The sequence below is a fragment of the Hemitrygon akajei genome, chromosome 9 (assembly GCF_048418815.1).
Source record: "Hemitrygon akajei chromosome 9, sHemAka1.3, whole genome shotgun sequence".
Taxonomy (NCBI): domain Eukaryota; kingdom Metazoa; phylum Chordata; class Chondrichthyes; order Myliobatiformes; family Dasyatidae; genus Hemitrygon; species Hemitrygon akajei.
In genome coordinates this window covers 62,170,258-62,458,615 of record NC_133132.1, presented here as the reverse complement: position 1 = coordinate 62,458,615, position 288,358 = coordinate 62,170,258, and the positions used below count along the sequence as shown (strand labels likewise).

Below are 288,358 nucleotides of genomic sequence, written 5' to 3'. Positions count from 1 at the left end.
GAAACTGCTGATCTCCTGGGATTTTCACGCACAAGTCTCTAGAGTTTACAGAGAATGGTGCAATGAACAAAATACCATCCATTTCTGTGGGCAAAAATACCCTGTTAATGAGAGAGGTCAGAGGAGAATGGCCAGACTGGTTCAAGCTGACAGGAAGGCGACAGTAACTCAAATAACCTCATGTTACCACAGTAGTGTGCAGAAGAGCATCTCTGAATGCACAGCACGTTAAACCTTGAAGTGGATGAGCTACAGCAACAGAAGACCATGAACAGTTAATTTGGTATCTAATAAAGTGACTACTGAGTGTACCTCTTCCCTCTATTTTTCTTATGTCCGTGTGCCTGTTGAAGAGTCTCTATTGCATCAGCCTCTATCCCTACCTCCGGCAGTGTATTCCAGGCCCCTACCACTCTCTGTGTACAAAACCTACCTCTGACATCTCCCCTAAACTATCCTCCACTCACCTTAAACAACCTCCTCTGTATTGGCCGTTGCCACTTTGGGAATAAAGCACTGGCTGTCCACTCTATTGGTGCCTCTCATGCTCGTTTGCTCCAAAGAGAAAAGCCCCAGCTTGCTCAGACTGCCCTCATAAGACATGCTCTCTAATCCAGGTAGCATCATGGTAAATCTCCTTCGCACGCTCTCTAAAGCATGACTTGACATGGATATTGATCACAGTTTAAAACTAGGTTCAATGTTAACTTTGTGATTCATGTTCAAGGACCCAAATCCCTCTGAACATTCTGATCTCCAATTATTTACAAGAATGCTCTCTCTTTCTGTTTTTATATTCAAAAATGACCTCACATTTTTTCCATCCTGCATTCCACCTGCCGATCCTTGCCCATTCAGTTAACCTGTCCATATCCCCCTGCGGGCTCCTCCCAGTCAACAGTGGTACTGGGCAGTGGCCAGCTTCGAACCCATAGAAGTTCAGAAGTTGACAGCCAATGCATTCACCATCTTCACTGCCCTGGGCTGCAGGACATCGGGCCCTGTGTGTGTGGACAGGCTCTTCGGCCAGCCGTCATATCTATTTAAACTGCACGTTTACTTGCATGCAATCCCTATCCCTCCATTCTTTTCCTTGGTAAACGCCTCTTAAACATTGCTATTATATTGGCTTTCAGCCTATTAAGAGTTCCACGATGCTAATCTCACTGAGCTCCCTCATTCACACCCGATGGCTTATGATATAATTGAATATCATCATCCTTCATAATTTCCAGGCTTTCTGTGACGCCCTCCAGACAGACACAAACAATTTATTTAATTCCTTTTATTCCCATTGTAACTTCTGTAAACACTATTAATCTAACTTATCTTTTCCTTTTTCAATTTAGTTTTATGTTTCTCATTAGACGTACCCGATTTACTCTAATCTTCATGGAAGCATTTTTCCTTTATTCTAACATCCTCTTTATCCCCACTTGTTAGACAATGCTGGACCATTTTCCTGTTATTTCTGCTCTTCCCAGATATCACTTGTAAAATACATTTCTGAAATCTAAGTGTTAGCCATTGTTTGGCTGAAGATGAGTGCTTAACACAGGGGTTCCCAATCCAGGGTCCATGGACCCCCTTGGTTAATAGTAGAGTTTCATGGCATAAAAAAGGTTGGGAACCCCTGGCCTAATGGATGTAGACAAAATTGAGTAGCACAGTGAGAGTAGGAGGGAAATCTAAAGGTATGGGGGTAAGAGGTTTAAAAGAGAACTAAGGAAGATATTCTTTTCTCTCAGAAGGGTGGTTGGATTTGGAGACACTGCCTGAGGGGATGGTGGAGGCAGAGACATTTGAGAAGTATAGAAGCGAGTACTTGAAATGTGAAGGTATAGAAGGCAACAGTGCCCCATAGGTTGAAGGGTCATAGGCTCAAGATTCAGGAGAGTAGATTTAGGATGGAGATGAGGAGGAACTGCTTTTCCCAGAGAGTGCTGAATCTCTGCAATTCTCTCCCCAATCAAGCAGTGGAGGTTACCTCAGTAAATATATTTAAGACAAGGTTGGATAGATTTTTGCATAGTAGGGGAATTAAAGGTAATGGGGAACCAGCAGTAGGTGAAGATGAGTCCATGGTCAGATCAGCCATGATATTATTGAATGGCAGAGCAGACTCGACGAGCCAGATGTCCTATTTCTGCTCCTCTTCCTTATGTTCTTATTTCTCCCATCTTGTCCCTTTTCACTGACCTGCTTCAGCTAAGGGGTCTAACTGTAACCAGGAGTCCCTTGGTAACTTTATCCCCTCCCTGATGCACCACGGTCCGAAGCTCGGACTCCAGCTCATCAATTCTGAGATGAAGTTCCTTGATTTAGTCACCGTGGATCACAACAGTTATCAGTTTCTCTTCATAGAATCATAGAATGATTAAACTACAAAAGGAGACTGTTGGAGCTGACTGTCTACTAGAGCAACTTGCATCAATTATCATATTAGCCAAAGGAGAGGTTCTGTACACCGAGTTTTATTTCTCTGGAGCATTGAAGGCTAAGGGGTTAGGTGTGCCTGATGGATAGTATGGTCATGAAGGGCCAAAGGGCCTGTTTCTCTGACTCTAGAGCTCTATTGATGCGGGTTTAGTGTCAAATATGGATCAGATTGGATGAGAATGACAATTCCCTCCCCTAATATTAGTGTTAAGCCCAATCCCAGGAGTTCCAGTAGCACCCAGAGTAGATTTGTTTTAATAATCAGATGCAGACTTGTATTTCTGGATTGTTAGTCCTGTACTGGGAGTTCCTTATCCCACCAACCAGCAGTGTCTCGTTCATCCACCCTGCTCTGCCTGCCTCAATTCTTCATGGATATTTAATGCTCCTTCTTTACTCAGTCCTTACCTGACTGATGTCATCGTCTTTCAGCACTGCACTCAGAGGGCACTCGCACTCTGGGCTGAACAATGTGAAATACACCAACAGAGGGACACGCCACTGACGATGACACGCCCACAGAGTGAAACTCCCACACCAACAGCAAGACACACTTACAGAGAGCCAGACACACCCACTGAGTGTAACCGACCCAGACAGCGAGACACACCTACAGACAGCCAGACACTCCCACTGAGTGTAACTGATTCACAGACAGCGAGACACACTCGCAAACAGCAAGACACACCTACAGACAGCCAGACACTCCCACTGAGTGTAACTGATTCACAGACAGCGAGACACACTCACAAACAGCAAGACACACCTACAGACAGCCAGACACTCCCACTGAGTGTAACTGACCCAGACAGCGAGACACACTCACAGACAGCAAGACACACTCACAAACAGCGAGACACACCTACAGACAGCCAGACACTCCCACTGAGTGTAACTGACTCACAGACAGCGAGACACACTCACAGACAGCGAGACACACCTACAAACAGCCAGACACTCCCACTGAGTGTAACTCACCCACAGCGAGACACAGCTACAGACAGCGAGACACACTCACAAACAGCGAGACACACCTACAGACAGCCAGACACTCCCACTGAGTGTAACTCACCCACAGCGAGACACAGCTACAGACAGCGAGACACCCACAGAGTTACACGCACCGATGGGGAAAGACACTCACAGTAACATCCACTCAACCCAGCGAAACTCGCGCACGGAGTGCGGCACCCACCCACAGACTGCGAGAGAGACAGACCCACTAACTGTCGAATTGAAATTATACAACACACTGTCTCTCACACGCACACACATAAAATAATCACATACATTAATACGAGCCGCTAAACAGTTTAAAAAATGCAAGGCACAGGCAGATACGTCGCGGTTATGTTGTGCCTGGTTGGTTTGTGGGGTGTCTGGTTTGTCTTGGGTTTATTTGGTCTGTATTGGACAGGGTTCTGTGTTATTTTGCCTCGGTTGTTTTTTATTTTGTTGGGGTACGGTGAGGTTTAGCTGGTTTACACCTCATCCATTTAGCTTCTCTTGTCAGTGTTGGCCCTGTCATGGGCTGCGAGGGGGTTATTTACCTCATGTTGGGTGTCTCAGCTTGGTTTGCCGGATGGTGTGAGTGTACTGGATGTTGTCGCGACCCTCCACTTCCAGTCCGCCCACACAACCCCACCCCCGGATATGTTTAAAGGGTCCTTACCCATTCCGGGGATGAAGGTGTTGAGAAAGAGACAGAAGACCGCCAGCGGGAAGGGCATGTAGGGGATGGCCGCCCTCAGCCTGCCCTTCTTCTCCCTCACTCGGACCACGGTGCCCAGGTTGTGGGACAGGCGGTTTCGTGACCCACCCCAGGTCTTCGGCTGCATCACGTCCTTGCCCCCGATCGCCTCCTGGGGCCCCTGGTCCTGGGCGGATTCCACTGCCACCCTGGGCTGATCCCGGTCCGATCCCGGATCCGATGGTCGTGCATCGACCCCACTGAGATCCTGGGCGGATCCCGGGCTGCTCCCGGTTTGATCCCGATTTGATCCTGGTTGATCCAGTTTGATTCCGGATGCGTTTTTCATGGGTGGAACCCGATGTGATCCCTACTGACCCAGTGTGTTCCCAGATCCGCTGTTCCTGGATTGATCTGTGATCCTGACTAATGGGATGCTCCTGGACCAGTTGTAGACCCCGATGGGATTCCGGACTTATTTTAAGCGGAACTCGGACTCTGCTCCTGGTGTTCGTGCACTGATACCGGGTCCGCAGCTCCGTCAACTGCCGGGAAAATTCCAGCACTCGTGCACTGATCTGGAACTTTCAACATCCAAGATGCCCCTGGATGAATCCCGATTAATTGACCCCGGTCTGCTCCCGGATCCGCGGATGCAGTACCGAACGGCTGTTATCCCGGATTCCCGCCCTTGCCGTTTTCCTCGCTGAGTCGGGCGCTCTGAGCCGAGCATCTGGCTGAAAGAGCGCGGGAGTGAGCGCTGGCGTACTCTTAAAGGGACAGTACCTACCGTCCAGACCTCACCCTAAAGGGACAGTACCTACCGTCCAGACCTCACCCTAAAGGGACAGTACCTACCGTCCAGACCTCACCCTAAAGGGACAGGAGCACCCAGACCTCACTCTTAAAGGGACAGTACCTACCGTCCAGACCTCACCCTAAAGGGACAGTACCTACCGTCCAGCCCTCACCCTAAAGGGACAGGAGCACCCAGACCTCACTCTTAAAGGGACAGTACCTACCGTCCAGACCTCACCCTAAAGGGACAGTACCTACCGTCCAGCCCTCACCCTAAAGGGACAGGAGCACCCAGACCTCACCCTAAAGGGACAGTACCTACCGTCCAGACCTCACCCTAAAGGGACAGTACCTGCCGTCCAGACCTCACTCTTAAAGGGACAGTACCTACCGCCCAGACCTCACCCTAAAGGGACAGTACCTACCGTCCAGCCCTCACCCTAAAGGGACAGGAGCACCCAGACCTCACCCTAAAGGGACAGTACCTACCGTCCAGACCTCACCCTAAAGGGACAGTACCTGCCGTCCAGACCTCACTCTTAAAGGGACAGTACCTACCGTCCAGACCTCACCCTAAAGGGACAGTACCTGCCGTCCAGACCTCACCCTAAAGGGACAGTACCTGCCGTCCAGACCTCACTCTTAAAGGGACAGTACCTACCGCCCAGACCTCACCCTAAAGGGACAGTACCTACCGTCCAGCCCTCACCCTAAAGGGACAGGAGCACCCAGACCTCACCCTAAAGGGACAGTACCTACCGTCCAGACCTCACCCTAAAGGGACAGTACCTACCGTCCAGACCTCACCCTAAAGGGACAGTACCTGCCGTCCAGACCTCACTCTTAAAGGGACAGTACCTACCGTCCAGACCTCACCCTAAAGGGACAGTACCTACCGTCCAGCCCTCACCCTAAAGGGACAGGAGCACCCAGACCTCACCCTAAAGGGACAGTACCTACCGTCCAGACCTCACCCTAAAGGGACAGGAGCACCCAGACCTCACCCTAAAGGGACAGTACCTGCCGTCCAGACCTCACTCTTAAAGGGACAGTACCTACCGTCCAGACCTCACCCTAAAGGGACAGGAGCACCCAGACCTCATCCTAAAGCGACAGGAGCACCCAGACCTCACCCTAAAGGGACAGTACCTACCGTCCAGACCTCACCCTAAAGGGACAGTACCTACCGTCCAGACCTCACCCTAAAGGGACAGGAGCACCCAGACCTCACCCTAAAGGGACAGTACCTGCCGTCCAGACCTCACCCTAAAGGGACAGTACCTACCGTCCAGACCTCACCCTAAAGGGACAGGAGCACCCAGACCTCACTCTTAAAGGGACAGAACCTACCGTCCAGACCTCACCCTAAAGGGACAGTACCTGCCGTCCAGACCTCACCCTAAAGGGACAGTACCTACCGTCCAGACCTCACCCTTAAAGGGACAGTACCTACCATCCAGACCTCACCCTAAAGGGACAGTACCTACCGTCCAGACCTCACCCTAAAGGGACAGGAGCACCCAGACCTCACCCTAAAGGGACAGTACCTGCCGTCCAGACCTCACCCTAAAGGGACAGTACCTACCGTCCAGACCTCACCCTAAAGGGACAGGAGCACCCAGACCTCACCCTAAAGGGACAGGAGCACCCAGACCTCACTCTTAAAGGGACAGTACCTACCGTCCAGACCTCACCCTAAAGGGACAGTACCTGCCGTCCAGACCTCACCCTAAAGGGACAGTACCTACCGTCCAGACCTCACCCTAAAGGGACAGGAGCACCCAGACCTCACCCTAAAGGGACAGTACCTACCGTCCAGACCTCACCCTAAAGGGACAGGAGCACCCAGACCTCATCCTAAAGCGACAGGAGCACCCAGACCTCACCCTAAAGGGACAGTACCTACCGTCCAGACCTCACTCTTAAAGGGACAGTACCTACCGTCCAGACCTCACCCTTAAAGGGACAGGAGCACCCAGACCTCACTCTTAAAGGGACAGTACCTACCGTCCAGACCTCACCCTAAAGGGACAGTACCTACCGTCCAGCCCTCACCCTAAAGGGACAGGAGCACCCAGACCTCACCCTAAAGGGACAGTACCTGCCGTCCAGACCTCACCCTAAAGGGACAGGAGCACCCAGACCTCACCCTAAAGGGACAGTACCTGCCGTCCAGACCTCACCCTAAAGGGACAGGAGCACCCAGACCTCACCCTAAAGGGACAGTACCTACCGTCCAGACCTCACCCTAAAGGGACAGTACCTGCCGTCCAGACCTCACTCTTAAAGGGACAGTACCTACCGCCCAGACCTCACCCTAAAGGGACAGTACCTACCGTCCAGACCTCACCCTAAAGGGACAGTACCTACCGTCCAGACCTCACTCTTAAAGGGACAGTACCTACCGCCCAGACCTCACCCTAAAGGGACAGGAGCACCCAGACCTCACTCTTAAAGGGACAGTACCTACCGTCCAGACCTCACCCTAAAGGGACAGTACCTGCCGTCCAGCCCTCACCCTAAAGGGACAGGAGCACCCAGACCTCACTCTTAAAGGGACAGTACCTACCGTCCAGACCTCACCCTAAAGGGACAGTACCTACCGTCCAGACCTCACCCTAAAGGGACAGTAGCACCCAGACCTCACCCTAAAGGGACAGTACCTACCGTCCAGACCTCACCCTAAAGGGACAGGAGCACCCAGACCTCACCCTAAAGGGACAGTACCTACCGTCCAGCCCTCACCCTAAAGGGACAGGAGCACCCAGACCTCACTCTTAAAGGGACAGTACCTACCGTCCAGTCCTCACCCTAAAGGGACAGTACCTACCGTCCAGACCTCACCCTAAAGGGACAGTAGCACCCAGACCTCACCCTAAAGGGACAGTACCTACCGTCCAGACCTCACCCTAAAGGGACAGGAGCACCCAGACCTCACCCTAAAGGGACAGTACCTACCGTCCAGACCTCACCCTAAAGGGACAGTAGCACCCAGACCTCACCCTAAAGGGACAGTACCTACCGTCCAGACCTCACCCTTAAAGGGACAGTACCTGCCGTCCAGACCTCACCCTAAAGGGACAGTACCTACCGTCCAGACCTCACCTTAAAGGGACAGGAGCACCCAGACCTCACTCTTAAAGGGACAGTACCTACCGTCCAGACCTCACCCTAAAGGGACAGGAGCACCCAGACCTCACTCTTAAAGGGACAGTACCTACCGTCCAGACCTCACCCTAAAGGGACAGGAGCACCCAGACCTCACCCTAAAGGGACAGTACCTACCGTCCAGACCTCATCCTAAAGGGACAGGAGCACCCAGACCTCACCCTAAAGGGACAGGAGCACCCAGACCTCACCCTTAAAGGGACACTACCTGCCGTCCAGACCTCACCCTTAAAGGGACAGGAGCACCCAGACCTCACTCTTAAAGGGACAGTACCTGCCGTCCAGACCTCACCCTTAAAGGGACAGTACCTACCGTCCAGACCTCACCCTAAAGGGACAGTACCTACCGTCCAGACCTCACCCTAAAGGGACAGTACCTACCGTCCAGACCTCACCCTAAAGGGACAGGAGCACCCAGACCTCACTCTTAAAGGGACAGTACCTACCGTCCAGACCTCACCCTTAAAGGGACAGGAGCACCCAGACCTCACCCTAAAGGGACAGTACCTGCCGTCCAGACCTCACCCTAAAGGGACAGGAGCACCCAGACCTCACCCTTAAAGGGACAGTACCTACCGTCCAGACCTCACCGTAAAGGGACAGTACCTACCGTCCAGACCTCACCCTTAAAGGGACAGTACCTACCGTCCAGACCTCACCCTAAAGGGACAGTACCTACCGTCCAGACCTCACCCTTAAAGGGACAGGAGCACCCAGACCTCACCCTTAAAGAGACAGTAGCACCCAGACCTCACCCTAAAGGGACAGTACCTACCGTCCAGACCTCACCCTAAAGGGACAGTACCTACCGCCCAGACCTCACCCTTAAAGGGACAGTACCTACCGCCCAGACCTCACCCTTAAAGGGACAGGAGCACCCAGACCTCACCCTTAAAGGGACAGGAGCACCCAGACCTCACTCTTAAAGAGACAGTAGCACCCAGACCTCACCCTTAAAGGGACAGCACCTACCGCCTGGACCTCACCCTTAAAGGGATAGTACCACCCTGACCTCACCCTTAAAGGGACAGTACCTACCACCCAGACCTCACCCTTAAAAGGACAGGTCCACCCAGCCCTCACCCTTAAAGAGACAGTACCATCCAGACATCACCTTTAAAGGGACAGTAGCATCCAGACCTGTTTTTAAAGGGGTAGGTGGCATCCAAGCCTCACCTTAAAGGGGCGAGTAGCACACCCTTAAAAGAACCTGCTGCATCCGAACACTTCCTTAAAGAGGCAAGCAACATTCTAAATATGCCCTTAAAGAGAGGCATTGCCCAATTGTACCTTTAACAAGCAGGCATCATGGAAATTTGCCCTTACAGAACAAGGAAGTATTTAACTAAGTCAATAAATTGATTTATTATTGTCACGTGTATACGCCGGTATGTCTACCATGCCTCTGCTCTCTCCCACACACCACTCCTGGGCTGCTGGAACAGGTGACCCTGCGGCATCAGGGCCTGGTCTGTGCATCAACTGAAGCCATGTACCTCTCCCACCAATGAACTTGTAGTGCTCTACATTACCAATGTACAATAGGGATTTACGATCACACAAAAAACATCCTAAACAATTATTTGCACCAACTTTTGGATCAGCGTCACCTCTGACATTGTAACACGGCTTGTAACAAGTCCACCTCCACTGCTATCGAGTGACTCGCAGTGACAGGAGGGTAATCTTTCTCTATTAGTTTTGACCCGAAGTACTTTGCCTAAAAAGACGATGGAAGCAGATTCAATCTCCCCATGGTGGCAGGTGAAATTGAATTACGTGTATTGAACAAATCCACAGTGAATCTGGTATTTGCAATAGTGACCTTGATCTTCCCGATTGTCAGTGAAGTCCATCTGGTTTACTGTTCTGCTCTGTAAAAGAAATCTTGGCTATTGATCGTGTGGATAGCCGGAGGCTTTTTCCCAAGGCTGAAATGGCTAACCCAAGAGGGCATCATTTTAAGGTGCTTGGAAATAGGTACCGAGGGGATGTCAGGGGTAAGTTTTTCACACTGAGCACAGTGAGTACGTGGAATGCACTGCTGGTGACGGTGGTGGAAGCAGATACAGTAGGGTCTTTAAGAGCCTCTGAGATAGGTACATGGAGATTAGAAAAATAGTGGGCTATGCGGTAGGGTAATTCTAGGTAGTGTTGAGAGTAGGTTACGTGGTCGGCACAACATTGTGGGCCGAAGGGCCTGTAATGTGCTGTAGATTTCTATGTACTGAGATACAATGAAAGATGTGGTGTTGCATCATCGATACAGATAGCTGGGACATTGAGCATTGGTTTCCATTAGTACTATCTCACACCAGAGCATTGAGGTAGTACAAGGGAAACCAAGAACAGAATGCAAATGGAAGTTTTATAGTTACAAAGAAGGTGCAGCACAGACAGAAAGGTGCAGGGCCAAGAGTCTGTACTTATTGTACTAGGGGATTCATCAATATTTTTATAACTGTGGCACAGAAGCTGTCTTGGAGCCTAGTGAGACATGGTTTCTAACTTTCATACCTTCAACCCAACCAGTCCATTCTGACCATGGTCTCAACCCAACTTCCTCCGAGACTTACCCCTCCATGCACCTATCCAAGTGCTACCCAATTGATACTGTTGTAGCTGACTCAACCACTTCCTCCAGCAGCTTGTTTCATATACTCACTACCCTCTGTGTGGCTCAGCAGATCCTTTTAAATCTTTCCCCTCTCACCTTAAATCTACTTTCCCTCACTTTGATCTCCCCTTTCCCGGGGAATAGACTGTTACCACCTGCTTCATCTATGGCTGTCCTAACTTTAAACACTTATAGAAGGTCTCCTCTCATTCTTCTACATGCCACAGAATGAAAACCCACTCTGACCAACCTCTCATCATCACTCAAACCCTCTAGTCCAGAATTAGGCCATTTGGCCCATCAAGTCTGCTCTGCCATTCAATCATGGCTGATCCATTTTTTCCCATACTCAGCCCCACTCCCCAGCCTTCTCCCTGTAACCTTTGATGCCATGTCCAGTCAAGAACCTATCAAGATTTGCCTTAAATATACCCAATGACCTGGCCTCCACAACTGCCTGTGGTAGTAAATTCTACACGTTCACCACCCTCTGGCTAAGGAACTTTCTCTGCGTCTCTGTTTTAAATGGATGCCCCTCTCTCCTGAGGCCGTGCCCTCTTGTCCTAGACTCCCTTACCTTGGAAAACATCCTTTCTACATCTACTCTGTCTAGGCCTTTCTACATTCAAAATGTTTCTACGAGATCCCCCTCATCCTTCAAAGTTCCAGCGAGTACAGACCCAGAGCCATCAAACATTCCTCCATATGATAACCCTTCCATTCCCCGAATCATCCTTGTGAACCTCCTCTGAACCCTCTCCAATGCCAGCACATCTTTTCTCAGGTGAGGAGCCCAAAATTGCTCACAATACTCGCCATTGCCTTATAAAGCCTCAGCATCACATCCTTGCTCTTGTACTCTAGACCTCTTGAAATGAATGTTAACATTATGTTTGCCTTCCTCACCACCGACTCTACCTTCAAGTCAACCTTTCGAGTGTTCTGCATAATGACTCCCAAGTCCCTTTGCATCTCAGATTCCTGTATTTTCTCCCCATTTAGAAAACAGTCTGCTCATTTATTTCTACTGCCAAAGTGCGTGACCATGCATTTTCCAACATTGTATTTCATTTGCCACTGACTTGCCCATTCTCCTAATCTGTCTAAATCCTTCTGCAACCTACCTATTTCCTCAACACTACCTGCCCCTCCACCAATCTTCATATCATATTCTGCTGTGCAGAGGGACTTGGGAGTGCTTGTGCATGAATCACAAAAAGTTGGTTTACAACAGGTGATCAAGAAGGCAAATGGGATGTTGGCCTTCATTGCTAGAGGGATTGAATTTAAGAGCAGGGAGGTTATGTTGCAACTGTACAGGGTACTGTTAAGGCCACATCTGGAGTACTGCGTGCATATCTGGTCTCCTTACTCAAGGAAGGATATACTGGCTTTGGAGACGGTGCAGAGGAGGTTCACCAGGTTGATTCCAGAGGTGAGGTGGTTAGACTATGAGGAAGGATAGAGTCGCCTTGGACTGTACTTGCTGGAAGTCAGAAGAATGAGGAGATTTTATAGAAACATAAAAAAATTATGAAAGGGATAGATAAGATAGAGGCAGGGAAGTGGTTTCCACTGATGGTGAGACCTGAACGAGGGCACATTGCCTCAAGATTTGGGGGAGTAGATTTAGGACGGAGTTGAAGAGGAACTGCTTTTCCCACAGAGTGGCGAATCTCTGGAATTCTCTACCCAACGAAGCAGTGGAGGCTACCTCAGTAAATATATTTAAGACAAGGTTGGATAGATTTTTGTTTAGTTGGGGAATTAAGGGTTATGGGGAAAAGGTGGAGTATTGAGTGGTGGAGCAGGTTCGACAGGCCAAATGGCCCACTCCTTCTCCTATTTCTTATGTTCTATCTGCAAACTTGGCAACAAAGCCATCTATTCCATCATCTAAATCATTGATATACAGCATGAAATAGACCAGGCAACATCCTCCTAAATTATGTCTATGCTCTTAGTAGTTTAACCACATCTTTCCTACAACAGGGTGACCAAAAGCTAAAGCTCTTGACCCTCTTGACCTCAGCACAGTTGTTAACATGAATGAGTGAACCACCCCATCTCATTCTGAATGCACCTTTAAAGAGACATATGATGTGGAAATACATTCTCGTAGAACCAGGCAGCTTGCAAATAACTTCTTCAAGAGACAGACAACATATCAATTGCCCATAAAGCAGGGGTTCCCAAACTGGGGTCCACGGACCACTCAGTTAATGTTATGGCTACATGGCATAAAAAAGGTTGGGAAGCCCTGGTCTAAAGGATTGAGAATATGATAAGCTCATTCTTAAAGGAGAAGGGCTGAAGAAATGGCTTCTGCCATTCCAGTGTAAGAAGGTGATATATAAATTGAAAGGAGCACACAGCAAGGAAAGCTGCCATCAGATATACATTGGGCCAGATCACCCTTAAGAGTCTACTGACGACAGAGAATTGTAGAAAGGTTAAAGCACAAAGGAAGGCCATTCAGCCTACCAGGTCAATGCTGGCTCTCTAGCTGTGTAATTCTTCAAGGTCTAACCCTGTCTACATCCACAATCTTACAAATCTTCTCTCAGAAATTCACTCTCAAACCAGCCTCCACCACATCTGCAGAGAGGGTGTTCCAGATTCCAGCCACACCCTGTGTAAAAAAAAGTTTTGCTACAAATTCCTTTTAATTCTCTACCTTTTATTTTTGTTTGGACTTCCACACAATGCCACTCAGCCTATGCTAGTTCTCAGCCCAGTCTCACTTCCCTGTAATCTATTCCCTCTCCTGATTCTCTGACCCTTCACCAATACTTTAGAGAGGATTTACAGTTATCCTGACAATCCCCTTTGGGATGTGGGAAGAAACTGGAGCACACGTAGGAAACCCACATGGTCACAGGGAGAGTGTACAAACTGCACACAGACTGCACCTGAGGTCAGGGTGAAACTGGGTCAAGGTAACTGTGAAACAGCAGAACTACTTGCTGTTTCTCCATTTTACATCTGTCATGTTGAATTTGGTTCACGGGTCCGGCAAGTGAGATGGGAAATGCACTGACTTGAATAGGTATATTAATCATTTAACTACAAACAATAAAAATTTGTCCAAACATTCATATTCCCCAAGTTACAGACAATACAAAGCCGAAAGTTCAACAGATGTACTTAGTTAAAAGTGTGTGCAGAGCATATCTCCCCAACGGTCATGTACATTATTTCCTAAAACAAAGGAAGAAGTGAGCAGGCCCCTTCCACGTGCTATTTTATACACCAGGATATTTGAAAATGGACACCAGGCAGCTACCCAATGGGAAAAGCAGCTGCAGTTTCTAAATTAACCAGTCACAAAGGAAGTGACCTTCGACAGTCAGAAGAAGGCACAGGACAACATCTGTGCCCTCCTCCAATGGGAACAGTCTCCCTCTATCCACCCTCTCTTCACTTCTCATTAGTTTTCTGCACACCCCGTGCTGTACTGTTCTACCAGATTTCTCCTGAAAAAGAACATTCCCAGCCTCCCCATCTCAGGAACTCACCTCTGGACCCTGTTGAATGCTGCTGCATCCTTCCTACAGCAACCTCCCTTCCATGAACTCTGTCCACTGCCTTGGGAAAACAGCAAACATAATCAGCTCCCCACCCTGGCCATTCTCTCTCCTCTCCCCTCCCATTGGGCAGAAGATGTAATAGCTTGAGAACACGTACCACCGAACTCAAGGTCAACTTGTTCATGAGTCCTACAGCTTGTCATGGATCATTGAACTTCTAGGGTTCTTGAACAGCCGTAGTTACTAATCAATATCTTAACTAGAGTTTTCAGTTGTCAAATTAGTTGTGGCTGGTACATGTTTCCCAGTCTATGACTATTTAAAGAGCACCCTCGTTCAGTGCCTGAGTGGGGTCATCGTATTGGAGGGGATGAATTACCTTGTGGTGTCACTCAGTCACTCCTCTGGGGCTCTGATTCCAATGTTTAACCTTTTGTTTCTCTCTCCCTGGGTATCCTGCTGTTCCTCCGCATCTGGGTCCAGTCCTTCGTGAGTGCACCGTGACACAACGTTTATCCCACTGTGATAAGATTCCAGACTGGACCTTTTGATAAAGATGAACCCTTTCCTCATCATGGCCCACGTACATCTTTGTCGACTCCGGACTCTCTCAGTAACTGCTTTCTTTGTATCACTTTGGAATTTCTGTCCGGATGGCACACAAACAAAAGCTTTCTGCTGTACCTCAGTACCTGTGACAATAATAAACCGATTATCAATGTCCAAACCCAACCCCCTCACCGCATGGTACAAGTATTATGGAGACACAGGACAAGAGACCACAGATGATACTGCCTGGCCCTGAAGAATCTCTCTGGCATCTTTTTTATGTTGTTGTTACAAACAAGCATATTTATCTGTATATTTATTTATTTACTTACTTGTTTAGTGATACAGCATGCTAACAGGCCCTTCTGGCCCAATTACACCCATGTGACCAATGGACTACTAACCCGCCTGTACATCTTTGGACTGGAGCATCGGAGGAAGCCCATGCTGTCACGAGGGGAATGTGCAAACTCCTTACTGATGGCGGTGGGAATTGGATCCCAGTTGCTGACACTGCAGTAACATCGTGCTAACCACTGTGCTAGCGTGCAGCCCCTAAACTGGGTCCAGCACCTGATTCTCCAGAATTTCCGCACTCTCCAACGGGATCCCACCACAGATCCCAGCACATCTTTCCCTCTACCCCCCCCCCCCCCCCCCCCACTTTCTGTTTTCCACAGGGATCGCTCCTTTCATTCGTCCCTCCACACTGGCAAATCCAAGTGGCCACCCATTTTAAATCCACTTCCCAATCCCAATATGTCAATCCATGGCCTCCTCTACTGCCCAGGTTGGAGGAGCAACACCTTATACTTCGTCTGGGTAGCCTCCAACCTGATGGCATGTACGATGATTTCTCGAACTTATGGTAGCGCCCCCTCCTCCTCTCCTTCACCATTCCCTATCCCTTTTACACTCTATCACCTTATCTCCTTGCCCATCACCTCCCTCTAATGCTCCTCCCTCCTTTTCTCTCTTCCATGACCTTCTGTCCTCTCCTATCAGTTTCTCCCTTCTTCAGCCCCGTATCTCTTTCACCAATCAGCTTCCCAGCTCTTTACTTCATCCCTCCCCCTCCTGGTTTCACCAAACACCTTGTGTTTCTCTCTCCCCTCCCCCCCCCACCTCATCTGCCAAAAATGTCAGTAGTACTTTTTCCATAGATGCTGCCTGGACTGCTGAGTTCCTCGAGCATTTTGTGTGTGTTGCTTGAACTTCCAGCACCTGCAGATGATCTCTTGTTTGTCGTTAGCTTTCTTGATCTAATTTCTTTTGTATAATACTTCTGCCAAAAGTTCAATGCAACAGCAACAAACAAGAGAACCAATCAGCTTGAAGTTAGTGATTAGGAAGTCCTTTCACACAGCAAATGGCCCTTTGGCTCATTGAGTCCATGCTGATCATCAAACACCATTTATATCAATCCTACAGTAATCCCACTTCATCCCCCACCCCCACCAGTATGTCTCCCTGCCCCAGACTCCACCACTCCCCTGCACACTGAGATAAAATTTACAGCAGCCAGTTAAGCTATCCACCCTCACCTCTTTGGAAAGTGGGAGGAAACCAGAGCACGCGGAGGAGACCCAAGCGGTCAGAAGAAGAAGAGCTGGTCCAAACTCCACACAGATCGCACCTGAGGTCAGGATTAAACCTGTGACCCTGCAGTTCTGAGAGAGCAGCAGCTTCACCAACCACTGTGCCGAGAGAAAGCATTATTTTACTGCAAAAACATGAGATATTGCAGTTGTTGTCACCTGAAGCAACACACAATCTGTTGGAGGAACTCAGCGAGTCAAGCAGCATCTGTGGGGGAGGGGGGAGGAATTGTCGATGTTTTGGACCCTGATGCAGGGTTTCAACCTGAAATATCAATAATTCCTTTCCTCTCACAAGTGCCATTGGACCCAGTGAGTTCCTTCAGCAGATTGGTTGTTACTGTTGCACTATACATACTTTGAGACTCTGGACCACACCTACTGAAAAGATGGAGGCAGAAAGCTCGGCCTTTAAGAAGTACTGGCGTTCTTCCTTATAGTATGTTCAAGGGGAAAACGAACAGAATGCAGAATATAATGTTACAGGTGCAGTTACAGAGAAAGTGCAGTGCAGGTAGACCATAAGTGCAAGGACCATACCACAAGGTAGATTGTACAGGAGATCCATTCAAGGGTCTTTAAAACAACAAGATGGAAGCTCTCCTTGTGCCTGGTTGTGCCTGAAGAGAGAATGTCTGGGGTGAGATGGGTCTTTGATTATGTTGGTTCCTTTTCCAGACAGTGAGAAGTTGTAGACAAGAGTCCATGGAGGGGAGGCTTTTCTCTGTGCATGCTGAGCTGTGTCCATAACTCTCTGCAGTTTCCTGCAGTCTTGGGCAGAGCAGTTGCCTTACCAATCTGTGAAGCATCTGGACATAAGGATCAATCACCCAAATGCTGGCCTTCCCACCAACACTCAGATCCAAAGAAAGCCCTGTGACTCCTGATAAATGAGGGTCTTTGATGTGACTGTACACCATAAGAAGTCCTCTGTAACTTCTGCAAGTTATATCCATGTAAAGCTGTGATTGCCTGCTATTGTATCATCTTGACTCTGCCTCATTGTGCTATGATTTTGAAATAAGTTAACAAATTGCATTGAAGATACATTATATTGTGGGATGTAATTACTGTTGAACAGTTTAGTTATAAATTTGGCACCTGTAAGACCTTGATGTACAGAGAGTCCTTTTCCATTGTTGCCAATGACGTGAGCCACTTATGTAGTAATCAAACTAACATCATTTGGAGAGTCACCATGGGATGACACATTGTGCTCAACAGACCCATTAAATGCTCTTATTACATTTGTTAGGTGAGCTTCCGATTTACCTATTAGTTTTCCATTTATTAAGTTTCATCCATCTGAGGCACAGAATCACTGAGTTTTTTTTACAGTGCAGAAGCATCCCTTTCAGCCTGTTGAGTGGACCCTGTCTCCCTGTAAAATATCCCCATTCCCCATGGCGACACAAGAGAATGCAGATGCTGAAACCTAGAGCAACAGGTAATCTGCTGGAGGAACTCAGAGGGTCGAGCAACATCCGTGTGCAGCATATGACAATATGCAGATGCTGTATAAAGCAATGGATTATTTAATTTAGATCGTTTCAAACAGACAAGCCGAATCTTAAGTTGCTCGGTTCAAGAAAGCTTGCAGATCAGAAGGGAATATACTTTGGCATATTAATGACTGATATGTTTATAGTTGGAAGGCTTTTATGTACTTAGAAGTTAGCTTTACAGAATTAATTGTCCACTGTGAACTTTAAACCAAGATCTACGGAATGTCTCTAAAAAAAAAAGCTTTTAGACCATTTGTGTTGAAAGGATATCTGAGGAAATATATGTGTGAAGTCACCTACATGGCAAAAAAAAGGGTATAAATGCAGAGTGCATTTCAGGCTTATTAAGATCAGGGTAAGGAACATAAAAAGAAACGTGGAAGAAACACAGGGTGAACTGGAATCCATTCCTCCAGCTCTGGTTTTTGTGTTAGACAACTTGTTCATTGGCAACTTGGTATGTCTTTCTAGTTTATATGAATTTTACCTGTGTTTTGGAAATCTTTTGTTTTTAATGTTTTATGTTTAAGAAATGCTTTGTGTTTTAGAAATGGTTTATGTTTTGGAAATGGCTTGTAATTTGGAAATGTTTAAGATAGAGGTTTAAATGTGTTTTAAGAGTATTGTTTGGATTTGAATGTGTATCACTGAAAATAAATTGACTGTGTTTTAGACTACTTTGCTGTTTACCACTACTGCAATTTACCTATCTCCACAAAAGGTCTCCTTAGGATGCAATCCCACTGGCACAAACGCTGATACCACAACTATTGTTAGCAGGATTCGGATGGTAAAGAGGGGACATACAGGAACAGTCAGCTGGTTGAGTAGTGTTGCAACAACAATCTTACATTCGAATTGATTATGAACTTCAGGAAGGTAAAGTTGAGGGAATACACAACAGTTGTCATTGAGGCATCAGCAGTGGAAAGGGTGAGCACTTTCAAGTTCCCGGGTGTCAAAGTCTCTGAAGATCTATCTGGGCCCAACATTACAAAGAAGGCATGACAGCAGCTTTATTAGGAGCTTGAGGAGAGTTGGTATGTCACCAAAGACACTTGCAAATTTCTACAGATGTACCATAAAGAGCATCACTGTCTGGTGTGAAGGGGCCACTGCACAGATTCGGAAAAAGTTGCAGAAAGTTGTAAACTCAGCCAGTTCCATCATGGGCACTTACCTCCCCAGCATTGAGGACACCTTCAAAAGGCGATGTCTCAAAAGGTTGGTATCCATCATTAAGGACCCCCATCATCCAGGAAATGCTCTCTTCTCATTGCTGCCATCAAGGAGGAAGTACAGGAGCCAAAGAAACACACTCAGGATCAGCTTCTTGCCCTCTGCTATCAGATTTCTGAATGGACAATGACCCCATGAATACTAACTCACTATTTTTCTTTTTTCCCCCCACTCTTTTGTTGCATTACTTATTTAATTACATAGAGCATATATAAATACATTAGCTGGAAGTATCTTCTCCTTGGTAGGTAGAGGGGACCCACCATTCAAATAGTGGGTATTGGTAGCTAAACTCACCATAGAGAATAAGCAGGCAAGGAAACGAGTTTTTGAAGATTGGGTAGTTATTATTAATATAATCTCCCTTCAGTGAGAGTATCCATGGCTATTTATATCTGACAGGGTTTAAGGTTTTTGTTTTTGAGTTTAGAACTTCATGCTCAGCAAACCTGATACCATCACAGAACTAGGAGTCACAGGTTCAGAGTAATGAAGAGGTCATTTAGGACTGAGAAGAGTAGAAATATCTTCACTCAGAGATGGGGAATATTTTGGGATTCTTTGCCTTGGAGACAGTGTATGTAAGAAAGAGGTAATTGATTTGAGAATATTAAGGGATTCAAGGGACACGAGGATAATGCAGGGAAATAGTTGTAAGGCAGAGCCAGCATGAACTTGGTAAATCGAAGAGCAGGTGTGAAAGGCTGAATGGTTCACTCCTGTTTCTGTTTCTTATGTTCTCAGAGACACAGCAGGGAGCATGCCCTTTGGCCCACTGAGTCTGTACTGACCATCAATCACACAGTTACACCGATCCCATTTTATTCTCCCTGCATTCCCAAGCCAACCCCCTCACCCCTGGAATCTGCCTCTCGTCCACCCACCAGGGGACTTACAGCTTCCAATTAACCTAGCAGCCCTCATACCTTTGGGATGTGGCTGGAAAGCAGAGAATCCAGGGAAAATCCACAGAGAAAACATGCAAACTCTACACAAGGCCTGTACTGAACCCAGGCCTCTGGTGTTGTGAGACAGTCAATCTATCATCTGCACCACTGTGGCTCTCACAGTGCATAGGATGAGGGCAGGTTGCCTGATTCAATCCTGCATTGCTCAGGAACACTCAGCCTCACCTTGAGTGGTTGGGCCACTGTAGACTGACAGGGGACACGTTATGAGAGCAGGAGGGGTGTTGGGCAAAGACAGTTGCCTGCAACTCCTGAATATAATGAACACCTTATTATGAGGTGTTGCAAGGATTGCTAATAATTACAATTCCTTGTTCTTTGCAGCCAACAACTTTCCAAATGCCTGTATAAAAAAGCACATTTAGCTGGTAATTCTTCAGAATTGAACAGAGTAGCTGAGAATCTCATGACTGCAATGAGAATGTTCCCCGTGGACAGCTTCTCTCATAGCGTCTGCCGTCCTCTGACTGACAGCTGGGTGGATCACAGCCCACCAGTTCCTCCCATAAATAACACACCACAGCTCTAAGTTAAGTGCCTGGGCAATAGCATCTGGTGACATGCTGTGAAATCGCGTTGAATGGGCAATGTACCCATGTACACTACCTCAATTTTTTTCCTTTTTTTTGCTCTCTTTTTGCACTACTTAATTAATTTGATTTTTAAAACGTATTTCTTATTGTAATTTATAGTGTTTTTAAATATTATGCATTGCAACGTACAGCTGCTGCATAACAACACATTTCACAATATGTGCCAATGATATTAAACCTGATTCTGATTCTGTCCCACAAGTCTGCCCACGTACTGGTTGCCAAGCTTTAGATCCAGCTGGACAAACAGCTCACAGAGAAACGCTGTGCAGACTGGCCTCTGATCAAGGGGATTTACATACTTTATGCAATAATGGATATCTGGGAGTGATTACAAGCTGGGATTTATATATAACGTAACTGATATCACTTCATTAAGCTTTATAGGAACTGGTATGATAACTTATGTGTTCAGGCAGATGATGTGGGCAAACAGAAGCTGTTGCGTCAAACCAAGGTGGTAGTACAAAGAGTCTATTCTGCCTGGAGGGTAGACACTGGGGTGCTCGGCAGGGATTTGTTTTGGGACCCCTGCTCTTTGTCGTTTTTATAAGTGACTTGGATGAGGAAGTGGATGGGTGGGTTAGTAAGTTTGCAGATGGCACGAAGGATGGTAGTGTTGTGGCTAGAGTAGAAGGTTGTTTGTTGTAAATTATAACAGGACATTGATGGGATGCAGAACTGGGCTGAGAAGTGGCAGACGAAGTTCTGCCTATGTAGAAAAGTGTGAGGTGAAAGAACAGATGGATCTTGGAGTTCATGTCCATAGTTCCCTCAAGGACATTCACTGGAATGCTGTCTGGATTAAAGAGCATGTTTTATGAAGATAGGTTAAGCGAGATACGGCTTTTCTGTTTGAGGTGAAAGAGGATGAGCGGTAACTTGATAGAGTAGATAACCAGAGATTTTTTCCCAGGTTGGAAATGGCTAATACAAGGGGGCATACTTGTAAGGTGATTGGAGGAAAGTATGGGAGGGTTTGTCAGAGGTAAACTCTTTGCACGGAGAATGGTGGATGTGTGGAATACGCTGCCAAGGGCGGTGGTAAATGCAGATAAATTAGAGACATTTAAGAAACTCTTGGATAGGCACATGGATAATAGAAAACTGGAGGATTGTCTTAGAGGGAAGTGTTAGGTTGATTTTAGAGTAGATTAAAGGGTCAGCATAACATTGTGGGCTGAAGGGCCTGTACTGTTCTGTAATGTTCTAGATTAATTCTATGTTAATATCAATGTTGTAAGGAGAAGAAGGATGAAAGTTTGAAGAATAGAAGAGGAAGTACTAAGATTATATCATTGTTGGAAGTGTATTCATCTCTAGTACCGGATGAACTTGATCCCAGCCTGTCAAAGGAGACATGAGAGGGAACAGAGGCTGGCACAGCTCTGGAGGTCCAGGTTTGATCCTGACCCGAGGTGCTGTCAGTGTGGAGTATGCACGTTCTCCTTGTGATCACGTGGGTTTTTCCCAAGTACTTCAGCTTCCTCCACATCTTAACAGATGTGTGGGTGGTAAGCCAATTGGTCGAAGTAAGTCGACCAATTGTTAAACCTACAATGTTGGTGAAGGAAACTAAAATAAGCATGCTGTACAGTAAATGGATGTTCGATGGTCATAGTGAGCCGTAGGGCCTGTTTCTGTGCCATGAGAATCCACTCCTTAGTGCCATAGACCTGTTCGTCTGTCTCAGGGACAAGGGATAAAATGAGTAATTACAGGCCAATTAGATGAACTTAAGTAAGGACCTGGACCTGTTGCAATTTGCCTACCGCCACAACAGGTCTACAGCAGATGCAATCTCACTGGCTTTCCACTCACCTTGGACCAGCTGGACAATAGCAATACCTACATCAGGCTGCAGTTTATCAACGACAGCTTGGCTTTCAAAACCATCATCCCCTCAGTTCTAATCAATAAGCTTCAAAACCTGAGCCTCTGTACCTCTCCCTACAACTGGATCCTTGGCTTCCTCATCAGGAGACCACAGTCGGTGCGGATCGCTAATAACATTTCCTCACTGCAGACGATCAATACATCGCAAGGGTGCGTGCTTAGCCCTCTGCTCTACTCTCTCCACACTCATAACTGTGTGGTTAGGCACAACTTAAATGGCATCTATAAATTTGTCGATGACACCACTGTTTGCAGAATCTCAAATGGCAACATGGAGGCGTATAGAAGTGAGATAGATGGGCTGGTTGAGTGGCTTCATAAAAACAACCTCACATTCAACATCAGCAAGACTACCAATTGACTGTGGACTTCAGGAAGGGGAAGTCAGAAGGACACACACCAGTCCTCATTGAGTGGTCAGTGGTGGAAAGTCTGAGCAGCTTCACGTTCTTGAGCGTCAACATCTATCCCGGGCCCATATTGATACAATCACAAAGAAGGCAAGCCAGCAACTCTATGTCACTAGGAGTTTGAGGAGATTTGGTATGTCACCAAAGGCTACAGGTATACCGTGCAGAGCATTCTGACCAGCAGCATCACTGCCTGGTGTGGAGGCTCCTATGCACAGGATCACAAGAGGCTGTGGAGGCTTGTGGACTCAGCCAGCTCCATCCCAAGCACAACCCTCCCCGTCACTGAAGACATCTTCAAAAGGCAGTCCCTGAAGAAGGCGGCTTCGATCATTCAGGACCATCATCGTCTGGGACATGCTCTCTTCTCATTAATACCATCAGGGAGGAGGTTCAGTACAGGAGCCTGAATGCCCACACTCAGTGTTTCAGGGACAGCTTCTTCCCCTCTGCCATCAGAGTTACCTAAGAGCACTGCCTGGTTATTTTTCTTTTGCACTATTTATTTATTGTTACCAATAGTAATTTTTATGTAAATTACTTTATAGTAACTTTTTATGTCTTGCACCACAGTGCTGCCACAAACCAACAAATTTCACAATGTACGTCAGTGATAATAAACCTGACTCTGTTTCTGATTCTGATCTGGGCAATGGGCAAATTGTTGGAATCAATTCTGAGGAATAGTATAAACCTTTATGTAGAAAGGTTACAGATTAAACAGGGAGACACAACATGGAGTTCAGGGTAGGAGGTGACTGATTAACTCAACTGAGGTGACAAAGAGGGTCAATGAGGACAGTGAGTTTTATGTAAAATACTGGGAGTTAGACAAGATCCCAGGTAGTAGTCTCATTAAAAAAGGAAGAGAGAGAATGATAAATTAGATCCAAGATGAGCTCAGTGGCAGTTCGCAAAGGTTCAGTAGTTGATGGTGATTTTGTGACATGCAGGCTGTTACCAATAAGGCTCCACAGGGATCAGCACTCTTCCCTTTGCTTCTGTGTCAGCTGCAATAATGAGTTTGACAAAAATGGAAGTTTGATAAAAGGCTTACAGGTGATATATGGATTTCAAGCACAGAGACATTGAGGAAAACTTTTGAATAAAAAAGAGATAGGTAGGGAAATGCTAAGCAGAATTTTAATCCAGAGAAGCGAGTGGTAATGAGTTAACAAGGATGGTGCTGGGGCAGGAAAAGTCACATTGAGGTAAGATTGGATAAACTGGGGTTGCTTTCTTTGCAACAGAGGAGGTTGAGGAGAAACTTAATCAAGATGTATAAAATTATGTGGAGCCTACATAGAGTTGATTAGAAGGACCTATTTGTCATAGCCAAGGGGTAGGTCACAAAAGAGGCATGGCATGGATTTAAAGTAATTGGTAGGAGGGTCATTAGTAGAAGGGTTAGAGTCATTGAGATGAAAAGCATGGAAAAAGACTTTTCAGCCCAACTTATGCATGCCAACCAAGATGCTGACCTAAATTCGTCCATTTGCCTGAATTCAGCTCATATTCCCTAATGAGGAGTTTATAATCTTTTTTATGCAATGTTCCCCTACCGTTAACCGAGGTATCCATGGACCCCAGATTGGGAACCCCTGCTCTAAACAGTTTCTACTTATATTCCTATCCAAATGTCTTTTACACATTGTATTGTTCCCACCTCTATCAGTTCCTGTGGTATCTTGTTCCACACACCCAACACTATCTGTGTGAAAATGTTGCCATTCAGATCCTCTTTAAATTCTTCGAGTTCAAGATCAAGTTTATTGTCATTCAACCGTTCTGACTGAAGTTAGAAATAGAGTTAGATGCTTGTCAGCTTGCAGGCCATTTCTTCCTACAAGGTGAAACCTAACATCAAGAATGGCCGTGATGCTTCACTCCCAGTTGAGCTCAATGCCTTTCGTGCTCGCTTTGAAAGGGAGAATAAAACTACACTTTTGTGAATCTCTGCAGCATCTGATAACCCTGTGATCTCTGTCTCAGAGGCCAATGTCAGAACATTTCTCAAGAGGATGAACCCTCTCAAAGCATCAGGCCCTGATGGTGTACTTGGTGGGGCTCTGAAAACTCATTCCAAACAACTGGCAGGTGTGTTCAAGGAGATCTTCAATCTCTCACTGCTATAGTCAACAATAGTTGTGCTGCCTCACAAAATATCGCCCTGTGGTACTCACATCTACTGTGATGAAGTGTTCTGATTCTTGGTTGTGGCCAGAATCAACTTCTGCCTAGGCAAGGACCTGGACCCACTGCAATTTGCCTATCGCCACAGTAGGTCTACAGTGGATGCAAACTCACTGGCTCTCCATCGGCCTTAGATCACCTGGACAATGGCAATTCCTACCTCAGACTGCTGTTTATTGATTATGACTCAGTGTTCAATACCATGCATACTTAAGCCCATTGCACTACTCTCTCTACACCCACAATTGTGTGGCTCGGCGCAGCTCAAATGCCATCTATAAATTTGCTGATGACTAATGATTGTTAGCAGAATTTCAAATGGTGACAAGGAGGTGTTCAGGAGCGAGATAGATCAACTGGTTGAGTGGTATTGCTGCAACAACCTTGTACTCAAAATCAGTAAGATCAAGAATTGATTGTGGACTTCAGGAAGGGGAAGTGGAGGGAACACACACCAGTCCTCATTGAGGGATCAGCAGTGGAAATGGTGAGCAGTTTCAAGTTCCTGGGTGTCAATGTCTCTGAAGATCTCTCCTGGGTCCAACATACTAATGCAATCACAAAGAAGGTGTGTCAGCAGCTAAATTTCATTAGGAGTTTGAGGAGTTAGTATGTTGCCAAAGACACTCACACATTTCTACAGATGTGCCATGGAGAGCATTCCAACTGGTTGCATCACCGTCTGGTATGGAGGGCCAGTGCACAGGATCAGAAAAAGTTTCAAACTCAGCCGGCTCCATCATGGGCACGAGACTCCCCAGCATCAAGGACACCTTCAAAAGGCCAATTAAGGTCCCCCCAAACTCAGGACACGGCCTCTTCTCATTGCTACCATCAAGGGTGAGGTACAAGGAGCCTGAAGCTGTACATTCAACATTTAGGAACAGTTTCTTCACCTACCACCGTCACATTTCTGAAAGCACAATGAACCCATGAACACTACCTCAGTAATTTTTGCTCTCTTATTGCATTACTTATTTAATGAATATATATATGTAAAATTGTAAATGTATAGCTTTTTAATGTATTGAAATGTACTGCTGCTGCAAAACAACATACTTCACACACATGGCAGTGATATTAAACCTGGTTCTGATTCTGTATACAGGTACTGTACACCACCAAAGGAAACAACATTCCTCTCGACCAAGGTGCATAACACAGTACATATAACTCACACACAACACATAAAGTAATATTACCACAAATAATGAAATATACTTTGGAGGATTGACGTCTAACATAAGGTGCATTTATGACACAAATTTAAAACGAGATTCATACGTGATTAGACCTGGGTGGTGGCAGGAGTTCAGTAGTGTCATGGCCTAGGGGATGAAGATATTTCCTATCCTGACAGTCCTTATCTTAATGCCATGGTTTACCGTACCCTATAGTAGGGGTCAAAGAGGCCGTGGGACAGATGGGAGGGTCCATTGACAACGCTGAGGACCCTGGGTATGCAGCGCTCCAGATAAATATCTCAGATAGGTGAAAGAGAGACCCTAATGATCCTCTCAACAGTTTTCACAATCTTTTGTAGGGTCTTGTGGTCAGATATCTTCCCCTCTTACCCTAAACCCATGTCGTTGAGTTTTAGACTCCTCTACCCTAAGAATAAGACTGTAACCATCTCTCTTACTCTTATCAGCCCTCATGATTTTATAACCCTCTATAAAGTCAACCCTCAGCCTCCTATCTCCAGGGAAAACTATCCAATCTCTCCTTATAAATCAAGCCCTCCAGTCTCAGTGACATCTTTGTAAATCGTTTCTCAATGTCTAAACAAATAAAAGCAAGCCTGCTACACACCTTCACTCCCAACTTCTCTACTTGAAGCCACTTTTCTACACTCTGCTATCCTGCAATGTTTCCATCTTAATGACATCCTGCCTAAAGCAGGAACTGTGCACAATGCTCCAAGTGTGGTCTCACCAACACCTTGCACAGAGGGGAGGGGAGGGGAGACTCGTTTTCACCCAGAGGATAGCAGGGGTCAGGAACTCACTGGCTGAAAGGGTGGTCTAGGCAGAAACTCCAGGTGCAGACTTGAGCTATGACCTGCAGACTCGCAGTCCTTCTGCTGGAAGCTGGGGTTAGGTTGGACTCAGTGGGCCGCATGGCCACCTCCTTTGTGAATTTTCTACATCCTATGAGTGGGTCAGACCCTCTCAGTCTATGAGCTATTCTGTTCAGGTTTGCTTGAAGGTAGACTTCAGCACCACAGAGCCCAGACTATAAATGTAGGGGAGTGTGCATCAAGCCATCTGTCTCTCTCAAAATCAGTGTTAAATGCCATGCTGTGTGACAGGAATGATTAGATTCACGCTGTTCACACATGCTCTCCAAACCAGACAGAACGCATTGTAGCCAAATCCAAAATAAGCCCCGCCAGAAAGAAAAGGAAAGGCCAAGTGTTGACTGTAGTTCTGTGGGGCAAAGTTTCAAAGTCAAGTTTACTGTCATGTGCACACATACAGAAAGCTGAAATGAAACAATTGTAGCAGCATCACAGGCACATTGCATCTGATACACAACATAAATTATATAAAATTATGCAAAAAAAGGAACATAATCAGAACAAAAAAACCTGAAGCACATTGCAGTGCAATGTGGTCATAGTGTTGCTATTCTGAGGGAATGATTAGGATTATGCAGGTTAGTTAAAGACCACAACAAGGATGTGAGCTTATGGCCCAAGTGCCAAGAGAGAGACACTGAAAGTGATCAGCAGTTCACTGACTTTTAATAGGAACTGTGCAGAAATAAAGGGAAAATAACAAACACTAGGCCAATGGGGCCTTTAACTAGAACTGTCCAACTAAAGCTAGTGCTGATACAGAGGCTTGACACTATTTAGCTTAATACTAAATAAATACTACTCCTTAGCAGGGTCAGTCTAAATGACAGCCTTCTTTCCCAAAACCATGACGATGGCAGGCAGGGAGCGGTGATATTGATCTGCTTTTGGTGAGTCTCGACAAGACTGAAACAAGAAGGGGGGAGTTAAGTACCACCACAATGAAGGACTAATTGGCTGGAATGTGCATACATGAGCGTCCCACATAGAGGGCACGGACCCCGTGACGGTCACAGTGAAAGACTAATTAGCGGGAATGTGCATACATGAGCGTCCCACATAGAGGGCGCGGACCCCGTGACAGAGGTCACAGTGAAAGACTAATTAGCGGGAATGTGCATACATGAGCGTCCCACATAGAGGGCGCGGACCCCGTGACAGAGGTCACAGTGAAAGACTAATTGGCTGGAATGTGCATACATGAGCGTCCCACATAGAGGGCGCGGACCCCGTGACAGAGGTCACAGTGAAAGACTAATTGGCTGGAATGTGCATACATGAGCGTCCCACATAGAGGGCGCGGACCCCGTGACAGAGGTCACAGTGAAAGACTAATTGGCTGGAATGTGCATACATGAGCGTCCCACATAGAGGGCGCGGACCCCGTGACAGAGGTCACAGTGAAAGACTAATTGGCTGGAATGTGCATACATGAGCGTCCCACATAGAGGGCGCGGACCCCGTGACAGAGGTCACAGTGAAAGACTAATTGGCTGGAATGTGCATACATGAGCGTCCCACATAGAGGGCGCGGACCCCGTGACAGAGGTCACAGTGAAAGACTAATTGGCTGGAATGTGCATACATGAGCGTCCCACATAGAGGGCGCGGACCCCGTGACAGAGGTCACAGTGAAAGACTAATTGGCTGGAATGTGCATACATGAGCGTCCCACATAGAGGGCGCGGAACCCGTGACAGAGGTCACAGTGAAAGACTAATTAGCGGGAACTTGCATGTTTTCAAGCATGATTGCTGAAGCCATTCAGCAGCCTGCGAGAGCGCTCAGATCCTGCAGCAGAGTCCATTGATGTGATCCCCTCCCCCCAGTAGTAGCTACTAAGGCACTCTAGACCCAAGCCTGCTGGAAGTTCTGGATGAGAGACTTGTCCGGGATGTTATGGGCTGAAACCCGAGAATGTTCCTCATGGCCATAGCCATCCGAATCCATGAGGTACTGGACCCTGCCCTGCACACAGGAAGGTCCAGGGACTCATAGACCATAGAACAGTACAGACCAAAGCAGGCTGGGAGGGGAGCGGGTGACTGGAGGAAGTCACCAGCTTGGGCTGAGAAACATGGAATCTTCTTGATGGTGGTAGACCCAATCTATATGAGACCTTGTTGATCGCCTTCTCCAGTACCAATGGTCCCACGGAGCGTGGGGCCAACGTGCAGCTCTTGACTTTCAAGAGAAGATCCCCAGATGCCACCCAAGCTTTCTCCCTTGGCGTAAGCAGAGCCGATCAGCTTGCCTGGCACGTTGCTTCTCAGTGCACAGCAGAGAAGCCCTGGCCCCACGTCTCCACATGAGCTTGAGGCACTGTTCAGCATCAGGAACTCCCACATCAATCCCTTGGTCAGGGAAGAGCCTTAGCTGGAATACCTTTTGGCTTTCTGAGGGGGGACATGTCAGCGGAGGCTGAATGAAGGTTATTGTGGACAATCTCCTTCCAAACCAGTTGGGAGCTCCAGGATGTGGGGTTGGAAGAGACAAGGCAGCACAGAGCTGTCTCCAGTTCCTAATTCACTCTCTCAGTCTGGCTGTTAGATTGGGGATGGAAACCAAATGACAGGCTGGCTGTGGCTCCCACAGGAGAACAGAAGGCCTTCCAAAAATGGGACATGGTGTAGTGCTCAATCAGACACTATGTCTGAGGGGAGGTGTGCAGCCTGACCACACATTAAACCGGGTGAAGGAGAGAGCCAACATGCTTGATGGGAGTTGAGTCACTTGGTGTCCTGATTGTAGGAGAGATTCTGTGACCTGTCATACGAAAAAGGGGTGCTCTGCTCCCTCCAGCCAGTGTCACCATGTTTCCAGGGCCTCTTTGACAGCCAGAAGTTCTTGGTTCCTGACATCATAGTGACACTCGGCAGGAGTAAAGTGACAGGCAAGAAAGGTGCAGGGGTGCAGCCGATTATCCAGAGAAAGAGTGCTGGGAGAGTACAGCTCCAATCTGATGCATCCATGGATGGATGTTTCAGCACTGGGGCAGTGGTGAAGCGCCATGTTCTGAGAATGCTTGGTCTGGTTCACTTGTACAAAGGAATCCTTGCTCTTGGTGAGTGCATGTATGGGGACCGCGATGGAACTGAGGTTTCTGATGAAGCAGCAATAAAAGTTAGCAAACCCCCCCCGAAGCTCCATACCTGTTTGACCATAGGAGGTTAGGGCCACTCTTTAACTGCCTGAACTTTACAGGGGTCTTTTTGAACACTGGAAGGGGTGAGAACACAGCCCAAAAACAACACCTGCTCTTTGCGGAACTCCCACTTCTCTGGCTTGTCGTAAGGGTTATTCTTGAGGAGCCGTCTGAGAACCCTCTGGACATGCTGGATGTGTTCCTGATTAACCCTCTGGACATGCTGGATGTGTTCCTGATGAACCCTCTGGACATGCTGGATGTGTTCCTGATGAATCTCCAGACAGGCTGGATGTGTTCCTGATGAATCTCCAGACAGGCTGGATGTGTTCCTGATGAACCCTCTGGACATGCTGTATGTGTTCCTGATGAATCTCCAGACAGGCTGGATGTGTTCCTGATGAACCCTCTGGACATGCTGGATGTGTTCCTGATGAATCTCCAGACAGGCTGGATGTGTTCCTGATGAACCCTCTGGACATGCTGTATGTGTTCCTGATGAATCTCCAGACAGGCTGGATGTGTTCCTGATGAACCCTCTGGACATGCTAGATGTGTTCCTGATGAACCCTCTGGACATGCTGGATGTGTTCCTGATGAACCCTCTGGACATGCTGGATGTGTTCCTGATGAACCCTCTGGACATGCTGGATGTGTTCCTGATGAACCCTCTGGACATGCTAGATGTGTTCCTGATGAACCCTCTGGACATGCTGGATGTGTTCCTGATGAACCCTCTGGACATGCTGGATGTGTTCCTGATGAATCTCCAGACAGGCTGGATGTGTTCCTGATGAACCCTCTGGACATGCTGGATGTGTTCCTGATGAATCTCCAGACAGGCTGGATGTGTTCCTGATGAACCCTCTGGACATGCTGTATGTGTTCCTGATGAATCTCCAGACAGGCTGGATGTGTTCCTGATGAACCGTCTGGACATGCTGGATGTGTTCCTGATGAACCCTCTGGACATGCTGGATGTGTTCCTGATGAACCCTCTGGACATGCTGGATGTGTTCCTGATGAACCCTCTGGACATGCTGGATGTGTTCCTGATGAACCCTCTGGACATGCTGGATGTGTTCCTGATGAATCTCCAGACAGGCTGGATGTGTTCCTGATGAACCCTCTGGACATGCTGGTTGTGTTCCTGATGAATCTCCAGACAGGCTGGATGTGTTCCTGATGAACCCTCTGGACATGCTAGATGTGTTCCTGATGAACCCTCTGGACATGCTGGATGTGTTCCTGATGAACCCTCTGGACATGCTGGATGTGTTCCTGATGAACCCTCTGGACATGCTGGATGTGTTCCTGATGAACCCTCTGGACATGCTAGATGTGTTCCTGATGAACCCTCTAGACATGCTGGATGTGTTCCTGATGAACCCTCTGGACATGCTGGATGTGTTCCTGATGAATCTCCAGACAGGCTGGATGTGTTCCTGATGAACCCTCTGGACATGCTGGATGTGTTCCTGATGAACCCTCTGGACATGCTGGATGTGTTCCTGATGAATCTCCAGACATGCTGGACATGTTCCTGATGAATCTCCGGACAGGTTGGATGTATTCCTGATGAGAGCAGAAGTAGATCAGAATATACAAAAACAAACTGATTGAACTTCCCTACTGTGGGGTAAGACTGTGGCCATCCAGCCCCTTGTGATATCATGCACACCTCAAGTCTTCACTCCAGAAAAAACAATCTGAAATGTACCCAATCGCTCTTTATAATCTAAATCCTTCTGTCCTGGTAACATCACTGTGAATCTTTTCTGCAGCTGAGTCACTCTCTTCCTGCAGTATGGTGACTAGATTTACATGCAACACTGCAAGCACCATCTCACTGTGACATGACACCACAACTCCTCTGCTTAATGTACGTGTTCCCCTCAGTCCTTCTGTTCAACAATACTGAGGTTCAGAGAGGGAATAGCAAGTTGGAATAGGGATATGGTCTCAGCGTAAGAAGCTGAGGAGGTAAAGGTTCCTCATTCACTGGGCCTAGTTCATTGAGTATGGAGACTGAAAGAACATAGGGACTGAGAGGGAGTCTCCATTCCCCATTCTGGCTCCCCTCTTACTCCTTTTCTCCTCACCTGCCTATCACTTTCCTCTGTGACCCTCCTCCTTTCCTTTCTCCCATGCTCTGCTCTTCTTTATCAGCTTTCTTTTTTTCCAGCCCTGTAGCTTTTCCACCTATTATGTCCCAGCTTCTCACTTCATCCCCTCCCTCCCCTACTCACCTTCCTTCCCCTTCACCTATCACCTTCCAGCTCGTACTCCTTCCCCCTCCCCCACCTTTTTATTCTAGCTTCTTCCTTTCCAGTCCTGATGTTCCGGCCTGAAGCATCAACACTCTATTCCTCTCCATAAATGCTGCCTGATCTGGTGAGTTCCTGCAGTATTTTGTGTGTGTTACTGAGAGGGAGCATGGACGAGCCTGGGACAGCCTTGAATATACTAATAGAGGAGACAAGTGGCTTTCTGCTCCTATTTCTTAACTTGCTGGTGTCACCTGAGGGTAATCCACAACCCAACAGCATTTACACTCACAGCACCTCATATTCCACCCCAGTGGAAAACTACCCACCCCAGGGTAGTCTACACCCCAGTGGCAAGAATGTTGAACAGAGAACAGTGTGGCACAGACGTGCCCCTTGGCCCAAGATGTTGTGCCAAATTCCCCAGTTGCAGGTAGCCTGCTCCCCTGCTGTGTTTTGTGTGTTATGTTCCTGCAGGCTTTGTACTTACACTTGGTTGTTGTTTCAATAGCCTGAGATTTATTCATAAAGTAGAGGAAGAAACTTGCCATGAGCAGGAATATTATGGAAATAAATTAGATCTTGTTGCATAATTCCCAAGTGGAATGCAACCCGCATTAGTGCCTACAATATAATTTCCTGGTTGAGCCAGAGTAATGTTGGAAATAAAAGTTAATTATTTTCATAAGTAACTGTCCCTCAGATGAAACAGTAAATGATGCATCATTTAACGTTTCAATGATGCAGTATGCTTTGATGTTTTTATATTCTGTGTTTCTCACTTTTTTTTTGCCATTTAAGCGATTTGTTCTTTTTTCGAGTGTTGGGTATTTGATGTTTTCTTTGAATGGGTTCCATGGTGTTCCTTTGTTTTGTGGCTGTCTGTGGGAGGATGAATCTCAGGGTTGTTTACTGCATACGTACTTTGATGTGAAAGGTACTCCGAACCTTTGAATTGATTCCTTCTGTAATTCATTCCTGAGATATTGGTTGAACCATTCATACTGGGCAGCTGTCTAGCTCTGCTTACCCTGGAGGGGTCTCTGTGAGCTTCTAATCGTGACTCATAGCATGTAGACCAGTATAGCACAGGAAAGGGCCCTTCAGCCCACCAACTCCATGCAAGCCATCAGGCACACATATAGTCATACAATTATACAGCACCTTTACTATTTCCTCTGGCAGGCCGTCCAATCTCCCCACCATCCTCTGTGTGCAAAACCTGCCCATCAGGGTTCCCTTTCAATCTTTCTGCTCTCAATTTAACCAATGTCCTCCTCCCCTGGTTTTATTTTATTTTCCATTACATGGCTCTTCACTGCAAGGAAAGAAGTTAGAATATTGCAGCACCACGGGAAGGTCATGGGCAGGTGAGGAGAAGGGAAGAGGTCAGAGTGGATCCTGACTGAGGGATGGGATGCAGTCATGTTGGATCTTTATGCAGTGCAGCCCCATTCATTAGAACAGTTGGAAACAGAGTGGAAAGAATCAGTGGTTTTGTTTCTTTAATAAATATTAATATTTTAATTTATTTATATGTAATACATTTAATATAATGTCTCAAATGTAAATAATTATTTACTTTAGTTATTTCAATCTATTTCGACTGGTTTTAGAAGTCCTATCAGAGTCACTTGCAGAGTGTGGATTAATCTATTGAGGGTACATGGGTCCCTCTGCTTTCCTGATTCTCACTCAGAGGCGAGTTTATTGTCACGTGCACAAGTAAAAGGAAAAACATGCAACAGAATCACAATTATGTAGCATTGTATTGCATGAGAAATTAAACATAAATTATACACAACCTTACCAGAAAGAACTCAATTAGAACAACAAAACAAAGTCCAAAATGTAATGCATAAGGGAGTTGGAGGGACTCAGTATCTGAGGAGGGAAATGGACAGTCCCGTTTTGGGTTGAGGTCCTCGTGTGGGGAAGGGGTGGAGTAAGAGGTGGCAGGTGATAAATCGATCTGGGTGGGGGCGGGATGGGTGATAGGCCGGTGAAGTGGGAGAGAGTTGGAATGATGTAACAAGCTGGGAGGTGATAGGTTGAAGTGTCAAAGGACTGAAGAAGATAGAGTCTGATAGGAGAAGACAGTGGACCATGGAATAAAGGTGCAAAACATTAAAGGGGTCATACAGTTGCTATACTGAAGTAGTGATTAGGGTCATGCAGGTCTGTTTAAGATTTGAATGATTGAAGGAAAACAACTGTTCTTGATCCTGGTGATGTGGGTCTTATGTTAATATACCTCCTGCCCGATGGTAGCTGTGAAAAGACGGCATGGCCTGGACGCTGGGGATCTTTGATGGTAGATAAAGCCTTCTTGAGATCCGTAGATACTACCAATGGTGGGAGGGATGAATCTGCGGTTTATGGAGGGAATTCACTATTCCCTGCACCCTCTTACGTTGCTGTGCTTTTGAATTGTTGTACCAAATCATGACACTATCAAGTCAGGATTCTATACCTCTGTACAAGCTTGTTGGAGTATTAGGTGACAAGCTGAACTTCCTTAATCTCCTAAGAAAGTAAATATGTAGGTGTGCTGTCTTTGTGATTACATCCATGTGCCGGACCCAGGACAGACCATCCAGCTTCAGTTCGTCAGCTCAACTGGGCCCACAGATCTGTGGATGGAGAGGTGTAGGTAATCAATGAGCCACAGGCTGGGTTGAGTCCAAAGCCAAGAGTTTTGTAGATATAGGACCCTGCACATCCATGCATCCCATCACAGACCCAGGCTGGAACAGGGTGTGAATGTGATCATTAAAAAATTCAAACAATTCTGGAATTTTGTGGAAAAATTTCAGCGAATGTAAATCCATTCAGCTCATTGAAAGGCCTGTTTCCATGCTGTATGACTCGATGACATAATGCTTGGTCTGTTTACTGAAACTACCTCCCCAAATTTGCTGCAATTCCTTCATCCAACAAACATCGATCCAAGCCATGGTAACAGATGGAGGAGGAACTCAGCAGGTCAAGCAGCATCTTTGGAGGTAAAGGGACAGTTGATGATCTCATCACTTTCATCATTTGCTTCTTTTGCTCCCACTTCCTGTGAAACCCCAGTCCCCACTGCCTGGTTCTGACCTCTGCCTTCTTGCAATATTTAAGGTGCAGCCTAACCAGAATTTCATAAATCTGCAGCACAACTTCCAGACTCTGGAAATCAATACCTCCACTAATAAAAGCAAGACTGCCATATGACTTCTTATCAACCCATGCAGCCAATTAGAGACCTTGCTGTACAGGCCGAAAGCAACAGTTGTTCCTCATTGCCCACAAGCTCTCTCAATTTAAGACCACCCCAAACCTTTGACCCTGCCATCTTCTGAGGCATGCAAGGGCCTGCGAACTGGCCCTTCTTCATCTTGGGAAGGAATTCCAGGACACTGGAGGAATGATGATGCACAGGCCGAGTGCTGAGCCTGAGGGAGTCATAGGGAGCAAGTTGCAGATGTAGTTTTTAATGAACAACTTCGCATCTCCATCTTTTATTTATAAAGATCCTTAATGGATTCCTGAGCAGAATGAGGTTAATGAGGATTTGTATCATCTTGTTGAAAGGGGTTTGATTCATGAGCTGTCAGAGGCTGTGAATTAGCCACATCACCATGGCAACTGTGAGAGCTTCACTTATGCTACCTCCGTCTCTAATTTGATCTTCCCACAGCTATACCAACTGCAGGTTTCTGTTCTACATGAATCAGTGTTGCCATTGGGTGGGGAGTTAGTGGCCTCAAGAGCTGCAAGAGAGAAAGCGAACTGAAGGTGGGTGGGGGGAGAGAGAGGCATGCACGCAGAGGGAGAGTATGTGGAAGAGACAGGGATAGTACAGACAGTGAGATAGAGACAGGGGGAGTGACTACCAGAGAGAGGGCAGGAGAGGAAAAGGGAGAATTGAGGATGGGAAGGAAAGAATAAAGAACATAGAAAGAAAGCAAGAAGATGGTAAAAAAGGAAAAGAGAGAGAAATGGAGAGAGAGGAGCAAGAACAAGAGAAGGGATCTAACAGTGAGAGAGAGGAGAGAGAAAAGGCAGGAGGGAGGGAGAGAGGGGAGAATTAGAGAATGAACTGAGAGACGAGAGAGAAAGCAAGGAGGTGGTAGACGGTGAGAGAAAGGAAGATTGAAAGTGAAAGAAAGGCAAAAGATAGAATGAGAGGGGGAGAGAGTGTGTGTGAGAGAGGGTATAAAAACAGGAGAGGAGAAAGAGAAAGAAAGGGTGGAAACCAGTTTGCAATAGTGAAGTGTTTAAAGTACTGATTGATCTGTCTAAAGGTCGGGACTGCTGGCCTGGAGATTTGAGTTTGAATCCCACGATGGCCTCTGGAGATTTGAAATTCAGTTAATTAAAGATAAATATCAATTTCTGCTTTTCATTTCAGTAATGTCGACCATAAGCTACCAGATTGTCATAGAGACACATTTGCCTCTCAATAGTGATGTGGGGTTGGGTATCTGCCATCGCCACCATCTTGACCAGGTGACTCCTGACCTAGCAATCTGGTTAAAGCTTGATCAGTCACTGGAATGTCTTAGCTGATCCCTGAGGGGGTAGCAGGCATGGATGAAAAGTGAGAGCCATATCTGTGAATGATTTAAGTGAATATAAAATGAGAGGGAAAGAGAAAGAGAGTAACAAGGAATAAATGGCCAGAGAAAGGGAGAGGAGTACAATCAGAGGGAGAGTGGGAGAAGAGTTCCAACACCTGACTGTTTGGACATTCCTCATACCAACATCACCTTCTCTCCCGCAAATGAAAACACCAGGGGCACATATGGCTTGGGCAACTGTTCATTTGCTGGATATGTCTAGGCCTCCTCCAACTTCCCTTAGGACCATTATCCTCCTTTGGCAAATCATCCTTTCATTTCTGTGATGAAGAATTTGGGTCAATTTTCTTGAATGGAAGAATGGGGTGAGCTTATTGAAGGTGACCTGAAGTACAAAGGGATGGGAAGCTTACTGATAGCCTTGGGTTCTTCAGCAGAGAATGGAGAGGCTCAGGGGTACAGGAACATAGCTCTATGAAAGGTGCAACAACAGGTAGATAGGGTGGTAAAGAAGGTGCTTGGTATGCTGGCCATCATCAGTCAGGGCATCAGGTACATGAGTTGGGACATCATGGTACAGTTGTACAAGACGTCAGTGAAGCCACACTTGGTGTATTGTGTGCACTTCTGGTCACCCAAGTATGAAAAGGATGTCACTTAGCTGGAAGAAGTTCACAAAGAGATTATGGGACTGGAAGGCTTAGATATATAATGAGAGACTGGATGAGCTGGGGCTTTTTTCCTTAGAACATAGGAGGCTGAGGGGTGACCTTGTAGATGTTTACCAAACAATGAGGGGCATAGATGAGGTGAATGGTCACATATTTCCCCAGGGGTACTGAAGTCTAAAACTAGGGGGCATGGGTTTAAATTGAGAGGGGAAAGATTTAAAAGGGACCCAAGGGGCAAATTCTTCATACAGAAGGTGGCATGAATATGGAATGAGCTGCCAGGAGATATGGTTGAAGGGCACCATTATAATGTTTAAAAGACATTTGGACAGGTACATGGATAGGAAAAGTTTAGATATGGGCCAAATGCAGACAAGTGGGACTAGCTCAGGTTGGAAACTTGGTCAACATAGATAAGTTGGGCCAAAAGGCCTTTTTCTGTACTGTATAACTTTCTGTCTCTGTAGTCAAACTCAACAATACAATTACCAAAGACATTTTTAAATGGGTGTTCAAGTAATCAATTAATAATTATTATCATTATAGTTCAAACAAAATTTGTGTCAATCTGCTGCCTTCTGTCCATATAGCAGGTTGCAATACCTACAGATATCTTGTAACAAGTGGCCAAAGGCAGGTACAATGACAATATTTAACAGAAATTTGAACAGGTACATAGATAGGAAAGGTTTGGAGGGAAATAGGCTAAGTACAGGTAAATGGAACTAGTCCGGGTAGACCTCTTGGTCGGCCTGGACAAGTGGGCTGAAGGCCCTGTTTATGTGTTGTATAACTCTAAAGCCACTTACAGTCTGAGTACTAAGATCCCAGCCATTGAAATCCAGAAAAAGATAACAGGGGTGGATTCATGGTTGCAGAGAGAGGCAGTCAACTTTTGCTGAAGATTCTCCTCAACCATGACTTTGGCCTTGATCCCATCCTGCCAGGCCAACCTCACAGCCTCTCCTGAACAGCAACCTGCTGAAAAGTTCACTTCCCAACTCAACAACAAGAAGGCCTGGGAGCAGACGGTTTCCTTACTGAAGGCTGAGAACTTGGAGTCACAGGAACACAATCTCAGCATGGCCATGTCAGGGAACGTCAGAGACGCAGAGACCATTGTCAAGCAAGAAGTCAAATCCGACTGCAGTAGCTATAGCGACAAAACCAGAAAATGCTACAAGTACTCAGGAGATCAGGTTGCATCAGTGAGAAGAGAAGCAGAGTTCACGTCTCAGGTCAATATCTTTGGTCTATTTTTACTGTGCCCATAGTCTGCTTTTTATCAATTATGTTATTGTTTGCACTGTTGTAACTATATGTTGTAACTATGTGGTTTTGTGCAGGTCTTGTAGCTTTAGTTTTTGGTCTTGTTTGGTGGATTTGGAGCTCCTTTCCGGGGAATGTGCTAAGACTGTAGCGCGATATTAATTCGCAGCAGCCTCTCCGGACTCTGGATTGGGGATTGCCAAACGTTATGTGGATTTTCTAGTGTAGTCTGTTTTGTCATACCGTTTTATGATATCATTCTGGAGGAACGTTGTCTCATTTTTTAACTGCATTGCATTTGTGGTTTCTAAATGACAATAAACTGAATCTGAATAACCTTCCTCAAAATTCTTCATCTCCAACCTTGTAATCTGAAGCAACAATCAAAACACTGGAGGAACTCGGCAGGTCAGGCACCATCAATGGAAGGAAATGGACGATAGACGTTTTGGGTCAACACTCCCTGGCTGGACTACTGAATCCAGTCCAGATGAAGGATCTTGAGCCGGAGCATTGACTGTCCTTTCCACCCAATACATATAGCCTGACCTGTTGAGTTTTGTGTGTTGTTCTAGATCAGTGCCCTGACTTATGAAGGCCAGCGTGCAGAACTTCTTCTACAACCCTCTCTCCACCCGTGATGCCTCTTTCATGCCACTGTGTTTATTTTTCATGGGATCTTGCAGTGCAGGATTGGTCTGATGCTCCACCCTCCATCAAAAGAGCTCACTGTGTCTCCTTGGGGTGTGCTGAAATGGGAGATGAAAAGCACCATGGCATTGCAGAGCCTTCCTCTCCTGCCCTGGTGGCAGGGTTGCTAAGCAGCAGAGATGGTTGCCATGGAAACTAGGCTCTGCTCCGATGGTTCAGGCCACCTTGCGTGGATGGTGGCTGGAGAGCTGCTGTGTGGCCCTAAGCTAAGTCGGATTGCCTCGAGACAAGAGATCTCCCACCCAGCTCCACAGTGACCTGCTCCCTCATTTCCCCTGGTGAAGCCCAACGATAATTGACTGAGGCAAACTATCCCACTATATAGCTAAGTGGCAAGCAGGAATTAATGTTGGAGTCTACATAGAGTCAAATACCACAGAAACAAGCTTCAATCCACCGAGTCTGCAGCGACCATCAACCATCCATTTGCACCTATAAAGGTAGATTTAAAATAAAAACTGATAGAAATGCTCAGCAGGTTGGCAGCATCTGTGGAGAGAGAAATTGTCTGAGAAGTTTTGTGGACAAAGTTTGAAATGTTAACTTTCTGACTTGCTGACCAGCATTTTCTGATTTCACCCATGTACAGTAATCCCATTTTATTCTCCCCACATTCCTATCAATTCCCCTCAGACTCTACCCCTCACCCGCACATTGCACCTGCTAATTAACCTGCCACTCTTGGGTGTATTCTTGGGATGTGAGAGGAAACCTGAGCACTCGGGCAGAACCAATGTGGTCAGACTGAGGATAAGCTCCACACTGACAGCACTGGAGGTCAGGACTGAACCCAGGGCTTGGCCACTGAGCCACCCATTGCTTCAGAGACATGGTTATGAATCCCACCAGGGGAGTTATTGTCGGAGTTTACATTCACAGATAAATCAATCTCCATCAGCACTGGTGCACCACAAGGCTGTGTGCTTAGCCCCTGCTCTACTCAGTTCAGTGATGGGCTTAATGATGCACTGAGAGATGATTTAGTTTGTGGAATCTTGCAAGAAAGCATTAAAAAATGGCTCCTAACTGAAGCACAACTCACATTTAAAAGAGCCATTGAAATCGCTGTATGAATGTAAACAACAGTCAGAGATGCAAGTGAGCTGCAGTCAGGAGTAAAAGTGAGTGTGAACAAAATTGCAAAATATCTAAACAGAAACCTGTCTGGTCAAACAAAATGTGTTACTCTTGTTCCAGGTGCTCACATACATCAGGCCAATGCAGGTTTAAAGGTGAAACTTTCAGAAAGTGTAACAAAGTAGGACATGTACAAAGAGCACGTTGGGCAGACAAAAACAAATGGACTGCACAGGGAAGAGAAAAAGATAAAAAGTCAAGTTGCAGTTTCTAAAAGAGCTCTAATCTGCATGCTGTTGAAGAGAAATCTGACACAGGACTGGGTAACCTTGAGATTTACAATATGAAAACTAACAATAGACAAGCAATATGGCTTACACTAGAAATGAACAGCAAATTAAATGGAATTGGACACTGGTTCAGCTGTTTCAGTCATTACACAAAATGAGTTTGAACGACATTTCAAGGATAGGGAATTGAAGCCTGCAGATATCCAACTAAGAAGGTATACTGGAGAAAAGATAACTCCTGTGAGAATGACGTTTGTTGCAGTGAAATACAACAACCAGCAAGCCCCATTGGGCTTGTATGTGGTAAAAATGGGGACCAGTGTGGTGGGGCCATGATTGGTTGAGACAACTACAACTTGATTGGAGATCCATCACCAATTGCATGCTGCATTCCCTGTAAAAGCATTATCTGAAAGAAAATTAAGAAAGGTACTGGATGATGCCAGAGCAGTATTTAAGGATGGCATCAAACATATCAGTGAGCTAGATTGCATGGAGGCTGGAGGAATTTTTTCCAAGGTTGAGTGGAGCCCATGGGCAATGCCAGTGGTCCAAGCAGCCAAGAAGGATGGGTCTGTCAGGATCTTGGTGATTTTAAGATCACCATTGACCCGGTGCTGAAAATAGATCAATACCCTCTGCCCAGATTAGATGGAAATGGAAGAAGAGTCCAAAGTATTTCTTACCAGAAACACTCACAAAGGGTGCACCAGTATTTCGGCAGAAAGCTATGGACCAGGTGCTGCAAGGCTGCCCAGGCCCTCAGTGTTACCTGGATAACATCTTTGCTACCAGTGAGAATGACAAGGAACATCTCCAAGATCTCAAGACAGTGTTAATTAGAAGGCTATGGGGCTCAGAGCATGACACAGCAGCTGTGAATTCTTTAAACCAAGCATCGCTTTCTGCGGTCACACCATCGATGCACAAGATTTACACAAGTGTGATGAGAAAATTCAAGCAGTGGTAGATGCCCCTAGGCCAAAGGGTGTGTCACAGTTGTGGTCCTTTTTATGATTTGTTAATTAATATAATCGGTTCCTGCCAAACCTGGCTACTGTGTTCCACCCCTTGAGCTCATTATTACAGATTGACAAGAAATGACAATGTGAGGTAATAAAGGAAATGATGTCAGACACATTATGAGCCACATCGTCCAATGAAACATGCCTGTGAACCCTCACATTATGGTTCAGATGTAGTCAAGTCCCGTGTTATGAGTGATGGAAGTGAACGCCCCATAGCCTTTGCATCATGTACCCTTACTGCTGCAGAGAAAAATTACACGCAAATTGACCGAGAGGCCTTGCGTCTGGTTTGGGGTGTAAAACGTTTCAACAAATACGTATGGGAGAGAGTTTTACTCTCATTACTAATCATCAACCACTAGTGTCCACTTTCAGTTGTTACGTTCCCCAGTAACCGGGTGACTTACCAGCAAAGATAGATGGGTCCGCTGAAGCCTGGTGCTACTATTTTCAAACGTTTTTTATTTATAAAGGGGCACAAACGTATGGTTAATACAAAATATTCAGATCATATACATCGTCAAAACTCAATCTAAAGCACAGGTGTAGTAATAATCAATCAGAAATAAGCTCTATCGTTGTCTAGGGGTAATGTATATATTGTTCGCTGTATATCTGAAAGTCTCTTGCGGCCACTGCAGTTCCACCAGCTGCCGTCGTTGTGGTGTCGCGTTGGTGCACTTTTGTTAGAAAGAGAGAGAGAGATGGGATGAAAGAGTTACCCGACAGGTTTTCCAACCTGTAGGAGTTCGTCGGAAGTCTCGTTGAGGAATGGACTCTCATCTGTGGCCTCCCCTGTAGCTAGGCCATTCTTCCGTGGTGAGGTCGCCAATCCCAGGCAAGGAAAAGATGCACACGAACCCCACCACTGGCTGTCGCTATCAAAACGCTGTCGCAGGATTTCTAGCGTGTCTTCTGGTGCGTCTGAGGCCCCGCCTCGGCAGCCCACCTTTTATCTGGACTGGCAGGGTTGTAGATGTCAATCAGGGTGGGGGTGGGGCGATCTTTCCCCCATCACCCATCTCACATTGCCCTGAGGTTTTGCACGTAGTCCCGTTCCTTATTCCACAAAGGTGTCTCCCAGGACAATGGCTATGTCCAAGGCTTTTGTCTGACTGAGCGGCCAGCCCGCATTCCACACCATAAGGCTCTCTCTATCTTGCGATTCTCACAAAGGAGGGGGCAGGGGTCATGACTCAGTCCACAGAAGGATGCTCCACTAACAGCAGCCCACGAATCCAGAGATGGGCTCTGTTTCTTGCCAGATACAAGAACAAAGTCAAATTCAAGAGGACATTTAATCATGGAAACGCTAATTGATTGTCCCATTTACCCTTGGAAATGGAAATGCCTGAAAAATTTACAAAAGAGGACACTCCTCTTGAAGTATTCTCCATAATGCAAATCGAAAGTCTCCCTATTACACAGATATGATCCAAAGGGAAAACAGGGAAGACCCCACTGTGTCTAAGGTCTACATGGCCACCCAAACTGGCTGGAATGTGGAGCAAAAAATTCCAATTCCCCCACTTTTACCTGTACTGGGATGAACTTGATGGGGATTGCCTTATGAGGGGATCGATAGTTGTTATACCATCCAAGCTGAGAGCTAAAGTGTCGGAGCAGCTGCATTGCATTGGGTCAAGGCTTTGTCTAGTGGCCTGGGATAGATCAGCAGATGGAGCAGCTTGCATGCACTGTTCGAGATTGCAACACATCCAGAAGATGCCAAGAGCAGAGCCTCTCCATCCCTGGGAACGGCCTGCATTGCCCTGGCAGAGGATTCATGTGGATTTTGCCGGACTGTTCATGGACACAGATTTCTTGGTAGCAGTGGATGCTGCTAGAAACTGGCCAGAAGTGTTCCAAGGGCCTCCACTACAGCCTCACACACTGTTGATGAGCTGAGAAGCCTCTTCTCAAGGACTGGTGTTCCAGAACACTTAGTCAGTGACAATGGATCATAGTTTGCTGCAGAACTGTTTCAGACATTCCTGAAAATGAATGGAATAAGACATATCACATCTGCACCATATCACCCAGCTACAAGTGGCTTGTCCAGAGTCTAAAGAATGCATTGCGAGCAATGTCAGTAGAACACACCACACTCTCACTGAATCAGAAGTTCGCCAATTTCCTCCTTGCATATCGCAATACAGCACACTCCACAGCCAACAGCTCACCAGCTATGCTGTTCCTGGGTCGTTCCCTGCATTCACGCTTGGATCTCCTCAAACCCAGTCTCAGAAGGAGAATGTAGGACGAACGGCTGAAGCAAATTGAGGGCTCCTCAAACAAGGAGGCTCGAAGTTTCATTACTGGACAAGCAGTCCTGGCGAGGCACTATAGAGGTGATCAAAAGTGGGTACTCGGAAAGATTAAGGACAGAACTGGACCACTCTCCCACACAATGGAGATTGTGTCCTATATCATCTGGAGATCACACACTGATAAGTTGAGGAGAGCAGAGTCAATTGTTAGAGAAGAAAGGTGTCCAAAGCTGTCAATTCCACTTCCTGCAGTTCCAGAGTCAACTCGTACAACCACCCCAGAGGAGGCCCCAGAACCTGAGATTATTTCACAGCCACAAGTCTCCTCAGCCAAGCAGAGTGAACCCCACCCCTTTGTCAGGAAAGACATTATCCCACAGAGTAAGAAATCCTCCACAGCTATTAAATCTTTAGGTCTGAATGGAACAATTTAAAATCCTGTGGATGTCTATATAGTAGTTGTTGTGTGTGTGTGGTCAGGGAGGGGCAGCAGCTCTGATGATGGGGCTTGTTATGTCCATTCCTGGACAGCTCACTCAGCTTTGGTCCCTACCAGACACACAGCTCTCACCTGTGGCTCTGACTAGCTGACAATGGACACATCCTGGTACAGGCGGGCTAAACCAGCTGAGGGTAGCTGGCGGCCTCTTACCTCGGTGAGATAGGAACATGCCTGTCCTAGCATGCAAACTCAGCTCGGGCAGATGAGATCTGCATGAAGTCCAATGGCTAGGATGGCAGTAGTGCAATGCTTCATGGAGAGGGAAGGGCATGACAAGGCACAGAAGACGTCATGGTCATCCACTGCAACCAAGGAAGACCTCAGTTTGTGATGCTTGTTTGGACCACTGGACCCAGACTTCTGAGGTCGAGAGAGTGGAACTGCCCCAATGCAATGACTTTTCCACTTTAAAATCTCTCCCACACAGGTTTCTTGTCATCAACTTAAATGGACAACCACCATTTAAATTAAGATGCATTCTATATTGAGTTGGAGTTTATAGCTAAGCAGGGTGTTGTGTATTTAATAATTCAGTAATATTGTAAATATATTGTTTGATTACGTGTTCTTGTTCATTTAAATAACTCATTATGGGATATATGTAAAAGTAGAGTTCATGAACAGCATATGTCATTATGCAACAACATACACAAAATGCTGGTGGAACACAGCAGGCCAGGCAGCATCTATAGGGAGAAGTGCTGTCGATGTTTCGGGCCGAGACCCTTCATCAGGACTAACCGAAAGGAGAGATAGTAAGAGATTTGAAAGTAGTGGGGGGAGGGGGAAATGTGAAATGATAGGAGAAGACCGGAGGGGGGTGGGATGAAGCTAAGAGCTGGAAAGGTGATTGGTGAAAGTGATACAGAGCTGGAGAAGGGAAAGGATCATGGGACGGGAGGCCTCAGGAGAAAGAAAGTGGGGGGAGCACCAGAGGGAGATGGAGAACAGGCAAACAACTAAATATGTCAGGGATGGGGTAATAAGGGGAGGAGGGGCATTAATGGAAGTTAGAGAAGTCAATGTTCATGCCATCAGGTTGGAGGCTACCCAGCCGGTATATAAGGTGTTGTTCCTCCAACCTGAGTTTGGATTCATTTTGACAATAGAGGAGGCCATGGATAGACATATCAGAATGGGAATGGGATGTGGAATTAAAATGTGTGGCCACTGGGAGATCCTGCTTTTTCTGGCGGACTGAGCGTAGGTGTTCAGCGAAACAGTCTCCCAGTCTGCGTCGGGTCTCACCAATATATAAAAGGCTACACCGGGAGCACCGGACGCAGTATACCACACCAGCCGACTCACAGGTGAAGTGTTGCCTCACCTGGAAGAACTGTCTGGGGCCCTGAATGGTGGTGAGGGAGGAAGTGTAAGGGCAGGTGTAGCACTTGTTCCGTTTACAAGGATAAGTGCCAGGAGGGAGATCGGTGGGAAGGGATGGGGGGGACGAGTGGACAAGGGAGTCGCATAGGGAGCGATCCCTGCGAAAAGCAGAAGGGGGGGGAGGGAAAAATGTGTTTGATAGTGGGATCCCGTTGGAGGTGGTGGAAGTTACGGAGAATTATACGTTGGACCTGGAGGCTGGTGGGGTGGTAGGTAAGGACAAGGGGAACCCTATCCCGAGTGGGGTGGTGGGTGGATGGGGTGAGGGCAGATGTGCGGAAAATGGGAGAGATGCGTTTGAGAGCAGAGTTGATGGTGGATGAAGGGAAGCCCCTTTGTTTAACAAAGGAAGACATCTCCTTTGTCCTGGAATGAAAAGCCTCATCCTGAGAGCAGATGCGGCGGAGACGGAGGAATTGTGAGAAGGAGATAGCTTTTTACAAGAGACAGGGTGGGAAGAGGAATAGTCCAGGTAGCTGTGAGAGTAACACAGATATCAGTAGATAGGCCATCTCCAGAGATGGAGACAGAAAGATCAAGAAAGGGGAGGAAGTTTTTGGAAATGGACTGGGTAAATTTGAGGGCAGGGTGAAAGTTGGAGGCAAAATTAATGAAGTTGACGAGCTCAGCATGCGTGCAGGAGGCAGCGCCAATGCAGTCGTCGATGTAGCGAAGGAAAAGAAGGGGATGGATACCGGTATAGACTTGGAACATGGACTGTTCCACAAAGCCAACAAAAAGGCAGGCATAACTGGGAGCCCACATAATATGTCATTATGCCATCACATCATAGGTACGCGCCTCAGTAAAGTAAAAATGAAGTAGACACATTCTCCTAGGCTCCTGTGTTTTTTTTCCCAATTAGTTTTTAGAGGTTAAAAAACATAACAAGTGCTGTGAGTGATGTAGGTCAGCGTACTAAAAGCCTTTTTCACCATGCTATCTACCAGTGTTACCACTTTCAGGGAACCATGTACTTGTACTTCCCGGTCTCTCTGTCCTTCAACGCTCTCCAGAGCCCTGTCATTGTCTAACTTACCAAATCTACCACATTGCATTTCTCTGACTTGGTGTTCATTTGCCATTCCTTGGCCCACTTTCCCAGTTGAAGTAACTCCAGTTCATAGTTTGTTATTTAAGTTTAAATTGTCATTCGACCATACATGAATATCCATGAATGTAGCCAAACAAATTAACATTACTTCAGCGCCAAGGTGCAAAGCAAAGTACCAACAATCATAAACAGCACAAGACACATATAGCGTATATAAAATAGTAAGGACATAGCAGTAAAATACCATAACACAGAAAAAATTGTCCAACACCCTGAGCTGCAGTCGGACACAATATGGCTTGTCTTCTGCCGAATGAACACTGGTGGGTGGCAGCATTGACTGCAGCTTGGCTGCCTTGCCACATTGCCTCTGGTACACCACTGGAGCACGCTGACTCCAACGCCTCTCCTGGGTGGCTATGAACAGGCAACACTGTGGCTCGATGCCGAGTCCTTGCTATGACCAAGGCCAGGCAGCTCCCTCGCCGTCCACCAACTAATCAGTGAATCAGACTTGCAACGTTCCACGTTAATAATGTCCTACAGAGTCTTGTGATCACAAGAAAAGACTATCGCTTGCTGTTAGACTACACACCTCCTTCGAGGCCTCTCTGATACAGTTGTAGCTGGTGTTAAGTTTGGATGACAGCAAAGTTTTACCACATTATAATATTTATTATATTGTTAAAGGCAATATACAAAGACAAGTTGTTATTAAAAGTGCCATGGAGGAAGGGCAACACAGTAGCATGGTGGTTAGCACAATGCTTTACAGTACAGGCGACCCAGGTTCAATTCCTTCTGCTGTCTATGAGGAGTTTATACGTTCCCCCTATGACCCTCTGGGTGCTCTGGTTTCCATCCACAGTCCAAAAACATACTGGTGGGTGGGTTAATTGGTCATTGTAAATTTTCCTGTGATTAGGTTAGGATTGAAAATTGAGAGATTGTTGGGTGGCGTGACTTGAAGGGCTGGAAAGGCCTATTTTGCATCGTACCTCGATAAATAAATAAACAAAGTGACACCTATAATAGTGATTATTTTTGCTCCATAATTGTAGCTGCCCTCATCCACATCCCCTCCATTTCCAGGATATCCACACTCACCCAATCATCCCACCACTTTGCATGGATAGAGTTCCTCTTGTCCTCACCTACCACCCTGTGAGCCTCTGCATCCAGCACATCGTTCCCTGAACTTTCCAGTATCTTCAACGGGCCCTGACCACCAAACACATCTTTACCTCCACCAACTCTCCACTTTCTGCAGGGAATGCCTTGTCCATTCATTTCCCCCTCCCTCCTGGCACTTAACCTTGCAAGCAGAGGAAGGACTTCTCCTGCCCATTCACTCCCCCTTCACCTCTATTCAGGGTCCTAAACAGTCCTTCCATGTGAAGCAACAGTTCACCGATGTCACTGTGCCCGGTGCTCCCGATGCAGCCTCCTCTACATTGGTGAGACTTGATGTAATTTGGAGGATCGCTTTGTCGAACGCCTTTGGTCCATTCAAAAAAAGTAGGATTTCCCCAGGCCAAACATTTGAATTCCAATTCCCATTTTCATTTCAACATGTCAGTCCGTGGCCTCCTCTTCTGCCTTGATGAGGCCACTTTTAGGTTGGAGGAGCAACACCTCATAATCCATCTGGGTAGTCTCCTACCTGATGGCATGAATAATGATTACTTCAACTTTTGGTAACTTTTTTCCACCTCCCCGTTTTCTCTTCTTCATTTCCACACTCTGCCCCCTTTTACCTCTTCTCCTTACCCGCCTATCATCTTCCCTGGTACCCCACATCCTTCACATTTTCCTATGGTCCACTCTCCTCTCCTATCAGGTTCCTTCCTCTACAGCCCTTTTCCTTTCCTACCCACCTGGCTCCACCTTTCACCTTCCAGCTATCCTTCTTCCCCTCTCCCCACCTTATTATTCTGGAATCTTTCCCTTCTTTTTCTGTCCTGATGTACGATCTCTGCTTGAAACTTCGACTATTTATTCGCTCCGATAGATGCAGCCTGATCTGCTGAGTTCCTCCATCATTTTGTGTTTGTTGCTCTAGATTTCCAACATCTGCACAATCTCTTGTGATATTTTTGCTGCTGTTTTGTTGACATGCAGCACACCCTTTAAGTCCAATTCAGCTTATTAGAAACAAATGAAAACTGGCCGACATCCACATTTGCTGGCTGCGCATTCACTTGCAGCAGTGACGAACACTGGAACCTCAAGATTATATACATTTCATCGATTTGGCGGTGTCTGAGAGCAGAAGTTAGTATAGTTGCTATTACCAAGGAGAAGGTGCTTGGGAAGCTGAAAGGTCTGAAGTTAGAATAGAATAGAATAGTACAGCACATTACAGGCCCTTCAGCCCACAATGTTGTGCTGACCCTCAAACCCTGCCTCACATATAACCCCCCACCTTAAATTCCTCCATATACCTGTCTAGTAGTCTCTTAAACTTCACTAGTGTGTCTGCCTCCACCACTGACTCAGGCAGTGCATTCCATGCACCAACCACTCTCTGAGTGAAAAACCTTCCTCTAATATCCCCCTTGAACTTCCCTCCACTTAACTTAAAGCCATGTCCTCTTGTACTGAGCAGTGGTGCCCTGGGGAAGAGGCGCTGGCTGTCCACTCTGTCTATTCCTCTTAGATAAGTCAACTGGTCCAGATGGACTACACCCCAGGGTTCTGAAAGAGGTAGCTGAAGAGACTGTGGAGGTAATAGTAGTCATTTTTCAAGAATAATTAGTTGCTGGAAAAGTTCCGGAGGACTGGAAAATTGCAAATGTCTCTCCATACTTTGAGACAGTACGGAAGCAAACAACAGGAAATTATAGGTCAGTTAGCCTGACTTTAGTGGTTGGGAAGATACTGGAGTCCATTATTGGGATACTTGAGGCACTTGATAAAATATGTTAAAGTCAGTCCAACCACAAACAAGAGCAAATCTGCAGATGCTGGAAATCCAAGCAACACACACAAAATGCTGGAGGAACTCAACAGGTCAGGCAGCATCTATGGAAAAAAGTATAGTTGACGTTTTGGGCTGAGACCCTTTGGCAGGACTGAAGATAAAAAGATGAGGAGTCAGAGTTGAAAATGGGGGAGAGGAGGAAGAACCACAAGGTGATAGATGAAATTCGGGTGGGGGGTGAGGGGTGAAGTAAGGAACTGAGAAGTTGATTGGTGAAAGAGATACAGGGCTGGAGAAAGGGGGAATCTGACAGGAGAGAACAGAAGGCCAAGGAAGAAAGGAAAGAGGGAGGAGCACCAGAGGGAGGTGATGGGCAGGTAAGGAGATAAGGTTAGAGAGGGATGGTGGGGGAGCATTACCAAAAGTTCGAGAAATCAATGTTCATGCCATCAAGTTGGAGGTTATCCAGATGGAATATAAGGTGTTGCTCCTCCAACCTGAGTGTGGCCTCATCGTGACAGTAGAGGAGGCCATGGACTGACATGTTGGAATAGGAATGGGAAGTGGAATTTAAATAGGTGGCCACTGGGAGGTCCCGCTTTTTTTGGCAGGCAGAGTGTAGATGCTTGGTGATGTGGTCTTCCAATCTATGTCGGGTTTCGCCGATGTACAGGAGGCCACTCTGGGACCACCGGACCCAACAGACTTGCTGTTGAAGTGTTGCTTCACATTGAAGGATGTTTGGGGCCCTGAATGGTAGTGAGGGAGGAGGTGTAGGAGCAGGTGTAGCACTTGCAAGGGTAAGTGCCAGGAGGGAGATCGGGGGAGGGACAAATGGACAGGGAGGTCACGGGAAGCAGAAAGTGGGAAGGGGAAGGAAAACGTGCTTGGCAGTGGGATCCCAATGGAGGTGGCGGAAGTCACGGAGAATTATGTGCTGAACGTGCAGGCTGGTGGGTGGTAGGTGAGGACAAGAGGAACCCTATCCCTGGTGGGGTGGCAGGTGGATGGGGTCAAGGCATCTTCTAACTCTGACTCCTCATCTTTTTTTCTCCAGTCCTGAGGAAGGCTCTCTGCTTGAAACATCAGCTGTATGCCCAGGAATAAAAGGGTTAGCATACGTTAAGTGACGTGCTTGATGAGCCTGTACTTAGAAGGATGAGAGGGGGAAGGAGATTTCATTGAAACCTATTGAATATTGAAAGACCTAGACAGAGTGAATGTGGAGAGGATGTTTGCTACAGTGAGGGAGTCTAGGACAAGAGAGTGCAGCCTCAGAATAGGATGCCCCTATAGAAGAGAGCTGGGAAGGAATTTCTTTAGCCAGAGGGTGGTGAATCTGTGAAATTCCATGGCACAGAGGGCTGTGGAGGCCAAGTCTTTGGGAATATTTAAAGTGGAAGTTGATGGGTTCTTGATTAGTAAGGACATCAAAGGTTATAGGGAGAAGGCAAGAGATTGGGGTTGAGAGGGATAATAAATCAGCCATGATAGAAAGGTGGAGCAGATTTGATGGGCCAAATAGCCTGTGCTTTACTGAATAGGATTATGGTCTTAAATATGGCACTTTAACACATGAGACATTGGATTCACATAGGAGTGAAACAGCCCACTGCATTTCTGCTGACCATCAATCATCTATTAAACTGATCCCTATTTTATTCTCTCCAAGTTCGTCTCAGCTCCTCCCAACTCTATCATCTAAACACCAAGGGCAATTTATAGTGAGTAATTAGCCTACTGATCTGCCTGTCCTTGGGATATTGGAACATTCATAGGGAGAACGTGCAAACTCCACACAGACAACACCCGAGGTCAGGAATGAACCCATGTCTGTGGAGCTGTGAGACAGTGGCCCCACCAGCTGTGCCACTGAACCATCTGGTATTAGATATGATTCAAACTGCTGGGTTCCTGAAAGCATCTTAAAGGAGGGCACAGGTAGGGGAGGGAAAATTTAACAAGGGAATTTCAGAGCTTCGATTGCAGGCAGTATAAGGCACAGCTGTCAACAATGGAGTGATTTAATTCATAACACAACTGGCAAGTGAGCTCATGCTGAGCAGAATGTCCATCTATGCTGATACCATTTGCCTGTGTTTGACCAATATCCCTCTAAACCAGGGGTTCGCAACCTTTTTAATGCCATGAACCCCTATTACTAACCAGGGTGTCCTTCAACGCTAGGTTAGGAACCCCAGCTCTAAACTATTCCTACCATATACCTTAGCAAATATCCTTTAAGCATTATGATTCTACCACTTCCTCTGACAGCTCATTCCACGTACCCACCCTCCTCTGTATGAAGAAATTATCCCTCTAAATCTTTCCCCTTCCATCTTCAACCTATGCTCTCTAGCTCTCGATTCCCTTCCTGTGTGCATCGCCCGGTTGCTGCCCTTCTTGGTTTGATACACCTCTATAAGATCATTCCTCATTCTCCTATTCTCCAGTGAATAAAGGTCTACCCTGCCCATCCTCTCCCTCCTGTCCTGGCAACGTCCTCATAAATCATTTTTGCACTCTTTTTGGCTTAATAATCTCAGTTCCATAACAGGGCAAGGAGCAGCATAGGGGATTACAGGCTTGAGGGGATCCAGAGTTAGGAAGGGAAGAGACCACAGGACCTTTTGACAATAACGACAAGACTTTTAAAATTGAAGCATTGCTTATTTGGGAGCTGGTATGCGACAAGAGCTGAGGAGTGAAGGGGAACAGGGCCTGGTCTGAGCGAGGACACTGATAGCTCCTTTACAGAGGGTGGAGTGAGGGAGACTGGACATGAGTGTATCCTGGTAGCCATGTCCACTTTACTGAAGACCTTGGAGATACTGTGGAACGGGTTCATGGGGATGATGCCTGGACTAGATGGTGTGAGAAATAAGGAGTTAAATAAACCTGTATTTTTTTCTCTGGAGCAGCAGCGGAGGCTGAGAGGAGACGTGATAGAAATTCGTAAAGTGATGAGTGGGATGAATGAACAGCTAGTATTTTTTTCCACAGCATGGACATGTCTAATGCTAGAGGGCGTGCATTTAAAGTTTAAAGCGAAAGGGGTAAGTTTTTCTTGTCATAGAGGGACGTGAATCTAGAGAATTCTCAAAATGATTTAAAGAGGAGTTAGATAAATAGAATTGAGGTTTCTGGTTCAGTAGAGGAAAGGGGAGGTTTAGAAAGATATGAACAAAATTACTCTTTGATTCTTTGGTATAGCAGCAAATATATTTCTCTCTGTATTTGAGGGTCAGAGAGCCACGACTAAAGATAACAACTTACTGGGCAAGTTTCAGCTGACTGGAATTCCACCTCATATTGAGGTGACTTGATACTGATGTATTGTATAACTCTTCTATAACATATAATATTTGGTATATTAAAGCAGTTGACGTCTGAGGCAGATCATCCATGATGATATTGAATGGTGAGGCAGGTTTGTAGGGAAAGTGGCCTGGTCCTGCTCTCCTGTACTGTGGACATCATTCAGACTTGTTCCATTATTGCCTGGTATTGAGGCTCCACTGCACAGGATTGCAAGAGGCTGCAGAGGGTTGTAGCCAGGTCCGCTACCGCCTAACCCTCCAAACTATTGAGGACATCTTCAAGAGCTTCAAGAAGTGGCACTAAGGACTCTCATGTTCCAGGACATACCCTTTTCTCATTACCACAATCAGGGAGAGGGTACAGGACCCTGAAGACACATACAGGAAAAAAAAGCTTCTTCAAAGTTTAAAGTAAATTTATAATCAAAGTACATACTGTATATGTCATGGGTACAGCTGGAGGCATTGGTCTTGGAGAGGATGCTGACATTGTTTTGCCTATCCTTCCAGAGAATTTCAGAGGATTTCATAGTGATGGTACTGATGCGACCTCTCCATGGCCTTGAGGTCATCCAGGTGTCTAAGCATACAACTCTGTGATTCATTTTCTTTTGGGCATGCTCAATAATTAATAGCCATATGAGAATCAATGAAAGACCACATCAACAGGTGTTCAACCAATGTGCAAAAGATGTATGCTGATGCGTCACTACCTTTGATTCGGCCAACAACAGTGGTGTCATCAGCAAACAAATATGGGTTTGGAGCTGTGCTTAGCCTTGCAATCAGAAGTATAATAAGTATAAAGGGAGTAGAGCAGGGGCTAAGCACACAGCCTTGTGGTACACCTGTGCTGATGGGGATTGTGGAAGAGATGTTGTTGCCAATCTGATGTGGATGGTGTCTGCAAGTGAGGAAATTGAGGATCCTATTGCACAAGGAGGTATTGAGGCCAGGGTCTTGAAGCTTATTGATTAGTTCTGAGGGGATGATAGTATTGAATGCCGATCTGTAGTCAATGAAGAGCATACTGATGTATGCATCTTCACTGAGGTTTGAGTGAAGAGCCAATGAGATGCTGTGGATCTGTTGCTCTGGTAGGCAGAATGGAATGGATCCAAGTTGCTTCTCAGGCAGGAGTTGTTGTGTATCATCAACAACTTCTCAAAACACTTCGTCACTGTGGATGTAAGTGCTAGGGACAATAGTGATTGAGGCAGGTATGGAAATACAATTGCAACACTGAAGACTTTATGAATCTGTAAAGTTTGTAAAATGTATTGTGAGGAAATGGAACCTATGAAATCCCGAGGTGCATTCTAGTTTGGATGGGAGGCTTACAAGTCTGGGTGTGTTTCATGATAGGAAGCTGTGTGTTTTTTATATGACAGGAGATGTGTTTTATGGTGGGGGAGGGAATGTTTTGACAATAGAGGTAAACAGATTCTAAAGAATAAATGTCAGAACAAGATAATGGAGGACTGTTATGGAATGGAGCAACATAATTACTGTTCACTGTAAAAGTATAAAAGTGCTTTGTTTTCGGCATAAGATCGAAGCTCTTTTCAGACACTGATCTGGAGACAGAACTTCCCTTGCAAGTAAAATAATAAATGTGTCCTTACATGATCCACTCTGAATTTTTCGTAGTTTGTTTCTGTATATTAGAAGATCTAGAAGAACAGTACACGACACAGGCTGCAACTTTCTGCTCAGGCATCAGTGTATGTGAGGCATGTGGCTGCCTCAAACTGTTAAAGCAAGAGGTTAAAGATCTCAGTGAACTCTCCAGCACAGCACAGGTCTTTAGTACTTGACAAGGTACCCCGTGAGCTGGTTGCTCTTCATGGGGTCACCCTCCTGAAGGTCACTTGCATGTCAGCAGCAGAGACTGAAATCACAGGATCGTGGTGAGTTTGTGATGGTTCCTCCATGTCTTGACTGTCAAAGTGAGCAATGTAGGCATTGAGCTTATCTGGAAGTGAAGCCCTGTTAACTCCTTGATTTTGGTCACTTTTTAGGAGGTGATAGTATTCACAACCTGCCACATCTGTGGAGATCCTTTGTTGATTCAAGTTTGGCCCTGAATTTTCACTCCGCCTGTGAGTAGGCTTTCCAGAGATCGTATGTGGATCTCTTGTAATTTTCTTGGTCACTGGACTTGTATGCCTTTGATCTGGCCCTTGATATGTTGCAGATCTCATGGATCATTCAGGGCTTCTGGTTGGGGACGACTGAATTATTTTGTGGGGACAATTGTTTTAATAAAGCCCATGGTAACTATGGTGTATTCATTCAGATTCGTAGATGAACCCTTGAACGCGACCGAGTTCTCAGACTCGAAGCAATCCCGTAGCCACTCCCCTGCCTCCTGCAATGACCTCTTTGCTGTCGTTATCTCTGGAGCTTTGCTCTTTACCCTCTGGCTGTATGCAGGTAGGAGAAGGACAGCCAAGTGATCAGATATCTTGAAATGCAGTCTGGGCATGCAACAGTAGGCGTTCTTCATCTTAGTATAACAGTAGTCTAGTGTGTTGGGACCTCTGGGCCTCTGGGGCTAGGGGATATATGCTGATGATAATTGGGCTGGGTTTTCTTCAAACAAACCTGATTGAAGTCCTCAACTATGATTTAAGATGTGTTGGGATGAACTGTTTTTTGTTTGGAGACAGCATCATCTTCTCCTCTGCCACCAGATTTCTGAATGGTCTACGAACCCATGAATACTACTGCACTATCCCTTTTTTTTGTATTATTTATTAATTTATGTGATTTGTAGTAATTTTGTGACTTTGGTCTGTACTTCTGCTGCAGAATAAGTTTCACATCATTATTTATTTACTGTTTATTTATTTATTGTGATAGAGTGTGGAATGGGTCCTTCCAGTCCTCTGAGCCAAACCCCAATCCAAACCTTGTCTAATCAAGGAACTATTTACAATGACCAATTAACCTACTGGTACGTCTTTGGACTGTGGGAGGAAATCAGAGGACCCAGAGGAAACCCACACATTCCACTGGGAGGACTTACAGACTCCTTACTGATGACATCAGAATTAAACTCAGAACTCCAAAGTGCCAAGCTGTAATATGTTGTGCTAATCGCTACACTACTGCGGCATGATCTAAGTCAGTTTGATAAACCTGATATGGATTCTGATTTTCTTGCATTCTCAAAGTGTGCAAGTGTTCTTACATGCTTAGACACCTGGATGACCTCAAGGCCATGGAGAGGTCGCACCAGTACCATCACTATGAAATCTTCTGAAATTCTCTGGAAGGATAGGCAAAACAATGTCAGCATCCTCTCCAAGACCAATGCCTCCAGCTGTACCCATCTGCAGCTTTGGGCAGGCCACTTCACTTGCATGCTTGACTCCAGATTGCCGACACTCCTTTCCAAGCTGTGTTGTGGTAAGATATTACCAGATGGCCGCAGGAAAGGATTCATAGATGTGCTCAAAGTGTCGCTGAAGAAACACAACACTTCCACTGTCTCCTGGGCATCCAGGACCCATATCCAAAGAGGAGGAGGGGCGTGGGATGGAGTTGAGAACCTCAAGGCCATGGTGGAGTGGGAAAACTCATAAGCCCCTTGGAAGCAAAGGCAGGAGATAACACAGACCACCACTGACTATGTCTGTGGATGAACATACAATCTGCTGGAGGAAAACATTCATAGGAGGAAAGGAATTGTTGACATTTTGGTTCAAAACCCCGCAGCAGCCCTGCTTGACCTGCTGAGGTCCTCCAGCAGATCGTGTGTTGTGGTTTGCTGCAGGTTCCAGCATCTGCATTCTCTGGTGCCTCCATCTGTGGATGATTCTCTAGTTCCCACATCAGTCACATTGGTCAGCTCAGAGCCCACAGAACAGGGATGAGAGTATGATGGCCATGATGGTGAGAGTCTGCCCAGGAGGAAGACAAGGTGACTGCTGGGAGGACCAATGATGGTTGGGCACACATGATGGGAGTGTCCAAAATCTGAGATGAAAAGGGACAAAGTTGAAAACCTCAACAGGTCTGGGGAGAGAGAACCCATCAACACTTCATGTCTGGGACTCTTTACTTTCATGCATCTCTGGAACCATCAATCCACCTGCACCTGTCTTGACTCTTAGCTTTACTCTTGACTTATTTATTTCTAACTGCCAATGGGTCATTGATAACCTTTTATCACTGAGGCACCTGATGAAGGCATTGGATCTGAAAGGTTTATCTCTCCACAGATGCTGTCTGACCTTTCTCGCATTTTCTGTTTTTAATTTAGGATACACTCAGTGAATGGCAAAGCCCTGAAAAGTACAAGGAGACAGAGGGACCTCGCTGTACACATCCAACGATCTCAGTAGGCAGTAGTACAGACAGTGGTTTGTTATGTTCTTGTGCATGGGTTTCCTCTCCCAGTCCAAAGATGTACTGGTTAGTAGTTAATTGGTCATTGTAAATTGTTCTATGATTAGGCTCCGGGCGAAATTGGTGGGTTGCTGGATAGCGCAGCTTGGTGGTGTTCTGTGCTATATATCTGAATATATAAGGCAAACAAGATGTGGAATATAAGAGCAAACACAAGGAAATCTGCAGATGCTGGAAATTCAAACAACACACACAAAATGCTGGTGGAACCCTTCGTCCTGACGAAGGGTCTCGGCCCGAAACGTCGACAGCTCTTCTCCTTATAGATGCTGCCTGGCCTGCTGTGTTCCACCAGCATTTTGTGTGTGTTGTTGCGGAATATAAGAGTAGGGAGGCTGTGGTACAACTTTATAAGTTAGATGAAAATCTGTGTGCACATCTGGTCACTACTCTATTGAAAGGATGTATTTGCAGGGACGGAGTGTGTATTTCAGTCAGTCACCCACAGCGCTCGCGCGCCAGCACCGGTCTGAGCGCGGGCGGGGGCGGTTGGGTGGGTGTGGGGGGGGGGGAAATCCGGGCTACCTGTCAATCACCGCCGGTGCGCGTGCTCGCTTTCTGGCGGCGTCGCCTCCTCCGCTTGGAGTTGCCTGCACGGAGACATGGCCGAGGACAAGCTCTTCAGGGCTGAGTATGCAAAGAGCGGACGCGCCTCCTGTAAAAAATGCGGGGAGAGTATTGCAAAGGACTCTCTGCGGCTCGCAATTATGGTGCAGGTAAGGCGCATTAAAATGAATGGAGCGGCGAGAAACTTGGTTTCGCTTTTCTCTGCTGCAAGCGCGCAGGCCTCGTGGTGCTGATTTGGGCCGACTGGATATATTCTACGGTGCATGCTTTTTTTTCTAGGGCGAGATAGGAAAATTTTGTATTGATGCACGGTCCATGTTTTTTTTCATTCACTTCTGTGAGTTCAAGTTTTTCTTTTCACCCCACCAATCGGTTATGTTTTGGTTCGCTGTATTGTGATGATGTAAAACAGGCCTATTAGCAGCCTGTAAATAGTTCCATCCTAAAGCCGGCAGTAGCGACTTTGGTAGAAAATTTTCAGTACAATGCCCATGAACTGCTGTTACAAAACTCCTTTTCCATTGTGAAGGAACCCACCTCCTGTGCTCTTTTCCCCCAGTTCTAACTTTGGTGACGATGATCATAATTTAAACATCTATAATCTCCACAGTGTAGGCGTTTGAAAATCATCGCTGGATGAAGTAGAGTGGCTGCGGGGAAAGATCCAAATATTCAGTACAGATTCTCTTGTTTAAACTTACATTGATTGCATTTTAAAATGATAATGCTGATTTATCCTCAGCGGAAATACTGAATTTGTTTATTTTTATTTAACCACGCGATCTGCAGAGGTACATAATGAGCTAAATCGTGGGGAGGAGGGCATTATGCAAATATTTACTGAAGAGTAACGGCATGGTAGTGTTGCGGATTTTAAAAACACCCACTTTTCCCACTCTCTCCCCTCTCTAACCCCCTCCCCCGGCAGACGAGTGTTGCTGGGAGTGGTGTCAGTACCAGGGAGGCAGCTCCCAGTGATGCAGCGGGTAGAGCCACTGCCTCTCAGGACCAGTCCTGACCACCGGCACCGGCACCGCCACAGAGCTGAACAGTACAGAAACAAACCACCACATCCGTGCCGCCGTTTCTGTCCATCTACACTATTCCCATTTGCCTGCAATTGGACTGTATCTTTCCACGCCTCCTTTTTCTCCCATATTTGCCCGGGTGCTCTACTTTCCCCTCACATCCCAAAGGCGTGCATGTCAGTGAGTAAATTAGCTGCTGTAGTTTGCCTCTGTTGTGTGGGTGAAGGGTGGAATCTGGTGGTTGGAGAATAAATAGATTAATTAATGTAAAGGTGAGTGTAAATGGGTGGGTAATGGCTAGCACAGACACAGTGGGCTGAAGGACCTATCTGTTTCACCTGTCATTGATTTAATGGACACTAAGTTGGCACTGAGTGCTTCTTACTCTGGTGTTTGACCCTAAACCCCAAGGCACACTGCCAACCACTGTGGGGGGGGGGGGTTGTGAGACCATGAAACCTGCAATGACAAGAAGCTATTCAGCCCAGCAGGCTGGTGGCTGTTTACAAGCCCCACCAGAATGTGTTGGAATGGCTCGGAATGTCAGGCAGCATCTGTGAAGAGAGGGGCAACTGACGGTTCAGGTCAATGACGCTTTGTCAGAACTGAGGAAGAGAGGAAAAACAAATCAGTTTTCTGTTGTGTGATGGTAGGGGAGGGATAAACAGGACAAAGGGGATGTCTGTGATCGGATGAGATGGGTTAACATGGCAATTAGAACACTGAACAGCACAAGATAACAGCCATTCAGTCTGCAAATGTCTATTTCGAATTCAATGCCAAATTAATTTAATCCCTTCTGCCTGCACACAATCCATATCCTTCCATTCAATGCATATTCATGTCTCTCTTGTATCTGCTTGCACCACTAACTCTGTTCCAAGCACCTAGCACTCTCCGTGTGTGAATGCATGCCCTCCAGTACTTGATATTATATCCCTGTGGAAAATGATTCCAACTATTTACCTTATCTAGGCAGCTCATAATTTTATAAACTTTTGTCACGTTTCTCTACTGCTCCAGAGAAAATAGCTTAACTTTGATCAACTTCTAGCTGATACCCTCAAACAGGCAACATCCTGGTGAATCTCTTCTGTCCCCACGTCCTTCCTGTAATGAAACAGCTAAAGTGTATGCAAAACTTCATACAGTCTAACCAAATTTTTCTGCAGCTGCACCATGACTTCCTGATACCTTTAGTCCCTTAGCGATGAAGGCAAGCATGCTGTACACGAATTGCAGGCAAGTCTGCTCTGTCTGTGTTAATGTGCTGCTATTAGTGCTGTGGGACATGCCTCATAGGCCACGTGGTTCCAATGTACGACCGGTCTATCTTCCCCTCTTTCTCCACTGGGATGAATTAATTTAACCTTTAGGGAATCCTGCACAAGACTCTCAAGTCCCTTTGCACCTCGGTTTTTGTAGTTTCTCTCCATTTAGAAAATAGCGAACCCTTTCATTTTTTTCTACCGAAGTGCATAACCGTACACTTTCCAACACTGTATTCCATCTGCCATTTCTTTGCTGATTCTCCTAATCTGTCCTTTTGTAGCCCCTCTACTTCCTGAAGACTACCTGCCTCTCTATCTATCTTTGTTTCAACTGCAAACTTTGCAACAAAGCCATCAATTCTATCATCCCAAATTATTGACATGTATAAAGAATTAGTCCCAACACAGACCCCTGTGGAACACCACTAGTCACCAGTAGCCAACCAGAAAAGGCTCCCTTTACTCACACTGTTTGCCTTCTGCCAGTCAGCCACTGCTTTATCCATGCTAGAATCTCCTGTAATACCATGGGCTCATAGCTTGATAAGCAGCCTCGTGTGGCACCTTGTCAAAGGCCTTCTGAAAATCCAAGTACACATCATCAACTGATTTCTTCTCTGTCTGCCCTGCTTGTTATTTTTTCAAGAATTCCAACAGATTTGTCTGGCAAGATTTTCCCTTGAGAAAACCATGGTGACTACGGCCTATTGTATCATGTGCCTCCAAGTACCCTGAAACCTCAACCTTAATAATCAACTCCAAAATCTTGCCAGCCACTGAGTTTAGACTAACTGGCCTATTGTTTCTTCTGCCTCTCTCCCTTCTTGAAGAGTGGAGTGACATTTGCAATTTTCCAGTCCTCTGGAACCATTCCAGAATCTAATGATTCTTCAAAGATCATTACTAATGCCTCCACAGTCTCTTCAGCCACCTCTTTCACAACTCTGGGGTGTATACCAACTGGTCCAGATAACTCATCTACCTTCAGACCTTTCAGTTTGCTAAGAACCTTCTCTCTAGTCAGGGTAACTTAACAGACTTTATGACCCCGATGCCTGAACTTCCACCATGCTGCTAGTGTTTTCCACAGTGAAGACTGATGCAAAATACATATTCCTTGTTCCCCCATTACTACCTCTCCAGCATCGTTTTCAACGGTGTGATATCCATTCTAGCCTCTCTTATACACTTTATGTATCTGAAGAAACATTTGGTATCCTTTTTAATATTGGCTAGCTTATTTTCCTACTCCATCTTTACCTTAATTATTACTTTAGTTGCCTTCCGTTGGTTTCTAAAAACCTCCCAATCCTCTAACTTCCCACTGAATTTTGCTGTATTATACGCCCTCCCTTTGGCTTTTATGTTGGCTGCGACTTGTTAGGTATGGTTGCGTCAACTTGCCTTTAAAATACTTCCTCTTTGGGATTTGTATATCCTGTACTTTACTAATTGTTTCTAGAAATTCCAGGCATTGCTGCTCTGCCGTCATCCCTGCCAGTGTTCTTTTCCAATCAGATCTGGCAAACTCCTCTCTCATGGCTCTGTTATTCCCTTTACTCCAGTGTAATACTCCCTTAGAACCTCTGTCAGATTTGTTAAGGGCAGCTTTATAGTTGTCATTTAGCACGGAAACAGGCTCTTCATCCCGTCAGTACTGTTCCCATGTAATGGTGTAGGTCCATAGCCTTCTATGATTTGATTTCTCTGGATGCTGTGCTATAATGAATCTAGCCACAAGGTTATCATTAGTAATCTTCTCTATTTCCCATATTTCTGTCTTTGCCCTATTCCCTCTCCGGTCAGGGCTGGGGTAGGGTTCCCCTGTCCTGACTTTCTTCCTCACCAGTCCTCATATCCAGTGTAACATGCTCTGCAGCTTCTGGCATCTACAACAGGATCCCATCACCAGTCACCCCTTCCCTTTACCACTTAATACTGGCTCTCTCCCCTCTTTTTCTCTCCATAGATGCTGCCTGACCTGCTGAGTTCCTCCACCATTTTGTTGTGTTGCTCCAGATTCCAGCATTTGCAGCCTCTTCTGTCTTTCGTTAATAATTCAATTCAATTAATTTTAATTTAATTGTCATTCAACCATACATGAATGCAGCCAAACGAGACATTACTCCAGGGTCAAGGTGTAAAACACAGCACCAACAGTCACACACAACACAAAGCACACATCACACGTATAAAACAGAAAGATACAGCCACTCAATAAAAGGGACCAAACTCTACCATTCGATGCCGCTGAAATCTACAGATGATCACAGTGGAGCTTGTTTTCTGCTGAGTGAACATTGGGGTTGGGGGGACTCCAGCCTGGACTCTGTGCCTCACCGGCTCCAAAGCCTCTCCCTGGCAGCTGTGAGCTGGCAATACTGCGGCTTGACGCCAAGTCCTTGCGCATACAGGATTTCCGTAAAATACAATCACACAAAATATATATGAATGTAGTCCAGACCCCGGAGCCCATTGTTCTGCCCAGTGAATACTGCATGCTGCACCACTCTGCCCACGGTGGAGCACACCTGTTGTAAACCCCGTAGAAGCTGCTGCGGCTGAATGCGTTGCCATCATTCTGGAAAACTGGTGCCTGTTTCAATACCTGTACTTGCTGGAAATGCAGTCCCTGTAGATGAAACATGGCGGGTGGGAGGTGGTTTGTATCTTCAAACCCCCACAGGGGCCACAGCTCCAGCAACCGAGGCTGGACGTGTGTCGTACTCCTACTGAGATGGGATGGCCTCACAGAGATGTTGAGGATCGCATGGCATGATTTTTCTTATTTCTTTGTGAGGTTGAAGGCCACTCAGTACATTGTCAATGCTAGACCGCAGAGTAATCTCAGTCCCCTTTGAATTTCCTTGCCCATTCTCCTCACAGTTCCATCAATTCTACCACTCATGGAGAAGTTTTTCCCACACAGCATGGTGGGCATGTGGACAGGCTGCCAGAGAAAGGGGTAGAGGAGACTACAATTACATTAAAAGTAGTTCAAACAGACTCATGGAGAGGAAAGGTTTAGAGAATGTGGGCCAAACACAGGCAAATGGGTCTATCTTAATTGGGCACCTTGGTTAGCATAGTTGAGTTGGGCTGAAGTGTCTGTTTCCATATTGCATAAGTCTGACCTACGTACTGGGGGCAGTTTAATAGTAACCAAAAAATCTGAGTGGTACGCCTTTGGGATGAGGGTGGAAGCAAGAGCACCCAGTGAAAACCCACGTGGCCATGGAGGAGAATGTGTCAACTCCAGACAGACAGCACCTGAGGTCAGAATCAAACTCTGGTCTCTGGCACCATGAAGCAGCAGCTTTATCAGCCACACCCCTGAGTTACTGATCTTCTGAGGAAAAACAGGGGAGCTCCTCCCTCAGTGACCCAGCCCCTCCTCCAACTTGACATCCTCCTGCCCGTGATCTTGCTGGGCCACCCGTCTGACTTTACAGTGGAGCCTCACCTTGGCTAAGGTGCTGTGGGTTGTCCGAGATTATTAAAGGTGTTCTTTACTTCCGTCAGCCCTCCTCTCTGCTTCCCCACCCTGTGACTGGTCAGGCTTCCTGGCCAGTTGGTTGCCCCTTGGTGCTGGATGGTGCACCCCTAGCTGGTGGGAGGTTGTCACTGTTGCTTCTTGGTACTGGCAACCCTGTACCCACTGATTACTATGATCTCACTCCCTGTTGTGTGCTTGCTCCCCCCTCCAGTCGCCCATGTTCGATGGAAAAGTCCCACACTGGCATCACTACGCCTGCTTCTGGAAGCGAGCCCGGGTGGTGTCACCTACTGACGTGGACGGACTGTCAGACCTGCGGTGGGATGATCAGGAGAAGATCAAAAAGGCCATTGAAACGGGAGGTGGAGGAGGAGGTAAGTATGTGTTTGTCTGAGCCCCTCCTGGTACAGAACTCAGCCCTCTCGTATATCTCAGATATCATTGCTGTTTGTCATCTGTAATTTGAAGGCGAATGTACGTGGGATGGACATTAAGTTGGCAGGTGACACTAAAAAAGGTGGTGTCGTTGACAGTGAAGATGGTTATCAGGATTTACAGAGGGAATTTGCTCAGTGGGCTGAGGAATGACAAAGAGAATTTAATTTGGATAAGTTCAAGGTGTTGGAGTTTGGGAAGACAAATGAGAGTAGGACTTTCCCAGTGAGCGGTGGGTCCCTGGGGAGGGACGTGGGAGTATGTGCATGGTTCCCTGAAAGTGGCATTGCAGGAAGACAAGGTGGTGAAAAAGGACTTTGGGATGCTGGCCTCCATCAGTCAGAGCTTTGAATATAGAAATTGGGATAATATGTTGCCGTTGTATAAGATGTTGGTGAGGCCGCATTTGGAATGGTGTTCAGTTTTGGTCACCCTCCTATTAAACTGGAAGGAATGCAGAAGAGGTTTGAAAATGCTGCTGGGACTTGAGGGACTGAGTAGTGTCAAAATGGCGCTGGTGAACCATGGCAGTGTGTTGCAGGCAGCTTACAGAACTTCTGAGCTACTTTCACTGCAATCTGCAGTCTGTAACTTTCCTTTAAGTAATATATGTTTGTACGGTCTTAGTGTACTAGTGATGTCACAATCTTATAAAGGATTCGGTGGAATAAACTCTCAAATGCAGGTATAGCACCTTTAAGCAGATGAAGGTACATTGCCACAACTGAAAGGCTAAAACACTGGGGTAATAAACTTTCCTTACCCAGCAACTTGCTTGCAAATGTACAGTCACCGGAGAATAAGATTGAGGAACTAAGGGCAGGCTACTATATCGGAGGGAAATGAGGAATTGCTGTGTTATCTGTTTCACAGAGATACGGTTCATACTGGATGTACTGGATATGTTGTTAAGGCTTGAGGGCTTCTTGATAATGGGATAGACCAAACTGTTGATTTTGAGAAGGCAAAAAGTGGAGGTCTGTGTTTAGTGGTGCTTGAACGCAGTGGTCTTGTCACACTCTTGTTACCCTGACCAAAGAGTGATGTTAAGCATGCACTTCAAATACTGAATATCATCAGGAAACGAGAAACAGTCTACCTCGATGCCTTTCAAATCATTGTCGGGGACTTCAGTCAGGTTTGCTTGAAAACATTTCTGCCTGATTATCAACATATCACTTCCAGCACTAGAGGTCCCAACATACTTGACCACTGCTATACTATGATTGGGAATGCTTACCATTCCATGCCGAGACCGAATTTCAGGAAATCTGATCACTTGGCTGTCCTCCTCGTAGCTGCATACTGCCAGAGGAAAGAGTAAGGCTCCAGAGATGGGGGCAACAAAGAGGTGGTCGTGGGAGCCAGAGACGCTTGGCTACGGATTGCTTTGATCGATGGATTGGGCAGTGTTCAAGGACCCATCAGAGGAGCTGAACGAATACATCAAAACAGCCATAGATGAATTGAGTCCCCACAAAATCATTTGAGTCTTTCTCAACCGGAATCGCTGGATGAACTATTAGATGTGCAATCTGCAGAGGGCCAGATCAGTGACATTCAGGTCTGGTGACCAAGTAATACAGGGTTCCAGGTACGAGCTCTGGAAAGCCATCTCACATGTGAAGTGGCAATTCTGGACCAAACCTTAATCACTGAGGGATGCTCAACAGCTGTGGCAGGGCTTGAATGCTATCAGCTTCTACAAATTGAAACCAAGCGACGTGGGTGATTACAGGAGTTTATTCACTCCCAGATGAGCTTATTTCCTTTCATATTTGCTTTGACATTCAAAACACAGAGGCACCTTCATGAACTCCCACAGCTCCCAGTGATCCTGAGATTTCAGTCTCTGGGGCTAACATGAGAGTATCCTTCAGGAGGGTGAACCCACAGAAAGCATCTGGCCTGGTTGGGGTACCTGATCGACGTATCCTGATCAACTGGTTGGAGTGTTCACTGATATCTTTAAATTCTTGATTTTGCAGTCTGAGTTGCCCACCTGCTTCAAGCATGTTTCATTTGTATCGGTGGCAGAGAGGAACGTGGTAACCTGCCTCAATGATAGAACCTACACCCGTTGTGACAAAATGCTTTGAGAGGCTGGTGGTGAATTATATCAGCTCCAGCCTGATAAGCGACTTGGATCTGCTCTAGCTTGCCTATTGTCACAACAGGTTAATAGCAGATGTCGTTTCATTGTCTCTTCACTCAACCCTGGAACATCTGAGCAGTGAAGGTGCATACATCAGGATACTCTCTGACTGCAGCTCGGCATTCAGTGCTATCATCCCCTCAAAACTAATCAGTAAGCTTCAAGACCTGGGCCTCAATACCTCCTTGTGCAATTGGATCCTCGATGTCCTCACTTGCAGACTACAATCTCCAGCAGCACAGGTGCACCACAGGGCTGTGTGCTTAGCCCCCTGCTCTACTCACTTTATACTTATGATTGTGAGGTTAACGCAGCTCCAATGCCATATTTAATTTTGCTGACGACACCACTGTTGTTGGCCTTATGAAAACTGGTGATGAATCAGCATATAGGTGGGAGATTGAAAATCTGGCTGAGTGGTTCCACAGCAACAACTTCTCACTCAGTGTCAGCAAACAAATGAGTTTATTATTGACCAGGAGGTGGTAACCAGAGGACCATAAGCCTGTCCTCATCAGGGGATCAGATGGAGAGGGTCAGCAACTTCAAATTCCTCTATTAACATGTCAGAGGATCTGTCCTGGTCCAGCGTGCAGGTGCCATTATGAAGAAAGCACGGCAGGACCTCTACTTTCTTAGAAGTTTATGAAGATTTGGCATATCATTTAAAACTTTAACAAAGGTCTATAGATGTGTGGTGGAGCATATATTGACTGGTTGCGTCGCAGCCTGGTATAGAAACACCAATGCCTTTGAAAGGAAAAGCCTACAGGAAGTAGTGGATACAGCCCAGTCCATCACCCTTCCCACCACTGAGGACGTTATATGGAGTGCTGTCAAAGGAAAGCAGCATTTATCATCAAGGACCCCTACCGTCAGGAGATGCTCTCTCGCTGCTGCCAGCAGGAAGAAGGTCCAGGACCCTCAGCACTCACCACCAGGTCAGGAACAGGTACTACCCCTCAACCATCAGGCTTTTGAACCAGAGTGGATAACTTCACTTGCCCCATCCACTGAACTCTTCCCACAACCTGTGGACTCACTTTCAAAGACTCATAATCTCTTGTGCTTGATATTTATTGCTTATTTCTTTATTGTTATTTTTCTTTTTGTATTTGCACAGTTTGTTGTCTTCTGCATATTAGTAGTTTTTCCTCCTGTAGGGTGTGGTCCTTCATTGATTCTGTTGTGTTTCGTGTATTTACTGTGAATTCCCAGAAGAAACTGAAGCTGAGGATTGCATATAGTGACATATATATACTTTGATAATAAATTTGCTTTGAATTATAGGGAGAGGTTTAGCAGGTTCGGACATTTTTTCCTTGAGCTTAGGAGAATGAAGGGTGTATTGAAATCAGTGGGGGTGTAGATAGGACTGAAATTGAGATCTAGAGAGCATGGGCTTCAAGTGGGAGGAGAAAGATTTAGTAGGAACTTGTGGGACAACTATTTTTACACAGAAGGTGATCCATGGAACAAGCTGCCGGAGTAAGTGTTTGAGGCAGATATGATTAATAATTTTTAAAAGGCAATATGACTGACCTACTTTACATGGGAATATTGGTTGGCGTAGACCAGCTGAAGGACCTGTTTCAATGCTGTGAGGCTTTCAACTTTATTAGGCAGACATACAGAAGGTATAAATATGATGTTTGCAGCAGCAGCCCAGTATATTATAAGAGGGAAGGTGAACATAAGTTAACAAATATTAACAATTTATACATAACTGTGCAGAAATAAACATTAAGAACACTAACATAAGATTGAGAAAGAGGAAACTATAGTTTGCTGTTTTTCAGATGGGTTTAAGAATCTGACAGTAGGAAGGAGGAGGTGTTGTTGAATCTTCCAGTGTGAGTCTTCAGGCTTCTGTACCTCTTGCCTAATGACAGCATCGAGGAGTGGGCATGGCCTTGATGATGAGGTTCCTGGTGATGATCGTTATCTTCCTGGGACATCAACTCCTGTAGATGTCCTTGATGGTGAGAGAGCTGTACCTCTGATGGAATAGGCTGAGTCCCCCACTTTGTGTAGCCTCCTGTTTCTTTGTGCATTGGAGATCCCATATGAGGCTATGGTGCAACCATTCAGAATGTTTTCCACTGTACATCTGTAGAAGTTTGTCAGCGTCCTCAATGAAACTCCTTAAAACATCTCAGAAACTGTAAGTGCTGAGAACCTTCTTCATGGCTGCGTCTCTGCTGGACCCACAATCAATCCTCCCAAGAATTTTACAGCTAGGAACTTGAGGCTGCTCACCCTATCCCCCACCAACCCTTTGAGGACTGGTGTGTGTTCCTTAAAACCATAAGATATAGAAGTAGAAATAGGCCATTTGCCCCATGGAGTCTGCTGTGCCATTTCATCGTGGCTGATCAAATTTTCCTTTCAGCCCCAATCTCCTGCCTTCTCCCTGTATCCCTTCCTGCCCTGACCAATCAGGAATCTATCAAACTCTGCCTTAAATGTACATAAAGACTTGGCCTCCGCAGCTGCCTGTATCAAAAAATTCCACAGATTCATGGCTCGCTGGCTAAAGAAATTCATCCTCATCTCCGTTCTAAAAGGACGCCCCTCTATTCTGAGGTTGTGCCCTCTGGTCTTGGACTCTTCCATGAAAGGAAACATCACCTCCACATCCACCCTATCAAGGCCTTTCACCATTCAATAGGTTGGTTTCATTGAGGTCACCCCTCATTCTTCTGAATTTCAATGCATACAGGTCCAGAGCCATCAGACCCTCTTCATATTCATTCCTGGAATTATTTTTGTGAACCTCCTTTGAACGCTGTCCAGTTTCAGCACATCCTTTCTAAGATAAAGGGCCCAGAACTGCTCACAATACTCCAAATGAGGCCTTGCCAGTGCTTTGTAAAGTCTCTACATTACATCCTTGCTGTTCTCCTGACATCCCTTCGAAAGTCCATGATCATTTCTTTAACTTTTGCTGACGTTGAGTGTGCATTGTTGTTATGACATGACTCAACCAGCTGACCTATCTCCTGCACGCTTGCTTCCTCATCACCATTGGTGTTTCTGTTTGTGTCTCGCCCTTCTGTGTCTGAGCATGTCTCTCCCTCAATTCAGTAGTAGAATCAAAATTGTTACTTCAGTAATGTACAGCACAGGAACGGGCCCTTTAGTCCATGATGTTGTACTGAAATAATTAAACTGGTGACTCCTATTGTCACACTCTTAATTGCCCCATTAACAAACCAACTTCACAACAACCCCATCTTAGCACCCCATCAGAATCAAGTTTAATATCACTGGCATATATCATGAAATTTGTTGTTTTTCCAGCAGCAGTACATTGCAATACTTAGAAATAAATACAAATTACAATAAGGAATATATGTTTTAAAATCAAATTAAATAAGTAGTGCACAAAGAGTGAAAAAAGAAAACCAATTGTGAGGTTCATTGTCCATTCAGAAACCTGATGGCAGCAGGGAAGAAATGTTGAGTGTGTCTTAAGGCTCCTGTACTTCCTCCTTGATGGTAGCAATGAGAAGAGGGCACATCTTGAGTGATGGATGCTGCCTTTTTGAGGCATTGTCTTTGAAGGTGTCCTTGATGCTGGGGAGGCTAGAGCCCATGTTGAAGCTGGCAGAAAGTTATAAACTTAGTAGCTTTTTCCAATCCTGTGCATACCAAGACGTTAATGCAACTTGTTAGACTGTTTTCCACAGTACATCTGTAGAAATTTGCAAGTATCTTTCGTGACATATCAAGTCTCCCCAAGCTCCTAATGAAATAAAGCTGCTGTTTTGCCTTCTTTGTAATTGCATCAAAATGTTGGGCCCAGGAGATCTCTTCAGAGAAGTTGACACCCAGGAACTTGAAACTGCTCACCCTTTCCAGTGCTGATCCCTCATTGAGGACTGGTGTGTGTTCCCTCGAAGTCCACAGTCAATTCATTGGACGTACTTACAGTGAGTGCAAGGTTGTCACTGTGACACCACTCAACCAACTGATCTATCTTGCCTCATCACCATGTGAAATTCTGCCAACAGTAGTGTCATCAGCAAATGTATAGATGGCGTTTGAGCTATGTCTAGCCACACAGTCATGGGTGTAGGGAGAGTAGAGCAGTGCAGTGCATCCACAAGGTGCACCAGTGTTGATGTTCCCTTTATCCAATCCAATGCTACACCACCACTTGTACAATTTAAAACCTCGCTTCTTTTTCCTTTCTTTCCTAATCTGATAGTCTTAGACCTGAAGTGTTCCTCTTTTGTTTCAGCCCTGACTTGTGTCAGACAGGTTTCCTTTCCCCCACAGCTGGTGGTTATTCAGCCTGTTATGACTATGCCAGCTCACATTATAATCTCGTCTCACTGCTTGCCTCCCTGTGCCGTCCTTTCTCCCGCACGCTCTCAATTGAAAGTAGGAGGTATGATTTGTAACTTTGCAAATGACAGGGAACTTTGTGGAGTTGTAGGAAGTGAGGAAGGTTATTGAGGTTACACCATAAGACATGGGAGGTATTTCGGCCCTTCGAGTCTTCTCTGCCATTCCATCACGGCTGATTTATTATCTCTCTCAATCCTGTTCTTCTTCTCCCCGTATCTTTTGATGCCCTGATTAATCAAGAACCTGTCAACCTCCACCTTAAATATACCCAATGACTTGGCCTGCACAGTTGTCTGTGGCAATGATTTCCACAGATTTATTGTCCTCTGTCTAAAGAAAACTTTTTCCTCATTTCTGTTCTAAATGGATATCCCTCAATTCTTAGTTGAGGCTGTGCCCACTGGTCCTAGACTCCCCCACGATAGAAAACATCCTCTCCACATCCACTCTGCCTAGGCCTTTCAGTATTTGATGGGTTTCAGTGAGATACTCCCGCCTCCCCCCTCCCATTCTTCTAAACTCAGTACAGGCCCAGAGCCATCAACGCTCCTTAACCCTTTCATTGCCAGAATAATTCTTATGAACCTCCTCTGGACCGTTTCCAATGCTAGCACATCTTTTCTTCGATAAAGGGCCAAACTGCTCACAGTATTCCAAGTGTGGTCTGACTAGTGCTTTATAAAGCCTCCACATTGCATCCTTGTTCTAGTCCTCTCAAAATGGGTGCTAACATTGCATTTGCCTTTCTTGCTAGTGACTCAGTCTGCAATTTAACCTTTAGGGAATCCTGCACAAAAACTCCAGATCCCTTTGTACCTCTGGTTTTTGAATTTTACCCCCCCCCCCCCCCTTAGAAAATAGCCTGTGCCTTTATTCTTTCTACCAAAGTGCTTGACTGGGCATTTCCCTACACTGTGTTCCATCTGTCATTTCTATGCCCTTTCCTGGATATTGGTCAACTTATGTTGGGTGGAATAATGGCAGGTGGAATTGAATCCTGGCAAGTGTGAGGTGTTGCATTTTGGAAGATCAATTAAGAGCTGGATTTGCATTTATCATTGTAAGTGTGGATCCCTGGGGATTGCTGAGCAATGTGACCATTGCTGTTATGTAATTTATTTATTGTACCATTTAAGTTGTGTATGATTGGTATTAATTTAATTTTATGTAAAGTTGTCCTTGTTCTTGTCTTGCAATGTACTGTGCTGCTGCTGTGTGAAGTTGTTTCATGGCATTCCTGTGTATGTTTGCCCATGACAATAAACTTGAACCTTGCAGTAGAATGCCGTAGATCCCAGGAAGTGGCCATGCATGTTGTTAGAGTGGGTGAAGCAGGTTTATTGGATATTTGCCTTCAACAGCTGGGGAATGGAATATGGAAGCTGGGATGTCATGTTGCAACATAATTTGGTGTTGGATAGGCCACAGTTGGAATCACCACACAGTAAGGAGGATGTTATTGCACTGGAGAGGGTGAAGAGGAGATTCACCAGGTTGTTGTCTGGATTGTAGTTTAGTAATGAGAAACGGGAGAGGCTGGGTTTATTTCCTTTGGAATCGAGGGGCCTGAGAGCTCGCCTGATGGAGCTGTACAGAATTATAAATAGCGTATGTATGGTATTTTTCCTCATTGGGTGTGTCATAGGAATGGGGAGGGTGCAGTCTATTCGCACAGGCCAGTTGGTGCTGAGGTAAAGCAGTAATAATCATATTGAAGATGTGAAGCTGTAATGATTGATTCTGGACCAAAGATCTGCAGGAGGGAATCGCTGTGTCAGGCAGCAACTGTCAGAGGCTATTTCCCAGGGCTGAAATGGTTGCCACAAGAGGACGCAGGTTTAACGTGCTGGGGAGTAGGTACAGAGGAGATGTCTGGGGTAAGTTTTTTACTCAGAGTGGTGAGTGCGTGGAATGGGCTGCTGGCAATGGTGGTGGAGGCGGATACCATAAAGTCTCTTAAGAAACTTTTGGATAGGTACATGGAGCTTAGAAAAATAGAGGGCTATGGGTAAGCCTAGTAATTTCTAAGGTAGGGACATGTTGCCGAAGGGCCTGTATTGTGCTGTAGATTTTCTGTGTTTCCATGTAAATGGAAAGCAATAGTCATATTGAATGTGGGAGTAGATATGGGTCTCAGCCCGAAACATTGACCATTTATTCCCCTCCATAGATGCTGCCTGACATTCTGCAGAATCTCTTGCGTTCATGGCTAGCTCCTTTCTTTTTCTCTTACATTCTTGAGTCTTGACTCCCTGTCTTGTGGGCAAGAGCAGAATCACAAACAAGAAAAAATCTGCAGATGCTGGAAATCCAAACAACAAACAAAATGCTGGAGGAACTCAGCGGGCCAGGCAGCATCTATGGGGGGAAAAAGTACGGTTGATGTTTCAGGCCGAAACCATTTGGCAGGACTGAATTAGGCCAATTTGGCCTATCAAGTTTACTGTGCCATTTAAATATGTCTGCTTTTTTTTCTTTCATTCCTCATTCTTTCAACTTCTCCCTATAAACTAACTCTCCCGTACCAGTCAAGAACCAGTTAATCTTTGACATCTGATTCCAGTCACAGTCATGCAGCTCAGAAACGGACCAAGTTTCCTGTCTAAGCTCGTCCATTTGCCCACACTTCACCATATTCCTTTCCTATCGTGTACCTGTCCAAGTACAATGAACTTGCCTCAACCACTTCCTCTGGCAGCTTATTCCACACATCTTTATGATAAAGACTGTCTTTCAAGTTTCTTTGCATCTCTCCCTCACCTTAAACCCGTGCCCTCTTGTTCTTGATTCCCATAAATCGCCTCTGCACCCTTTCCAGCTGAATGGTATCTCTGCTATGGCAGGGTGACCCAAGCTGAACACAGTTGACCTTGCCAACGTTGTGTACAATTGTGTCATTGTTGTAGCAACATGCTATGTAAAATATGAAGCCTCCTTTTCCTTCCTCCCCAAGTTTTAGCTGGTGCCTTTATTTCTAGATCTGCTCTGTCAAGGCTGCCTCCTTGCATCTGCATCGTCAGACCGTCCACACCACCTGTTCAGTTCCCCTCTCTGCTCTTTTGAGCAGACAACTTTTTCTCCCTTCCCCTGCCACTAAACACAGGCCGCCTTCTTGAACACTCTTCTCTTGGCATCAATGCAGGAAAGGGCGGTGAGCAAGGAGAGGGCAAAGGGGAGAAGACACTTAGTGACTTCGCAGTGGAGTATGCCAAATCCAACCGGAGCACTTGCAAAGGCTGCAGCAAGAAAATAGAGAAGGTGAGTGGAGAACTGGACCTCGCACTGGGGGGAGAGGAAGGGGTCTGGTCTGAGAGGATGAGGGGGATTGAAGGACAGTTGAGGGACGTAGTCTGCGGGTGGTGGGCGAGTGACCTGACATGCTGGAAGAGATCGAGTCTGATCATGGGACTGTTGGGAGGATCCAAGATTGGGGCTGAGGGAAGGGCTTTATCTGGTTGTTGGTGCGTTCGGTTCTGGTCTCCCTGCTTTAGGAAAGAATGCAGGGATGATTAACAGGATGTTGCTGGGACTACTGAGTTATTGAGAGAGGTTGGACAGACCTGGACTTCATTCCTGGGAGTGCAAGAGACAAGGATGACCTTATAAACATGTGTAAAATCAGGAGGGGCACATACGGTGAATGCACACAGGGTATGGAAGTGAAACACTTAGAGGGAATAAGTTTAAGGTGTGAGGGGTAACGTTTAAATGAGACTTGAGGGGCAACTTCTTCACAGAGAGGCTGGTCAGTATATGTAAAGAACTGCCAGAGGAAGTGGTCATGGCAGATTAATTAACTGTTTAAAAGACTCTTGGATAGGTCCAAGGATAGGGAAGCTTAGTGGAAAATGCGACAGATGAACCAGCTTGGTGAACATCTCAGATGACTTGGACAAGCTGGGTTAGACGAACCAGCTTGGTGAACACCTCAGATGGCGTGGGCAAGCTGGGCTGAATAAACTCTATGCTGTATGGTTCTAAAGTGGTGGAAAGATTTTGGGGTTGGCACCATTCAGGTTACCCACCTGGGGATCATTGCTATGTAAAGGGGAAATCCTGGACATTAGGGTAGGAAGATTACAGCTAGGGGTAGTCTTTCAGGCCTGTTCTACCATTCCATTGAATGTTATTGATCCACTCATGGCCCCAATGCCACATTCCCACTCCCAACTATAACCCTTCCCTTGTCTGATCTTAGAGCCTCCACCTGTACTTGCTGATTCTGTCTCCAGAGCTAGAGAATTCAAATTCATCTGTCTGAAATGGGTGACGCTTTGTTCTGGTATTGCTCTGTTTCTCAATAGCCCCTCTCACTGGGCAAACATCCTCTTAGTATATCCCCTGTCGACCTTCCATTGAACATTACTAATTCAGTATGATCACCTCTGTTTTTCTTAACTCCAATGAGTACAAGTCCATCCTGCTCAAGTACTGAATCTCAGGAACCAGCTGGTTCCCTGAAGCTTCTCTGAACTTCTTCCAATCCAAGGATTTTGCTCCATAAGGAAACCACAACTGTCCCCCGGTTGTGGTCTCACCACCAGTCTTCTATTGTTCCATTAAAGCATCTCTTCTCTTGAATGCCACTGCTTATAATAAAGGTCTGTTTCTGTTGGTCATCCGATTTGTTGAGAATTAGTGTATTTAATAGTACAGCACAGGAGCAGGTCCTTCGAACGACCATGTCTGTGCTGAACAAGATGGAAATTAGTTCCTTGGCCCAACTTATCCACACCAACCAGGGTGTCTCCAAATTCCATTTGCCGATACTTTGTACATCTAAACCTTTCCTAACCATGCACCTGTCTGAAGGTCATAGAACATTACAACATAGATACCATTTGGCCCATCCAGTCTGTGCCAAACTACTATTCTGCATAGTCCCGTTGACCTGCACCCATTGAGTCATATAAGAAGGTCTTTTAAATGTTGGAATTGTACACTTCCTCTGGCAACTTGTTCCATTTACTAACCACCTCACACCACCCTACCATCTCTGGGGGAAAGCCGGCCTTTTGGGTCCCCTTTAAATCTGTCTCCTTCACCTTAAACCTATTCCCTCTAGTTTTAGACTCACCTACCCTGGGATAAAGAATGTGGCCACCATTATTTTCTGAACATCTGTGCGGTCACCCTTCAGCCTTCTATGCCCTGGGAAAACCAGTTCCAGCCTACCCAGTCTCTCCCTTCAGCTCAAGCTCTCCAGTCCCGATAACATCCTCATGATTCTTTTCTGCACCCTTCCTGGCTTAACATCCTTGTAGCTGGGTATTCAGAAATTCATACAACCTTTCAAATGTGACCACCCATCTTGAATATGCCTCTCACAATGTCATGGGATGTGGCCTCTGTTGATCAGAGTCAACCATGGATGCTGTGCCCTAACTGTATACTGTCAGTCAATACAGAAGCCAGGGCAGTACGATATGGAGGATAGGCTGTTGCCCATGCAGCAGGCTCCCCCTCTCCACGCAGCTGATGAATCCAAAGCAACGGCAGAGATCGATACAGTTTTGCACCAGCAGCATTGCAGGAGTTGCCAGTCAGCGTTGAACTCAATGTAGGACTGCCTTGGGGAATCCCGCTCCGGATTTTTCCCGGGGTTTAATCCCGAAGCCTCACCCTGAGTGGGTATAGACCTCCCCCGGAGTGGGCATAGCTACAAGGCAGTGGACGTTTGAGATCAGAGTTTTCCTTCTCCTGTATGAACTGCCATTTGCCCAAAGTGATGGGTATAAGGTGCCAGTAACCCTTCTTTGCCCCTTCTCCTGTCAGTAGAAACAGTTCTGCTGGGTTTATTAGCTAAGCCACATGTATAGGCCAGAAGCTATTTGAGATGCTATTTAGTAGGCAGAGAGAGCTTGTCCCTACTTCTCCCCCCCTCCCCCCCAGCTATTCAACTTTAAGGTTATGCTGATATTATATGCCTCTATAATGTCACCTCTCAGCCTCCTTCAATCTGGAGAAAACAGTCCTCAAACAAACTTCTTAGCTGCTCCATCTTCTCACAGTGACCATTAGGTATGAGATTTCAGGCTTCTGTACCTCCTGCTTAATGGTCACTGTGAGAAGATGTCATGCCCCAGATGGTGTGGATCTTGATGGTAGATCTTGCCTTCTTGAAGTAGAACCTCCTGTAGATATTAACACTGATGGGGAGGGATATTCCCATGATGCATTGGGTTGAGGCCACTGTTCTCTGCTGCTGCTTCATTTGGGTTATCTCACATTTTCCCCCATTATAATCAATTTGTCAATCTCTTGCCTGTTCGCTGACCTACCCAGGTCCTCTGCAGCTGATTTGTGCCCCTGTTTCAACTTGCCAATCCACTTTGTATTATCAGTGATTATAGAAGATAATGACCCAGCACTTGTTACTGAGCAACGCATCCTGAGGAATCGGGTGTGGAGAGAGCCTGGCAGCTTGTGGGTTTAGAGGCCTGTTTGGTGGTATGGCGATTGTGGAATTGGGGCCTGATGACAGCTTTGAGAATTGGCCCTAGGTTGGAAGGCAAAGCAAGTGGGTTTGGGCCCAGACAGCAGCTGGGTGACATCTGGGCCCCTGCTGGAAGGGTCCTTTCTTCCAATCCATACTATAGGGGTAGTTCTCTTACTTCAAGGATGTGAAACCTCATGAGCAGGAAGAGGTCAGCCTTGCTCTGTGTCTTGCACCTCTGGTTATCTCTGCCCCTGTAATGTGTCAAGAGGAATATCTGACCCTTGCTCCTGAGGGACTCTGCTGCAGTACACTCCGTAGCAGCACTGGACCGTTGGTCTCCCAGGCTGTGCCTCAGCCTGACCAAGGATGGGAGGGGGGCATGCATGTCCTTGGATTCATTCCTGATGTCTGACCATTGCAGGTGAGGCTTATCACCCATTCCTCACTGCTCTGGAGAAGGTGGGGGTGAACCCCCTTGAACTGCTGGTGAAGGTGCTCCCACAGTGCTGTTGGAGAAGAAGTTCCAGAGTTTAGATCCAGTGATGGCAATATATTTCCAAGTCAGGGTGGTGTAGGACTAGGAGGGGAACCTGGAGGTGGTGGTGTTCCCCTGAGCCTACTGCCTCTTTCGGGTGAGGGTGTGGAGTGGTCAGTTTGGGAAATGCTGTCAGACTCTGTGGGTGGTGCATGCTGGGGTAAGGTTAGAGTGAGCCCTTTCTCATTGACATTTCCCATCCCTACACCCTACAGGACACCGTGCGCGTCTCCAAGAAGATGATCGACCCTGAAAAACCTCAGCTGGGCATGATTGACCGCTGGTACCATCCCGATTGTTTTGTGGGGAGCAGGGCTGAGCTGGGCTTCTTGCCCAGGTATAGTGCTGCCCAGCTGAAAGGCTTCAACACCCTGACTGGTGACGACAAGGCTGAGCTGAAGAAGAAGCTTCCGGCAACCAAGACAGAAGGGTATTTACCAGTTCCTCAGCCCTCCTAACTTGGTGACAATATACTTTGCTCAGGCATTTTATCACTTCAACCCCTGGTTGAAGATCCCAGTTGTAAATCCCTCTCAAGTATACATTATTCTGCACGTTCATTTGTTAGGTACCGTGAACAATCATGGTCTTTCCATGACAGTGATTATTCTTGGCAAATTTTTCTACAGAAGTGGTTTGCCATTGCCACCTTCTGGGCAGAGTGTTTTTCCAAGTTGGGTGACCCCGGCTGTTATCAGTACTCTTCAGAGATTCCCTGCTCCCATGTGACTCTGATTGGGGGAGGGGTTGCTAATCAGGGGCTGCACCTTACCCAGGGGTGTCTTGCAGGCTAGCAGAGGAAATGAGTGTCTTATACCTCCTTTGCTAGAGACGTACCTCCACCCCGCCACCCCATTCGACATGTAAACCTTCCAGATAAGTAACAGGTGTGGTTGATGATGCATCAATCAAGCAGTTACCTTGTCCTGGATGATGTTGGGTTTGAGTGTAGTTACAACAGACAGGTGGAGAGTTCTCTATCACACCCTGGCTCCTATCTTGTAGATGATAGAAAAGCTTTGATGGCCAGGAGGCCATCACTGCAGGATGTTCAGCCTCCGACCAGCTGTTACCACTGTATTTCTGTAGCTGGTCCGGTTGATGGCAGCCTCCTGGAGGCTGGTGGTAGGGAAATTAGCGATGGTAGTGCTGTGTGTCAAGGGTGTGATGTTGAACTCTCTTTGAGATACTTATTGCCCTGTTGCTTTTGTAACACTAATACCCTGTGCCACTTAACAGGCCACACCTGAATACCGTTCTGGTCTTGCTATGCAGTGGTTGGTTTGGACTGCACTGTTTGCCGAGGGGTTGTGAGTGGAATTGACATGTAGCCATCTCCGTTTCTGAACTGATGAAGCAGGGTCACTGATAAAGCAGCAGAGGATGGTTGTAGAGATTTGTACTTTTACACTGGTTATCCGCATTTAGTCTGAACCCACCAAGGTGGGGCAAAGTATTCGGGATTTAGCACTGCAACCCCCAGCAAGTCGACAGGTGAAGAAAGTGTGATAACTGAAGCAGTAGTGCAGATGGCACTCATGTTACTGATTTGCCTCCTGCGTTGCTCTCTAGGAAGCGAAAAGGGGACGAGGTGGATGGGGAAGTGACGAGCAAGAAGAAGAAGAAGAAGGAGGAGGAGAAGAAAGTGGTGAAACAGGAGAAGGAGCTGAAGGTTTGTCGGAGGGAAGCTGTGACCTGTCTGCACCTCCCACGTCCCTCACTCCGTTTACCCCCCTCCTCACTCAGACAAATCTTCAGTCCACCTCCTGCCCCATTTCATCCCCTCCCCTCACAATATTTCACCTTTGCCCTCTCCAGGAGCAGAGTCAATTGATTTGGGGCATTAAGGACGCCCTGAAGAAATACTGTTCCACGAATGACCTGCGTGAGCTGCTCATCGCCAACGGGCAGGAGATTCCATCTGGAGAGTCGGCGGTGAGTCCATTCCTTCCCCATTACTCTCTCCTGCCTCCTTACTCCCCCACTTCCCCAATGCCTTGTCTCCTCCCTCCCCGCTCCGCCCCCCCGCTCCCCTGCCCTTCCTCTCTCCTCCCCACCTGCCTGTCCTCCTGTGCAGGTTTGATCCTTTGGGACAGTACGTGTGCAGGGATCGTCTCCAGGATGGGGCCAAGACAAGATGCATGTAGTTTATTGAATGATGAGAAGTGGCCTGTGAGGGGAGGTGTTGAGCAACTGGCTCCCTGCTCAGAGCCTTTCCCACTGTGATTGGCTGCTGCGGTGCCCCTGGGTTTGGCCTGCCGCTCCGGGTCACTTGCCCGGATCTGAGGTTGTTCCTGGTGAACTGTGGGCAGTAACACCCAGGCAGATTGAGTGATGCTGTCAGTGGGGAAACCTCCTGTCAAAGACCCCATGGGACAGTAGGGACAGTGGTGTGTGTCATGTGGGAGAGGTCAGGGTGTCAATCCGTGGATGGGGGGACAGGAGAGCCCTGGTCTCTAGGAGGGTCCGGCCCTGGCCGAGTTTGCTTGGCTTGTTGTTTCTGTGTCTAGCTGTATTTGCATGACGATGTGCCTGAATTTCTGGTGGGATAAAGTGTATGCATCTGTGCCTTTTGGGGTGGGGTGGAGCGGAGAATGCACACATCCATGTCTCATGACTGGTTTGGTGCTCACCTTTGGGCAGGCTGGGATTGGGAGGGGCAGGTAGCTGTGCCTGCTTCTCCCTGGTTGGTTGGGGGTGGAATGGCATGTGTGCATGTGGTGGTCTCCCAGGGAGGGTTGTTGCTGGTTGGGCTGAGCTGCTGACTTGTTCCATTGTCCTAGTGTAGATCCTGGACCGGGTGTCGGATGGGATGGCCTTTGGAGCGCTGCAGCCCTGCACCGAGTGCCAGGGCCAGTTGGTGCTGAAGGATTCGGCCTACGTCTGCACTGGCAACATCACTGCCTGGACCAAGTGCAGCTTCAGCACCCAAGTGCCCCTCTGCAAAGACTGGGTCATTCCCAAGGTAGGCGCTAATATCGGGACTTGCCTTTCTCTGCCTGTGACCTGTCAGTTCTTGGACTTTTGGCTTTGAGCCCTGTGTCAGGGCACTGACTACACACAGCTCTGTAGTGCCGGGGGGGGGTGGGGGGCAGGTGGTGGGGGCTATGTTGCAAGACACCCTATGTCCTTGGATTCTAGGCCAAACATTTGCCCATTTACATCAAAGGTCATGAGGACAAAGGGCTAGTAGAGTTAAATGGGCCAAACAGCTGCATGTACAGACAGATTTTCTCCAGAGTTAGGTCCAGCTCGTCCCTCTGCATTGTCAAGAAGCATCAAGTGCTGTTATGTTTTTGTGATCCCCATGTGTGTATCTGCGAAGAGTGTCAGTCTGCTGTTGTCTGTAAGCAGGAAGAAGCCACTTGTTATTTGTCACAGGTAATGAAGTTTTGTTTTTGTATACCGTACGCCCGATACAGGAGCAGAATTAGACCATTCTCCCCGTTGAGTCTTCTCCCCCATTTAGACATGCCTGATCTTTTCTCCCCCCAACTCTATTATCCCACCTTCTCCCTGTCACCCTTAAATACACCCAGTGACTCGGCCTCCACAGACCTCTGTGGCATTGAATTCCACAGATTTGTTACCCCTTTGCTGAATAAGTTCTTCTTCTCATTTTTAAAAAGCCATCCCTTTATCCTGAGACTGTGCATTTGGAATCTAGACTTCTCTGCTAGTGGAAGCATCCTCCCCACGTCCACTCTCTCTGGGCCTTTCCGTTTCCACATGGTGAGATCCACCATCGACCTTCTGATGTCCAAGCACAAATCCAGAGAGAGAAAACTCTCCTCTTGCCTCAAGCCTTCTGTTCCTGGGATCATTCTCGTAAACAATTTCTGGGCCCTCTCCGGGGCCAGCACATCCATCCTCCAGTACAGGGCACTAAATAGCTCAGCACATTGTGACAGCATTGCTCTCAATGTGAAGCCTGATCATTCCCAACATAAATGTATTGCGGTATTACTTCCAAGAGAAAGAGAAATCTCGGTGCAGAATTTAGTGAAATAATTAAAGTTTAACCAATGCGTTTTGTGGATTGAACTCTGGTTCAGTTATGATGCATTTCTGGTACCTGGTGCTCCCCTTTTAGGCGAGTTTTGAATCGAGGTAGCCTGCAGATAAAGAACACTGAGCTGAATTGAGTATATCTGGACTCTTGATTTTGAGTTTCATATTCTATGTTTTTCGTTCTTTTTTTCTGTTGTTGCTGTTTACGCAATTTGCTTTTTTTTTGCCTGTGGGGAGGAGGGGGTTGATGTTTTTCTTTGAACAGGATCCATGGATTCCTTTGTTTCGTGTCAGTGGGGAGGGTGAATCTCAGGGTTGTATACTGCATACATATTTTGATGATAAATGTACCTTGAATCTTCTGAACTTTGAAAATGTGGTGCAGGTAGACAAATAAAGTACATGGCCCACAACAAGGTAGCTTGAAGGATCAGGAAATTTCTGCCACGTGTTACTCCAGTAAGCTGGTGGCTTATCTGGTCGTCTCCTCTGTTTTAATTTCCTCTGCTTTCCCCATCATCCTCGATATTCCCCCGTTGTTTAAATGTCTGCCTCTACCTTGAATATATTCAATGACTTCTTCTCCTCCACAAGGATTCCGGTGGTTCACTGCCTTCTCTGAGAGAAGAAATTCCTATGTACCTTTGTTTTAAACAGACAACTTATTCTGAAACCATGATCCCCAGTCCTAGACACCCCATGACGAGGGAAGCTCCCTCTCAGCATCTATCCTGTCAATTTCCCTCAGCAGTTGGAGTAAGATCACCAATTCAGTTCTGAAACATCCCATAAAGCCACATGATGCACAAATACAAAATAGGAAGAGTCGATCTTTGGGCCTCTTAAGCCTGTCCCACTATTTAACATGTTCGTGACTTGCCTATGCCAATTCCCATATCTCTTCGTGGCAGTTTTCTGAGTTTGACAATCAAACTCACGGGTGCATAAAAAGAGCTACCTTTTATCAGGACTGCAATTGAGATTTTAAAGGCAAGGTTATGTGGTAGTTTTTCTGAGTTGAGTGACCAATTAGCAAGAGGCAGTGCGTAAAAGCTGCTAACTAAAATCAGGACTGCGTTTAAGATTTATAAAGCAGAGCTTAGTGGTAGTTTTCTCTGAGTTGGACATTCGAAGTTGGGGCTACGTAGGAAGGGCTACTTTTTGTTCAGGACGGAGATTGCGATTTCGTGGCTGTTTCTGAGGTAAGGAATTAATCAGCAAGAGAGATTAATTTAAAAAGGGGGAATACAAATAATGCAGGTGCAAGCGGAGTGGCCAATCTTTTAAGTGTGTCAGTCTTAAGAGTGGCTTTGGCACATCAGGCTTGGGTAAGATCAGGCTAGGATAAGGCAAAATATCTTGTAAGTTACTCTCTTTCTGATCTTATTTGTTTTTTCCTCATCTGCGAGAACATATTAGCTTAGTGAGAATGGCTCCAGAGCAATGTTTTGTACTCTGTGTGGGATGTGGGAAGTCTGAGAGACTTCATTTCCCAGATAAACACATCTGCACCAGGTGCACCAAATTGAAACTTCTGAAAGAAGACTGGAGCTGCAGCTCGATGACCTTCAACTCGTACGGGAGCATGAGGAGGTGATACTGGCAGGTAATCGCCCCTAGATTGCAGGAAACAGGTAACTGAGTGACAGTCAGGAGAAGGAGGGGAAATGCACAGCCAGTGTAGAGTACACCTGTGGTCATTCCCCTCAATAATAAGTGTAAAATTTTAGATACTATTCAGGGGGATGGACTACCGGGGGGAGTCATAGTGACTGGGTCTCCAGCACTGAGTCTGGTGCTGTGGCTCAGAAGAGGACTGCAGTGGTGATAGGAGATTCCATAGTCAGACGAGACTCTGTGGACGCGATAGAGACACCCGGATAGTATATTGCCTCCCAGGTGCCAGGATCAGAGATGTTTCAGTTCGAGTCCATGGTATTGTCAAGGGTGAAGGTGAGCAGCCAGTAGTCTTGGTACCTATTGGCACCAGTGACATAGATGGGTGACGAGGTCCTGAAGAGAGATTTCGGAGAGCTCAGTAGAAAGTAGAGAGACGGGACCTCCAGGGAGTAATCTCTGGATTGCTGCCTGTGCCATGTGCCAATGAGGGTAAGAATAGGATGATTTTGTAGGTGAATGTGTGGCTGAGGAACTGGAGCAGAAGGTAGGGGTTCAAATATATGGATCATTTGGGGTCTCTTCTGGGAAAGGTATGACTTGTACAAAGGGGATGGGTTACACCTGAACCCAAGGGGGTCCAATGTCCTTATGGGCAGGTTGGTTAGAGTTGTTTGGATGGGTTTAAACTAATTTGGCAGGGGGTTGGGAACCGGAGTGATATTGCTGAAGGTGAGTTAGTTGTTTTACAAACAGAGGCCATGTGTAGTGAGACTCCTGGCAAGGAGAGGTTGATGATAGGGCAAAATTGCAGTCAACAGGATGAGTTGCAATGTAAAAGGTGGACAAAATCGGAAAAGGCAAATACAGGACTGAAGGTGTTGTATCTGAATGCACACAGTATATAGAATAAGGAAGGTGAACTTGTAGCATAGTTACAGATCGGCATGTATGATGTAGGTATCACTGAGTCATGGCTGAAAGATTATAGCTAGGAGCTTAATGTCCAAAGATACACATTGTATCAGAAGGATAGGCAGGAAGGCAGATGGGGTGCAGTTGGTCTGTTGGGAAAAAAAATCAAATCATTAGAAAGAGGTGACAGGGTCAGAAGGTGTTGAATCAGAACCTCAAAAGTAGCAAGGATGTGGTCTACAAATTACAACAGGAAATGTTACAATAGTCATGGGGAATTTCAATATGCAGGTAGATTGGGTAAATCAGGTTGGTGCCTGATATTTAAAACCAACAGAGGCAATTAAAGAAGTAATTAAGAAGGTAAAGATGGAATACAAAAGTAAGCTAGCCAATAATATCAAAGAGGATACCAGCAGTTTTTTCAGATACATAAAAGTATAAACGAGGAGAGAGTAGGTATTGGACCACTGGAAGATGATGCTGAAGAGGTAGTAATGGGGGCCAAGGAAATGGCGGACAAACTGAAAAGTATTATACATCAGTCTTCACTGTGGAAGTCACTAGCAATATGGTGGAAGTTTCAGGAGTCAAGAAGTGTGTGATGTTACCATTATTAGGAAGAAGGTCCTTAGGAAACTGAAAGGTCTGAAGATAGATAATCTCCTGGACCAGATGGTGTACACCCCAGGGTTCTGAAAGAAGTGGTTGAAGGGATTGTGGAGACATTTGTAATGATCTTTATAGAATCGCTAGGTTCTGGAATAGTTCCAGAAAACTTAAAAATTGCAAATGTCAATCCACCCTTCAAGTAGGGAGAGAGGCAGATGAAAGGAAATTGTAGGCCATTTAGTCTGACCTCACTGGTTGGGGAGATGTTGATGTTGGACTCAATTGTTATGGTTGTGGTTTCAGGGTACTTGGAGGTACATGATAAAATAGGCTGTAGTCAGCATGGTTTCCTCAAGGGAAAATCTTGCCTGACATATCTGTTGGAATTCTTTGAAGAAATAACAAGCAGGATAGACAATGGAGAACTGGTAAATGTTGTATGCTTGGATTTTCAGAAGGCTTTTGACAAGGTGCCACACATGAGGCTGCTTGGCAAGGTATGAGCAAATAGTATTACAGGAAAGATTCTAGCATGGATAAAGCAGTGGCTGATTGGCAGGAAGCAGAGTGGGAATAAAGGGAGCCTTTTCTTGTTGGCTGCTGGTGACTAGTGCTGTTCCAGAGGGGTCTGTGTTGGGACTGATTATTTTTACATTATTTGTCAATGATTTGGATGAGGAATTCACTGTTTTGCAAAGTTTTCGGACATTATAAAGATAGGTGGATGAGCAGGTAGTTTTGAGGAAGTAGAGAGGCTGCAGAAGGACTCTGCGTAAGGAGAATGAGCAAATGGCAGGTGGAATGCAGTGTCTGGAAGGGAATGGTCCTTCACTTTAGTAGAAGAAATTAAAATGGTAGACTATTTTCTAAATGGAGAGAAGCAAAAATCTGAGGTGCAAAGGGTCTTGGGAGATCTTGTTGAGATGTCCTGAAGGTTAATTTGCAGGTTGAATCAGTGGGGAGGAAGGCAAATTAAATGTTAGCATTCATTTCAAGAGGACTAGAATATCAAAGCAAAGATGTAATGTTGAGACTTTATAAAGCATTGGTGCGGCCTCACTTGCAGAATTGTGAGCAGTCGTGGGCCCTTGTCATAGAAAGGATGTGCTGAAACTAGCAAGTTCAAGCTAGGTTCACAAAAATGATTCCAGGTTTGAATGGCTTGTCATATGAAAAGTGTTTGATGGCTGCGGTCCTATATACACTAGAATTCAGAACAGTGAGGGGTGACCTCGCTGAAATCTGTTGAACAGTGAAAGGCCTTGATAGAGCAGATGTGGAGAGGATGTTTCCTGTTGTGGGAGAGTCTCAGCCTCAGAATGAAGGGGCGTACTTTTAGAATGGAGATGAGGAATTTCTTCATTTGGAGAATGGTGAATCTGTGGAATTCGTTGCCACAGGTGGATGTGGAGGCCAAGTCTTTATATTTCAGGCATAGGTTAATAGATTCTTGATTCGTCAGGGCATGAAGGGATATGGGGCAGGAGGTTAGGGTCAAGAAGAAAATTGGATCCGCCATGATGAAATGACGTGGCAGACTCAATGGGCCAGGTAGCCTAATTCTGCTCCTATATCTTATGGTCTTCTATCTCCAAATCTTTAAAAACCATTTTTTTGAACAAAGTTTTGTAATATACTTCCATTGATTTGACTTCCACAAATCTCTGGGGTAGTAAATTTCAGGGATTTACCATCTTTGAGAGAAGAACGAGCCTGCTCTCCATGGACTCTGCCATGCTTCTCATTGCCTCAGTGAAGCAGCCAACATAATTAAAGACACCACCCACCCTAGACACATTATCTCTTTCCTCCCCTGCTCCATTGGGCAGAAGATACAAAAGCCTGAAAGTACAAACCACCAGGCCCAAGGGCAGCTTCTAACCCCCTGTTGTAAGACTATTGAATGTTTCCCTAGTATGCTAAAATGGACTCTTAATCTCCGAATCTACCTTGTCATGGTCTTGCACATCAGTGTACTTCCTTTGTAAGTGTAACTCTTTATTCTGCATTCTCTTATTATTTTAACATTGGGCTATCTTAGTAAAATAATCTAATGAAATGATCTGTATAGGTGAGATGCAAAACAGATTTTTCACCCCATTACATTTGAAGTGATAAACCATTTCACTGATTTTCATGTACTGCCGTTTTAAATGTCTAACTCCTTGTAACTAAGTTCCCTCATGACTCTCACTGGTGTAAACATCTTGGCATTCACCTTGTCAAACTCTGTTAGCATCTGATGTGTTTCCGTAACATTCATTCTTCCAAAATCCAAAGAGTAAACACCCAGAGTGCTCAAACCTGATAGATAAGACTGTCCTCTTATCCCAGGAATTAGCCTGATGAATCTCCTATCAACAACTTCCATTGTTACTGTAAAGGAGACCAAAGCACTGTACAGGAACTACAGGCTGGTTAGCCTGACGCAAATTGTGAGGAAGTTACTGGCGGGAGTTCTGTATGGGATCTACCGGCATTTAGATGGACAATCTGATTTGGAGGAGTCAGCATGGCTTTGTGCATGGCAAGGTAGATGAGCATGCAGTGACTGTTTGACAAGGTCCTGCATAGTAGCATGGTCTGGAAGGGTTGTTCCTTTGGAATCTGGGGAGAACTGTTCGGTGGATTCAAAGTTGGCTCAGAAGTGGGAAGCAGGCGGTGGTGGTTGATGGTTGTTTCTTAGAACGTAGGTTGGTAACAATCGGTGTTCCTCAGAGGGTGGTGTTGGGACCCTTATTATTTGTATAAATGATTTTGATGCGAAAGAACAAGCTTGAATAGTAAGTTTGTAGATGACACCAAATTAGGCGGTGAAGTTGATAGTGAAGATTATTGTAGTTTACAAGGAAATCTTGATGAGCGTTTAGGGAAGTATGTCAAGGACTGGCAAATAGCTTTCAAGACAGGTGCGTGTGAGGTGATAACATTTTGGAAAATCAAACCAGCTTAGGAATTGTACTACAAGTGAAAGGTAGGGCACCAGAGAGTGTAATGGAACTCTATGGATTACTACTCCATAGTTCATGGAAAGTGGTGTCACAGGATGGTGAAAAAGGCATTTAGCACACCGGCCTTCATCATTCAGGATACTGTGTAGGATTAGGGACACAGTTACATTTGAACAAGTTACTGATGAGACCACACTTGGACTTCTGTGCACAGTTTTGGTTACTACTATAGCGAAGATGAGATACAGAATAGATTTACAAGGATGTTGCCAGGAACCGAGAGCCTCAGTTACAGGGAGAGGTTGGCCAGGCTCCGTCTTTATTCCCTGGAATGTAGGAGAATGAGGGATGACCGTATAGAAATGTTTAAAATTATGAGAGAGAGAGAGAGATGAAGTGAATGGTAGCAATCTTTTACTCAGGGTAGTTGTAACTCTGTGCTCTATCATTTGAGGTAGGTGATCATGGTCTTCCATCTGTCTTTAATCAGCACCTGTGCAAGACCCCATTCATGCTGTTGCTCCTGCCTTTCTCTCCATCCATGACCATGATCATTCTTGGCAATTTTTTCTACAGAAATAGTAAGTCATTGCTGCCTTCTGGGCAGTGTCTTTACAAGACAGGGACCCCAGCCATTATTTCTTCTCCTCAGAGACTGTCTGCCTAGTGTCACTGGTCACTTAACCAGGACTTGTGACATTCACTAGCTGCCCAGACGACCTGCTCCCATAGCTTCATGTGACCCTGATTGGGGGAGGGGGGCTAAGCAGGTGCTACACCTTGCCCAAGGGTGACCTACAGGCTGGAGGAGGGAAGTGGGTGCCTTGCACCTCCTTTGGTAGAGACATATCTCCACTCCGCTGCCCCTTTACCCAGGGTAGGAGAGTTCAAAACTGGGGTGTAGGTTTAGGGAGAGGGGAATGATTTAAAAGAGATGAAGGGCAACATTTTTATGCAGGGAGTGGTGAGTTTATGGAACGAGCTGCCAGAAGAAGCAGTCGAAGCAGGTACAATAGTGTCACTTAAGAAGCACTTGGACAGGAACATGGAAGGCCGAGGGACGTGGGCTGAATGCAAGAAATTGGGTCTGGCTAAGTGTGCAGCGTGGTTAGCGTGAACTTTTCAGCTGAAAGGCCTGTAACTGCTGTATTGCTCTATAACTCTGAGCCTATATGGTCTCACTGACACCTTATACATGTAACAAGACTTGCCTATGTCTTTGCATCCATCCTACTGGGCTTTTCCTGCCCCGTTGGAGGGGTTGTTCCTGCTCTGATCCCTGCCCGCTTTTCTGTGTGATTCCCAGGAGTTCCACAGCATTGCCTACCTGAAGAAATTCAAGTTCAAGAGACAGAACCGGGTCTTTGCGCCGGCCCCTCCAGCTGCTGAATCCAGCCCCACTGACGCCCCTTCTGCCGTGACAGGTAAGCAACACGCCTGACTAGGGCAGGTGAGACCTGTCTGGGAAGGTGAGGAGGGTCCTGCGTCATTGATCAGGCTGATTCCTTGGGGTTACAGCACAGTGTTGAAGGTGGGGTGGGGTCTCTCCAACAGCCATGGTTAATCTGCTTCATTGTGAAGGGAGGTGGGGTCTCACCAGTAGTGTTGAAGGTGGGGTGGGGTCTCTCCAGTAGTGTAAAAGGTGGGGTGGGGTCTCTCCAGTAGTGTAGAAGGTGGGGTGGGGTCTCTCCAGTAGTGTAGAAGGTGGGGTGGGGTCTCTCCAACAGCTATGGTTAATTTTCATCACCTTGAAGTCAGTTGCTGGTTTTGAGTTCTGCTGGGAATCGAACTGTGGAACTCCTGTGGGAAGTCAGAGGACTTTGTGTGTTGCACGAAAGAGTGGGGTCACACTCTTCTTCTTCCCCAGGCCCACCACTGACGAACCTGAAGGTGATCCTCCTGGGGAAATTCTCGAAAGGCAAGGACGAACTGAAGAGCCTGGTGGAGGAGTTGGGGGGCAAGACTACCAACTCGGCGAGCAAGGCCCAGCTGTGTGTCAGCTCTCAAAGTACGGTGACGATCTCAGGGTTGTCAGTGCTGCTGTGTCCCTGTCTCTGTCCTGGGTGGTGTATTGGAGGTTTATATCCTGTGACTGGGTGGTATATTGGGGCGTAAACCCTGGGACTGTATGACTGGGTGGTGTATTGGGGGCTTAAACCCTGGGATAGGTGACTGGATGGTATATTGGGGGCTTAAACCCTGGGATAGGTGACTGGGTGGTGTATTGGGGGCTTAAACCCTGGGATAGGTGACTGGGTGGTGTATTGGGGGCTTAAACCCTGGGATAGGTGACTGTGTGGTGTATTGGGGGCTTAAACCCTGGGATAGGTGACTGGGTGGTGTATTGGGGGCTTAAACCCTGGGACTGTGTGACTGGGTGGTGTATTGCGGGCTTATACCCTGGATTGTGTGACAGGACAGTGTATTGAGGGTTTCAGCTTCTAACTCTGGGAGTGTGTAGTGGATAATGTACTGGGTGTTTTACTACGTGTGGGTCCTTGGGAGTGTGTGATTGGACTGTGTTAATGGGGCTTCACCCTGCGTCTAACCCTGGGAGTGTATGATGGAACAGATGGTAGTTTCACTCTGTCCATCTCCAGCGTAGTGTGCTGACGCGGTGCTTTGGGGGCCTCACTCTGTGAGGACTATAAACACCAAAGGGTACAATGACTGGGTCTGTAGTTAGTGTTCTGAGACATTGGGTTTGAACTGCATATTTGCCAGCTTCCTCCTAGCCATGGAGAGGGAACTGAGGGCTGGCCAAACTAAAAGATGGAGTAAGTTTGAGAGAAATGGTGACCTCTGGTTTGTGATTAAAGTTGCAGCCAGAGGGAAGAGCTAAAGGGGTTTGTGTTCCTGTATGATGTAGCTCAGCCCCCAAGGATCTCATCTCTGTTCTGGTTTACTTGGGAAGGGAGAGGCTATGTTAGGTGAGGCAGCCTGTCTTTCACTTCCTCCCTCAGTTGATGCCTGACCTGTACTCTTCTTGCAGAGGAGGTGGACAAGATGACCAAGAAGATGGAGGAGGTGAAGGAAGCTAACGTCCGGGTGGTGTCCGAGGACTTCCTTATCGACCTGAAGTCGGGGAAGAGCCTCCAGGATTTGTTCTCAGTCCATGGAATTTCTTCCTGGGGGGCTGAGGTTAACTCCGAGGTTCCCGAGCCTCCTGTCGCTGGGAAATCTACTGGGAACAAGACTGTGAAAAACACCAGTGGCAAAGTCAAGCAAGAGGAAGGTGAGAGGGTCAGAGACCTGTGCGTGGCATTCCCTAGGCACTGCACCAGGAGGTTAGGCTCTGAGTGGGGGTGCTCAAAGATGTTGTGAGTCAACAATCCTGTTCTTTTGCTGTATATTGCGTGAACTAAAATAGGTGGGAAAGTGGGTAGCGAAAAAGGTTATCAGAATTATAGGAGGATCTTAATCAGCTGAGTTAGTAGGCTGAGGAATGGAAAATGGAGTTTAATCTAGATAAGTGATAGGTGTTGCATTTTGGAAAGTGAAACCAGGCCAGGATGTTCACTGTAAACAGTAAGTCCCTAGGAAGTGTTTAATGGAAGGACCTAGAAGTTCTGCTACACCGTTCCTTGAAAGTGGTGTCACAGCTCGATAAAAGTGGTGAAGATGTGCCACGCAGGTCATCATCAGGGCGTTGAGGATACAGTGTGATTGTTACAGATACTTGTGACATTGCATTGAAGCATTACATAGAAATTTACAGCGCATTACTGGCCCACAGTTTTGTGCCGGCCATGTAATCAATTCTAGAGACTGTCTACAATTTCCCTAGTACATAGCCCTCCATTTTGAATTCAGTTTTGGTGATGCTTCTTTATGAAAGATGTTACTAAACAAGAAAGTATCGTGTTCAGCTTTGGTCACACTGCTATAGGAAAGATGTTAGTAACCTGGAAAGGGTGCAGAGGAAAGTTGACAAGATTATTGCCAGGATTCAAGGGACTGAGTTATGGAGAGAGGTTGAGTAGAGTGTAGGATAATGAGGGGTGATTAAAGAGGTTTATTACATCAGAAAGGGCATATATGAGTGAATGCACACAGTCTTTTCCCCAGAGTTGGGGAATCAAGACTAGTGGGCATAGGTTTAAGGTAGTTAAGTGTAGCCCTGTGCTGTTTCACATAGTCTAGTGTAATTTTGTGTTGTTTCATGTAGCACCAGGGTCCTGGAGGCAAGTTGTTTCATTTTTACTGTGTACTGTACCAGCAGTTTATGGTCAAAATGACAGTAAACTTGACTTGATAGGGGTTAGATTTCATTGGACCCCATGGATATTTTCACTCAGAGTGGTCAGTATGTGGAATGAACTGCTGGGGAAAGAGGTTGAGTCAGGTATATTAATGACATTTAAAAGTTATTTGGGCATTTACACAGATCAGAAAGGTTTAGAGGAATATGGGCAAATGGGGCTACTTTAGATGGTAATCCTGGTTGGCATGGAGCAGACCAGTTGGGCCAAATGGCTTGTGTGACTCTATGACAGCATTCTGCTGGGAACATGTACACCTCCACTGACACTCAGACCGAATCTGATTCCTTTCACAGGCTCTGGCAAGTCAGAGAAGAAGATGAAGCTGACGGTGAAAGGAGGCGGGGCAGTGGATCCTGACTCGGGTAGGTGAGGGCTCTGTGCTTGGGGAGAGTGGGGTGGGGCTGACGGGGGTGTTGTGTGAACACACAGCCATCAGAGTCACCCATCAACTGGAGACCTGGGCAGTTACAGCACAGGAGGAGACCAAATGCAGGCAAATACGACCAGCATAGTTGGGCAAGTTGGCTGTCGTGGACGAATTGGGTTGAAGAGCCTGTGTTCCATGCTGAGTAGCTTTGGATTATCATTTTAAAGATGTCCCAGTGGACTGCATGCATCAAGTTGAGCCACTGTCTCTTATCTCCAGAAACCCGGGTTCAGTCCTAACCTCTGGTGCCTTCTGTTTGGAGACAAATCTTCTCCCAATGGTTCCAGTTTCCTCCCACATCCCAAAGATGTGAATGCCAGTTGACTAATTGTCCCTGTTGTGTGGGTGAAAGGTAGAATCTGGGGGGGGGGGGGGGGGGGTATTTCTGAGATTAGTGTAAATTGGTGGTTGATGGTCTAGAGGGGCCGAAGAGTCTTCCTCTGTGCTCTTTAACTCTGTCCTTGCCAGTTCCCTGTTCACAACCCGTGGTAGCTTTGAGCAGAAGGAGAGAGCTTTCTTTCAGTCTCCAGCACCATGTGAAGCAAGAAATCTCAGAGCAAGTGAAATGGCTCCTCGGCTCCTCTCAGTCGTGTCTGTGGCTGAGACCATATGAAGCCAGGGATTACCTGGACTCTGAAAGTGGAGACTCGCTCCCACTTGCCTTTTGGATCAGGTTGCCACAAAAACGTGTGCTTGCTCTGTCTATACTGCCTCTGGGATGTTGCAAGGGAGAGGGGTTTGGTGGGGAGAAAGTGGCTCCAGCTGCAGAGTTGTACTGTATCTGTGCCGGGTTCTGTGGTCCCCAGGGCCTGTGTCTGGCCTGCGGATGAGGTGGGGGCGGGGACACGGGCGGGCAGTGACTCTGCTCTCACTCTGGCAGGGCTGGAGGACTCGGCGCACGTCTTTGAGCAGAGCGGCCGGATCCTCAGCGCCACGCTAGGCCTGGTCGACATCACCCGGGGCACCAACTCCTACTACAAGCTGCAGCTGCTGGAGGATGACAACAGGAAGAGGTGGGTTGGAGGTGCCGGGGAATCCCCTCGGGCTGAGGAGCGGTGTGGAGAGAGGGCTGGCTCATCTCACTTGGGGGGGGGGGGGGGTTGTAGCAGTGTCTGATCAGGAGGGGGACAAAAGAAAGTAATACCTGTCACCTCCCCTTCCCTGAGGGTCTCTTCACCATCTCTGATTCTCTGCCAGGGCATTTTTCACTTCTATCCCAACCCCCGGCCCCTCTATTGAGCAGATTGGGAAGATCCCATGGCCTCACTTCTGGACCCAGAAGTTGTCAAAGTCAGGTTCTTTGTGGTATGTGCAAGTACATGTATACAATGGTGCAGTGGACAACTTACTTGTGACATTGTCATAGGCAGGTAGCATCGGATCTATACTGTGCACAGTTTTCACAGACCACAATGAAAACAAGAACAAAACTATTGTAGCTGTTAGCTGTACTGATTAGAGTTAAGGTTGGTTCAATAGCTGTTCTTGAACCTGGTGATGTGGTGCTTGAAGCATCTGTACTTGCTGCCTGATGGTAGCTCGAGAGGCTGGCATAGTGTTTGTTTCCCCTTCAAAGGGACCAATCAGCTTTTGGAACAGAGACCCTTGGCCTCTGAGTGGCCGTGCTGCTTGTGTGCAGGCTGGGTTTCGCTCAAGGGTGTGGGTCTTCACCCAGCCGGATAGCTGATTGAGGGAGCAAGGCTAGATGATGAGTCTCTGAAAAGAAGTTCCGTGTAGCAGTTGCCATCCTCTGGTTAGACGGCACTTGGAGTTCTGTGTTCAGTTCTGGTTGCCACACTTTGGGAAGTGTGTGGTCACAGTAAATAGGGTGCAGAGGAGATTCATTGGAACATTGTCTAGAATGGAGGGGCTGTCGTTATAAGGGGAGATTGGATAGGCTGGGCTTATTGTCACTGGAGAGCGGGACATTGAGGAGTGACCTGATAAGCGATGTATATGAAGACAGGAGGATGGTCATGGACATTTTCCCCAGGATAGGGGAGTCTAAAACTCATGGGAATGGATTTAGAGTGGGGCGAGGGAGACTTAAAAGGGGCCTAAGGGACAATTTTTCATGAATGGTTATGAATTGCCAGAGGAAAGGTGGGTCCAGTTACAACATCTGAGAGTATTTTTGGACAGGTACATGGATAGGAAAGGTTTAGAGCCAGATGATGAGTTCAGACTGATGATTTGGCTGGCATGGACATGTTTGTCCAGAAGTCCTGTTTCTCTGCAGTTTGACTATGGCTCTATAAAATAATGGAGAGTGTGGAGTCTTCTTCCCAGGGCAGGGGAGTCTATAACTAGAGGGCACAGGTTTAAAGTGAGATGTGAGACATTTTATGGAGATCTGAGAGGCAAATTTCTCTATACAGAGGGTGATGGATATTTGGAACATCTGCCTGAAAAGGCAATAGAAGCAGACATAATGATTACATTTAAAAGGTGTTTTGGCAGGTACTTCAATAGGAAAGCTGTGCAGGGTTATGGGCCTCAGTGGACACCATGATTGTAACGGACACAGTGGGCTGTAGGACCTGTTTCTCTTTTGTACATTTCTTTGATTCTAAAAGTTCACAGGATTTTCCTTCCATTGGTTTTTTCTGGGTTTCCAGCAGATCTCATTGACTGGGAGGGCCCTGCAGACTGCCTGGGTAGGGGTGGAGGGGATTCAGGTATGGAGTGCTGTTCCTGGAAGTTTCTCTTGATACCCACAGATACTGGGTCTTCAGGTCCTGGGGCCGAGTGGGGACCCCCATCGGTGGCAACAAGCTGGAGAAGATGTCCTCCAAGGAGCATGCGATCGATCACTTCCTGGGTCTATACGAGGAGAAGACGGGCAATGCCTGGCACTCCAAGAACTTCACCAAATATCCCAACAAGTTCTACCCCTTAGAAATCGACTATGGCCAGGTGGGTGGATGGCGTCTCTTGAACCTACCCCACACCAACCCGGCTCTGATCACTGTGTTTACTGCTATGTGCACAAGTATGTGTAGCAGAGGTGTATTGAAAAACTTCCTTCAGCCATGCCGCAGGCACGTAGCATTATATTAGCAGCATTCACAAGAAAAACATTAATTAAAAATAGATCATATACTTTATTTACAAGGACAAAACAACAATTACGACAAAAGTCCACCTTGCTGCAAAGTGGTCAGTGTGTTGGGATTAGGGTGTTGTTGGTTGGTTCAAGAGCTGAATGGCTGAAGGGAAGTAGTTATTCCTAAACCTGGTGGTGTGGGACTTCAGGCTTCTGTGCCTCCTGTCCAATGGTATTTATAAGAAGGTGGCTTGACCCAGATAGAGGAGATCCTTCTTGATGCAGAACTTCATGTAAATAAGACAAATATGAAGGGGAGGTGTGTGTCCATAATGCAGAGTCCACTGCTCAAGGCAATTCTAAAGCAGCAGATTCTGTTGTGTTAGAATTGCCATATCTGACCATGGCAGGTTTCTAGCAATGGTACATCCGTTTAACCCTCCAAGTGCCATCTCAAAGCTTGGTAGATAAACCACACTGCTGTGTTGTGGGTTATTACTGTCTCATGTAGCATGATACAGTGAAAACCTTTTGTTTGCAAGGCATCCAGACAGATTGTTCTATACAGACATCGAGGTTATAAAAAGACAGAAGAATGCAGAATAGTCACACTTACAGAGAAGGTGCAGTACAATAAGATACGAGACAGCGAATGGGTAGATTGCGATTATCACAACTTCATCTTCAGTTTACAAGAGATCCATTCAAGAGTCTGATAATAAAGGGATAGTGGCTAGCCTTGAGCCTGGTGATTCCTGTTCATAAGCTCTTGTATTCTTCTGCACGACGGGTGGAGGGAGAAGAGAGCATGTTTGAGGTGGGAGGGTTCATTAATTATGTCTACTGCTTTGCTGAGGCTGTTGGTGTTTCTGGGAGGCTAGCTCCGTATTAATGACTTGACAGTTAATTCAGGCTTTGCACCCCCTTGTATTCCATATCTTCACTAATCCCACCTATTAGCTGCTCCACAGCCTTCTATTGCGTTGTCATTCAACTGATCACCCAGTTGCTTCTTAAATGTGAGAGTCCCTGCCCCCCCTCCAAAATCAAGCAGTGTATTCCAGATTATCTACCCCCACCTGCAAGGCAGTGTATTCCAGATTACCCAACTCCACCCTATAAGGCAGTTCATTCCAGATTTTCCCTCACTGGCTTCCTTGGATCCCCTTTAAACTTACCCCAATCTGAAATCCATGCTGCTTGTAATTTTGTATATTTCTGTCAGGTGTTCCTCTGATCCAATGAAAACAACCCAGACTCTCCTGATAATTAAAGTGCTCCATCTTCTCTGCACCCTAACAGCCTCCCTATCGTGCGGTGACCAGAACCCCAGCTGTAGCCTAACCATAACCTCCCTGTTCTTACGTTCTATGCCCCAGTTAGGGAAGCCCTGTATCCCTTTACCCTCTTCCCCATTTCCAAAATCAGTGTGCCATTTTCAGGGATCTGTGGATTTGTCTAGTAAGATCCCTCTGTTCCTCAGTGCTTCCTTGGGCCCAACTATCCGTTAATAGATTTTTAGAGAAATTGGTAAGGAAAATTTAGAGATGATGGAAGCAGATACGATAGTGATGTTCACATGAAGATGTCAAATGAATATGGGCATCAAGGGATCTGGATGAAGAGTCATACGTCATGGAATCAGGCTCTTCAGTGCAACTTGTCCATGCTGACTGACAAGTATAAGGTGTTGCAGTATTTGAGAGTTCAAACATAAGGCAAATATGCAATAAGTGGCAGCACTCTTGGGCACATTGCTGTAGAGAAGGACCTTTGGGTGCAAGTCCATAACTCCCGTAGAGTAGGTAGGGTGTTAAGGAAGGTGTATGGTGTAGTTGCCTTCGTTGGTTGAGTCATTGAGTATGAAAGCTGGGGTGTTGGATTGCATCTATATCAGAGTTCAGGCAACAGTTGGTGTTTAGTTTGCATTTGTGGCAGGATGTGAGGGTGCAGAAAAGCCTCACCAGTGTTCTCTCTGGATTGGAGTTTATTAGCTATAAGAAAAAGTTGGACACTGGATTGTTTACACTGAAACAATGGGCCACTAGGTGGAAGTGTATAGGGTAGATAGACTTTCTCAGGGCAGAAGTGTCAAACACTAAAGGGTATAGATTTAAAATGAGGGGAAAGTTTAAAGAAGTGTGGGGTAAGTGTTTCCAGAGATTGGGTGCTTGGAATATGTTGCCGGGGAAAGTAGTGGAAACAACTTTTCAGAAGCATTTAGATGGATATTTGAAGAGGCAGGGAATGGAGGGATGTACAGAGCAACTGCAGGCCGATTAGCTTGGTTATATTGGTGTCAGGGTGGCACAGACTTTCCCCGAGGGAGCTGAAGGAGCTGCTTGTTTGTGCACTGTTCAACAGAATTAATGCACTTTGGAAGGAAGAATGGAGGATCAGATTATTACTTAAATAGTTAAAAAAAATGGCAGCATGCTGTTGTGCAGAAGGACTTGGGAGTGCCTGTGTATGAATCGCAGAAGGTTGGTTTGCAGGTGCAGCAGGCTATCAAGAAAGCAAATGGGATGTTGGCCATCATTGCTAGAGGGATTGAATTTAAGAGCAGGGAGGTCATGCTGCAACTGTACAGGGAACGGGTGAGGCTGCATATGGTGTACTGCATGCAGTTCTGTCTCCTTACTTGAGGAAGGATATACTGGTTTTGGAGGTGGCGCAGAGGAGGTTCACCAGGTTGATTCCAGATTTGAGGGGGTTAGACTATGAGGAGAGATTGAGTCGCCAGGGACTGTACTCACTGGAATTCAGAAGGATCAGAGGAGATCTTATAGAAATAAAATTATGAAGTTGTTTCCACTGGTAGATGAGACTAGAACTAGGAGACGTAGCCTCAAGATTCGGGGGAATAAATTTAGGACAGATGAGGGGGAACTATTTTTCTCAAAGAGTGGTGAACTTGTTAAATTCTCTGCTTAATGAAGCAGTGGAGGCTACCTCAGTAAACACACTTAAGACGAGGTTGGATAGATTTGTGCATAGTAGGGGAATTAAGAGTTATAGGGAAAAGGTAAGTAGGTGGAGGTGAGTCCATGGTCAGATCAGCCATGATATTATTGAATGGTGGAGCAGGCTCAATGGGCCAGATTGCCTACTCCTGCTCCTATTACTTGGGTTCTTGTGTTTTGCTGAGGTCGAAGGTCGATGGCAGTGCAGACTCAAGAACCTTGCTGTATTCCTCTCTCCCGAAGGACGAGGAAGCTGTGAAGAAGCTGACTGCCAGCTCTGGTACAAAATCAAAGCTGGATAAGGCCGTACAGGAGCTCATCAGAACCATCTTCGATGTGGAAAGTATGAAGAAGGCCCTGGTGGAGTTTGAGGTATGGGCGAGGTGGAGATGGGAGAGGAGGGGCAAGCTGATATTTCAAGTTATTTGACAAGCAGTTTGAAATCGGTTCTGATGCAGGCTTTCAACCTGAAACGTCGACAATTCCTTTCCCTCTACAGATGCTGCTTGACTTGCTGAGTTCCTTCAGCAGATTGTTTCTTTTTTCCTTGAAAGACAGTATTTTGCACACATGATCACATTTCCGCTGATAGCGATGGTAATTGCGGAGCCATTGTTTAAAAGGAAATTTGAGATTTTACAATGTTCAGTCCTGATAGATAGTCATAACCAGAAATGTTGACTGCCCATTTCCTGTCCATAGCTGCTGCTAGAACCTGCTGTGTTCCTCCAGCATTTTGCTTGTGTTGCTGTTCAGCCCCTCTATATGATCTTGCCCTTTAAAGGAGCAATCTGATTGGCTCTGCAACAGAACGCTTCCTGGCTCTTTCCCATTTGATGGGTTGGAAGACAGACTGAGATAAAATATTTTGTTTAAAAAAACTTTCCTTGTATTCCTTTTGCTGAGGTTTTTTGGGCACACTTAATAACAACTTGTAATGCCAGGAATACTGTACCAGTTGAGAATTCCATATGTAAGCAGATTGCAGGCACAATGCATATACAGGAACAGGCCAGCAGGTGGCACAGTAGCTCCCTCTTGGTCAGTATGTGGATCACTGTCACTACATAAAACTTTGCAGTCCAGTTGTTGGGCCTTCCCAGTTCAGTTGGAGACTAATTGTTCCACGCAGATCTACCAGCATTTATTGCCTATCCCTGGTTTCCCTGAAATTGGGTGCCTCCTGAGCAATTTCAGGGCTCATTTAAATGTTGACAGGTGGGGTGGATTTGGAATCATTTATTGGCCAGGCAAGACTAGGTAAGGACAGCGGATCTCGCTCCCTGAGGAAATTTAATTAACCAGGTGGATGCTTACTTTTTCCAAGCATGGTCACTAAATCTGGTTGATATCCAGTGGATTCTCGTCATTTGGACACATCAGGACCTGTACATTTGAATCTGTTGCCCCAGTTAGCTGAAGTTTCATGGAAATAGTTAAAAAGGCTTTTTTTAAAAAAAAGACAAACTACCATTTAATGGAATAACAGATCATATAAATAAAATACAAAACAGATTTGAAACACTATGAGTAGTACCAGAGTACTATAAAACTCTATTAGTTTTTAATAGTTATTCAAAATTCTCTGTACACTGCCTCCAAATCTTCATTTTCATTGTAACATTTCAAGATGATTGATCATATTGTCAAATTCTTCATAGGTCCTAACTTGTTGAAGTAGTGAAATAGTTCAATTTTCATTCCCAGCTGTTTCTGGCATCTCCAAGCCTGAGTGCTTGAAGCTGCAGTGATGAAAGCGGTTCTGTTTTGTCTTAACTGCTTATGTCTCACCAACTATCAGAGACAAAATCACTGGTCTTTGAACGCTGATGCACACAACTGATGCTATTTTAAAAACTCTTCACTGTAAGCACAGCGTAGTGTCTAATGGTCATATAAATGCACGTGACTGACGCTAAGAGTCTCCTGTTCCAATTATGTGGCATTATGTTCCAAAAACGAAGGGAATTCAAGCTATTTTCTTGATGAACTTTTATTCTTTAAGAGTTTCAAATAAGTGGCTGCTTTGATTAACCGTTGGCCAAAAGTTCAAAGTAAAATTTATTATCAGAGTACGTACATATCACTACATACAACCCTGAGATTCTTCTTCTGCAGGCATACTTAGCAAATTTGTAGAACAGTTACTGTAAACATCAAGAACTGTTAACTATAAATGGACTGTGCAAATGCAGATATAAATAGATAGTAATAAGTAAAAAGCATGAAATAACAATATAACAGAGTCCTTAAATGAGTGTAGTTATCCCCTTTATTCAAGAGCCTGATGGTTGCGGGGTAGTAACTGTTCTTGAATCTGGTAGTGCGAGTCCTGAGGCCCTTGTACCTTCTATCTGATGGCAGCAATGAGGAAATAGCATGGCCTGGTTTGTGAAGACCTTTGATGGATGCTGCTTTTCCATGGCGACATTTCATGTAGATGTGCTCAATGGTTGGGAGAGTTTTACCGGTGATATACTAGGCTGAATACACTGACTGACTTTTACAGGATTTTCCACTCAAAGGCATTGGTGTTCCCATACCAGGCCATAATGCAGTCAGTCAGTACACTTTCCACCACGTACCCACAGAAATTTGTCACCAAATTTACTGATTAATTTTGAGGAGGATGATGGTGTTACATGTCGAGCTGTAATCAATAAAGAACATCCGGATGTCTGCCTCTTTGTCAATTAACCAGAATCCACTGTATTTCCAAATTCCAGATAATCAACTGAATTTGCTGTGATGCGGTTTAAATTCTGTTTTGAAGTGGAGCACAGGTGCACTGCACCATCAGTGTCCTGTTTCTTGTTGGACTGAGCCGCTCTGGTTCTGAATCTCTCCAGGCTGACTTGTGTATTTAAGTAGTGGCCTACAGCCATTCTGTGTGAGCATAGTGGGGTTATTGATCATGGAATGAGGGAATGTTGGTGACCACATGAAGCTAACCATGGGCCAGTTGCATCCCTAATTCTTTTCTCCCGAGCAGATCGACCTTCAGAAGATGCCCTTGGGTAAACTGAGCAAGAGGCAGATCCAGAGTGCTTACTCCATCCTCAACGAGGTTCAGCAGGTAATGTTACAAATCCAGAGTGCCTGCTCCATCCTAAACGAGGTTCAGCAGGTAATGTTACAGACATCCCCCTGTACCCACGTGCGTCACTGGGACAGCAGTGGAAAGCTGAGGGCTTGGTCCCAGACCAGCAAAAGGGAATTCCAGTACAATTTCTCTGCTGCACCACCCTGGACATTGTCTGTAGAGCCACTGCCTTTTGCTGTTCAGAGTGGCTCTTCACTCACTAATCTGGCCCTTTATACTCATTGTTCGGTGCTCTTCATGGCTTGCTCCTTGCTTGGGCTGTGAATCTCATTTCTCACGGCCAGTCAGTCCATTGAGGGCTTGCCAGACTTGCTCTGTTCCCTCATTTATTTCTGCCCGTAGCCTGTCTTCTCCTATGTTCCCTTCAGCTTCCCCTGATTGCATTTGTGATGCACAAGTACATCTATGTACATGTACAATGAATAACTTGTAGCAGCAAAACAGATAAATTATATTCACATAGAAAATGTGAATACTGTTTAACTTTTTTCACAATTTTTACAAGAAGGAGCACAATTAAAACAAAATCTAAGTCAGTGGTGGTGCAAAGAGGTCATATTTTGCTCTTCTGGATTAGTGAGTAGGATTGTGCTAGTTGATTCAAGAACCAAATAGCTGAGGGGAAGTGGGCTGTTCTTGAAACTGGTGAAAAGGGTCTTCAGGCTTCTGTACCTCCTGCCAAAAGGTAACTTTGAGAAGATACCCTGGTGCAGATGGTGGGCCTACTACAACTAGGAAATTTACAGAAGACATTTAACCTACCAATCGGCAGGTCTTTGTGATGTGCAGAAAATCGGTGCATCCATGGAGAACGTGCAAATTCCATGCAGACAGTGGCCGAGGTCAGAGTTGAACCTGGGTCTCTGGTACTGAGGCAGTTGTTCTGTTTGCTGCATCACCGTGCCATGCAGTGATTGGTGCCCATCAGTGGGCATGGTTCTTGGCATCTCGCGGGGAGGTATTCAACCATTGGCCATGTGAGAAACCAGGGCTTCCCAACACTGTCGAGGGTATGCCATCACCTCAAGGGATTGGTGGGGAAGGATTGCCAAGCATCGGGTTAAATTGAAAGGAAGTTTAGTTCTGAATGGATGTGGTAAAGGAGGGGGTGGTGAATTTGTATTGATGGAACAGGCTAACAGACTTTCCTCTTGTGTTGAGGTGGTTGCCAGTGGTGGGTCGGAGTCTCAGATACTGGACCTGTCCAATCGCTTCTACACACTCATACCACATGACTTTGGGATGAAGAAACCTCCGCTCTTGAACAATGAAGAATATATTCAGGTAACCTTGGTGACAGGAAAGTTGTGTTTGTGGTAGCAGGCATGACAGTAACAGGCCTTTTGGCCCAACTTACTCATGCTGATGTGGTCTAAGCTAATCCTGTTTGGCCCATATAGCTCTAAACCTTTCCTATCTATGTGCCTGTCCAAGTGTCTTTGAAATGCTGTAATTCTGCCTGTTTCTACCTCCATATACTGACAACCCTCGAGATGAAATAATTGTTCCTTTAGGTTCCAATTAAATCTCCCCCACGCCACGTTAAATCGATGCCTTCTATTGTATGATTTCCCCAACCCTGGAGAAGAAAGACTAATTAATTCTGCCAACATGATCTTTTTTACAGCTCGGTAAGGTTATCAATGTGTTTAAAATCAGGAGGGCACAATTGGGTCATTCCCTTACACTCCAAGGAAGAAAGTTCCAGTCTGTCAAACCTCTCCCTGTAACCCAACCTCTCAAGTCCTGGCAACATCCTTGTAAAGCTTTTCTGCACTCTATCCTGCTTGATGGCATTTTTCTCTGGTGTAAATATCGTCAAACAGGCAGCATGCTTAGGGCAGTGAGGTAAGGAATGCCAGAGGCACTGGGAGGCCCCAACTTTGGAATCCACTGCCTGCAGAGTTGCCCAAAGTAGAGGTGAAAGAATTGCCAGGGATCTGAGGGGGCATTGCAAAGGCCTGTGGGTATATGGGTTAAGCTGACAGGAAGTGGTTGGGCAGGAGACGTATTGGGCAAAAGGACTTGCTTGGTGAGCACCATAGTAACCATGGACAAGTTGGTCAGAAGGGCCTGCCTTTGTGCTGTGTTACTCTATAATTAAGCTGGAAAATATTGTCTAACTGCATTAGCAATGGTGCGGGGTTGAGGGGTTTGTTCTGCCTGTTTTCCTCTGTTTCCCTTTTCCTCCTTGCTCTTTAGCTTTCTTACTCCTCTATATCACACTCTGCTCCCTACTCTGACTGCCTCCTTGCACGTACCTCTGTCCCCTCTGCAGACCAAGGTCCAGATGCTAGACAGCCTGTTGGACATCGAGGTTGCATACAGTCTCCTCAAGGATGGCATGGAAGATGATGCCAAAGATCCCATTGACATCAATTATGAGAAGCTGCATACAGATATTAAGGTAATATGTGGAACTATTCTTTATTTAAACCTACTCCATGCAGCAATCTGTGGCTAAACTTACGGAATATCTTTAAACCTGTGCCATGACTACTGCCTGTTGAACCGCAGATTACGGCAGTTGTTTCCGCTTGTGGGAAGATCTAAAACCGCCATTTATATGTCCAGCCATGTCTGAGTTCCCAAAATTCATCATTTCATCCCAAGTCAGTAGTAAGGAAGGCAAATGTAGTGATAATATTCATTTTGAGAGGACTAGACCGTAAAAGCAAGGATGTGGAACAAAGGGGTTGGTTGGACCACATTTGGAATATTGTGAGCAATTCTGGGTTGTGAAGGTATGTTGGCCTTGGAGAGTGTTCAGAGCTCAAAGTAAATTTATTATCCAAGTACATATGTGTCGCCATATACAACCCTGAGATTCATTTTCTTGCTGGCATAAATCCATAAGCAAATAATAACCATAAAAGGTCAATGAAAGGCACATGAACTGGGTGTTCAACCAGTGTTCAAACTGTGCAAATACAAAATAGAAAGAAATAATAATAATAAATAAATAAGCAATAAATATCAGGAACATGAGATGAAGTGTCCTCAAAAGTGAGTCCATTGGTTGTGGGAACATTTCAATGAGGGAACAAGTGAAGTTATCCCCTTTGGTTCAAGAACGTGATGGTTGAGGGGTAATAAATGTTCTTGAACGTGGTGGTGTGACTCCTGGGGCTCCTGTACCACCTTCCTGATGGCAGCAGTGAGAAGAGAGCGTGGCCTGGGTGGTGGGGTCCCTGATGGTGGATGCTGCTTTCCTGCAACAATGCTCCTCTCAATAATGGGGAGGGCTTTACTCATGATGGACTGGACTGTATCCACTACTTTCTGTCGGATTTACTCTTCAAGGGCATTGATGTTTCCATGGCAGGCCATGATACAACCAGTCAATATGCAGGGGAAGTTCACAAGAAAAATCCCAGGAATGGAAGGCTTGATGTATGATGAGTAGTTGCTGTCTCTGGACCAGAACTTGATGGTGTTCAGAGGATGGTGGGGTGCGGAGGGGAATTTCATTGAAACCTAATGGATACTGAAAGACCTGGATAGAGTGAACTGGGGGGATACATAGAATCTAGGATCCCCTTAAAGCTGAGATGAAAGAATTTCTTCAGCAAGAGGGTGGCGACTGGAATTGGCTTTTCACTGGTAATGGGATTAAGGATTATGAGAAGAGGGGTTGGAAGAGTGAAATTTGGTGGGGGGTGAGAAATTAGCCGTGATTAAATGACAGCAGACTTAATGGGCCGAATGGCCTAATTCTGCTCAAAATCATTTGGTTGGTGTGAAATGGAGCACTGGATCTAGTTTGCCCACTTTTTATTGCCTCTTCCTTGCAATGGAAGGGTTATTGATGGGGAAAGGCTGAGAAGCTGGACCGTTATTGGAGTTCAGAAGATGCAACAGATTAAATGTTAAACAAATGTTTTCCCCAAGTGAGGGTATTTAGAACTGTGGAGGGCAGCAATTTCCAAATAAGGGCTGGTCCACTTAAGGAATACCTTATGAAGATCGTAAACTTTTGGACACCTACCACAAAAGGTTTAGGAGCTTGAGATATTGAGTGCATCGAAGGTCAAGGTGGTTATTAAAAGAGACTGGGATTAGGCAGGAATGTGAGAATTGAGGCCCCACCATTATATTGAATGACAGTGCATGTATGAGGGGCTGAATGGTCTTCCTGTGACTCAGACATCCATTGATCAAAGTAATGTCTGTTGTTGCTTTTCTCCCTCACTCACCCAGAGTTACAAGAGTTGACATGCATGTCACTGCCTCTCATTTCTGCTGCTTAACTTAATTTCCTCAACTCTCCCCATCAGGTTCTGGACAAACAGACAGATGAAGCCAAGATAATTATAGATTATGTTAAAAACACACATGCTGCCACGCACAACCAGTATGACCTTGATGTATTGGAGGTGAGTATGTCAGATACTAAACTGAGGCACCTGGAAGCTGAAACTGGTGATAGAAATGTCTTTATTCAACTCAGCAGATCTCCTGGAGAGTATTCAGTTCTCCAAACACATTGTATTTGTATTAAAAAAAGTACAAAACAACAGTCAACAATTAACTCTGGTTTCAGTGGCTATAATCATTTACCTTAACATTTTGAATATGGACAGATAACTTACAGAGTTACATATTTATAATGGTAGCACACCCCAACTGGCAGAACCTCTGAGTATTTTCTGATCGCTTCCTAGCTTTGATAAGCGGCTAGTCTGAAAGCTTCTGAGCACAAACTGCAGATGCCCAAAATATACCTCTGTTGTTAAAGTGTTGAGGGATGTCTCCCTGAGTATACAGCTGGCCAGAGCTTTTAAGTGACAAGACAGACTTGTCCTAAACCATGCATGAAGTGGCAGTGATATGTCTTTAACAATGTGTTAATACGGGAGATGGTTACTTAATGTCTTCCTGATCTCTTCCTGAAGTTTTCAGTGACATCAATTAACCAGAAAATTTATCTGTTGTTTTCCCGTGTAGTACAGAATCAGAATGCCCCACAACCAGTGATTTTAAAGACCTTAAATTGAAGTTAAATTTTAGATTTTATTTCCAGAAGACTGGTTCTCATTATAATACGAAATTATAGACACTGAATAAAACCAAAGTAATCCCTAACAGTGTTGCTGGGCTGTAGGGATCACCATGGTAACAGGATTAACCTGATGAGGTAGGGGATGAGATGGTCTGGATCCCCAGCACTGCTGACAAGAAGGGAAGAGGCTGAGAACCACGTCTTGGGCAGGGGGATGTTGGCTTGGTCTGTGCAGAGGGGGGGAGCGGTGTCAGATCTCCATGATCATTGGTATTACACCAGGGAGTCCAGTCTGGGGGGGAGTTGTCTTCAAGCAGTTCTGCAGAGAAGTTGGGATCTCCGGAGCTTTTGGTGTTGGGCTGGTTTGTCTGGTTGGATGGAGGAGGGGAGGGGAGGGGAGTTGTTTTCAGAGGGTCTGTAAGGGGCTGATGATTTATGGGTGTGTGAGGGGGCTGGTAGTGGGGAAGGATGGTTCCACTGGCTTTTGCCCATCCTGCTGCTACTCTGTGAGCTGTCCCAGGGTCCAGCGGTGAGCTGGGGTTTGGGGGTCTAGCCTGGTGTATGGAGAAGGTGGGACAGTGTGTATGACCAGTGAGTACACTGGTTGTGCTCTCTGACCACCCCACCCAGTGGATGGACAGGACTGACCAGGGGAGGGAATGGTTCAATGGATGTGGGACAGTAGCACCTCTGGGTCCCACAGCTCTGCCCTGGTTCTGTTCTTCCTGACGGGTCGAGTTTCCCACAACACTGCTCCAGCTCCGTTGCATTCCCCTCAGCAATCCTTCACCCTTGTCTCGTTCCCACAGATATTTAAGATCAAGCGCGAAGGGGAGGAGCAGCGTTTCCAGCCTTTCAGTGACCTCCACAACAGGCAACTTCTCTGGCATGGCTCCCGCACCACCAACTTTGCTGGCATCTTGTCGCAGGGTCTGCGCATCGCCCCACCTGAGGCTCCCGTGGTGAGTGGAACAGGAACATCAGAAATGGGCGTCCAGTAGTGCGGATAGTAATCCCACGGTTCTTCCACTCAGTGTCAGTTTCATGCCTTATTGCATATCCCTCGATTCTTGCAAAGACCAGAACTCAGTAACTGAGTCAGTTATACATCACGGAACCAGACCTTTCGGCTCAACTCATCCATTATGACAGAGCTGTCTACCTGAACTAGGTACATCTATTGACTGGCCTTCGAGAACAAATTTACTACCCTCTGGCTGAAGAAATTCCTCATTGTCCTGGTTTTAGTGGGGTGTCCCTTTATTCTGAGGCTCTTGGAGGAATGTTGGCTGGCAGCACAATGGGATCCATCTTCTCTGGACTGCTGGATGGACAGAAACTGACTTATAATGCCTTGTCCCTCAGCACCACACTTGGCTTCTTTGAGTTCCTGGAGTGGGACTTGAACCTATGACCTTCTGTCTGGGGAGTGCTGCCTACAGGGTCACAGCTGTGGCCCATGCTGACAGCTGTGTCAACATCACAGCACTTGCATTTAGGAGGCACTTTAATTTTCCTCTGCATAGAGGGCGTTTATCCTCTCTCAGCCTGTCAGTGGGTACCGAGGTCTAATGTTTCAAATCCAGGCCAAGTGTGACTGGGAGTGGCTGGTCTTGTAATCTGAGTATTGGGCCAGTAATACAAGACACTGGTTTGAATCCTACCACTGTTGTGGTAAATTTAAATTAACTCCCATAAACTAATCTGGGATTTAAAACAGAAAACAGTTCACAAAATAACCGATTTTCCTGAAGTAAGCTCAAGGGAAGAAATCTACTGTCTTTGATTTGGCTTCTATGTAACTCCAGACATTTCCCCCCCACACCATCCCCAGTACCCCTCCTCATTTCTCCACCAGAAACATTGACTTCCACCTTCTTCTGCAGCTGCTGCCTGACCCACTGAATTTCTACAGTGCCGCTTGTGGTTCCTGGGGCACTTCGTCTGGTACTAACGTGCTGGAAACTAACCTTGTGTCCTTGTGCTTTGTTTTTCCAACAGACGGGCTACATGTTTGGGAAGGGGGTCTACTTTGCAGACATGGTGTCTAAAAGTGCCAACTACTGCCACACATCTCAGGCTGATCCAGTGGGCCTTGTATTGCTGGCTGAAGTAGCCCTGGGGAACATGTGAGTACAAAACTGTTGCAGAAATGTGCGCAGCTATGAGAAAAATTGATCTGTGGTTTGTATGAATGATCTACTTTAGCAACAGGACCATCCACAATACTCCTTCACCTTTTTCTATTATTCACTGAGTAGTAGATGTCTGTCTACGACTAAAAATTTCCAAATAGTTTCTCCACGGTTTATGTAAAGAGCTGTTTTCTGCTATTAACAGTGACTGGGTTAACTGTAGCTTTAAGATTATTATCTTTATCAACCCCTCCGACCAAAGGGGAACATAACCACCCCTCTCAGTCCTATAACACTCAGGGCTGTTATTGCTCTCTGGCGATCTTTCCTTTAGTGTTGTTCAGGACTTTAAAACGCCTCTATGTTCAAGAAAGGCTTAGCTTTGATCCCACACTGGGCCTGCACGGTGGCTCAGTGGTTAGCACTGCTGTACAGCTCCGGAGACCCAGGTTCGGTTCTCTCTGTGGAGTTTGCACGTTCCGGATGTTTGGTTTCCTCTGGCCCAAAGGCCTCCTTCCTTGTTACCAGCAGTGATGGAGTTTGTTGGAAACAGAATCTAAATCAGTCAGTATGTAAATCAAGTAAAAACTTTAGAATCCTTCTACCAATTTGCTGTATTGTGTCAGTGTGTGTGGTCTGTTGGTTGGTGATGTCTTCAATGGTTCAGTTGCCACCTGGTCCTCAAGCTTTCTCTGCACTCAAACGCTGCTTAGTTCAGCCAGTTCAAATTCTGGGTTTGGAAGAGTGGAGATTTGGGGTCACTAGTTGGGAGGACTATTGTCAATCAACGTAGGATGGAAGTTCAACAGGCCCGAGGTCATGTGCTGAAGAGCTTGGAATTAATCAGATAGAGGGCATTTGAGGGAAGAGATGGTTTGGGAATGTGAATGATTTCAGAGTACTGTGGGACTGGATTGTGTCCTTGCCATGGAGTTCAGTACATGGCCCCACAATATGTCCTCCTTGGAGCGAGTCAACTCTAATGGGGTACTTATGGACTTTGCTCTGGGGCCTGACTTCTGAGGTGACATTAAGAAATGTTACCGGTTTGTAGATCAGTGCTACTTCCAAAGCAAGTCAGACAATTTTTATTTCTTCCCAGGTATGAATTAAAACGGGCCAATCATATTACGAAGTTACCGAAAGGCAAACACAGTGTGAAAGGTAAGGACACTGATACAGTGTTAACGGTAAAGGTGGTTACTACAGTCTTGGGTTCTTATCCCCCTCCCCCAACCCCTGTTGACAACCATCTTCCCCAGTGATACCCTGTGACAGATGCCAGATTGTTCCGTTGTCAGTTTCAGATTTAGTGAGATGATCCCATTTATTCTCCCGGCAATCCTCCAGGTGTGAAGCATAAGAAAGTCAGCCCCACCACTCAATGTCTTGAGGATTTATCTGCCCCCAGGCCTCATCTCCTCTCACCAGTTGCATCCTGTGTCCAAATCAGGGCTTGGTATGGCAGTTTCTCTCTGAAACTGCAGAGTTGCAGACACAGCTAAGCAATTGACCTCCCCTCCGTGGACTCTGTCTACACTTCCCACTGTTTCAATAAAGCAGCCAACATAATCAAAAGCCCCTCTCCCACTCCAGACATTCTCTCTGCTTCCCCCCCACCCCAAAATCAGGCAGAAAATACAAAAGGATGAAAGTGCGTTTCATCCGACTCAAGGTCAGCTTCTATCCCACTGAAATAAGACCATTAAACAGACAAACCTCTTGGACAATAAGATGAACTATTGGCATCACAATCTATGTCATCAAGGTCTCACACCTTATTGTCTGCGTTAACTGTGCTTGCTCTGTAAGTGTAGCACTATGTTGTGTTATTGATTTTTCCTTAAAGGGCCCTTGATACACTGATGTGGTGGAATGATCTGTCTTCTCATTGTACCTTGTTACTCCTCCACAGTCATCATTCCCCAGTCTTTCACAAATCTATCAACCTCCTCTTTAAATCATTCTAATGATCCAGCTTCCATTTTCCACGGGTGGAGGATTCCGGAGATTAGTCACTCCAGTGAAAGTGTTCCTGAGCACCTCAAATGAGAGTTGCTCCTTGGGTCCCCAGTTTACCGCCCCCTGTCCAGGGTGTGGTGTAAAGAGGTTCTGGCCTGGAAGGAAGGGCCGTTTGGCGCTCTGCCTTTCCTTAATCTGCTCTGCAAGGACCAACCATCAGTCCCTGTCCATTCCCCATTCCTGTGCTGCGCTGTGAGGTTGGACAGCATTGATGGGAAAACTGGGTGCAGCTGCATCTCCTAATGCTGATTCTCATGGAGGGGAGGGAAGGCTGATGATGACGGTATCTTTTCTCTCCCCAGGTGTGGGTAAGACTGCTCCAGACCCTAACGCCACCATCAATTTGGGTGGAGTGGAGGTGCCGCTGGGCAAAGGAGTGCAGGCGTCCATCACCGACTCCAGCTTGCTGTACAACGAGTATCCTTCCCAGGCAGGTCTGGGGTTGGGGGCGGTGCTGATGGTTGGAAGCTGCAGTCACACTCTGAAGATGCTGAAATCGGAGCAGCAAATAAGATGCTGGAGAAGCTCAGTGGCTCAGACAGCATCTGTGGAGGACCGTCGAAGTTTTGGAGTGAGACCCTTCATCTGGGCTGAAAGATGTATTCATCTGCAGCCCTTTGTCACTTCCGTCTATCACTCCTCCCCACCTCCTTTGCTCTTCCCTCTCTCCCTTTCTCTCGTTTGCTTATCATCTCCCTTATCTTTGTTGCTGCTCCCTCTCCCTTTCTCCATCTGTCTATCATCTCCTATCTCTTGCTCTTCCCTCACTCCCTCCATTCTGCCTATCAACAACCACCCCATCTCTGTTGCCCTTCCCACTCTCCCCCACTTCTATCTGCTTGTCACCAGGATATACCTATCATTTTGCCTTCTCTTTTCCCACCCCTCCCTATCATCTCTTTGTACTGGCCATCTCATCTCCAAATAAGTGGTCTCGACTGGAAACACCAACTATCGATTCCTCTATGGATGCTGCTGGACCCGCCAGGTTTAGTGTATTGCTCCGTAGACATCTTGTTTACTGCTCCTATGAACCAGTTTGAGAAAGGGATTAAGAGTTGGTGTTTTATTTCATGAATTTCGACCTAGACTGAGTTCATTCCATTAACGGGAGTCTATGATCCGAGGTGTCCCTTTTGAACTGAGATGAGGAATTTCTTCAGAGGATAGTGAATCTGGAATTTATTGCCTCAGCTGTGGAGGCCAAGACACTGGGTGTATTTGACGCAGAGATAGCTAGGTCCTTGGTTGGTTAAGAGCTTGGAGAAAAGGTGGGAGAATGGTGTTGGAAAAAGTCAGCCACAGTTGAATGTCATATATACTCATGGGGCAAATGGCTCAATGCTGCTGCTGTATCTTGTGGGCAGACAGGAGTGAGCTGGGGAGGGAATGTTGGAGGGAGCATGTCACAGCATGCAGAGTGCAGCAGGAGAATGGAGGCCTCACCACCTCATCTTTGTAGCTGGGGAGTGTTCTTCAACCCCCATGGTTTGTTTTGAGGTGTGAGCTTCCGGACACTAAGGTGAGCCTGCTGGTGTTTGGAGCGGGGTGTGTTGAGCTCTTCTCTGCATTTCATTTCTGGACCCTCGCCTCTAGCTTGCAAGAGAGCAAACTGCACAGCATAGAAACAGGACCAACAATCACCCGTTTACATCAGCGCTACACTGATCCTATTCTCTTGACATCCCCCCCACCACCATCAGATTCTACCCCTCGCCCACTCACTAGGGGCGATTTACAGTGGCCAGTGAACCCACTGACCTGCATGGAAGCTGGAGAATCTGGAGGGATTTCAGTGGGCATGGGAAGACTACCCAAACTCCACATGGGCAATGCCTGAATTGCAGATCAAAACTGGGTTGCTTGAGATACAAGCAAGTGGTTCTACTGCTGTGCCAACCTACAGATGGTGGGCTTCCCAAGCCAAGGCTCCCTGTTAGTTTGCAGTTACTGCAGAGCCAGTTCTGTGCTTGGATCAAGATGGGAGGGCTGCTTCTGAAAAGGTAATAATGTTGAGATGTTGTTGATCATCTACCTTAACTCGCTCTCCTTCAGGTACATTGTGTATGACGTGGCCCAGGTGCACCTCAAGTACCTGCTTCGACTGAACTTCAAGTACAAGACCTCCCTGTGGTGAAGTCTTGTCCAGATGGGGTAGTGGAGGGGGAATGAGGGGGCGACAGTGACAGAAGGTCAGAGGTTGTGCTTCCACCCTGCCACTCGGCTAGGGAAGTGTGATGAGGAATCTGTCCCCTCCACCAAAGCTGACAAAAGCCATAAATAAGCATTGTTAGATTTTTAAATACAAATAAATGATGCAAGCTATTTGGGTTGGGGGTTGTTAGAATGTGAAAATGGCTTTAATTTTATTCAGCCAGTGAAGTGGTTTAACTAACTTAAAACATTTGGTTTAACTTGTGAGAAACTGGACTAGGGGGTGAAATGATACAGAAGGTTGGGGCATGTCCTCCTTTCTGTGAAGTCTGGCCCATCAGGAATTGTTACATTTCTTTTGTATTTGAGCCCATCTTGATTTGTCTTCCATTGGAAAGCGATTCTCTCCCTCTTCGCTCCTTTCCTGTCACTTTTATTTTTCCTATTTCCTTTTCTTCCCCCCCACCCCGCCCATTTTATATTATGTGAAGAATAAAGGATGGCTTAAAGTAGAGCTTTGGTGCCTGTGTTCATTATAGCCTGACCTGCAGAATGTATCTCGGGATGCAACCATTCACAACACAGACGAAATATAATGTGCTCACATTCTTCCACTTGATCGCACCTTGCCAAAGCTATTTCCTTTTACCCATTCCCCCACCCCCCGCCTGGTCTCACCTTGCCAAAGCTATTTCCTTTTACCCATTCCCCCACCCCCCCGCCTGGTCTCCCACTGTTCTGTTCAGAGGTCGTGGGTATATGGATTAAGCTGGCTGTGCTGTTGATGGAACTGGCTGAATCTACATCTGCAGCCTCTTGCGATCCTGGACATTGGAGCCTACATAACAGGCGCTGATGCAACCAGTCAGAATGCTCTCTGTCGTGAATCCAGAAGTTCTCAGACTAATGAGGCAGAGCTGGTTTGTGACTGCTTCAATGCTTTGGGCCCAGGATAGATCCTCTGAGATGTTGATGCCCAGGAGCTTGAAGATGCTCACCCTGTCCCCTCAATTTGGACTGTTGTGTTCTTATGACTTCCCCTTCCTGGAGTCCACAGTCAATTCTTTGAACTTGCTGATATTGAGTGTGAGGTGGTTGTAGTGATACCACTTAATTAACCGATGTGTCTCACTCCTATACACTTCCTCGTTGCCATCTGAGATTCTCTCCCTGCTGCTGCCTTAATTGCAGAACACTTCCAGTAATTCCATATTTCAAGATTCAAGATTATTTAATGTCATTTCCTGTATGTAAGTGTAAAGGAGAATTAAATAATTGTTACTGTGGATCCAGTGCAGCACAAAAAAAAACCATACAGCTTCATGCCAACTCACAGTATTTCCTCATAACCTATTCTCCCAACATTTCTATAACACTGCTCCAGATTCTTCCATACTAGGGTTAATTGGCTGCAAATTGCCCTTCTGACCTGCATGTCTGAGATTTAGAGAAAACCCACATGGAAAATGTGCGAACTCCTTGTAGACAGCACCTGAAGGTCAGGCTAATTTGTGATTTGGTGTCTGATCCTCTGGTTCGGTTGAAGTCTCACTCCAGTGACTAAACCCATACTCTAGACTTAACCAGTGAGTAATCTGGGGAACACTACATAAATAAACTGTCACCTTTCAGATGAGACTTCCAATAGGGTTCTGCCTACTGCTGCTCACAGTATTACAGTCATTTGAAGTTGATGTTCTGGCTGATATTGACAACTGACCCCTCAGTTTACCACAACTGTATGAACTCCTACTAAGTAGATAATGCACAAATTTTATTTGTTTTTGTCAGCTGGGTCAGGACACAAAACTGTCTTGGAGGTATAAATCAAGGGTATTAGTGGAGGGTGTTTTTCTAGATGAAGCTCAGTGATGTTTTGCGGAGATAGGTGCTGCATCCCATGTTTGTCATCTATATTAATAATGAGAATGTAGTTGGCATAGTTTGTGGGTGAAATGAGTGGACAGTGAAGAAGGTCATGATTACAGCAGGGTCCAGATCCACTGGGAAGGAGGTCCAAGAAATGGCAAATGGAATTTAACTCAGACAAGAATGAAGTGTTGGTGAAGAGGCATTTGGCATGTTTGCCTACATTGATCAAGGGCATTGAGTACAGGACTTGGGAGATCTTGTTACAAATGTACAAGTCATTGGTGAAACCTCACTTGGTGTGTTGTGTGCAGTTCTGGTTACTAGCTGTAGGAAGGACATTATTGTGGTGGAAAAGGTATAGAAAAGATTCACAAGGACAGTATCAGGACTGGATAGGTTTGACCGTTTTTCCTGGAGCATAAGAGACTGATAGCCAGCCGGTGGTGTAGTAGCATCTGCACTGAACTTCAAGGCAAGTGGTTCTGGGTTTGAATCTGACTGGCTCCTTGCATGCTTTCCATTCGTGCTGGGTTGAGCATCAAGCTAGCAATTCGGCCTCGGGGGGTGGGGGGAAAGGGAAAAACAGACAAAAATGCACAAGTAACAGCGGTGTTGTCACCTGATGTGCCACAAGGTGCAGAAAGGAACTAAGGTAACCTTATGGAGGTGTATAAAATTGAGGGACATAGGGTAGATAACCACAGTCATTTTAGACTCCAAAACTGGAGGACAATTACTTGAGGTGAGAGGGGAAAAGTTTAAAAGGGACTTGACCATACACACACTGTGTCTTGGGTATATAGAATGAGATGCCAGCAAAAGTGGTAGAGATAGCTACATTAACAACATTTAATAGATATTGGGCATTTACATGGTTAGGAAAGGTTTTGAGGGATATGAGTTAGGTGCAGACAAATGGGAATAACCCTAGCAGGTATTTAGGTCAGTATGGATGGCTTGGGCTAAAGGGCCTATCTCTGAGATAAATGGCTTTCTGATTATGAAGACACACGTGCCAAGTGTCAAGTGAAAATCAAAAGAGGAGTGCAGAAATTGGAAGTTGATAAAAGCAAGAGTGGCAGCAGGGTGCAAGCAGATTCTGAGTCTCATCGGAATCAAAATCCAGAGCTTATCTCACAGGCAGAGCTCTGATATTTGGAGCTTGGGAGAGATGCCTCCATTAACTTATGTGTAACATTGGTCTTATTGGGTCTCCTGGTAAGAGCTTTGGTCTCACGAAGTTCACCTGATTGGCAAGGGAGATGGGCAGTAACTTCTCACAGATAAGGAAAGTAACTGATAGCACTGAGGCTTGCCGACAGCAATCCACGGCTGTGATATGTACAGTGATCAACAGCTCCTGAGATGTGACTTCCATGTTGGTTTAAACTTGTTTGTCAGTGATTCTAGCTCTGTCCTTGCTTCCTATCCACTCTCCAGTAATATAATGAGGACTTGTTTAATTTTTATAGCTGGCTTTGAGAGGCTGTGAGGATGTTGGCTGTTTGTCTTTACAAATTTCAGGAGGAGGCAATGCTAAATGAGAATTCCAAGGAAAAGGGACTTAGCCCCTTGGGGCTGCCCATCATCCAATGTGACCATAGCTGATCTATCCCAGCAATGGCCAGTTACCCCCCCCAATCTCGTGCATCTTTGGGACGTGGAAGGAAGCTGGAACTCCTAGGGGGAAGACCCACGCTGTCGTTGGGAGATCGTGAGGACTCCACACAGACAACGGTGGAAGTCAGGATTGAACCTGTGTCTCTGGGGCAGTGAGGCAGAACTAACTACTGCACTGCTTAGTTGCTCTCCATGTTGGGCTGCTCAGCTTTGGAGTTGAGGCTGGCCCAAACTACCTGGTGAACAATTCTCTTAATTCTTATTTTCTATTAATTATATTCATCGAATTAGAGATTCCATTGCATTTTTCTTGTAAATACCTCCAGAAAATTGAATCTCAAGGTAATATATGATGTCATATACGTAATTTGATAATAAATTTACTTTGAACCAAACCTATTGAAACTAATCTGAGAGACACCTGCCCTGGTCAGTTTTCCCAGTACTGACTTACAAGGGGACCTCTTTTTCTGTGATCCAATGCAAGATTCGAATCAAACTGGATATTCCTGATAGCGGAGTCTGGAATTTCAGGGTGGAGTTCTGGGTGTCGGATACAAGGTGAATCATTTAAAACTGAAATGAGATTTAGCTTTCTTCACCCAGAGGACGGCCGACCTGTGCAATTCTTTTTTTCACAGCAGACTGGGGAGTAAGTTATTCACTATATTTAAGAACGAGTTAGGAATGTTTTTTAATGTTAGTGGGATCAAAGGTTATGAGGTATTGAAGTGAACATTCAGCCATGATCATGTGGACAGGTAAGAATGCCCAAATAGCTTATTATTTTCCTGAGTAAGTCATGCAAATCTGTTGGACTGTGATATGAAACTGAGGCCCTGTCAGGCAGATGCTGAGCAATCCCCCTTGTTTCCTCAGTGAAGGCCTGGCCTTCATCACACACCCGTTCATGTGAGCTTACTGCATTCCAGCTGGCTGCTTTTCAAAAAATCCTTTGGCTGTAAGGAGATATCCAGACATGATGAGAGAAGCAATGTAAATGTAAGTCTGTCCCTGCTTATCACTATTGAAGGAAGTGGTGAGTGATTGGACATTGACCCCCCCCCCCCCCCCCCACAAACCACTTTGTGCTTGACCAGATCTTCATCCAAGGTGACAAGTTATAGCCATACAGCACAGAAACAAGTCTTCTGACCCACCATATCCATCTTTACTAACCTGAACCAGAGCGGATAACTTCACACAACCTATGGACTTACTTTCAAGGAGTCCACAACTCACGTTCTCAAAATTACTTATTATTTTGTTTTTCTTTTTGTATTTGGATGATTTATTGCCTCTTGCATATTGGTTATCAGTTTTGTGTGTAGTTTTTAATTGATTCTATTGTTTTTGTATATTGTGAATGCCTGCAAGAAAATGAAATCTCAGGGTAATATATGGTGATGTACAGTATATGTACTTTGATAATAAATGTATTTTGAATCTGTGACTCTTACTTTGAACATTTATAAACATTTGGTGTGTTGCTTTCTGTCCCTTGGTGATTCAAGTTGTTATCTAGATGCTTTTCCACCCATTCCAGACTCCAACAACTCTCTGGGTGGAAGAATCTCCTTTAAACCTCTTGCATTCTGGCTTTAGACACCTCTACTATAGGGAAAAGCTTCTAAACTATTTCCTCTGACTATTCTCTCATAACACACCAGCCTCCTCTTGTACAAGGAAATCAAAACCTATCTCTCTCGTCTCTCCCCGCAACTGGAATGCTGCAGACCAGGCAGCTTCCCAGTGAAGAAGTTTCCTCTGCACTTTCCCTTGTGTAATTGTACTATAGAGTATATGGATAAGAAATGCCACAGTATTCTGGATATGCCCTAACAGGTGATTTATAGAAGTGATACCATAACTTTCTTCTATGCCAGGAGTTCCCAACCTTTTTTATGCTGTGGTCTCCTACTGTTAATGTAGACCCCAAGCCTGGGAATTCCTGTTCTAGGCCCTGGCAAGTGAATTATCCTATACTACTCCTTCACACACACTGTGTGTGTATATATGGTATATAATGTATATATGTAAAATAAATATATAAATTAGATAGTTAAATTAAAAATAGTGCAAAATCAGAAATAATATAAAAATAAGTTCGTGTTGATGGTTTCAATATCCATTTAGGAATCGGATGGCAGAGGGGAAGAAGCTGTTCCTAAATCGCTGAGTTTGTACCTTCTTTCTGATGGTAACAATGAGAAGAGGAAATAGTGGAAAAACAGTGCCACACAAATGGCCGATATAAATGATATAAGGAACAGTGCGTTGAGGTAGTATAAGGGCAGAATGCACATTAAAGTTTCAGACACTAACGTCCAAGACCACAATGAGTAGGTTTTGTTGGTTAGTGTATCAGGGAATAGATCAATAGTTTTATAACAGCGGGATCGGGATAGAAGCTCTGTGAGCCTGGTGGTATGTGCTTTCAGGCTTTTGTATTTCCAGGAGGACACTATAGAGATAATACTCCAGTATGGGAAGGGTGTTTGATTCCGAACAACTGGGATTTGCAAATAGCTGGATAAAAGGTTATTGGAGTTTCATTGAACCTGTGGACCCAATTCGTATGGAGTATTCACAAATGAGAGAAAGCGGATGCTGGAAATCTGCGCAACACACACAAAATGCCGGAGGAACTCGGCAGGCCAGGCTAGCATTTAGGAAGAGTACAGTCGACGTTTCGGGCCGAAACCCTATGGAATACTGGTGCTAGCGAGAGCATGCTCATCAAGACACTTTAAAAATGACGTTAGCGATTCTGCTTCCACTACTCCCTCTGACAGGTACTCAGCACCCACCACCCCATCCACTGCTGAATCTCTTCTCTTTCACCCTTAATCCATGCCCCTTAGTTTCATTTGCATCAGAGGGAAAATCTTATCCCTTTGCCCGCTTTGTATTACCTCAATCATGTCCTCGTTTAATTATCTCTGCTCCAAGGCAAACAGACCAGCCTTCTAAGTTTCTCCTTTTATCCGAAAAGCCCCATCCCGGACAACATCCTGGTAACCTGCTATACTGTAAATTAACCAGTGCCGAACACGAATTATTCAGTTGTAGTTTTCCCAGAAAAAATGTATAGATTGATTTAGAGATGTCGATATTTTATAAATTAATTGTAGAATTTTATCATGTAAGTAGTAAATTGGCAAAAGTATATTTTGTAGTCTTGGTTTTGTACTTTATCTATTGTGTCTACACCTTTAAGAACTATTTAGACCACTTGATAAAACTTTGGATACATGCAACATTTGAATTTGTTCATCTATAAATGATGCTTGTTTGCCGTCAAACTGAATAACATAGTAAAGTAACTAGACTCTAAAGTGGTTAAGAAGACGAGCAGGGTATTTTCCATGAAATATGAGCTTGGGGGCGTGGGTCGCGGATTTAATTTTGTTATTATTTTTAGGTTTCCCTCGGAGTCATTGATTGGATTGTGGGGTCACAGAGCGGCCACAGTGGGGCCTGCAGAGTATTACGAATAACGGCACGGATGGACGAGTAATTCGAGAGGTGATGCGCTCCTTATCATTTATATTGGCCATTTGTGTGGCAAAAGGATCAAAGAGCCATCCTAAACGCTACTTCCCCACTCTGAAGAGGGCTGGGCTAAAGAATAACATTAGTCGGTGCGGCTGTTAGAAAAGGACCATATGCTTATAATAGTTCACCGTTTGTTGAAGGGGGACACAAGTTCTGTTCGAATTAATATAAAACACCATTTGGGGCTATTCATTCCTTGAAGGATGTGACTGACAGCAGCGGAGAAAGAGAAGAGTTTGACCAGAACCTTGCTGACATTATTAAGTTCAGCGAGGTAAATTAACTGGGCTGCAACTCTAATACGCAGCTCAGAGGAAGGATGTTATTTAAAAGCGAAATTCCTGTGCACAGTTTCGGCTCCCGGATTAATTGACGTGCAACTTATTTTGCAACTCTTCTCGCGGTGAGTGCCCGCGCTACCGACGTAATAAGAGCAGGCCAGTCGGCCCCTCAGCTTGAGCCTCCCGCCGTTCTCTGTCCACACGCCTGTCCCCAACCCCAAAGCGCCCCTTCCTTTCCAGATGCCATCCCCCGAGCCGGGGCTGCCCCGTGCCCCGCAGCCAGGGGCTCCCCCCGCGCCCAGTTCCCCGTCTCCGGGTTCCGGCTCCTTTGGATCTGCCGCCCTGACCCACAATGCCGCGCGGCGGCCTTTGAAAAGCGGCGCGGCCGATTCAAGATGGCGGAGGTAGAGGAGCTGCCGGACGAGAGTGAGTCTGGGCGGGCGAAGCGCGGGCGTGTGGCAGGAGACCCGGGTCTGCCCTGACAGCCCTTTGACTGACAGGGGGAGGGCTCGGCACTCCTCCACCCCGGGCCCGCTAAGGCAGTTGGCGGTGGCAGGAGCTGCGGCCCAGGTTGTGCCGTCTGCCGGTTCTCCCGGGGGCTGGAGTGTTCGGGAGGGGCGGAGGAGAAGGGTGAAGGCCCGGCGTCGGCCACTGACACTTTCCCCCTCGGTCACAAGCCCAGGGTAGAGGTAACAGTGGCCGCCCCTCTTCACCTGTGAGCGATGCCTGTCAGTCTCTAGGCTGGGTGGCTCCCACTCCCCCCTCCGGGCTCAGCGTCCCGGGAGGGGTGTGGGGTGAGATAGGTTGGCTAGGGGTGGCTTGGGATGGATGGGTGAGTGGGTGAGATGGTGGAGAGTGAAAGGCGTAACAGGTCTCATCCACGGGACGGTATTCAGGTAGAGGGGGCTTACAACAATCCCCCCCCCCCCACCGTTTAAAATGTTATGTATTTAGATCTGGGAATTAATTTACTTCTACGTAGATAATTGCTTGGCTTGGTTATTATATCTACTTGGCAATCAGTGCTGTGATTTTATTGTGTTCAGTTTTTTTTTGGAAACCAGTTTAAAAAGTCTACTGGCTACTTAAATCAGCCAGAACCTTTGCTGTTTACATCTGGGGCAATATCCAAGGAGAGGTGATAGGTGAAAGTATAAGTGGCTAACTGTTTCATTCCTCGACTTTGCATTTGTGAGATATTAAAGATTGTGAGTTGTTCTTGAATTAGAAATAGGAGGGTTTGTGAAATTATCAGATTTCAAAGTTCAAAGTAACTTTATTATCAAAGTTTATATATGTTGCCATTTACAATGCTGAGATTCACATTTTTGCGGGTATGCTCTATAAATCCAATAATCATAATAGAATCAATGAAAGACTGCACCAACAGAGCAACCAGTGTGCAAAAGACTAAGAAATTGTGTAAATACAGAAAGAAAGAAAGCAATAACAATAATAAATACCAAGAACATGAGATGAAGAATCCTTGAAAGTGAGTCCAGAGGTTGTTGGTCAATTCAGTAAGTTGAGTGAAATTATCCCCTGATGATTGAGGGGTATAACTATTCCTGAACCTGATGGTGTGGGTCCTAAGGCTTTTTACCACCTTCCTAATGGCAACAGCAAGAAGAGAGCATGTGGGGTCCATGATGTGGATGCTACTTTCCTGTGAGAGTGCTCCATGTAGATGTGTTCAATGGTGGAGAGGTCTTTACCTGTGGTGGACTGGGCTGTATCCACTACTTTTTCTAGGATTGACTGTTGAAGGGCCCTATCTGAAATAATCCGAAGTACAGCACTGAATACAAGCTAAAGTTGTTATATATACACTTGGAAAATAAGATTTCTCATTTTGAGAAGCTGATGCTCTGTTTCCACATAAATGTTGATGGAGAAAATTAGGCCTTCTATAATGTTTGCAAGTACTACATGAGAATTTACTGTTTGGGATAATTGCCCCAGTTTAAAAAAAATAAATGCTTTGCTGACTTAATATTCTGGGTTACAATAATAATGTCTGTGAAGTATGCATCACAAGATCTTGTAAATCTCTGAAGTATTTACCCTTAGAGTAATTTGAAATGACAATGTATTTGTGAATTGCCTACTAACTTGAAATATCATAGGTTTCAAGGAACTGGATACCTTGATCATTTAAAATTTAACTTGTTGAAACTTTGGATCAAGGTACCTGCATTTACTTCAAATGCAATTGGACAGGGACTTAAAAATGACAAACTTTCGAGCTCATGGGGTGGGGGGAAGCAGGAGAGTGAAACAACCTGGAAGTTGCTTTGAGGAACTAAGATTGGTATGATAGACTCATCCTCTGGTGTGACATTCTTAGTTGCTTTCAGCCATCCTTTCTTACTTCCATATAGAAACTTTGATGAGGCCTTCATCCAAATGTCTGGATTCATTTGGTTCCTCAGTCTCTGGTCTTTTCACTTCTAGCACTGATGGCCCTGCTAATGATATTGGTACAGATTTGGGTACTTTAATTTCTAGGGTTGCTAAGTTTGATCATTGTCAGATGATTGCTGAGATGAATAATAGTGAAAAAAATAATAGTATAGTTATTATTTACTTGTATTTGGGACAACAGTATTGAGCTTGCTCAACAAATTGAAAGAAAAATGCCAAAAATATGCACAGAGTGAATTTGCTTTTTATGTGGAACAGAGAGCGGAACAGTGCAGCACAGACCTTGTGGGTCAATGATGCCAAGTTAAATGAAATCTCTTCTACCTGGATATGATCCATATCCTCCTCTCCATGGGCATTCATGATCTAAAAGACTTTTAAAAACCTCTATTGTATCTTTTTCTGCCAATACCTCATTCCAGACACTCATCAGTCTCCATGTAGAAAGCTACAGAAACAAAGAAAGTGCCCTGCACATCATCTTCAAAGTGAAACACAAGATATTCCGCAGGTGCTGGAAATCTTGAGCAACATACAAAATGTTGGAGGAACTCAGGTTAGGTAGCATTTATGGAGAGAAGTAAACAGTCAATGTTTTGTTACAAAACCCTTCATCGGGACTGGAAAGGATGGGGGAAGGGAGCCAGAATAAGAAAGTGGGTGAGGGGTGGGAGTGCAAGCTTGGTGAAACCAAATGAGAGGGTGAAATGAGATGCTGGGAGGTGATATGTGGAAAGGGCTGAAGAAGTAGGAATTGAATAAGGAGAGGACAAGTGAGGAGAAGAGGTATGAGGGGAGACAGAAGGGGGAATGGAAAAAGAGAGAAGGGGGATGGCGAGAAACTGATGTACATTCCATTGGGTTGGAGGCTACCCGGATTGAATATAAGGTGTTGTTTCTGCAACCTGAGAGTGGCCTCATTGGATCCATAGAGGAGGCAATGAACTGACATGTCGGAATGAGAATAGGAAGTTGAATTAAAATTGATGGCCACTGGGAAATTCTGTCTTTTGTGGCAGTCAGAGAAAAGGTGTTGACAAAGTGGTACTCCAATCTATGTCGGGTCTTGCTGATGCAGAGGAGTTCGCACCAGATACAGTCGTTGACCCCGACAGACTCACAGGGGAAGTGTTGCCTCACCTGGAATGACTGGTTGGGGTCTTGAATGGTAGTGAGGGAGGAAGTGTTGGAGCAGGTGTAGCACTTGTCCTGCTTGCAGGGATAGCTTGCCAAGAACATGGTCAGTGGGGAGGGGTGAGTGGATAAGGGAGACATGTAGTGAGTGATCCCTGCAGAAACTGCAGGGGGAGGGGGAACGGAAAGATGTGCTCAGTAGTAGGGTGCTATTGAAGATGGCAGAAATTATGGAGGATATTGTTCTGGACATGGAGGCTCGTGCAGTGGTAGGTAAGGACATAGAGAAGTGGATGAAGGGTAGCATTGATAGTAGAGGAAGAGAAACCCTGTTCCTTGAAGATATTCTTGAATGGGAAGTCGCATCCTGAGAACAGATGTGGTAGAGACAGAGGAACTGAGAAAAGGAAATGGCAATTTTACAAGTGACAGGGTGGGAAGAGGTATAGTCAAAATAGCTGTGAGAGTCCAGGAGGTTTAACATTTAAACCTTTAAACATTCCCTGTCTTGCCTTAGATACACGCTTTCTGGAATTTGAGATTTCTACCTTGAGGGAAGAAGATTCTGACTATCATATTTATGTGTCTCATAATTTTATAGATTTTTATCAGATCTTCCCTTGGTTTCTGCCAGTCTGGGGAAAAAATACATCCCAGGTTTGTCCATCTTCTCTATACAGTGACTTAAAAGTATTCAGCCTCCACAACTACTTTCATATTCTACTGTCATTTTCTAATTTTAAGATATATTAAAGTAGGATTTTGAGCTAATCTACAAAACATTGTGCATCATGTCAAATCAAAAGAAAAATTCCAAAACCTGTCAACAGTTTACTAAACATTGAAAACCAAAATTGAAGGGCTGAAAAAATATTCACCCCCAACTTTCCTCAGTTGCAATATACTTTATTACCATACCAACTCACCTATTTTGTTGTAGAAAATTGGAGGATCACCTGTTTTCAATGAATTAATGAGAACAAGTACCCACTCTCTCTGTAAGATCCAACAGTATGGTAGATTTTCAACAGACCAAACCAAAATGAAGACGAAAGAGCATTCAGGACAAGTTGGAGAACTGATAATGGAGAAGTACAAATCTGGTAAAGGGTCAAAGGTGCTGGCCATACCTTAGAGCTCAGTGTAGTCCATCATGAAAAAGTGAGGAAAAAGTACGAAACCATAGCCACTCTGGCTAGGTTAAGCAGTCCCTCTAAACTTAGTTGCCGGAGGAAGATTGGCACTCGTAAGAGAGGCTACTGTGACAACAACAGCAACTTTGAGTGAGCTGCAGAAAACAGAGGCCGCAAAAGAAAGCATATCCTTGCCTGTCAAGACTTTGCAAAGTTGTACATTGAAGATACTGTAAATGTGTGGAGGCTCTGGTGGTCAGATGAGACTAAAGTTGAACTTTTTGGCCTCAACATTAAGCAATGTTACTGCATATCAGCCAGGTAGCACTATCCCTACTGTAAAGTATGGTGACGTAGCATTATGCTGTGGGGATGCCTTTCAGCAGCAGGAACCGGAAACCTGGTCAGAATTGATGGGAAGGTGAATCTTGCTAAATACATTGATCATGGATTTATAAATTTAAAAAAACCTGCTAGCTTTGGCCAGAAAACTTAAACTGGGGAGGAAGTTTATCTTTCAGCAGGACTTTGACCCAAAACACATAGCTAGAACATTAATGGAGAGGCTTAAAATGAAGAAAATTGATGTCCTTAAGTGGCCCAGTCAGAGTCCTGACTTTAACCCAATCGAACATCTGTGGCAAGACATCAAGGTTGCTGTGTACTGCTGCTCCCCAACTAACCTGGCACAGTTTGGGTAATTTTGCAAGGAGGAATGGGCGAATCTTGCTCCATCACATTGTGCTAAACTGATAAAGATTTATCCAGAAAGACTACTAGCTGGAGTAGCAGCGAGAGAGGGTTCAACTAAATACTGAGCAAAGGTGATGAACGCTTTTGAACTGACATTTCAGTTTTTGGATTTTTAGTGTTTCATGCTTTACAATTTCCCCAGTTTTGGCGGCTCTGCTGTGATAAAGGAGCATGTGATTTACAAATAAAAATTCTCAGTTAAATTGATCAAAAATTCCTGTTTGTAGTACTCATTTATGTGAACAAAGGGCTGGGGTCTGAATACTTCTACAAGGCATTGTAACTCATGTAAAGAATTTCATAGAGGATAGTGAATCCTTGGAATTCTTGACTGAGCACCTTTGGCAGTTCAGTTGTGTACATTCAAGATTGAGGTTGATAAGTGCAGAGATACTTGAGAGATATGGGAACATTGAATTGAAGTATGTGGTCTTATTGAATTGTGGAATGGTTGCAGGGGTTTGAGTAGATTCTTCTTTATATAGTAGCCTTTTAGATATTGAGAAAATTAAAGGATGTGTTTGTTATTGGAAAGTGGCACAGTTATTAAGTAGTGTCCGAGAGTCAAAGTAGGCCCTTTGACCCAGTACACATGTGCTGACCAAGTTGTCTACCTGAGCTATTTCTTTGTGGTTACATTCAGATCAAATCCCTCTAATTCCTGAACTTTTATATCCCTACCATTAACCAAGGGGTCTGTGGACCCTAAGTTGGGAACCCCTGCTCTAAATCTTTTCTATCCATCTATCTGTCTAAATGTCATTTAAAATTTATAATTGTACCTGCTTTCCTACTTCGTCTGGCAGCTATTCCACACCCACCAGCTTCTGTGTGGAACACATTGCCCCTTGTATCCCTTTTAAATATTTCTCATCTCACCTTAAATCAATGCCCTCTAATTATAAACTCCACTACCTAGGTGAAAAAGATTTGTATGTGTCTTTATTGAATGACAAACAGGTACAAAGGACGGAATGGCCCACTCTTTGTTTTATATTTGAGAGGCTTGGCATTCACTATATGAAATTGCTACCCTAGTTCAGTGGTCTAATAATTTGTTTGCATGTTGTAGCATTCAGTGTGATGGACTGATAGACAGAATGCCAGTTGAGTATGGAAATACATGGCAAATCCCACCCACCCATTATTGATTTAATGTTACATTACAAATATTGTTTCCTTCACTTGTCCTTCATGTATAAAATAACACTGGAGAGTTCATTGCAGCAGCTATTTCTGCACTGAAATTCATGGACCATGGTGCAATGGAAGCACAGGCTAGGATTAACTTGATAGTTTTAATCTTGGGTAGAGTCACACTTAACAAGGTTGTGTAGGAGCAAGATTCTCTCAGCCTGTCCATCCTGGGGGGGGGGGGGGGGGTGGGGGGTGTGAGGAAGCGATTCTTATTTTCTCCTTTCCCACTTCCTTTAAAAAAAATTTTTTTATTGAGTTTTCAAATGATTACAGAAAGAAGAAAAAAAAATTATCAACCCTTCCCCCCTCCCCTTAACCCCCTCCCCCCTACTTCCTAAATCACAGTTGCTTTACTTGTGACTTTGGAATTTCTTCATTGTATGAATATTTTGGAAACGTTTAAAAGCAAGAAATACTGTAGATACGTAACAGGTCAAGCAACATCTGCAGAGAGAGAAGATGAGTGTTGATGTTTTGGGTCAAAGGACTTCCATCATCATTTAAGTGTAAAGGCATAGAGTTAAATAGCTCCCTGGCTTTAATACTCCACTTCTCTACCCTAATGTCTCATGTTAGTGTCCCTGCCCCACCCAAATTTAACCTTGACTTTGTCTTGAGGCAATGCTGTGGATTTAACTTTGCCTATATTTTTGTATACTCATCTATAATTTTTTTCTGTTGCATCCATTCTTGGTTGATCTATTTAAATATTTAGTGCATATTCTCTTGTTTTGATATCCTCAGTCTTTCATCAGAATCAGATTTGGTATCACCAGCTTGTGTTGTGAAAATTGTTAACCTTACAGTAGCAATGTAATGAAATACATGATAAATACAAAGAAAAAACTGAGTTACGTTAAGTATACATGTCTATTAGATATTTAAGTTAAAATAACTAGTGCGAAAAAGAACAGCAATAATAGAAAGCAGTGAGGGTAGTGTTCATGGATTCAATGTCCATTTAGGAATTGGATGGTAGAGGGGAAGAAGCTGCTCTTGAATCGCTGAGTGTGTACCTTCAGGCTTCTGTACTTCCTTTCCAATGGTAACAATGTGAAGAGGGCATATTCTAGGTTGTGGGAATCCTTAATGATGGACTCTGCCTTCCTAAGGCACCACTCCTTGAAGATGTCCTGGATACACTCATGCTCAGTATTGTATTTTGAAATATAGTTCAGTGAAGCTGGGCCAATCACCTTGTGAACTGCAGTCTTCCCAATGTTGCTCATGTCTTCAAAACAAATGTGATAATCACACAGCAGGGAGCCAGGCCCTTTGGCCCACCAAGTCAACACTGGCCATCAAGCACCCAGCCTTTGTTGTTAATCCTATCTTATTCTTCCAAAGCTAAACTTTAGTGGTTAGGATTATGCTGGTTGTTTTAAGAACCAAGTGATTGAAGGGAAGTACGGTAGCTGAACCAGGAGGTGTGGGACTTCAGGTTTCTGTACTTCCTGCCTGATGGCAGCTACAAGAAGATGGCATTGCCCGGTTGGTGGGGAACTTTGAAATTTCCTTTCTTGAGGCAGTGCCTTCAGTAGATGCTACTGGAGGGCTGTTCTTGTAATTAAGTAGAGTCCATGATTATAAAATCTTTTAACATCAATAATGTAATCATTGATAATAATGTGATAAATGTAATGTAATAATGTGATAAACCTAATGTCTTGAATTTGTATTGTACCTTTATCTAGAAAAATATCCTAAAGCACATATGGAAGTCAAGTTAGCCAATTTTTGTGTAGCTGATCAAAGTGTTGATTATAGTGAGTTTGTTTTATTGTATTACAGAACAAATATTTTGGTCTTGGAGAAAGTATGGATCTTACAGGCTACTGCTTGTAGTACAGGTTACATTATGGGACACTGGGATTTAGAAGGTTAAGTGCTGGTTTCGATTTGGAAGAGGCAAAGCAAATGTGGCAAAAACAAGTAAGAAATTTAGTAATCAGAATTCTGCAACTGCAGGAAATCTGAAATAAAACCAGAAAGTGCTGGAAGTCGTGCAGTCAGGAAGTCTATGTGGAATGAGAAATGCTTAACATTTTAGGGTAAAGATCTTTAATCGCAATGGAGAAAAATAAGTTAAAGTTGCAGAGAGGGTGAATGAGGGTAGTTACTGTGGGGAAAGTCAGAACAGCCAGTTCTTGAAGTTGGAGCCATATGTGAAGGTTTGAGCTGAAACAAAATCATGTCACAGAGGTAGAAATGGGTGGTCTTGGTGATTGCACAGATGTAGTCTGTGGCTCCCAAAGCAGTGTGACACCAAGGTTCCCAACAGTTTAGTTCAGTGTTAGTAGGGAAGCTTGAGTTTAGTGCCCAGAGTAAAGGATTTATGACCACATTAGAAACAACAGCCTTGATCTGTGCAGTGTTTACTTGGAGGAAATTTTTGTTCAGTTATCTCTGGATGTTGAGTGGAGGAGAAGGAAAACTGATATCAACCCTCTGCTGCCTTGCAGCTAGACCCACTCATGGGGAAGGCTTTGGGTGTAAACCCTGAGGAAAAATCCAGAACTGGAGTCCTTAAGGCAGTCCTATATTGAGTTCAATGCTGATTAGCAACTCCTGCGACACTACTGGTGCCAAACTGTATTGGTCTCTGCCATTCCTTTGGATTCATCAGTTGCATGGAGAGTGGGAGCCTGCTCCATAGGTAACAGCTTGTCTCCATATCATACTACCCTGGATAGTGTAATAACTGAGGTTGGTGCATCAATAATGTAGACAATTGGGATGCAACATCCATGTTCGACCCTGACCAATGGAGGGCCTCGTGTTGGGGTGAGTGAATAGTCTGCTTTGTGAAAGGATGAAGAGAGAGTGGTGAGCTACAGCTATGGTGTTATGTCATTTACATGGCAAAATGACCAAAATTGAACGATATTATCCAATTAATGTTAGCAGTATTCATTAGGCAACGGTCCGTCCTTCACTGCAGAAGTTATTGCAGATGTGTTGTGAGTCCTAGTGATTAATAACATGCTGACAAGTAAATGCAAATCTTTCTTGTCCCCTACTTATTCACTGATAAGACTAGAAAATTATAATGCTGTCAAGGAAGAGCTAGGTGTCCATGACAGATTTTCTTTCCTTGATACTGATCAGGATAGGGATACTGTTGATCTGTTTATTGTATATTAGGTTTTATGTATACCTTAAGATTGACCAAACTTGTCTCTGGCACCTGGAGTTTAGTATTCATGCCTCTTGCTAATTCTAGAAATGCACAGGGAGAAGGTGGCTGCTTTCTTTTTCTTCTGCTTGAGATATAAATAGAAGCTGTCTTCACATTGACACAGAGTACCAGGTGTGTGTGTGTGTCTATGTGTTTGTATTTGCCTCTTGTTTGATTTAATACTGCAACCAGTTTTAACTTTTGTCTGCCTTATGAAGGATACCATTTCATTAGGGCAATAATTTTTAAGCTGCTCTTGTTGTCTTCTGCTCCCCATCTTGTTGTTTTAAGAACTTCACCTCTCTGAATAATTTTTTAGTTTTATTGGTGCTTGCTTTTGGTATAGTACGGAATGCATTGAGTGAATATAAGTTAGAGACCTTCAATAGAGTAAGATAAGTTACCAGGGTGAATCTGTATCAATTGGCAAAAGGCACACACAGTTAGATGAGAATTTCTTTTAAGCAATAAAAAATATAGTTGGAATTACAGTGCCTAAAAGCAGTGGTCACATAGATTTCATATTAAAGGGGAATTTTGATTAAATCCTGAAAGCATTTTTAGAGCAGTGCAGGAAAGCAAAAAGTGGGACTAATTTAAAGACCTAAGCACAATGGTTTCCCCCTTTGCTGAGATTCTATGAAGATTAATTCGAAAAGTTGAAAGGAAGTTATTTGCATATGGAGGTGAGTGTAGGCCATTGTCCTTTATGTTTACTCTAGGTAAGAATGATTAAGTTCGTGGCTGATTTTTGACTTCTACTTTCCCACACTAACCTGCGTCTCTTCATGCTGTTAGTCTTTTTGACCTTCAGCTCGTATATAAATGGCAATTGAGCCTCCTCAACCCCTTAAAGTAGAAAATTTCCAGATATTCAACACTTTGGCCAGTTTCTAATTTTAGTCTCTCGCCCCTGATTTTAGACACACAGCCCGATGAAACCTGAGAATTCTGTATCTTTCAATGGAGTAATTCACATTCTAAGCTCTTCAAAGGACAGGCCTAGTCTACTTTGCCTCTCATTTGACAAATGTACCATCTCAAGAATCTGTCTGGTAGATCATTTCTGCATGTTCTGTAATGCAAGTATATTCTTTCTTGTGTAGGAACATGAGCTCAGTGTGCAATGCTCTGGAGATGTTGTCCTGTATAACTGGTGTTGTACTCAGTCCCACTTGCAGTAAACCTCTCGCTGAAGCTGCAGCTCAACAAAAACATTCATGTACAATATCCACAAGGATCGTAGAATGGCATCACTTTTCAATCTTGCACTACCTTTCCATACAAAATGCTATGTCCTTTATATTAAATTAGATGAATTTGTGTTTTTATGTGTCATGTAACACCATGGTCCTGAAAAATGTTGTCTAGTTTTTACTGTGTACTGTACCAGCAGTTATGGTCAAAATGACAATAAAAAGTGACTTGAACTTTATAGTGTATTGCTTAGTCCGTCCTTTCTGTTCTCACTGTCATCTCGATTTGCATCACCAGAAAATATGAATAAATTCCATTCTCTCTTTCAAGTCATTCTAGATTGTGAACGGCTAGGGCCACAGCACTGATCCCTGCAGTATCCTGGGAATCACGTTTCCCACATGAAAATGACCTGTTTGTTATGTGCATGCTGAGTAGGTTACTCAATCCTTCAAGCATGCTCTGCTATTCAGTAAAATTATAGCCAATCTCATTATAATTTTAACTGCAATTCTGACGTCTTGTCACTGTCTACTATTGTTTTAAAATATTCAGACTTCCAAAGACTCAACAATCAAAAAGAGAATTTTGCCTCACCTCCTGAACTAGCACTTGTATTTAATGTGATGATTCTTAATTCCTTTGACAGGGAGAAATGTCTTTCCTATAGCCACCACTGTCGGGATCCCCTTGAATCTTGCATCTTTCAAGCAAGTTCCCATCACTGGTTTTGAAATCCAGCAGATGTGATTCAAGCCTTTCTAACCTTGCTTCCTAAGGCAATCTTCGCATTCAATCTAGTAAATCTACTCAAAACTGCCAGTACATCAATATCATGTATTTAAAAAAGGAAACAAATACTGCATGCATTGCCTTAATACTAAAAGATAAACTACTTCTATATGTCTCTCTCCTCTCATTAAGGGGGTAACATTATGTTAGCCTCCCTAGTTAGCTACCCATGTCCTAGACTTCTGTGAATTGTACCAAGGAAATCCAGTACCCCTGCATTTCAGAGCTCTGAAACCTGACTCCATTTAAAATTCTTACATTTTTTTGAAAATGGACAATTTCAATTTCCCACGATCTGCTCTGTACCAGAACCTACTCCTTTGTTTTTCTCATCAATTAGTCAGTTCTCGGTTGCCAGAAGTTAATTACTTCCATTACCATGCTTTCTAATCTGTTGTGTAGCATTTCAGAGAGACCTTCTCTCTCTCTCTCTCTCTCTCTCTCTCTCTCTCTCCCTCTCCCCACACACACCACGTTCCTAATTATAGAGCGAGCGGCAGAAAGGAAATGGAACCTTCTGCTCTCTGAGTCTATGCTGATCATCAATCACCATTTTACATTAATTCACTTTTCTCCACACTTTTTACAACTCACCTATATATTTGTTGCAGTTTACAATGGTGAGTTAACCTGCTGGTCTGTTTGTCTTTGGGAGGTGGGAGGAATGTGGAGCTTCCAGATGAAACTTGCATGATTGTAGAAAGAATGTGCAAACTCCACATAGACAGAATTGAACTTGGGATTCTGGCACAGTGAGGCAGCAGCTTTATTAGCTGTGCATGGTTGCTGGTTCTCCTTCATCTGTTCTGCTAGTTACAACCTCAAATATTCTAACATTTGTCAAGTTACTACTTATAAATCCATAGCAACATGCATGAAATACTGGAGGAATCAGCAGGCCCAGCAGCATCTATGGAAAAGAGTAAACATCAACATTTCAGGCTGAGAAGCCCTGATGAAGGGTTTCTGCCTGAAATGTTGACTGTTATACTCTTTTTCCATAGATGCTGCCTGGCCTGGTGAGTTCACCCAGCATTTTGTGTATGTTTCCAGCATCTGCAGATTTTCTTGTATTTTTCATAAATCCGTATTGCTTTTGCCCAATCCTATTTACTTTTTAAATGCTCTGTTACCATTTGGGTGCTTGTATATTCTTTACTACTGATGTCAGGATAACTGTTCTGCATCTCCCTGCTTTTTCTTGCCTTCTTTCCCCAAAGTAGTGGGATTACATTCACTATCTTTCAAATGTTTTTGACTAAGGAATTTTGGAAGGTGACAGTCAGTGCATCCATTGTTTCCAGAGTTGCTACCCACAGAACTGATAAATGTGGGTCATCAGGCACTTCTCTTCTTCTTAAATTCAAAATAGACTAAAAGATCCCATGACTTTCCCCTGGCCTTTCCAAGTGATTTCTCCAATATTGATAATTTCTTCGAGCTCTTCATTCACTTTCATGCATTGTCTTCTATTTCTTATAGGTTTTTGTAAACACAAGGAAAGTACAAGTGCAATTTCTTTTGTATTACTCGGTTAAGTAAGTATCCATACGGACTTTAGCTAACCTTTTTATTATGCATCTCTGTGAAAGCTTTTGCAGACTGTTTTTGATGTATTTGTAGTCCACTCTAATTTTCTATGTTTTAATAATCAATTCCTTGGTTTTCCTTCGCTGAATTCTACATTTTTTTTCCCATTCTCCTGTATTTCTGGATATTTTTAGCAATATACAGAAATATATTTTGATCTAATACTATCTTGATGATCTAGCTAGCCATGGCTACTTTTTCTTGTTCCCTGAATTATAATTATTCATTTATATAACACCTTTTTTGTTTCCTTGGAGATTTACATCTAATTAAATACATACCTCTATTCCCAAGCTTTCTCTGGGCAGATGGAGCTTTGCTTTACCGAGTTATTTGAAAGATGGCTCTTCCAGTGTAGACCTTGGACTGTAGCACAGTGTAGTCTAGACCCAGATTATGTCCTTGGAGCTAGTGAAGGGTTTAAAGCAAAAGGAAAGACAGAGTTTTTAAGATCAGCTACTGATGAGGTGATGCTAAACCAGTCTATATAGTCTGCAGTTGCTCTTTGGATGATGCCTGGGGAAAACCATGGAACTTTTAGTCCATTTTGAGTTTAGAAAGAAGAGTGAGAAGAAATATTAAGAATAGTAGCGAATACAGGACCATGCTTCATTTTGTTCGGATAAACTAATGTACACAAAAAAACCCTGCAGAGCTGGAAATTTAGAGCAATAGTTTGTAAATTGGTTTATTATTGTTTCATGTACTGAGGTACAGTGAAAAGTTTGTCTTGCATGCTGTTCATACAGATCAAATCATTACATAGTGCATTGGAGTAGTACAAGGTAAAATAACAATGAAGAAAATAACTACAGTTACAGGGAAAGTGCAATGTGGTTCCATCTGTGGGAAGAGAAACAGAGTCAATGGCTGGAGTACATTTCCTTTTCTTCTCCCTGCCATCAGGCAGCAAATACCATCGGGCTCAATATTATTGAATGGTTCCCTAGTACGGTAAGATGTACTCGACCTTACAGTCTACTGCATGATGATGATGATGGCAGGGAGAAGAAAAGGAAATGTACTCCAGCCATTGACTCTGTTTCTCTTCCCACAGATGCAGCCTGAGCTGTTGATCCTTTCCAGCATTTTCTGTTTTTGTTTTTAAACTCGTACAATTCTGACTAATGGACATTTATTCTATAATCAGTAGAGATAGATAGTAAATACACTGCATAAGCCATCCTAAAACAGTTAATATTACACTTTTGTGAGGAACTGACCAAAGATTGCCATAACTGGAGTAATGATGATTTTTCACTATCTCAGCTTAGTTTCAAAGTTCATAGTTTGGAGCTATTGCAACCTCCACCCCATCATGTTCCCTTCACTGGTCTAATAAGCCCTTTCTTGTCAATGGGAACTTTGGTGATGTGAGATGGAGCAGACTAAACAGGAGTATTTGGCTCTTGGCTTGTATTAGTTTGAGAATTAGTATACGTGATTAAAATGTAACAAAGTCTGCATGCTTTCATTAAGGGCTGATCTTACCTGACAAATCTATTCGAATTGTCTGAGAAGGTAGCAGGCAGGCCAGACTAAGAGTTGGTGGATGTTATTAATTTGGATCTTCAGAAGACCTTTGACAAGGTGCTCCAAATATGGCTGTTAAATGCGACCCCATTCTATTAATGTAAGATTCTGGCATGGATAGATGATTGGGTTACTGGTAGAAGATAAAGAATGGGGATAAAGGGGTCTTTTTTTTTGGAAGGCTGCTGGTGACTACTGGAGTCATTAACATTTTCATTAATAGTAGAGTCTAGGATCCAAGGATAATTCTTCACAGTAAAGGAATATCCCTTTAGAACTGAGATTTAAAAAAATACTCAGGCACTGGCGAGTATGTGACCTTAAGGGTCAGAGTTGGGACCAGAGCATTTTGCTTTACACGTTAATAATCTAGATGAAGAAAGAAGTTTGGAGATGATACCAAGATTGATGGAAGGAGAAATAATGTTCCAGCAGTAGGGATTCTGTTGCAGAAAGGCGTGTACAGGTTGGGAGAATTGGGGGTGGGGGGGGGGGGGGAAGTGACAGGTAGACTGCAACATGGGGAAGTGTGGAATTCTGTAATTTGGTATGAAGAACCAAGGTGTAGGCTGTTTTCTAAATGAGAGAATTCAGAAATCAGAGATACAAAGGGATTTGTGAATCGTAGTTCATGGTTCCCTTAACTTGCAGGTTGAATTGGTAGTGAGGAAGGCAAATGCAATATTAGGATTCATTTCGAGAGGACTAAACCATAAAACCAAGAATGTGCTGCTGAGGGCTTATGAGGCATTGGTCAAGCTGTATCTGGAATGTTGTGAACAGTTTTGGGTCTTGTATCTAAGGAAGTATTTGCTGTCCCTGGAGAGGTTCTAGAGGATGTTCTTGAGAATGATCCTTGGAATGAAAGGCTTAAAGTATGAGGAGCTTTTGATGGCTCTGGGCTTGTACTCAATGGAGTTCAGAAGATGAGATGGGGATCTCATTGAAACTTATTGGATACTAAAAGTCCTGAATAGAGTGGCTATGAAGCAGATGTTTTAACTATTAATGGAGTCTAGGATCCAAGGGCATGGCCTCACAATAAAGGGACATCCCTTTAGAACTGAAATGCAAACTTTCTTCAGCCAGTGGGTGGTGAGTCTATGAAATTCATTGTCACAGAGGGCTAAGAAAGTCAAGTCACTGGGTGTATTTGAGGCAGAAACTGATAGATTCTTGATTGATAAGGGGGTTAAGGGTTATGTGGAAAGGGTGTGAGAATGGGGTGGAAAAAAGAAAACTAATCTTAGTCGTGGTTGAATGGTAGATCAGACCTGATGGGCCAAGTGGCCAAATAGTTTTTTTAAATTTTATGGCCTTGTGCATATGTACAGTTGCAAGGAAGTTTGTGAATCCTTTGCATTTACCTGGATTTCTACATTAATTACTCATAAAATATGGTCTGATCTTCATCAAGTCACAATAGTAGACACACGATCAGCCTAAACTAACAATACACAAACAATTGTACTTGTTGTGTCTTTATTGAACATATTGTTTAGGCATTCACAGTCCAAGCTGGAAAAAGTATATGAACCCTTGTACTTAATAACTAGGAGAACCTCCTTTAGCAGCAATAATCTCCACCAAACGTTTCCTGTAGCTGCTGATCAGACTTGCACAACAGCAAGAAGGAATTTTAGACTATTCCTCCATACAAATATTTCTGGGATACCTTGCATGAACATCCCTCTTCAGGTTATACCACAGCATCTCCATTTGGGTTAAGGTCTGGATTCTGACCTGGCTATTCCAAAACACAAATTTTCTTCTTTTTAAACCATTCTGTTGTTGATTTACTCTTGTGTTTTGGATCATTGTCTTGTTGCATCATCCAACTTCAATTAAACTTCAGGTTAATTAAGCTGACTGCTACCCTGACATTATCCTGTTAAATGTCTTGATATAATTTTGAATTCATTGTTCCCTTGATGATGCAAGCTGTCCGTGCCTTGAGTCAACAAAGCAGATTCAAACCATGATGCTTGTTCAACTATGCTTCACAGTTGAGATGAGGTTTTGGTAACACACACAAAATGCTGGTGGAATGCAGCAGGCCAGGCAGCATCTATAGGGAGAAGCGTTTCAGGCAGAGACCCTTCGTCAGGACTAACTGAAAGGAAAGATAGTAAGAGATTTGAAAGTGGGAGGGGGAAATGCGAAATGATAGGAGAAGACCGGAGGGGGTGGGGTGAAGCTGAGAGCCAGAAAGGTGATTGGCAAAAGGGGTACAGAGCTAGAGAAGGGAAACGATCATGGGATGGGAGGCCTAGGGAGAAAGAAAGGGGGAGGGGAGCACCAGAGGGAGATGGAGAACAGGCAGAGTGATGGGCAGAGAGGAAAAAAACGGAGGGAGGGAAACTGAATATATCAGGGATGGGGTTAGAAGGGGTGGAGGGGCATTAACGGAATTTAGAGAAGTCAATGTTCATGCCATCAGGTTGGAGGCCCAGCCAGTATATAAGGTGTTGTTCCTCCAACCTGAGTGTGGCTTCATCTTGACAGTAGAGGAGGCCATGGATAGACATATCAGAATGGGAATGGGACGTGGAATTAAAATGTGTGGCCACTGGGAGATCCTGCTTTCTCTGGCGGACAGAGCGTAGGTGTTCAGCAAAACGGTCTCCCAGTCTGTGTCGGATCTCACCAATATATAAAAGGCCACATCAGGAGTAATGGACGCAGTATACCACACCAGCCGACTGACAGGTGAAGTGTCGCCTCACCTGGAAGGACTGTCTGGGGCCCTGAATGGTGGTGAGGGAGGAAGTGTAAGGGCAGGTGTAGCACTTGTTCCACTTGCAAGGATAAGTGCCAGGAGGGAGATCAGTGGGAAGGGATGGGGGGGGGACGAGTGGACAAGGGAGTCGCGTAGGGAGCGATCCCTGCAGAAAGCAGAAAAGGGGGGAGGGAAAGATGTGCTTGGTAGTGGGATCCTGTTGGAGGTGGTGGAAGTTACGGAGAATTATACGTTGGATCCGGTGGCTGGTGGGGTGGTAGGTGAGGACAAGGGGGACCCTATCCCGAGTGGGGTGAGGGAAATGGGAGAGATGCGTTTGAGAGCAGAGTTGATGGTGGAAGAAGAGAAGCCCCTTTGTTTAAAAAAGGAAGACATCTCCTTCGTCCTAGAATGAAAAACCTCATCCTGAGAGCAGATGCGGCGGAGACGGAGGAATTGTGAGAAAATTTTTGCAAGAGACAGGGTGGGAAGAGGAATAGTCCAGGTAGCTGTGAGAGTAACACAGATATCAGTAGATAGGCCGTCTCCAGAGATGGAGGCAGAAAGATCAAGAAAGGGGAGGGAGGTGTCAGAAATAGACCAGGTAAATTTGAGGGCAGGGTGAAAGTTGGAGGCAAAGTTAATGAAGTCAACGAGCTCAACATGCATGGAGGAGGCAGCGCCAATGCAGTCGTCGATGTAGCGAAGGAAAAGAGGGAGACAGATACCCGTATAGGCTTGGAATATGGACTGTTCCACAAAGCCAACAAAAAGGCAGGCATAACTGGGACCCATGCGAGTGCCCATAGCTACACCTTTGGTTTGGAGGAAGTGGGAGGAGCCAAAGGAGAAATTATTGAGAGTAAGAACTAATTCCGCTAGATGGAGGAGAGTGGTGGTAGAAAGGAATTGGTTAGGTCTGGAATCCAAAAAGAAGCAGAGAGCTTTGAGACCTTCCTGGTGGGGGATGGAGGTATATAGGGACTGGACGTCCATGGTGAAAATAAGGCGGTGGGGGCCAGGGAACTTAAAATCATTGAAAAAATTCGAAGTGTGAGAAGTGTACTGAACATAGGTGGGAAGGGTTTGAACAAGGGGGGATAAAGCAGTGTCAAGGTATGCAGACAACACACACAAAATGCTGGTGGAACACCAGCACTTTGTATTTGTTGTTTGAATTTCCAGCATCTGCAGATTTCCTCGTGTTTGCTTAAGGTACGCAGAAATGAGTTCAGTGGGGCAGGAGCAAGCTGAGACAATGGGTGTTATTGCTGCAAAAGGCAGTACTATCAGTTATTAAATACAAGAGTTCACATACTTTTCTCAGCCTGAATTGTGAAAGATTAAATAATGATACACTACATGCTGCATCTGCAAAGGAAACAGCATTATGAAGGACCCCATGCACCCCTCATACAATCTCTTTTCCCTCCTGCCGTCTGGGAAAAAGCTCCAAAGCATTTAGGCTCTCACAGCCAGACTATGTAACAGTTTCTTCCCCCAAGCTATCAGACTCCTCAATACCCAGAGACTGGACTGACACCTTCTGACACCTTGCCCTATTGTCCTGTTTATTATTTATTGTAATGCCTGCACTGTTTTTGTGCACTTTATTCAGTCCTGTGTAGGTCTGTAGTCTAGTGTAGCTTTCTCTTTTTTTTTACATAGTTCAGTCTAGTTTTTGTACTGTGTCATGTAACACCATGGTCCTGAAAAACATTCTCATTTTTACTATGTACTGTACCAGCAGTTATGGTCGAAATGACAATAAAAGTGACTTGACTTGACAGGTTAAATGGGACGTGGGGGCTGTGCTGGGTTTGGATATTTCATCCTCCACAATATTCTGCGTGGGAATTTAAACTGGAGGTGGCAGTGTTTTTTTTAATGAGGTCAAGTTGCGAGCTCGACATCAACCTGGCATGGATGGACAGCGTGCTCGGAAGCAATCTGTCACTGGATCAAACTTGGGAACCTCCGTTCTCGAGCCCGGCGCCACCAGCCGACTAGAAGTCCACACTCAGCTCTTTTGTCTTACTGACATTGAGTGCCACGTTGTTGCTGTGGCACCTCTCCACTAGTTGGCATATCTCACTCCTGTATGCCCTCTTGTCACCACCTGAGATTCTACCAACAATGGTTCTATCATCAGCAAATTTGTAGATGGTATTTGAGCTATGCCTAGCCACACAGTCATGTGTATACAGAGAGTAGAGCAGTGGGCTAAGCACACACCCCTGACATGCACCAGTGTTGATCGTCGGTGAGGAGGATACGTTATCACCAATCTGCACAGATTGTGGTCTTCCAGTCAGGAAGTTGAGAACTTGGTGTGTCTCTGAAACACCGGTCTGCAGGTTGTGGAATTAGTTCAGTGTTGCGTTGATTGAAGTTATCCCCTCTGGTTGGTTGAGGAGTAGAAACTGGAGGTGTGGGACTTGTACCACTCTTGTGCCTCCTTCCTGATGGCAGCAGTGAGTGAGAGTATGGCCTGGATGATGGATGCTGCTTTCCTGCGACAGTACTCTTTGTAAATGTGCTCAGTGGTGGGGAGGGGTTTTATCTCCCTGTCTTTTCAATTGTATCATAGCGTTTTTGATATCGTCACTGGAAGTAATTTATTGCAATGTTTTGCATTTATTTATCTTCTGGAAAATTAAGTACTTCCAAATTTAATGCATAAGATTGTTAATTTAGATTTGGACCTACAACTTCCTGTTTCATATGTAAAAGCACATTTAACTAAATCATACTGATAGAGGATAATCCCAGAACTTCTGTATGGCTTGTGTAGATGTTTGCATAATGAATGATGCAATAGAGTGTTGTACACGAACTTGCCTATTAGATTCTAGAATGCTTTTCAGTTTAAACTCAACATCTTGGAATAAATGAGTAAGCTGTTAGGTCAATCAAAAAAAATAGTTGAGAAGTGGAATTTTATTGGGATACGCAGGATAACAAATGCCATAGGCACTTTCAAATGAAGCCAGTAAGCACAGAAAATTGTGATTGGGTGAAAAAAATTATAAAGTAATCGATTCAATAAAGCTATTGGAATGAAGTGAAGGTAAAAATGGAAATTTTTGAATGGATATCAAAATGGGCGAGGTGGATATGTAGAGGATTTGACTGCTCTGGGCCCAATGCCTGTTTTGGCTTCAGGAAAGTTTGTCTACCTTTCTATGTTGTCTTTATTCCTCCAAGTACTGCTTGAAATAGAGTGGAGCACTGGATTGAGGAAATTTCTGAAGAGGAGCTCTGAGAGGGTAATGCTCCTGGGATATAAAAGCTGTAGAAAGTTCATTTAAAAGCATATAATGTTGTCCTTCCACAATCATGCCAAGCAGTAACATGTACATTCTTGTCTCACTGGCTTAGTTTAGTGAGACCTTGTTTCTTTCTCCTTGTTGAATATGCTGCTTTAGATTGGTACAACTTAGTGGTTGTTAATTACACTATCTTTTACTGTTTAAGTTCAATGGCAGCTACTGGGGAGGTAGATAATGAATTGCATTTGTGTTATAACCTTCTCATTACTGTCATATATTCATTCACTGAGGTGCAGAAGGAAAGCTACCAGGTCTGGCCATGTTCTAGTTTTCCGGTTTTCCCATTCAGAAGGTTACTGCCAAAGCTTTCACAAAACAATTGTCCATTACTGAAAGCTACAACAATGCAGCAGCTGAGCCTGCGGAACTAGATCCTAATAAAGGCAATGAAAAGTAGTAAATCCATATTATAGAAAGGAGAGGGGGATCCCATTGCTTCATTCTTTTGGGACTTTTAAAATTAAAACGAGTGAAATAATCTCCTCTACCAACTCTGTACCCTCCCAAATTGTTTGAGTTGTTCAGTATAGAAACAGATTCTTCAACTCATTGAACACTGACAAAAGTGCATGCCCATGCTATTCTCTTTTACTTGCTTTTGGCAATATCTCTTGAAATCAGGGGTTCCCAACCTGGGGCTCCGTGAACCCCTTGCTTAATGGTATTGTTCCATGACATAAAAAAGGTTGAGAACCCCTGTTACAATTCTTTCCTGTTCAATACCTATCCAAATGTATTTTTAAATGCTGTAATTTTACTAGCGCCTTCTGGCAGCTCTTTCCACATGCCCACCATTGTCTGTGAAGAAACTTGTCCTCGGGTCCTATTTAAATCTTTCTCCTCTCATCTTAAACCTATACCCTCTAGTTTTAGACTTTCTTGGGGGAGAAAAGGACTAGCTGTCCACTATTTATGCCCCGCATGATTTTGTAAATCTCTGCAAGGTCACCCTTCGGCCTCCTTTGCTTAAGAGAAAATAGTCCCTGTTTATACTATCTTTCCTTGTAACTCAAACCTTCCAGTCGTGGTAACATCCTTGTAAATCTTCTCTGCATATTCTCCAGTTTGAACATATGTTTCCTATAGCTAGGCGACCAGAACTGTTTGAATATTCCAAGTGCAGTCTCATTAATGTATTGTTTAGCTGTAACATGACATCCCTACTCTTGCATTCAGTACCCTGATCAACAAAGGCAAGTATGCCCTAAATTGACTTGACTGTTCTGTTGTGACTTACAAAGTTTGATTTTGTAGTCTGCTGAATTACTAAGTTTAGCAATGCAGTAACCTAGTAGTGCCTGTGTCTACTGTAAAATAGGCTGACATTTGTGGCTGTGTGGGTTTTTTTTAGGGAATGTTACATATATGCTTGGTTTATTGGTGGGAACTGGGTTTAGTCCTCCCTACTTGTCATTTGCAGATCTTGTACTTGCCTGGTAATAATCTCAATAGCAAATAACTTCATTTAATCATTGGGATGTTATGAAATTGTTCAATTCAAGAAATCGTTTTAGGAGTATGTTATTGATTTGTAGGCAAAATCTGAGGTGATTTGAATTCTGAGAAATCCCGAAAGGAGATGAATGGCAAGGTTTTACTTTGGATAATATTGGTGATTGTCATTAGGTTGAGAATCAGAATCAGGTTTATTATCACTGGCGTGAGTTGTGAAATTTGTTAACTTAGCAGCAGCAGTTCAATGAAATACATGATAATATAGAAAGAAAAAAACAGTAAATCAGTTACTGTAGGTATGTGTGTTTATATGTGTGTGTGTGTATATGGAACAGATTAAAATAGTGCAAACACAGAAGTGATGTATATTTAAAAAAAGAAAAGAAGTGAGATGGTGTTAATGGGTTTAATGTCCATTTGGGAATCGTATGGCAGAGGGGAAGAAGCTGTTCCTGAATCACTGAGTGTGTGCCACGAGTAGTTTGCTCTGTTCTTGGATTAGTATTTTGGGGATTTTTTGCATCTGAATATGTCATTGCCTTTGCAGTTCCTTGGCATCTAGGATGCTCTCTACTCTGATTCAGTGCCTCATTAGACCGCTAAATTCGCTCTTACTGTGGGCATAGTGTTTGTGGGCTAAATGGGTGAGTAGTATGAGAGGTGTTGTGCTTCATCCACTGCTTTTACTGTGTTCTCATGTGCACACAGAGACATGGAACAATATCTTCCTGATGCTTAATTTGGTTGGTCATGCTTCAAGGATACCCATGGAAATATTCTATTATTCTCAAACAGCTTTTAGAAAATTGTTGGTATTTTCTTTTCCCTCCTGGAGATCTCTTGCTATGACAAAACTTGGACAAGAGTGCTTGTTTTGGGAGTTTATAGTCTGACTGACCCATCTGAAATGACTGAATGTAGTTAATGGTGAAGATATTGGCCTGGAAAAGATGTTAGTTCACTGATCTTTCCAATAAAATTGAGCACATGAATTTAGGAGCAGGAATCATTCAGTTGGCCCCTTAAACCTGAACTGCTATTCATCAACATCTCTAACTCTAGTTTTCACCTACCCAAAAGACATTTACAAGTGCATGGTTCACTGAGCCTTGCAATATAGGTAGACAGTGGTAAAGAAGGCTTATGAGATGTTTGCCTTCATCACTGTGTATACCAGTCGTGTCATCATGTTGCAATTGTACAAAACTTGAATCAATGAGAGATGCTGTGCAGTTGTGGCACTGCTTGAATACTATCACCTCTTATAAAGTTAATCTAAGAAACATGGTGACAACAGGGCTTTGTTTCCAGATGAACTTAATGCCTTTTATGCTCACTTTGACCGTCAAAACATAGAGGAACTATCACAAGCTTGCACAGCCGACATACAAGCAGTTTTCAGAAGGCTTAATACATGAAAAGAACCATTCCAGATGGGGTATTTGACCAAGTACTAAAGACCTGCGCTGATCAGTTGGCTGGAGTATTCACTGAGATCTTGAATCTCTCGCTTCGGCAGTCTGAAGTACCCAACTGTTTCAAGCAGGCTTCAGTTGAATATGGTAACCCGCCTTTATGACTATTGTCCAGTAGTGATGAAACATATCAACTCCTACCTGAGAAGCGACTTCGATCCACTCCAATTTGCCTATGGCACAACAGACACACAGCAAATGCCATTTCATTGACCCTTCACTCAACCCTGAAACATTTGGATGGCAAAGATGTATACATCAGGATGCTCTTTATTGACTACAGCTTGGCATTCAATGCAATCATCTCCTCAAAACTAATAGTAAGTTTCAAGATGGCCTCAATTCCTCCTTTTTCAATTGGATCTTCGATTTCTCAAGTCAGTTCAGATTGGCAGCAACATCTCTCAATGTCCATCAGCACAGGTGCACTGCAAGGTTGGGTGCTTAGACCCTCTTTTACTCAGTCTATACTTGTGACTGTGTGCTAGGCACAGCTCCAATGCCATCTTCAAGTTTGCTGATGCCACCACTGTAGTAGAGGGTCAGCAACTTTAAATTCCTCAGTGTTATTATTTCAGAGATCTGTCCTGGGCCCAGTATGCAGTTACAAAGAAAGCACGGCAAGTGCCTCTACTTCCTCAGGAGTTTGCGAAGATATTGTGTGTTATCTAAAACTATAGATGTGTAGTGGAGAGCATATTGACTGGCTGCATCACAGAAACACCAATGCCCTTGAACAGAATATCCTACAGTAAGTAATGGATATGATTCAGTGCGTCACGGGCAAAGCCCTCCCTACACCATTGAGCACGTATACACAAAGTATTGTCGCAGGAAAGTGGCTTCTATTATTAAGGACCCCCACCACCCAGGACATGCTTCCTTACTGCTACCATCAGGAAGGTGATACAAGAGCTTCAGAACTCTCACCACCAGGTTCAGGAACCTGGAACAGTTACTACCCCTCAACCATCAGGCTCCAGAAGAGGGGATAATTTTACTCACCCCATCACTGAACTGTTGCCAAAACCTATGGGCTCTCTTTCAAGGACTCTTTGTCTCAGGTTCTTGATATTTATTGTTTGTTTATTATTATTATTATTTCTTGTATTTGCACAGTTTGTTGTCTTTTGCACACTGGTTGAACGCCCAAGTTGGTGTGGTCTTTCATTGATTCTGTTATTATTATTCTATTATTGATTTATGCCTGTAAGAAAATGAATCTCAGGGTTGTATATGGTGTCATATGTGTATTTTGATAATAAATTTGCTTTGAACTTTGAAATGTGGCACATCCCTCCCCACCATTGTAAAATCTACATGAAGTGCTGCCTCAAGAAGGCAACATAAGTCATCAAAAGATCCCTGCCATCCAGGCCAGTCCATCTTTTTACAGCTATCATCGGGACAGGAGGTCCAGACTCCCAGGTTCAAGAACAGCTACTTCCCTTCAACCATTTGGCTCATGAACCAACCAGCACAACTCTAATCACTGAGATCACTTTGCACTAAAATAGACTTTGTTATATTTCTGTTCCTCTTTGTAAAATTGTTTGTAATTTGTTTTGAATGCTGCATCTCTAATGCTATGTACCTGTGATGCTGCTGCAGGTAAGTTTTCTTTGCACTAGTGCATACATATACATATGACAATAAATTTGAATTTGATATTTGCAGTCAGTGTCCAGTTCTGGCAATTCATCTTGTGCATTTCTGGTCACCACACAACAGGAAAGATATAATTAATCTAGAGATGAAGCAGAAAAGATTCATAAGGATATTGTCTGGATTGGAGTCTTAATTGGCCACTGTAAATTGTCTCTGCTATTTGGATGAATGGTGGCATCTGGGGGGCTTTGATAGAATTTTGAGAGTATAGGGTTAATGTAGGATGAATGGTTAGTTATTAGCTCACACTTAGTGGGTTGAAGGGGCTGTTTTTATGTTGTATCTCTCAGGCTCTCTCATCAGTGGAAACATCTCAATATTTAATTTGTCGTTGCTCCTGGGGCTCTTATGTTTAGTAACTTCATCCCACTTCTAAACTTCAAAGATAATAATTTAACATTTTTACTTGAACATGATGGGATAAGTATTTCATCCCAATGCCTCTCTTCAGGACTACCTCAAATAATAATGCATACTGCAGCATGCTACAACCCACCCGAGACCCCCTACCGACACAACCGATCGACAGGTGATGCAATAGTCGCAGCTCTACACACCGTCCTTACACACCTGGAGAAGAGGGATGCTTATGTGAGAATGCTGTTCTTGGATTGTATATGGTTCAGCATTCAACACCATAATTCCATCCAGGCTTGACAAGAAGCTTAGAATTTCTGTCAGATTGCCGGCAGGTGGTAAGAGAGAGCCCCCTCACCTCTGCCTCTCTGACTTTAACAGGTGCCCCTTAGAGTTGTGTACTAAACCTCCTCCTCTACTCTCTGTATACCTATAACTCTGTCGCTACCCACAGCTCCAACCTGCTAATTAACTTTGACAACACTACACTGGCCCAATCTCAAATAATAATGAGGCAGTCGACAGAGAAGAAGTCATCACCCTGATACAGTGGTGTCAAGAAAACAACCTCTCCCTCAACATCATGAAAACAAAGGAGTTGGTTGTGGACTACAGGAGGAATGGAGACAGGCTAGCCCCTATTGACATGAATGGATCTGAGGTTGAGAGGGTGAACAGCTTTAAGTTCTTTGGCATAAAAATCACCGAGGATCTCATGGTCTGTACATGCCGGCTGTGTGGTGAAAAAGGCACAACAGAGCCCCTTTCACCTCAGACAGTTGAAGAAGTTTGGTATGGGCCCCCAAATCCTAAGAACTTTCTACAGGGGCACAATTGAGAGCATCCTGACTGGCTGCATCACTGCCTGGTATGGGAACTGTACTTCCCTCAATTGCAGGACTCTGCAGAGAGTGGTGCAAACAGCCCAGCACATCTGTAGATGTGAACTTCCCACTATTCAGGACATTTGCAAAGACAGGTGTTTAAAAATGGCCCAAAGGATCATTTGGGACCCGAGTCACCCCAACCACAAACTGTTCCAGCTGCTACCATCTGGAAAATGGTACCGCAGCATAAAAGCCAGGACCAACAGGTTCCGGGACAGCTTCTTCCACCAGGCCATCAGACTGCTTAATTCATGCTGATGCAACTGTATTTCTATGTTATATTGAATATCCTGTTGTAAATAATATTTATTACAAATTACTATAAATTGTACATTTAAACAGAGATGTAAAGATTTTTACTCCTCATGTACAGTATATGAAGGATGTAAGTGATAAAGTCAATTCAATGTAATACTCATTTTTAAATAAGGGGACTAGAATTGCACTCTGTGTTCCAAGTTGGCCATACAAGGACCCTAAACAATTGTAACAGTGCTTCAGAATTAGATTTATTGTCACTGACTCAAGTTGTGAAATTTGTTGATTTGTGGCAGCAATACAGTGCAAACATACAAAATTACTTTAAATTACAAAAATAAATAGTGCAAAAGAAAAGGAATATTGAGGTAGCATGGTCCATCTAGAAATCTGATGCTGGAGGGGAACAAGCTGTTTCTGAATTGACTGTGAACCCCATTGAGATGGTAGTAACAAGAAGAGGACATGTCCCAGATGGTGGAATCATTAGTGATGGATGCTGCTTGGTGCACTGCATCTTGATGGGTCCTCAATGGGGAGGATTGTGCATATGATGGAAATGGCAGAGTCTGCAGCCTCTTGTGATCCTGTTTATTCAATTCAAGTTTAATTGTCATTTAACCACATATGAATACTCATAAATATAGCTAAATAAGTCAGTGTTACTGCAGGGTTAAGGGGCAAAGACACATTACCAACAGTCACACACACAAGATCACAATCATGTAATAGATAGATAGATACTTTATTCATCCCCATGGGGAAATTCAACATTTTTTCCAACGTCCCATACACTTATTGTAGCAAAACTAATTACATACAATACTTAACAGTAAAAATATGATATGCATCTAAAATCACCCTCTCAAAAAGCATTAATAATAGCTTTTAAAAAGTTCTTAAGTAGTTTACTTAAATACATTGAGTCCTAACCCCGGCACTTTAACATATCTTACTCCTGGCGGTTGAATTGTAAAGCCGAATGGCATTGGGGAGTATTGATCTCTTCATCCTGTCTGAGGAGCATTGCATCGATAGCAACCTGTCGCTGAAACTGCTTCTCTGTCTCTGGATGGTGCTATGTAGAGGATGTTTAGGGTTTTCCATAATTGACCGTAGCCTACTCAGCGCCCTTCGCTCTGCTACCGATGTTATACTCTCCAGTACTTTGCCCACGACAGAGCCCGCCTTCCTTACCAGCTTATTAAGACGTGAGGCGTCCCTCTTCTTAATGCTGCCTCCCCAACACGCCACCACAAAGAAGAGGGCGCTCTCCACAACTGACCTATAGAACATCTTCAGCATCTCACTACAAACATTGAATGATGCCAACCTTCTAAGGAAGTACAGTCGACTCTGTGCCTTCCTGCACAAGGCATCTGTGTTGGCAGTCCAGTCTAGCTTCTCGTCTAACTGTACTCCCAGATACTTGTAGGTCTTAACCTGCTCCACACATTCTCCATTAATGATCACTGGCTCCATATGAGGCCTAGATCTCCTAAAGTCCACCACCATCTCCTTGGTCTTGGTGATATTGAGACACAGGTAGTTTGAGTTGCACCATATCACGAAGTCCTGTATCAGTTTCCTATACTCTTCCTGTCCAATAAGGCTCCTGATGTCCACCTCCACCCACACCACGATGCCATGGCTTGATGCATACAAGTCAACAGACCCATATAGAATATCAGTAAAAATACAATGCCGCAGAATGAAAATATATCTCCACCAAAGTGTCAATCTGTAGAAATTTCCAAGTATTTGGTGACGTACTGAATCTCTTCAAATTTTTAATGAAGTAGAGCCGCTTTTGTGCCCATTTTAAAATTCAAACTCTGCCCAAAAAAAGTTCAAATTAGTTCTGCACCCACATGTCGGTATTTTATTTTGTATACAAAAAAAGAAATTGTTCCCTGTAGGTACTGGTCTGTATTATTGCCCAATTTAGAAATAACGCGCCTTATGATTCTAACAACATAAGTGCAAGACCTTGCACTTTCCTGCATAAAACTCCATTATCCACACATTGTGCCTTTGTCCTGATGTAGAGTCCAAATATACCCCTTGAAGCATGCTCTTTTGCCTATTCTCATACCATTTGCTGAATTGGATACCTTTCACTGTGTCCCTCCTCAAAGTCATTAATATTAAGGACCAAAAATCTGACTTTGGGGCACTCCTGTGGTTGATTCTTTCTAGTTTGCATGTTTGTCTTGCCAAAGTGAACAACTTCATAAGTAAAAGAAAATGTTTTGCTGGAGGAACTCGGTGGGCTGGGCAGCATCTGTAGAAGGAAATGGACAGCCGGTGCATGAGGTCACAACTCTTCACCTTGTCTGAGAGAATAGAAGGGAAATAGGTGGTATAAAGAGATGAGGGGGAGGGGTGTAGTGAAAGCTGGTAGGTGATAGGGAGAGATTAGAATTTTGATTAGCAGGTGTATGGAGGAGGGAGGGGTGATGATAGTAACAGGCTGAAAGGTGATAGGAGGCAACAAAGGGCTGAAGATGATGGAATCTGATAGGAAAGGAAGGTGCAAAAGGATCAAATAAGAAATGGAAACAGTGGGAGGGGACTGCAGTGGAGGAGTGTGTGGATGATGGACAGATGAAGTTTGTAGGGAGGGGAAAAACTGGGAGCTTTGTGGTATGGCTAGAATGGAGGGTGTGTGTGTGAGGACCTGGGTCAATTAAAAGAGAGAAAGGGACAGGGGAAGAGCAGGTACTTGAAATTAGAGAATTCCACATTTCCAAGTGACTATCCAGGTGGAATACAAGGTGTTATTCTTCGAATTTGCATTTCACCCTGGCGGTGAAGGAGGTCAAGGACAGTGTGTGGATAGTTTCATGTTTTCCCACATTTTATGTTCGATCTATCTGCTTAACCTGTCTATCCCATGAGATAGTTTACTTTTACTCTTGTTGTCCCAGATCTGACCACTCTGCCCATCATTACTCAGTTGGTAGGACTTTTTTCTGAGTTCAGTTTGTGGGTTTAAGCCTACTTTGAAAAATATCTATAGGTTGATCCTCCAGTGTAGTCCTGAGAGAATGTTGTACCATTAGATGTGCAAACCTCTGGTTGTGGTATTAAACCAGTACTAACTAATGCCACTGTAACCTGGTTTACTGGCCACCATTTCTCATTTAAAAATAATATTAATCAAGGTTTACTGGACCTTGCTGAACTCAAATTGTTGAGGTGTCATATTAATGTAAGCTTAATATTGGTTAACTCAGTGCCACAGACTAAACTAGAACTAGTTAGTTTGTTGAGCACTGAGTTTAACTCAGAACAACTATGAGTAACAATGCAGGCAGTCCATGATCTGGGACCTGGTAGCTAGAATGTGAATGTGGACTGAATTGCTTAGGAGCATACACTTTCAGTGTGTGCTTTGTGTTCTACTACCTGAGGGATCTAGGGGCACGACTTACTGATTTATTGAGTCATCTAACCACGGGGTGTATATGCTGTAATCACTATCTGATGCAGTTGTCATTTAACAAGAAGCATGTTTATGTGACAACTTCCCCAGCATTTGCTTTGAGCCCCATGAAGCTTACCAGTTCTGTGGATTCCTGAGGAACTGGTAAAATCCATTAGAGTTCCTCAAGGAAGTAACAAGCAGTGTGGACAAAGGAGAGGCAGTGGATGTCATTTACTTAGATTTTCAGAAGGCCTTTGATAAGGTGCCACACATGAGGCTGCTTGACAAGGTAAATTCCTATGACGCTACTGGAAAGATACTGGCATGGATAGAGGAATGGCTGACAGGCAGGAGGCAGTGAGTGGGAATAAAGGGGGCCTTTTCTGGTTGGCTGCCAGTGACTAGTGGTGTTCCTCAGGGATCAGTATTGAGGCTGGTAGTTTTCACATTGTTTGTCAATGATTTAGATAATGGAATTGATGCCTTTGTGGCAAAGTTTGTGGATGATACAAAGCTAGGTGGAGGGGTAGGTAGTGCTGAGGAAGTAATGCGATTGCAGCAGGACTTAGACAAAATTGGAAGAATGGGCAAAAAAGTGGAAGATGGAATATTTTTGGGAAAGGTATGATATTGCATTTTGATAAGAAGAACAATAGTACAGAATTTTATCTAAACCGGGAGAAGGTTCAAGTGTCAGAGGTGTAGAGGGACTTGGAAGTCCTCGTGCAAGACTCCCAGAAGGTTAATTTACAGGTTGAATCTGTGATAAAGAAGCCAAATGCAATGTTGGCATTAATTTCAAGGAGATAATGCTGAGCCTTTATAAAACACTAATCGGGCCGCACTTAGCGTATTTTCAACGGTTTTGGGCCCCATATCTCAGAAAGATGTGTTCTCATTGGAGAGAGTCCAGAGGAGATTCATGAGGATGACTTTGGGAATGAAGGGGTTAACATATGAGCATTTGGCAGCTTTGGGCCTGTACTCATTGGAATTTAGAATATGTGGGGATCTCATTGAAACCTACCAAATCTTGAAAAGGACTAGATGGGGTGGATATGGAGAGGATGTTTCCTTTGTTGGGATATCCAGAACTCGAGGGCACAACCTCAAAATTGAGGGACGATCTTTTAGTACAGACGCAAGGAGGAACTTTTTTAGCCACAGAGTGGTGAATCATGGAACGTTCTCAGACTGCAGTGGAGACCAAGTCCATGTGTATATTTAAGGTGGAAATTGATAGTTTCGTGATCAGTCAGGGCATCAAAGGATTTGGCAAGAAGGCAGGTGTTTGGGGTTGAATGGGATCTGGGATCAGCCATGACAAAGCAGACTCAATGGGCTGAATGGTCTAATTCTGCTCCTATGTCTTATGGTCTAAGCTTGGAAATAGAGGATAATAGTTGATAGGTGTTTTTTGCAGCTGTAAGTATTTTGCCAGTGGGGTTCCACAGGTGTCGCACCGGCATGCTACTAAAAGTAGATCTTGGTGATTTAGATTTAATGGGGAGGGCACAATAAATGAGTTTGCAGAAGTTCAAAAATCACCCACATGGGTGGCAATAAGGAGGAAAGCTTGGTCCATTTGTCTGCTTTGGCCAATGTCCTTCTATACCTTTCCTATATATACATCTATTCAAATATACTTGCTCTGGCAGCACCACCCTTTGAGTAGGAAAAACCTGCCCTTAGTTCTCCTTCTCAGTGTCTCTCATAATTTTGTAAGCCTCTGTGTGGTCACCCCGCAGCTGCTTTCACCCCATGGAAAACAATACCATCCTAACCAGCCCTATAGTCCAAGTAGCCTCTGTGTAAACCCTTTTTGTGCCCTCTTTTGGATAACTGTATCCTTGCAATATGGCAACCAGGACTGCACACAATATTCCAACTGTAGTCTCCCCAATGTACATCTGAAGCGCAATATCCCAATTATTTTACTGGATGTCTTGTCCATTGAAAAAAGAATGCCATCCTATCTACCTGTGTAATCTCTTTCAAGGTGCTATGTACTTGCAGAACGGAGAGTGTTCTGTCAACACTCTCAAAGCCTTATTGATTACTGACTATGACCTGCCCTGGTTTAACTTTCCAAAAAACAATACTTCACATATGTCTGAGTTAAATTCTATAAAAAGTGGCAAATGGTATTTAATCCAGAGTAAAGTATTGCATTTGGAAAGGTACATCAAAGCAAGAGAATGTGCAATAAATAAGGAGGTTCTGAGAGATGTGGAGAACCGAGGCCTTTGGTGCATGTCTATAGAACCATGTAAGATGAAAAGAAAAATCCTGAAGGGGGTGAGACTAGGATTGCCAGTGTGACGGACTGTTGAGGCCAGCAATCAAGGTCTCTTTGCTTTACCACTGTTGTAAATAACAGTGGTTTAATTGGCTATTAAACCAATTTCATTTTTAAATCGACAAGTCTCTTTGTTATTACCTAGAATATCAGTAAAATTTTGAAAATCTTAAATCAGTGATACTATGCGAGCCACCATCATCCAGCCTAAAATCTCCTGTGGGACTTGCTTAGAAAATTAGAACATTGGCAGGATGTGAGCTTTCCCTCTTATTAAAAACTTTCCAATTGAGAAATTGATCGATTATGCAAAGTGTCTGCCATGATTTCTTACTTGAGCAGAGAAATGGTGGATGGAGTTTAATCTTGATAAATATGAGGCAATGCATTCTGGGTGAATTAATTAGGCTAGGATGTATACCATAATTGGTAAGGTCCTTAGTTTCAAGTGGCAGGAGCCGTTAATTATCATGAGAAGTGGGAGATTTAAAAAGTGGTACAGTTTGGGACTTACTGCTTGGTGTCAGATTTATTAGCTGATGGCAAGGATTAATAAACAGAAGTTGGGTTTAAGCAGAGCTGCCAAAGTGTGAGTGGACAGGGACATTGCATGAGTGGAACTGAGGCTTCTGTTCAAGAGGCTTCAGCCAGAAGAGGTGGAGGCCAAGGTGAGTTTCCAGTAAGCTTCTCTCTTTTCCTTTCTTTCTTATGGCATAGGCAGGGTCCGGGGCAATGGTGTGTTCCTCTTGTATAATGTGGGAAATCAGGGAGATCGCCAGTGTTCCTGATGATTACGTCTGAAAGAAATTATCTGGATGTAGTTCCTTACAGACTGTGTTGGGGAAGGGGAACTGGAGCTGGATGTTCTGTGCATTATTCAGGAGAATGGAGAGTGGGATAGAGAGGAGCTATAGGGAGGCACTCATACCTAAGTTGCAGGAGGCAGATAGCTGGGTGAGGGAAAGGGAACAGTACAGAATACCCCTGTGCCATTCACCTCAATACAAGTATTCCACTTTGTAAACTTTTGGAGGGGATGACCTACCAGGGGAAAGCTGTAGCGATCTGGACTCTGACACTTGAGTCTGAGTCTGGCTCTGTGGCTAGGAAGGAAAGGGGGGGGGTGGTAGAAGAGGTGATAGAGCATTCAAAAGTTAGAGGAGCAGACAGGAGATACTGTGGACGTGAAGGAGACTCCTGGATGGTATGTTGCCACCCAGGTGCCAGGAACAAAGACGTCTCAGAGTGAGTCCACAGCATTGTTTTTGGGGAGGATGAGTAGCCAGAAGTTGTTGGACATTTTAGTAGCAATGACATGGTGTAAAAAGGATTGTATCCTGAAGAGTGAATATAGGGAGGTAGGAAGGAAGCTGAAAAGCAGGACCACCAGGGCAGTAATTTCTGAATTCCTGCCTGTACCACATGCAAGAGAGGGTAAGAATTGGATGGTTTGGCAGATGAATGTATGGCTGAAGAAGTGGTGCAGGGAGTAGGGTTTCAGATGGGGATCATTGCGATCTCTTTTGGTGAAGGTATGACCTGTACAAAAGGAATGGGTTACACCTAAATTAACCCCAGTAAAGCCAATGTTAGAGACAGTGACCACAACTCCCAGACCTTTGGCATAGCCTTGGACAAGGATAGGAACAGACACTATAGAAAAGTAATTTGGGAGGGTGAATTATAATGGTATTAGGCAGGAACTTGAGAGCCTAAATTTTCACAGATACTCTCAGAGAAATGTACAAGGGAAATATAGAGGCTGTGGAGGGAGCACTTGCATGGGGTTCTGGATGGGTTTGTACAATTGAACCAGGGAAAGGATGATTGGGTGAAGGAGCCAAGAGAAGAGTACCATTTAGTCAAAAGGAAAAAGGAAGCAAAGATTAGGGCTCTTGAGAGTTATAAGGTAGACATGAAATAACTTAAGAGACTTAGGAGAGGTAGAAGAGGGTTTGAGAAGGCGTTGGCAAGTTGAATTAAGGAAAACCCTGAGGCGTTCTACATGTATGTGTATAACAGGAGTGTTACTAGAGTGGGGGTGAGACTGATCAGGGATAAAACTTGTGCCGGTATTCACCAGTGAGAGGAACATTGATATAGAGCAGGCATATGTGCTAGGATATGTTGAGATTAAGAAATAGGATGTGTTGGAACTTTTGGAAAACGAGGATAGATAAGTACCCAGGGTCAGATGGGATATATCCCAAGTTACTCTGGAGAGCAAAGGAAGAGATTGCTGTGCCTTTGCATTCCTACTCGCCATAGAAGTAGTACCTGATGATTGAAAATGCCAAATGTTATTCCTTTGATCAAGAAAAATAATAAGGATAATCCTGGGTATTATAGACCAGTGAGTCTTTATCAGTGATGGGCAAACTATTGGAGAGGGTTCTTAGAGACAGGATTTACATGAATTTGGAAGAGCGTAGACTGATTTGGGATAGTCAGCATGGCTTTGTGAGGGGCAGGTCATGCCTCATGAGCTTGATTGACTTTTTCAGGAAGTGACAAAACAAATTGATGAAGGGAGAGGGGTGTATGTAGTGTGTATGGTTTCTAGTAAAGTGTTCAGCAAGGTTCCTTACGGTAGGCTCATTCATAGAGACAGAGCGCATGAGATCTATGGAAACTTGGCTGCTTTGATTTGGAATTGGCTTGCTTGCAGAAGGATGAGGGTGGTAGTAGATGGATGTGTTCTATCTGAAGGTCTGTTACTAGTGGTGTTCTGCAGGAATCTATTCTAGGACCACTGCTTTTTGTGATGTTTATAAATGGTTTTTTGAGATCCACTCTAAAGAGGTCAAGTGGATCCGATGGAGACATCATTCACCTAGAGCGTGGTGAGTACCTGGAATATACTACCAGGGAGAATGGAGAGTTGCTGGCAGAATTTAAGAAGTGTCTAGACAACCACTTGAACTATGCTAGCAATAAAGGATATGAGTCAGGTGTTAGAGAATGGGACTAATGCAGATGGGTGCCTGTTGGTTGGTTCAGTAGGTTCAATAGGTACATTTAATGTCAGAGAAATGTATACAATATACACCCTGAAATTCTTCTGCTTCACAAACATCCACGAAAACAGAGGAGTGCCCCAAAGAATGAATGACAGTTAAATGTTAGAACCCTAAATCCCCCCCCAGTTCCCCCCTTCCATGCATAAGCAGCAGTGAAGCAATGATTCCCCCCCCCCACCAGAAGAAAAGCATCGGCACCCCCCACTGAGCACTCAAGCCTGCAGCAAAACATCAATAAAGACGCAGACTTGCAGTATCCCAAAGACTACTCGTTCACCCAGTATTCAACATACCACAGACGTGTACGCGTGCTCTCTGTCTCTCCTCCTCCCCCCCCCCCCAATAAGGATAAAAGAGGTGTCCCCATTTCACAGCGAGAGGGGAGACATAACAAAGCAGCTGGCTGATTTATGGTGTTAATAGTCTGTTGTGTTGCTTCTTCCAGGCTCTGTGCCCAAAGAACTTGGGTCTCTGGGCACACAGCCAGCAGTCGGCTCGCTGCTTTTGATCTTCTGCCTCCCACGACATATCAGATGGCACCAACCTCGAATCCGCCTGCCTCCAGAGCCACGGAATCCGGCACCCTGAAGGTGCGCTAGTCTTCCAGGCTGCATCCTTGGCATATCAAAAGCTGCCTGTCATGAGGCCCTGAGAGCGGGTCCCATTTCCACAAAGAACCGAAGTCAGCGTGTAACTCCAGGTCATGGTCTTCCAAAGAACCTTGAAAAGGAAAAAAAAGGGATTTCAAAGATAGAAATAGAGCTGTTTCCAAAGATGCAAGCAAAGGAGTTGCCGTTAGGCGCCATCATCCTCCTAAGCTCCTCCCTTGGTGTGGGTGTGGTTGGACAAATGGCTTGTTTTCATGATGCACAACTTTAATATCTTTTATTTCTCAATTTCTGTCCTGTTAACATTGCATGAGTAGCTTTCCTCTGTATAAAATTCATAATCTTAGCAAACCATTAAACATAGGAGCACTGCGGCTTGGTAAACCACGAGTACTCCCAGAGTATTTCCTATGTGCTGAGGGTTTCCGCTATTTTCTGTTTTTGTTTTAAAGACTGAATTTTTGGTTTTAGAACCACTGAATGTGATGAACTTTGCTGCAGTCTACCTTGCTACGTGGCCTTGCACCTTATTGTCTGCCTGCACTACACTCCCTCTGTAACTTCACATTTGTTACTACATTTCCTTTTGTACTGTGTACTCGTGGTGAAATGATCTGTATGGATGACTTGCAAAACTAAATTTTTCATTCTTATCCCTCTACATGTGACAATACTGAACTAATTTATCAACTTGTTTAATAATTGATTTTTTAAGTGTATGTTCATCACTGTCTTTAAGTCTCACCATTCTCACACTTAAACGGAGTTTAACCTGCTCAACCTTAGTTCCCTTGGTCAAGGTATTGTATTAGAAAACAGATTATCTGTCCATTATCATACACGTTATCACATATCTGCCCATCTTTCACTTATCCTTGAAACTGTGATTCTTCATTGAAAAAATTAATGCCTGCTGCAATCTCTTTACAAACATGGGTTTGAATATTATCAGGAATTTAATCTCAGTATTACAAGTATCCATCTACCAATATGAATTTGCAGTTAAGTGTCTTACAGGCTGCATTTTAAGTCCTTAGTATTTATCTTCAAATTATACGGTGAAGAATATTTAAGGACATGCTGATTTTATACTGTTGATTGTGAAATCATGAAAATGTGTTCAAGGAAAGATCCTGGCATAGTTTAATGGCAGTAATATTGCATAATTACTTTACTATGAGGTGGGTCCATTATAATAAGCAGACAAATTTGGACAATGAAATTAGAAGCATAAATGACCAAACATATTCAGTCAAGCATATTTTATATCTAATGTTCCAATACCATTTATAACTAGTGTTTGCATTTCACACTAATGATGTAATTATTAGTGAAAATGCATGCCAAATTCCATTTCATATTTGGCCACAACATGTGGATGATTCTTTTTGGAATTTAGTGCTGTGGGATAAATGTTGACTGTGAAGAATTTTGTGATAGACAGTCCTAGTAGGAGTTACCTGTTTGTAAAGTTCCCAAAATTTAGTTAACTTGACGATTGAAAGTCCAGTTGTGGTCTGCTGTAAGCAAAAGGCTCGATTTTAATGTTGAGTTTATGTGTATTTTGTTGTCTTTCAAATAACCTGATAAGGTTGAAAAATGTCCAAACACTTGAGACTTCAGATAAATGTGTTATTATATTTGATATTTGTATTGAATGTTTTCTGGGATATGTTGAATTTTCTGTGTATTTATCTCATCAACATTAGATTCTGCTTCACCATTCCTTGTTTAAAAATATGAATGCCTTCACTTAATGCCTTTTCTCTGAATGTTGTGCTTTGTCATCTGATTCCTAGATACCAAAGGCTGTCGTGCATTCAGAGTTTGGTTGAACATGATCTCTGAATAATCATACAAAATTGCAAAATTAGCAACACCCTAGTTATTTACCTGCCTCTTTCAGGGTGAAAATCCCCAGACTGTAGCCACTCTGTACACCTCAGATCGGCATTAGACTTCATTAGAACATTTCTCTATAGCTTGTCTGTGAAACTGGAGAAAACGACCTTTCTGTGACAGAGCTAGGCACAGTTTTCAAGATGCAGTCTAATCACAATGTTGAAGGTACAAGAAACTGCAGACGCACACCAAATGCAGGAGAAACAGTGGGTTGGGCACTGTTTGTAGAAAAGGACATTCACCATTTTGAGTCAAAACCCTTCAACTGGAATGAAAGATAGCAGGTGATAGATAATATAAAGGCATTGAGCTAGTGCTCATTACTTCAGTCTAAATGAAGGGTCTTGTCCTGAAATGTCAACTATCCATTTCCCTCCATAGATGCTGCCTGACACTCTGAGTTTCTCCAGCATTTTGTGTTTAACCACAATGTTGCACAATTTGATGAAGCTTCCTTCTAGCCAAATCCCAAATACTAAGTTTTAAAAACAAGCTGTGTAGATGCTGGTGATCTAACATATTGCTGGAAATCCACACAGTAGGTCAAGCAGCATCTGTGGAAAAGGAAACTGTTACTGGTTGTCAGAACTAGGATGGATAGGAAGCTTTAAGTTGTAGAAATGGTGGGGAAGGGCAGATAGGCCCAAGATAGTTATGGAAATGAACGCTGGATGAATCCATATCCTAGACAGACTAGTGAGAGCAGAGAGAGTCGTGACTCCATATTATAGATGAATGACCTCTTGCAGAAGTAGACAATTCTGATACAATCAAAGCAAGTTACGTGAAGTTGTGGAATTCATTATTGAGTCTGAAAGACTGCACTGTGCAGAGACAGAAACATGCATTGTTTCTCAAATTCAGTTTGTGGCTTGTTGTAACAGGCCACAGACAAATCAGATTGGAATAGCGGATTAAAATGAGGCAGGCAACAGGAACCTGTGTCACCTTGTGGACAAGATACATTTTTTTGCTGCAATGTTCAGATGATTGCATTGTGAGTACTCTGAATGCTGTACTTTTGACTATGTAAAAGTCGAACCCAATTGCTGCTTCATCTGGAAGGAATTTGGCTCCCCAGTTTGTAGGAAGAGAAGAGGTGAAAGGATGGGTATTGCACTTCCTGTGGTTGCTTGGGAAACTGAAGGGGGAATAGTTCCTTTGGAATACTAAAAGGAGAGGAGGAGATGTGTGGTCATGTGCAGTCTGGTTCACGATAATGGACCTTACAAGTAGGGAGGCTAATGTGGTTGAAATTGAGAATGAGAGGAGGAGAAATGTGAGGAAATAGATCAGACGCAGTCAAGAGCTCTGTATTGTGTGATCGAGGAAATCTGCTGGCCAGGAAGAAGGAAGTACCTGTGTGGAAATTCTAGTCATCAGAGAAGATATGATGGATAGAAGAACTGGGAGAATGGAGTAGAGTCCTCACAGGATGAAGGGTAGATGGCTCCATGTAGCTGTGGGCTGGTAATATTTGTCCACTGAGAGGGGACCAAAAACCAGGTGAAAGTGAGAGCAGGGTGGAAAGTAGCAGAATTAATAGTATACAATTTCTAGTGTGAATGCATTGGGTGTAGGAGATGTCATCTTTATAAAGGTAGCTAACACTTGCAGAAAATGCCCTTGTACATTAATAAAAGCTTTTATGTTATGCACAATGTATCATTTCACTGCCTGTCATTGGACTTACTTTGCATGTATTTTATTTTCTCTAATTGGTGTTGCATGAAAAAGACTTGATCAAATCATTCAGCATTCTGGTCAGGAAGTTTCTTGATACCTGTCCAGTTCTGGTGCAGGGTAGAGGGGAAAGGAATCCTGCCACCTAATGCTGAAGATTTGATCCACAGAGAGAGTTTGGAAACCAGGGAGTTTTGGCACAACTTGGATTCCATCTAGAAGTAATATAGTAGACAATAGGGTCTTTGTAAGGCCAACACGACCTTTATGGTGTATAGTCAGCAAAACAACTCTTAAGAGGAGGAGAGCTTGCAAGAACATGGTAGCAAACTAAAGCCAGATAGGTTCAATCTTGTTTCCTGTGGTGAGAATTCAAGACAAAAGGCAAAATTTATTGAGAGGGTTTACGACCCAAATGAAGATAACACTCCTCTCTTCCCCCCCCTACCCACACCCACACAGACAGAGATACACACCTGAGCAACCTTGGATAGAGGCGCTGAGCAACTATGATCCAATTGAACAGAAGAACAGGTGAATTATTTGTGTGTTCTGTTTCTGTGATCTAATTTGAACTTGGGACATAAGAGAAAATGAAAGCAAATGTGGAGTGCTGCTTTAATTAGACTGCTGATGTAGGACAAGGTGACTAACACCAGGAAACATTGCAGGGAGAGTACTTGTTTTTGAAACAGTGGAGTGCTGTGTTGCTGGTGGATTTAATTTAAGATGAGCACAGCCTGTCTTATTGAAAGTCATAGACTGATTTTGTATTCAATAACCATACCTGTGTTCTGCCAATAGTTCTAAGCAGCACTCCCTTGGGGGATATCTTAGCTTTGAGAGAAGGGCAGTGAATTGTTACCTGCATTTAGAATCAGAATGAAATTTATTATCACTGATATGTGATGCAAAATTTGTTTTGTAGCAGCAGTACAGTCCAAAGACAAAAAAAAGTAAGTTACATAAATTGTATAAAACAGAAGGAATATTGAGGCAGTGTTTGTGGATTGCTCAGAAATCTGATGAGGAGGGGAAGAAGCTGTTCCTGTATCATTGAGTGTAGTAGTGAGAAGAGGGAATGTCCTGGATGGTGTGGGTTTCCTTAATGATGAATGCCTCTGCCTTAAGGCACTGCATCTTGAAGATGACCTCGATGGTGTTCAGGGTAGTGCGGAAGGTTATGCCCAGGATGGAGCTGGCTGAGTTTGTAATCTTCTACAGCCTCTTCAGATCCTATGCTTTGGGGCTAAAATAGTGAGATTGGTGTCATTCTTTGGACTTTAGAAGGTAATAGATCTAATTCAGGATATTAAAGTTGGTTACATAGAGATTACTTCTACTGGTTTGAGGGACTAGAACTAGTGAGCATAGTCTTAAAATTATAATAGTGTCTTTTAAGTGTAGTAGTAGAGGAATTCTTCATGGAGTTAATTTGGAGAGCCTTTTGCCAAATGTAAGTTGTTGCTAGGTTAATTACTAACTTCAATATCTGATGCTGACAAAAATTTATCAAAGCCATTTAGGTACACAGAGATAATGTGGGTTTATAGGTCCAAACCAGCCAGGATTTTATTGGAGATGGGACGACCTCAAGAAGCAAGTGGCCCTGCTCCTATTCCCACTTTCCTGGATTATTTGAAGACCTTTCAAGAACACTCTAATGATGCTGGTGTTTTTTCTCTCTGTCTTCTATCTCTGGGGATTTGTCTAGAATCCTTTAATGGCCTGGGTAAATTTCAGACCTGATTAACAATTGGTCTAGCATCATTTGACATTCTACAAGTACATGCTAATGCAGTTATGCACTTAAAAACTCCCACCTACTCACTCCAGCTGAGAGGAGTAATTTATCTGGTGCAGCTTGGTTGAAAGGACAAACACACCATGAGAACCCAAGCCCAGTGATCAGCTCTAACTGTGGGTCCTGCAATTGATAACTCACAGGGTCTAATAATTATTATGATGATCACGCAGGAAAGCTTTATGAATATTGACTGTTTCTCCAAAAGATTTGAGAGATTGCAAATATTTTAAGGATTGTGTTGCCCTTTGTTCTCAATATTTATTTATTTTTTAAATTTAGCAATACGGTGTGGAGTTTGCCCATTCGGCCCTTCAAACCTGCTGCCTCAGCAACCCCACAACCCTGATTTTACCCTAACCTAATCACAGGACAACTTACAATGACCAATTAACCTACTTGGTTCATCTTTGGGCTGTGTTTGGAAATCGGAGCATATGAGGAATATTCACACATTCCACGGGGAGGATGTACAGAGACTCCTTATGGATTGAACTCTGAATGAGCTGTAATAGCGTCATGCTAATCATTATGCTATAGTGGCGCCATTGTACTTGCAAGTGTGTGTGTGTGAGTGAGTGAGTGCCTCATGACTAGAAGGCTGTATGTTACTACATTGAGGCTGGTAGCTGATTGTTAATTTTTATATTTTTGCGTATTGTTAAATTGCTGGTCCAGGGGTTTCATCTTTGGTGAATGCCTAGACCATAACATACCTTTGGTTAAATAAAAGCAGAAAATAATGAAAACGCTAAGTAGGTCAGACAGCATATGCGTAAAGAGGGAAGGAGACTAAAGAAGCTCATCAAGCTACAGGGAGTAATGTAATATTTAGCATTTTTCTGATGACGACGTAAAGAGGCTTCAATGTGATGGGTCAAGTGAATGAACAATCATATGGCAGATGCATTGTAATGTGGTTGTCCACCAGTAACTAAGACAATGTATTAATTCGTGTTGGGTACGATTTGCTGATACACAGTGGGTTTTTTTATTCGAGACATAGTTGAACAGCATGGAAGCAGGCCACAACCAAAATGCCATATCCTTCTAAATCTTTCCTGTCCACGTACTTGTGCAAGTGCCTTTTAACATTTAACTGTTGTTCTTGTACCTGCCTCAATCACTTTCTCATTCCTTATACTTACCATCCTCTGGGTAAAAATATTGCTCCTCAGGTTCATACTATATCTTTCCCTTCTCAGCTTAAGCCTGTGCCCGCTGGTTTGATTCCCTAACCCTGGGAAGAAGGCTGTGAGCAGTGACCATATCTGTGCTCCTTGTGATTTTGTAACTTCTGTAAAATCACTCCTCATTTTCCTATGCTACAGTGGAAAAAGTCAGGCCCAACCTGCTCAACCTTGTGTTCTTGTAGACCATTTACTGAAAACAAACATGAAGGTGCAATAAGCAGTTAAGAAAACAGCTGAGATGATGGGCTTCGTAGCAGGGGGATTTAAACACTGGAACAAGAATGTTTTTAATAGTGATGCATTGCCTTGGCCCGGAATACTTGCACGTTTGGTTGCCTCATTTCAGAAGGGCGCTACTTCTACAGAGAGAATCAGAAGCAGGTTTTTAAAATCATTGACCTGCTTATATGACAAGAAATTTGTTTTGCAGCAGCAGTAGAGTGCCAAAACATAAAATTACTAGTAATTCAAAAATAAAAAAAATACAAACAAAAAGGAATTACAAAGTAGTGTTCTTGGGTTCATGGATTGATGGCAGAGGGGAAGAAACTGTTTCTGAATTGCTGATTATGGGTCTTGGGGCTCCTGTACTTCCTCCCTGACGTAGCACTGCCCCAAGAACACAAAACTTTGTTGAGACTCTTTGATGTGCCAAGACGCGATAGTTGTTTATCAGTCAGATTCCTGGGATGATGGGGCTGCTGTCTGAAGGTAGATTTGATGGAGATTTCTATTTTCTTGAGTTCAGAAGAATGAGAGGGTTTTTAAATTCAAAATTAAACTTTGCTGCGAGACAGACTAGATGAGGGGAGGATTCTTCCATGGTTATGTCCAGAACAAGGATTATAGCCTTGGGTTATAGGGCAAGTGATTCAGAACTGAGATTAGGTGAAATTTCTTCATCCAGATGGTGGTGAAGCTTTGAAATTCTGTACCACAGAAGTCCTTGGTGGCCAGGTGGCTGAATATATTTAAGGAGATGGATTGAATTCTAGACTCGAAAGGGGTATAAGAAGGAATGCAAGAACATGATCTTGATATAAATGACCATTAAGACGGTATTGTGTTACCTCTATTTTCCAATTCAAGTTGCCTTTGAGATCTGTTGTAGAAACCATCTCTTTCACCGAGACAGGAGACTGGATTGATAGTCTGGATGTTAACCTGCAAGGTTTTCCATGTCATAGAGTAGTGGTTGCCAACCCATTGATCGCGATCGACTGGTTGATCTTTGAGACTTTCCCAGTAGATCCCGGAAAAAAAAAAGAAAAAAATACACAAATACTGTTGAGAGATTGTTTCCGGGTCGTGGGGTTTTAGTTCCGTTCTTTCTGCCCAGTGTGCATGCGTGTAGCTCCCCCGCACTACACAGTGTACTTCAGTGGTCCCCAACCACCAGGCCACGAGGAAATGATATGAGTCAGCTGCACCTTTCTTCATTCCCTGTCACGCCCACTGTTGAACTTGAACGCACGCGAGGTCATTACCCAAGCGAGGACATCGGTTGCCGAAACGCAGTGATACACTCATGCCAGGGATCACTGGTTGGCCTTGCGCGGCCGGCAAGAAGTGCCGTTGCTACTGGCCTGGAGCGCGGACAGATGGGCGCCGCCTCTGAGAACCTGTTCACCACACCGAATGTTTGTGGGGAATCCGGTGCTAAAATATTTGCGGATGACCTAATTCGGGCTCAGGGTTTCATAAGTAGCAGAGCAGCTGCCTCGCTGCGATCTACTGACAGTCAGCCCTCCAGCTCCAGCCAAACTTTTGCCGGCCGATAGATCCTACAAGGAGGGCAGGCATGCGCCCCGTCGCACTCCTCACTCGCTTGGTCACTCTCTCCGGACTGCGACTGCTGCGGCCCCGGCACGGGGACCTCTAGCCCTTTACCTTGTCTTCTCACCCCACCCACGACCAGCCGCACCTGGCCAAGGCGTCTGGTGGCAAGCGGGCGGGAGGCTGTCTAATGAGGCAATGAAGCCCTCAAAACTGCTTCAGTACCTTGAGTCCAAGCACCCTGCACTTAAAGACAAACCTGTTGAGTTTTTCTTGAGCGGAAAATACGTGAGCAAGCGGGAAAGAAGCCGAGAGCCGCGAAAACTAAATTGCGGAATAGACTGGACATAAGAAACCTGCTTCGAGTATCGCTGTATTCCCATTGTGTTTAACACCCCCCCCCCCTCCGTCGGCCAGTCTGCAAGAATATTGTCAATATTAAACCAGTCCATGGTGTAAAAAAAAGGATGGGTACCCCTGGTGTTTATACGTTATTTCTGCTTCCGGGTTGCGGGGCTTTACTTCTGGTCTTTTCTGCCTGGTGTGCATGCGTGTAACTAATCGGTCTGGGGTCGATCTTTCCTTTCGCTGAGGCCGAGGTCGGGAATCTTGGGCTTAAAAAGGTTGGTGACCACTATCATAGAGGAAGATTTGTCCTACCATCTATTGGATCCTGATGTTTTTGATCAGAGGTTTTTCTGAAGTTAAGAATGAGACATGGAGGTGCAATAAGCAGTTAAGAAAGCTTGCTGCTTTTGATCATTTATTAAATGTTACAAGAACGGAATGAGGAAAAGGAAAGAGAGAATGAGCAAAAGACAGAGCCTAGTGGTGTGGTGGGGGATGGAGACAGTGACAAAGAGACTGATCCAACATGGTTGGTCATCTTATTCTAGATTGCTGATAACAATAAATTGCTTAAATTCATCAATTAAGATGGCCCCCACTAATGTGATACCCACCACTAAAACCAAGAAGTTTCTAGAAAGGTACATAGGTGACTGCAACCACTAAAAACATACTGAACAATTACATGTATATAGCTAATTATAGAAAACTACAAATAAGCATAAGAAAGTTGAACTACAAGGAAAATAAATTATACAGTCCAATGCAATACACCCTTTTTTGACCAAATGTCAAATTATTTCTGATGCTCTTTGGGAAAATTTTACCTATTTTTGGTTATTTTTATCCGTACTATATAAGGCTAGCACAAAAAAATGTGTAACCATCTTTTCCTTGTTGAACTTATTTCATTGGTCAATTTTGAACTCTCAAAGCAGAAAATGTTCCTTGATTGTTCAGCTTCATGAAGCTTTCCTGTGTCTTCCAGTGCAACTGGAGCTAGTCATTGCCACAGCAAGTACAATGTTTATGACACAACCAGCAAATGCAGCTACTTTAACAGTATACTTGGTGTGAAATAGAGATTGCTGCGTGAAAAGCCAACGTGTAGATACTGATCCCTTCTCTTGAATTCCCATCAACCATTTAGGACAGCTGCATCTTATGGCAGGCGATAGCTTTTGGAATCTCCAGGCGCACCATTTTTTTTTGCAGGTTGACAGTCCACTCACTAGCAAGCTAACCCTCCTCATCTTCCAAAACTCTACTAATTTTGATCATTATGTCACAATGTTCTGTTGTCAGTCTCATTATGATTGTTCTGGTGAAATCTCTGTCGCCTCTTTTTTATATAAAAAGCAGTCTGTGTCACAGCTGACTCAGCTGGTTTCCACTGTCACAGACCGTGGAAACCACACAGTAAACTCTGTGGTTATAGACTTGTTACATTGCATTCTGACTGGTGAAGAATGAAAGTTATTTTGCACTGATGCTGTTTTGATGCAAATGAAAATGATCTGTGGTTTAAAATTGTGTAGCCACTGCAGAGACTAAAGTTGTTTACCCGCCCCCCCCCCCCCCCCCCCCCCCCGGTCATTGTAAATGGGTGTTTTAAATCTTGTAATGAGGGCATCACAGATTTGCCACCCCTTCAAGTGGCAGATCATCCAGACACTGATGTTGATCAATAGTGATTTGTTCTCACTCCACACTGTCCTGGGAATCTTTAGCGCTGAGACTTCAGTTTCTCAAAGTCAAGGTACAGTCCTCTGTAGGCAGTTAAATGTGGTCACTGCCTGTTTCATCCCACCTCCTAATAACAGGATTCATTCAAGTCCCAATTTCAACATATCTGTGAAATTAGTTATCTTTTGCTGTTAGTTATAATTATAAGAACTCTTGGTGGTGGGGAAGGAAGCAAGCATTGTAATCGAGAATCCTACCTTTACCCAAATTTCTGCCCACATTTCTAAGTAAAATAGCATTAAGCAACAAGGGAACATCGTGTTTGTGATTTTTAGAATGCAACTAGGACAATTCTGTTACGACGTTAGGTACATAGCGAAGTGCAAAATTTAAACCTTTTCTGTAACTGGTCGTCACCTTCATGCATTTATTCTAAGTCTATCAATAGTATTTTGAACTAGAATTCAGTGGAACATTCTATAATATCTGATGGAAATTCTGGCATACCTATACTAAAATGACCGTACATAGCTCTATCGCTTAACCCCTGACCATTGGCCCAGAAGTTGGCTGCAGCTTGTGCAAATACTTAAAGTGCTAGTTACCGGTAATTCTCCCAGGTTTTAAAGTCTTTAATCCTCATTAGAAATATCCACAGTACCTAACATTTGAAATGGATGAATGTTTTGAAAGGGATTCTCTTTACGTAAGAGTGCTTTTTCTCCTATGTCTTTGTGTTGATCACTTGTAGCAACTGGAATTCATTCCATTGGAAATCTATCAACATTGGGTAGTGATGTACAGACACTTGAATCTGACTGCGCATTCAACTGCACAATCCCAACTAGCTCTGGTAATGGTTCACCTCCTCTTCAACAATCTCTGTCAAGATTGAATAATATTCAAAGACTGTTCTTGTTTCCATAGCCTTTTGACAGAAAGTGTTCTAAGCACTCAACCCTTGGAGAAAACGTCATCTCTTCAGTATTAAATGGATAGTCTCTTACTTTTAATCAGTGACTCGTAGTTCTAGAACAATAACAAAAAAAACTGCAGCAGTTGAAAATCTGAAACAACTGCTGGAAATACTCAGCTGGTCCGAGATCTGTTGTCATGTTTACCCTACAAATTGGCCCTGCCAGCTTTACAGGCTTCATTTGTCTCCATACCTGCTCTAATCTGAAATATTGATACTGTTGCTCTTCCCACAGATGTAGCCTGACCTGCTGAGTACTCTTTATAGTCTTAGATTCATCCATAAGATGAAGCATCCTCTCCATGACCAGCTTGTTAAGACCCTCAAATTCTGTGTTTCGGTCAAGGTCCTCTTGTCCTTCTAAACTCTCACAGGTACCTCCGGCCTGTCCAGCTTTGTAAATTAAACAGCGCATTCCAGATATCAGTCCAGTGGATTTTCAAATGCCTCTGACACATTAACATTTGTCCTTAAATAAGCCAACCAATACTGTAAGCAGTATGCTAGATGTGGTCTTACTAGTGTCCTATAAGACTGAAGCTTAACCTCCGTAAAGTGGTAGAGGCGGATACAATAGGGTCTTTTAAGAAACTTTGGAGCTTAGAAAAATATATGGAGCCTAGGGAAATTCTAGGCAGCTTCTAGAGTAGGTTACATGGTCAGCACAGCATTGTGAGCCGAAGGGCCTATAATATGCTGTAGATTTTCTATGTTTCTAATGGTATATTCAGTTCCCCTTCGAAAAAGTGATAATGTTCTTGTAGCTAGTTACTTGTGTGTGCATACTACCCTTTTGTGAGTTGTACACTAGGATACCTACAGCATCTCAGAGCTAGGCAATCTATAATGATTTATGTCTGCTATTTTTTTCCTACCAAATTAGACAAGTTTGCATTTTGTTACATTGCCTTCCTTTTGCCAGATATTTGCCCACTTGCTTAACTTGTTATCTACTTGCAGCCACCTTATGTTCTCTTCACAACTTATTTATTTTGAGATACATCACAAACCAGCCCTTCTGGCCTAATGAGCCACCCAGCAATGCATCTGTTTTAATCTTAGCCTAATCACAGGACAATTTACAATGACCAATTAACCTACTAACCTGCACATCTTTGGTCTATGGGAGGAAACGATCACATTCTCACTGGGACAACATACAGCCTCCTTCCAGATGCTGCCAGAATTGAAACTCCGATCTCCAGCACTCCGAGCTGAAATAGCATCATGCTAATCACTGTGCTACTGTGTCATCCCTACATATCTTCTTATGATCAGCAAATAGAGAAACCAAAACTTCTGTCCCATCACTCAGGTGTGATGTAAAAGTTGAGGCTCCAGCACCTATCACTGTGGCACACCACTCATTCCATCTTGCCAATCAGAAAAAGAGACTAATTTATGCCTTTTTTGTTTTGTTTGCTAACTAATCCTTTATCCGCACTAAAATGTTATCCCCTGCATCATGAGCTAGTTCTGCAAAAACCTTTACAGCATAGAAACAGACCCTTCAACCCACCAAGTCCATGTGACCATCAACCACCAAATTTTCACTTCTACTTTAACCCCATTTTTAATTTCCCCACAATCTCATCAACTCAATTCTACTACTTGTCCACACCTTTGGGGTAATTTGCAAAGGTCAAATAACCTGCCAAGCCATGTCTCTGGGTTGTAGAAGGACACCCATATGATCATTAAGAGCTTGTAAACTTCACAAAATACCTCAAATGGGAATTGAACCTTTTGCTCAAACAAGTGATGTAGCACCTTATCAGATGCTTTCTGGAGGTATTCATATACCTCTGGCTCTCACTCACCTGCATTATAAACCGTGGTTGTCACATTGGCTTGCTTTTAGTATGTTCAGACTAAGGAATGTGGTCTTGTGAGAACACATCACTCTGATGAGGAAAAACCTCCAATTAGATTATGAAGCATCACAAAGTGCTCAGTATTTAAGAAGGGTTTCAACCCAAAACCTTGACTGTTCATTTCCTTCCTTTGGTGCTGTCTGAGCTGCTGTTTTCTCTAGTTCTCTCGTTCATTCTCTCCCTCTCTCCCTCTCTCTCTCCCTGTCCCTCTCTCCTCCCTCTCTCCCTGTCCCTCTCTCCTCCCTCTCTCCCTGTCCCTCTCTCCTCCCTCTCTCCCCCTCCCTCTCTCCCCCCTCCCTCTCTCCCCCTCCCTCTCTCCCCCTCCCTCTCTCCCCCTCCCTCTCTCCCCCTCCCTCTCTCCCCCCTCCCTCTCTCCCCCTCCCTCTCTCCCCCTCCCTCTCTCCCCCTCCCTCTCTCCCCCCTCCCTCTCTCCCCCCTCCCTCTCTCCCCCCTCCCTCTCTCCCCCCTCCCTCTCTCCCCCCTCCCTCTCTCCCCCCTCCCTCTCTCCCCCCTCCCTCTCTCCCCCCTCCCTCTCTCCTCCCTCCCTCCCTCTCTCCCCCTCCAAATTCCACCAACTTCAGTCTCTTGTGTTTCCATCTAGATTATGAATCTCTGGAATTCTCCATCCAGAGCCATTAGTGGTTCAAGAGCAAATTCAAAACTGAGTGACAGATTGTGGGTACATGTAAAATTTGGAAATTTCAGAATTGGGTGGAGAAGAGGTAGAAGATTGATTTCATTGTTGCTTGAGTGAACATGATGAGTCATATAGTCTTCTATAGATGTCCTTGTGCTTAATAAAAATAATATGATTAAATCCAAAATATTCTTAGTTTTAGTGCACAGTGTAAATTTTATTCTGAGTAAAATGCAGAATATTTTGGCCCACTGCAAATAATTAGAATGCACTTAAGTTCATGTACTTATAAGCATGATTTTGCAGATCCACTGTTGATTTTCTAATGACTTCTCTTCAGAATGTTTTTTGCCTAGAGCTCAATTTTTTTTTAATAATGGAGTATTACTGTTATATCACTATGTTTGGACAGCAGATGAAATTCTAGGTTTTGAATGGCACAGTGGTACACACAGTGGGGGTCTTGGGAGCTTCAGCTCCAGAGTTTAGTTTTGTTCATGGGTGCAGTTGACACTTTTTCTCTGTGACCACATGGCTGTTCTAGTTTCCACCAACTTTCTTAAACTGTTAGGTAAGTTAATTAGTTAAAATAATTTACTCCTTGCGTGGTTAGGTTGTAGGGGAAGTCAGGATAGTTAGAGCGTAGGTTACAGGGAAATAAATGTGTCGGGGGGGGCTAAGCGATTGTTTTGAGAATTGGTAAAAACTTGATGGGCAAAATAACAGCAGTCTTAGAAAATGTATTCTGATTAAGTAGAACCAGGCAAAAATGCAAAAGGCAAAAGTGTTGCATTTTGGTTTGAAGGGTGAGAAGAGACTATATAAGTATATGATCAGGATTAAATTATGTATGGAGCAATGCACAAAGGTGCTGGAGGAAGTTGTAGAAAGGCAGCATCTATAAAAAGCAAACACAAGAAAATCTGCAGATACTGGAAATTCAAGCAACACTCACAAAATGCTGGTGGAATGCAGCAGGCCAGGAAGAATGTATAGGAAGAAGTACAGTCGACGTTTTGCGTCGAGACCCTTCGTCAGGACTAACGGAAAAATGAAATAGTAAGAGATTTGAAAGGGGGAGACCCGAACTGATAGGAGAAGACAGGAGGGGGAGGGATGAAGCTAAGAGCTGGGAAGTTGATTGGCAAAAGGGATACAAGGTTGGAGTAGGGGGAGTATCATAGGACAGAAGGCCTTGGAAGAAAGAAAGGGGGAGGGGAGCACCAGAGGAAGATGGAGAACAGGCAAGGAGTTATTCTGAGAGGGAAAGAGATTAAATAAATAAATAAATTTAAAGATTAAAAATTAGGGATGGGGTAAGAAGGGGAGGAGGGGCATTAATGGAAGTTAGAGAAATCAATGTTCATGCCATCAGGTTGGAGGCTACCCAGACGGAATATAAGGTGTTGTTCCTCCAACCTGAATGTGGCTTCATCTCGACAGTAGAGGACTACTATCACTGTTAAGGTAGTGGGAAGACAAAGTGAGTGCAGATGTTCAGGAAATGGAGACAACGCAAGTGAGGGTAGCATCAATAATGGAGGAAGAGAAACCCTGTTCTTTGAAGAAGGAGGACATCTCTGATGTTCTGGAAAGGAAAGCCACATCCTGGGAACAGATGCAGCGGAGCTGAAGGAATTGAGTAAAGGGAATAGCCTTTTTACAGGAGATAGGGTGGGGGGAGGTATGTTTATAAAAGATGTCAGTTAACAATTTGTTTCCAGAGATGGACACAAGAAGATCAAGAAAGGGGAGGGAGGTGTCAGAATTTTGAGATACAGAATTTGTACGTTGCTGTCAGAATAAAAGGCAAGGATAACAGGTTTGGGGAACCTTGATTTATGAGAGAGATTGAGGCCTGGTTAAGAAGGAGGTGCACAACAGGTATAGGCAAGAAGGAGCAAATGAGGTACACAGGTATAAGAAATGCAAGAGAAGACTTAAGAAGGGCTAAAAGAAGATATGAGGTTGCTCTAGCAGACAAGGTGAAAGAGAATCCAAAGAGATTCTACAGATGTTACGTACCCCGTAACTGGGTGTCTTACCAGCAAAGATAGAAGTGTCCGTTGGAATGGTACTATTTTCAAAACAGTGTTTATTAGTAAAATATACAAATCAATATCAACAATGCAAATATACAGATAATACACGTTAGCAATACTGGACCTAAAAGTGTGGGTATAATAATAATAATAAACAAGCTCTATCGTTGTCTAGGGAATAATGAATTATCATGAGAAAGTATAAAGTTCAGTTCAGTTCATGTAGGCTGAGGTAGTTGTTGGTTCTTTTGTTGTAACCGTTGGAGGGGGAGAGAGAGAGAGCGAGCAAACAGTGACAGCTATTGTCTTGCAAACCTTCCTTTACGATCTTGATCCGTCGATGTGTTGTTGTGGCCATTCAGGTATGACCCCTCTGTCCTTTAGCTAGACCGTTCTTCTATGGTAGACTCGTCACCCAGGCAAGGGTGGACACACACGCAAGCCCCCACCGGCCTCACTATAAACACTGTGAGTTCAAATTGACCGATCCTTCGTTCGGTCTCCGATGCCCCCCACTTTTCTCGTGGGTTCCAACACTTAAACAGTGCTCACTAGTGTGTCTCTTGGTGCGTCTCCTGGTGTGTCTGAGGGATGTCTCCCAGACCTCACTTTTATCCCTACTCACGGGGTCTCAGGTGTCAATCAGTTTTGAATGGCTTAGTCCATCAAACCAGCCCACTCCGGCTGTCCACTGAGGAATTTTACTGAACAGAATAGTACCAAGTAAACAGCCCTCTCCGGAGCCGTGAGTCTTACAGGAATCATAATATGGTCTCTCTCCCCCAGTGTTATCTCGCCCTTGTCTGAAGCAAATGTTCCACTCCCAGTATGTTTTGTTCCATCTCTTTCTCTCTCATTAGCAGCCTGGCAACAGCAATGGTTTGTAATTCTCCCAGGGGAGGGGGACATGGGCAACCTTGCACCCTTCTGCCCATCAGAGCTGTTCCTCCTTCGTAACACTCCCATCCTTCTGGGAATTTTCACCAAAGGGGAAAATTAACTCGTACAGCATTTTACAGGATTACAGAGTTTAGCAAAAAAAATACAGAAGTGTTCTTAACTATAAAGCAATACAGATATACCTTCAACTTAGCATCTAGATAACCAATTAGCGATTACATTGTCACTTCCTTTAATATGGTGTTACGAATGTGGAGCAACTCTGATGGGCCGAAGGGTACAAAGTCGCCCCCTCCTTTTTGAGAATCACAAGATCGCTATTATTTCGGGTCTGATACCCAGGAAATGAGAGAGATACACATCATGTCAGTAATGAGAGAGAGAGACACAGGATAACAGAAAAGGCAGTTGTTATTGACAACGCAGGAATACACAAAAAGTGGAATGTCTCTTAACAAAAGCGAAACGGAACCACTGATTACTGCTATTGTCTCTTGGAGAAGGAATTGTGTATTGAGTACTGTACTATTCATTGAAACCCCTCAGGGGACAACCAGAGTGGTCTGGTTGAGGGATTGCATCATCCCAACCTGATTGACATCTGAGACCCCGTGAGTGAGGATAAAAGTCGGGTCTGAGGAACACCCCTCAGACACACCAGGAGAAACGCTACGAGATCAGTGGGGGGCTTGTGTGTGTGTCCATCCTTGCCTGGGTGGCGAGTCCTCCACGGAATGGTATAGCTCAAGGACAGATACGGATCAAGATCGTAACAAGGAAAGTCGGCAAGTCTCTCTCTCTCTCTCTCTCCCTCTCTCTCCCTCTCTCTCCCTCTCTCTCCCTCTCTCTCCCTCTCTCTCCCTCTCTCTCCCTCTCTCTCCCTCTCTCTCCCTCTCTCTCCCTCTCTCTCCCTCTCTCTCCCTCTCTCTCCCTCTCTCTCCACACGGTGATCAGCAATGACGGCAGCCTGTATGAACTGAACTGAACTTTATATTTCCATCAGACAATTCATTATCCCCTAGACAACGATAGAGCTTATTTCTTATTGATTATTATTATACCCGCACTTTTAGGTTTAGTATTAATGATGTATATTATCTGTATATTTTGCATTGATATTATTTTTGTGCATTTTTACTAATAAATACTGTTGAAAATAGTATCATCAGACTTCAACGGCTATTCCTATCTTTGCTGGTAAGACACTCAGTTACGGGGTTCGTAACAATGGTGTATCTTAATATCTTGTATCTTAATATCAAATTCTTGTAGCATCAGACTCCAATTTAATAACCGCCTATTTTTTTTCCTTTTCGTCAGCAAAAAAAAACTAAAGGGTTGTGATCTTAGCTTAAGTGTATATTACAAAATGTGAACTAATACATGTGTGATTATACTGTAGTACATTACAAAAGTTTACCTTTAAATTCCAAAACAAACTGTAATTGATTCACAGGCACCTTGTTAACAAGCCATTGTTCCTTCAGCATGGTTACTGCTTCTAAAACCAATTCAGACTTTAAATTTTCTTTATTCAATTTAGGAACAACATCTTTCCCTTCTCCTTCAATAATATTCACATCACCACCTTTTATCTCCTCACTAACTTTTAACACACCTAACACAAGCAACTGAGAATTCTCACTTTCCACTGGTACCAAGGTTAACCCTTTCTTCACTGAACCAAGTCCATCTGACCCAAAAGGACTGCATTCCTTTTCAACTAAATCAGATACCTCAGACTTTTCCTGAGTTTCAATACAAGGTTCAGTACCCTGTGACTCCACACCCTGAACACACTCAAACGGGACATCTGCCTCTTCCAGGCTTTCCATACCAGTCCCTTTTTCAAATTTTAAGTTCCCCTGATCCTCCCAGTTACTCTCTGGGCAACTCCCATCCGGAGTAAACTCAACCCTGCGGGTTAAAACAATTTCATCTGCTAACCCAGCAGACTCCTTCAAGGTAATGGCATCCTTTTAATCTAGGACTGCCCCTATATCATTATCGGAAACACATTTAAAAATTTTCAACTTCTTCAAACTGCTCTGTCAAGCCAGACAGATCATCCATGTCCAACCCTGGACCTTCTAACTGCCTTATCTGTTTCTCATCTTTACTCTGTGCCTCTATAAAGTCCCTCCTGGCTAAGGGTAGGTCTACCTCCTCTCCTTTACTCTCTTTCACCTCCCTATTCTCCACTTTACCATCCCCTAACCCCTCCTGGTACAGGGTCGGTAAAAGCGTCTCAGCCAAATCAACACTGGACTCATTTAAACTGTCCTCTTTCTCAGCCGCCTTTCTCGACATGCTGCGAGTGATTGCGCATGCGGGATAGATCTTAGAATCTAGGGGCGGGTCCTCAACACTCACAGGCTTGCTCATCAATTTCACTGCTGAACACACCTCACCACCTGCTAAATCATTACCAAGAAGGACGTCCATGCCGTCTCTCGGTAATTCTGACCGCACCCCTACTTCGACTGGTCCAGATACCAGGTCACATTTTAAAATGATCCCATGCAAATGCACAGCTTCTGTCCCTTTTCCTATATCTCTTAAAACTACCTCTCCAGTCTCAGGACCAAAATCTAGCACCTTACTTAGGATCAATGACTGATCAGCCCCAGTATCTCTCCAGATTCTCACTGGAACTGGGGTCTCTCCTTCTTTCACAGACACCGTCCCTTCTGAAATAAATTTCTCACGCCCCTCTCGTACTCTATCTACCTTTGCCTTTCTCGTCGATTTACTGATCGACTCAATACACCCTGTAGGGACTGCCATTTTCCCTTTTCCTGTCTCCTTCTTCGGAGCAAAGCACTTAGATGCAATATGACCAACCTTTCCACAATTATAACAGGTCAAGTCAGGAACCTTCCTGCCAGCCTGCTTTTCCTCCTCCTCACCTTTTCCACTAGCTCTCGGCTTATTCTCGACCTTAGCCGGTGGACTTTCTTTACCGTCCCTACTGCCTTTCTGATAACTCTTATTCGAGGAAAACCTTGACTTGTGGGTTAGGGCATATTCATCTGCGAACCTGGCAAATTCCGATATAGACTTATTCGGCTTCTCGTTCAGATACATCCTGATATTATCCGAAACACAACCTTTAAATTCCTCAATCAGAATTAACTCTCTGAAACGATGGAAATCCTCCTCCACCTTTTCTGCAGCACACCAGCGATCCAAGAGCACACCCTTTTCATAGGCAAACTCTGCATATGTCTGATTCCACACTTTCTTTAAATCTCTGAACTTTTGTCTACGTGCCACAGGTACCAACTCATAGGCCCGAAGGATAGCCTCTTTTACTTCCTCATAATCCACAGACTCGTCCATGGACAATGCCGCATATGCCCGTTGAGCCTTCCCTTTTAATGCACTTCGTAACAACGCCACCCACTGATCTCTGGGCCACTTCTGATTCACTGCCACCTTTTCAAGATGCAAGAAGTAACTATCAACATCTGTCTCCTCGAACTGAGGTACTAACGTAAACTCTCTACCAACATTAAACTTCTCCTCTCTTGAGCCTTCCTCTCAGTCTTTTCCCTGTTGCTTTATCCTCTCTATTTCCAGCTCATGTTGCCTCTTTCTCTTTCTCCACTGCTTCCAGCTGTTTTAACCTAAGTTCATGCTCCCTCTGTTTCTCTTTCTCCTCTGCTTCCAACCTTAATTTTTCCAACTCTAACTGAACCACCCCAACAACTGGTTTCCTTTCAGGGATAAGTTCCAATACCCCCGGCGTGAACACATCCTCAGATATATAATACTGGGCTATGGCCCTCTGTATCTCCCACTTTTTCATTGACGACTTCACCTCTGATATTTAAACCTTCCGCAATATTCACCAAGTCAGTCTTTGTGGCATCCTCTAGCGTCTTCAAAGTTGGGTTTTGTATAAATTCATCTACATCCATCTTTGCTGGTCTCCCGTCTGGTTACCCACGCAACCAGAACAAATAATGGACTTATAGCCCGATTCACTGGCCCCCCCAATTTGGTATCAAATCTCGAGACGAGGCCCCAGTTTGTTACGTACCCCATAACTGGGTGTCTTACCAGCAAAGATAGAAGTGTCATTTGGAGTCTGGTACTATTTTCAAAACAGTGTTTATTAGTAAAATATACAAATCAATATCAACAATGCAAATATACAGATAATACACGTTAGCAATACTAGACCTAAAAGTGTGGGTGTAATAATAATCGATAATAAACAAGCTCTATCGTTGTCTAGGGGATAATGAATTATCATGGGAAAGTATAAAGTTCAGTTCATGTAGGCTGAGGTAGTTGTTGGTTCTTTTGTTGTAACCATTGGAGGGAGAGCGAGAGAGAGAGAGAGAGCGAGCAAACAGTGACAGCTATTGTCTTGCAAACCTTCCTTTACGATCTTGATGTGTTGTTGTGGCCATTCAGGTATGACCCCTCTGTCCTTTAGCTAGACTGTTCTTCTATGGTGGACTCGTCACCCAGGCAAGGGTGGACACACACACAAGCCCCCACCGGCCTCACTATAAACACTGTGAGTTCAAATTGACCGATCCTTCGTTCGGTCTCCGATACCCCACACCTTCACGTGGGTTCCAACACTTAAGTAGTGCTTACTAGTGTGTCTCTTGGTGCGTCTCCTGGTGTGTCTGAGGGGTGTCTCCCCAGACCTCACTTTTATCCCTACTCATGGGGTCTCAGGTGTCAATCAGTTTTGAATGGCTTAGTCCATCAAACCAGCCCACTCCGGCTGTCCACTGAGGAATTTTAATGAACAGAATAGTACCAAGTAAACAGCCCTCTCCGGAGCCGTGAGTCTTACAGGAGTCAAAATATGGTCTCTCTCCCCCGGTGTTACCTCGCCCTTGTCTGAAGCAAATGTTCCAGTCCCAGTATGTTTTTGTTCCATCTCTTTCTCTCTCATTAGCAGCCTGGCAACAGCAACGGTTTGTAATTCTCCCAGGGGAGGGGGACATGGGCAGCCTTGCACCTTTCTGCCCATCAGAGCTGTTCCTCCTTCGTAACACAGATATATTAGAGCAAAAGGATAACAAAAGACAAAATTGGTCCTTTGGATGATCAGTCTGTGCATGGAGCCAAAAGAGATGGGAGAGATCATAAATGGAGTTTGTTTTTTGATCTGGTGTTACTTGTGAGACAGACAGAGTCCATAGAAGTGATCAAAGCTGCAGTGAGGTCATGAGTAGTATACAGATTACAAAGGAGGAAGTGTTTGCTGTCTTGAGGAAAATTATGGTAGATAAATTGCCAGGGCTTGACAATGGAGGGCTATGGTCCCCGTGTAGTTTGATGGGAGTTGGGCAATTCAAATGGTTCGGCATGGACTAGATGGGCCGAAGGGCCTGTTTCTGTACTGTACTGTACTTCTCTATGACTAGGTGATCCCTTGAACTCTGTGGAATTGCAGGGGGCCTCACAAAGATATTTAAAACATCTTTAGCTATGGCAGTTTGGGCAGTGGGCTGAATGTGTTTAATTAGCATTTCAGTTGCACTGATTGTGTGAAAGGAATGTTTGTAATAAATTAGGCAGCTATTGCACATGGTTATTCTTAAAGGCAAAATAAAAATTTCTGGGCATTGGTTTTTATCTCGTATTCTGATTTGCAGCTTTATTGGGTATTTGAGTAGGATTCTGTCACTTCTGCTCATGGATACTGAGTGACACTTTGCATTATGTAATTTAAGCATACAACATTTGCAAGAACAATTTTGGAAATTGAACTATTGTGAAGAGAGAAATAAATATTTTTTAAACACAAAGTACACTGCAGATGCTGTGGTCAAATCAGGACGTACAAACAAGCTGGATGAACTCAGCAGGTCAGGCAGCATCCGTTGAAAGGAGCAGTCAACACTCCTTTCAATGGATGCTGCCAGACCTGCTGAGTTCATCCAGCTTGTTTGTACGTTTTGAATAAATATTTTGTGCTGTTTGGACAAGAGATCTGGTTCGTTATGAAAAGTTCCTGAATGATAGACCAACAAGGCTCATATCACATGCTCAGCTTTGTTTGATTACCTGAACTCTGCATTTAAATATGCTAAAGCTATTACAAATTTGGTCAACCTTGACTCCTGAAAACATCTTAACACCAGTATCTTAGAGCTATCCCCACATTGTCCAGTGGTTGGATTAATGTCACTCTCACAGAATCTTTTTCCTTTGGGCAATGCACTAAATTCATCACACTTAATCTTGAGTGTGCTTTATTTTGCAGACAGGAAAATGCCAAGTAGCTGGTGGCACATAGAAGCTTGAGAGTGCTCAGTATTGATTTAGACCTGTGAAGTCTTGTGTATGCTGTCAAATGTAGGCAAGGAAGATGCTGCCTGATTATTGTCTATCATACTTGGGTGGTGAATCAGTGTTTCTCTATATTGAACAACACTTGGAACAAATCTGAAGGAAGAATGTGCTTTATTTGGAGGATTTCACCTCCTAGCAATCAGGAGTTGCTTATTTTTGATAGGGCTAGATGTGCCCTGAAGGTTACACCTGCAGCAGATAGAGGGCATCATCAAGAGGACCCAACTTGATCTTATCCTCATCATCCATCTTTGGTCATCTGTATTTACTTTAGCTGCATCTGCCCAAGCTAACATTGACAGGAGAAGTCAATAGACACATTCCTTAAGGAACTGATGTTCTGTCTTCATGCTGAAAATATCCTCCTTGATTGATACCCATCTACTGCCATGGCTGAAGTGTGTACTCTGTGCTCTGCAGCTATTTGCCTACAATATTGCTCAATATGGTGACTTATACCAGCAAGAAATAAGTGTTAGTTGCATGGGAACATTACCTCCAGATCCCCTTTCCAAGTCTCCCAACATCCTGCCTTGTCATTATTTTCATCATTCCTTTATTTTTGCTGGATTTAAGTTTTGGAAAACTCCCCATCAGTATTGTGTGAACAATTCCATTAGTATGGTTGCAGCTGTTTGAAAATGTTGCTCACCACCATCTTTTTGAGGGCTTTTGGTGAAGGGCAATAAGTGTCTTGTCAATCGATGCCCAGATCTCAAATTTAGAAATTTTAAAAAATGTTGAGATCAACATTCCTCGAGCAAACTCTCTTCACTTAATTCCTGCTTTCATTCATTGTCTACTTATTAGCATGTCATTGTTTATTTGGATACGATCAGGGCTTGCCTTCCCCTTCCTACCTGACTGTGGACAAGGTGCTGGAAGGTGGCCAGCTCACATGGAATTTTCTGATTCCTAGAGTTGGTATGCACTCTTTCCGAAAACATCTATATGGAAAGGCCTTCCAGCAATGTACTGATAAAGGCTCTCGGCCCAAAACATTGACTCTTTGCTCTTTTCCATAGATGCTGCTTGCCCTGCTGAGTTCCTCCAGCACTTTGCATTGTCAAATCTGCTTCTTTTGTTGCAAAACACAGCTCAACACATTTAGAATATAAACGTGAAGCTCAGGAAGGCCCAACAGTCTGTGCCAACCATGATACTAATCGAAATTAGTCCCATCTGTCTGCATGTGGTCTGTGTCCCTTTATTTCCTGCTCTTCACAATGCTTTCTGAACACCTCTATCGCCTCCCTTGCCAGTGCATTCCTGTCACCAACCACTCCTTTTAAAAAATATTCAGCAAATCTTCAATAAACTTTCCTCCTCTTGTGTTAGGCTTGTGCTTTCTAGTATTAGACATTTCCATTGCTAGGGTAAAATATTCTCGCTACCCTGTCTATACCTCTCATAAATGTATATATTTCAATTATGTTGTCATTCGACCACTGACATTCCAGAGAAAACAATACAAGTTTACCCAATTCTCTTTATAAGATTAAATGCAGGCAAAAGCCCGGTGATCCTCTTCCACAGCCTGTTTAATATGTCTGACCTACCAGGTTTTGTACTCACTGCCCTGACTGATGAAGACAAGCATGCCATATACCTCCTTTGTCACCTTGTTTATTTGTGTTACTGCTTTCAGGGTGCTAAAAGAGCACTCTGTACATCTTGTATGCCATCTTGGACAATGACTCCCATCCACTCCATAATGTACTGGTTAGGCACAGGAGTACATTCAGCCAGAGACTCATTCCACCGAGATGTAACACTGAGCGTCTTCTTGCAGCTGCCTTTGAGCAGGAGGTATCATCTGACTGTACAGTGTATAGGCAGAGACTAAATACCACAGCACCAGTGGTGAGGACCAAGATGGTATGGTTAAGGGAGGTGGAGAAGTGCTTACTGGAATGGGGCAGCTGCTTAATTGGGCAAAATGTACTGGTTCTGGTGTGTCCCAATTACCTGGAATCCACTGTATGTATATTATTGTAATGTATAGTTTTTTTAAAATTGTGTATTGGTGCCACAAAATAACATAGTTCAGAACATATGCCAGTGATATTAAATCTGATTCTGAAGTCCCATACCACTAGATGCAAGAACAACTACTTGCCTTTAACCATTCTGTTCTTGAACCAACGAGCAAAACCCTGATCAGTACTGTTTAGTAACATTATTACCTCTTTGGTCACTGCACTAAAATGGACATGTTTGGTTCTGACTATGTTTTTGTAACATAATTGTAGGTAACTTTATTTAATTTATGTATTTTTCTTGTTACTGCAAGCAAGCTTTTCATTGCACCTGTACTTGTGTATATGACTTAGCTTTCACTTTAACTACGTATCTTAATCCAGAGTTCTCCTCACGTGACCTTGCTGCTTTAGCCTTCCAATATGCCTCGTTCAGTGCAACTGTGACATTCTTATTGAGTAATCTTTAAGAGCAAACCACAAACTTTTCATGGAGACAGGGCTTTTTGATATTTGCGTGTATGTGCATAAATTTAACTTCAAGAGGTTACAATTCAATTTCAGTGTAGGTTTCCTTTGAATTATTTGGGTCTCTGGTTTGTTGGCAGCCATGTAGCTGTGAAGCAGTGGTTTTGTTTAGCACTGGAATTTCTGGAGGGATAGAGGAGCAGATCTGAGTTCAGACATTCATGAAATTCTTCTGTGTCTCAGAGGGAATTTGAAATAGCCTGTGAGGACTCTGGTAGATTGAAGAGTGGAAATCATCTGCTGCTGAGAATGATGGTTCTCTGGAAGGTGTAAGTCAGTAAGTAGTATTGCCAAACAATGAGATGGCTAAGCTTAAAGCCTCTAGTCCTTGAGCTGCTCGTTTCTGATTTAATCCATTGTCATTGACACATGAGCTAATCCAATGTTGGTATAATCCTTTAAATTTATGCGCTTTAAAACTCCTTCCTATTCAGTGACAGCCTCCACTTTTAAATCTTCCAGGATAGAAACCTAGAAAACCTACAGCACAATATAGGCCCTTCGGCCCACAATGCTATGCCAAACACGTACATTAGAAATTACCTAGGGTTACCCATAGCCATCTATTTTTCTAAGCTCCATGTGCCAATTCAAGAGTCTCTTAAGAGACCCTATTGTATTCGCCTTCTTCACCATTGCCAGCAACCCATTTCACGCACTCACCACTCTCTGCATAAAAAAAATCCCTGACATCTCCTCTGTACCTTCTTCCAAGCACCTTAAAACTGTGCCCTCTCGTGTTAACCATATGCTGCTCCAGTTTCTGATTTTAATTATTCCACGTTTAATAGCTGTCTGTGGCCTAAGTTCTGTTATTGCAAAGCGTTTCCAAGCACCTTAAGCTACATCTGAACAAGCTTTTATCACCTCTATTCATAATTTTGTTTCACTTAATGGTAAATCATTTCTAAGAAGGCTCTTGTGATGCTTTCCTTCATTAAAAAGGCTTTAACTAAACAAATAGGATCAGAAGATGTAGAACCATTGTAAGTAGAGTTAAGAAACGACAAGGTCTGATCCTGATGGGAGTTGTATACAGGCCCCCAAACAGTAGCAAAGATGTAGGGTATAAATTTCAATGGGAAATAGAAAAGGCATGCAATTTTATGTTAGTCATGGGGATTTCAAGATGCAGGTAGATTGGGAAAATTAGATAGGTGCTGGATCCCAAGAGAGAGAATTTGTAGAAAGCTTACAAGATGCTTTTTAGAACAGTTTGTGGTTGAGCCTACTAGCAGAAAGGCTATTTTGGATTAAGTGTTATGTAATGTAACAGATTTGATTATGGAGCTTAAGGTAAAGAATCCTTGTGGGGCAGTGAACATAATATGAATGAATTCACCCTGCATTTTGAGAGGGAGAATCTAAATTCAGATGTATCAGTATTACAGTGAAGTAAAAGGAATTCCAGAGGCATGAGAGTGGAGCTGGCCAAAATTGATTGAAAGGGAATGCTGGCAGGGATGATGGCAGAGCAGCAATGGCTTCAGTTTCTGGGAGTACTTATCCGCAGGGGATTGGTTCCAGGACCCCCCACGGATACCAAAAGACGTGATGCTCAAGTCCCTTATTTAACCTGTCCCAATGAGGTGGACCTTAGGACCCAGTGGAACCCCAGACATTATTTAACCTGTCTCAGTGCGGTGGTCTTTAGGACCCGGCGCAGCTCTGAATCCGCAGTGTTTCTGTTCACGAAAATAATCACGATCATGATTGAAAATAAAGTAGAAGTAATAAAGTGATCGGAAAGAGGTGAAACGCCATCGGGCATTGGAAAAGAGTAAGGCTACAGTTGGACAACAATCGGAACAATTTTAATGGAGTGTGTGAAAGGCCCTGCCCTGATGAAAGCTACAATTATTACGAAGCAACACAGTGTTTTGATTATTGAAATACATATGTTTCTTCAGTGTTTTATATGCATAGAAAGGTAAAATATATACTACGTACTAAGACAAACATTTGACTAACTTACACTGAATAATACCGGATGTACCTGTTCCGACTTCAAATCCGTTTTAAAAACGGACTTAGGAACGGAACTCCTTCATAACCCAGGGTCTGTCTGTACTTTTAAATCATCTCTAGATTAATTACAATACCTAATACAATGTAAATGCTATGTAAGTAGTTGGTATACTGTATTGTTTAGGGAGTAATTACAAAAAAAGTCTGTACATACTCAAACAACGAGTGCTGGAGAGAGAACTTCTGGGTTTTCCCGATCCGCGGTTGGTTGAATTCGCGCATGGGGAACCCGCGGATAAGGAGGGCAGACTGTAATTCGGAAGGCCCAGGATAGATACATCCCAAAGATAAAGAAGTATTCTAAAGGGAAGATGAAGCAACCATGGCTGACGAGGGATGTCAAGAACAGTATAAAAATAAAAGAAAGGATGTATAATATAGCAAAAATTAGTGAGAAATTGGAGGATTGGAAAACTTTTTAAAAACCAATAGAACGCATTAAAAAAATGAGAGAAAAGATAAATTGTGAAGGTAAGTTAGTCAGTAATATCAAAGAGGATAACAAAAGAGATCTCAAATATATAAAGAGTAAAAGAATCAGAATTACATTTAATCTCTAGAATATATCATGATGTCTGTTGTTTTGTGGCAGCAATACACTGCAATACATAATAAAAATTATGAATTATGATAAGTGCATACAAAAATAATTAAATAATAAGTAATGCAAGAAGAAAAGGAAAATATTGAGGTATTGTTTGTGGGTTCATTGTCCATTCAGAAATATGACAGAGGGGAAGAAGCTGTTCCTGAAATGTTGAGTGTATCTCTTTAATGGTAGCAATGAGAAGAAGGCATGTCCTTAATGGTGGATGCCACCTTTTTGAAACATAGAAAACCTACAACACAATACAGGCCCTTCGGCCCATAGAGCTGTGCCGAACATGTCCTTACCTTAGAAATTACTTAGGGTTACCCATAGCACTCTATTTTTCTGAGCTCCATGTACCTGTTCAGGAGTCTCTTAAGAGACCCTATCGCAGGGGTGTCAAACTCATTTTAGGTCACGGGCCGGATTGAGCAAAATGCAGCTTCATGCGGGCCGGATAGTCGGACGCGTGTGAACGCAGCTTTCGTTGCCTCCGTTTTTTCAGCCTGCTCTCATGTGTCTCAGTCTCTGCTATAACTACGAAGTGTTTCACTTTACAAATTCCGTTTCTTATGAAGAAGACTGCCGAATAAACACTAAAAACCCTGAAAACCTGGTACCTGAATAAACTCAGCATTAGCCATATCATACGCCATAGGCGCTTTGATTACTGGGGCCAGCTTTAATAGTAATTAGATATTATCTCGTGGGTCAAAGATAATTCCACCGTGGGCCGGATTTGACATATATGCCCTATCGTATCAGCCTCCACCACCGTTGCCAGCAGCCCATTCCACACACTCACCACTCTCTGCATAAAGAAAACTTGCCCCTGACATCTCCTCTGTATCTACGTCCAAGCACCTTAAAACTGTGCCCTCTTGTGTTAGCCAATTCAGCCCTGGGAAAAAGCCTCTGACTATCCACATGATCAATGCCTCTCGTTATCTTATACACCTCTGTCAGGTCACTTCTCATCCTCGGTCGCTCCAGGGAAAAGAGGCTGATTTTTGAGGCATTGCCTTTTGAAGGTGCCCTGGATGCTGGAGAGACTGGTGCCCATAATGGAGCTGGCTAAGTTTACAACTTCAGGTGGCTTCCTGTGACAATCCTGTGCAGTGGCTGCTCCATAACAGATGGTGATACAACCAGTTAGAATGCTCTCCACAGTACATCTGTAGAAATTTGTGAGTGTCTTTGGTAAGATACCAGTTCTCCTCAAACTCCTAATGAAGTATGGCCTCTGTTGTGCCTCTGTAATTGCATCAATATTTTGGGCTCAGGATAACTCCTCAGAGATGTTAACAACCAGGAACTTGAAATTGCTCACCCTCTCCACTCATGATTCTTCGAGGACTGGTGCGTGTTCCCTCGACTTGGCCTTCTTGAAAGTCCACAATCAATTCCTTGGTCTTACTAATGTTGAGTTTCAGCTTATTTCTCCCAACCCCACTCAACCATTTGATCTATCTCACTCCTATACACCACCTTACCATTGTCTAAAATTCTGCCAACATTAGTAGTTGCGATTTTGGATATTGAACCTCTGGAAAATGATGCTGGAGAGGTAGTAAGGAGGGGGGACAAAAAAATGGTGAATGAATTTAAGTAGTTTGCATCAGTCTTGAATGTGGAAGACACTAACAGTATGCCAGAAATTCGAGAGTGTCAGGGGGTAGAAGTAAGATTGGATAGAGAAGGTGCTTAGGAAGTTTGAAAGTTCTGAAGGTAGATAAGTCACCTGGACCAGATCGACTGCATCCCAGGATTCTGAAAGAGGTAGCTGAAGAGATTGTAGAGGTATCAGTAATGATCTTTCAAGAATCACTGGATTCTAGAGTGGTTCATAGGACTGGGAAATTGCAAATGCATTCTTTAAGAAGGGAGGGAGGGAGAAAAAAGGAAATTATACTGTAGGCCAGTTAGCCTGACTTCAGTGATTGGGAAGGTGTCGGAGTCCATTATTAAGGATAAAGCTTCATGGTACTTTGGAGGTACATGATAAAGTAGGCCAAAGTCAGCATGATTTCCTTAAGGGGAAATGTCTGCAAATCTTTGAGGAAATAACAAGCAGGACAGATAAAGAAGAGTCGGTGGATGTTGTTTATGTGGATTTTCAGAAGGTCTATGGCAAGGTGCTGCACATCAAGATAAGCATATTACAGGAAAGATAGGATCATGGATAGAAGATTGGCTGGCTGGCAGAAGGCAAAGAATAATAATAAAAAGGGCTATTCTGGTTGGCTGCCAGACACTGGTGATGTTCTGCAGGGGTTGGTACTGGAACCGCTTCTTTTCACATTATATGTTAATGATTTGAATGACTGAATTGATAGCTTTGGGGCCATGTTTGCAGATGGTACAAAGATAGGTGGAAGGGCAGATAGTGTTGAGGAATCAGGGAGTCGGCAAAAGCAGTGGTACCCAACCACTGGGTTGCAGACTGGTCGGGCCGCAAAGCATGTGCTACCAGGCCACGAGGAAACGATATGAGTCAGTTGCATCTTTCCTCATTCACTGTCACACCCACTATTGAACTTGAACACACACGAGGTCATCAGTCGGTCATTAACCTACAAATACTCAATGAGTAAAAAACAAATGTCGCTTGAGAGTTTCTTTGGAAGAGGGGGCATAAAAGGCCTAACAATGATGATAACGCAGAGACAGCTGAGGCCAAGACTGCAAAAAAAGAAAGCTTCCTTCAACAGAAAATACGAGTTGTACATAAAATATGGCTTTAATGCGACTTGTAACTCGCACAGTCCAAGCCCCTGTGTGTGATATGTGGAGACAAGCTGTCTAATGAGGCAATGAAGCTCTCAAAACTGCTTCGGCACCTTGAGTCCAAGCACCCTGCTCTTAAAGACAAACCCGTTGAGTTTTCTGAGCAGAAAAAACGTGAGCAAGCGGGACAGAAGCAAGTGCTGAGAGCCACCACCTCCACAAACGCTGCTGCTCTGAGAGCATTGTACTTGGTGACTAGCCGTATTGCTAAGGCTAAGAAGTCTTTCACTGTTGATGAAGAGTTGATTCTGCCTGCTGCCAAGGACATGTGCCATGAACTGTTGGGAGAAGCTGCATTTAGCAAGATGGCACAGGTTTCTCTTTCAGCTACAACATTTTCAAGGAGAATCGATGACATAGTGGAGGACATCGAAGCACATCTTCATGTTGTCAGATAAAGTGTCTGCTTTCAAAGCCAAACTGGAACTGTGGGGACGGCGAGTGGACAGGGGCATATTTGACATGTTCCCAACATTAGCTGGGATTTTGGGAGAGACATCACCTATCTTCGCTGTCAACAGAGTTCGAGCATTACTTCCCAATCGCAAATGACCCAAGACGTGCAAAGGAATGGGTCCATGACCCATTTGTGAATGTCCCCGGTAAATCATCCATGTCAGCACAGGAAGAAGATCAACTCCTCGAGCTTGCAAATGACGGTGGGCTGAAAAGTATATTTGACATAACATCTCTGCCGGCATTCTGGATGAAAGTTGAGGCTGAGTATCCTGAGATAGCCACGAAAGCACTGAAAACATTGCTTCCATTTCCAACATCATATCTCTGTGAAGCGGGGTTTTCTGCAATGAATGCAACAAAAACTAAATTGCGGAATAGACTGAATATAAGGAACCCCCTTCAAGTATCGCTGTCTCCCATCACCCCTCGATAGGACCGTCTTGTTGCAGGGAAACAAGGCCAGGGCTCCCACTGATTCAGCGATATTGGTGTGTTGCAATGATTTTATATGTTCATACAAGGAAAATTTGAGCTGTGTGTTTAATATCCAAACATTACTTAAAATGTTATGATGCTATTCACTTATAATTGACTTTTCACTATATTTGTGCGAGGAAAATATGCACTGTGTATTTAATATTAAATTCATTAAATAATCCCTTTTAGAAACAAAATTGAATGTATTAGCCACTTATAAGTGACTTAGTTGACTTGTCACCTATATTCTGGTCGTGATTAACACCCCCTGTACTCCCTCCCCCGGGTCGGCCAGTCCGCAAGAATATTGCCAATACTAAACTGGTCCGCAGTGCAAAAAGGGTTGGTGACCCCTGGGCAAAAGGACTTGAACAAATTGGGAGAATGGGCGCAGAACTGTCAGGGGTAATATAGTGTATGCTTATGCATTTTGGTCGAAGAATAAAAGTGTAGACTATTTTCTAAAAGGGGAGAAAATTCAAGAATCAGAAGTACAAAGGGACTTAGGAGTCCCGCTAACTTACCAGATGAGTCTGTGGTAAGGAAGGCAAATACAATGCTAGCATTCGTTTCAAGAGGACTAGAATATAAGAGCAAGGATGTGATGCTGAGGCTTTATAAGACACTGGTTAGACCACACTTTGAGTACTGCAAACAATGTTGGGCCCCTTACTGAAGAAAAGATGTGCTGGCATTGGAGAGGGTCCAGAAGAGGTTCACAAGAATGATTCTGGGAATATAAAGGTTAATGTATGAGGAGCGTTTCAGGCCTGTACTCACTGGAGTTTAGAAAACTGAATATTGGAAGACCGAGATAGAGTGGATGTGGAGAGAATGTTTCTTATTGTGGGTGTGACTGTGACTAGAGGGCACAGCCTCAGAATAGAGGAGCGTCCATTTACAATAGACATGAGAAAGAATTTCTTCAGCCAGAGTGGTAAATCTGTGGAATTCATTGCCACGGACAGCAGCAGTGAAGGCCAAGTCACTGAGTATATTTAAAGCAGGTTGATATTTTCTTGATTAGTCAGAACATCTAAGGTTATAAGGAGAAAACAAGAGGATATGGTTGAGAGGGATAGTAAATCAGCCACGATGGAATGGCAGAGCAGACTCAATGGGCTGAGTGGCCTAATTTCGGCTCCTTTGTCTTTATGGCCATATCAGGTTCTATCACCTCCCGACTCCATCGAGCAGATATCCTTCCTCACCTGGATTGCCCCCCCCCCCATTTATTCCTGCTGTCTCCCTGCATTCTCTTGTGTCTCCATTTTAATTAAATTTGTTTTAATCTCTTTGAGGATAAGCTCAGGTTCAGTGAAACATGCCAGAGAGATGGAGAAAAAAAACAAATTTCCATCTGTGCCCATCAGGAGTGTGTAAAGCTGACTTTGGTGCAATATGCAGGCTGAAATTGTGTCTGTAGTATCTCTGGATCCAGCAGCCTTCTGGTACTCCCATGTCCATGGAGTACTTGGGCCTCATTAGTATCCTGAACCCTGATGCTTCTTGAAGAAAAATTTACAAGCTATCTAATGAATTTAATTGAGGTTTATGAAGGAGTGATTGAGAGGATTGATAAGGGCAGGGTAGGCCTTAGTAAAGTTATTGACACTGCCCTATACGGTAGGCTGATCTGGAATGTTCGAACGGGTGAGTTAGCCAACTAGATACAAAATTAATGATAGTAGTAAACAGTGGGTAGTAGTGGCTGGTTGTTTGGAGACCTGTGATCAGTGGTATGCTGCAGGGATTGGTGCTGGGTCTGGTTGGTTGTTAATGATTTGGATGAGAATGTGGGTGGCGTGATTTGTAATTTTGCAGATGACAACAAAATTGATGGTGTGGTGTGGTTGGCAGTGGGGAATGTTGTCTTTGGTTACAACAGGATATTGAATGAAGGGCCTGTTTTCTGAAAAGAAAAACTATTAATCTGCAGATTTAAAAAAAACTGCAACTGTTAAAACATCAGGTGTTTATGGCAATAGAACTAAGGTTAATGTTTTATCTGATAAAGGGTCTGTGTACTGAAATGTTAATTGAGTCATAACAATTATTGCTGGAAACACTTAGCAGGTCAGGCAGCATCTTTGGAAAGTAAAACTTTTGGAGTTATCATTCAGATCTCATGAAGACGAGACTTGAAGCTTTAATTCTGTTTCTCTTTCCACTTTGCTTCCTGACCTGCTGAGAGCATGTTCTGATTTTAATATTAATGTTTTAGTAATGTTAGTTGATGGAGAGACAGTGGCTGGGAACAAGGAATAATTCCCCTGTTGCTATTCAGAATGGTGGAGTGGGACCTTTCACATTAATTTGAAAGGACAGAAGGAGGCCTCAGTTTAACTTCCACAATAACTTTTACCTATCTTTATAAACATGTAACAGAAAGCATTGTAACTCAATGCATCATAGCTTGGTATGGCAACTGCTCTGCCCAAGACTTCAGGAAATTGCAAAATTGTGTGCACAGTCCTGTTTATCACAAAATTCAGCTTCCTTTCTCATGGCTTAGCCTATACTTGTTGCTGCCTCTGGAAAGCAGCCAACATGATCATCAAAGTCCTCTTCTGCCCCGGTTATTCCATCTTCTTCTGCCCAATAGTGGGATGGAGGTGTGGGGAGGTACAAAATCTTGAGAACACATACCACTAAGTTCAAGGTCCACTTCTATCATAATGTTGTCAAGTTCTTAAAAGTACCTCTTGTATGATAAAGATGAACTCTTAATCTCTCAGTCTACCTCTTCATGGCCTCGTGCTTTGTCTACCTGCACAGCACTTTCTCTGTAAACTATATTCGTCTTCTCTTATTGTTTTCCTTTTTAAACTACGTTGATGTATTTGTGCATAGCGTTATCTGTACGGGTGACATGCAAACAATGCTTTTTACTGTATCTCAGTACTTGTGACAATAACAAAGCAATTACCATCTGAAGGACAGCACTTTTAGCAGTGGAGCAAAAGTGTGGAAGGGTCATCCTGGACTTTTGGGTGGTCCCAAAGACGAAGGAATGCTGAGAGAGGGATAATAGAATGGGCTGGGTTTGTGAAGAAACTATGCATATTCTTTAAGGATTAAAGACAAAATCCTATAATTCAAAATCAGAAGTAAGTTTCCTTATAGCTGGAGAATGAAATTAACAGTTTCAACCCTTTGAATTTCCAGTCACTAAGCAAATACTCCTCAGCTGTTTTCTTTAACCAGGTGAGCTGATGAGACATTAGTGACATGTAATGGTATGTCACATGATAGTGACATAATTAGCTGTTGCTGGGATTTTCTGGCAGTATTGAGAAGTTCTTATCAATGAAATGGAAAGTGAATTCTTTGTGTCGATAAAATAAATTTTCATTATGGTTTTAAGCTTCAGTCATACTTGGTAAACTAATCGCCATTGTTTTTCACTTGCAGGCTCATCAGCAAAGGCTCTTGTGAGTTTGAAAGGTAAGGCATTCGTCTTCTAATATTAAATATGCTTGGCCTCCCTGACACCTCCTATTTAAGGCATCAAACAAACTTAAGGCCAAGTGTTGTGCAAGTATGTGTGGAGTAAAGCTTCCTTTGCTCTGCCTAAACAGTGAGCCAGTATATCCCCTCAGCACTGGGCCACACTAGTGCGGTGCTGAATGCACAGGCTTCTGGATTAGGGACCAGGGTATGTAAAATCTGTTTTGCATTAGACTCTTCCAGCCACAATAGATGTGACGCATCGTGGCTTTGAATAGGATTTGAGCCATGGTTTCCAAGCTGAAAGGCCACTTGATTTCTTTGATTTCTTCTAAACTTACTGTGAAAATGGTGCTGCTTATTGCACATGGCTGATGTGGTGGTGGTTTGGGTAAGCCTGTATTTCCTAACCACCATTATCAGAATCCTGATCTGATTCACTCAGTTATTTTTGCTGCTAGCCTCTTGACTGGAATCACTTTCTTGTCAATTAAGTGGTCAGTGCTTGGTCCAATTCATTGATGACTGGACATAGAGCAGTACAACATTGGGAGTAAGCCCTTCAGCACACAATGTCTATGCCAGCTGTGATGCCAACCTAACTAATCCCATTTGGTTGCACATAATCTGTACCCCTCGATGGAACACAGAACAGGAACAATATAGTTCTAAGTTTGAAGACTCTCACTTCAGTATTAGCAGCAGTATTCTGAATCCTGATTCCAGGAGCTTAGTTTTCTTTCTAAGAAGAAAATGTTGGAAATACCCAGCAGGTCAAATAGCACCTTTGGTAAGAGAAACAGAGTTAATGGTTTGCATTGAAAACCCTTCGTCAGAAATGGGAAGGAGACAAAAGTTTTTTTTTGATCTGCAAGGGTGGTGAAGGAAGAAGAGGGTTTAATGGGGTAAAACTGGTTACCATGGGGATCAACTTTTTTTAAAAAAGTTTACCTACTCAATGATTGAAAAGTGAGTCCTCCCACAGATATGGCCTGCTGAGAATTTCTAGTTCTTTCTATGTTTTATTTTAGATTTCCAGCATTCAGAACTCAGAATTTCTTTGACTAGGTTTTCATTATCTGTCATCTCCAGCCTTGGGTTTGCAGTATTGTTGTCTTATGCACCCTCGTGGGGTTGAGAATGTGTTTTTGCTGCAGTTCTGAGGTGACCAATGTGAGGTCTCAATGATATTTTTCACCCACAGTTGGAGCAAGGGGTGGTTGGTGAGGCAGGTGGGAAGTTTAAGAATTGATGTGTCCTTCCATCTTTTATGTTGTTCTGCTTTGCTTGGCTGAGGTTTTTAGTGCAATCCTAAATACAGCTTCTCTGCTAACCTATGGACTGACTTTCCAGGACACTTCATCTCATGCTCTTGATATTTATTATTTATTTATTACTGTCATATTTTCACTTTTTCTCAGCTCAAGCTGGTTAAACCAGAGGTGCCAACATAGACAAGCACACTCATTTCTCAATTGCTAGGAACTTTTGGACTATTCTACTGCTGTTTAATGTTGTGGCTTTCTGGAGATTTACATAAATATTGCTGTGTAGGGCTAATTGTTTAATACTATCGTAGTGACTTTGGGATGATGCAGTTGTAGATAGTACTATAGGGACAGTGTATACCTTGTTCATGTTCCATCGTCTTTGCATTTCCTATTAAATTTAATTCAGCATATTTCTGGTGTTTTTCACTTATTGATTTCTGTGAGTTGTGTGTGTTTGGAATGGCTATATCTGTAAAGTAAATTGTTCCTGCTTGTTTATCCTGTACTATTATATCCAGACAGTTATTAGGGATTGTCCTATCTGTAATAATTAATCAGTTGCACATGATTGGTAGAACTCTTGACTCTAAAAATGTGATCAGACAGGGCATGCCCTTTTCTCACTGTTAACATCAGGTAGGAAATACAGAAGCCTGAAGGCACACAAACTTAGCGATTCAGGAACAGCTTCTTCCCCTCTGCTGTCCGATTCTTAAATGGACATTGAAGCTTTGGACACTACCTTACTTTTTTAATGTACAGTATTTCTGTTTTTGCATATTTAAAAAAATGCAATATATCTAATTAATTTACTTGTTTATTATGTTTTATTTAGTTTATTTTTTCTCTCTGCTACATTATGTATTGCATTGAACTGCTACTGCTAAGTTACCAAATTTCATGTCACATGCCAGTGATGATAAATCTGATTCTGATGTATAGTGTCTTCTGTGAGTTTGTATTTTAAAGCAAGATTTTGGTAAATGATGTTTGCCTGTGTAAGTAATTAGATTGAGTTAAACTGCTACAGGATCCTGTAATGTGCTGGATTCTTCCTTTCTATTATTTTTTAATTTCATTGTTATTATATTTTTGTATTTGCACAATTTGTTGTCTTTTGCACATTGATTGTTTGTCCTGTTGGGAGTGGTCTTTCATTAATTGTATTGTGTTTCTTGCATTTACTGTGAATGTCTGCAAGAAAGTGAATCTCATAGTTGTATATGGTGACATATGCAGAGTTTGATAGTAAAGTTACTTTGAATTTTGACGCAGTCACCGACTAGGATTTCCAGGGGTTGTCAAGGGTGTTTGCAATTTTTCCAGAAGTATTTGAATTTTTTTTTTCAAGAAGAATCTGTTAAGAAACAAAAGCATAGACATTGAAAACTGAGAGTAGGAGAAGGAACAGCAATGAGCTATTCAGCCCTTTGAGCCTGCTCTGCCATTCAGTACAATTCTGACTGGCCCTCGCTCTCAGTACCACATTCTAATACCCTTTTATTCTTTTTGTGTTTCAACATCAATCCATCTCCTTGTAAACATACTCCAGCAACTTGATCTCTACAATTTTCTGTGATTAAAGAATTCCACATTTCATCACTCTGAATGGAAGTATATGTTGTCTCAATCCGAAATGTCTTTCCTGAGATTGTTCCCTTTGTTCTGGACTCCCCAGCTGGGGAAAACATCCTGCCTGCATTCAGCTTGTTGAGTCATTAGAATTTTGCATTTTTGTATGAGATCCTCCCTCATTCTATTATTATTTTTAAAATATAAACAAAACTAATAAACCCATTCTCTCCTCTGACAACAGTTATATCATCTCAAGAGTCAGTCTATTGAATCTTAGCTGCATTTTCCACTATGGCAAGTATATCCTTGGGTAAGGAGATCAAAACTAAAAACAATACTTAATCTATCAGGGGAGAAGTACAGGAGCCTGAAGACTTACTCAACAATTCAGAAACAGCTTCTTCCCCCACAATCCCTCTTGCCCCCCCCCCCCCCCCCCCACCACCATCTTCAGATTTCTAATGGTCCATGAACCCATGTACATGACCTGGTTATTTTTTTTTGGCATTACAGTTGGCCCTCCTTATCCGTGAGGGATTGGTTCCGGGACCCCTTGTGGATACCAAAATTTGCGAATACTCAAGTCCCTTATTCAACCTGTCTCAATGCGGTGGATTTTAGGACCCAGTGGAACCCTAGACCTTATTTAACCAGTCTCAGTGCGGTGGACATTAGGACCCAGCGTCGGCGCTCTGAATCTGCAGTGTTTCTGTTCATGAAAATAATCACGATAACGATTGAAAATAAAGTGGAAATAATAAAGTGATCGGAAAGAGGTGAAACGCCATTGGTCATTGGAAAAGCATTAGGCTACATCGGTCAACGATCGGAACAATTTTAAAGAATAAAGTGAGGAAGGCTCAGCCCCTATGAAAGCTACAATTATTACTAAGCAATGCAGTGGTTTAATTATTGGGTTTTGGGGTTTTGAGTTTTTGTTCCTCCACATCAACCCAGCATGGTGGAGAGCGCACTCGATAGTGATCTGTCACTAGATCGAACTTGGGAAGAAGTTCCCAAGCCCGGCGCTGAAACATACATTCTTAAGTGTTTTATATGCACAGAAAGGTAAGATATATACTATGTACGAATGCAAACATTTGACTAACTGACGCTAAATAATACCAAGTGTACCTGTTCTGACTTACTTAGTAAGAGAACTTCGGATTTTTTCCAATCCCGATCCATGATAACCCACGCACATCCTCCCGTATACTTTAAATCATCTCTACATTACTTATAATACCTAATACAATGTAAATGCTATGTAAAATAGTTGTTATACTGCATTGTTTAGGGAATAATGACAAGAAAAAAACTCTGTACATGCTCGAACAGTAAGTGCTGGAAGAGAACAATAAGTGCTGGAAGAGCACTTCCGGGTTTTCGCGATTCACGGTTGGTTGAATTCGCGCATGAGGAATTCACGGATAAAGAGGGCCAACTGTGTTTTTTTGTAATTAGTATTTGTACTGTATTGCTGCTGCAAAATCACAAATTTCATGTCATGTAAGTGGGTGATAATACATCTGGTTTTGATTCTGAAGATGTCATCTCACCAAGAACCTGAACAATTGTAAAGGAACCCTTAGGAGCCAGTGATCATAATATGATTGAATTCGGAGGGAGAAGTTAAAGCTGGATGTATCAGTATTACTGTGGAGTAAAGGGAAGTCTACTGGCAGGAGAGAGGAGTTAGCCGAAGTTGATTAGAAGGGACACTAGAAAGGATGATGGCAGAACAGCAATGGCTGGAGTTTCTGGATGCAATTTGCAAGGCACAGAATAGATGTGTGCCAGAGATGAAGAGGTATTTTAAAGGGAGGGTGACACAACCATGGCTGACAAGGAAAGTCAAAGACAGCATAAAAGCAAAACGGAGGGTGCATAATGTAGCAAATATTAGTGGGAAATTAGAGTATTGTAAAGCTTTTAAAAACCAACAAAAGGCAACTAAGAAAGCCATAAGGAGTAAAAAGATAAAATATGAAGGTAAGCTAGATAATAATTTTAAAGGAGGATACCAAAAGTTTTTTCTGATGTATGAAGAGTAAAACAGAGAAGAGAGTAGATACGAGACAACTGGAAAATAACCTGGAGAGGTAGTAATGGGGGGGGGGGGGGGGGAGAAGAAATGATAGATGAACCTATTAAGTGTTTTATATTAGTCGTCAATGTGGATGGCACTAGCAGTTTGCCAGAAATTCAAACGTGTCAGAGCAGAAGTGAATGTAGTTGCTATTACTAAGAACAAGGCGCTTGGGAAGCTGAAAGGTCAGAAGGGTAGGTAAGTTACCTGGACCAGATGAACTATGTCCCAAGGTTCTGAAAGAGGTAGCTGAAGAGATTGTGGAGTATTAGTAATGAGCTTTCAAGAATCACGAGATTCTAGAGTGGTTCATAAGACTGAAAAATTGGAAATATTGCTCTACTCTTTAAGAAGGGAGGAAGGCAGCAAAAAGGAGATTACAGGCCAGTTAGCTAGACTTCAGTGGTTGGGAAGATACTGGAGTCCATTATTAAGGATGAGATTTTGGGGTACTTCTTGGCACCTGATAAAATAGACCAAAGTCAGCATGGTTTCCTTAAGAGGGAATCTTGCTTGAAAAACCTGTTGAAATTCTTTGGAGAAGCAGGCAGGATAAATAAAGGAGAATCAGCGGATGCTGTTTACTTGGATTTTCAGAAGGCTTTTGACAAGGTGCTGCACATGAGGCCATTTAACAAGTTAAGAGCCTTTAGAAACCCAGAAAGGCTTAGATGGAGTAGATGTGGAAAGGATGTTTCCCATGGGGGGGAGGAGTCTTGGACAAGAGGGCACAGCCTCAGGATAAAGGGAAATATATTTAAAACAGGGATGCAGAGAAATTTCTTTAGTTAGAGGGTGGTGAATTTGTGGAATTTGTTACCATAGGCAGCTGTGGAGGCCAGGTCGTTGGGTGTATTTAAGACAGAGACTGATAGGTTCTTGATTGGACACGGCATCAAAGGTTATGGGGAGAAGGCCAGGGAATGGGGTTGAGGAGGGGGAAAAGGATCAGCCATGATTGAATGGTGGAGCAGACTCAATGGGCCAAAATGGCCTAATTCTGTTCTTATGTCTTATGGTCTTAATGGTAATACAAGAAAGATACTAGCATGGATAGAAGTTTTGCTAACTGGCTGGAGACAGAGTGAGAATAAAGGGAGCCTTTGCAAGCTCCTAAGCAAGTAGAGGTGCTGCTGTGCTTTCTTTGTAATTGTACTCATGTGCTGGAGTTTAAAGTTGCACCTCTAATCGTCCAATGAGGACTGGTTCATAGACCTCTAGTTTTGTCCTCATTAAGTCAATAATCAGCTCCTTTGTCTTACTGACATTTCGTAAGAGGTGGTTGTAATGGCACCACTCAGTCAAATTTTCATTCTCCCTCCTCTATGCTGATACGTCATCACCACCTATGATTCAGCCTATGACAGTGGTGTTGAGGTCAAACTTGGATGTGGCATTGGAGCTGAGCTTAGCCACACAGTCACAAGTGTAAAGTGATTAGTGCAGCGGACGAAGTACTCAATCTTGTGCGCCTGTGCTGATGGAGACTGTGAAGGAGATGCTGTTGCTAATCTGAATCGACTGGGGTCTGCAAGTGAGGAAATCGATGATCCAATTGCACAAGGAGGTATTGAGGCCAAGCTCTTGGAGCTTATTGATTAGGTTTGAGGGGTTGATGGTATTGAATGCCAGGCTGAGTGCAATAAAGAGCATCCTGATATATGCATCTTCGCTGTCCTGATGTTTCAGGGTTGAGTGAAAAGCCAATGAGATAGCATTTGCTGAGGACTTGTAGCTCTGGTAGGCAAATTGGAGTAGATCCAAGTTGCTTCTCATGCAAGAGTTGATATGTTTCATCACCAACCTCTCAAAACACTTCATTGCTGTGGATGTAAGTGCTACTGGACAATTGTCATTGAGGCAGATTACCAAGTTCTTCTTGGGTACTGGTGTAATTGAAGCCTGCTTGAAGCAGGTGGGTACCTCAGACTGCCAAAGCGAGAGGTTAATGATCTCAGTGTACACTGCAGCCAGTTGATCAGTGCAGGTCTTTAGTACTTGGCCACGTACCTCATTTGGGCTGGACGCTTTTCATGAGTTCAGCCTTCCAAAGGCTACTTTCAGGTTGACCCCAGGGACTGAAATCACAGGTCTTCAGTGGCTGTGAGTTTGTGGTGGTTCCTCCATGTTTTGAGGGTCAAAGTGAGCATAGAAGGCATTGAGCTCATCTGGAAGTGAAGCCCTGTTATCACCTGTGTTGCTTGATTTCACTTTATAAGAGGTAATAGTATTCCTGTACTCCAATGAAAAAGTCCTGACTTGCTCAACTTTTCTCAATAGCTCAGTCCTTCAAGTCCCAGCAACATCCTTGTAAATCCACAGTACCCTCAGCCGCTTATTTGGGTCAACTCTTAAAGAACAAACACTTCCACTTTTCCATCAATCTCAAGAACTCCTCATCTCATGTTCTCTATATTTATTGCTGATTTTTTCTTTTTGTATTTGCAGTTTGATTTTTTTTGCACTTGGTTGTCCACCTGTTGGTGTGGTCTTTTATTGATTCTGTTATGGTTATTGGATTTATTGAGTGCCAGCAAAAAAAATCAATGGTGACATTCTGTATATGTACTTTGATAATAAATTTACTTTGATACTTTGATCGAGAAGATAGCCGGAATTCCCTTTGTTTATTTGGGACACTATGCCACTTAATTAGGGCAGGAGGCTATTGCCAAACAGTTTCTAACTAGCATCAATCACATGCACTTGTATGACAGTTAGACACTACACCGTGAACAGTTTTTAAATAGTCAGTTACGCATCCTCATGTTAAAAACGCAATAATTTTTGTCACTGCTGGTGAGAAATAAGAAGTAAGACAATTCAGAATTGCAGTTTCAAGCATTCAGGCTTGGAGATGTCAAAAATTGGTGGGAGTGAAAATGAAATGATTTCACTACTTTAAATTAGGAACTACGAAGAATTTGAAGGTATCGGCAATCATCTTCAATGTTAAAATGAAAATGAAGATTTGGAGGATGCAGTTGTCAAAAATTGTATGAATACATTCCATTATCTACACCAGGTATCAGTGCTGATTTTGTTCATTGCAGTCAATCAAAAGAACATGGCAGGGTAATTCCTCTGTTGGTAACTATAGGGAACTAATACACAGTTTTATAGTACTGTTATAATATTGATAGTGTTCTGATTTGTTATGTATTTCATATAAGTACATAATCTGTTACTCAGTTAAACAGTAGTTTTCTCTTTTATACCTTTTGAACAATTTTCATGAAACTTTGGCTAATTTTGAGCAGCCGCTTAATTGTGCCAAAATATACTGGTCCCTATATGTCTCAATTAATCCACAGTTCTGGGAACTAATGCTCAGTTTTATAGTACTGCAGTGGTATTGGTAATGTTTTAATTTGTTATGTATTTCATTTAAATATGTGATTTGTTACTCAGTTTGCATGTTTTTAAATGTTTTTAGCTACTTCCCTGCAACTTTCAGCTAATTAGGGCAGCAATTTAATTGGGCCAAAATTTACTGGTTCCAATTATCCAGAATCTACTGTATTCCAAATTTTGCTTCTCCAATGACATGTAGAACTGCAACATTAACATCCCCACTTCTGTACTCAATATCTTGACTGATGAAGGCCAGCGTGCCAAAAGCCTTTAGCTCCCTATCTCCTTGTGACGCCAGTTTCAGGGAACCATATCCTTGTATTCCTATGTCCCTCTACCAGAGTCAGAATCAGGTTTGTTATCACGAGCACATGTCATGAAATTTGTTAACTTAGCAGCAGCAGTTTAATGCAATACGTAATATAGGAGAAGAAAGAAAAAGTAATAATAAATCAATTATAGTATAGTATACTGAATAGATTAAAAATCATGCAAAAAAACAAATAATATATATTTTAAAAGGTGGATGTTAATAGACTTTTCCACAAGATAGGGCAGTCTAAAACCAGGGCATGTAGGTTTAAGGTGAGATGTAAAGATTTAAAAGGGACTTGAGGGGCAATTTTTTTCCAGGTAGAGGGTGGTAAATATATAGAATGAGCTGCCAGAGGAAGTGGTTGAGGCAATTAAAATAGTATAGTGTAAGAAGTACTTGGATAAGTATATGGAGGTGTGCAGCTAGAGGGATATAGGCCTGACGCAGGAAATTGAGACCAGCTGGATGGGCATTATGGTTAGCATGGACTGGTTGGGCCAAAGGGGCTGTATCTATGCTGTATTGCTCTGTGACTATAACTTGACGTGAAATCTGTCTGCCTTTATTTTGACTGTTTAATTAATCTAGCAGCATCACTGATGCTGACAATTGTTTGCTGCATCAATCAATCAGTACATAATGTCATTGAGATATTTCTGTTCTAAATTATTTTTAGGCAAAGATTATATTCAGATGAGATCTGTTGCAATGCCTGTTTAAAAATTTGTTCTAAGAATTGGATATACAGCTGTACTGTATATTTCATTATCTGCAAATAATGAACACATTCATGATCAATGGCAAAGTAAGAAAAGAGACCAAGTGCCTGAATACTCTTTCCCTTTTCATGGTTAGTTAAGAGTTTACATTGACCGTGACTACTTTTGAGGAAGTTTTGTTACTAAGTGTTGTCACCTTTTTGAGGCTTGGCTCAGCTGCTGTGGAAGGTGTACCGATGTGTTCCTGTGCTTTGGTTGTTGCTCTACAGAATAGCCCTATGTTCTGACTTACCTGTTACTTAGCCCCAGAATTATACCGGCATGGTTAACACTCTGGGTAAAAACATACTTTGTCAAATTTAGAATGACTTGTGTTGTGGGAAGCACAAAGTAGAAATGAATGAAGTATTTGCCAAGGTGCTTGTTACTAACATATGAGTGAGTTTTGTTAGGCAGCAACGTATTGAACAGGATGGTTTCAAACCTGTGGTTTTCGCTACAGTAAAACTTAATGCATTCTCAATTCACCTCTGAGATTTTTAACTTTGAATGGGCCATTTGGCTATTTTAGCTGTACTGATTCTCAGCTAACCCATTTTGTTTTATTCCTCTATCTTGCCTCAGAGAATACATGTTGCATTTTTCTTTCCAAATACAGTTATCCACTTTTTCAAAACAGTAATATATCAGAAACTTCTGACAGTTTATATTGTTTTTGAAAACTATACCTCCAGCAGCATTAAATATATGTTTTTAAAATTTCCAGCTCTTTTCCACCAACAAAAATAAATTCTTATTTATGACATCTGTCTAAAACTATCTATCTTAAACAGGAAATACTAGGGACACTTGGCAGGTCAGTCAGCCTTTTCAACGTTTCATATTGAAGACCCTTCAAGGTCAATGGAATGAGGAACAGCTGAACAAATCTTATTAGACCACACCTGGAGAACCATGAGCAGTTTTGGGCACTGCATTTAAAACTAGAATATATTGGTCTTGGAAGGGATGCAATGTGCATTTAAAAAGTTAATGGAATTCCAAGGTTTAGTTATTAAGAGGAATTACAAAACCTATATGTGAGGAGTCAGACTACAGATCAGCTGCACAGTCTACTCCCACTCTAGGAGAGGTTCAATTGACCCATTACTCAGGCACCTGGAGTAAGTCAGTTCCAGATTTTCATAACCATTCGTGTGAGGCGGACTTTCACTCTTAAATAGCTTTGAAATTAGAGCTAGATTATACCTTTGTTCTAGAATTCACCTTTAGATTTTTCATTATCTCGGTACTGAAATCCTAGTTTCATAACCGTTTGGAATTTGAGCTATACTCACCAATGAGTATCCTTTGATTCAAGATTGTTTAATATCATTTCCAGTACACAAGTATAAAGGAGGTTGCGGTATGCATAATAACCCAGAAACAACTGGCTTTTGATACCTCGGTTTTTAATTTCTTTCCTCATTCCCTGAAATGGTCTTTCTGGTTTTTATCCTCTTTTCTGTTTCCATCATTGTCTTGTTATATTCTCAAATGTAGAACAGCACAGGACAAGCCCTTTGGCCCAGAATATTGTGCCAAACTAATTAATCAGTAACTCCTACTTAATCTAATCCTTGTTCCCTGCACATTGACCGTATCCCTCCCCTTTACTGCATATCCTTGTGCTTCTCTAAGAGTCTCTTAAGTTCTCCAATGCTGTCTTCCTGTACCATCACCCTTGGTAGTAAATTCTAGGCACCCACCACTCTCTCTGTTTAGAACACAAAATCTATAACAGTACAGTATGAGCCCACGATGTTGTGCTCGCTTATATAAACCTACTCCACGATCAGTCTAACCCTTCCCTCCTGCACAGCCGTAACCCTCCATTTTTCTTGTATCCATGTGCCAATCTAAGGATCTCTTAAATGTTCCATTTTGTACCAGCTTATATCATCACCCGAGTAGTGCAGCCAGGCACCTACCACTTTGTAAATTCAAACCTGCTTCTGACTTCTCCCCTAAACTTTCCTCCATTCACTGTAAGTGGATGTCCTGTGGTATTGGCCAATTATGCTCTGGGAAAAATATGCTGGCCATCCACTTAATCTTTACCTCTCATAATCTTATGCATCTATGTCAGGTCACCTCTCATCCTTCTTCACCCCAAACAAAAAAGCCATAGCTTGCTCAACCTTTCCCTCATAAGGTATATATTTTTAATCTGGGCAGCATTCTGATAAATTTCCTTTGCACCATCTATAATTTTCACATCCTTCCTATAATGAGACAACCAGAACTGAACACAGTACTCCAAAGGTGATGTGACTAATTCAGACCAGCACACCATATGTTTGCCTTAACCACCCTATCAACTTGCACAGCCCTCCCAACCATTGAACACATCCAACGGAGAGCTGTTGCAGGAAAGTAGCATCAAGGACTCCAGCTTCCAGGCCATGCTCTCTTCTCGCTTCTGCTATCAGGAAGAAGGTACAGGAGCCTCAGGACCCACATTACCAGGTTCAGAAATAGCTATTACCCCTCAGCCATCAAGTTCTTGAACCAGAGGGGATAACTTCACTGGCTCCATCACTGAACTGTTCCCACAACCTATGAACTCAAGGACTCTTCATCTCATGTTCTTGATACTTATTGTCTGTTGTTTGTATGTTTATTTATTTATTTTTTTGTTTGTATTTGTACAGCTTCTTGTCTTTAGCACATTGGTTGTTTGTCCTGTTGGGTGCGGGGTTGCGGTCTTTCGTGGATTCTACTGTGTTTCATATGTTTAATATGAATGCCCACAAGAAAATAAACCTCAGGGTAGTATATAGTGACATATAATGTATGTACTTTGGTAATAAGTTTGCTTTGAGCCCACCTTTCCACTTCCTCATCCAAATCATTTATAATGATCACAAAGAGCAGAGTTCCAAAACAGATCCCTGTGGAATATCTCCAGGTGAACATGCTTCATCTACTACCATCCTCTGCCTTCTGTGGGCTGGCCACTTCCCAATCCATGCTACCAAGTTTCACTGGATTCTGTGTATCATGGCTTTCTGGATGAGCCTATTATGAGGAACCTTGTCAAGTGCCTTAATAAAATCCACATGCACCACTCCATCTTCATCAGTTGGTTTTGCCACCTCCCAGAGAAACTCAAACTAGGCTCATGAGGCACAACCTGCCCCTCACAAAGCCATGCTGATGACCATCTCTAATATGACTATGTTCAAAGTTCAATGAAAATTTGTTATCAAAGTGTGTATAGTGAGATTTATTTTCTTGCAGGCCTTTACAGGAAAAAGAAAATGAAATAGAATCTTATGAGAAACTGCACATAAATAGACAGAGTGACAGACAACTAATGTGCAAAAGAAGCCAAATTCTGCAAATCAAAATAATACTGAGAGCATGAGTTGTAAAGAGTCTTTAAGAATTAGTCTGTAGGTTGCAGAATCAGTTCAGAGTAGAGGTGATTGAAGTTAATTCATGGCAGTTCAGGAACATGATGGTTTGTTCCTGAACCTGGTGGTGTGTGACCTGAGGTTTCTATACCTCCTGCCCAATCATAGGAATGAAAAGAGGGCACTGCCTGGATGGTGGGGGTCTTAGATAATGGATGCTGTTTGGTTGTGGTAGTGCTGTACAACAGGTAGCCAAAACTGCCTAATGCATCACCAGCACCAACCTACCCTCTATCAAGGACATGCATACAGAAGGGTGCCAAAAAAGGTCCAGTAACACCATGAAGTTCAAATTTAATTGTCATTCAGCCATATGCATGAATACAGCCAAATGAAACAGCATTCCTCTAGGGCTTGCCACCCTGCTCGCTCTAGAGGACTGATTGTCCCACTCACATCGGAAAAGAGGCCATGTAGCATCCATGCCAGAACCACCAGACTCAAAAACAGTTACTTGCCCCAAGCAGTAAGGCTGATCAACACCTCCACAACCACCCTCCCACTATCATTTCCTGTCAGTCACCTTACGTCTAGTGTCATTTTATGGCCATGCAATCAATCTATGTATATAAGCTATCTTATGTATTTATATTTTTTGTTTTTTTTATTATTGTGTTCTTTATCTTATTGTGTTTTTTGTGCTGCATCAGATCCAGAGTAACAATTATTTCTCTCTCCTTTACACTTGTGTACAATAATTGATATTAAACAATCTTGAATCTTAATGTACTCACTGGTGAGGAGGATTTTGCCTGAGATGGACTGACTGTATCCGCCACTTTCTGTAGGCTTCTCCATTCCTGGCTATTGGTGTTTCCATATCTGGCCATGATGCAGCCTGTCTGGATACTCTCCATTCTGAATCTCTAGAAGTCTGTTGAAGTTTTTGGTGCCATGTGGAATGTACGCAAACTTCTAAGAGAGTTGCTGTCGTGCCTTTTTTGTGATGTCATTTACATGCTGGTCACAGGACAGATCCTCCAATATGTTAACACCAAGGAATTTGAAGTTACCGACCTTTCCACCTCAGTTCCTCTAATAAGAACTGGTTCATGGACCTCCAGCTTCTTCCTCCTGAGTCGATAATCACCTCTTTGGTTTTGATGTTGAGTGAAATGTGGCACCGCTCCAGATTTGGAACACCTTCCTGTATGCCGATTTGTTACCATCTTTGGTTCATCCAACAACAGTGGTATCATTACCAAATTCAAGTACAGCACTAGAGTTGTACTTAGTCACGTTTCTCCAAATACTCATAAATCCTGTTCTGAAGAATCCTCTCTGTTAGCTACCACTGATGTAAGACTCACTGCTCTAATATTCCCAGGATTTTGCCTATTACCTTTATTAAACAACGGAACATTTGCCATCCTCCAATCCTCTGTACTACCCTTGTGGCCAAGGAGGATGCAAAGAGTGTCATCAGAGACAGACAGAGAGACAGCCATACTTTATTGATCCCGAGGGAAATTGGGTTTCATTACAGCTGCACCGAGAATAGTGAAGAAATATAGCAATATGAAACCATAAATAATAAAATAATAATAAGTTAATCATGCCAAGTGGAAGTAAGTCCAGGACCAGCCTATTGGCTCAGGTGTCTGACACTCCGAGGGAGGAGTTGTAAAGTTTGATGGCCCCAGCGATCTCTTCCCTTCTTCTTGACTAAATATTCCACTTTTTTTAAAAACTTGCCATGCACATCTCCTCTGTACTTCCCCTTTTCACCTTAAATTCATGCCCTCTACTACTACACATATCAAATCAGGATAAAAGATACTGGCTATCTGTCTATGCTTTACATCATTTTATGATCTTCTTTCAAGTCTTCCTTCAGCTTTTAGACCATAAGACATGGAACATAGAACATAGAAATCTACAGCACATTACAGGCTCTTCAGCTCACAATGTTGTGCCGACCACATAACCTACTCTAGAGACTGCCGAGAATTTCCCTAGCACATAGCCCTTTTTTTTCTAAGCTCCATGTACCTATCTGAGGCTCTTAAAAGACCCTATTGTATCTGCTTCCACCACCCCCACCAGCAGTGCATTCCACACACCCACCACTCTCTGTGTGGAAAAACTTACCCCTAACATCCTCTTGGTACCTACTTCCAAGCACCTTAAAACTATACACCCTCGTGTTAGCCATTTCAGCTCTCAGAAAAAGCCTCTGGCTATCCACACGATCAGTGCCCCTCATCATCTTGTACACTTCGATCAGCTCACCTCTCATTCTCCGTCGCTCCAAGGAGAAAAGGACAAGTGCACTCAACCTATTCTCATAAGGTACGCCCTCCAATCCAGACAACATCCTTGTAAATCTCCTCTGCACTCTCTCTGTAGTATCCATATCCTTCCTGTAGTGAGGAGACCAGAAATGAACAGTACTGTAAGTGGGGTCTGACCAAAGTCTTGTATAGCTGTAACATTACCTCACAGCTCTTGAACTCAATCCCACGGTTGATGACTGCCAACACACCATATGCCTTCTTAACAGCACTGTCAACCTGCTCAGCAGCTTTGAGTGTCCTATCAACATGGATGCCAAGATCTCTCAGATCCTCCACACTGCCTAGAGTCTTATCATTTATATTGTATTCTTGAGCAGAATTAGACCATTTGGCCCAATGAGTCTACTCCACCATTTGATGATGGCTGATTCATTTTCCCACTTAACCTCATTTTCTGCCTTCTCACCATAACCTTTGATGTCCTGACTAATCAAGAACCTAACAACCTGCACTTTAAATATGCCCACTGACCTGGCCTCCACAGCATATGTGGCAAAGAATTCCTCAGATTCACCACCATCTGGCCAAAGAAATTCCTCCATCTGTGATCTGAAGGGGCATCCTTTTATTCTGAGCCTATGCCCTCTGGTTTTAGACAGTCCCATCATGGAAACACCCTCTCCATGTCCAATCTATTTGGGCATTTCAGTATTGGTCAGTTTCAATGAGATCCCCCCCCCCCCCCCATTCTTCTAAACTTCAGAGAGTATAGACCCAGAGCCATCAGGATGCCCTCATATGTTAACCCTTTCATTCCTGGTATCATTCTGGTAAACCTTCTTTGGGCCCTCTCCAATGCTAGCGCATGCTTTTATATATATGGGGCCCAAAATCTGCTCACAAATGCAGTCTGACCAATGCCTCGGTATTACATCCTTGCTTTTATATTCTAGTCTTTTTGAAATGAATGCAAATATTGCATTTGCTTCCCTTAAGACCTATTCAAACTGTAAAGTAAGTTTAAGGCTACGCTAGGATTCCCAAGTCCCTTTCCACTTAAGATTTTTGAATTTGCTCCCGTTTAGAAAATAATCTATGCCTTTTTTCCTTCTACCAAAGTGCACAACCATATACTTCCCTACACTGTATTCCACTTGCCACTTCTTTGTCCATTCTCCTAATCTCTCCACCTAGCTTTGTATCTTTCCTGTCATACCATGGGCCCTCTTGGTATTATATACTATCTTATTTAGCAGCCATATATGTGACTCCTTGTCGAAGCCCTTCTGAAAATCCGAATAAACAACATCCATTGACACTCTCTATATATCCTACTACTCTAGAGAAAACAGCCTCAGCTTGTTAACCCTCTCCTCGTAACTCATGACCTCTAATCCAGACAACATCCTGTTAGGCCTTCTCTTCATCCTCTCCAAAGACTACACATCATTCTTATAATAAAGAAGCTTGAAAGCCCAGGCAACCAGACTCAAGAACAGCTTCTTTTCTACTGCTCTCAGACTTCTGATCCAATCACTGTTTATATTCCCTTCCTAGTGGGCCGGTGCTGCCACATTTTTGGACTCTTAATTCTATCTCTCTGTCAGTGACACTTCAGCATTTCTTTTTGCACTACTTCAGACTACACTACTCTATCTTGCACCATTCTGGTTTTTCCCTTGCACTTGTATTTATTATTACCATGTGTGCTGTTTACTCATGGGCTTCACTTGAGCAAGAAATTTCATTGTGACCTGGTGTGTGTGTCAATAAACTAACTAATCTGATCCAGAATTCTCCAAGCTTTGGAAAGGTCCCAAAAGATTAGAGTATCATAAACAGTAGTACCCTTATTCAAGAAAGGAGGGAGACAGACAACTTAATTAATTTGAGAATATGTCAATGGGAAAATGTTAGAGAATATTAAGGGACTATTACTTGATTTTCTAAATGATGATAAAATATTAAATATTGTTTTTATTAAAGGAATGTATTAGTGTTCTTTTGAAGATGTAACAAGCAAAATGGATTAAGGGGAAATGGTAGATGATATGGTTGGATTCCAAAATGGTGACATATAAAAGATTACAACTCAGGTAAACACTTATTGAACTTGATGCAATGTATTAACGTGTATGGAGGATTGATTAAGAAAACAGTCAGGAATGAGAGGCTATTTTCATGTTGGCAAGTTGTAACAAAAGCAATAACAAAGGAATCATTGCTAGAGACTCGAATATCAATCAATATTGATGGAGACCATATCTGTAGCCAGATTCTTTGATGATACAAAGATGGATGGGAAAGCAAGTTGTGCGGAAGGCAAGTTGGGTTGTGCAAAGACTATGGATAGGCTTAGTCAGTGGACAACAATTTGGCAGGTGGACTGAAAGAATCAGAATTGGAATCAGATTTGTTATCAGTGACATAAAGTATGTGAATTTTTTTTGCTTTCTGGCAGCAGGACAGTGCAAAGGCATAAACTTATAATAAATCACAAAAATAAATAGAGGGCAAAAGGAAAGAATAACAAGGTGGTGTTCATTGACCATTCAGATATCTGATAGCAGAGGGGAAGAAGCTGTTTCTGAACCACTGAGTGTATATCTTCAACCTCCTGCATCTCTTCCCCCATGGTGGTAATTAGAAGAGTTTGTGTCTCAGATGGTGACAGTCCTTTTTGATGTATGCTGCTACCTTGAGTCACTGCCTCTTGTCCTTGATCCTGAGCACTGGAGGTACTATACCGGACTTCAATGCAATCAGTTAGCATGCTCTCCTCCATACATACATCTGTAGAAATTTCAAGAGTCTTTGGTGATGTACTGAATCTCCTCAAATTCCAAATGAGATGGAGCTACTAGTATGCTTTTTTCATGATTGTATCTATGTGTTGGGCTCAAGTTGGGTCCTCTGGGATGTTGATGCCCAGGAACCTGAAACTGTTAACCCTTTCTACCACTGACCCTTCATTGAGGACTGGTGCATTTTCTCCTGTCTTCCCCTTCCTGAAGTCCACAGTTAACTCCTTGGTCTTGCAGACGTTGAGTTGCAACACCATTTAACTAACAGATCCATCTCATTCCTGTATGCCTTGTTATTGCCATCTGAGATTCTACCAACAGTAGTTGTATCGTCAATATCTTTATAGATCATGTTTATGCTGTACTAAATTGCACACTCATGAGTATAGAAAGAGTAAAACAGGGCGCTTCCTTGAGGTACATCTATGTTGATCATCACTGAGGAAGAAACCTCATCTCTGATCTCACTGACTGTGGCCTCTAGATGAGGAAGGAAGGATCCTGTTGCAGAGGGAGGTACTGGGGACCCAGAGTTTGAAACTTGCTGAATACTACTGAGGGGTTAATGGCGTTGGAACTATGAGCTTTAATTGATACAGCAGCCTGACGTATGTTTTGCAGTTGTCTAGATACTCTGTAGCAGAGTGGAGAGCAAGTGAGGTTGCACCTATTGTAGACCATTGTGGTAAATAATGGTAATATTGAAGATTGCTAGATATGTAATTATTCATTTTTCAAGATTAAAACAATATTGTTCAAATGATATAAACAGAAACTATGCTGCAGAGGTACCTGAGGTGTCCTCATTACAATATCATCCAGCTGGTACTTAGAAAACCTTTATTGCAAAGAGGGTGGAGTGTAAAAGTAGACAAGTCTTGCCGTGAATATGGGGCAATGGGGAAACCACAGCATAACCATTGTGTACGGTTTTGTTCATATTTAAGGAGCAATATACTTGTATTAGAGATGGTTCTGAGACTTCATCAGCTTGATTTCTAAGATAAAGGGGTAACATGAGAAAAGTTCAGCAGGTTGTTTTAACCTGGATTTTAGACAAATGAGAGGGAATCTTGAAACATGAGTGGCTTGACAAGGTAGATGCTAAGAGCACGTTTACTCAAAGGCAATTTAGAATTAGTGTAGTTTCAGAATAAACGGATGCACCTTTGTGGCAGAGGTGAAGAGAAGTCTCTCCCAAGGGTCATCAGGTTTTGGAATCCTTTACACTGAGTGCTTATAATTGAATCATTGAAAGTATACGTAGTTGAGATACCTTTTCGTTCTGTCGGAAAGTCAAGACTTTCAGGGAATGGAGAGGAACGTAGAGTTGCGACTAAGATCAGCCTGGAGGGGCAATGTGGCTGACTCCTCTCTTACTACTACATGTGTTTCTCATGTTCAAAATACATGCTTGTGTTTTGGGCAGGCAGGAGGATTCAGGAGCAACAAGCGATCTGCTGAAGGAACTTGACAAGTTGAGCAGCATCTATAGGGGTGGAAAGGAATTGTCGATGTTTCAGGTTGAAGTCCTGCACCAGGATTGAGAGTGGAGAAGGGAGAAGTGGTGACAACGAATGAGGTTCCTACAATGTGTGGCTTTCTAGTAATTACCCATTCTGACTCTGCCTTTGTGTTCTTAAGCACAGGCGTGGTCACTTACTGAATGCATGCTATCCACATTCGACCAATATAACATCCACTTATGTTCCTATAGGCTCTTTGAAATGCCACATTCAGTTAGAAATGGCTCTAAAATTTAACTATGGTGTTTAGTCTAAAAGCTGCTCATATTTTTAAGAAAAAGTCTGAGCAATTGTTTCAAAAATTGCTGGAACAAATGGTAACATTTTCCAGATGTACAGCACGTCAGTCAAAAGCTGTAAAAAAAAATTAAATGCTGGGTTAAGATTTGATTAATCTGAACTGATTGTGGTCTTTTGGGGTATAGCTGCAGCTATTTTTTTAAAATTTATGACCAGAAGAACTCTGCTGGTCGTCATCATACGCCATCTTGGGTACAAGATGACTTACTTCCACTTCATTTCTGGGGAGGCTGATTAGTCCTGAATGGGGCCTCCAGATGTGGTTATAAATGATTGTTGTTTTGGTTATAACACATTCTTTCCATTGTTTACACATCTTTTTAGAATACCTCAATGCTCAGTGCCACGCCAGCTGTTCATTTTCATTTCTGCTGACACATTTACACTGTTGCTATGGGAAGAATCCCTGTCTCCACTTTAACACAAGTTTTCACTCTTGGACCATGAGTGTGTGCTACCTGAACCATGTTGTAAAGGTAGTAGAGCTGAAATGGCTAAGTTCAAGGGATCTATTTGGACAATGCTGCTGTTGTGTACTTCTATGCTTGGGCTCCATTGTGAATTTTGAAGTACATAAGCAAGGGAGTAACAATCTTTGAGATTTACCAGGATGCTGTGATGATTGGAGAGCACATCATTTGAGGGTAGGTTGAGTGAGCTAAGGCTTTTCTATATGAGGTAAAGGAGGATGAGTGGCGACTTGGTAGAGGTGTACAAGATGATAAGAGGTATAGATCAAGTGGATATCTGGAAACTTTTCCCAGTGCAGAAATGGCAAATATGAGTGGGGGATGGGGGGGCTGAATAATTTTAAGGTGATTGGAGGAAGGTATAGTGTGGATGTCAGAGTTCTTCTGGTCATAAATTTTTTTAAAATAGCTGCAGTTCAGATTTGCACATATAAAGTGGATGTGTGGAACACCCTGCCAGTGGTGGTAGAGGCATATAAAAAAAACTTTTAGATAGGCACATGCATGACAGAATAATAGGGAGCTATATAGGGTAGAAGGGTTAGATTGATTGTAGAGTAGGTTAAAAGATCAGAATCAGGTTTATTATCACCGATGTATGTTGTAAAATTCGTTGTTATGCAACAGCAATACAGTGCAATACACAAATATACTATAAATTATAATAAGAAAGAAGCAACCTGCACTTTACAGCAGTTGTTCAGAGAGAAGTCAGTGGAAACTTCCAGTGTATCACTCGGAATACAGTCACTGGAGAGGAGGCTCAAATGTCAGTGGCGTCTTTCAATATCAAATGTAAGTAGCAGTACTTTCTGGGTAGACAAGTTTCAAATCATAATGGGTTCCAAATTTACATGCAGTAATGCTAAGAATTTTCTGGGTTTTTTAGGGATTAACATAAGAGGAGAGTTTGATGGGCTATGAGCTTGTACTTGCTAGAGTTTAGAAGAATAAAACCTATTATTCTTCCTATACAGTGGACAATGAGATGATATTTCTTATAGTGGGAGAATCCAGGATCAGAAGGCATAGTCTCAGATTAGAAGGACTTCTCTTTAGAACAGAGATGAGGAGGCATTTCTTTAGCCAGAGTATGGTGAATATATGGAATCTATTGTCACAGATCACTGTGGAAGCCAAGCCATTGGGTATATTTAAAATAGAGATTGATAGGTTCATGACTGGTAACGGTGTCGAAGGTTACGGGAAGAAGGCAAGAGAATGGGATAATAAATCGGCCATGATGGGATGGCACAGCAGACTCGATGGGCTGAATAGCCTAATTCTGCTCCCATGTCTTTTTTTTAAAATAAATAGTACATAAAGAGAGCAGAAATAGTGAGGCAGTGTTTATGGGTTTGTTGTTCATTCAGAAATTTGATGATAGAGGGGAAGGAGCTGTTTCTGAAACATTGATTGTAAGTCTTCAGGCTCCTGTACCTCCTCTCTGGTAGAAATGAGAAGAAGGCATATCTTGGTTGGTGGAGTCCTTAGTGATGGATGCCACCTTTTTGAAGTATAGTCTTTTGAAGATGCCCTTGGTGGTGGGAAGGCTAGTGTCTGTGATGGAGCTTACTGAATCTGCAACTTTTTGCAGCTCTGTCTGATCCTGTGCAGGGCCCCTCCATCCTAGACAGTGACGGTACATCTGTTGAAATTTGCTCGGGTCATTGGTGTGCCCTCTTCATATTTGCATCAATATGTTGGACCCCGGAACTTGAAGCTGCTTTTTCTTTCCAATGCTGATCCCTCAATGAGGACTGATGTGTGTTCCCTCCACTTCCACTTCCCAAAGTCCACAATCAATTTCGTGGTCTTACTGATGTTGAGTGCAAGATTGTTGTTGCAACAAAACTCAACCAGCTGATCTATCTCTCTCCTATATTCCTCCTCCTCATCATCTGAAATTCTGCCAACAGCAGTTGTGTCATCGGCAAATTTATAGGTGGCACTTGCATTGTGCCTAGCCGTACAGTCGTGGTTGTGGAGAGAGTATAGCAATGTGGGCTGAAGGGTCTGTACTGTGCTGTAGTATTCCATGTTCTAACCTTTGTATATATAGTAGTCTGTTAGTTGTGGTGTTGGGGCTGTACATCAAGATGTGGTATTAGATTTCTGGTCTACTTGACTAATATGCTAGCTGAGTCTGAGGAGTGTCTCCACATTTTGATGAATACCTTACACCCTTGTACATTTATCAGGTACTTGCACGGGAAAGGCTAAACATGCTAAGATGGTTTCAGCACTGATTCTGACATTTTTTGGTCCAACAGAGGGAAGCTTGTCCAACACATGGAATGAGAAGTTCATTGCATTACCCAAGACTCCTCCATGGAAAGGAAGGAACTCCTGCTCTTTTGTTGAGACTGTAAGTCACTTTGTTTTATTTTCCATTATTGCAATTCTTAATGTACGATGGTTCTCTCCATTCTGTCAGTCATCACTCGAAAGGCATTTGACAATACTGAACCAGTTTTGTGTGTGGTTCAGGTTACCCTATTACAGAGAACATGTGGAGGATTTGGAGAAGTTGCAAGAGGCTCACCAGGATGTTGCTTGGATTAGAGAGTATTCGCTACAAGAGGAGGTTGGACAAACTTGGATTGCTTTTTCTGGGATGTCATAGGCTGAGGGGAGACCTATTAAAATTTTATAAATTATAAGAGGCAGAGATAGGGTAGATGGTGAATATTTTTACCCCAGACTGGAAATGTAAAATACTGGAGCAAATAGCTTTTTAGCTGTGAGCGGGAAGTTCAAATGGCTGTGCAAGGCAAGTATTTTTCTTACTCAGTGAATAGTAGGTGCCTGAAACTTGCAGGTGGTGGGAGCAGATGGAAGAGTGACTTTTAAGAAGCTATTAGGCTGGCACATGAATATGCAGAGAATGAAAAGAAATGGATGATTGCAGGCGACAGCATTAGTTTGATTTGGCAACACAGTTGGCACAGGCACCATGGGCTGAAGAGTCTGTTCCTGTGCTGTACAGTTCGATAGTTTAATTAATTTCACTTACTGATGGTGGAAGTATCCACTACTGACTAACCAAGGCAGACCCATAAACAGTAAGATGGCCCCTGCTTCAGTCCTTGGACTCTGTTGAATTAACTGACATTGGGTTGTGCACTTGGCAGAGATTGGAGAGGTGGTTGGATGGAAGGCCCAGCTGGTGTGACCACTAAAAGCAAATTCTCATCTGGAGCGCATCAAATTCGATTAAAAGGACAGCATCTGCATTCAGTCAGGGCTCTGTGGATGACCCAGCCTTTGGTACACAGAAGAGATAATGGGCAAATCATCAGACCTGCTGATCTTACTGGATTTATTGTGCATGGAAGACAAATGGAAGATTATCAAGAATTTATAGACAATTTATTTACTTTTTGTTGTAGCATTCATGCTTAACAGGATTGTACCAGTTATTCTTTAGAGTAACTAACTGTCAGTTAGTTACTTGCACTTCACTTGCATAAATGGCTTGAATTTTCATTCTGTAAGATAAAATGATCATCTTTGGAGATTTCCATATTAATATTAATTTTAACATTTTTCAATAGTTCCTCTTATTAATCTGTTTTTATTTGCAACTTTTAAAAAAACTTATTTAAATTTTGAATTAAGTGATTTTTAAACTTGGATTGCTGATCTTAGCTCCAAGGTCATTTATATATAGTAAGTCTGTACTAATACCTGTGGTATCATCTGCCCTGGGTGGGAATTGATGACACCTTCAATGGTTTTTGTTTTATATAAAGAAGAAAGTTACAATGTATCACATATCTATGTAGCCTGTTAGATAAGTGGGAAGTTGCTGTATTTCATAATTGAATTTAAGGGTATATTACACACTGCCAGCAAAGGAATTAAGTGTGCAGCATGCAAATCTGTTGGGTCAGTGGTCTTATGTAAATATAAATAAGGTGTAACAGGAAATGTCATTAATAAATGTAGCACTTAAAGGTGTGTGCTCTATCTGTGACATGAGCAGTTTATAAATTAATGTTACAGCAGGGGGCTTCATGTATTGGCAATCAGATCTCACAATCTGTCTCTGCTGGTTGGTCTCAGTCTGTCAAGCTGCTTAAAATCACTGAGGAGCCAAGAATAAGCCTGGAATCAGTTTATAAACAGCTTTGTGGGGGTTGTGAGCAATGGTGCAGGAGCAGCAGGATGCACCAGACTTTAAATGACAAGGGTTTTTGCAAAAGTTTCAAAGTTTGCTGATAGTATCATCTGTTTCGTGTACATTCTGTTGAAGCTGTGAAATTTAATGCCTTCCTTCTACCTGCAGGCTTTTAAAAGCCAAGCTTAGTGTCAGCAATTCACATAATACTCAGGTAGATCTGGAATAAAAAGTCAGTATCAGCAATAATAACTGTAAAATTTGTAAATTGCTTTTTCCCTCCATAGATGCTGTCTGACCCACTGAGTTCCTCCAGGCTTTTGTGCATTGCTTCAGATTTCCAGCCTGTGCAGTCTCTTGTGGGAGCAGCCATAATGTGTGTGGATAGGGTTAGAGTGGGGAACTGAAGCTTTGGCTCAAGAGGCTTCAACAAGAAGAGGCTGAAGCTAGTTTGAAGGTTCTGTCAAGTTTCTTTTTATTTATTTTTGCATAGGTGAAGTAGCAAGAATGGACCCCAGGGCAGTGGTGTGCTCCGCTTGCACAATGTGGGATGTCCCTGATGGCTACATCTGTGAGTTGCATCTGGTTGCAGCTTCTTTCAGACCGTGTTCGGGAGCTGGAGCTGGAGCTGGATGACCTACAGTTCATTCAGAAGAATGAGAGGTCAATAGATAGGATCTACAAGGAGGCAGTCACACCTGTTGCAGGAGGCAGGAAGTTGGGTGAATGTCAGGAGAAGAAAAGGGAATAGGCAGATAATACAGAGTACCCCTGTGGCCGTTCCCCTCAATAACAAGTTTGGAAACTACTGGGGGAGATGACCTACCAGGGGAAAGCTGCAGCAACCAGGTCTCTTGTACTTAGTCTGGCTCTCTGGCTCAGTAGGGAAGAGGGGAGAAAAGGAGTGCACTGGTGATAGGGGAGAGCGGACAGGGCAGTGATCTCTGGACTGCTGTCCATGCCACACACCAGTAAGGGTAAGGATAGGATGACAAACAGATGAATGTTTGGATGAAGAATTGGTGCAGTGTTGAAGACTTAAGATTTCTGGATCATTGTGATCCCTTCTTGGGAAGGTATGACCAGTACAAAAGGAATGGTTACACTTGAACACAAGGAGACCAAAGTCCTCGTGGGCAGGTTTGCTAGAGCTATTGGGAAGGATGTAGACTAGGTTAGCAGGGAGATGGGAACTAGACTGACAGGTCAGAGGATAGAGCCGTTGATGTAAAGTAGACACAACATATAGAGAGACTGTGAAGAAGGAATGGCAGTAGATAGAGCATAAATATATGCAATCTTTTGGATGGGGTGAAATGTATGGACTTTAATGTGGGAAGTATCTGGAACAAAGGTGATGAATGTAGAGTATGGGTCAGTAAGTGGAACTAAGAGGTTGTAACTGTTACAAGATTATGAGAGGCATAGATAGGGTGGATAGTCAGTACCAGTTTCCCAGGGCACCAATAGCAAACACCAGAGGGCATATGTACAAAATTAAGGGAGGGAAGTTTAGGGGAGACATCAGGGGTAAGTTTTTTGCACAGAGGGTTGTGAGTGCCTGGAATGACTTGCCAGGGATGGTGGTGGATGTTAAAGCATTAGGGGTATTTAAGAGCCTCTTGGACAGGCACATGGATGAAAGAAAAATGGAGGGTTATGGGGTAGTGTGGGTTTAGTACTTTTTTTAAGGATTATATGGGTCGGCACAACATGGAGGGTTGAAGGGCCTGTGCTGTGCTGTAGTGTTCTATGGTTCTATTACAGAGACTTGGCTGTCATGAGGGTCAGAACGGCTGCTGGATGTTTCAAAAGGGACAGGAGGGAGGTAAAAGAAGTGGGAGTGGCATTAATACTTGGGAATATTATCTTGCTGCAGTAGGGAGGACCTGGAGGGATCATCTACTGAGTCAGAGTGGGTTTAACTCAGAAACAGGAAGGGAGTAATCACTCCGTTGGGAGTATTCTATAGCCCCTCCCCACCCCCACCCCGCAATAGCAACTGAGACACGGAGGAGCAGATCAGTAGACAGGTTTTGGAAAGATGTGAAAATAACCTGTGTAAGTGCGTGGATGTCAGCGAATTAGACCAGCAGGAAGGCTTTAAAAAGAAGACTGCTTTATAGAGGGGGCATGAGAGAAGAGGGAGACAGAGTAGGAGGGCTTTGGCTCACCAGGGTTTCAAAGATAACGCGTCAAGGCGAGGTAAGTTACTTGTGAGGAATACCAACAGGAAGTATGTGTTTGAGGCTGGTGTTCTGTTCTGGGTGTCAAGATGTGGGAGGTCTTGGAGACTCCCAGCCTCCCGGAAGGCCACATCTGCGTCAAGTGTGTCGAGCTGCAGCTCCTTAGAGACCGGGTTAGGGAACTTGAGATGCAGCTTGATGACCTTTGTCTGGTCAGAGTAAGTGAGGAGGAGCTATAGGCAGGTAGTCACACCGGGGCCTGGGGAGACAGATAAGTGGGTAACAGTCAGGAGAGGGAAGGGCAAGAATCAGATACTAGAGAGTACCCCAGCGGCTTTCCCCCTTAACAGTCTGTGCTCCTGTTTGAGTACTGTTGGGTGGGAACAGTCTACCTGTGGGAAGCAACAGTGGCCGCACCTCTGGCACAGAGTCTGGCCCTGTGGCTCAGAAGGGTAGGGGAAGGAAGAGGATGGCAGCAGTGATAGGGGACTGTATAGTTAGGGGGTCAGACAGGCGATTCTCTGGATGGAGGAGAGAAACGCAAATGATTGTTTGCCTCCCACTGATCACGTCCACGATATCCTGAAGTGGGAAGGTGAACAGCCAGAGGTCATGGTACATATTGGTACCAGTGACATAGGTAGGAAAAGGGAGGAGGTCCTGAAAACAGAATACAGGGAGTTAGGAAGGAAGTTGAGAAGCAGGACCTCAAAGGTAGTAATCTTGGGATTACTGCCTGTGCCACGTGGCAGTGAGAATAGAAATAGAGTGAGATGGAGGATAAATGTGTGGCTGAAGGATTGGAGCAGGGGGTAGGGATTCAGATTACTGGATCATTGGGACCTTTTTTGGGGCAGGCGTGACCTGTACAAAAATGACAGGTTGCACTTGGATACAAGGGGGACCAACATCCTGGCAGGGAGGTTTGCTAAGGCTTTTGGGGAGAGTTTAAACTAGAATCTCTGGGGGGTGGGAACCAAATTGAAGAGATTGAGGAAGGGATGGTTGGCTCACCAATCGAGAAAGCTTGGAGACAGTGCAAGGAGGAGGAAAGGCAGGCAATAGAGAAGGGATGCGCTCAGACTGATGGTTTGAGATGTGTCTATTTTAATGCAAGAAGTATCATAACAAAGCGGCTGAGCTTAGAGAGTGGATCGGTACTTGGAGCTATGATGTTGTGGCCATTACAGAGACTTGGATGGCTCAGGGGCAGGAATGGCTACTTAGAGTGCCAGGCTTTAGATGTTTCAGAAAGGACAGGGAGGGAGGAAAAACAGGTGGGGGCGTGGCACTGCTGCTCAGAGGTAGTGTCACGGCCGCAGGAGAGGAGGAAGTCATGGAGGGAGTCTCTGTGGGTGGAAGTTAAAAACAGGAAGGGGTCAATAACTCGGTGTTTTTTATAGACCACCCAATAATAACAGGGACATCGAGGAGCAGATGGGGAGACAGATTCTGGAAAGGTGTAATAATAACAGGGTTGTCATGGTGGAAGATTTTAATTTCCCAAATATTGATTGGCATCCCTTAGGTGGGGTGGAGTTTGTTGGGTGTGTTCAGGAAGGTTTCCTGACACAATATGAGCATGTAGATATTAAGAAAGAGGATGTGCTGGAGCTTTTGGAAAGCATCAAGTTGGGTAAGTTTTTAAAACTTTGCAATTAGCAAAGGAAAAGGGGGGATGGGGCCTACCTTCTCTTAGAGATTATTCTTTTGCAGCACAGTTGAGAGTTGTGATATGTTGGTGCAACCCATCATATGACGCTCAATGGAAAAACATTGAGGAGTGGGTACTTCCCATCCCCATACAAGCAATTTTGGCTGATAACAACCTGCAAAGGTACATAAATACTATTGATAACCCATGGGTGAAATTGACTCTTAAAATATGGAAAACTACTATAGAAGAATATAATCTAGAGGGAGATATTGCAATTCTTAAATGGTGTGCATATGACTGATTTTACACCAAATAAACTCGATGCTAGATTTAAGGATTGGACAGCAAAAGGAATAACAGTTCTTTGCAACATAATGAAAGAAGGAACACTGTTCAGTTTTGAAATGCTTAAAGAGAAACACTTAATAGAAAAACAAGATTTTTATCAGTATTTACAGATGTGACAATATGTTAATAAGACACTTAAAAATGTAACCAAGGCAAATACATGCTTGATAGAGCTCTTTAGAAAAGCATATAATTCAGATAATGGTAGTAGAATCATTTCAAGCATTTATAAGGGGTTGTCAAATCTTAAAACACATTCGACTTCATACATTAAAACAAAATGGGAGAAGGAAGGAGGGATAATTATATCTGAGGAAGAATGGACAACAATATGGAGGTATCAATGGAAGTGTACCAGTTCACAGAAATGGAGGGAGTTTGGATGGAAAAACTTGATAAGATATTTTATTACACCCTCTCAGAAATCCCATTATGATAGTAACCTCCCTGTTTGCTGGAGAAATTGTGGAAATCAAAATGCAAATCATTATCATATTTTTTGGGACTGCCCTGTTATCAAAAACTATTGGAGGGGGATACACAATGCCCTACAAGACATCTTTAAATGTGAAATACCCTTAGAGAGTAAGACCATATATTTTGGATATATACCTCAAGAATGGTTGAAAAGAGATAAATATTTAATGAATATACTGTTGGTGGCTGGTAAAAAGACTCTTACTAGGAAATGGTTATCACAGGAGAGCCCAACTTTAAATACATGGATGGAAATTACAATGGACATTTACAAAATGGAGAAGATAACAGCATCTGTTAATCATAAGCTGGAACAATTTGATTCATACTGGGGAAAATGGTTTAACTACATAATGCCTCATAGGCCTGATTTTATTCTCACAAATCAATAAATCTGTTGTTTAAAAAAAATCACTCCCTACTTGTACATAGTTCTTTCCTTTTGCTTGTTTTTTCTTTCCACTCTTTTCTATAAGTGTATACCTCAGATAAATACTTTGTGGAGATTTGTGATATATATGATTATGTGATATATATGTACAATGTCTGAAATACATCTTATGGAAATGTTTGTTTGATGATGAACTTCAATAAAAAAATAAATTACAAAAAAAAGGAATAGTCAGCATGGCTTCGTCAAAGGCAGATCATGCCTTACAAGCCTGATTGAATTTTTTGAGGATGTGACTAAACACATTGATGAAGGTAGAGTAGTAGATGTAGTGTATATGGATTTCAGCAAGGCATTTGACAAGGTACCCCATGCAAGGCTTATTGAGAAAGATCCAAGGGGACATTGCTTTGTGGATCCAGAGCTGGCTTGACCACAGAAGGCAAAGAGTGGTTGTAGACAGGTCATATTCTTCACAGAGGTCGATGACCAGTGGGATGCCTCAGGATCTGTTCTGGGACTCGTACTCTTCATGATTTTTATAAATGACCTGGATGAAGAAATGTAAGGATGAGTTAGTAAATTTGATCTCACAAAGGTTGGGGGTATTGTGGATAGTGTGGAGAGATGTCAGAGGTTGCAGGGAGACATTGATAGGATGCAAAACTGGCTGAGAAGTGGCAGATGGAGTTCAACCCAGTTAAGTGTGAAGTGGTTCATTTTGGTAGGTCAAATATGATGGCAGAATATAGCATTAATGGTAAAATTCTTGGCAGTGTGGAGGATTAGAGGGATCTTGAGATCCAAGTCCATAGGACACTCAAAGCTGCTACACAGCTTGACTGTGTGGTTAAGAAGGCATACAGTGCATTGGCCTTCATCAACCGTGGGATTGAGTTTACGAGCCAAGAGGTAATGTTGCAGCTATGTGGGGCCCTGGTCAGAACCCACTTGGAGTTATGTGCTCAGTTCTGGTCACCTCACTACAGGAAGGATGTAGAAACCATAGAAAGGGTGCAGAGGAGATTTACAAGGATGTTGCCTGGATTGGGGAGCATGCCTTATGAGAATAGGTTGAGTGAGCTCTGCCTTTTCTCCTTGGAGCAATGGAGGATGAGAGGTGACCTGATAGAGGTGCATTGATTGTATGGATAGTCAGAGGCTTTATCCCAGGGCTGAAATGGCTAACACGAGAGGGCACAGTTTTAAGGTGCTTGGAAGTAGTTACAGAGGAGATGTCAGGGGTAAGTTTTTTTTACGCAGAGAATGGTGAGTGCGTGGAATGGGCTGCCGGCGACAGTGGTGGAGGCGGATACTATAGGGTCTTTTAGGAGACTCCTGGAGAGGTACATGGAGCTCAGAAAAATAGAGGGTTATGGGTAACCCTAGGTAATTTCTAAAGTAAGTACATGTTTGGCACAGCATTGTGGGCTGAAGGGCCTGTATTGTGCTGTAGGTTTTCTGTGTTCTACATCTATAACAGGGTTGTTGTCATGGGTGACTTCAACTTCTCTAATATTGATTGGTGGTTCCTTAGTGCAAAAGATTTAGATGGGGCAGAATTTGTCAATTGTGTCCAGGAAGGAAGTCTGACACACTACGTAGACAGACCAACTAGAAGAGAGGTCGTGCTGGATTTAATACTAGCAATGAACCTGGTCAGGTGACAATCTCTTGATGGGTGCACGTTTCGGAAACAGCGTTACCACAATTCTCAGACCTTTAGCATAGCCTGAGATAGGGATAGGAGCATTCAGCCTGGGAAAGTATTTAATTGGGGAGGGGGAATTATGATACTATTAGAGAAGAACTTTGGAGTTGTAAATTGGGAATGGATGTTTTCAGGGAAATGTACAATGGAAATGTGGAGGTAGTTTAGGGAACACTTACATTGGGATTCTAGATAGGTATATCTCATTGAAGCTGGAAAAAAGGGAGCATGAAGGAACTGTTGTTGACAAGAGAACATCTAGTCAAGAAAAGAAAGAAGCATACTTAAGGTTTAAGAAGCAAGGATCAGATGGGGTTCTTGAGAGTTATAAAGTATCCAGGAGAAACATTTGCAGAAACATATTCTGATTTGGGATAGTCAGTGTAGCTTTGTGAGCGTCAGGTCATACCTCACGTGCCTGATTGACTTCTTGAGGAAGTAACAATTGAAATTGATGAAGGTGGAGTGGTGGATGTGTGTATGGATTTTCATAAGGCATTCAACAAGGTTTCCCATGGTAGGTTCATTCAGAATGTGGGATCAGGGAATCCAGGGAAACTTGGCTCTGTGTATTCAGAGTTAGCTTGCCCTCAGAAGGCAGACGATGATAGTAGGTGGAGCATATTCTGCCTGGAAGACTGTGACTAGTGGTGTTCCCTGGGGATCTGTGCTGGGACCCCTGCTCTTTGTTATTTTTATGTGACTTTGATAAGGAAATGGAAGGATGAGTTAATAATTTTGTGAATGACACAAAGATTGATGGTGTTGTAGATAATGTAGAAGGTTGTCTTAGATTACAACAGGACATTGATAGGATGCAGAGCTGGGCTGAGAAGTGGCAGTTGGAGCTCATTCCAGATGAGTGTGAAATGATGCACTTTGGAAGGCTGAACACGAAACCAGAGTGCAAGGTTAGTGGCAGGATATTTAGCAAAGTGGAGGAATGAGATCCATGTCCATCAATCTCTCTAAATTGACGTGCCTTTTGATAGGGTGACTAAGAAGACATCTGGTGTGTTCGCCTTGATTAGTCAGGGGATTGAGTTCAAGAACCAGAAGGTAATGTTGCAGTTCTCTAAAACTCTGGTTAGACCACACTTGGAGTATTGTGTACAATTCTAGTCGCCTCATAATAGGAAGGATATGGAAGCTTCAGAGAGGGTGCAGAGGAGATTTACCAGGATGCTGCCTGGATTAGAGAGCATATCTTATGAAGAAAGGTTTTGGGAGCTGGGGCTTTACTCCGTGAGCAAAGGATGAGGAGAGGTGACTTGATAGAGGGATACAAAATAGTAATACACGGATAGAGGGAATAGCCAATGGCTTTCTGCCGGGGCTGTAACAGCTAATTGCATTAAAGATGACAATTTTCAGGTGATCTAAGGAAATTATTGGTGGGATATCAGAAGTAGGAGCATAACAGTTTGCATGACGCTAATACTGCTCAGGCTGTTCTGGAGTTTGCGAGTTCAATTCTGGTGCTGTCTGAAAGGAGTTTGTACATTCGCATGAATGGTGTGGGTTTCCTCCAGGTGCTCTGGTTTCCCTCTACAGTCCAAAGACATACTGGTTAGTAGGTTAATTGGTCATCATAAATTGTCCTGTGATTAGACTAATACTAAATAGCTGGTTGCTGGGCAATGCAGCTCTTTGGGCTGGAAAGGCCTGTTCCATGCTGTATTTCTAAATAAAAACAAATAATATATAAATAAATCGTCAGAGCATGGAACGCACTGCCAAGGGTAGTGGTAGAGGCAGGTACATTAGGGACATTTATGAGACTCTTAAAAGAATAGAGGGCTGTGTAGGAGGGAAGATGAAATTGATCTTGGAGTAGGTTAAAAGGTCAGCACAACATTGTGGGCCAATGGGCCTGTACTGTGCTATAGCCTGTTCTAGGTTGGGGTTAAAACTCATTTGGTTTGCCAACGTTTATTAAGGTAGGAAATCTGTAGTCTTATCTGAAAAGGTCGACATGTTAATGTTCCAAGCAATAATAGCAGCTAAACCCCACCTTTAACAGCCCACGAGAATGATCTAACAAGTCATTAGATTTGAGGTGATTTGGGGAAGGGACCATAAATCTGGACCTGAATAAAGATCGTGCTCAGAGTTTAGGTTGATATTCCCTATTCGCAAATAGGGCTCTACCTGAGACTACTGTCCCTTCTGATCTATTTCAGTCTGATTGAATAAAGCAAACACGAGGAAATCTGCAGATGCTGGAAATTCAAGCAACACACATAAAATGCTGGTAGAACGCAGCAGGCCAGGCAGCATCTATAGGAAGAAGTACAGTCGACGTTTTGGGTCCTGATGAAGGGTCTCCACCTGAAACGTCAACTGTACTTCTTCCTATAGCTGCTGCCTGGCCTGCTGCGTTCCACCAGTATTTTGTGTGTGTTGATTGAATAAAGGTTAGTTCACTCCAGTAAGTCCAAATATGAGTCAGAATGGTACCCAATTCGAAAACCCATGAGTGCCATCTTTAGTTTGGATGGTGACCAATTGATTTTAGTGTTCTCTGTTTTAAAAGCGAGCCCATGAATCCTGTTGCAGATCACTGTCTAGGCTAGGGAAAGTGTGTGAAACTGGAACAACACCAGCTATGATGTCCATGTTAAATAGCACATCACTAATTTTCTTTATGGGTTGTGGCAATCCAATATTTCCATGTTTGTGTCGGAAGGCTTGCTGCATTTGGCTGTTCTTATAAAATGTTCAATCTACTTAGCCAACAAGAAGCACAAAGAGGAGCCGACTCTTCAATGAAGAGGACGAGAGGCAACTGCAGAACACCAAGTCTCCCAAGAGGAACCAGCGTATTGCCATGCATCCTCAGGTGGGACCTCCTTTGCTTTAAGCAGACCTGTTTTGTAACAGATTGATGCTGTTTCAAAATCAGCCACGTAATTTACAGGGTAAGAGGCACCTTGTCTTGGTTTAAAGGCCAGTTGCTGGCTTTTTTTCCAATCGCCTATCAGCCTTAAAGAAGTTTGTCAATCCTCCTGCCTCTCCATCCTTGTTTAGCAAGGGACTGTTCTCTGTCATTCTTCAGAGAAGTGTATCTGTTAACATGCTGACAAAATGCTCTCAAATAGGATAGTGTGAAATGATGTCAGATTTTGAGTGCTCCCTGTTCTTACCAAAGGATGGGGCCCTGTAAAAGTCATGATAGAAAAACCTAAAATCCATGATCTTACCATCCAGGTGAATAGCTCTTACCTGGATATAGTACTGAGCCTGACAAATAGTTTTGGGAGGAACCTTAATCTCATCTTCAGTATCAGAGCTGAAAGAGCCTAGTCAAGTCCTATCAGCCTTGAAAGGTACTGAACCAAGGGACTTTGTATGATGTGGAACATTGCTAAATGCTAATTAAGCCACAACTGGGCAAGAGGGGACTAGTTCACTCTGACAGCAGACGCTGAAACAGTGATAGTATAGTACAATGTTCTGTGACCACCACAGGCAAGAGAGGGGGCATTGAACCCAAAGGATTCAGCTCAATTAACTGATATTTGGATCTTAAAGTTTTGAAGGAAGAGATTTTGTTTTTGAAAGGATTGGCTATAGTTAGGCAGGTCATCCATTCTTGTCCATTATTTACACTAAATATTTTACCATGAAGATCCACCACACTCTCCAATAACATCCCACAGCACTCTGCATCTGCATGACCTCACTTTCCTGTAATTGAATGCTTGCTCTTGAAGCTATTTCTTAGCTATTTTAATATCTCCATTCCTTGTAAGAGAACCCTTAGTGTAAAGTAGAGGGACACGTAGCAATTCAGACGTCAGTGACAACATGGAAATCCTTGGACAGCTGGAGGTTTGGGGCTGGGGTAGACTATATGTGGGTGTCGGATTCAAGCTTTCTTGACAGTATGCAAACCTACATTCTTGGACTCTTTCACCATTTTCAATTCTCTATACTCTCTCAACAGAAATTTTCAGCGATCTTGGCAACACCAGACAAGAAGGTAGCCCAGAAGATAGGCTTACGTCTACGGAATCTGCTGAAGCTGCCTAAGGCGCACAAGTGGTGCATCTATGAATGGTTTTACTCAAACATTGACAAGTATGCTAGTTCAGACTCTCTTAACTCTGTCTACAAGCTCTGGTTCCTTACCTCTGGTGTATGTGTGTAAATCCTGGTCTGTTCCATTTCCTAGGCCACTTTTCGAGGGGGATAATGATTTCTGTGTATGCCTGAAGGAGTCCTTCCCAAACCTAAAAACCAGGAAGCTAACCAGAGTGGAGTGGGGGAAGATCAGGAGGTTAATGGGGAAACCGAGGCGGTAAGTGCTGTGGAGGGAGGTAGAGATCTGAATACAGTGCTTCTCTCATTAGGAAGGTCAAGGCAAGGGGTGAAATTGGATTTTATCTTTGGGTTGTCAGGAGTAAACTAAAGCAGCTGGTTTATTGAAAACATCACCAGGGTGACTCAACCCCTACCCCCTTCCCTGAGGGGTGACTTGCCATCTCAGTTACATGGTGTAAAGTTGGTGCCTGTCAGTAATAAATTAAATCCTGCTACATCATTCAAGTCACTGGAATGATAAGAAGATGGATTTGTTTGCTGTGGTCATTGGTTGTGCTAAACTTCATTAGAAAAAGGCAAAAAGGCATTAGAAATTTTGCCATTAAGCAGGGGGCAAGTATGTTGGACCCAGCCAGGGTCAGGAAGTATGTGATGACATGGTTGCCATTGCTTCTGTGTAGATTCATCAGCTTTTTATTTTCCCACTGGCTTGTGCTGAGGCAACTGTGTTGGAAGTACCGAGGCAGTCACTTCTGAAGCTTTCCTCGAGCAATCCAAAACCACTTCATGCGCCTATCTGATGAACTGCATTCTCTGTGGGAAAGCATCTGGATATTTCACCCTCAACCCATCCCAACAAGCATGCAGCACTCTAAATTAAAGCCACTGCCTTAATTTGTCTGCATTACAGAGACAAACAACAGTAAAGACATGAGTTAATGGACTGAGGGAAGAGCAATACACTAAATACCACCAATATAGAAATGACAGAGATGAAAAGATCAAGAATAGATGTAAGCTGGATTCTTGTATTAACCACTGAGTTGCTTATTCACAGTGGACTAAGAGTCTCTTGGCACTCTGTGCCCTAGATATTGGAAAACAAAACAGCATGAGGTAAAAAACAAAGGTTTTTATTTCATTTTTATGGCAACCCACACGAGGTCACATTCAGTAGCCTGTTGATTACTGTCATTGAGTTAGAGGCACACTTGGTGTTGTAACACTTTCTCCTGTGTTGCAGCTGTTCAGCAGCTTTCTTTGCAGAAGAGCGGTCTGCCTTGCAACACAAGCGACAGAAGATCCGACTCCTGCAGCAGAGGAAAGTGACAGAGCTCTCCCAGTACAAAGACCTCCCAGATGAAATCCCATTACCGCTAGTTATAGGGACAAAAGTTACCGGTAAGTCCATTTCCAGAGACTAATATTCCGTTTGCAACGCCAGTTCAGCAGCTGCAGTGTTGTAAACATATATAATAATGTTTTTATTCCTGCTTCTCCATTTACCAAGGTGTTTTTTTTAGGATAGCGGGTTTCACTTGTGAGTGGATATTGGAAAGATTGGATTTATTTTCCTTGGTGTAGAGGTCACTGAGGAAGGACTTGTAGAAATATACTAAATTATGAAGGTGATTTGGTTTATTGTCATATGTACCAAGGTACAATGAAAATATTTTGTGTGCTATCCATACTATATTTCAGCACAGCAGTTCATTGAGATAGTACAAGGGAAAACAATAACAGAATGCAGAATGAAGTGTTAGTTGCAAAGAGAGTGCATTGGAGGTAGACAATAAGATGCAAAGCCATAACAAAGTAGATTGCATGGTCAACAGTCAATTTTATTGAACATGGGGATGGTTCAATAATCTTACAGCAGCAGGGAGGAAGCTGTCCTGGAACTTGATGGAAGTGCTTTCAGAGTTTTGAATCTTTTGTCTGATGGAGGGTACTGAAGAGGGTGGGTAGTGAAGAGAAAATGTATAGGAGAGAGCAGGAAACATTTTCTCACAGTAGAGGAGTCTAAAAATAGAGAACATTTAAGTTTGTGGCCCTTTTCAAGTTCAGCCACAAATCCTCAATTTGGCCTCTCTGGGACATTAACTCTGTTGTTTTTAAGCCAGTCTTGTGTAGTTTTGGCTTAATGCTTGGGGCCACTGTCTTGCTGGAAAACGAATATTCTCCCAAGTCACAGTTCTCTTGCAAACTGCATCAGGTTTGCTTCCAGGATTTCCCTGTATTTTACTGCATTCATTTTACCCTTTACCTTCACAAGCCTTCCAGGGTCTGCTGCAGTGAAGCATCCCCACAGCATGATGCAGCCACCACCATGCTTCACAGTAGGGATGGTGTGTTTTTTGATGATGTGTGGTGTTAGGCCTACGCCAAACACAGTGTTTAGTCTGATGGCCAGACCTCAATTTTGGTTTCATTAGCCCATAGAACCTTCTTCCTGCTGACTTCAAATTCTCCCACATGCCTTCTGGCAAACTCTAGCTGAGATTTCATGTGAGTTTTTCTCAGCAGTGGCTTTCTCTTTGCCACTCTCCCATAAAGCTGCGGCTGGTGAAGCACCTAGGCAACAGCTGTATGTCTCTCCCATCTCTGCCACTGAAGCTTGTAACTCCAGTTGTCATAGGTCTCTTGGTACCCTCCTTCACTAGTCCCCTTCTTGCACAGTCACTAGTTTTTGAGGATGGCCTGCTCTAGGCAGATTTATAGCATTGCCATATTCTTTCCATTTCTTGATGATTGACTTTACTCCAAGGGATATTCAGTAACTTGGAAATTTTCTTGTAACCATCTCCTGACTTGTGCTTTTCAATAAACCTTCCGCGGACTTGCTTGGAGTGTTCTTTTGTCTTCCTGGTGGTAGTTTTTTCTTGGGATACTGACTCACCAGTAGTTGGCCTTTCAATTTTTACTACAATCATTTGAAACACCTTCTCTGTACAGAAGTGTCCAGAAATAGATCTCCATTTAATTAATCTTGTAACTTCTAAACCCAATTGGCTGCACCAGTGGCAAGTATGATGTTGTGGCCATCTCTGAAACTTGGCTAAAGCATGGCTCCCATTGGGAGTTGAATGTCCAAGGATATATAGTGTATTGGAAAGATAGGTTAGTAGGCAGAGGGGATGGAGTGGCCCTGTGTATAAGAAAAAATGTTAAATTATTAGAAAGAGATGACATAGGATCGGAAAGTGCAGCGTCTCTATGAGTTGAGTTAAGAAATGACAAGGGTAAAAGGACCCTAATAGCAGTTGTATGCAGGCTTCCAAACAGCAGCCAGGATTTGGATTGCAAATTACAGCAGGAGATAGGAAGGGCAATGTCATGATAATTGTTGGGGATTTTAACGTGAAAGTGGATTGCGAAAACCATTACTGGACCTCAAGAAAGAGAATTTGTAGAATGTCTAAGGGAAGGCTTTTTAGAACGGCTTATTGTTGAGCCCACAAGGGGATTGGCTGTTCTGGATTGGATGTTGTGCAATGATAAGAGAGTTTAAGGTTAAGGAACCCTTAGAGAACAGTATGATCGAGTTCACTTTGAAATTTGAGAAGGAGAAACTAAATTCCAATGTGTCGGTATTCCAGTGGAATAAAGGAAATTAAAATGGCATGAAAGGGGAACTGGCCAAAGTTGACTGGAAAGGGACACTAGCAGGAAGGACAGCAGAGCAGCAATGTTGGAGTTTCTGTGAAAAATGAGGGAAGTACAGGTAAGAAGAAATTTTCAAATGGAAGAAGGACACTGCCGTGTCTGACAAGTGAAGTTAGAGGCAAAGTAAAAGCAAAAGAGAGGACAAACAGGAAACCAAAGTTAGTGGGAAGATAGAGGATTGGGAAGCTTTTAAAAACTTGCAGAAGGAACTAAGAAGGTCATTAGGAAGGAAAAGATGAATTATGAAAGGAAGCTGGCGACTAATATCAAAGAAGATACTAAAAGCTTTTTAAAGTATATAAAAGAGAGTTGAGGGTAGATATAGAACTAATAGAAAGTGATGCTGGAGATATTGTAATGAGAGATGCAGGGATGGCAGAGTAATTGAATGTGTATTTTGCATCAGTCTTCACAGTAGAAGACATCTGCAGTATACTGGGCATTCAAGAGTGTCAGGGAAGTGAAGTATGTGCAGTGAAAATTACAACTGAGAAGGTACTCAGGAAGCTTAATGATCTGAGGGTGGATAAATCTCTTGGACCTGATGGAATGCACTCTCGAGTTCTGAAGGAAGTAGCTGGAGAGATTGCAGAGGCATTAACAGTGATCTTTCAAGAATCGATAGATTCTGGCATTGTACTGGATGACTGGAAAATTGCAAATGTTACTCCGTTATTTAAGAAGGGTGGGAGGCAGCAGAAAGGAAACTATAAACCTGTTAGCCTGACATCAGTGGTTGGAAAGTTGTTGAAATCGATTGTTAGGGATAAGATTACGGAATATCTGGAGGCACATGACAAGATAGGCCAAAGCCAGCATGGTTTCCTGAAAGGAAAATCCTGCCTGACTAACCTACTGCAATTTTTTGAGGAGATTACAAGCAGGGTAGACAAAGGAGATGCAGTAGATGTGGTGTACTTGGATTTTCAGAAGGCCTTTGACAAGGTGCCGCACAGGAGGCTGCTTAGCAAGACAAGAGCCCATGGAATTACAGGGAAGTTACTAGCATGGGTGGAGCATTGGTTGATCAGCAGAGTGGAAATAAAGGGATCCTATTCTGGCTGGCTGCTGGTTACCATTGGAGTTCCACAGGGGTCAGTATTGGGACCGCTCCTTTTTACGATGTATGTCAATGATTTGGACTATGAGATCAGTGGATTTGTGGCTAAATTTGCCGATGATACTAAGATAGGCAGAGGAGCGGGTAGTGTTGAAGAAACAGAGCCTGCAGAGAGACATAGATAGTTTAGGGAATGGGCAAAGAAATGGCAAATGAAATGCAATGTTGGAAAGTGTATGATCATGCACTTTGGTGGAAGAAATAAACGGGCAGACTATAAGTTAAATGGGGAGAGAATTCAAAATGCAGAAATGCAAAGGGTCTTGGGAGTCCTTGTGCAAGATACCCTAAAGATTAACCTCCAGGTTGAGTTGGTGGTGAAGAAGGCAAATGCAATGTTGGCATTAATTTCTAGAGGTATAGAATATAAGAGCAGGGATGTGATGTTGAGGCTCTAAAAGGCACTAATGAGAGCACATTTGAAGTATTGTGTGCAGTTTTGGGCTCCTTATTTTAGAAAGGATATACTGATATTAGAGAGTGTTCAGAGAAGATTCACAAGAATGATTCCAGAATGAAAGGTGTACTGTATGAGGAACATCTGGCAACTCTTGGGCTATATTCCCTGGAGTTCAGGAGAACGAGGGGGGATCTCATAGAAACATTCTGAATGTTAAAAGGCCTGAACAGATTAGATATGGCAAAGTTATTTCCCATGGTGGAGGAGACTAGGACAAGAGGGCATGACTTCAGGATTGAAGGACGTCCATTTAGAACAGAAATGTAAAGAAATTACTTTAGTCAGAGTGTGATAAATCTGTGGAATTTGTTGCCACGAGCAGCTGTGGAGTCCAAGTCATTGGGTGCATTTAAGGCTGAGATAGATAGGATCTTGATTAGCCAGGGCATAAATGGGTATGGGGTGAAGGCAGGGGAGTGGGGATGACTGGAAGAATTAGATCAGCCCATGATTGAATGGCGGAGCAGACTTGTTGGGCCGAATAGCCCACTTCTATCATGAACTGCTTGCTTCAGGTCTTTCCACAACATTTCTATAGGTTTAAGGCCAGGACTTTGACTCAGCCATTCCAAAACATGAATTTTCTTCTTTTTAAACATTTTGTTGTTGATTTACTCTTGTCTTTTGAATCATTGTCTTGTTGCATCATCCAACTTCTATTAAGCTTCAGGTGATAGACTGCTATCCTGACACTCTCCTGTAAAATATCTTGATGCAATTGAATTCATTGTTCCCTCAATGATTGCAAGCTGTCCAGCAAAGCATCCCCAAACCATGAAGCTCCTTCCCCGTACTTCACAGTTGGGATGAGGTTTTAGTGTTGGTGTGCAGTGCCCTTTTTCCTCCAAACATAGAAATGTACATTTCTGCCAAAATTAACTTTTGACTCATCTGTCCACAAAACATTATCACAGTTTCTTTTTGGAGGGCAGAAATTTCCTCTGTGGTTTCATTCCATGAACACCATTTTTGTTCAACGTTTTTCTTATAGTGGACACATGAACAGAGACTTTAGCGAGATCTAGTGTTTTCCTATTACCCTTGAGTTTTTTTCACCTCTTTTAGCATTGCACGTTGTGCTCTTGGTGTGATCTTTACAGGATGTCCACTCCTAGGGAGAGTAGCAACGGTATTGAGTTTCCTCCATTTGGAGACAATTTCTCTTACTGTGGACTGATGAACACTCAGGTCTTTAGAAATGCTTTTGTAACTTTTTCCAGCTTCATGCATCCCTACAATTCTTCTAAGGTCCTCTGAAAATTGTCAGTTAAGACATGGTGCACATAAACCGATCAGTCTTGAGAAGAGCAGGCTTTGTCAGTAATCTGACTTTGTGTGCCTTTTGTATAGGACAGGGCACCTCTGCAACCCACACCTCCAATCTCATTTCATTGATTGAAACACCTGACTCCAAATAGCTTCAGTATATACTTTTTTCAACAAACACATATTAGATCATATTTTTCTCAATAAATTAACAAGTATAATGCTTTGTGTTATTTATTTAATTAATTGGGTTCTCTTTATCTAGTTTTATGACATGTGAAGATCTGATCACATTTTAGGTTATATTTATGAAGAAATAGAGAAAATTCTACAGGGTTCACAAACTTCCTAGCACCACAGTATTACTACTTCAAATATTAGCCATTTTTGTTTCATTTCCTTTAAATATAGTTTCCTGTTTTGTCATTGCCATGTGCCTTTGTAGCTTGCTTTATTCAAAGGTTTCAGATTCATTTAAATCAGATTAAGTTTTTATATAAAGTTTTGTTATATTATGATCTCTATTCCCTAAAAGTCCCTAACAATTAGATCATCAATTAACCTTTTTCATTTAGCCATGCCTTATCTAAAGAAGTCTGATTCCAGATTGATTCCTCAATTCACTGATTCTGAAAGATATCCATTATATACTTCAGGAATTCCTTTTATCCACGATTATTGCCCTTTAGTTTGCCCAGTCTGTTGTTTTTAAATCCTTCAATATTGCGTGATCATTATACAATTTGATCTGCACCTTTGATTACCACTATTTAGAGGGCTATATAAATCACCCAACAATGTATGAAACTAAAACTATTGATATTGTTCAGAAAGTGACAAAGATGATTGACGAGGGTGGAGCAGTGAATGTTGTCAACATGGACTGGTCCAAAAAATTTAAGTCACACAGGATCCATGGTAAGTTGTTAAATTGGATCTAAAATTGTGTTGGCCAAAAAGACAGAGAAAATAGTGGTTTAGGCTTTTTTTTCCTCTAGCTAGAGGTTTGTGACCGGTGATGTTCTACACTGACAGTGCTGGAACCCCTGTCTGTAATATATAATGAAGACTTGGATGAAAGTGTACAGTAAGTGATAATCAATTGGCTGGAGTGTTAGAGATGTATTCAACCACTCAGTTTGCCAGTTGGAAGTACCTATTTGTTTCAAGCAAGCTTCTGTCATACTGGCACCCAAGAAGAACGTGGTAACTTGCTTCACTAACTATAATCCAGTCGCACTTACGTCCACTGTGATGAAGTGCTTCAAGAGTTTGGTCTTGAAGCAAATCAACTGCTGCCTGAATAGGGACTTGGATCTGCTCCAATTTGCCCACCATCTCAACAGGTCAATAGCAGATGCCATTTAGTTGGCTTTTCACTCAGCTCTGGAACACTGGTCAGTGAAGGACCGTACATAAGGATGCTCTTCATTGACTGCAGCTCAGTATTTAATACTGTCATCCCCTTGAAACTCATCACTAACCTGAAAGACCTGGCCATGATACCTTCCTGTGCACTGGATCCACGATTTACTCACTGGCAGACCCCAGTCAGTACAGATTGGCAACAGCATTTCTGCCACAATCACCATCAACAGAGGTGCACTACAAGACTATGTGCTTAGCCCTCTGCTTTACTCACTTTATACCTATGATTGTATAGCTAAGGACAGCATCAAGACATATTCAAGTTTGCTGATGTTAGTCAAACCAAAGGTGTCGACAAATTGGCAAGGAGATTGAATTCTGATCAAGTAGTGCCACAGCAACAACCTCTCACTCAACATCAGCAAAACCAAAAAACTGCAGGAGGAGGAAGCTGGAGATCCATGAGCCAGTTCTCATTAGGAGATTGGAGCTGGACAGAGGCAGTAGCTTTAAATTCCTTGATGTTAATATCTCAGAGGATTTGTCCTTCAACCAGCATGTAAGTGCCATCATAAAGAAAACATGACAGCACCTCTACTTTCTTAGAAGTTTGCATAGATTTGGCATGTCACCAAAAGCTCTGACAAACTTGTATAGATGCATAGTTGAGAGTATCATGACCTGGTGTGGAAACAGCAATGCCAAATAATGGAAAAGACTATAGAAAGCGCTGGATACAGCCCAGTCCATTACAGACAAAGTCTTTTCCAGCACTGAGTACATTTATCTGGGGTGCAGCCACAAGAAAGCAGCGTCCATAATTATCAAAGACCCCACCATCTAGGCCATGCTCTCTTCTTGCTATTCCCATTGGGCAGGAGGTACTGACCCTCAAGTCCCACACCACTAGATTCAGGAACAAGTTATTGCCCTAATGCTAAATTTACTTTGATCATTGACCTTTGTAGTTGGTCTCTTTAATAAGTTTTAAAATGATGCAAATTGATGGCGAGTACTGGACGGGGAGGAAGGTTGTCAGAACATGCAACAAGATATCGAGCAGTTGAAAATTTGGCTAAAGAAATGGCAGATGAAGTTTAATCCTGACAAAGTGTAAGGTCAAGCATTTTGGTGAGCTAAATGCAAAAGGAAAGTATTCAGTAATGGCAGGACCCTAAGGAGCATTCGTATCCAAAGGATCGAGTGGAAGTCCATAGCTGCCTGAAAGTAGCAAGACAAATGGGTAGGATGATAAAGAAAGGTGATATCATGTTAGCATTCATTGCCAGAGTGTTTAATATATAACTTGAAGAGTTATGCTGCAGCTGATAAAACCTGAAAGCACATACTGTCAGTCTCAAGGACAGCTTTGTGGGACTGTCGAACAGCTCCCTGTGTGAAAGGATGAACTCTTGACCACACAATCTCACAATCTCCCTTGTTCTGACCCTGCATTTTATTGTCAATCTGCACTGCATTTTCTCTGTACCTGTTACACTTTACATTCTGTTATTGTTTTTCCTTGTACAATGTTCTGATGTGATGAAATGATCTGTATGGATGGCAAGCAAGACAAAGTTTGTTTGTGCTGTCACAATGATAAACCAATTTACAGTACTTGGGTAAGGTACATTTGGAGAATTGTGTGCAGTTTTGGTCAACACACTATTAAAATGATGTGGAGGCTTTGTAAGGGGGTGTAAAATAAGTTCACTAAGACATTGCTTGGATTGGAGGGTTTCTTTTAGGTAAAAGGAGAGGTTGGACAGTTTGGATTGTTTTCTCTGGAATGTCAGAGGCTGAAAGGTGATGAAGAGAAGTATATAAAATTTTGAAAGACATACATAGGATAAGTAGTCTTTTCCACAATGGAAATATCAAGCACTAGAAGGCAAACCTTTTAAGATGAGAGGGGGAAAGTTTAAAGGAAATTTGTGAGGTAATTTTTGTACACAGAGTAGTAGGTGCCTGGAACAGGTTGGTTAAAGGAGATACAATAGTGATGTTGAGGAAGTAATTAGATACATGCATAAACAGATAGGGAATAGAGACGAAGTGCAGGCAGACGAGATTACTTTAAACAAGTATTGTAGTTGGCGCAGACATGGTTGGCTGTTCCTATACTCTCCTCCTGTATTTCCACTTACCACTTTCCAGCCTTCAGTTTGAATGCAGACACGTTAAAGAATATATAGTATATCAAATATCGGTCAGATATTAAGACAGCAAAATAAACCTACTGAACTAAAAACAAAACACATTATCTACATATGCATCAAAATGTGAGTTGAAAAATATATAAATGGACAATATTTGTTGTTTCTTTAGCATTTTGTGTTTACTTTTTACTTTACTCTGCATGTAAATTCTGTAAAAGCAAATTATATTCCATAGCTCAGATTTTTGGGTTGTGGTTTATTAATTCCAAAAAAGTGAATTTCTGCAACCTGAGTGGTCATAATGCAAGCTTGCCTGTATCCTTTTTCCTGTTGTGGTTCTAATTGGAAGTATCTGTAGCCCCCTGGTAAGCCTCAGGCTCGCTCAGCTCGCTTCTGTCTAGGGGGAGCAGCCTTCGGCCCCGCCAGACTGTGCAATCAGCTTGTGTAGATGCTGTGTGATGTCCCCACTGCGCCAAATAACAGAAAGTACACCATATGCGATTAAATGATTACACTTTATAGATCTTACTGGAACTATGTACTTAATAGAGATACAATATAAAAGGAAAAGTAAAAGGTGGCAAACTTATCAAAGTTCAGCTACTTTGTGCATAACCGTTGGAGCTCAGTTAACGAAGTCTTCTTGTCACCATTCTATCCCCTCCGACCCCGACCCGCCACCTGGGACCAACAACGGTTGTCGACCAGACGCTCTACGCGAATCTGTCCTCGTCTCCTCTCCCCGCCGATGACACTGGGCCTCAGACTCCCACCTGGGGTTCGTTCCGTCGCCCAGCTTACAGCATTGCGTCTCCTCTCTCTCTCTCTGTCTCCATCGCCTTCTCCCCAAAAGTCCGCGCAACAATAGCTTACAGATCCACAAGAAAGAATAACATCTATCTCAATTGGTTAATGTGGTAAACTACATATACCTGTCTGGACACGCCCCTCTGCTGACTGTGCCTGTGGCTCCTCCCACAGTCCCCTGTATAAAGGCGATTGGAGGCACTGCTCCTCCCTCAGTCTCCAGGATGCTGTGCTCCTTTTTGCTGCTAATAAAAGCCTATCGTTCACCTCCCGTCTCCGAGAGTTATTGATGGTGCATCAGTTAACAAAAGAATACAATTCTCATTATCAGTAATTATAACCCAAACAAGTTGCGAGAAAAAGCACTCTCTCACCAGTTAACATAACAAAGAAGCATTTTTACTTTTAACACAACAAAGAAGCTATTTTATTAGCCTTAGCAGTAACATAAAAGAAGAAACCCCTTACATATCCTGTAATATTCCTGGGGAACCTGGTTAGCATTATATTTCTTCACTCCAGCTTTGCTTTGAGGTTTCTCTTAAATGTCCTCTCCCCTTTCTCACACCTCACCAAATTTGTTAAGCTTGAGACATTGTTCACAACTTAGTCATTTTAATTCACTGAAACTCTGATCTCATCTTTGGATTTCAGCATTCATTAGGCCTGAAGTTGCAGTTGTTTGTCTAGTGCAATGTTGCAAATATCAATGGATCTGTTTCCATTGATGTCGCGGTAATGAGGGTGAAACTATGGACCTTTAAACTTGGGATATTGTATTCTCTGAGTGCCAGCACTTTGTGTTTCACTGAAATGCTGAGTAAATCGCAGGGTAAAATGGGTACCAGGTTGGCAGGATAAAATAAAACCTTCACTTGGTAATGGATCCTCACTCAACTTGTGATGCTTTCTCATTTTTGCTCTCAAGCACGACTCCGGGGTGCTCATGACGGCCTGTTTACGGGACAGATAGATGCAGTTGACACTATTAACGCAACGTATCGAGTCACGTTCGACCGGACGGGACTAGGAACGCACACTGTACCAGACTATGAAGTTCTTGTAAGTAAAAAAAAAAGTTGCCAGATTACTTTTTCCTTGTGCGTCAGAGATGATGAAGTCACAGAGCTAGAATCTCAAGGGTGATCTACAGATGAGAGTATGTATTTCATCTAAGTAAATTCAGTTAACTAAATAATCTGGAGTGAAGACTAGCACCAGTAATGGACCTGAAAACTGGTTCTGCTCAAAGCCATTGGCTTCCATTACCTAAGCTATTCCTGTGGCCATGTATACCTTTTTAACTAATGCCTCTGATATAAGCTTCCTCCAGCTTTGACCCACCCTTACCCTTTCCCTGCCTGACAGTGAAGCAGGTCAGTCCGTGAGTAGTGACAAGGCCTTGATTTTGAAGCCACCTTGATAGGCTGGTGCTCTTAACGGACTTTGAATGACGTACAAATGCCTTTAAATATCAGAGTTGTTTCTGAAGCTTAAAGCATTTAAATGATAGAACAGTAAAATTATTTCTAATTTAAAGAAAGAAAAGCAAACTGTTTCATCTTTTCATCAAACTCAATGAACCTATTCAGATGAATATAGTGGAGCTACAGTGCCAGCCCCTCTGCTGTCCCCTCCATCCCTGGCTGTAAAGCCAAAGGGTTTGACATGAAGAGTCTCTCAACCTCTGTTCAGCCAGTTTGTACTGACTCCAGTGCAGTGCAGGAAGTCGCGACATCTCACCTCTGACTCATTTCCAGGACCACATGAGGATGCTGAGGTAGAAGCTGACGCATGTTGCTGCAAGCTGGTGATTCTTGAAGCAGCGTGATCCACCATGTTGCTTAATTTTACCAATACACACAAAATGTTGGAGGAACTCAGCATGAAAGGTCTCGGCTTAAAACATCGACTGTTTATTTTCCTCCATGGATGCTGCCCGGTCTGCTGGGTTCTTCCATCATTTTGAGTGTGATGCTGAAAATTTTCAGCATCTGCCAAAGCTCTTGTATCACTTGATGTTTCATGTGTAGCACACTGCCACCTGCAGGTTCTCCTGCTAGCTGCACATTGATTGGAAATACTGATTCTGAATCCTGGAACTGCAGTCGGAGCACCTTGATCAGAAGGACTGCAGCAGTCAAAGCTGTCTGTCTATTGTCATCTTGATGCATGTTGGGGAAGGGCCTTATCCTGTAAATTAATATATTTCAGTGGATGTATTCACACACTTCACTGTGTCAGGATTTAAGTTGTTTTCCCAGTGGGGGAACCAGCACACCACTATAAACTGTTGTTCCACCGTGATTGCATTTAGCAAAGAAATTCAATGTTAAAATCCTAAAATGAAATCTCTGAACCTTTTATCCTTACCTTCAGAGTAACGAGACGCACGAAACCATGCCCATCACCGCCTTTGCACAGAAGCAACGACCTTCCAGATACTACCTGACACCACCGCGGCTTCCTTACACTACGACTGGGCAGTCACCCATCACAGTATGTTGTTACTTTCACTTTGGTGTTTTTACTTACTACACAAAGCTACTTGACCGCGTGCATGCCAGCTCCCAGACATCAACACCATCGGTACCATTCAGAATCAGGTTGATTATCACTGACTTATATGGTGTGAAATTTGTTGTTCTGCAGCAGCAGCACAGTGCAAAGACATGAAATTACTATACATCGCAAAAATAAATAGTGTAAAAAATAACGAGGTCGTGTGTATGAATTCATGAACCATTTAGAAATCTAATGGCAGAGGAAAGAAGGTTATCTTGCATGGCTGAATGTGGATCTTCAGGCGGCTGTACCTCTTCCCTGATGATAATAACAAAAGAGGGCGTATCCCAGATGGTGAGGATCTTTAGTGATGGATACCACTTCTTGAAGTTACATTCAATGGTGGGAGGGTTGTACTTGTGATGGAGCTGGCTGACTATAACCTCCTGCAGCCTCTTACAATCCTATGCATTGAAGCCTCAATATCAGACTGTGATGCAACCAGAAAGATTCCACTGTAGATGTGCAGAAATTTATGTCTTTAGTGAGAAACCATATGTCTTCAAACTTCCAGTGAAGTAGAGCCTCTTATTTCCCAGGACAGTAGCAACTTATTCAGTCTGACACACATTCATCAACTCTCCTTTGATTTATTTTGCCATTTATAAATGTGACAAAATTTTCTTACAATTTGTTCTGTGTTCTTTTCTGATTCAGCTCAGGGTATTTGCATATACATTTGCAAACAGAGGAGATACTGCACAAGTGTTAAACCACAAGAAAACACTTTAGTATAACTAGCACAAGTACAATACAGAAAGAAAAACTAAAGTCTACAGTAGTAGCAGTACAAAAATCAAAATAATACTTATTATCCACTAAACAAGCCAATCTCTGCAATATTGGGCAGGGAGCCACAGATCCGGTATTCTTTCACGCGACCTGTTTTCTCTCTGTCTCACTCTTACTCACTCCCTCACTCTCACTTGACATACTTATCCCTATTGTCTCAGCACTAGCTCCGGTTATAACCAAGCCTACGACAAAACTCTCCCACTGCAACAAGTAAATGTTCTCCCCCCCCCCCCCCCCCCCCCCAGTGGTACCAGCTGCATCCCCAAACTCTTAGACCTCTAGCCCAGAAAAAAAAACATGCTTTTCACCAATTTCAACTACTATGGCTGCAGACTTGTACTTCTTTGGCTTTCTCAAAACATTACTGTGGACTGGTCAGCCTGTACTTTTTCTAAAAAAAAATCCCACTGCAAGCTAATACCATTTTACCTTATAGACTTCCATTTTATTTTAGCATATAAGACCATAAGACATACAAGTTGAGTTAGGCCATATGACCCATCGAGTCTGCTGCACCGTTTGATCATGACTGATCTATTTCCCTCTCAATCCCATTCTCCTGCCTTCTCCTCATAACCATTCATATCCTGACTTTTCAAGTATGTATTTGACTTCTCACCACCAAATCAACCTGCAAGTTACTCTTTAGGGAATCCTGCGTGAGAACTTCCAGGCCCCCTTGCATCTCAGATTTTTTAATTATATCCATGTTTAGAAAACAGTCTTTGCTTTTATTCCTTCTACCAAAGTGCATGACCATACTCTTCCTGACACTATTCCATCTGCCACTTCACTGCACATTCTCCTAATCCGTCTGTCCTTCTGCAGCCTCCTTGCCTCCTCAACACTATCTTCGTATTGTCCATAAACTTGGCCACAAAGCCCTCAATTCTGTTATTCAAATCATTCAAAAACAGCAGTCCCAACACAGACCCCTGCAGAACACTACTAGTCACCAGCAGCTAATCAGAAAAGGCTCCCTTTATCTTTGCCTCCTCCCAATTAGCCAATGCTTTATCTATGCTAATATCTTTCCTGTAATACTATGGGCTCTTGTCTTGCTAAGCAGCCTCGTGTGGTACCTTATCAAAGGCCTTTTGAAAATTCAAGTAAACAACATCCATCGAATCTCCGTTGTCCATCCTGCTCTTTAACTCCTCAAAGAATTCTAACAGATTTGTCAACAAGATTTTCCCATAAGGAACCCATGCTGAGTTTGGCCTATTTTATCATGTGTCTCCAAGTACCCTGAAACTTCATCCTTAGCAATTGACTCCAGCATCTTCCCAACCACTGAAGTCAGGCTAACTGGCCTATAAATTCCTTTCTTCTGCCTCCCTCCCTTCTTGAAGAGTGAAGTGGGATTTGCAATTTTTCAAACCTCCGGAACCATGCCAGGATGTACTGTTTCTTGAAAGATTATTACTAATGCCTCCACAATCTCTTTAGCTACCTCTTTCAGAACCTTGGGATGCAGTTCATCTGGTGCAGGTGACTTATCTACCCTCAGACCTTTGAGCTTCCCAAGCACCTTCTCCCTAGCGATAACAACTTCACTCACTTCTGCCCCCTGACACTCTGGAACATCCAGAATACTACTTCTGTCTTCCAAAATGAAGACTGATGCAAAATACTCATTCAATTGTCCGCCATTTCCTTGTCCCCCAGTACTACCTCTCCAATGTCATTTTCCAGCAATCCGCTATCTAAACTTGCCCCTTTTTACTCTTTATATAGCTGAATAATCTTCTGGTATCTTTGTTGATATTATTGGCTAGCTTACCTTCATATTTCATCTTTTTGTTCCTGATAGTTTTTTTAGTTTCCTTCTGTTGGTTTTTAAAAGCTTCCCAGTTCTCTAACTTCACACTCATTTTTGCTCTATTATATGCCCTCTCTTTTGCTTTTAGGTTGGCTTTGAATTCCCTTGTCATCCACAGTTGTGTACCTTTAGAATACTATTTCTTCTTTGGGATGTATCTACCCTGCGCTGTTCAAATTGCTTCCAGAAACTCCAGCCATTGCTGATTTGCTGTCATCCCTGCTTGTGTTCCCTTTCAATCAGCTTTGGCTAGCTCTTCTCTCATGCCCCTGTAAATCCCTTTACTCTCTTACTATCTTTCCTTTCAGTTAGTCCTGACGAAGGGTCTCAGCCCGAAACGTCGACAGTGCTTCTCCTTATAGATGCTGCCTGGCCTGCTGTGTTCCACCAGCATTTTGTGTGTGTTGTTTGAATTTCCTCGTGTTAATCCCTTTACTCCACTGTAATACTGATTCTTCTGATTTTAGCTTCTCTCCCTCAAATTGTTGGGTAAATTCTTTCATATTGTGATCACTGGTCCGTAAGGGTTCCTTTAGCTTAAGCTCCCTCATCAAATCTGGTTTATTACACAACACCCAATAGAGAGTTGACTTTCCCCTAATGGGCTCAAACACAAGCTGCTCTAAAATGTCTTCTCTTGGGTATTCTACAAATTCTCTCTCGGGATCCAAAATCAGCACCAACCTGATTTTCCCAATCTATCTGCCTATTGAAAACTCCCATGACTAGACTAATGTTGCCCTTTTGTCTTGGATTTTCTCTCTCCTGTTGTAATATGTAACCCACATTCTGGCTACTGTTCGGAGGCCTGTAAGTTTCACCGCTCTACCCACAGTGATTCTACACCTTCTGATCCCATTTCAGCTCTTTATAAGGATTTGATTTCAATTTTTACCAATAAAACCACCCCACTCTTTCTGCCTAACTGCCTGTCCTTTAGTTAAAATCTATATCCATGGTCATTAAGCTTCCAACTATAATATTCTTTCAGCCATGACTCAGTATGCACACAACATCATACCTGCCAGTCTCTAACTGTATTACAAGATCATCTACCTTACTTTGTATACTGCATGCATTCAAATATAGCACCTTCGATCCTGTATTCATCACCCTTTTCGATTTATCTCCCCCCCCGTTACACTGCTACTCATTCCATTGACTGCAATTTTGCTCTATTGTCTGCCCGTTTTTCCTGACAGTCACTGCACACTGCCTCTGCTTGTATACCAACTACCCTATCCTCAGACCCCTCCCAAATTAGTTTAAACTCTCCCCAACAGTTATAGAAAATCTGCCCACAAGTATATTGATCCCCCTCTGGTGCAGGTTTAACCTGTCCCTTTTGTACAGGTCACATCATCCCCAGTAGAGATCCTGATGATCCGTATATCTGAACCCCTGCCCCGGGCACCAGTTCCTCAGCCACTTATTCATCTGCCAAATTATCCTATTCTTATCCTCACCAGTGTGAGGCAGAGGCAGCAATCCAGAGATTATTACCCTGGAAGTCCTGCTTTTTAGCTCTCTGCTTAGCTCCCTAAATTCTCTTTTCAGGGCCTCCTCCCTTTTCCTACCTTATGTCATATGTACTAAGACTTCTGGCTGTTCACCCTCCCCCTTTAGAATGCAGTGGACTCAATCCAAAACATCCCTGACCCTGGCATCTAAAAGGCAACTCAGCATCTGAAAGTCCACAAAATCTTATGTCTACTAGTCTAAGAATGGAATCCCTACACTACTGCAATCTTCTTCAGCCCCTTTCCCTTCTGAGCCACGGCACCAGACTATGTGCCGGGGACCTAATCACTGTGGCTCCCCCCAACGGTGGTATTCTTTAATTGAAGGGAATGGCCACAGGGGTATCTGCACTGACTGCCCATTTCCTCTTCCTCTCTTGACAGTTGCCCAGGTACCTGCCTTCTGTTACTTAGGGCTGACGACCTCCTTGTAGCTCCTATCTATTACCTCCTCAGTTTTCCATATGCGCTGCAGCTCCAGTTCCTTAACATGTTCTCTGAGAAGCTGTTGCTCGGTGCACCTGGTGCAAGTGTGGTTAACTGGGAGACTAGAGGTCTCCCAGACTTCGCACATCTCACACAAATATCACAACACAGCCCTAGAGCTATCCTCTCTGCACTAACTATGTACTAACAGGGAAGAATGGAGAAGAAACTTACCGGGTACTTACTTGGCCTGATGAGCCAAAGTCTCCCCTCTCCAACACTGGTCAATTCACACAATGGCTGTTCCACTTGTCTCTGCCTTATTTTTATTTGTGCTTGCTATACCAAGCAGGAATCATGTTTAACTCTTTCCCTACAATGGAACAAGGAACAATACAACACAATCCCTTTGGTCCCATATGATGCCAAATTAAACAAATCTCTTCTACCTGGACGTGATCCATATTCTTCCATTCCATGCATTATTTGTATGCCTACCTAAAAGTCTTTTAAATGCCATTATCATATTCACTTCTACCATTATTCCTAGCAGCATGTTCCAAGTATCTACTACTCTGTCTTTTTTTAAAAAAACTTGCTCCACACATCAACTTTAAACTTTCCCCCTTTCTCCTTAAAGCCATACCCTCTTGTATTTAACATTTCAAACCTGAGGGAAAGATTAAGACTGTCTACCCTATCTATACCTTTCTATCAGATCTCTCCTCAGCCTATGATGCTCCAGAGAAGCCATTCGAAGGTTGTACAACCTCTCCTTATAGCTCATACCTATCAAGTAGCATCTTAGTAAGCCTCTTTTGCACCCTCTCCAAAGCCTCCACATCTTAATTGTATGAAGTGACCAGAACTGCATACAATAACCCTATACTGAGAAGTATTTTGCAGTGCCACTTAACCTATCAAGCACCTCTTTGGGATGTGGGAAGGACAGACAGGCAGTCAGAGAGAACGTGCAAACTCCACACAGACAGCACCCAAGGTCGAGGTTGAACCCATTTCCCTTAAGCTGTATTGCTGGTAAGACACAGAAGAGTGTAGCCATAATAAAACATTATGATAGTCTCAGGTTGGCTTCCACAAATTTTTCCTAAGCTGCTCAGTACTTTCCACACTGTTTTTCTTTTAAGTTTCTTGCTTTTCAACCAAATGTTAAGCATTGGTTTTTTTATGTTGAGGAATATGATTTTCCTACTACGCCTCCAACAAATGTCATTCTTTGATTATTTTTGTCCACAAAACCCAAGTTTAACAATGAGTTGTCGAAACATTGGCCACTATAATTGCCTTAAGATACACGTTTTGACTAGGTTGTCAATTGATTTATTGTTTTCACATTTACTGAAGTACAGTGAAAAGCTTAGTTTTGCATCCCAGCCATCCAGATCATTTCATCACCATCAGTAAATCGAGGCATTATAAGGGAAAAGCAATAATAGAATGCAGAATATTGCATTGTAGTTACAAAGAAAGTGCAGTGCAGGCAGGTAATTAGGTTCAAGGCCACAAAGAATTAAACTGTGAGATCAGAATTTGTATACAGGATAGAAGCTGTCCTTGATCCTGGTGGTATGTGCTTGAAAGCTTTTATGTCATCGACTCAATGGGAGAGAGAAGAAAACAGAATGTCCAAAGTTGGTAGGGTACTTAATTACGTTGGCCGCTTTACTGATGCAACGTATAGACTTGGAGTCATTGAATAATATATATTTTTTTAATTCCAATTTGAGTCATCATGCTTGTGCTGACTCTCCAAATAGACACCCTCCCTCTTCATTACTTCATTGACTTGCAAATTGACTATTGAGACTACGCTTTACTTCCAGGCAAGGTTAGCATTAATTATTCTATTGAATTATTCACAGATTTATTTTTGACTTTGTCAAGAACAAAATTGTTCACAATTAATTTTTATTGTAATATAATTGTTAAGTTTTGAAAGGGGTAGTGAATAAGTCAAGTACAGATATTGACAAGTAAAATGTACAGAGCGAAGTTTAGGAGCATAGATAGGGCAAATGCACTGCCTTTTTCCCTAGGGTTGGGAATCAAGATCTAGGGCCTAGGTTTAAGATAAGGGAAAGATTTAAAAGGAACCTGAGGGTTATCTTTCCATTCAGGTGGTTTGTATGTGGAATGAGCTGCTAGAGGACTCTGCTGAGGCAGTTTGGATAACAACATTTAAAAGACATTTGAAGAGAGGTACATGGATGTGAAAGGTTTTGAGGGATATGGACATATGTGAAAAGCTTGGATGGTAATCTTCATTGATAAGGACAAAGTTGGATCAAGAGACCTGTTTCTTTGTTGTGTGACTATAGAGCTTCCCAAAACAAAGCAGTGTAGAAGTTGCCATCTACCACCTTACCAACTACTCTTATTCACCACCTTCTGACTCAGCATTGTGCCGCCTCTTTGCTGTGATGTTCTCATTCCCTCCCCTTCTCCCTCTTTAAGATAGACTCCAGCTCCACCTCCCATCTCTCTATACTTGTCAGTCAGACAGAAGCTATTGAAGACTGGAGAGATGGCGGATTTTAAACAACAGCAGCAGAAAGTGTCCTTTCGTATGACTTGCCAGGATTAGGTGTCTTTGAGAGCATTCCTTGTCTAATTGAAAGCCTCCTAGACAATCCAGTGTGTTTGATAACCCTAAGTAGATTGACCATGTGTTACATGCTTGCCTCTCAGGACCAAATTTTTTAAGCTGCAACCTACAGGTTCTGAAATGATTGCAAACATGTGGGCATTTTTCATAAATTCACACAGAGAAAATACCGTGCTGTGCTCTTGTTTGCTGCCGTTATCATCTCTTGCTAACATTACCTTTTTTAACTTTTCCTTGCCAGGATAACGATCCACTTTTGGGTCAGTCGCCTTGGAAAAGCAAGCTGTCGGCCACTGAAGGAGACACGCTTGGAGGATTTCCTATAGAATTCCTCATCCAGGTGGTAAGTGTATGTTCCTTCTGCATCAGGCATCAACATTACTAGGTAATGGAATTATATTAGTGGTTGTTAATTGAGCTGCGAAAAGGACACTGTCTAAGATTGGGCTAGGGTACTGAAATTGGCAGTCAGTCACTTGCCTGGCATATGGAACCAAGAAACTGGCTCATTCTCAGTTGCAAATGAATTCAGTGACCCTTTGAAGAATTTAAATATGCATAATTATACATTAATGTCAGAAATTTGATTGCTGTAAATGTGTATACTTTCATGAAGACGGAAATGTGGAACAGCATTCAGATCAGAAGACAGTATAGTGACCGATTTCCCCAACAAGTGAGTTCTTGACTCTTCTACCTTCATGCTCACATTTCTTTCTGTGACAACAAATGAGACTTCTTGTAATGAAGGCTGAGCAGCAGATGGAAGGAGCCAGCAGTTATTCAGAGTGACTTCTCAGGTAAGGGTTTGTGGTTTATGAGATCCAGCAGTCTTAGCAGCAGAGGGGAGGAGTAGCAGTGTTTAAAACTTGTTTTGCAGGTATAAAAAGGAGGCAGGCTCTAGAAGAGCAGCCAGTTTAAGTGCTGCTCTGTTTAAGTTCTAAGTGCAGTAACTCTCCAACTTATGGACTGTTCCCGGGGACACACACGCAGATGGGACATCAAACACTGCTGGAAGATTATCAACTTTGTGTAAGATGCCCTGTGGTCATTCTGAAACTTTTTAGTCTCCCAACACATTGAGTTGTCTTGAGGATTGTTGCTGACTAGCATGTTCCAGGATGCAGGAACACATACTGAGGGACACACTGAAGCTTGTTGCAGCCACCACAAGGGCTTGATGGGGAAGGACCTCAGTCTAGGGTACTTCTGCTGCTGAACAGGGAGGGGCTAGGTCAGGTGGAGAGAGGCAATGGTGCTATCAGTTTTAAAAATGTAAGCTAACACTACTTAATGCACTGTCCATGAATATAAAGGCTTTGTACAGCTTATTCTTGTACTTTTTTATGATGAATACATTTTATTTTGAGAAAACATAAGCTGGAAATTAAAATGTAGAGGCTTTGGTTGATCAGAGGTAAGAAAGGTGAGCATAGGTAAGGTCTTTTATCTTTAGTCTTCACATTCAGTGCATCAGGATGATAGGGTAGTGATATGCTCGCCCTACAGGATGTGGGAGATCAGTGTCCTTGAGACTACACCTGTAGGGACTGTGTCCAACTGCAACTCTTAGTTGATCATGTTGCTGGAGCTGGATGCACTTAAGATCATTCTGAATGCTGAGAACGTCGTAGATGAAAGTTTCAGTGCGGTGGTCATACCTAAGGTGCGGGCTACCGATTGTTGGGTGACCACCAGGAAAGGTAGAGATGGTGTAGAATTTCCCTGTGGCCATTCCCCTTGAAAATAAGTGTACCCTTTTAGATACCGTTGTATGGAATAACTTGAGGAAAAAGCACAGCAGCAGGTAAGTCTTGGGCACCAGGACTGGTCTGAGTCTCAACAGGGAAGAATGAAGGGATTACAGACGATAGTGAGAGGGAACTGATAGTTTGGGAGGAGGGTGGGGAGCACGCAGGAGTTTTGTGACTGCAATGGAAACTCTACGATGGGTGCTGGGATCTCTGCAGTTGCAGAACACTCTCAAGGGGCAGGGGTGAGCAGCCAGAAATCTTCAAGGGTAATGATCATCCCAGTGTCACATGCTGGTGAGGGTGCGAATAGGAGGATACAGCAGCGTAATTTTTCTGGGATAGCTGTATCCTCCTATTTGCAGCCTTGAGAGGGACAGGTTGCACCTGAACTGGAGAGGGGTAATATCCTAGCAGGGAAATTTGCTAGTGCTGCTAAGCAGAGCTTAAACGACATTGACTATCGGGAGGGGTGCGTGGATCCAAAGCTGAAGTAAAACAGATAGGAGGCGAGAAGCTGAGACAAAAGACAAGGTGAATAGGTGTGAGGGGTGAAATTTAACTGGCAACTTTTTCACCCAGAGAATATGGAATGAGCTGCCAGAGGTTGTGATTGGGGCAGGTATATTAACATTTACAAGCTACCTAGACAGGTATATGGAAAAGGAAAGGTTCATAAGGATATAGGCTAAACATAGACAAATGGAGCTAGTATAGTGGGAAAATTGCTCAGCATGAATCTGTTGGGCCAGGGGGTCTCCTTCCATGGTGTATGATTTTTATGACTCTGTAACATTGAACGTTGAGAGATTTCAGTCCCATCAGACCCAACAGCTGAGAGGAGGAGCCAAACCAGTTTAAAAGTTTGTTGGCAGTTAGGAGCAAGGTTGATTAGCTAATTAGCGTCAGAGCTTTCATATAGGCCCTTCGACCCAATGAATCTCTGCCACCATGGTGCCCACCCAGCTAGTCCCAATTTCCTGTGCTTGGCCCATATTTCTCTAAGCCCTGCCCATCCATTTACCTTTCCAAGTGCTTCTTAAATGATACCATGTACCTCGCTCATTCATTTCCTTTGACAGCTCATTTCACATACTCAGGCTTGGCATGAAAATGTTGCCCTTGTGTGCCTTTTAAAAATTTCCTCTCTCACCCTAAACCTATGCTACCTTGTTTTGTTCTCCACTGCCTTGGGGAATAAGACTGCTACCATTTGCTTTATTATACCTCTCATAATTTCAAACATTTCTATGAAGTTACCCCTCATTCTCCTACATTCCAGACCTAGCCTGGCCAACCTCTCTGCATAACTTAGGCCTTCTAGTGCTGGTAACTTCCTCATAAATCTTTTCTGAATTCTTTTCAGATTAACTATGTCTTTACTATAACAAGGTAACCATAGCTGTACAATATTCTGGTCATCCTGTTCAACAACTTGTACAACTACAACAGCCTGACCTAATGCCTATACTCAGTGTCCTGACTGATGAACCCCGGCATGCTAAGCACACTTTTCACCACCCTGTCGACCTGAGTTGCTGCTTTCAATGAATGATGCACTTGTACTGCTCAGGCCCTCTGTTCCATTATGCTCTCTAGTGTCCTACCATCAATTGTACAAGTCTTACGCTTGTTTGACTTTCCAAGATGCATCTCCTCACACTTACCTGTATTGAAGTCCTTTTCCCAGTGTTCAGTCAACTTATCTAACAGATCAAGATCCCTTTGAAATCTGCAATAAATTTCTTCACAATCGATAACACCTCCCAGTTTTGTGTCATTCCACAAACTTGCTGATCAAGCCTCAGGCATTTGCATCCAAACCATCTATATAAGTAACAATAACAAGAGTCCTAACCCCAAGCTCTACAGCACACCACTAGTCACCGGCCTCCATTCCAAGAAACAGCCTTCAACTACTATACTCTGCTCCTACCTCCAAGCCAATTGTTGGGCTAACTTTTAAGGTACATCAGCCAATAAAAAGAAGGTACAGTGCAGCGGAGCTTTCATTTGAGAGTGGTTATGTTTGAGGAAGGTTTTGGTTTATGAGGGCATGGGTGTAGCTAAGAACTGGTAAGGTCTTTTAACTTTACTCTTCAGACTTGGTGGTGTTGTATGGACCCTCACCATCCAGGACATGACCTCTTCAGATTACAATTGGCAGGTATGGAAAATGTCACTGTCTGGTGACTACAGTCATCAGTGTGACTAAGTGACTGGAGCTTCTGGCTGACCACGTCAAGTAACTTGAACTGGACACTTGGGGTCATCTGGAATGCTGAGAACATCATAGATGAGGTGGCCATACCTGAAGTGCAGGCTGTGAGTAATTGGGTGGCCAGCAGGAAAGGTACGAGGATGAAGCAGACAGGGTTACCCTGTTGCCATCCCTTTCAGTAATAAGCATACCTCTTTAGGGGGAGTGATACTACAGAGGGTAACAGCCACTGTGGCTGGCTGAGAGGCTCAGGAGAGAAAGGTTGATTTATAGAGAGTCTTAATGATAAGAGGCACAATAGTTAAAGAGGACAAGCAGGAGATTCTGTGGTTGCTGACAAGATATCCCAATGTCAAGTTGCTTTCCTAGCAGCAGGGTTAAGGAAATGTCTGAGCATTTACAGAAGAGGGAGGGTGAGTAGCCAAAAAGCATTTGCACGTGGTACCAATGCACAGGATGAGTCCTGTGCAGAGAATATAGTGGGTAACAAAATAGGTAAAAAAGCAGATGGTGGTTGAGACAGACACTAAAGGAGTATTTAAGAGTTTCTTAGATAGGCATATGAATATGTAAAGGGAGAGATATGGATAATGTGTGGGAAAGAAGGATTAGATTAACTAGAAGTCATTGGTTTAATTAGTTTGGTACAACATTGTTGGTCGAAGGGCTTGTCCTGTGCTGTACTGTTCTATAGAAGGCCATGAACTAAGTGCTGGTAAATGGCATTTGATTATATGTATACTTGATGATTGGCATGAACATACTGGTCTAAAGGGCTTATTTCTGTGCTGAATGATTATGACTTATGGAAGTTCATTGTCACTTAGTCAGTTAAGTCACTCTGACCTGGAAGGTGAACTCCAGCCAACTTCTATTGACAAACATGAGTGTTATCCTGAAGCAGTGGCAAAGTTGGCATCATGCCCTATCAGCTTGCTTATTTACTTCTAGCATGGTACAACATACCAGAGGCTTAATAACTGTCTTTTTTATTTGAATATGGCAGCAGTTTCTTTTATCAACCAGTAACTCAGCACAAAAAGAGAAAAGATTCAAAGATTAATTTATTATCAAAGTGTACAACTCTGGAAATTCTTCTCCAGGTAGCCATGAAACCAAGAAGGAAAAGAATGGCAACACAATTATCAACCCCCCCCCCCCAAATCTCCCTCCTCCACACATAAGAGAAACAAGAAAGATAGGCAATAAGCACAAAATATAAAAAAGCTATAAGACTAAAAAAAAAAGACTGTAGTCCAAGTCCATATCCAAAACGCAGAAAACCTGGGAAACATTCTCCAGGCACGGTGTTAGGCCTTCCCCTATCTGGCAGCTAGCAATCCCCCAGCCTTTAAAAAGCAGTCTCCCATCTGTGATAGCAGAGCAATCCCCCAGCGATAAAAAGCAGTCTCCCCTCTCTGATAGCAAAGCAATCCCCCAGCCTTTAAAAGCCAGTCTCCCCTCTGTGATAGCAGAGCAATACCCCAGCGATAAAAAGCAGTCTCCCCTCTCTGATAGCAGAGCAATCCCCCAGCCTTTAAAAGCCAGTCTCCCCTCTGTGATAGCAGAGCAATCCCCCAGTGATAAAAAAGCAGTCTCCCCTCTGTGATAGCAGAGCAATCCCCCAGCCTTTAAAAGCCAGTCTCCCCTCTGTGATAGCAGAGCAATCCCCCAGCCTTTAAAAGCCAGTCTCCCCTCTGTGATAGCAGAGCAATCCCCCAGCCTTTAAAAGCCAGTCTCCCCTCTGTGATAGCAGAGCAATCCCCCAGCCTTTAAAAGCCAGTCTCCCATCTGTGATAGCAGAGCAATCCCCCAGCCTTTAAAAGCCAGTCTCCCCTCTGTGATAGCAGAGCAATCCCCCAGCAATAAAAAGCAGTCTCCCCTCTGTGATAGCAGAGCAATCCCCCAGCAATAAAAAGCAGTCTCCCCTCTCTGATAGCAGAGCAATCCCCCAGCCTTTAAAAGCCAGTCTCCCCTCTGTGATAGCAGAGCAATCCCCCAGCAATAAAAAAGCAGTCTCCCCTCTCGGATAGCAGAGCAATCCCCCAGCGATTAAAAAAGCAGTCTCCCCTCTGTGATAGCAGAGCAATCCCCCAGCCTTTAAAAGCCAGTCTCCCCTCTGTGATAGCAGAGCAATCCCCCAGCCTTTAAAAGCCAGTCTCCCCTCTGTGATAGCAGAGCAATCCCCCAGCCTTTAAAAGCCAGTCTCCCCTCTCGGATAGCAGAGCAATCCCCCAGCGATAAAAAAGCAGTCTCCCCTCTGTGATAGCAGAGCAATCCCCCAGCGATAAAAAAGCAGTCTCCCCTCTGTGATAGCAGAGCAATCCCCCAGCCTTTAAAAGCCAGTCTCCCCTCTGTGATAGCAGAGCAATCCCCCAGCGATAAAAAAGCAGTCTCCCCTCTGTGATAGCAGAGCAATCCCCCAGCCTTTAAAAGCCAGTCTCCCCTCTGTGATAGCAGAGCAATCCCCCAGCGATAAAAAAGCAGTCTCCCCTCTGTGATAGCAGAGCAATCCCCCAGCCTTTAAAAGCCAGTCTCCCCTCTGTGATAGCAGAGCAATCCCCCAGCCTTTAAAAGCCAGTCTCCCCTCTGTGATAGCAGAGCAATCCCCCAGCGATAAAAAAGCAGTCTCCCCTCTGTGATAGCAGAGCAATCCCCCAGCAATAAAAAAGCAGTCTCCCCTCTGTGATAGCAGAGCAATCCCCCAGCCTTTAAAAGCCAGTCTCCCCTCTGTGATAGCAGAGCAATCCCCCAGCCTTTAAAAGCCAGTCTCCCCTCTGTGATAGCAGAGCAATCCCCCAGCCTTTAAAAGCCAGTCTCCCCTCTGTGATAGCAGAGCAATCCCCCAGCCTTTAAAAGCCAGTCTCCCCTCTGTGATAGCAGAGCAATCCCCCAGCCTTTAAAAGCCAGTCTCCCCTCTGTGATAGCAGAGCAATCCCCCAGCCTTTAAAAGCCAGTCTCCCCTCTGTGATAGCAGAGCAATCCCCCAGCCTTTAAAAGCCAGTCTCCCCTCTGTGATAGCAGAGCAATCCCCCAGCGATAAAAAAGCAGTCTCCCCTCTGTGATAGCAGAGCAATCCCCCAGCGATAAAAAAGCAGTCTCCCCTCTGTGATAGCAGAGCAATCCCCCAGCAATAAAAAAGCAGTCTCCCCTCTGTGATAGCAGAGCAATCCCCCAGCCTTTAAAAGCCAGTCTCCCCTCTGTGATAGCAGAGCAATCCCCCAGCAATAAAAAAGCAGTCTCCCCTCTGTGATAGCAGAGCAATCCCCCAGCAATAAAAAAGCAGTCTCCCCTCTGTGATAGCAGAGCAATCCCCCAGCAATAAAAAAGCAGTCTCCCCTCTGTGATAGCAGAGCAATCCCCCAGCCTTTAAAAGTCAGTCTCCCCTCTGTGATAGCAGAGCAATCCCCCAGCCTTTAAAAGTCAGTCTCCCCTCTGTGATAGCAGAGCAATCCCCCAGCAATAAAAAAGCAGTCTCCCCTCTCGGATAGCAGAGCAATCCCCCAGCCTTTAAAAGCCAGTCTCCCCTCTGTGATAGCAGAGCAATCCCCCAGCGATAAAAAAGCAGTCTCCCCTCTGTGATAGCAGAGCAATCCCCCAGCCTTTAAAAGCCAGTCTCCCCTCTGTGATAGCAGAGCAATCCCCCAGCGATAAAAAAGCAGTCTCCCCTCTGTGATAGCAGAGCAATCCCCCAGCCTTTAAAAGCCAGTCTCCCCTCTGTGATAGCAGAGCAATCCCCCAGCAATAAAAAAGCAGTCTCCCCTCTGTGATAGCAGAGCAATCCCCCAGCCTTTAAAAGCCAGTCTCCCCTCTGTGATAGCAGAGCAATCCCCCAGCAATAAAAAAGCAGTCTCCCCTCTGTGATAGCAGAGCAATCCCCCAGCAATAAAAAAGCAGTCTCCCCTCTCTGATAGCAGAGCAATCCCCCAGCAATAAAAAAGCAGTCTCCCCTCTGTGATAGCAGAGCAATCCCCCAGCCTTTAAAAGCCAGTCTCCCCTCTGTGATAGCAGAGCAATCCCCCAGCCTTTAAAAGCCAGTCTCCCCTCTGTGATAGCAGAGCAATCCCCCAGCCTTTAAAAGCCAGTCTCCCCTCTGTGATAGCAGAGCAATCCCCCAGCGATAAAAAAGCAGTCTCCCCTCTGTGATAGCAGAGCAATCCCCCAGCCTTTAAAAGCCAGTCTCCCCTCTGTGATAGCAGAGCAATCCCCCAGCGATAAAAAAGCAGTCTCCCCTCTGTGATAGCAGAGCAATCCCCCAGCCTTTAAAAGCCAGTCTCCCCTCTGTGATAGCAGAGCAATCCCCCAGCCTTTAAAAGCCAGTCTCCCCTCTGTGATAGCAGAGCAATCCCCCAGCAATAAAAAAGCCAGTCTCCCCTCTCGGATAGCAGAGCAATCCCCCAGCAATAAAAAAGCAGTCTCCCCTCTGTGATAGCAGAGCAATCCCCCAGCCTTTAAAAGCCAGTCTCCCCTCTGTGATAGCAGAGCAATCCCCCAGCCTTTAAAAGCCAGTCTCCCCTCTGTGATAGCAGAGCAATCCCCCAGCAATAAAAAAGCAGTCTCCCCTCTGTGATAGCAGAGCAATCCCCCAGCAATAAAAAAGCAGTCTCCCCTCTGTGATAGCAGAGCAATCCCCCAGCAATAAAAAAGCAGTCTCCCCTCTGTGATAGCAGAGCAATCCCCCAGCCTTTAAAAGTCAGTCTCCCCTCTGTGATAGCAGAGCAATCCCCCAGCAATAAAAAAGCAGTCTCCCCTCTGTGATAGCAGAGCAATCCCCCAGCCTTTAAAAGCCAGTCTCCCCTCTGTGATAGCAGAGCAATCCCCCAGCCTTTAAAAGCCAGTCTCCCCTCTGTGATAGCAGAGCAATCCCCCAGCAATAAAAAAGCAGTCTCCCCTCTGTGATAGCAGAGCAATCCCCCAGCAATAAAAAAGCAGTCTCCCCTCTGTGATAGCAGAGCAATCCCCCAGCAATAAAAAAGCAGTCTCCCCTCTGTGATAGCAGAGCAATCCCCCAGCAATAAAAAAGCAGTCTCCCCTCTGTGATAGCAGAGCAATCCCCCAGCAATAAAAAAGCAGTCTCCCCTCTGTGATAGCAGAGCAATCCCCCAGCAATAAAAAAGCAGTCTCCCCTCTGTGATAGCAGAGCAATCCCCCAGCAATAAAAAAGCAGTCTCCCCTCTGTGATAGCAGAGCAATCCCCCAGCAATAAAAAAGCAGTCTCCCCTCTGTGATAGCAGAGCAATCCCCCAGCAATAAAAAAGCAGTCTCCCCTCTGTGATAGCAGAGCAATCCCCCAGCAATAAAAAAGCAGTCTCCCCTCTGTGATAGCAGAGCAATCCCCCAGCCTTTAAAAGTCAGTCTCCCCTCTGTGATAGCAGAGCAATCCCCCAGCCTTTAAAAGTCAGTCTCCCCTCTGTGATAGCAGAGCAATCCCCCAGCCTTTAAAAGTCAGTCTCCCCTCTGTGATAGCAGAGCAATCCCCCAGCCTTTAAAAGTCAGTCTCCCCTCTGTGATAGCAGAGCAATCCCCCAGCAATAAAAAAGCAGTCTCCCCTCTGTGATAGCAGAGCAATCCCCCAGCCTTTAAAAGCCAGTCTCCCCTCTGTGATAGCAGAGCAATCCCCCAGCCTTTAAAAGTCAGTCTCCCCTCTGTGATAGCAGAGCAATCCCCCAGCCTTTAAAAGTCAGTCTCCCCTCTGTGATAGCAGAGCAATCCCCCAGCAATAAAAAAGCAGTCTCCCCTCTCGGATAGCAGAGCAATCCCCCAGCGATAAAAAAGCAGTCTCCCCTCTGTGATAGCAGAGCAATCCCCCAGCCTTTAAAAGCCAGTCTCCCCTCTGTGATAGCAGAGCAATCCCCCAGCAATAAAAAAGCAGTCTCCCCTCTGTGATAGCAGAGCAATCCCCCAGCCTTTAAAAGCCAGTCTCCCCTCTGTGATAGCAGAGCAATCCCCCAGCCTTTAAAAGCCAGTCTCCCCTCTGTGATAGCAGAGCAATCCCCCAGCAATAAAAAGCAGTCTCCCCTCTGTGATAGCAGAGCAATCCCCCAGCCTTTAAAAGCCAGTCTCCCCTCTGTGATAGCAGAGCAATCCCCCAGCGATAAAAAAGCAGTCTCCCCTCTCGGATAGCAGAGCAATCCCCCAGTGATAAAAAAGCAGTCTCCCCTCTGTGATAGCAGAGCAATCCCCCAGCCTTTAAAAGCCAGTCTCCCCTCTGTGATAGCAGAGCAATCCCCCAGCCTTTAAAAGCCAGTCTCCCCTCTCGGATAGCAGAGCAATCCCCCAGCGATAAAAAAGCAGTCTCCCCTCTGTGATAGCAGAGCAATCCCCCAGCAATAAAAAGCAGTCTCCCCTCTGTGATAGCAGAGCAATCCCCCAGCCTTTAAAAGCCAGTCTCCCCTCTGTGATAGCAGAGCAATCCCCCAGCGATAAAAAAGCAGTCTCCCCTCTCGGATAGCAGAGCAATCCCCCAGCCTTTAAAAGCCAGTCTCCCCTCTGTGATAGCAGAGCAATCCCCCAGCGATAAAAAAGCAGTCTCCCCTCTCGGATAGCAGAGCAATCCCCCAGCCTTTAAAAGCCAGTCTCCCCTCTGTGATAGCAGAGCAATCCCCCAGCGATAAAAAAGCAGTCTCCCCTCTCGGATAGCAGAGCAATCCCCCAGCCTTTAAAAGCCAGTCTCCCCTCTGTGATAGCAGAGCAATCCCCCAGCGATAAAAAAGCAGTCTCCCCTCTCGGATAGCAGAGCAATCCCCCAGTGATAAAAAAGCAGTCTCCCCTCTCTGATAGCAGAGCAATCCCCCAGCCTTTAAAAGCCAGTCTCCCCTCTGTGATAGCAGAGCAATCCCCCAGCAATAAAAAAGCAGTCTCCCCTCTCTGATAGCAGAGCAATCCCCCAGCCTTTAAAAGCCAGTCTCCCCTCTGTGATAGCAGAGCAATCCCCCAGCAATAAAAAGCAGTCTCCCCTCTGTGATAGCAGAGCAATCCCCCAGCGATAAAAAAGCAGTCTCCCCTCTCGGATAGCAGAGCAATCCCCCAGCGATAAAAAGCAGTCTCCCCTCTCTGATAGCAGAGCAATCCCCCAGCCATAAAAAAGCAGTCTCCCCTCTCGGATAGCAGAGCAATCCCCCAGCGATAAAAAAGCAGTCTCCCCTCTGTGATAGCAGAGCAATCCCCCAGCCTTTAAAAGCCAGTCTCCCCTCTGTGATAGCAGAGCAATCCCCCAGCGATAAAAAAGCCAGTCTCCCCTCTGTGATAGCAGAGCAATCCCCCAGCCTTTAAAAGCCAGTCTCCCCTCTGTGATAGCAGAGCAATCCCCCAGCGATAAAAAAGCCAGTCTCCCCTCTGTGATAGCAGAGCAATCCCCCAGCGATAAAAAAGCAGTCTCCCCTCTGTGATAGCAGAGCAATCCCCCAGCCTTTAAAAGCCAGTCTCCCCTCTGTGATAGCAGAGCAATCCCCCAGCGATAAAAAGCAGTCTCCCCTCTGTGATAGCAGAGCAATCCCCCAGCCTTTAAAAGCCAGTCTCCCCTCTGTGATAGCAGAGCAATCCCCCAGCGATAAAGCAGGCAGTCAGCACTCACCTTCCATTTTGCCTCAATGTTTCAATCTCCTTTGTCACTTTAATCAGTGAACAATGGAAGCTTTTATTCAGTGACATGGAGTTGAACATCAGCTCACGTCCCGTCCCGAAGCCTTCTCGCCGCAAGGTTCCCACACGCTACCTCTGCCTTCCAGAATCCTCTCGAGAGTGCAGAGCACTGAAACTGCAAATCACAGGCTCCAACAGTTCCAGAATCATATCAGGAAGAAAAACAAACATAACAGATGTAAAAGAAGGGAAGTGTATGGTTTCATGATCTGCGCAGAAGATGTCGACCAAACGAGCATTATATCAGGCGCTGTCTTGACTGGAGGTCATTCTAGTTGAGATGACGCCAGTAAGAGCTGATCATTCAACCAAACGGATGGTGCCTGCGAAGAGTTCCTGATGTAGAAAAGAACTACAGCCATGTAAAAGGTGGAGGGGAGAAAACAGGGTAATTATGCTGATGAAGGGTTTATAAAATTCTCTGGAAATGGAAGAGTAAAATACATTGAATCAGAGTCATATTTATCACTGACTTGGATAACGTGAATTTTGTTGTTTTGTGACAGTAGGACAGTGCAAAGACTAATTACAGAAGTAAATAAGTAGAACAGAAAAGGATTCATGAGGTAGTGTTCAAAGGTTCATGGACTGTTCAAAAATCTAATGGCAGAGGGCAAGAATCTGTTTCTGAATCATTGAGTGATGGTAACATGAAGAGGTAATGTCCTTAGTGATGTGGTCTTCTTGAAGACTTGGTGGGGAGCTGGCAGGGTCTACAACCCTCTACAGCCTCTTATAATCCTGTGTATTGCGATTTCCATATCTGGCTGTGAAGCAACCAGTGAGAATGATCTCTACCGTATATCTATAGAAATTTGTAGGAATCTTTGGTAACATACTGAATCTCCTAACAAAGTAGAGCTGCCAGTTTGCCACTTCCATGATTGTATCAATGTGATAGATCCTTCAAGATCTTGAGGTCTAGAAATTTGCTCACACTTTTCACTGCTGTCCGCTCATTTAGGGCTATGTGTTTCATCCTGACTTCCCCTTCCTGAAATCCACAGGCAATGGAGTTTAGTGTGATCATAGATATATACAGGGTTTACAGATGTATTGAACTTTATGGCTGCTTATTGAAAGGGACAACCGGGCCAAATGATAGGTTCTTTTCTGTAGACTGCTTATGATGATTCTGTAATCAGAAGTGAGCTTGACTTGAGTTACTGCCAGTATCTCAGAACACATTTCTTAAGTAACAAATTGGTTCCCTCATTGTGAGCTAATGTTCTGCAGTTATAGCACATTCATTCAATTCCTGTTACCCTTATTTCTCCTCTTAGACAAGATTATCCAAAATTCTCATGATCAAGAAGGAGCACATCAAGCAGTTAAAAGAAATGAACACAGATGCAGAGAAGCAGGTAAAAGATCTTTTCACTTTCTACTTAAGTTTTTGGTTGTTACTTAATCGCAATTATGGTGTTTGCAAGTGGGTTGTCTGGACACAAATCGGTTGCTAATCTTTTAGCTTCTTACAAATTAAGAAAGTGTATAAAATTTCAAAAGTTCATACCCGCTCCTTCATTCAATGGGATCATCACTGATCTTTTACCTCAATGACACTTTGAAACAGCATTGAAGTAAGCTCTTCAACCGTCATGTGTATCTATATTAATCCCAGTTTCCTACATTAATCCCAGATGTCGACATTAATTCCAAGTCGCTGCCCTGCTCATACATCCAGAAGCCTCTTAAATATTGATACTGTTCCTGCTTCAACCACCTCTTCTGGTAGCTCATTCCAGAAGCCATTTATTTCTGTGTGAAAAACTTGCCCTTCAGATCCTCCACGAACTTCTATCTTACCTTAAACTTACAATGCTCTTCTAGTTGTAAACATCCGCAGTATAAGAAATTGTCTTCCTATCTCTTCATAATTTTACATACCGGTACTTCATTCATGTCACCTCTCAGCTTCCTTCATTCCAGGAAAAACAAACCCTGCCTCTCCTCTTAACTCAAGTCCTCCAATCCGAGCAGCATCCTTTACAGCACTCCCTCTATCTTAATCACTTCCTTCCTGTGCTGTAATGACTGGAACTGTACACGATTCTTCTGAGTGCAGTTGAATGAACGTTTTGTATAACTTTAACATGACGTCCCAACTCTTGCGCTGAATACCTCAGCCAATGAGGTCAAGTGTGCCATTTGCTGCCTTCAGCACTCTTATCTATCCATGTCACCACTTTTAGGGAACTATGTATTTCAAGATTCAAGGTTATTTAATGTTATTTCCAGTACACAAATGTAAAGGAGAACAAAATAATTGTAACTCCAGATACAATACACCACAAAAAAACAGAATAAGTTAAAGAACACAGTGATAAGCAAACACAATAAATATAAACATGTAAGGTAGCTTATTATACGTAGATTTCTTATATCTACATAAACTGACGCTAGGTACATAAGGTAACTGACAGGAAATGATAAAGTAGTGGTGTGGGAGGTATGGTGTGGTGGATTGTGTCTGTTACATATTGGGCAGAATCCATTATGCTCTCCAACTACTTACATTCCTGTACATTTGAATTGCTCTACCAGAACACGATGCAACCAGTGCATTTGTAGAAATTTGTTACAGAATGTCCTGTGACAAGCCAAACCTCCTATGAAAATAGAGACGCTTGCATGCAAGAAATTAGTCTGGAGGTAGTAAGGATTTAGTGCTCATTGCAATAAAACATTTAATTAACAGTCTACATCATCACCTCTTATGGAAGTACAGTGGTTGGCCATAGAACTCTGCTCTGTAATAACATGTTGCATATGGAACATTTTATAATGTGAAATAGATGCTCATTAAAAACTAAAGTGTTCAAATCTGTTCACGGAAGTATGGGGAGTTTTCACTGTATCGAAGATTAGCAACCGGGGCCACAAGTCTTCACTAATTGGCAGTAGAAGCAAAGGTGAAATGAGAATTGTGTTTGTAATGTGTTGAGTATGGTTTCTAATAGTAAACATCAAAAGCAAATTGGATACAAAGGGAACATTTGGTAGAGCTGTAAGGTTTGAATGGGGGAGGGGACTAATTGGGACAGCAGCTTTTTCAACACATTGGGTCGAATGGCCTTATTCTAATCAGACCGAGTGCAGGAATTTCACAGTTGGAAGTGCAATGATTTGGTATGTTAAGACTGTGGAGAGAAGCATAATAGATTAGTCTGGCGTTAGTTGGGATTTAGTGCTCATTGCAAGTAACACTAAATCCTTACTATCACCAGATCAATTTATTATGCTTTCCTTTCAGTTCCCATCCCTTCCATCTCTTCCTCTGAGAGGTGAGGTGAAGGTTCATACAAATCATATTTAGCTGGGAACTCACTGGCTGCTCTTTGCTCCCCTCAGAAATCCTACTCTGCCTCCATTGGTATAGATTTTCAAAAGCGATATGCCACCATTGTTTTAGAATTAGAACAGCTGAACAAGGATCTCAACAAAGTCTTGAATAAAGTCCAGCAGTTTTGTTATGAGGTGAGTGCTTATAATTTTGCCCTACTCGCACTCTCGTCCAATGCTCTCTGCATTTTACTTTCACATGCTCGTACTCATGCGCACATATTTGTGTTTCTGGGTGATTATTTCTGCATTGACTCAGCTTTTAACCTTTCCTCTCATGACACTGTGCAAACAACAGCTTGCTCCTGACCAAGGTTTACAGCCCATGGATCAGCCCACAGACATGAGGAGGAGGTGCGAGGAGGAGGCTCACGAGCTTGTGCAGCAGGCCAACACTTCACAAACCGGCCAGGCCAGTGTCAGGAACGAAAGCCTCACTGACTTGATAGCAAGGCTGACGGCAGTGCTGCTGCAAATCAAAGTAAGTGTAAACCCTGATTATACTGTGCTTGGCCACACACAAAGTTGATATTTCGTACCTGAAAAGTTGTGAAAATAAAACCGTCAGTTGTTCCAAAAGAAATCTGTTGAAGTGTGTCTGTGGCGGCTTGTAAAAAACAAAAGTTTAACTGGCTCAGCATTTAGCTTCCATCTCCATCCTGAAAAGCTTCTCGATGACTCCAATGTGATTGATACCTTAATGCCACCTACAGCCAGTGTAGCTCATTGCCAAGAATCCAAAAGGAAAGAGCAGCACACAAAAGACTGGAGGAGTTGATGGGTCAGATACATCTATGGAAGTTGGTGGGCAGTTGATGTTTTGGGTTGAAACTCTTCACCAGTCCTCACTAGTCTCAATCTGAAACGTTGACTGCATTTCCCTCCATAGATGGTGCCTGATCCATGGAGTTCCTCCAGCTTTTTGTGTGTTGCTCCAGATTTCCAACATCTGCACTCTCTGTTGCATCTCCAAAAGAGGAGAAATGTGAAGTTCATGCCAAGCAGCAAAACTCCACTGGTGTTGCAGGGCTGTTTCTGATGGGTGGTCACTGAAGTGACTCCTCTGTTAATGACAGTTACTTCTAACCTTCATATTTTGGGAGACCATCCTGTGGACAGGAAAGGTTCATAACAGGGGCTCCCAACCTTTTTTATGCCATGGACTAATACCATTAAGCAGGAGGTCCATGTACCCCAGGCTGGGAACTCCTGGTTTAGAGCGTTATGTGCCAAACGAGCTTAGATGAGCAGCTTTTTTGACTCTATGACTCCCACTTGGCTACATCAGTTCTGTGAAGAAATGATCCAATGTGCTGTTCTGCCTTAGTTTTTGGCAGACTTTTTCCCTTCATGGATTTGCTCATCTGCACCAGTCTCCCAGTAGCATCCGATGGGAGACTTTGCATGTGATGGTTGGATGGTGCGTGACCGAAGGCTTACTTTGACAGTGTTGCTGCAGAAAATGTTTTCCAGCACATGAAGCAAGGGAGCTGTTATCTGTTAGAGATACGTTGATTTAATTTGCTTCTACACTTTCTATGGACACAAGTGATCTCACTTTTCTGTGAAAGACCTGAAATGCTTTCCCTGGTGCTTGCCCCACATGTCAGCATACTATTGTAGTTATTTGTGGGAGCTTATTCTATTCAAATTGTTAGTCCCACCTCCCACATTGTGAAGTTGGCTGGAAAGGGGTATGGGAGACCTTGGGATCATAGAGAGATACAGCAAAGAAACAAGACTTTGGTCTACTTAGTCCATGTTGACCATCGAGCACCCATTTATACAAATTCCATTTTGTTCCCCTCACGTTCTCAACAACTCCCAGATTCTACCACTCAGTTGCACAAATTTGAAAACCCAGTAGCCAATTAACGTACGAATTGGGAGTGTTGTGTGCAGTTCCCATTGCCACACTTACAGGAATGATGTGGTTGTGCTGGAGAGTGTGCAGAGGAGATTCACTAGTGTTGCCTGGATTTTATGACTTTATATGTAGGGAGAGACTGGATAGGCTGGGATTGTTTTCCTTTTAGGATGTGGGAGGAAACTGTCATGGACAGCACCAGAAGTCAGGATCAAACCTGATTCTCTGGCACTGCAAGGCAGCTGTTCCATCAGCTGCCCTACTCTGTTAGCCATGTGAAATGAGCCTTAGAAACACAAGCAGTCTGCCAGAGTTCAGAGACACGAGACTGCAGATGCTGAAATCTAGAGTGAGAAACAAACTACTGGAGGAACTCAGTGGGTCGAGCAGCATCTGTAGAGGCTGAGTTAAAGCAAAGATCGTGACCCAAAGTATTGACTATCCCTCTGGCCCTATAGATGCTGCCTGATCCACAGAGTTCCTCTAGCAGTTTGATTTTGTTCCTCTGCCTGTTGGCATAGAAATAAGCGAGGGGTAACTGCATGCATGCAGCCAGTAAAGCAACTAAATGCTGGCTTTGGTTAACAGTAAATGTGTTTGTAGTAACAACAATCAAGATGTTGTTTTACATAGACACATTGATTCATAATCATATTCAGACCCATTTATTTATCACATGTACAGGTATATCAGAACAAACAGTGAAATGTATAGTTTGCATTAATAACCAATACAGCCTGTTGATGCACTGGGGGCCAGCCTGATAGTGTGCCAACCTAGCAAGCCAACCATGTTCAGCAGGACAACACAACAAAGCAAAACAAGCCCTTTCCCACCTGTCTTCCCACCTACTCACACTCACGGACAAGCTTCTAACTGCAGGACATTCAGCCTTCAGGCCTCTAACCAACAGTCCTTGGACCCGGACTCAGAAACATAAAGCCTCCAACCTTCAATCTCTGGCCCAGACTCACAGACCTCTGACCTCTGGATACACCTACCTAGGGGCCTTGACCTTCATGCCTCAACCTTCAGACTCCCCAACTTTGCTGGTGGTAATGGCATCAGCGCCAGACTCCGGAGCGAAGGTTGCTTCAAATCCAAGTCGGGCCACCACCAAGCATGCTTTCCATCTGTGCCGGGTTGAGCGTCGAGCTAGCCACTCGGCCTTGTAAAAAATACAAGGGTTGAGTCAGGAGCGTTCATATCATGACCCAGTTAATCTGAAAGGAGACCAATCCTGACATCACACAAGAATGGCTGACTGTCTGGTCCGACACACTTAAAAAAGAGAAAGAAACTTAGTCTTATCAGGAAAAGGTATTCTTATAGTTGCACTGAGTACTACATTGTGAGCTTATTCATCGGCAATCTCAGACACTGAAAAACCTCATTAGATTGTAAGGAGCCGGTAATACGGGACAGGCCATTTGGCACAGCTAGGTGATACAGTAATTTTGCACTTAAAGTCATAGAGTAATACAGTATGGAAAAGCGGGCCCTTTGGCCCATCTTATCCATGCCAACCAAGCTAGTCCCATCTTCCTGCATTTAGCACATTATGACTCTAAACGTTCCCTATCTGTTTGCTTGTTGAACCATTGTTTAAATGTCATTATTGTACCTGCTTCAACCACTTTCCTCTGGTGACTTGTTCAATATGCACACCACCCTCTGTCCCTTTTAAATCTTTCACCTTTCCCCTTAATCCTATGCTCTCTAGCTTTTAGTTCTCCTTCCCTGGGAAAAGTGTGTACATTCACTCCATCCATGCCCTTCATGATGTTATACACCCCTCAATCCCCTACATTCCAAGGATTAAAGTCTTTGCTCGCCTAACCTCTCCTTATTAATCAGGCCCTCTCATCCTGGAAGCACCATCATAAATCTTCACTGCACTCTTTCCAGCTTTATAATACCTTTCCTTTAACAGGGCAACCAAAACTTCATCAGCTGTGGAAAGGTGTACCTTTCATCTTGCTAAACTTGAATTGGCAGTTGTTTAAGATTACTTAAGAAAACAGAAAGTTTCAACACAACCTACAAGAAGAATCCTCACTGTTCAAGTGGCAATGAATTCTCACTCTTCCCTCTCAAACAGGATCCAATTTCATCCATTGATTCACATGTTAACTCGATCCTTTTCTCACTGTTGAGCTGGCTGTGGTATCAGTGTTGTATCATGGACATGGCTGTTACTGTACCTCATATATCATGTAACTCATCTAATATTTTGCTATAATCCAGTGGGTGGAATATAGAATCAGGTTAGTGACATACTGAAGAGGCTATTTACAGAGTTATAGATTTGTACAGCAGTGTAACAGGCCCTCCAGTCCACTGCGTCCATGCTAACCTTTTTGCCCAACCACACTAATCCCAGACTCAAGAGTTTCTACAGATGCTGGAAATCAACACATACAAAATTCTGGAGGAACTCAGCAGACCTGCTTCCTGACCTGTTGAGTTCCTCCAGCATTTTGTGTGTGTGTTACGCTGATCCCATTTGTCCGTGCAGAACACAACAGCACAGCACTGGACAGACCATTCAGTTGACAATATTTTGCCATCTTTGATGCCAATATGTATTAAATGTCCTCTGCTTGTGTATCACCATATCCCTTTATTCCCTTCATGTTCGTGTGTCTGTGTAAAAGCTTCTTAAACTCCACCAAGTTGCCCGCTTCCGCTATTATCCCTAGCATCCATTTCAGGAACCTACCGCTGTCTATGTTACTAATTTAAAATAAAATGCCCCTCACGTTGCCTTTAAACACACATCCCCCACCCTGAATCTTAAAAGTATGCTCTGAGGTGCTTGACATGTTTTTAAAAAGAGATACAGGTGTGCGCCGTTTAACGTCCATTCAGACAACGTCTGATCACATATATGTCCATAGTCCCAATCAGAGAATGTGACGTAGTGGACGTAACCAATTCCGTGTATCGCGCGTCTCTTGAGTGTATCGCATGTCTCTCTGTTTAATTTTCTTTCGAAAATATTACCGTAAAGTGCATCATGGCTTCCAAATGCAGTAAAACCACTCCTATTGATAGCAGCAGCAAGAGGCAAAGTATATAATATGGTGTTCGCACAACATCCAAATCAGATACCATCCGATTTCACAGAACGTATCGTGGTTGTTAAGCGATGCATACCTGTATAGCACGGTAACGGTCTTTCTGGATGAGTCTGTACTTCCCAATTGCACCCATGTGACCAGTTAACCTATTAACCCATACAACTTTGGAATGTGGAAGGAAACTGGAGCCTCTGAAGGAAGCTCACACAGTCATGGGGAGAACATAGAAACTCCTTACAGACAGCGGCAAAATTTAGCCCGGGACGCTGCTGTAGTAGCATTGAACTAACCATTATCACTACCTTAACATCTGGGGAAAAGATTCTGACTGTCTATCCTATCAATTGCCTCTAATGATTTCAAAAACCCACCAGATCTTCCCTCAGCCTCCAGTGCTCAAGAACGAACAACCCAGTCCAACCTTTCCTTGAAGTTCATACCTTTGAATCGTATCAGCCTCTGGTAAACCTCTTCAGTCTCCACAAACTTCTGATAATGGAACTACTAGAGCTACACACAATACTCCAAGTGCAGCATGACTTCTTGTATTCAGCTCACCTCCAAAGAAGGCAAGCATGCCATATGCCTTCTTTACCACCTTATCCATTTGTGTAGCCACTTTCAGTGAACTGTGGATGTGGTCTCCAAGATCCCTCTGTACTTCAATGATATTATAACTATAATTTCTCTTTTCATTTGACCCCCCAAAGTGCTCACCTCACCTTTAACCAGATTAAACTCCATTTGCCACTTCTTTGCCCGTATCTATAACTGATTACCTCTCAGTGTATTCTTTGGTAACCAGAACAAATATGGCAAATGCTACCTTGACCATCCTAACCACTTGTGTTGCCACTTTCCCTAAACCGAGGCCTCGCAATACATCAGCTTTTCCCAGCATCCTATATATGTCATACTGTATATGTCATACCCATATTTGATTTCTCCAAATACATCAGCTTGCATTTATTGGGGTTATAATCAGATGCTCTATCCAACTTTCCATTTGATCTATATCCTTCTGTAGCTCTGGACAACCTTCTTCACTATCCACAACACAGCCTACTTTTGTGTCACCCTTGGTGAGTCCGCTGCTCCTAAGGGTACAATACAGCTGGTCCAATTTCCCCACTTTATCCTGTGGTACTTAACCAATTATCAGAAGACTGGGAAAACTCGGCAGACCAGGCTGCATCTGTCAGAAGAGAAATGATTAACATCTGAGATTCCCATTTTTAATTGAATTACCATCTGTGCAGGAAATGCATTTCTGATCCTGACCACTGGCTGCATAATACAGTTTGCCTTGTGCCACTTTTGCCACACACCGTAAATCAACAATTCTCAGCCCTTCCAATGAGAACAGCTTCACTTGACAAACTTTCTGGTTCAAAGTAAATTTATTACCTAAGTATGTATATGTTACCATGTACTAACCTGAGATTCATTTGTTTTTATTTTATTTATTGATAAATATCAGGCCCTTCTGGCCAGCGCCACCCGATTTCACCCACGTGACCAACGAACCTACTAACCGGTGTGTCTTTGGAATGTGGGAGGGAACTGGAGACCCAGAGAAAACCCATGCGGTCACAGAGAGAACTTGCAAACAAACAACAGCAGAATTAAACTCGGGTCACTGGCACTGTACTAGAGTCACTCTCACCATTACACCACCATGCTGTTCCATGGTATTTGGAAGAAAAAGGAGAAAAATTTGAAGAAAAATAAAATTTTACTAAAAGATATACATAAGCACACACAGACTGACAGACAACCTATGTGCAAAATAATTCAAACTGTGGAAATAAAAATAATACTGAGAGCATGAGTTGTAAAGAATCCTTTAAAGGCAGTCTGTAGGTTATTGAATCAATTCAGAATAGCAGTAATTGAAGCTGTCCATGCTGGTTCAGGAGCCTGATGGTTATAGGGTAATAGCTGTTCCTGAAAATAGTGGTGTGGGACCTGAGGCTTCTGTAGTAGTGAGAAGAGGGCATGACCTGGATGGTGGGGGTCCTTGATGATGGATGCTGCTTTCCTGTGGCAGCGCTCCATGTTAGTGTGCTCTATGGTGGGGAGGGTTTTACCCATGAGGGACTGGGCTGTAGTCACCACTCTCTGCAGCCTTTTCCGTTCTTGGGTGTTAGCGTTTCCAGATCAGGCTGTGATCCAATCAGTTAGGATACTGCCCACTGTGCATCTATAGAAATTGTCAAAGTTTTTGGTGACATGCCAAAACTTAACAAGCCTCTAAGAAAGTAGAGAGGCTGTTGTGCCTTCTTTGTGATTCCATTTATGTGTTGGTCCCAGAACAGATTCTCTGATATATTGACACCAAGGAATTTAAACCTTATCCACCTCTTTTCCCCCAATGAGGACTGGCTTCTGGACCTCCACTTCTTTGTCCTGCAGTCATTAATGAGCTCTTTGCTGACATTGAGTGAGAGGTTGTTGTTGTGGCACCACTCAACTAGATTTTCAATCTCTCTCCTATATGCAGATTTGTCACCCCTTGTAATTTGGCCAATAACAGTGGTATCATCAACAAAATTAATTACACACTGGAGCTGCACTTGGCCACATAATCATTGGTAGAAGTGAGTAGAGCAGGGGGTTAAACACACAACCTTGTGGTGCACCTGTGCTGATGGTGAGTGTGGTGGAGATGTTGTTGCTAATCCACACTAAGGTCTGCAAATGAGGAAATCGAAGATCCGAGCCCCAGGTCTTGGACCTTATTAATGAGTTTCAGGGGGGTGGTAGTGTTGAACTCCTAGAGAATTGTGGCAATCACTACCATGCAGGGGTCTGGGATGTGTCTGAGAAGAGAGATGTTTAATGTCTCTTGTCCAATGATGATGTGGTAGCTTTGATTATTAGTTATTAATAATTATTTGATATTCATTATTATATAAGGCAACTGGACTTGCTGTGTTGTCACTCATCCAAGAGGCTTCTTCAGTTCTGGTAGGTAGTTTTCTGGTTTATAAACTCTGTTGTTTAAAGTTATAGCAATCACCTGAGGGTTGTTAAGAGTTGTAGAGGTAATGAGAGTGTCATTAGTCTTATCTTTGCATGAAAGGAGGTGTGAACTGTTGTGGAGAGGTTGGAAAACCCATCCCTGGACAGAGGGGGTGGGGTATAACATCACCTACCAGCTACTTATGATGCAGTCCTAACATCTCTAACCCGGCGTCTCCACAGCAGTTCACACCTCCATTCTTGCAAATATAAGACTAATAATCTCTCATTACCTCTGAATTTTAACGACCCTCATGTGACTGTCATACCTTTAAACAACTGAGCTTATAAACTGGAAAATTAGCCACATGGGTCAGAAGTGAAGAAGCCTCTTGGGTGAGTGGTGAAACGTCTTCCAGACAACACTGTAAGTCCAGCTGCCTTGATTCACTACTGCTTGATATTGATTATAAACCTTATTTTTGTTATACACTTCCAGAAAGTAGCCTGTTGAAAACAAATAAATCCAACACTTCCTTGTAGACTGGTCATTTAGTCCGTGAAAACATCAGCTGACCCATTTCAATGGCACTATGCTAACTCAGGTCTGTTCATACATACATACATACATACATACATACTTTATTGATCCGGAGGGAAATTGGGTTTCGTTACAGCTGCACCAACCAAGAATAGTGTAGAAATACAGCAATATAAAACCATAAATAATTAAATAATAATAAGCTAATCATTCCAAGTGGAAATAAGTCCAGGACCAGACTATTGGCTCAGGGTGTCTGACACTCCGAGGGAGGAGTGTAAAGTTTGATGGCCACAGGCAGGAATGACTTCCTATGACGCTCAGTGTTACATCTCAGTGGAATGAAAATAATGGTTTAAACTAAATTATCCCTGATTATTGTGCAAATGTGACTCCCTGCCAATAGGGTTTTGCTGACATGGAGCCATCATTCATCTTCTAAATGGCCAGCCTGAGACTTGGTTCCATATGCTAGCAGCTTGGCTCCAGGAATAACTACGTTGCCCAAGAGACCAGTCTTTATCACTATGTTGCTGCAGCACAAGTAACAGCATCTGGTTCAGGCTAAAACAACTGTGATAACTTGCATTTTGATTTCAGAAACTGAATGTTTTTTGTGAAATGGAAGTAAATTCCTAATTTCTTCTCCCACCTTCCCACAGTGTCTGGCAGAAGGAGGGGACTTAAACTCTTTTGAATTCAAGTCGTTGACAGACTCATTGAATGACATCAAGAACTCTATAGATGCTTCGAATATAAGGTGGGTGGAGTACGACTTCCAGGTATTGAGCAGTGGTGCAGCAAGATCCTACATTCCAACTGGTAGATTCCCTCGACTTCAGGAGTTGAAGGATGTGGATATATGGGTGGTTCCGTGTTGACAGTTCGATCCCAGGATGCGGATTGGGAAAATTCAGTGGTTTGACCGCTTTGGAAGTTTACAAGGGATGCTGCTGATGTGTTCATATTTATACATTGGGTCAGTTGATTAACGAGCAGTTTATTTGCCCTGCTTAAATAGAACAGTACAGAACATAAGCTGGCCATTTGGCCCACAACGTTGTGCTTAATTTATTAAATCAGTAATTAAACAGCTAACTAGACTAATCTCTTCTGTCTATACAATGTCAATATCCCTCCATTTTATGCACATTCATCTAAGAGCCTCTTAAACACCTGCATCATAGTTGCCTCTACCACTACCCTTGACAGTGCATTCCAGATACCCACACTATGTGTTTAAAGAAAACCTGCCCACACTTCTTTGAATTTATCCCCTCTCACGTTAAATGTATGATTTCTAGTAATTGACATTACAAACCTTGGAACAAGATGCCAGCTGTTCATCTATGCCCTTTATCATCTCAGAAACTTCTACCAGGTCTTCTCTTACTTTCCACCACTCCAGAGAAAAAGGCCCAAGTTTGTCCAACCTCTCCTTTTGGCACATACCCTCTAATTGTGGCAGCATCCTGGTAAACCCGTCCAAAGCCTCCACATCCTTCCTATAATGGGGTGACCAGAAATGAATGCAGAACACTAGGTATGGCCAAACCACATTTTTCTAAAGCTGCAAGATAACTTCTCAACTCTGGAACTCAACCATTTAGCACGTGACCAGGGTATAAATAGATGTCACAGCATGGGTTGTTTGATTTGCAACAGCAGGAACCCAGTGAACTTCCTGTCAGTCTTGGGAACTATTAACAGGCAGATGTTATCATATGTTATAAGAATGTAATGGTATGTAGATGTGCAGTGAGGAATGGCCAATGAGTGGATGGTGCAGAGGTGCATAACTCTATTTCATATGGGATGCATATTGGAGAGGTTTTGGGGAAGGCTTCAACATAACATATAAGAACTAGACCTCTGAAATTGGTTTATTGTAATCATGTGTGAAAAGCTTGTCTTGCATACTATTCATACACAATAGATCAATTCATTACCACAGTGTGTTGAGGCAAAACAATAATGGAACACAGAATAAATGCTTGCAATTACAGTGGAAGTACAGTGCGGGCAGACATGGTGCAAAGCCAATACAAGGCAGATTGTGAAGTCAAGAGTCCATCTTGTAGTACAAGGAAACTGTTTAGTAGTGTTATAATGATGGAATGGGAGCTGTCCTTGAGCCTGATGGTGCATGCTTTCAGGTGTTGTATCTCCTGCATGATGGAAGGGCATAAAAGAGAGAATGTCAGGGATGGGTGCCGCCTTTGATGACATTCTGTACTTTACCAGGGTAGCGAGAAGTGTAGACAGAATCCATGGAGGGGAAGCTGGGATGTGTCCACGGCTTTCTACAGTTTCTCGTGGTCACAGGTAGAGCAGTTGCCTTACCAATCCGTGATATATCCGGGTAGGATGTATTCATAAAATTGACGAGGGCCATAAGGCATATGCCAAATTTCCTTAGCCTCCTGAGGAAACGGGGGTGCTGGTGCACTTTCTTGGCCATGATGTCTGCATAGTTGGACAAGGACATACTACCAGTGTTGTTCATTCCTAGGAACTGCTGTGAACTTGAAGCTCTCAACCCTCTTGACTTCAGAAGCGTTGATGTGCACCAGCATCCATTCTGAAGTTAATAATTAGTTCTTTTATTTTGCTAGCATTGAGGAAAAGGTTGTTGTCTAGGCTCTCTATCTCTTAATTATTTAAGGTACAGCCCTCTAAGGTGGTATCATCTACAAACTTGTAAATGGAGTTTTTGAAGAATCTGTCCATGCAGCTGTGAGAGTACAGGGAATAGAATAGGAGACTGAGGATGCAGCCTTGTGGATTCCAGTGTTGAGAATAATTATGGCAGGGGTGGTGTTGTGTATCCTTACTAACTGCAGTCTGTTGGTCAGGAAATCAAGAATCCAGTTGGAGAGGGAGGTGTTGAGTCCCAAATCTAGAATGTTGGAGATGAGTGTGCTTGGAATTATCGTATTGAATGTGGAACTGTGGTCAATAAACATTACTCTAACGCAGGTGTCCTTACTATCCAGATGCTGCAGAGATGAGTGTAGGGCCAGGGAGAAGGGTTAAGCCGTGTATGGTATAAGGCCTCCTGAACAGGCCCTAGTCTCAGATGAATCACAATTTCTTTGAATTGGAAAGCCAGGACTGCATCATGTGGTAACCATCACCTGTCCCTTTCCCTAGCCATGGGTAGCTTCCCTCTTCCTGCCCATCTGGTTTGACTGTTGGTATTCAGTTCAAATTGAGCTTCTGGACACCCTCTCTATGGCCAACACCACCTACCTCTGTTTGCTTGATCCTATCTGCTTCTCAAACATTTGTTCGTTCCTTGTGATTCCCCAGTGATTTCAGTGCTCGTATACCAACCTCATCCAAACTCCTGCCACCTCTACCTTTACTTGCATCATAATTCTTCACCCCTCACTAACACTGGCTGGAACATAGATTGAAAATCCTTGCAGATAAATCTTTCCATGCTGTCGTACCTGTTCATTTAAATTTAGATCTAAGCAAGAACAGAATACAGAGTAGTGTTACAGTTACAAAGAAAGTGCAGTGCAAGCAGACAATAAGATGGAAGGTCATACTGAGGTCAGGAGTCCACTTTATTGTACAAATAGTCTTATAGCAACAGAACAGAAGCTGTCCTTGAGCCTGGTGGTATGTACTTTCAGGGTTTTTTTTATCTTCTGCCTGGTGGGAGGCGGGAGAGGAAAGGAGTGGGTGAGGTCTTTATTTTTTTGTGGCTGTGAGAAGTGTGACAGAGTCCATGAAGAGGAAGCTGGTTTCTGTGAAGTGCTGAGCTGTGACCACAACTCTGTAGTATCTTGAGTCTCTAGGAAAAACAGTTGTCATATTAAGTCATGTTGCATCAAGATGAGATGTTTTTTATGAGTCACCTATAAGAATTGGTGAGGGTCAATGGGGACATGCTGAATGTCCTTAGATTTATAAAGTAGAGGTGTGGTAGGTTTTCTTGGCCATGCAGAACCAATAATCTCAAGGCCCATAACCATCAGAGGTTTTGCCACTCATGGGTCTTGACTTCTGCATCCCCCCACATATTAGGCTCCATGAATAGGTGGTCATACCCTCAATTATCTGGCTCCCAGGAACTGTGATTCCTTCTGATTTCCTTTCTCTCAAGCCCCACCATTTTCACCTCCAAAATCAAAAAGGTGTCAAAACCTGCCCCTTTCCAAATTACTCTTTCCTTTGGCTTAGTGTGAAACTCTCTGATAACGTGCTCCAACTAACATACAAATCCTTCTTCCTGTAGCTGCTTCCAAAACAACGTGGAAATCCATGTCGCACACATCCAGAGTGGCCTCAGTCAGATGGGAAACCTCCATGCCTTCACTGCCAACAATACAAACAGAGACTAAAAGGATTCGTTTTAACTCTTCCCTGGCAGGTGTGGAGCTGCGCCGAGCTCTCATGGTGAAGACAGACAAGAGGAGTGTTTTTTAAATAACGAAATGTACAGATAAATAGAACACATCTAGAGGGAGCGATTTCCATGCTCTTTCTCTGTACTTTTTTCATTAAATATGTAGTGTGGCAGCCTGAGCTTTTCAGGAATTGGATTTATTTTTGTACGTTTTGTCATTTAAAAATTTATTACCCATGCTTTCTCAGTGTAAATATTAACTGTAAACTGAGGTAGATATCAAATTGACTTGTGTGATGGATCTCCAGCTGAATTATGTAAAAATGTAAATAGTCTTTTTTAGAAAAGCACACAAAAAAAATATTGTGACTACCACCTCGTGATGCGCTGGTTGCATTGAGTCCTGGAAGGTGCTCAGAATGTTCTCCTCTGCCTTGATCCATCCTTTTATGATCTTCTCCTCTGCAGAACAGGCTCCTCCAGCTATATCCTCATTGTACAGCCCCCATTCAAAAGGTCCGGTCACTGTAACACCACCACCTGTCAGAGCTCCATTGCTGATTTTGAGGGGAAAGTCATTGCTGTTTCAGCCCTATTAGCTGGGCATATTCCCATAAGAATGCTAGAGCTTTTCAGAGGTGAGTGCCTAAACAAGTGAGAGTGTGTGTGTGAGAGAGAATTGGGAAGATTCAGTGTACCTGACTGAGGGGTAAAAGTCACCCCCTCTTTCTTGGCCAAATACAAGTGGGAATACTAGCTATAACAAGTCTTCCCTCAGTGAGGAGGGTGTGCATTCTGGAAGGTGGGGCTAGAACATGTCTCTCATTCTGTCTGTCACACTCTCTCCCTGCTGCTTCCCTCTCCCCCTCCACCCCCCACTCCCCTCCACTCTCTCTCATTCCCCTACCTCATAAACAGAAGAGCAGCATAATGGGTTGATTGTCATTTGTATATAGAACTAATTCTCACAAAATAATTTGCTGTTGGCTTTCACCTAACTGCCTAGGAACTCTTCCTTCCTTCCCCACCATGTCCCCCAGGAGCACAGGACTTTAGATGCAAGTTGTGCAGGGGAGTTGGCTTGTCATCTGAAAATTGGTCATTATTTTTGTTAATGTGTTTAAATGTTAATATTGTAATGAGAATGGATAACAGAATGTTTCCAGTTTAATGTAGATTATTGTAAAGTTTTGAATTTTTAAATTTCCAATTAGAAGAGCAAGTCTAAGGAGAAAACCTTACAAAGAACCTTTTTTGATCATTAAATGAGCCTGGGCAACTTTTTAAAAGTAAAAAAATAACAGAACTATTATTTTCAGTTTTTAACAGGTTTTGTACTGGCTTTTGGTTAAAAAGGTTTTTTGTAACTTTTTTCTTTGGTTAGTATTTGCACCTCTCACTTTTCTTTTCTTCTGTTTTACTTTTAAGTGTAAATAGAATCTTCTTCCTCTTGCACTCTTCCAAAATTTCAGCCAGATAGTTCTATATACCGTTGTAATTAAATCTGAATTAGTGTATGTAGTACTGCCTTTTCCCTTGTTACCTTTTGTATGGTGTATAAAATTGAAAGCAGCTTTAAATATTTATAAATAAAGATAATATATAATTAAAGTGGGCCTTTTTCTTCTAATGGTGAGCATTATTTCCTTGTGCCAATATCTCTCCTTTTAATCTTTCCCCTCTATTTCTCACTAATCTATTATTTCTGTCTTTATTCTCAACACGCAAGTTGTACTGGTTTCTTGTACCTCTACATTGCTGATCAATACCTTGGCATTTTGTAACGATTAAGAAAGATTAGAATATGTTTGGAACTGGATGGGTGAAATTTGAGGGTGTGTTCCTCATTCTCCATCACTTTATGAAAGATCTGATGGGCAGTTTCATGTGTTTAAAGGACTGATGGGGTAAGTTGAAGCTGTTTTCCCTAGAGTGAAGGAGACTGACGGATGATTTTATACAGGTTTATAAAACCATGAGGGGCATAGATCATTCCGTCTTTTTCATGAGTAGGGAGTGCAAAACTAGATGGCATAAGACTTGAGGCAGGGAGGGGAAAATTCAAAGGAGATCTTAGAAAAAAGTGTTTTATTACACATCAGGTGGTGTGTAAATGGGGTAGTGTTCATGGGTTCATCAAGATGGAGAAGATTTCTAGTGAGGATTGTTCATCTGGACTGAATATCTTTTACACTGCTAAATTGTTGTCTTGTTTCTAGCTTTGGAAAGACATTGTAGGAGAAATTGAACATCACCTAAACTCAGGAAATCACAGTCTGGAAACGCCTGGCATCTGGGGAAAGACAGGCTGACATTTCAAATGAAGCTGCTTTGTTTGAAACTCTTTTATCTCCCTTCTAGATGCTATAATTGTGGATTTTAAATATTTTAATATAATTTGAAACTATCTCATCAGAAAAATTGCATTTATATTGTAAACAGAAGATATTCTTCAGATGCTGGTGTGTGTTGCATTTATATTATGTTCTTTAACATTAAAAACATTCCAAAACTTTCTCAAGGGAATAGAGTAATACAGCATGGAAACAGGTCCTATGGCCCAGCTTTTCCATGGTGCCCACCAAGAGAGATCCATTTTCCAACATTTGGCCCATCTCTCTAAACCCCTCCTATTCAAGTACTTATCTTTTTGATATCCAAATTGTGCCTTGCTAGCAAGCAAATGTTTATGTTACATACAAGGAAGTAAGACTCATGAGTAATGGTTAGATTTGAAGACAGGTCTGTGAGGAATTAAAAAAAACAGGTAGAGACAGAAGGATTAGGAGTGAATCAACTCTTCTTGGTGTACAAATATATCAGTGCTGTCCCAATTCTGCTCACCAGACCTGGAATATCTAGCAGTTAAGTGCTGTCCTTTTTCCCGACCACAGGAGTTCTCTAGGGTCATTTTGGTAGCGGTATACATTCCACCTCAGGCCAATGTCAAGCAGGCTTTAGATGATCTGAGCAATGGGATCAACATGCATGAAACAGCGCACCCTAACACCTTCACCATTGTTTTGGGAGATTTTAACCAGGCCAGTCTGAAAAAATCACTAAGCAATTACCATCAACTGATCACTTGCAATACTAGAGGAAACAACACACTTGGACCACTGTTACACCATCAAGAATGCCTACCATGCTATTTCACGCCCTCACTTCGGGAACTCTGATTACCTAGCTGTACTTCTACTCCCTGAGTATAGGCAGAGACTGAAGACTGCAGCACCAGTAGTGAGGACAAAGAAGATATGGACAAGGGAAGCACAGGAGTGCCTACAGGACTGCTTTGAATCGATGGACTGGACTGTATTCAGGGATTCATCTTCGAACCTGGATGAGTATGCTGCAGTTGTTACTGACTTCATCAAAACCTCTGTGGATGAGTGTATGCCTACAAAGACTTACTGTACATTCCCAAACCAAAAGCCATGGATGAACTAGGAGGTACGCCATCTGCTGAAGGCCAGATCTGTGACATTCAGGCTTGTACCAGAAAATCAGGTATGATTTGTGGAGGGCTAGTTCAAGGGCGAAGAGACAATTTTGAATGAGGTTGGAGGCAAAGTTGGATACACGACAACTTTGCCAGGCCTTGTGAGGCATTACTTCCTACAAAGTGAAACCCAATAGCATGAATGGCAGCGATTCTTCACTACCAGATTATCTCAATGCCTTCTATGCCTGCTTTGAAAGGGAGAATACATCTACTGCTGTGAAGATCCCTGATGACCCTGTGATCTCTGTCTCAGAGGCTGATGTTAGGCTGTCTTTAAAGAAAGTGAACCCTCGCAAGGCAGAAGGTCCCAATGGAGTACCTGGTAAGGCTCTGAAAACCTGTGCCAACCAACTGGAGGGAGTATTCAAGGACATTTTCAACCTCTCACTGCTACGGGCGGAAGTTCCCACATTCTTCAAAAAGTCAACAATTATACCAGTGCCTCAGAAGAACAGTGTGAGTTGCCTTAATAAATATTGCCTGGTAGCAGTCACTCTACAGTGATGAAATACTTTGAGTGGTTGGTCATGACTAGACTGAACTCCTGCTTCAGCAAGGACGTGGACCCATTGCAATTTGCCTACTGTCACAATAGGTCAACAGCAGGCGCCATCTCAATGGCTCTGCATGTGGCTTTAGACCACCTGGACAACACAAGCACCTATGTCAGGATGCTGTTTATCGACTATAGCTCAGCATTCAGCACCATTCACACAATCCTGATTGAGAAGTTGCAGAACCTGAGCCTTTGTACCTCCCTCTGCAATTTGATCCTCGACTTCCTAACCAGAAGACCACAATCTGTGCGGATTGGTGATAACATATCCTCCTCGTTGACGATCAACACTGGTGCACCTCGGGTGTGTGCTTAGCCCACTGCTCTACTCTCTGTATTCACATGACTGGCTAGGCATAGCTCAAATACCATTTATAAATTTGCTGACAATACAAGGATTGTTGGTAGAATCTCAGGTGGTGACAAGAGGGCATACAGGAGTGAGATATGCCAACTAGTGAAGTGGTGCCACATCAATAAACTGGCACTCAATGTCAGTAAGATGAAAGAGCTGATTATGGACTTCAGGAAAGGTAAGACAAAGGAGCACATACCAATCCTCAGAGGGATCAGAAGTGGAGAGAATGAGCAGTTTCAAGTTCTTAGGTGTCAAGATCTTTGAGGATCTAACCTGGTCCCAACATATCGATGTAGTCATAAAGAAGGCAAGACAGCGGCTATACTGTATTTGGAGTTTGAAGAGATTTGGCATGTCAACAAACACACTCAAAAACTTCTATAGATGCACTATGGAGAACATTCTGACAGGTTATATCACTGTCTGGATTGGCGGGGGAAGTGGGGTGGGCTACTGCACAGGACCAAAAGAAGCTGCAAAGGCTTATAAATTTAATCAGCTCCATCTTGAGTACTAGCCTACAAAGTACCCAGGACATCTTCAGGGAGCGGTGTTTCAGAAAGGCAGCATCCATTATATCAGACCTCCAGCACCCAGGACATGCCATTTTCTCACTGTTAACATCAGGTAGGAGGTACAGAAGCCTGAAGGCACACACTCAGTGATTCAGGAACAGCTTCTTCCCCTCTGCCATCCAATTCCTAAATGGACATTGAACCTTCAGACACTTCTTCACTTTTTTAAAATATATAGTATTTCTATTTGTTGTACAATTTTTAATCTATTCAATATACGTATACTGTATAAAATATATGGAATAAGATTTATTTATTATATTATTTTATTTTTTCTTCTATTGTATTGCATTGAACTGCTGCTGCTAAGTTAACAAATTTCACATCACATGCATGTGGTTCTGATTCTGAATGTTCAGAGTTTTGAGCATAAATCAATAATGGTGGAGAATTAAAGTAAGAATGTAAAGTCCTTCTTTAAATTGTATAGATATCAATACACATTGGAAAGCTGATGTTCCAAGTTCATTCGAGTTTGAAGACACAATGGAGGACAAAAGGTATTGCAATTACGGTTTGCTTAATGATACCCAATCCCAGGTTCTAGGCTCTATAGGGTAAAATATTAATCTATGTACCTCATATATAGAGGACATGGATTTTTCAGTTTTTAATAGTATTTGGCAACATTGACTATTTTGAAAAGAAAACAAGCTTCACTACAACAACCTTGGAATTAGTAAAAACAATGGGGGACTAGTTCAGACTTGTGTTTTCAACAAAGACTTCACTTCCTTTATTTGTACACATCTGTGTTTTATGCCCCATTTCCACCCAGACTCCTGCCCCTGGCTTTCCCCCCCCCCTCCCCCCCAACATGTATGTGATGATGCCCAGATGCCATAAAATAAATGGGATAGTCCAGGCAATGATGAACATTTTGAAAACCACAAAAGGTGTTGCTGGGACAAACTGAATGAAGGTGTTAGTTCTGCGGGTTCCACTCAGGTCTTGTTGCTGGCACGGAGTATCAGTGAAATCAACTCATACTTGGAAAGTATTTGATTTTGGGAATTTATTTTGATTTTATTGTTTGAAATTGGAAAGCCAGTGCTAAGAGAGAATAATGCTGTTTATGTTATGGGGAATAACTAAGTGAAAAGCACAACCTTTGTTTGCACACAGTCCCTGGGTTACATTCCTGAGAACTGTTTGTAACCTGAATTGTTTGTAAGCTGGAAATGAGCAACAACAACAGATTAGGAGAGTGCCGTCAAATAGTATCACTTACTTAGTGAATGAGCAAGTGAGACTGCTTGATGATTTTGGCTCTGCTCATTTTGACCAAGTACCTGATTGTCATGACTCAGTGGGGGGGGGGGGGGAGGAAAGCACACAAAGTGTACCCTGGAAGAAGATGCATGCAGCCCCATAGTAGTTGACAAAAACCATCCCATCTGTTTCCCAGATATTCATATGTATGGGAGTCCTTAAGTCGGGCATTTGTAACCCATGGAGGATCTGTATTTAAGTTTTCTCTGATGGGTAGGATGGAGAATGACTTCTTCTGCAGCTTGGTGGTCTCTGACATAGCCGATGAATGGGACAGTTAGGTTCCACCACATTTGGGGCTGGATGTGCTTGTCTGAGGGTAAATGGTTTGCACTCAATACACTGGTCTTCTGTGCTCCTAGTTAGTGTGATCCTGAATGCCCTTTCTCCATGTTGAGTTGTCATGAATCACAGATTCCTAGGAGTTGGGGTTGTTGAGCTTCATAGGAAGGTTTTGAGCATTTCCACTGTCCAGCCGGAAATCTCTTGTCAGAATGTTTCAGGTTTTGTGAAATGATCTGGAGTTAACTGTGGAATGAGCACCCTGATACTGATGAGAGATTGTTGACATTGGCTTTTTTGCACTGGCCAGTGAATTGTACTATTATCCTATAATTTTGTACCATCTTTGAGGTCCTGCTTTTCAAAATCCTTTTCCTCAAATGGCTGTGCTGGGACATTTTTGAACTTCAGCATCTTCATCAGTGTTGCCTTTGAGGTGTGGCTCCTGAGAAATGAGAAGTGGTTTATATTTTACAGCATTTTGCAATGAACCTTTTATTGTTACACAGCATGGGATGTTTGGTAAAATAACTTTGTTTTTCAGAGATGAAGTACAAGGTACTTTCTTTGTACACTTCTGTGAATGTCATTGATGGAGTCTGACTTCCCAGTGACTGCAGAAGTAAATGTCTGTGAACTGCAACCCTGATAGAAAGTTTGGGTGTGGACTGAAGGAAGTGTGAAATGAACAGTTTCTCATTAGTCCTGTAAATTTATTCCAATGCAGTGGGAAGCCTGTGGAAGGAGACTTTCAGGAAAGCATTGGGATTTAGCAGTTAGTGGAGCTGCTGCCTCCTGCCTCTAGAGATGTGGGTTCGATCCTGACCATCAGTGCTGTCTCTGTGGAGTCTGCACGTTCTCCATGCAGCCACGTGGAATTCCCCGGATGCTCTGGTTTCCTCCTACATTCTAAAACTGTACGAGTCAATTGTCCACTACAAATAGCACTTGGAGTATAGAAGAGGGGTAGAATCTGGAGAGTTGATGGAGATAATAAAATGGGTTGTGGCAAGTGTTGGGGGAATCAGTGTAAATAGGTGCTTAATGGTTGACGTGGACGTTGTGAGCCAAAGGGCCTGTTTTAGTGGGTATCTCTCAAAGACAATGCAGCCTTGCTTACACGTGTGTGTATAGTGTGTATGAGGAGGGAACACATTTATTCTGAGTGAGTGTATGTAATAGAATAAAACATCCTTTAATGAAGAATCATGGATTAGTGGATATTATAGTGGCTGGCAGAACCATGGATTCATTAATATTATTAAATTGGCAGGAACGAAGGAAAGATTTTATGAGGATGTTACCGGGACTCAAGGGACTGAGATTAGGGAGAGATTCAACAAATGAGATCTTTATTCCTTGGCACTTAGGAGACTGTATAAAATCATGAGGGTCATAGATAGAGAATCTTTTTCTTAGGATTGGGGGATCAAGAACTAGCAGGCACAGGTTTAAGGTAAGAGGAAGAAGAATAGGAACCTGAGGGACAAATTTTTTACACAGAGCATATATGGAATGAGCTGCCAGAGGAAGTGGTCGAGGTAAGTAGAAGCAACACACACAAAATGCTAGAGGAACTCAGTAGGCCAGGCAGCATTGATGGAAAAAAGTACAGTTGATGTTTTGGGCTGAGACCCTTCATCATTTGTCCTGATGCTCTTTTCCATAGATGCTGCCTGGCCTACTGAGTTCCTCCAACAGTTAGTGTGTGTTGTTTGGATTTCTAACATCCAAGCAGATTTTTCTCTTGTTTCTGGTAAGTACAATTAACAACATTTAAAAGAAACTTGGACAGGAAGGGTTTAGAGGGGTATATATGGGTCAAATGTAAGCAATTGGGATGAGCTTAGATGAGCATTTTGGTCAGCATGGATGAATTGGGCCAAACAGCCCTTTTCCATGCTGTATCACTCTAATTACAATAATAAGCTAAAAGTAAGATGAGAATGAAGAGACAAAGGAGGGGAACAAAGTGAGAGAGAAGAAAGAAGGCAAAATGGAGAGGAAAATACCAAATGTGAGAAAGAAGAGATAAAGGGATTGAGGAGGCTGTGAGTGAGGGAGCACAAAGATTGTCCAGGGAGCAGGACGCAGCTATGGTCCAACATGCATTCTGTGGAGGCCATCAGGTGATGTGACATCAGATTTGCCCAAGTGAGAAGATTCCGGTTAATGACAAACAAAAGACCATTCTATTCCAAGGCCCATGGCTGTTGAAGGAATGGACACCAGACACGACACAGGAAGGTAACTGGGAACTCTGTATACTTTGTGTTTATATACAGGTGGGGAGAATGGAGCAGCAGCTACAACTGAGCAAGCCCTTTATAAAAATCCATTTGGGAGATATTGAGGAGCAAATGAAAAAAATTCCACTGCCACTAAATGCAATCGGTGTGTCTTGTATCTTCCTGCACTCAAACTGTATTTGGGCTTAACAATATATTGTATATTGGATAAAGCTACAATTAGTCTGGATATTAGCCTTTCTTCATCTCCTGTCTTTTTCACGATGTGTGTCAATGATAATAAACCTGATTCTGATCGTATAGGGCTCAAGTAAGACTACACATGGAATTCTGGCTTCCCATCTTAAGGAAGGATATGGTTTGTAATAGTTCAACAGTTCCATTTAATATCAGAGAATGTAAACAATATACAAACTGAAATTCTTATTCTCCACAGACATCTTCGAAACAGAAAACCCCCAAAGAATGAATGACAGAGAAAACAGGAACCTCAAAGTTCCCTGCCTCCTCCCATGCACGAGCAGCATCAACCCTCCCCCCACTTATTCCAGCATGAAACATCAGCATTCCCACCACCCACCATGCCAGCAGCAGTAACCCCCCACAGAGAGATCATGGTCTACAGTCCATCAAAGACTAACAGTTCACTCCAACATTTCAACATCCCACATGTTCTCTCACTAACAAGGGAGAGGCAGATATTGCTCCTTCCATTGAGAGGGGGGGTACAAACAGTCACTATTTCGATATTACAGTCATCCTGAAGCATAGCTTTTTATTTCAAATTCCCTGTCTTGAGAAGAGGGGAGGGAGAGAGTGCCCTTCAACAGCCACTCTTGCTGTCTTCGATGTTCCGGCTCCTGCTATGCTTCATTATATGACACCGGCAAGAATTTGTGTTCACAGGGACTGCACAAGGTTAAGGTCGCACCTGGACATACTAATCTGCGAGCTCCAAGAATGGGAACACGCTGCCATGCTGAACCATAGTTTTCGAGTGTCCTTGTAGATTAAAGATCCCAGTAGGACCCCAGCCGCCCTGAAAAGAAAAATAGAGACATTACAGTAAGAAGAGTTTAATTGTTTTGCTGATGAGCTGGGGGAAGATGCCATCTGGTGTCATCCTTTATTATTAATAGAGGGAGGACAATAGATTCCCCAATATTAATTGTGCTCTAGTCTTTGATGTGCTACAATTTGATTGAGACTAAGTTGAAGTGAAGAGTTTACACTAGCAACCATTGGTCCGTTGTCACTGAACAAGTTATTTGGCCTTTGTGTGATCTTGCTGAATCCAACTTGGTTGTTATGTTTTTCACATTTTACAATGACTGGGCTTGATCTATAGATCTGTGGAGACAAACACTTTATGGTATCCCGAAAGGTTCATGGAAAGCACTGTAAATATTAAGGTCAAACAAGGTGAAGTCCACACACACACACAATTAAGGTTAAGGTTCATGGCATCTTTGGCCCACCACAGCCATGCTAACATTTTTGCTCATCTACACTAATCTAGTTTCCTGCATTGGGACTGTCTTTCTATTCTTTACCCATTTAAGTGCCTGTATAAATGCCTCTTAAACATAGTAAATGTATCTGACTCCTCTGCAGCAAGTTCCAGATATCAACCACTCGATGTGAAAAAAACTTGCCCCTCAGATCCCCTTTAAAACTCCTTCCTATCCACCTTAAGATTATGCCTTCTTGTGTTTGATACCATTACCTTGGGAAAAAGACTGACTCTCTACCCTCTTAATGCCTCCCATAATCTTGTATACTTCTATCAGATCACCTCTCAGCCTGCTTTACTCCAGGGAAAATGAGCAGTATCTTACCAATCTCTTCCAATGGCTGAAGTCCTCCAATCTAGACAATATCTTGGTGAACTTGTTCTGATATTCTAAGGCCAAACTTATGAAGGCACTTTCGGGGAAGTATGAATTGGACCCCTACTTCACATTCCAAAATCCATTGCTTTTGCACTCATTGGGATTTAATGCCACCTTACACTGCTGTGCCAACTTTCCACCTGATCTTCATCCTCCTGGAGCCTTAAACAACCTTTACCATCTCCAACACCGATTTTTATGTCATCCACAAACTTCCTATTCATACATTAACATCTTAAGACAGAATCAGAATCAAATTTATTACCAATGACATGTATGTCATGAAATGTGTTTGTAGCAGCATAGTCCAGGCATGACAAATTACTTTTAGTTACAATAAAAAATACATTCTGTAGTGAAAAGAGAACAGTGAGGTGGTGTTTACGAACCATTCAGATGTTGAGTGTGGCTCCTGGACATCCTCGCTGATGGTAGTACAGAGAAGAGGGCATGTTTCAGATGGTGAGGGTGCTGCATTCTTGAGGCACCACCTCTTGAAGATGGTGGGGAGGTTTGTGCCCATGATGAATCTGGCTAAGTCTATAACCATTTACAGCCCTTTGCAGTCCTGACTGTGATGCATTCAGTCAGTTAGCTCTCCACACAGTACATTTTACCCACATTATATTCCAAAAAAGTATAAGGCATAACATTGTCCAGTTCTCCTGGCTGAATCTTAGTAAAGAAAAAAAGTGTGACACCATCATTAAATCTAGCAATGGCTCCTGGAGCACACAAAGGATCCCTCAGCACTATAGTGAAGATAACTACCCCTATTCTCCTAGATTCCTGATTTCAATATCTTCACCTCAGTGTACGCTCAAAAGAACAAATTGGAGATACAAGCGACTGCAGGTGCTCGAATCTGAAGCAACAAACAATCTGCTGGAGGAAATCAACCAGTCAAGCAGCAGATTTGAGGGGAAATATATTGCCGATATTTCAGGTTGAAATCCTAAATGAGAGGGAGGTGGTAATTTTAAGAGGTGAAGGGAGGAGTGAGACAGGGACCAGAAGCAAATACAACCAATTCCCCTCCAACTGTCTGGTCTCCTCAGGCCACCAGTCACCTTTGGCCCCCGTATCACTTCTCTCCCCCCCTGCCCCCCCCCATCTTTATATCAGGCTCTCTCAATCCTGCTGCAGGGTCTTAACCCAAAACATCAGCAATTCCTTTCTTCCCACAGATAATGCTCGACCTGCTGAGTTTCTCCAGCAGATTGTTGTAAGAGAAATTAACTGTCACATTCTCATTGATGAAGGGTCTTGGCCCGAAACATCGATTGTTTTCTCTTTTCCATAGATGCTGCCTGGCCTGCTGAATTCCTCCAGCATTTTGTGTGTGTCACA

General features: G+C 43.6%; 3 protein-coding genes across 5 annotated transcripts in view; 2 read left to right on the top strand and 1 right to left on the bottom strand.

Moving 5' to 3' along the window:
* The window catches only part of LOC140733173 (protein stum homolog), a 39,057-nt gene extending 34,190 nt beyond the window's left edge, over nt 1-4,867 (bottom strand). The window contains exon 1 of the mRNA XM_073056116.1: nt 4,112-4,867. Coding sequence (XP_072912217.1) covers nt 4,112-4,478 — 367 coding nt within the window. The 5' untranslated portion in view covers nt 4,479-4,867. The remainder of the gene's footprint in view (nt 1-4,111) is intronic.
* Nucleotides 4,868-58,713: 53,846 nt separating this feature from the next.
* parp1 (poly (ADP-ribose) polymerase 1) lies at nt 58,714-114,186 on the top strand. 2 transcript variants are annotated; one of them, XM_073056110.1, is made up of 24 exons: nt 58,714-58,883; nt 64,741-64,903; nt 69,012-69,101; nt 74,618-74,733; nt 78,665-78,879; nt 80,022-80,121; nt 80,268-80,384; nt 81,238-81,414; nt 89,862-89,979; nt 90,423-90,563; nt 91,548-91,790; nt 93,114-93,182; nt 94,128-94,260; nt 95,968-96,163; nt 99,500-99,628; nt 102,249-102,332; nt 103,521-103,643; nt 104,638-104,766; nt 106,637-106,735; nt 108,171-108,323; nt 109,363-109,490; nt 110,599-110,660; nt 111,821-111,935; nt 113,574-114,186. In XM_073056110.1, the coding sequence occupies exons 1-24, from the start codon at nt 58,770-58,772 to the stop codon at nt 113,653-113,655; spliced, it is 3,096 nt and encodes a 1,031-aa protein (XP_072912211.1). In that variant the 5' UTR covers nt 58,714-58,769; the 3' UTR covers nt 113,656-114,186. The 2 variants fall into 2 exon arrangements, with proteins under 2 accessions (XP_072912211.1, XP_072912212.1); XM_073056111.1 differs by lacking the exon at nt 69,012-69,101 and having other exon boundaries at nt 58,715-58,883.
* Nucleotides 114,187-121,372: 7,186 nt separating this feature from the next.
* lin9 (lin-9 DREAM MuvB core complex component) lies at nt 121,373-277,917 on the top strand. 2 transcript variants are annotated; one of them, XM_073056107.1, is made up of 15 exons: nt 121,373-121,429; nt 192,852-192,884; nt 215,280-215,374; nt 226,634-226,741; nt 227,849-227,982; nt 228,077-228,202; nt 229,190-229,347; nt 239,721-239,854; nt 241,172-241,291; nt 248,788-248,889; nt 261,443-261,523; nt 263,514-263,639; nt 263,803-263,985; nt 272,622-272,719; nt 276,209-277,917. In XM_073056107.1, the coding sequence occupies exons 1-15, from the start codon at nt 121,399-121,401 to the stop codon at nt 276,312-276,314; spliced, it is 1,635 nt and encodes a 544-aa protein (XP_072912208.1). In that variant the 5' UTR covers nt 121,373-121,398; the 3' UTR covers nt 276,315-277,917. The 2 variants fall into 2 exon arrangements, with proteins under 2 accessions (XP_072912208.1, XP_072912209.1); XM_073056108.1 differs by lacking the exon at nt 121,373-121,429 and adding an exon at nt 161,492-161,561.
* Nucleotides 277,918-288,358: the final 10,441 nt, after the last annotated feature.

Bases quoted from the DNA above. Each gene is read 5' to 3' on its own strand.
- parp1 (XM_073056110.1), top strand. From the start codon at position 58,770: ATGGCCGAGGACAAGCTCTTCAGGGCTGAGTATGCAAAGAGCGGACGC. The intron at 58,884-64,740 runs GTAAGGCGCATT...TCCCCCCTCCAG, and splicing joins GGCTCGCAATTATGGTGCAG to TCGCCCATGTTCGATGGAAA. The intron at 69,102-74,617 runs GTGAGAGAGCTG...GCATCAATGCAG, and splicing joins TCCTGTAGATGTCCTTGATG to GAAAGGGCGGTGAGCAAGGA.
- lin9 (XM_073056107.1), top strand. From the start codon at position 121,399: ATGGCGGAGGTAGAGGAGCTGCCGGACGAGA. The intron at 227,983-228,076 runs GTATGCTAGTTC...TCCATTTCCTAG, and splicing joins TTTTACTCAAACATTGACAA to GCCACTTTTCGAGGGGGATA. The intron at 241,292-248,787 runs GTATGTTGTTAC...TTTCCTTGCCAG, and splicing joins CTGGGCAGTCACCCATCACA to GATAACGATCCACTTTTGGG.